The 231,611-nt window shown below is 40.6% G+C and overlaps 5 protein-coding genes and 1 long non-coding RNA gene across 11 annotated transcripts; 5 read left to right on the forward strand and 1 right to left on the reverse strand.

Annotated features, from left to right (window-relative positions):
- Positions 1 to 5,366: 5,366 nt before the first annotated feature.
- On the forward strand, positions 5,367 to 17,935 carry LOC119499927 (synaptotagmin-4). The gene is made up of 5 exons (XM_037789175.1): positions 5,367 to 5,650; positions 7,568 to 8,574; positions 13,918 to 14,089; positions 15,454 to 15,620; positions 16,357 to 17,935. Exons 1-5 carry the CDS (start codon positions 5,629 to 5,631, stop codon positions 16,504 to 16,506), a joined length of 1,518 nt encoding a protein of 505 aa, XP_037645103.1. The 5' UTR covers positions 5,367 to 5,628; the 3' UTR covers positions 16,507 to 17,935.
- A 32,207-nt stretch (positions 17,936 to 50,142) lies between these two features.
- Positions 50,143 to 87,957, forward strand: LOC119504265 (collagen and calcium-binding EGF domain-containing protein 1-like). 4 transcript variants are annotated; one of them, XR_005210535.1, is made up of 13 exons: positions 50,143 to 50,194; positions 50,510 to 50,874; positions 53,893 to 53,973; positions 81,876 to 81,928; positions 82,831 to 82,965; positions 83,269 to 83,409; positions 83,511 to 83,644; positions 83,925 to 84,039; positions 84,729 to 84,868; positions 85,116 to 85,151; positions 85,251 to 85,343; positions 86,024 to 86,059; positions 86,691 to 86,784. XR_005210535.1 is itself a non-coding variant. In XM_037796306.1 (12 exons), exons 2-12 carry the CDS (start codon positions 50,762 to 50,764, stop codon positions 86,877 to 86,879), a joined length of 1,173 nt encoding a protein of 390 aa, XP_037652234.1. In that variant the 5' UTR covers positions 50,145 to 50,194; positions 50,510 to 50,761. The 4 variants fall into 4 exon arrangements, 3 of the variants coding, with proteins under 3 accessions (XP_037652252.1, XP_037652234.1, XP_037652243.1); XM_037796306.1 differs by lacking the exon at positions 85,251 to 85,343 and having other exon boundaries at positions 50,145 to 50,194; positions 86,691 to 86,879; XM_037796324.1 differs by lacking the exons at positions 86,024 to 86,059; positions 86,691 to 86,784 and having other exon boundaries at positions 85,251 to 86,016.
- Positions 86,938 to 132,468, reverse strand: LOC119504285. The gene is made up of 4 exons (XR_005210537.1): positions 132,330 to 132,468; positions 128,684 to 128,796; positions 89,491 to 89,551; positions 86,938 to 87,058 (listed from the first exon to the last, which is right to left on the reverse strand). It is a non-coding gene; the product is annotated as an uncharacterized LOC119504285 (long non-coding RNA).
- On the forward strand, positions 126,493 to 130,367 carry LOC119504235 (cytochrome P450 1A1). Its single transcript, XM_037796269.1, has 7 exons — positions 126,493 to 126,644; positions 127,095 to 127,974; positions 128,086 to 128,212; positions 128,314 to 128,403; positions 128,630 to 128,753; positions 128,952 to 129,038; positions 129,250 to 130,367. Exons 2-7 carry the CDS (start codon positions 127,135 to 127,137, stop codon positions 129,545 to 129,547), a joined length of 1,566 nt encoding a protein of 521 aa, XP_037652197.1. The 5' UTR covers positions 126,493 to 126,644; positions 127,095 to 127,134; the 3' UTR covers positions 129,548 to 130,367.
- LOC119504243 (enhancer of mRNA-decapping protein 3-like) lies at positions 131,779 to 156,335 on the forward strand. 3 transcript variants are annotated; one of them, XM_037796289.1, is made up of 7 exons: positions 131,779 to 131,913; positions 133,617 to 133,796; positions 134,464 to 134,660; positions 144,914 to 145,270; positions 152,606 to 152,759; positions 153,611 to 153,828; positions 154,880 to 156,335. In XM_037796289.1, the coding sequence occupies exons 2-7, from the start codon at positions 133,633 to 133,635 to the stop codon at positions 155,212 to 155,214; spliced, it is 1,425 nt and encodes a 474-aa protein (XP_037652217.1). In that variant the 5' UTR covers positions 131,779 to 131,913; positions 133,617 to 133,632; the 3' UTR covers positions 155,215 to 156,335. The 3 variants fall into 3 exon arrangements, with proteins under 3 accessions (XP_037652217.1, XP_037652209.1, XP_037652222.1); XM_037796281.1 differs by lacking the exon at positions 131,779 to 131,913 and adding an exon at positions 132,485 to 132,590; XM_037796294.1 differs by lacking the exon at positions 131,779 to 131,913 and adding an exon at positions 133,150 to 133,169.
- A 3,079-nt stretch (positions 156,336 to 159,414) lies between these two features.
- On the forward strand, positions 159,415 to 214,650 carry LOC119476337 (tyrosine-protein kinase CSK). Its single transcript, XM_037749768.1, has 13 exons — positions 159,415 to 159,667; positions 189,078 to 189,161; positions 193,292 to 193,405; positions 195,250 to 195,362; positions 201,254 to 201,473; positions 208,955 to 209,048; positions 209,583 to 209,648; positions 209,767 to 209,866; positions 209,995 to 210,085; positions 211,002 to 211,075; positions 211,768 to 211,963; positions 212,733 to 212,819; positions 213,165 to 214,650. The coding sequence occupies exons 2-13, from the start codon at positions 189,147 to 189,149 to the stop codon at positions 213,345 to 213,347; spliced, it is 1,353 nt and encodes a 450-aa protein (XP_037605696.1). The 5' UTR covers positions 159,415 to 159,667; positions 189,078 to 189,146; the 3' UTR covers positions 213,348 to 214,650.
- Positions 214,651 to 231,611: the final 16,961 nt, after the last annotated feature.

Here is a 231,611-nt window from a genome sequence, read left to right on the forward strand (position 1 = left end):
TGTTAATATTTACTGTAAATGTGTTATACAGCATATTTAACTCAATACTACTCTAGTGCTGCCACTTATACTGTACAACCACTGTATAAAATAAACAAGTAATCTAAAGAAAATATAGAAATATAGTCTCCCAGTCCCCTGGTTAGCACATTCGTCAGAGCAACTAATAAAGCTTGTCGAGTAGGTTTTTAAATATGTGTCCAGAATGACCCTTGGTGTTAAAGGAACTGTTTGTAACTTCTTACACGTATAAATCAATCCGGGTCGGTGTCCCATGCGCGCTCACGTCTGACTACGCTGTTCAGACAAGACTCCAACACAAACTACACGGAAGTAACAAAACCGCAAAGTTATATCTAGTGAAGCCCGTCTTGCAAAACAGTGTTGGCCACGAGGGAGACCGTAGCTTTGGTCTCCAGGGCCGCAGTCTCTGCTGTACTCTGCTCCGCTGCCTGCCTGCCTGCCTGCTTGCCTTCACTCACATGCCGCGCTCGTTCTCGCTATTTCGCTCCACTCTCACGTTTATGCGCGCACACTACACACTGCAGGAGAGTTAATACATAGAGAGACCTTCGTCTGGTCAGCTAACATTACTGCCAAGCAGGTGAAATATAGAGTGATATTGTGGTTTTAACTGACGTGTGTCGCCTCACTGTTTTGAGCGATGCTCGTTCATGTCTATGTAGAGCGAGCACAAGCACGAGCCGGACGCTGACTTTTGTTGACTTAACGGCCTCAGGTGTCGTTGTTGACAAGCATTTCTGATTCTTACAAACAGTCCCTTTAAGTGAACGTATAATAAGGAAATGCACAAAAAGCAATGACTAGTTTACAAGCACATTGATATTCCACTATTATTCCGACTATGAAAATATTCCGAATTTGATACAGGTCATGTAAACAGCATATTCTGTTTGGATATTCTAAGTTAAGCCTTATTCTGAATGAAGCATTTTCCGATTCAGACAGATTTAATTGCAATTAAATATTTTAATAGATTGACAGACCTAGTTTTTGGTTATGTACAAATATCCCAATGTCGACCTTTTCAAGAAGGTGGTTGAAGGAATGAAAGAGGGAGGCTGTGTTAATCGAAGTATGTATGGCTGCATGTAAATGGAAATATTAGTGTGGAATATTCATGTTCATTGGCCATGTAAACAGTTTAGTTGGAATGTTGTCTTTTTCGGGATAAGGGCAAAAACCTTATTATTCTGTTTTTAATGTGGCGACTGCAAAACTGACTGTATATGGAATTTCAGAGAGAAGTCTAGTGTAAACCTCAGGAGTATCTTAGTACAAAATATATGATGAAAAATGTTTGAAGATCAACACACTGACGGATGACGCTAACTTGTTTACATCTAAATGGCAGCTTATTCATCTGTATTCACATGAGAGGATATTTGACTACCCACAGAAGTGACCCCGGGTGTTATGATGCTTTAATCTGGAGTGACGTAATGCTTCCGTTAAGAGCCCCTTTGGCCTGAGGGCAACCATATTTATAGCGTAACAAAACTCTGCCACTCTGTTTGCCAACAGGCGTGTAATTTCTCTCCAAGTTCAGGGACATACTGTATTTTGCTTTGTTGAAGGTTAAAGGGCGTGACAGGGTGTTGAGATGGGTGACTGAGTCATTCCTTTTGAACAAACATGTATCTTCTTATTTAAAGCTGCAGTATCTTACCCTACTATGGTTCAGCGTAACAAGTAAACAGTTGCCTGTAGCAGACGCAGAACAACATTATCATTCATTTTGAGCCACCCGATGAATGTAAGTCCAATATTCCCTCTCATTTTAGCTCTGTGTTTGGTCTCCACCAACTCCTGAGGCAAATATCTGGTTCTTAAGCTGATAAATGCTCCATGTTCACTAGCTAGTTGCTATGTCTGTTTGTTGTTTTGTGTTGGGTAGGTAGTGTACGGTGGGTTTATCAGAGCTTTTTGCCAGTGGTGGAAACATGAGAGTGGAGGTGCAGGCTAGAAAAAACAAAATACTCCAAAATAGACTTATGGTGCTGCAGAGATGAATATGACTGCAGAGTTGGGTAGTAATTCTCTGTGGCTTTGTCACTAGGAATGAACCCTTTCACATTACACTTAGTAATTTGATCAGTTGTTTATATGAAAAATTGGATTGGTGCAGCTTTAAGTATCTATTTCCCATCCCACCCTCTCTCATTTTTAACAGTATTTCACAAACGGGACACAACTGACTTCCAGAGAAATATTAAAGTCCAACTAAGTCCACATAAATCCAAAAGTCAGGATTAAAGTCGGAAGTGTGTTCACCTTGTGATTGACAGGTCACTACCACGGCGTTGTCCGGTCTGGGAGTTGTCCGGTCTGGGAGTTGTCCGTGTTTTCGTCTCACAACTTTAATCCTTTGTGCGTGTTTTCAGTTCATGAAAGTTAATTATAACGTTTTTTGTCGCCTGGTCGACGGTTGTACTTAGCTCCGACCTCTCGTGTCACTTTTGTTTGTTAAAAACCAAGATGGGGACGGCCAAAATGCTTAACTCGAGGCTTCAAAATGGCAATCCACAAACCAATGGGTGACGTCAAGGTGACTACGTCCACTTCTTATATACAGTCTACAACATTTTTTTTTTTTTTTTTTTTTTTTATTATTATTGACAAAAATGTGACATAAAAAATCACCAGAGAGTGAGCTATACATTTAGCAAGTAAGGTCCTTATATTGGCCACTGGGTTTCTGTTTAAGTAACAATGACATAAGGCCTTCTTTCTGAGAATTAGACAAATACCCAACATAGGATAAATTAAATAGTTTTAATAAGAAAGCTGTTTTCCCTGGTTTAAAATAAATATAATCAAACCCTCGTATGACGGTTCTGCAAAGTAAAGTTAACTTTCTTTTATAATTTTGTGGAGAAAGCTTTGAGGGCTGTAGGTGGTGACTGGAACAATATCACACTCCACTCAACACCTCCACAACAGAATCAGTCCAGGGACCCCCGTACTCCCCGTCAGTGAGTAATACAGCTTTTCAAAGAAGTGAAGCTAATGAAGGAAAATACTCATGTGGAGGATTTTTCTGGATGCAGGTTCAGCTGGTTTGGACATGAAACATGAAACCTGCCTTGGCGGAGGTGTGTGCTCTCCGAGTGCACTAGTTTATTTTATTTAATCATTTATTTAACTGTCTTTTGGGTTACTGTTAAAATGCTCTATTCCCTCATGTATTATTTATCATTGTCTTTTATCTAGTTTTTATTTTATTATTTTAATCTTTTTATTTTTTATTTTTTTATTATTACATCTTCATTTTTATTTCTCATGCACTTGTCTTTATTGTTTTTTACTGTTTACATTTGTACTGTCTTAATATCTGCTTGTCAGTCATCTGTGAAACATTTAGAATTGCACTAATCTGTAGGAAAGGTGCAATAAGAATAAAGTTTGATTGATTCTGCCCTCTAGTGGACATACATTGCTTGAGTAAGTGGTTCCTCTATACTTTATTTTGTCTGTCTTAGTGCCAAACAGGATGATGTAATTTTCTTTGTGAAGGAGAGATTTAGGCTGCATCCCCAAAGTCTCTTAAATTGCATCCACGTTTCCTTCACGTGCGTCATTTCAGTGCGTCTCTCCATGCATCCCCGGTGGGAGGGATACAAGGAAATGGTGCAAGTGAAGGAAAAGTGGATGCAATTCAAGAGACTTGGGATGCACCCTTTGAAGTGGAAGTTAGAGGATTCAGTGTATAATTATCATGAATTTACGGACATTAAGGAGCACACATGCTTCAGTTTCTGAACTTATTTGATGGGCTTATTATTCCGCTTCACATATGTTCCATCCATCCATTTCTTGAGTCACTTATCAGGATTCTGATGGCAGCAGGTCGAGAAGAACAGCTCAACTTCACCCAAAGGTCCCAGGTATAATCACTCCAGTATGTCCTGGGGTCTCTGGTTGTACCTGCTATACACTGAAAGTTACAGATTGTTGTGAGAATGTAGAAACATATCGTGGGAACAAAGCAGATTGTTTCAGTGCCAAGAAGATGTTCCCCGTAAACCACATTAACATCATAAACTGGAGGGGGAGGGAAAGAAGAGAGCCAGTACATGTTCATAAATGTAGGCTATACATGGCCTTTGTATATGGTGAGGAGTGACTCATCCTCTCTTTTCTTTGTGCGACCTTGTGGTGGATGTGTGGGTGGTAACCAAGACAGTGATATGTACTGTATATGACCCCGACTCTAAATGAATGCATGATTTCACGACATAATTACTGTTTCATGTGTATTGTGGAAGAGTGTAGTCCAAACAGTTTGACCTTTTAAAGGACATTTGATCCAATAAAAATGAGTTATGCTGAAACAATCCGTTGATTAATCCATTAGTTGGACTCTCTTTTATATCATTTAATATTTAGAGTAAATTTGATTTAAAAAAAAAGTTATTTTTATTAAATGTCGCTATATCGTGACAGTAGTACATGAAACAGGTATCCTGAAAAAAATCATGTTCCTCGTGTCCTCCGGTGCTCCTAACGGCATCTGCAAGATTTCACTTACCGGAGGAAAACGAGCAGTAAGAGCTGATCTGATGTCTGCTGTCCAGCTGCCGTCTATGAGAGCCGGCTGTCAAGCACTCGCGAACTCCGACCAAACGGTCAAACTAGGCCGCGCTGATCAAATATGAATCAATATTATGTTACGATAATTTCTTGCCTCAAATGTTTTCAGAATCATCTTATAGTGTACGGTTTAGCTGTAAAATTAGAAAGTTTGTGGCGCCACCGCCATTGTGAAATCTGGTGAAGGAACGCCAAGTACCCGTCACATGACCGGAGCACAGCCAATAGGAACGCGCTCTCTCTCTCTGAAATGACCTGTGATTGGTCAAAGTCTCCCGTCACGGACTACATTTTCTAAAGCCTGAAAACAGAGCCATGAAACTTAAATTTCAATATGCTGAAAGGTTATTATGGAATTTTTGCCCAATGATGCCAAAAATATACTGCCACTTTAACCGTAATAAAAGATAAATAAAATACAAGGAATCAAAATAACAATAAAAATAAATAAATAAAAATTATGAAACTACACAAAATAAGCAGATGGTATTAAAAATAATGGAATATTAATAAAATAAAATAGAATAAAAGAGCAAATAATGATCAGCAATAAAATGTTGATTTAAAAAAAAAAAAAAAAGAGTAAAATAAACACTATAATGATGATGATAAATAAAATAAGTATAAACAATATTTTTTTCATTTTTATTTTTTTTAAGTTTTTGGTCACAGTTAGCCTACCTTGTGACAGCTGCTAGTGTGTGTGTTATTTCTGTTTAGTGATTTCTATAATTTGTCCTGCAAGACAATCTAGTCTCCTATAGTCTAGGCCTACAGTAGTTAGTGTAATGAAGTGACGGCAGCGCTGGTAGGCTGGACTGTCTTTAAGAAGCAGCCAGTGGAGCATTTCTGCCTCCAACGCACAATCAGAGCGATAGGAATAAAAGCTCAGTGAGCCGGTGAAGCTGTTGGCTGGAAAAGCTTCAGGTCGCTGCGCACTGCTGATGGACCGACTGCTCTCACACTGACTCCACACAAACACACACACACACACTCATCTAACTGCATGGGAACATGTCGCAGTACACTCTGGGAGGTAGGAAGCCTTCTTCTTTATTACTTTTACTGCTTTTGTTTTGTTTTTCCTTGTATATTTTTGACAGGGAGAAAAAAAATGCAAATATCAGGATGCATATTTTTATTAAAAAAATCATTATGCTGCCAATTTTTCCTGTTAAACTAATAAGGAAGAAGAGGAGACAGCTTAAGGAGAAGGGGTTTATTATTATTTGTATGAGGCATGAGCTGTGGAGAGAGGCTGCAACTCATTTGTTTGTTTTAGATAACTTTGTATGAATAAGGACCAAGAGCTTGTAGGCAAATAACATAGCTTATTCTAGCTCAGAAGGTTAGAATAAGCTTCAAACACTTAATGTAAAGTAATTGCATGTTGTTGTTATGACTGTACAGTATATGCATGACTGAGTCTACCAGGACACCACAGTATAGCAACATATACAAATGCTGATTTGGCACAGCTGGCACAGGTTTTGGACCATTACCTCATTTGGTTTTTATTCATGTCCCCTTGCTGGCCAGTCTGAGTCATATTTTAGAGGCATCCCATCAGCCTTTAATGTGCAACATCACTGCTGCATTCAGCCTTTCTGTACTTTTCATTTGTTAATGGAGGCTGTCTGAGGAGCTGCCTGCTCCTGCACACACAGGGCTGACATGGATCTGACAGATCTGGCACTCACTTGCTTTGCTAGAGATCACATTTGTACAAGGTATCATGCAGTGAATGTGCTTTAGAGTCTCTGATAAGTTGCTTGAGATGAGAGACTTGATGTGTGGTAATTATTGGGACACACCCCTCAGATAATCAGATGAGATTTGTGTTTTTCTCTCTCAAGCTCCTGATTAAACAAAAATGTTCCTATCAAAGATGTTAAACTCAATACAGCCTCCTTTAGCCTGATTTATGAGAAAAAAATCATAACATTTCTCCCTAATAAGATTGTTTTTCTATATATATATATATATATATATATATGGTCTTCCATAATAACAAAACAGCTTTTCATCCTCAGTGCTGGTTGTTTACCTTGCGGTTGTCATTGGGTGAAGCTCCACTATCCACCAGTGTGCTCTGCTGCATGAGTCATCCAACCTCACACCCTTATCTGACGTGAAATGGACATCAGGGCTCAGCTCTAACAGCTTCAATCTCAGTAACTCGGGCTGCTCAGTCATGATTTTATACACAAGACCATAGAACTTTTATTTTGAAATTCAATTCAAGAATTCATGTTTTTTTTTTAAAGGTATTTGCTAAAATTAATTTCAGCAAAATCTGAATAAAATAATGCATTACATTTGATGTAATGGTGCAACCATAATGCAATCTGTGATTGGAATATTCTAGTAGTGCTGCACACAAATATACAGAATAAATATGTACAGTAATGTCAATGTAATGTTTTTTTTTAAATGGTTAAAATCATAATTCTGACCATGAATGTGTAGGATGCTCTAATGATAAATACAAACACACACACACACACACACACACACTCACAATTTGATTACCAGGGAAACTGACACCAACGCATTGCATGTGCTCTGTTCCTGCTTTGGATCAAAGCAGCGACTGTGACAATACCATTTATACAATTATGATTACAACCCTGAGATATTTCCTCTTTAATCTCATCAAGGATACCGAGTGTTGACGCAGCAAGATAATGTTTAGAGTCAGATGTAGAAGAAGATCTTTCGTAATGAATTTGGCTTTGTGGACAGACTCTTTTGATTTTTTACTTAACGGACTGGTCAGTGAAATGCACAAAACTGATTGGATATGTTAGTTTGTGGCTTCCTTGTTTTCTTTCTCCCAGTTGATTTATTCTTCCTGATGACTCACAGATCAGCTCTATCTCACTCGCTCATGCTCCTCATTAATCCCGCAAACAGAATATTAAACCGCTTTGTCTTCTTTCTGTCTGTCTAGTTCACCTGCAGATCCTGCTGGCTGTTGGTCTGGCTGTGTTCTGCTTCTGTCTGGTTCTCGGTTGTGTCCTCTGCTTTCGCAGAAGGAAGAGCGTTTCATCAGAGGACAAGGAGGCTGTTTTCTTGTCTCCCCAACCTGCTGAGAGGGTGACTGTGACATTGACTCCATCTCCGTGTACTCAGCCTGTCAAGCAGCAGTACGAGGAGCTGGACGGGGACGTGCTGGAATTCCCTTCCTCTAAAAGCAGCTCTTCTCCCTCTGAGGATGACCTCACTGCTCTGCCCTTTGACCACAGCCCTACCAGGTCTGCTGAGCTGGTGCAATCTGCCGGGTCTTCTTTTCCGATGCGGCGCCTCAGCACCCCGGCTGTTCCCATCCCACCTAGTAAATCTCCAGGTCACGGTAGAGCCTCTCTGCCCTCCCTCACTAAGCTGAGCCTGGTGTCCAGGTCCCGTCGGGCCACGGGTCGGCGCAGCACCGTGAGCGGTGAAAGTTTTCTGTTCAACGAGAGCAGTCGACTGACTACTGTTCCTGCCAGATCTCCCTCCCAGCAGGGGGAGCCCTGTCTATCACAGTACGGCTCTAGTTCTCTCTCCAGCTCCTCCAAAGCAGCTCCTCTCCTGCACTTCTCCTTGCTCTTCTCCTCTGCTTGTGGCACCCTGATGGTCAACATCCTGGGACTCTCGAGAGCCAGTCGAAGACGCACAGGTGCTGTGTTCGTCCGGGCCAGCCTTCCTCCTCTCTGCCCCTCCCCTCAGCAGATAGCCTCTCGGCGCCGCAGCCTCAGCCCAGACCTCAACAACCAGAGCTTTGTGCTGCAGGTGGGCTCTGTGGAAGATCTGCGCACCTGCACCTTGAGACTCGCTGTCTGCAGCAAGGACTTCTCAGGCCTGAGAGAGGCTGCGCTGGGGGTGGTGGAGCTGCCCTGTGAGCAGGTGGAATGGGAGCCTGACACCACCACCACCTACACCAGGGAGCTCAGCCCAACTAAAATCAAGCTGAAAAAGGTATACGGTGATTGCATTTTTTCATGTGTTTAATGTATGCATTACAATTAAGTTTTGAAGAGAGTATGAAAACACACAACGGTGCAGTGGAAAACATGAGTCTATATACAGCACATTGCAGATTAGAGGTCTTCTGACCCAAACCCTAGTAGGACCTGGCTGTCAGCAACTTGACCTGAGCCCAAGCAGGCCCTAAGAACCAAGTCAAAGTGTCTGCAGAGTCTAGTAAACATGATGATGAGCATTTGTTGACGAGCTGCTTACAATTTGTTTTAAGCCAACACGGAGCGCTTGTCACTTTATTCAGCACCATTTGAAACACCTAATTGATAAAATACAAAGTTGGCTCTTCACTGGTAGCCTCAGAACTTCAATTCAGTACTGCAATGCACACGAAGAGCACAAAGAGCCGGCTAACTCAGGGAAAAACTTATCTGTCTCCCGGCCAAAATGCAAAACTCTTTAAAGGAATAGTTCAACACTTTGGGAAATACACTTTCTCGCCTTCTTGCGGAGAGTTATGAGTGTAGATCAATACCACTTACGCGTCTGTACGGTAAATATGAAGCTACAGCCAGCAGCTGGTTAGTAGCTCAGCACAAAGACTGGAAACAGTAGGAAACTGCTAGCCTGGCTCTGACCACTGGTACAACGTCCACCTACCAGCATCTCTAAAGCTCATTAATCATGTCATTATATCTTGTTGGTTTAATCGGTACCAAAATGAACTATTTGGGGTTTCCCGAGGGGTTACATGCTGGAACTTTCCAGTCTTAATGATAAGCTAATTGGCTGGTGGCTGTAGCTTCATATTGAATGGACAGACATGAGAGTGGTATATCTTATTATCTAACTCTCAGTGAGAAAGTGAAGAAGCATTTTCCCCAAAATATTGCTTTAAATTAGGACTGTCAAAGTTAACGCGATAATGCGTCAACGCAAATTAGTTTTAATGCCTCTAATTTCTTTAACGCAACTTGCGATTTTTAGGTTGTAGCCGGCTCAGTTTTAAATGATTGTCTGGAAGGAGGCTAAATAACGCTTCAAATTTACACTAAATTTTGTTAATGAAAAATGTACATGGCCATTTTCAAAGGGGTCCCTTCTCCTGAAAATGGGTTCTATGGGTACCCACGAGTCTCCCCTTTACAGACATGCCCACTTTATGATAATCACATGCAGTTTGGGGAAAGTCATAGTCAAGTCAGCACACTGACACACTGACAGCTGTTGTTGCCGGTTGGGTTTGAGTTTGCCATGTTATGATTTGAGTACATATTTTTTTTATGCTAAATGTAAAATATTTGTCATTGTTTTGGGTCCTGTCAGATCATCTAGATTTTGCAGAGACCTTAGACCCATGGTAATTGAAGTCCGACCCAAACAGAGACAAAGTGGTCTAGAACGTGTGGATGAAAGATCTGGTACGGGTTGGATTAGGTCTTTGAGTTTTTGAGGCGGTGCTGTCACAATTTGAAGTGCAGATTAAAGCAGGATGGACTATGATCTTGTGTGTGTCTGTGGGTTGGTGGTTGGGATTGGAAGTCCTTTGTAATCTAACTGTATGCACTTGCCTCTCTGATCTTAGTTTATATAGGCTACGACATCATTACTTTCAAAAATCTTTTCAACAAAGTCTGCATTTTCAGTTGATTTAACGGGTAGAGAAACTACGCACACAGGCCTATAGATAGCACATATCATGTTTTATCCATGAAGGAATGTAGCGTCTAATCAGCTCTCCCATTAGACATTTTTCCACTGTTGTTAGTCATGGTGACATTGTTGTTAGCGACCACAGAGCAAACAAGCAGAGTGCAGCGAATTGGCAGCGCGCCCACACAGTGCCCTCTGCGGCTCTGTTGAAACGCTGCCAGAGGGCATTAATAACCGCCTTTTGAAGGGAGGTGGTCCTGTTGTTTCAGTGGACATCACTCAATCAGTCTCTCTGATTTTTGTCAGATGTGCTTACTGTACCTCCATCCCTCGTTTCATGTCCCATGTATGGTTCAGCCTCCCCTACACACACACATAATAACAGCAGCTGCCGAGTGTGAGTAATTGTGTGGATGTGGAGCAGGCGGTTGTTGTGAAAGAGCTGTGCAGTAGGGACTCCCATCTTTTAATGTAGGCAGTTCCTGGATTTATAGTAAAACGCCCGGTTTTTCTAATCAGTGTAATGGGATCAGGTCAGAGTATTGATGATTATTCATCTGCATTACATCACTTTTTTTGACAATTCATGGGAATAGGGGGCATGACGTGGCAGCAATTTCATGACTGTGCATTTTAGCACAAAAAAGCCGGATCACGACAGGGCTGCTAGTGATTGTTAGGATAATCAGCATTAAGTTCTTAGTTTTCTGAGCATGCAGGCTCTTTATTTTTATCAGTCATACATCATACTCTGCAAATGGCCACTCACCTCAGCTTTCTATTGTTGGTCATGATTAAAATAATATTAGGGATGCATAACCTGATGACAGAACTGAGAATACGTGATATACAGTAAATATTATCACCATATTTTGTACATAATTATTTTTATGATCTGTTGCTGCATCAAGCTTTAAGAACATAGCGTATCATGCGGATCCCACTAGAATCTGCCTGCCAAATGTTTGCGTGTTATTTTTTTTTGTTAGAGTAGAGATAATGTTCTAGGTCTCTTTGCCCTGCTAGATGCTCACATTTCATCCTGTGCCACTCATTTACTTCGGCTCAGCCTCCACACAATTTCGAGCTTTATCAAATTGGCTTATTTCAGCTTGTGGGCTGAAAGCAGATGTTCATGGTGTACAAAAAAACAGCACTGTTTTAGTTTGTTCGGCTGGCAAAGTGAAAAATGGTAAAAGTTACACAAGGCTGCCGAGTTTGATACTTAAAAATTACTAGTAATCATTTCACATCACAGGGAGTCCCTCTCCAGGGTGCAGAAATTGTGTAAAACAAACACTACCATGATATACCATTGGATTATTAAACTCTTGTGACTAACCTGTTAGCAAAGAGTTGCCTTCGAACGTATCCAACATTCAGAGAGTTACATGAGCATCCCATTGATTCCTAAATTAGCTCATGGCTTCGTCTCCTTTCCAGCACCTCCTAAGAAACATATCTGGGTCTTTATCTTGCTGGATGTTCATTTTCTTCCCCAGTCTCTAGTTTACTTTGGCTCTTATTTCATGGTGAGCCAACACTGTCTCCTAGAAATTACATTCATATACCACAAATTTGCAAGTTTTGAAAGAAACTTACTGGCGAGCGGGTCATGTTTTCTTTTAACATTATAAGGAAATGTTCTTAATTAACATATCTAGTATATCAAGTCACAACAATATTGATACTCATATCAGTCAAATATTCACTGCCAATTGTTTTAATTGAAATAGATTTTTTTTATTGACAAAATATGACATATATAAATAAATAATATAGACGCAGCCTACCCAGGAGGCATCAAATAATTTTATACATTTTGTCAAAAAGATAAATCACAATTAAGTCCAAAAGCTTATTTCCATTGTGGTCCTTTTTCTGCCAAAATATCCAATCCTGCAATACAGTATCTGTGTATAGTGACTACAGCATTATTCAACTTTTTTATGCTTATGTTTAGGCACTTGCAGCACTTAGTTAAACACGAAAGATCATGGTCTGGTTTAATACAAAAAAAGTGATTTAGACACAAGGTGTTTATTAACATTTAACCTAGCCTTAACCAAAGGGCTTTTGTTGCCCTAACCTAACCACAGACAGGAGTCTGGATGCAAACCCTGGTCTCTGGTGTCAAAGTCCTGCACTTTGTACGCCCCCCCATCAAACAATTTGTCAGTCTTACAGTATTACTTTTCCCCCTCTTTTCTGAGGCTTCCAGGCTTTATCGATCAATGGATGACTCATATAATCAGTCTGTTGGGGTCTGTTATGTAACCCAAGACTTCTAGAGTGAACAGAGTTACCAAATAGTAACAGACCTCTGCAGTCACATTGCAAAAATAAGAGCGGCAGAGGCTAAGAATGTTCCTCATGATATTTTTTAACATCGTTTATGTGTTTTCTTTTTAAATACATTTTTGAGGATGAGGATGATGCGGTGGTACAGCCAGGTTTTCTAAACCAGCCTTAAACTGAAATCTCTGCAGTTACAGTTTTCATAGGAAAAATAGGAAAGAGACACAGGTGCAGAGGGATGCAACACAGTTTTTACTGCTCAATGAAGGACAGTGTTGGAGTTGTTATTTATAATTTATGAATCGAATCACAATCTCTTATAGCTCACAGAGTTTTTCAAATAATGATATGAATAAAAAAACATAATCATCCTGTGTTGTAATCCCTCCTTTGCTGCAAGATGAATGTGCACTTTCTCCCAAAACAAGATCAAAACTAATGTTGAAAAGATTTTTTTAGTGACCAGTATCAGCTAGAAAGTTTGCTGAAAAGTTGAAAAACTTTACTTCCCTGAAAAACTAATCTTGCTATAGCTTTAAGGTTTGTGTGTTTCCAGAATAATGTCTCGCCTTTTAAAAGGTGGTGTAAGTGTGAGTGACTAGCCTCTGAGGCGAAGTGCTAGTGACAGACCGAGGCAGTGAACCGAAACTCACTTGTTGGATTAAATCGCCTTCACACTCTGCTGCTCGGCCTCACAAAGTTGCTGGCGGGCTCACACTCAGCCGGCTGACAGCAGACGGTGACTCACAGCACCCCACACAATGCCAGCTAATGAGATCTGACATGAAATCAGATGGGAATTACCGTCATACCTACACATTAGCTATTACTTTTATCCAGAGTGCCTCAGTGCATGGATGTCTGTATTATTCCAGGATGGGTGGTCAAATTGGTGACATTGTGCTTAACCTTCACAGCTACATATAAACAGTATTGTAGATTAGCTTTAAGTGATTGAAATTGTGATACTGATTCAGCCCAGCTGAGCTCCTCAGGCAGGTCAATCCAAGAGGCCTCATGAATAAAACTGATTCTCTTCTGGATATATCCTTCTGATGCAGAAAAACTGATTGAAATTGAAACTCCTAACCTGTTCCTTTACTTTGACAGGCAGTGATTCACAGCGAATCTCTGTGAAACATTGATTCTGACAGTGTCAATGCCTTGGTCGACTCACTCACTGACAGAACTATATAAACTTATTCATAAACATGGGTTTTAAGTGCTTTACAGCTTGAATCTGCTCCATCATCATGGTTTCTTTCCTTGGATTCGTTTCATTTCCAGCCTCCCGGGCCAAAGGATGACGGGAACATCTGCTGAGTGAAAGATTACATTTTCCCCTTTCTTACTAAATCTCTTTATTTATCTCTCCTTCCCATCCTCAAGAGTGTGAGTTCTCAGGAAACGTTGGGTCGCAGGAAGAGCTCCGTGTGTGTGCCGCGGGCTTTGGGCCAGCTGTTCATCCTGCTGCAGTACCAGACGCTGGCCCAGCGCATCAAGGTGATGGTCCGAAAGGCAGAGAATCTGGCCAAGCTCACACGGATCCCAGGTGCTGCAGGTAAAGACCAAAAAAAAACACATACCCAAACAATAGAATAGTTTGTTTGTCATTGCCTTACGTAATGCTCCCCATATGAGTATTTTCTAATCTGGTGCAGCTAACAGCTGGCTCTATAGCTGCTAAATGCTCCACTTTGTTCACCGGCTAGTTGCTAACTGTGTCTACCAGCTGTTTGATGCTGAGCAGGTAATGTATAGTTGATTTATTGGAGTTATTTTTTTGAAAACAGCGGTCGATGGTCGATGAGAGCTGAGAGAGTGAACCAAAACAGTAACGTTGAGGCTGAAAAACCAAAACAAAGAGCTGAAAGATGCTAAAACTCTGTAGAGCTGAGGGGAACTGCAGAGTCGAGTGATAGTTCTATGTGGGCTCGTCACTGCGAGTAACAATTCTCACATACAAGTAGTCGTGTGAACCAGTGACGATATAAAACTATTAAATATATGCACTTTAAGAACTGACTCTCCGTATTTTATGGTAAAAGACTTTCAATTCTTAGAATTTAAAATTAAATTTAACCCTTTCTCAGTTGACTTTTGCATACAACTTTAAACCCCCCCGTTCCCGCCTGCACTTTGCAAATATTGTTACTATACTGCAGCGTACATGAGCACACTGGCTGACATGTAAACTGCTCATATGGTCTCATACAGTAAGCCTCCGTCTGTATTCTCCTCTACTGGCTCAACCACAGTCAGACAGACTGTATTCCTGATTGGTTTGCAGTATAATCAGATTAGGAACCGATCAGCCCGGTGTCATTTCCCCTCCTGTCTGTATCATATCTCACTGCATCTGATTTAAAGCTCTGCTTTGATGATGCTGGTGAGCAGAGGAGAGGAGGAAGCGGGAGATTCTGTAAGAGGAAAACAACTTTGATGTTTAGCTTTTCGACGCTTAAATTGACAGTTCGAAGCTGCGTGTCAGTTCTTTGTTCTTTGTGAGTTTCGGGATCAAATAGTTCCTGAAATCTGACCGAATAGAATTCAGATGCAGATGCATGATTCTTGTCTGACAATGACACATTACTTTTTAATTTTAGCAAATCCGATTAGCATGCTAGAATGGATTTACAAGGGAAATCATATTTTACAAGTGATGATGCCGATTTGGAGCAGTGACAGTGGAGAGGGTTGTGAGGATGTAGATCATCATGTGTAGACAGTTTCATGTGGAGATAAAAACAACACAAGACTGCAGTGAGTTTCATTCATTAACACCAACAACAACCAAAAATGCTGATTTTTGAACCAATTATGTTTCTGCTCCTTTTTATTTGTTTACCCTTGAACAAACATTTCATCTAAACATGACAAATCTGAAATAAATAAAACAAAATGGATGTATTTTTTCCCCCACAGACCACTACGTTGTCATCAACCTGCGTCAGGATGGGAAAGTAATCGGTACCAAGGAGACCAAAGGGACCAGCGGTCCAAACCCGGTCTGGAACGCTCCCTTCCTGTTTGACCTGCCGTCTGGTGACATCACGCAGCTACCATTGGTCCTTGAGTTTATCGTCATGCAGGTAGGAAGTTATTTGGCAAACTGCCTTTATAAACATTACATATTAAACAGCGACATGCATTTTTATCAGGTCTGTCAATTGATTCAAATATTTAATCACAATTAATCACATTAAAAGCAGATTTGTCAAGTATTGAATAGTCTTATCAACATGGGAGTGGACAAATATGGTTGCTTTATGCAAATGTATGTATATATTTATTATTGGAAATCAATTAACAACATAAAACAATGACAAATATTGTCCAGAAACCCTCACAGGTACTGCATTTAGCATAAAAAATATGCTCAAATCATAACATGGCAAACTCAAGCCCAACAGACAACAACAGCTGTCAGTGTGTCAGTGTGCTGACTTGACTATGACTTGCCACAAACTGCATGTGATTATCATAAAGTGGGCATGTCTGTAAAGGGGAGACTCGTGGGTAACCATAGAACCCATTTTCATTCACATATCTTGAGGTCAGAGGTCAAGGGGCCCTCGTCGAATTTAGAGTAAGTTCTGAGCTCTTCACTCTACCTTTAAAAAACTGAGCCCACTACAACCTCTGAAAGATCGAATAGCAAGAGAGGTTAATTAGAAATTTTAAGTTACGTTAATGAATTAGTGGCATTAAAACAAATTTGTGTTAATGCGTTATTATCACGTTAACTTTGCCAGCCCTAATTGTTATGTTAATATGCTGATATATTGGTAACTAGTGTTTGATTCAGTTATCTCTATGTATCCTCAGGGCCGTCTCTACACTAAGAGCAGTATTCTGGGTCGCGTGTTGATTGGCAGCGATGTCTCGGAGGCGGGACAGGGACACTGGAAGGAAATGTGCAGTCGGGGGCAAACAGAGACGGCTCGCTGGCACATCATCCAATCAGATGTGCTGTAGGATTGATTGACAGACGGACTGTGGGACTGCGCTGTCGTCCCTCCGCCGCCCAGTGAGCGAAACACAAAGAGGTGGATTTAGGTTGGGAATAACATGCGATTGGGCTGCACACGCTTCAAAGTATTTCCTTTAGTCTTTTTTTATTTTCAAGTCAGTTGTGGAATTTTGGTTTGCTTTGGCAACTTTGATAGATTTCCATGTCATTCATCAGCAGATAATGTTCATGAATTAAATAACTGGTCATGCTGTGTTAAGAAGAGACAAAAAATATCAGACAAATATCCAGATGATCCATGAGTATCTGCAGAGGTTTAGAGGGACAAGCACTGATCACTGGATGGAGGAGGGATGTGTGGCAGCTTTCTCAATACCAACAGTATTCTGCATCCCGGCATTGCCTTTGTGATTATTTCCACTGTGACTTCTGAAAACTTTAGTCTGTATAACTGTATCAAACTAGTTGTATGCAACTTGTGATGCTGTTGTGGTACTGTTTGTATTGTGATGAAAAATGTAGAAGAAGGTCGGCACTCTGTAGCTCCCTTTAAGTGCAATATATTGGCACATCTTAGGGACATTTTATTAAGTCTGAAGACGAGCATCTGCTCGAAACGTCACTAACTAAGATGAGCCAATAAATTGCACTTAAAGGGAGCTACAGAGTGTGGACCTTCTTCTACAGTTTTCATTGCTGTCTTCTACTGGTCCAGCACCGGCCAACTACGGTTTTGGATATGCGCGACCACTTTACACTGTTTGTATTGTGCCCAGAGGCTACAAATGTTAGCGTTGAAAGTTATAAGCATATATATTTGCCACTCTGCTCGTGGTTTGCTGTGGTGTATTACTGTGCCAGTATTTGTCCACATACAGTAACACCTCTTCTTATGAATATACACAACGCCAATACGGTGCCCTCACTTAGTGTGGCATGCCAGCTGAATTATTGTTTTACTGTACCTTCTTCAGTTCCCAAGAGGGTTTCTAAGTTTTGTTCTCTTATCATCCACAGGAAGCCAATAAACATATGGGTTCACAGACAGCTCAGTTACGAATATATACTTATACTAAAAATATACATAGATTTTTACAATAGTTACAACTTTATTCAACAATAATGCAAAATAGATGATTACAAGAGTCGAGAACCACTTTACTTTTGTCTGCTGTGTTGCTGTGCAACATGAGGTCTTCATAGCCAAATGATTGTGAGCAAGCATCCGCATTACCAAATGACATTATTGACTGTCATGCACTACTCATACACCGTGTGCTCCCTGGCTATTGGCTTTTATTATTGATCTTTGAGAATCTGCAGCAGTGTCTCATGCATGGACTGACTGTTCTTTCTGCAGTCAATGGAACACTGTAAGATAGAAACTGAAATAGATGTGGTCTATTTTAAACAGACATATAAGGTGGTTAAAAAACAAAAAATGTATTAAATCATCCATCATTCAGTCAGCCAATCAATGCCAAATTGTTCACATATACAACAATTAAGTTATTATAGTTATAACAATTAAAATAATGTTACTCAGATGGAATAGAAATATTACTTTTGTCGCCTTTTATCCACAAGACACATTAATATTGCACTTTGTCTGGTCTCTTATTGTTGGCATTAAAAACAACACAAGTTTAAAGGGCAACGCCACAGTGTCCAGACTAAAGAAATATTTCTTTATAAGAATTTCATTTCAATATTTTAAAAATGTGGCACCTATTCTAACAAACTGAGGAGGGTTTGAACATAACAATTCTTAGCATGTATTGGGCACCTGTCACATATATAACTAGAATGGCACTCTAAGTGCGCAGACCTCCGCCAAGGTGCCTGACTTTAAAAACAGATCACAGCTCACAGCTGGCGGTACCGTGAGGTTGGTAGGCTTATTATTAACATGGTGTGTTTCTGTGTAACGTATCGGCGGATGCCTCTCTCATTCCACAGCCTTGTTATGTCTGTTTAACATTACACTATGTTGTTTGTCATCCCGCCATCTACTGCTTTTTTATTTCTCACCGCAGAAAGCCAGCAGCTCCCGCACACACATCCACACACATATCTCTCTGCTCAAAGAAGGAAGAAGGCGGGGTCATGCGTCATCAACGCGTCATCAGTCCCACTGCGCATGTGTTATACCCTGTGGTCTTAATGCTCAGGTTGAGCGGAATTCTTACAAAAAATTCCTGAATCCGGATCATGATCCGGATCACCAACAAAATCGAATGGATTGTTCATTGTGCCACACCCCACCCCTCCAAAAAGAATTCATTTGGAGTAATCCTGCTAACAGACAAACAAACAAACACACCAACAAACAAACCAACGACGGTGAAAACATAACCTTTTGGCCCAAGGCCTTTGGCCTTGGCGGAGGTAATAATGACAGAAAATTGTATGTGTTTTTAATACTAACATGTAACATTCTTGGTTTCTCGGAAGGAATCGTTGTGTTGTGTTTGTATTTATAGTATATTGACCATGTTGATGCCTGCTGGTGGCATGTATTGTCTCAACTGTATATGAATGTCTTTACTTTTAAAAGGGAACAGTTTAAAAAAAAAAAAAAAGAATAAATTGATATATTATATAAATTAATTTTGCCAAAGATGTGGATTTTATTATTAATGATTTTTGAGAGTATTTATTTCTTTGAAAAATGCCTATTTAATTGCTGGAACATCAAACCCAGGAGACAAACAATGATTAAATATATTTTTATTAAAAGTAAACAATCATGTAAATTTGGTCATGTTATACATTAAAAAGGTCTGGGAATGTTTCAACATAGAGAGTTTTCATCCTGCCACATCACACTTAACAAAACTGTGAAAATAAAGAAAAATAATTGTTATAGTTATGTTATATATAATAGTTAATAATAGTTCAGTCTAAAAGATAACGTATCTAAAGCAACATTTAAATCAACTGCATCGCAATTTTCATAGTGTGCTAGAATGGAAATCCATCTAAGACTGAGCTTTTAGACAGCGAGTGGATGCCGCCGTCGCTGGCGCTTCAATTCCTTTGAATTCCTTTCATTTCAAACATGATGGTAATTATGCCGCAGAGGCAGGCGATAGGTTTTTCAACTTGCCGTAGCAGCTCGCCATGCGACCATGGCAACCACAGTGTGGGAAACGACACAGGAGTTAATTTTATCTGTAATTGGGTTACCTGAATCCTCTTTACTAACAGACGAGAACAGAGCAGCATCAGCTTCAAACACTATATTAATCATGTCATATTGCCAACTATTCCTCTATTTTAGGCACAAACCGGTCTTTTAACTACTGTGGGTGGATAGCAGCAGCTGTAAGGTAGGTATAGGAGCCACAGTGGTGGCGTTGCGTTCTGTTGCCACCAATTCAAAATACGACACCACCAGGCAACAGATGTTCGCTGGTTGTCTGGAAGCACTTTCAGAGTCTATACAGCCATGCTAGACACTCTGGTCTGACTGCACTTGCAATGCTAACATGGTGATGTTCAGCAGGGATAATGTTTGCTATGTTCGTTGTCTTAGTTTAGTGTGTCAGCATGCTAACAGTTGCTAAACATAAAGGTCATGGGAATTAGTTTGGCAGGTCATAAAACATACTATAGTAGCCTATTGGACAGACATTTCACTCAAAACCACAACCTCATGGTGGCACTAGAACAGTGGTTCTCAACCCCTAAATTGATACACTTTAGGTCACGGACGCCTATTTGAAGAAAAAAAGAAAGCTTTGAAAATTGGACAACAATAATGTAGTCTGTATGTAACTGGCTAAAATATGGAGCACCACCAGTATGATCATTAAAATAACTTCTTCCTGAAGCTCAGCAGCAGACTGTAATGATGACACTGAGAGACTAATGCTGGAGCTGCTCCAGAGACAATGAATAGCTAAACTCCTCAGACGTCACGCAGCCATTATGGTGATTTAATGGGAATATGGGGACATCTTCTGCTTCACAGTTGAAAGCCTCAGAAAAAAATAAAAGTCAATAAACTTAAACTCTATGAGCCCACAGTGACGGTCACTAGTGTTGCTGCTCTGATCACTGGAATAGCGCAATAAAGATTCTGTTTTAATGCAGAATGTCCCTTTAATTCCTTTTAATATTCCTTAAATATATGAAAACCTTTCCTTGGTCGTTCCTTCTCGATCTTTCACCCTTTCTGTTTTCAAATCATCTGGTCCTGATAGAGATGCTGTGTATACTTCATGACTAAATCTTTTAGTCGTTGTTTCCTGTTCACAGTGGGTGACATCCCTGTGATAGTTATAAATATCCATATAATGAAGGTGATGTAATCTAACTCCTAGGGTGATCTTATGTCATGTCAGATCACCAAACAACACACACAGTAACACGTGCACACACTAATGCACACGCCCACACAAAACTTCACAGCTCGCGTCCCAAAACCATCACAATGAGTAAAATGAGGAAATTTATATGTCATGGGCCCAGCTGGATGGAAAACACATTCACACACTTAATTACACTCATCATATCAAGCCACACTTCCCGCTCAGATTTTTTTTCTCTTTATTTTTATTACAAATTCATGGCTCCTTTCCTCACTCATCAGTAACATGCACCTTCTGCTGGCTTGAACCATCACTTCTTAACAATGAAGTGAGGTCCAAGGAAAGCTCCAGATGTGCTCAAGGTTACTTTGGAGGGTTCAGAGCAAAGTTAAAAATAGTTTCATTTATATAAGCTTAATATAACTGCTGTAAAATCTGACCCCGATTTGATGTTATCAGGCCATTAAATAGGCGTCATCAATCACTATAAGCACCATAGATGTGTGTCATTAGGGGCCTACTATGCCTGCTATGTTGTAAAAGTTAAGTTTTGAACACAAACAAAAAGGCTTCTTTAGGTTTAGGCAACAAAACTAACACTTCTTTAGGTTTAGGCAAAACAAAAAATCAGGTTTATGCAACAAAACTACAACTTCTTTAGGTTTATGTAACAAGACCACAACTTCTTTAGGTTTATGCAACACAACTACAACGTCTTTAGGTTTAGGCAACAAAACTATAACTTCTTTAGGTTTATGCAACACAACTACAACTTCTTTAGGTTTAGGTAACAAAACTACAACTTCTTTAGGTTTAAGTAACAAAACTACAACTTCTTTAGGTTTAGGCAAAAAAAAAACAGGTTTATGCAACACAAATACAACTTCTTTAGGTTTAGGTAACAAAACTACAACTTCTTTAAGTTTAGGCAACAAAACTAAAACTTCTTTAGGTTTAGGCAATGAGACTACAACTTCTTTAGGTTTAGGCAAAAAAAAAAACAGGTTTAGGCAACAAAACTACAACCTCTTTAGGTTTAACCAAAAAAAGTTAAGTTTAGGGGAAAACATTGTATTTTGGGTTTCACACGGGTGAAAACCCTGTGTTTTGTGTCCCATCCATCGTCCCCAACCTCCACCCCTTATGGAGTTTCATACTGTCTATACTACGGCGCCTGACGTCTGCTTCTGCTCCAGTCTATTACTACGGTTGTTAGAGGTCGCTGTCGTGTTCTTTTATACCTTCTTTCTATAATCTACCATGTGAATAGATGATAAAACCTACTAGTAGGTGTAGTAGGCCCCTATTGACTCACATATATGGGGCTTATAGCAACTGATAACACCTATTTAATAGCCTGACAATAGTCTAATCTATAACCATTACTTCCCAATACGGATATATGTAGCCTGACGATATAGGTAGGTAGGTAGGTATGCAGACTGAATTAAAGTGAATTTGAACAAATATTTTCCCAAGATGCTTCTGTTGTGCTTGGGAATAAATCCTTTAAACATGAAAGCACAAAATACTGCACATCCTGTTTAGTGTAAAGGATATGGAATAAGATTCCTGGCATGAGGCTGTAAAGCATTTGATAGAGACATGCTTCTCTTTCTTCATTCCTCTGATCTGCCCTCCTCTGCTGCATTGGGGAGGCGAAGAAAAGATGCTTCAAAGCAGCAAAGAGGAGAATATGGGGGTGCATTTGCATTTTTGCACAAGGAGTGGGATACAGAAGGATTTGTTGGTGCTGCTGTGTATACATCACTCTTTATAAAAGGATTATACATTGTAACTAATGGCTTTATTAAGAGTTAATCAATAATTTACCGATGCTTTATTGATCAGTTATAAGCAATTGTGAAGAACTTTTGAGTTGCCAGGTTGTAAAAAATGTCTCTAGCTGGTGTTTATCCTCCTCCAGCAGGTTGCTTTATCTTTTTAGCTCTTTAGTACATTAAGTCATCAGATAGAGTCCTCCAATTGGCCATTTTACATTTTACCCTCTGGAAAAGTATTGCAGAGCATTTCGACAAAAATCCATTTATTAAATTAATACAATTATAACATTTCAACTGCAGACTTGATGATACGGGTATAGACAAATACAAATGTATTATTTGGATAATAGCTGTCACTTTTTTTTCATTAGCACTCCAAACCAACTTCTTTTTTTTTTGGACCATGCATTGTTTATTTCCAGCTGAACCATTAACAGTCTCTCAACTTTTGCTCAGTTTAGACTTAACTTTTTCTGTATTTTTTTTAAAGATAGGGTTCAAATACCAATAATCATTTATTATTTGATTAATTCGGTTACAATATTATACATATTATTTTGTTTGAGGTGACTTACTAACTTGCTGATGGCTTATTACAATGTGATGCACTTTTCTATTGATAACTTAATTAACACGTGACTGCAGAATTGATGGTTTTATAAATTACTTTTTTAAACAACCTGACTATTAATAACTCAACTGTTTTTTTTTCGCAACCTGGCAGCCCTAAAGTTGCTCTTAATAATGAATCCAATGATAATACATTTGTAGATGATTCATTAACCATTAAATGACCAGTGTGCAACAATTGTTTAGTGTATAATCACCTGATAATAAGAATCGTTGTGTTTTCGTTGCCTTAGAATGAGCTGTTTATATCTATATAAGGGTTCCCTCTCCACGGAGTCCGCCATGTCGCCGCTCTCTCTCTCTTGCTTCACCACTCACTTCCCACATAGACACACACTCTACGCTCTGGCTCTGCTCCAAATGACTCTAGAGAGGGCCATTCACGCTTTCGCATCGGCTACCATAGCTCTCCAGCACGCTTGGCACACGGGAGAGGCTTCAGTTGGTTGCAATCTCCTCACATCACCACTTAATACTGCCAGATCCTACACACTGGACCTTTTAAGAAAGCTATTAGTCACAACTCATAAATAATAATGGGTGCCTTAGGTAAAGGTGGTACCAATTTGCAGTATTCCATCAAGCTGCTCATTATTGTCTCACATATTACACATTGTTTAACCAGACTGAATGAGTTACAGAGGAAACAGGTGCTGCATAATGCTACAACACAGTGAACCACAAATCAATTATGTAAAATAAAACTACCTGGACACTGAGTGGACTGGACACTATGTTTTCTCCCATACAGAGACAGAAAAATACAACTAACTCTGTCCAGTTCAGTAAGCAGCAGTCCCTGAATACCTCTGCATTGAATGTCAACTGTATTTTTGCACTATTGATCCACACGTACAAGCTTCTCTACTTGTCTGTTCACCTCTCTGGGTAAAAGTCAGTAATAATTCCCCTCTGAAACAGTGCACAGATCATATTGATCAAGTTTTATTCATTTATGTCAGGGTACATTGATGGCTTGTGGGAAAATGTCTGGTGTGGTTTATAAAGTGTGGAACATTAGCATAGAAACTATCATTGTTAACCATTAAATCTGGCTAATGATTTAGCAACTAATGATTTCCAGCCTTACGGAGTTCAAACATCCTCCACACTGCACTGCAGGATGCATCAGTGACTCACTCCTTTAGTCTAGCGCTGCTTCGGTTGCCGTCACTAGACCCACGGTCTGACATTTACTGCCTGTCCCTGGGCACCTGCTTTCATCTTAGGAGACAGCAGGGCTTTTTTTTTTCGACATGACTTTTTTTCAACGTACTATACTATGACTTATTTCCATGAAATTTTTTGACATACTAAATAATTACTTTTTTTCGTAAATTTTTTAAAAATATTATACTATGACTTTTTTTCATGAAATTTTTCGATATACTATACTATGACTTTTTTTTATAAAATTTTTCGATATACTATACTATGGCTTTTTTCCATGAAATTTTTCGATATACTATACTATGACTTTTTTCCATGAAATTTTTTCGACACACTATACTATGACATTTTTTTTTATAAAATTTTGACATACATTACTATGACTTTTTTTGTATAATTTTTTTGACACACTATACTATGACTTTTTTTGTATAATTTTTTTGACACACTATACTATGACTTTTTTTATAACAATTTTCGATAAACTATACAATGACTTTTTTCCATGAAATTTTTCGACACACTATACTATGACATTTTTTTAATAACATTTTTGGACATACTATACCATGACTTTTTTCATTCAATTTTTTTTACATACTATATTATGAACTTTTTTCCATGAAATTTTTCGACACATTAAACTGTGACTTTTTTCATGAAATTTTTCGACATCCCGAACTATGACTTTTTTTTCATTAAAATTTTTCGACACACTATACTATGACTTTTTTATAAATTTTTTCGACACACTATACTGTGAATTTTTTTCCATGAAATTTTTCGACACTCTATACTATGACTTTTGTTTTTAATAAAATTTTTGGTAATATTCTACTAGGACTTTTTTTCATAAAATTTTTTGACATATTATATTTAGATTTTTTTTCATGAATTTTTTTGACAAACTATACTATGACTTTTTTATGCATTTTTTTACACACTATTCTATGACTTTTTTAAATAACATTTTTGGACATACTATACAATGACTTTCTTTCATAAAAGTTTTTCGACATACAAAATTATGAGTTTATTTCCATGAAATTTTTCGACACGCTATACTATGACCTTTTTCCATTAAATTTTTCAACATACAATACTATGACTTTTTTTCCATGACATTTTTCGACATACTATACTATGACTTTTTTTTTAATAAAATTTTGACATACATTACTATGACTTTTTTTATAACAATTTTCGATATACTATACTATGACTTTTTTCATTAAATTTTTCGATATACTATACTATGACTTTTTCAAGAAATTTTTCAACGTACTATAGTTTGATTTTTTTCCATGAAATTTTTTGACACACTATACTATGACTTTTTTTTAATAACATTTTTGGAAATACTCTTCAATGACTTTTTTTCATTAAATTTGTTTACATAATATATTATGACTTTTTTTCATTACATTTGTCGACACACTTTACTATGACTTTTTTTTAATAACATTTTTGGTAATATTCTACTATGACTTTTTTTCATAAAATTCTTCGACATATATTTAGATTTTTTTTCATGAACTTTTTTTGACATACTATACTATGACTTTTTTATGCATTTTTTGACACACTATACTATGACTTTTTTTTAATAACATTTTTGGAAATCAATACTATGACTTTTTTTCATCAAAATGTTTTTCGACTTACTAAATTATGAATTTTTTCCATGACATTTTTCGACACACTATACTATGACTTTTTTTTAATAACATTTTTGGAAATCAATACTATGACTTTTTTTCATCAAAATGTTTTTCGACATACTAAATTATGAGTTTTTTCCATGACATTTTTCGACACACTATACTATGACTTTTTTAATAACATTTTTGAACATACAATACTATTTTTTTTTTCATTAAATTTTTTCGACATACTATATTATGACTTTTTTCCATGAAATGTTTCGACAAACTATACTATGACCTTTTTTTTAATACAATTTTGACATACATTACTATGACTTTTTTTGTATAATGTTTTTGACACACTATACTATGACTTTGTTTTATAAAAAGTTTCGATATACTATACTATGAAGTTTTTTATAAAATTTTTCGATATATTATACTATGACTTTTTTTCATGAAATTTTTCGATATACTATACTATGACTTTTTTTAATAACATTTTTGGACATACTATATTATGACTTTTTTTCATTAAATTTTTTGACATACTACATTATGACTTTTTTCCATGAAATTTTTCGACACATTATACTGTGACTTTTTCCATGAAATTTTTCGAAACACTATACTATGACTTTTGTTTTCAATAAAATTTTTGGTAATATTCTACTATGACTTTTTTTCATAAAATTTTTCGACATATTATATTTTGATTTTTTTTCATGACATTTTTCGACACACTATACTATGACTTTTTTTTAATAATATTTTTGGACATACTATACTATGACTTTTTTTTAATAATATTTTTCGACACACTATACTATGACTTTTTTTTAATAATATTTTTGGACATACTATACTATGACTTTTTCATAAACATTTTTTGACATACTATATTATGACTTTTTTCCATGAAATTTTTCGACACATTATACTGTGACTTTTTCCATGAAATGTTTCGACAAACTATACTATGACTTTTGTGTTCAATAACATTTTTGATAATATTCTACTATGACTTTTTTTCATAAAATTTTTCGACATATTATATTTAGATTTTTTTCCATGAAATTTTTCGAAACACTATACTATGACTTTTGTTTTTAATACAATTTTTGGTAATATTCTACTATGACTTTTTTTCATAAAATTTTTCGACATTATATTTTGATTTTTTTTCATGACATTTTTTTGACAAACTATACTATGACTTTTTTAATAACATTTTTGGACATACTGTACTATGACTTTTTTTCATAAAGGTTTTTCGACATACTAAATTATGACCTTTTTCCATTACATTTTTCAACATACAATACTATGATTTTTTTAAATGAAATTTTTCGACATACAATACTATGACTTTTTTTCCATGACATTTTTCGACATAGATAATATATATATATCAATACAATATATCTGTTAAGAACAAAATATAAACAAGGTGGACTAGGCAAAAGAAAGAAAAGAACAAGGCAAACTGTAGGCTAGACGCAAACTAACGCCTACTGACGCCTACCTCTACAGGTGGGATCTGTCTCCTGCAGCTTCGCTCAACGCTGAGGTTATTTGTACCGCTGCATAACAGAAGGTTATATTATTATTAAGGTATTTACAATGTGCCCGGACATGACAATCAATTGTTGCAGTGATGGCGTCTTCCTCATATGGAAGGTGTCAGCTGAGCAGAGGAGGTGGTGCCATGAGGAGTCACCTGACCAGCCAGGTAAAAAATTAGCTGGGAAGTGCTAGGCAGGTATAAGTGGGAGAGATAGGAGACTTTGCATTAACTGTAAGCAACCAAATAAGAAAATAAATACAATTAAAATAAAACTCCCATTTAATATAATACACTCGATAGGACAGAAGAAAATATTTTAGACCCTCCAGAGGAAAAGCAGTTTGGATTTTTAGTTATGATAAAAAAATGTCCGGAGTCCTGGCAGCTCTGATGGAGCTTAACAAAAGTATACTTTTGACTTATATTGACAAGTTCAGAACAGTCTATATATACTTGGTTTATATTTAATCTTTTGATATAGGTATAGGCCTTATAGGCCCACAGAAAGGTCAATTTGGCTTGTACTCCTGAATACTTTTGGATGCAACTACAGTTTGTAAACAGATGTTGTGTAATAAATTTACTTCAATTGATAAATCATTTTCTATGTTTTTGGATTCTCTGTTCACCAAGGAGGAATGTGAGAAAAAACATTTTAGTATTTTTATTTTTTTTCATCACAAAACATAAAGTCAAATAGCAAAAGGAGCAAGTCACTTTATGTAATACAAAAATCACTGGCTAAATACTATAAGTATATAAAGTATATAAAATGTACTTTCATGAACTAAAAAGTGGGCTACAAGTATATACAAGTATACTTCCTTTACAAAAACTATTAAACTAGTAGATTATTCAGAGTACTTTAAAGTGTACTTTCATAAACTAAAAAGTGGGTATATAGTATACAGTATACCTATTAACTTGTACTATAGTTCATAGTATAGTTGCAGTTACAAAATACAACTTAGATGTGTTGTGTACTCAAAGTGTACTATTCTTAAACTTTTATAAACTAAAACATGGGCCAATTTAGTCACTACTAGTACACTATACTACTAGTACATTGATATCAGTATATTTACTACATAAAGTATACTTGGGGGAACTTGAATATACTTTAGTTATGTACACTTCATAAAATAAACTTTAAGTATATTACTTTTTTGTAAGGGCAACAGCATGTTATAAAATATTAAACAGGGCTTCATCACAGTGGAGATTTTGACATGTCACAGGTGTAAATAATAAAATGAAGGGCGATGAATGCTTCTATGTCCGTTTTATGAGCAAATTACTTATGTTTTACTGCATTTCTAATGCGACCATAATGTAATTAGGTAATATATCTTAAAATAGATGTTAAAATATTATGTTACACTGAAAATACTACAGCATTTAGTTTCTAAGTACATTAAGTACATTAATGAAACTGATATAAGGCAACCGAAGAAGGCTATCCATCATGAAACATTTTACTGTCCAACATTTAAAGTTTATGAGTAAGTAGATGTTAGATTTTGGAGCAATTCTAAACAAAGCTTACATTATTCATGTGTGCAGTAATTAAAGTGCTTTATAATGTCTTTGATTTGACATATGACTTCCTGGCCAGACTGTGTGAACTATGACACTTTGACCATGATTTTCAGTAAAACTGCTTGAACGTCGCCCTCTTGTGGATCTCTGAGGTAAAGCATCTGCTGGCTGAAACAATCACTGAACAGAACTAAACTTGGGGAAACATGACTTTGCTGTTGAGATGCTTTTATCTGCAGCAGCCAGAATGACAAGTCACGTCAGCACAAGTCAAAGGCCAGGCTTTCGCTCTGCATCTCCATGTGAAAGTTGCTTTCTTCACCTCAGTAATACAATAATGCCACATTTAATTTACATTAGGCCAAAACAAACACACCCTGCCTCTCTGCTCTTTGAAGGCAAAATCCTGCACATGCTTTTACAAAATCCCTTGTGTGTGTGTGCGAATTCATGTGGGTGTTACATGCAAGACAATGCGTGTGCATGGACCTGTTTGTGTGAGTGATCCCACTGTCGGCCCTCACATCTGGAGCCCACTACAGGCCTGGTGGAGGATCAGAGAACCATTGCCTTTATTAGAGCTTTCTGTGACCATGATTAATGAACGCTCCGTCACGATTAGACCAGCTTTCACGCCCTCTTGCGCCAGCTCAGAACTTTAACCCCTCCGGCTCAGGTTGCTGCTCTGGGCCCTGAAATCACAGCACGGTCAGAGGTCTCGAGTCTATCGGCATCGGATCAAATGCCTGCTGGATCGAAGAAGACAGGGACGCCGTTCAAGTTGCTGGGAGGGTGTAAGTGAGAGACAGGCAGAGAAAACATGTAAACATGTTAACTCTCTCACAGATGTGTTTTTAAAGGCCCACACGCCATACAATGTGGAGTTAGGGACTGTACAAAAATTATTGGTTTCTTTCACTTTTAAAAAAGCATTTTCGCTATGTTCTTTGGACCCTTCCCTTGAGTTAGAAGAAAACTACATCCTCCACACTTTTATCTCAAAATAATATGACAGTATTGAATTGGTACAATTTGTTTAATGCAAGTTTGGGAGGATTTCTATTACCTACGCAAGGCTCTTGAACTTGGCGACAGTTGAGCCAGCGGCTCACAACTAACGCTGCTAACAACGCTAATGTTGCACCCTTAAACAGACGTGACTCCGTCTTCCTTTCGGCAACTTTATTCTTCCCAGTTCTGTTGAAGTTATCTTTACACGAAGCAATCAGAACCACTCGCACACATCAGTAAACAAGCACCAATAATTTCCGTACAGTCCCTTAATGGATTTTTTCCTCTGCTGCATCCTCACCACTTGTATATCTTGATTTTACATTCCTTAATGAACAATATTGGTTCAGATTATAATGCTTTACATGAGTCTAAAAAAGGTGGATATTTTTTGATTCACCTGCCACTATATATGACAACACTGTTACCTTTAGACTGAAGCTGTTGAAAGAAACCAAAGAGTCAGAATGTGCTTGAAATGCAGCAGGTGTTACGCCATACGCTGTATACTCACACACATATCTCCAACACAACAAGTTGTCCCTGCTGTGCATTCAGCGGGACAGCATGGTGCAAGACTGCAGCTGCAGGGGAGGGCTGGTGAGAGCTACAATGAAGATGTGTTAAAGACTGTGAGGCCCAAATATCCCAGAGCAGCTGGACTCAGTGTGCCTCTCTCGTCTCCGGGTAAACAATGGGCCAGGCAACGTTAACCAAAAACACATGAGACTCGTTTCTATTCAAACTATCTCCATTGTTGTGTTTTGTGACGGGCTCTTCTGCACGAAACACATGTTTGAAGTTTTGATGGGTTTGAGGATGCTGTGAAAGGGTGCTATTAGTGGTGTTTCAACCCTGGAGAATTTCAGACCATTCAATGACCACATTTCATGGGCTGGGGCCTTAGTTTCTACATGCTTTCCTGTAAAAGAGATTTCAAAAAAATTAAATAAAATAAAAACAGACAAACTTGGACTGTGGTCACTTTCAATCCAGGTTAGAATTAGTTTTTTTAACATTAGAGTAAATTTGATGGCAAAATCAGCGAAATTCAATGATTTTCCTCAGATGTTCACAAAAGGAACACACTTTCCTCATTCGATGTGTGTGTCGAGTGAAGAACAGCACCATAACTGTCCTGTCTTTCACATTATTTCTCCATTTTTCACCACTGGGGTTAAATGCCTTGCTCTAAGGTACCATGGCCATATTTGTTTAAGAAGATGAATTAAATTTACTTTACTCACTTACTTTAGCCATCCAGATGATTACAGCTGTCAGGCGTCAGGAATGTAAACGGTTGACCTTCGGTGTTACAAACTCACTCTTATTGAGTTCATCCTGTGGAGGAAAGGACAATTGAAGTTACTAAATACCATACTTATAATATATTAAATACAACGGTGTTGCTTACTACATGATATACAGTACATGCTACTCTAAAATAACTTAAAGGGGAACTTTGGTATATCTTAACCTGGAACCTATTTTACAGTGTTTTTGTGTCTAACTGACTTATGGGAACAACAATTTTTTAAATAGGTCCAGTATTGAGGGATAACGCTGGCAATTGCGCAGCGTTAAGTTATCTGAAAGTGCTTGTTTTTGCCACTGACAGGCTCAGACTGTTACTATAATTGTCTGACAACATTATAGAAAGGACCCTACAGAGAAATAAAATGTTTTTCTTACCTTTCGCTTGATCCGGTCTGTTTGTTAATGTGTCCCAAGTGCCGCTCAAGGCGAAGTGTTGTTGTGAAATCTGAATAGTTACGCTTTCTGTACTCCAACACAACAAAGTCTGCCCAACTGGCTCTCTCGATTCCAACATGGATGTATTCCACTATTCCACCGCTGTCTTCCAACCACACGTCACCTGGCCAAATTTCAGAACGAGACTTCTCCTTGAGCAAGACTCTTTCTATAATGTCAAACACTTGTAATAACAATCCGAGCCTGTCATGGCAAAAACAAGTACTTTTTGTGGATGTAAATGATGGTGCAGCTTGCCCCAATAGCACCCTATTGCAACCTGTGAGCAGCTGCCGTCTAAGCGCTCTCCCTCGATACTACACCAATTTCAGAAATTGTTGTCCCTATTAGTCAGTTAGACACAAAAACATGGGAGAATAGGGTCCAGGTTGAAAAATACCAAAGTTACCCTTTAAAGGTCTTATTGATAACATTTTTATGTAGACGAAGATTTAAAAATAATAATAATAATAATACATACAGAGCCTCTAGAAAGGTGCAGAGTAAAAGTAGGGCTTTTCCTGAAAAAAAATATTTTGATTGTGAATTAATCATTTAAAAAAATTGGCGGGTCCAAAATGAATGTTTTGTTTATCTCTGTGAAAGATATCTGACGTTTGGTTCCTACTTCTAACAAGGCTTGTGAGCTAACAGTAAAACAAAGTTGGTATCACGTGGTATCTCTGGGTCGTCAGTTAGTGTGGAAAAAACGGATAAATGGTTGAGATTGATGGTAAGTGCCTGGCAACGATTTGTTGTGAAGTAAATGCAATGTGACATCTAGTGGCTGAATGTTATCAATGTCATCAACTGCACCTTTAAGAATCAGAAACGCAGTTTTCCAGCATTTATGAAATATAAAATCTCCAGGACGTATCAGATCCTGTCATTTCTGGCATACAGTAATAATACATGTGTTCTGTTAGACAGTTAACTGTGATAGAAAAGAAAAGACGTAAGAGAATGATGACGTGGAACAAAGGATTTACGGTTGATGTCAGAATGACACACTTTGATACTTTACTTTTATAATCACTGCAGTATGAGCCAAGCTGTTGTCCTCGGCTCTAACCGCTTGCTCCATGTATTGCACACCACTCCCAGCCAGCAGACCCTGGCCACTTTGCGTCACCTCGCCTCTGTTCGCCTGCCAGGGGAAATAAATAAATAGGAGTAAACCAATAATGGATATCAGATGATTATGTGACAATGATGTTACGGGAAACTTTTCAGGCTCAACACATGATGCACAGAAGATCAGCTCTGAGAGTTTCTAATGTGCTTTATATTGCTTTGTAAAAAAGAAAGAGATAACAAAGCATTATATTGCGTTTGATATCTGCAAGCATTACGACATCCAGTCTGTAAGGGTTTTATTATTTACTGCCTATTTTCATTACTGGATGTTGTTTTGAATTAAATGAAGATCACAGCGCATGTTTCAGCCGGTTTGATCACAATAAGTTCTTAATTAGGAGTCTCAGATCAAAGTCATGGCACCATGTTTCTGTGACACAGAGGGGCTAAGAGCCAAAGATAAAAAGTTTAAATGGTTCTGGTTTAATCAGGCGCTTAGTGTCTATTGTCATGACTTTGTTCCTATAGACCTGAAAGAGTCTGTCCCAGATCCTATTAACCTCTTTGTTCCTTATCAGCCCCTTTACTGCCTTCGCTCTATATCACGGTGGGAGGTGAACCTCAGGCTGCACGGGGATACAGACCACACAGATGTGCCCATTCATTCGCAGACACACACATATATATACACACACCCAGACATATCAATAAATGCAGGTACAGTCACAAAGTTACAGCTGCCTGTTTCTCATACGAGGTGCTAAACTCTCAAAAACAGCCTTTTCTGAGATGTTTCTGTAATTAACTTCACACATTGGTCCTCATGTGAGAATCTCAGTTTGAAAGACCTGGAAACTCCCTTGTTTTCTCCTTTTTTCTCTCTGACACAAAGAATCTTCTTGATACTGCTGCTGCGTATTGTGTAATAACGAAAAGGAAAAGGAAAAGTCCTAAATTACCAAATTAACTGTATTTTTATTCCCAAAGGAAAACATAACCAAAAACAGAGAATATCATACTGAGCAATATTCAATGCAATGAAGTTAACTTTATTGACTAATGCAGACTTTAAAACCAGGGACATGCACAGACATTTATATGTGCTAAATTTGTGATCCAGAGCATTAATATAGCATCAAACAACTATGGTCTATGCAAAGATATAGAGGAGTAATGTCTACCTGAGCAGAGAATGAAGTCGCTCTCCCTCTGCGTGTGTTGTAATCTGAGCTTCTAGGTGCTTTGTTGACATAGCCGGGCTGGAAAATGAAATGAAAAATTTCAATTGTTCTGTTGTCTGCACACTGACCACATAACTGAACATAAATACCGTATATTCCCCACGCAGCATGTTCTACGCCAATTAACTGAATAAAGAGAATCAATTAAGAATGAAACCTTTGCAGACACTTTGCAGGACTATTATTTTGTCATTGTCCAAAGCCTGAATAGACTATAATGAATTCCATCTGCAAAGATGTTTTTTGCCTCAGTTTTTTTTTTTAATGGAAACACCCATTCACACAGTACCACTAGAAATAAGTGGTATAGGCAAATGCTACGGGCACCATCCATCCATAGGGGTGCCCCAAATGAGGCAAGAAAAAATGAGTGAACGAGTGAAATGTCATACGTGATTAGCCTCAGCCATCAGTAGCCTCAAATATACTGTATCATGTGACCAAAGCTATCTGGGGCCCAGGGAAGAAAAAGAAGAAGAGGAGGAAAAATGTGAAAAAGACAGAGGTAATGTGATGAATTAATAGTTCATGTAGTGCATAGTAGTCACGGTTGAAGCAGAGTGCTGCTTACTTTGGACGATTTGCAAATAACTAGCGTTAACGTCAGTTACTCCCACCTTAAATTTATTAGGGAAAGTTGGAAAGACTATTCAGGTGTTTTGGGAATAACCTATAACATAATTTTGAGTGTGATCTGTATTCTTTCACACACACACACACATCTGGGGATTTGGGGTCTTTGCCATTGTTGTTGGAGGTGCCAACAATGGAGGCGGAGGCGCAAATATGCGTTGTTATCTCAAAGACATAAAGCCAAGCAGTTACGAAGTGAGTGTATGAACATAATGATTGTTGGTGGAATTGGCTGTGATGTAAGGGGTACCAGCTGAAATCTTGCCTATAGGGCTGGCTCTGCATTCACAGACGTGTAAAACTCACAACTGTGTGCAACATGTTTGTAACTCTGCTCTCTGTGTTGCTGAAAGTTGTTCTGTGGAAATATTCAAATTAAAATCATTCAAGGAATTTACTGGAAATCGTGATTTCATGATGTTGTAAAAGTATTCAGGGAGTACTCGTGTTTTTCTTGCCATTTCAAAACAATCATCATGTGTTACAAGCCTCCACTGTCGACACTTTCAACAACCGATAGTTACCTCTTCGGCACTCTCCGCAGTAGACTGTTGCTCATTATCAGCTGGTTCTGATTAATGTGATCAAATGCTTTTAATTCATCCCTGCTTGCTCAAATCATTGTTTGTTAATGACACAACTTCCTTGGTACATGCGTTGTGCATTTTACCGTGCTGACGAGCTTCACAAACTACAAATTTACAGGGAACAGTAAAGACAGCCGAATAATAAAACCAAACATTTACACAGAGCAATTAGAGAGCTTTACCACATGAAGTTTGTCCCCATCTGCTCATGCTTACTGGAGCCTTTAAAGTGTTAAAAATCACCACTTCCCACCCATTTTTAAGCTCTGTAGAATAAAGCCCGCCTTGTTAAGGACTGCAGAATTCATTTGTTGCCTGAAGTCCAATTTGTTCGCTATTTGCTTATATTGCATCTCACATATCTAAGATGGGCCCTCAGTGCCTCCGTCAGGTCTCCGAAGTTTGACCTGTAAGTCTGCATGCGGGGAACAAGTGCCTAGTGGTCCTCATAAAGGAAATTATGGAACATGGTTTTTATTACGGTCAGTGACCGTAATAAACTCACTGCAGGTCTGTCTTGTATTTTCAGCCTGTATATTCTTTTAGCAAGGCGAGTAGAAGGAAATTGTAAAACAACATAGTTTCAACCAAGCGCTTTGATTGGCCAAAGACGTGTTCCAGTCATACTTACAATACCTCATAAACAGAGCTAGTGTTGCTTTATAAACAAGAAAGTGGCTGTTGTGCTAAGGTAGCCAGGAAACCCGTGTTGATTTTAATGTGGATTGTAAATCTTTATTTAGAACAGCCACCCTGTTGTGATTAGAGAGGCAGTTATACCTTTATGTTTAGGGATAAGAAATGTTAACTCAAACCGTCATTTATCAACTTGCAATATTGAAGGTTGTGATTCAGCCTCTTCACTGAATATGGTTAAACTATAGTTTGTTAGGACTTCAGGTTTCTGCTGATGGGAATTCAGTTTGTGTTTCTTATACTGTGTGGAGTCTGTCCTCACAAGTTTTCCAGACAAGTGAACTTGTCAAGATCTTCAGCTTTCCATCAGTGCATTTCTTTTTGTGTTGTTTGTCATTCTATCATTCGCCGTTCTATAGGTGTATTGGTCAGTCAATCTATCACAAAGGCAAGGGGGTGAAGTTAGACTCTGAAGTGACTATGCACCTCTGGTGTCTGTAATCTTCTGACATCTGATCTGATCAGTTTGAACACACCAAGAGTCATAAAATCAGATTTCTGCGACATTTAGGAATATTAGGCGCCTGGGGTTTTCCCAGGGGTAAACTTTGTAGCGCCCTGATATCTATATCTTTTCATAGCATAAACCTACATCTGTGCCAAATGACTTGCTTTTATTGCAAAATGCACAATTGTTATGCTTAACTGCCCGGATACTGTGAGTGACACTTTTCTCAGTTTTAGAGCCCTTGCAATGTTTCACCTTGTCTGTCTAACACAGCCACACGCACATACAGAACACATGCTAACATCGTGTGGTAGCAAGACCTCACATACAGGGGAATAAGATTTAGTGCGCAGCTCTAATTAGAATTGCCTGTCGTCGTTATTCACCCAGTCGATCTGATTAGCTCTGGGCTCCTAGGAAGCATATTGTCCATTTAATCAAAGCATGGCCGATTAAGTCTGGAAGCCTGGAGCTGAGTGGACAGTGAGCAGACCTTCACTTTGGCTCAGTGTGCCATTATAACTGAAAGAAAAAACGCCCCAATTAGTCGCCCTGTCTCTGTTCCTTTTGGGACAACGTCACCTCCAAAGACATAAAATATTTCCCTTGTGTGTGAACAGAATGATGAATAATCCAGTCCTTTCCATTGTGTGTGTTCTACCACCGCCTCTGTGTGACTTACTGCATGCAGGAATGTCTGTCCCAGGCCACACAGCTGTACTAGGTATAGTGCAGCCTGATTCATGACAAGGGTTTCACATTATCTTTTCAGAGCTGTTTAATTCGCAGTTTCGCCGCAGAGTTTTACACATTTTCCCCATTCAGCTCCCCACTTCATGCTGGTAGGGTGTAAATTAAAAGTCGTCTGGGAGAATAGAGCTCCAACCACGCACACTGTTTCGATGTCATATATCGGACTTTTGTCTGCATGTGGTCTCATTTAGCTAAAGTGGTAGATCACTGCCAGGCGTAGGGCTCTGATTCCTACTGTGACAATGCATGCTGTAAATGAAATGCACGTTACACAGTACGTTACATTTGGTTTTTGAAAGTCCTGTCGTGGTATAGGATCAAGTATTTAACATTTTCTGTGAAGGAGGACTACATTTGGGCAAAGAACTTAATGCCAGTGTTTTCCTTAACCCCCTAAACTACAGTATTTGTATTGTGGGTCAGTCAGACTGTCAGTTAGGGGGTCTTTGTAAACCTTGTGCCTGCATGTGCAGAAACATTTGTATTGGGCAGCACACTTAAAGTCACAGACTTCCTTTGTGGCCCTGTGATGTTGCTGATCTGCAGGTCTGACCGCAGGAAAAAAGGAGATCCGTCCTCTCCCACAGCTTGTAATCCCTCCCGTCCGAGGAGGTCACGGCCGCGTTGGGAGGCATTCCAGACACGGCCACCGCTTCTACCCCATTAAACTGATCACTGAACACACACAAAGTGTGAGCTCTCACCGCCTGGCTGGGTCACGGTGCTACTGCAGCAGGATCCCCCCTCTGGCCTGACTGATTAGGATGTAGTTGAGGGTTAACCCACCTGAATCCGTTTACACAGCTTTTCTTTTATCAAAATATACCCTCCCACTAAGCCAGTATAAACCCTTACAGTTACAGCACCACTGCCATGACTGATGGAGGTCACACATGGGACAGGATTTTTTTTTAGAGAAAGAAAAAGATTAATTCTCATCATCGGGGAGTATTTGTATTATTGCAACATTTGCAGCAGGTGGTTCACCTCAATAACTAAGTTTTATCTACAACTTGAAGTTCCTTGGTAACAGTGAAAAAAAACTTATAAACAACACACATTAAAGCAGCAGTGGGTAGAATTGGAGAGAATATGATTAAAAAAAAGTTATTTTTTATTTTAAATGGTCACTATATCCTGACAGCAGTGCATGAGACAGGTAATCTGTAAAAAAAAAAAAAAAAAAATGGTTAACAGACCGGAGGAAAACAACCAATCAGAGCGGAGCTGGAGCCTGCCGTCTATGAGCATCTGTCAATCACTCACAAACTTCACTCACAAAGTTTGTGACCCGGCCGCCATGTTGAGATCAGTTGAGCAAATACTAAGCACCGCCCACTAGCCGGAGCAAACTTTCTCATTTTACAGCTAAACAGTACACTACAAGATGTTTCTGAAAACATTTGAGGAGAGAAATAGGCATTACAGTAACAGAATATTGATTCATATTTGATCAGCGCTGCCTAGTTTGACCTTTGATCGAAGTTTGCGAGTGATTTACAGCTGCCTCTGTTGAATGAACAGCCAATAGGAACGCTCTCTCACTGAAATGACCTCTGATTGGCCAATGTTTCCTGTACGGGCTGGATTTTTTAAAGCCTGAACACAGAGCCATGAGGAGGTGCAGAAGTCTAGTTTTCTCTCAGAACACTTAAACTACAATATGCTGACAAGTTATTGCCCAATGATGCCAAAAACATTCTGCCTACTGCCACTTTAAGAGCAGCAAATATTAATGCAAATATTAAAGTTTTAATGAACTGATTCAGCATATTCTGACATCACCATTAGGCCCACACCACTGCCCATTGTCTAGTAGCATCTCACCTGTGATAACACAATGCTCAGGATTTTTATACTGATAATTTGTCCCAAGAACCATCCTTCATCCTTTCTATTGTTGTTCTTTCTCCTCATGTGGGCTACTTTATTACGTCATCATCCGCCGAGCCGAGCCAAATCCATCACACAGCTTCAGCACACGGCTGCAGTGCTGCACGGGGCGACATGTGTTGGGGTCTGAGTCATGTCATTGCCGGACTTGCTTGCGAGAGTCTGTGTTTTCAGCTGCTTACTGCTGGGTGCACCTGTGAGAGCAAAAGGAAAGCTCTCCCTTTCAAAGTCTCCTGCAAACTATAAATCATAGGAGCTTGTGCAGGTACAGTCGGGGTCGGACAGACATCAAAGGGGGCAAATGGCAGCGTGAATTCACACGGGACAAATAGTGTGAGCTGCGAAGTAAGATTTTAGTCGGAAACCAACTTTTGATTATGGTAATTTATCTCTATCATTACTACATAAATGAACATTTCATAAATTGTTTTGGCTAGGACAAACAACAAAGGAACTGAGCTAATCAGGAAGGTAGTAAACATATTGCCACTGTATCATGTAGCCTATCAGCCTGGTCTCATAGCAGTTCATGAAATAGTCACAAAATATAATGTATTGATTCACGTACATAGACATGAATATCAAATTTTTTTCGTGATGGTCAGCACGAAATCAATTCGTATGTAATTCACGTAACTATGAACTGTAAAGTAGAAAAGTGGTGAACAACACGTATGAGGAGGTCAGGGTGGATGAATGGGTCAAAAAACACTGAACCCAAACCACAATCTTTTCCTAAAGCTATCTAAGTAGTTTTTGTCACGTAACTTCCGTACAGTTACGGCACTTCCGGAGTTATTTTAACCCAAACCACGATCTTTTCCTAAACCTAACTAAGAAGTTTGTTGCCTAAGCCTAACCAAGTCAATCTTTTCCTAAGCCTAATTAAATAGTTTTATTTTGAAAAGTCACATGTTGCTGGACATTTGTGGGAAAAAGCACAAAAAATATGTTGTTGAAAGTCGTGCTGAGCGTCATGAAAAAAAAAGGAAATTTGTGTCTATGTACAGGAATCAAATAGATTAAATTTCATGAACTGTGAACACAAACTGAGACTGTGTTGAGCCTATAGTATACATGGCATGTACAGTACAACAACATTTTCAGTATTTAGAAATGAAGCAACTTGCTGGAATCCAGAAAAAAATACTTTTTATTTCCAAATACACGATTGTCAGCGCTAACTAACTAACGTGACACTTTCCAGTGAGAAACGGCAGCTGGTATTAATGATAATGATGATAACTCTTGCAGGTAGTGACAAATAACTTATGTGCATCCCAAATCATCAACAGACGACATGGGTTAAAAGCACCAAAACCCCCTTGCACAAGTAATGTTAGCATTATATAAAAAAAAAGAAATCCTGTTGTTTGCCTGTTGCACAAGTTAAGAAGAAAGAAGCCCCCTTATAATATTAGCGTGTATGAACTTCCTGCTGTTTACCATCAAAGTTTCACTAATAAGAAACTGTCAATACAGGATTTATCAAGTATGATCAGCCTCACAGGATCATGAAAAGAGACACCTGTTAGTGATTTTCTTTTTCCTCCGAAATACTAAAATGTGATGCATTTTCCATCCAAAGCCAAAAGTTTGAATGAATGATAAATGCTTAAAGCTACAGTATTGTGTAATTGTGCACTCTGAGCTAACAGAGAGGTTTCCTTCATGAGATATTGAGGATTTTCCACTTATCACTGTTGCTATTTGTACACTTTTAAGGTACACAAACAACTTTTCATGTTGATCTCCCCATGAGTTGTCATTTGGATTTATTTTCTACCCCCGCGTGCATGCGCATCTCACAATAATGTTGCTTGGAAACCCGTCTCTGTAGACGAAAGGCAGAAGACAGGATTTGTATGATTCACAGTGTTTGATATACTCCAGACAAACAGGAAACTGAAAAACTGAAGCAGTTTGACAGTTCTAGGAAATGTGTGTAAATTATTCACATGTATTTCAACATGGTGAATCTGCAATAATGAAGTATTAAAAATAACATTTTCCATAAGAGACCTCAAGCTGAAAGTGAGATGTTGTGGGGAGGTGGGAGAACAAAACCTTTTAAAGTAAACCAAAAAATATTTTTCCATTGGCTGCGTCACATCTCTAGAGCTTTTTATATGCAGGGAAGAAATCTACTTTTTTTACCAGTGTGAATTTCATGAAGCAATAAGAGGTGATGCCGCTGTGTTTTCATACCTAGTCCCTGCGGAGCAAAGGCCCCAGGTCCATGTTAGTGAGAGAATGATGTACTACACGACACCCTAACCTCAACTCCAAATGTAAATGAGATCCGATGAATACATGTAAAAGGAGTAGTCTGTGCTTGTTATACATGCTCTGTTGTCTGTTGTAATAAAACTAACAAATTATCAGAAATGATGACGGAAAGAAACAGAAAAAAGCAAGCCAAAGCATTTGTCCAAAGGTCAGCCAAATGTCAATTTATTAACTTTTCGTCTCTGCTAAACATAAACCAACACATTTGAGTTGTGCAATGTACTGTATCTGTTGTATTACAAAATACGTTTTTCTTCCACATGATCAGTTCTGACACTGACGGATCGCTGCTGTGTTATTTGGCTTGAACAATAAGGTGTTTACTATGATAAGAGAGGCGGCAGCACTCACATTTCTGAAACTCTCTCAGTTTCCAAGCAACAGAACTACAATAAAAACAGAACTGCAGTAACATATCAAATTAAAGGACCTGAAAACTTGGGCCAGGTTTGCTTCATACTTATACTTGTCAGCATTTTATTGACAAGCGGCGTTAGATGGGAGTGCAGTGAAAGACTATTAATTATGAATAATTCACTCAGATGAAGAGAGATCTATTTGCCCTGAGAGTACACTTGTAAAAATAAGTTATCTCTGTGCAGCTCTGTGACATGAGTTCACGATACTCGTGTTACGTCTATCAGGCAAGGGAGATTTTAACATTTTTGCCAACAGTATGGGAAATGTTACTTGTCCAGTGTGCATATCATGATGGACTGTAAGGACAAAAAGCACTATGAGAAAATAGAATTAGTCACAGTTATTTTCTAATTTTGATCTTTTGCTTTTACTCAGTCTGTAAGATCACAAATATGTCTCTGATGTGCAGATGTGCTCTGATGTGCAGGTGTTTCACTGGATTAAATATCAATACAGTAAATGCCAAAAAATTACAGAAGTGCTTTCAGTATCGTATCGCTTAACATTGTGCAATGTCTACAGTGTATAACAGTGATTCTCAAAGTGGGGTCCGTTGCACTCTGCCAGGGGGTCCACAAAATGATTTGCTATAAATTATAAAATTGTGCTGTATCATTTAAAAGTACATATCTATGGATGGGGACCATTTGCGGCAATAAAACAAGCATATTATGTCCATTACTCCCTCCCACATTACTGTAGCTTTGGGCCAGTAGAAAGTCTGATATGATTGTGACACTTGACGTAAATCCGTCATGAATCAGTCACTTCACTCAGGGAGCAACGAACCGTTCCTGCTGCTGCTTATCTTGACTTATTAGCCAGCGAGCTAGCTGGTGAGCATAGAGAAATATATGAGTCGGTCCACATCGTCAAGTGTCTCTAAGCCCGAAAATCTGACAACAGTTATATTGAGAACAGTGACGGGAGAGACCAAAATGCATCATGTGTCTTCAGGTGCTAGCGAACAAAGCCATGAAGCCGGCCAAGCTAAATCAGGGCAAGATAAAGTGGTATTAAAATGAATCAAATTAAAATGTGTTTCTCCATATCACTATCAAACTGGTCTGAAGTATTTAGGTTGAAAAGTTTTAGAATACAAATAGTTTACAAATAGCATCTAAGAGCAGAAATGGTAGTAAGCATATGTTTAATCGGTGTTACGATTATGGGGGGTTCCTTAAAAAATGTTTTCCCGTGTACGGGGTCCCTGGTGTGATGGAATAATTGATATACAAGTTATCTTTGGAAGGAAGAGGTCCGGAGCTGATGATGTCTTACAAAAGAAGGTTTATTGAAGCTTGATCAAGGAGAATTGTCAGGTCTCCACAATAGATGCTCTCTGCGTAAAGGCCTCACAACTCTGTCCTTCCTCCCCGGTGCTCAGTGTCTTACCCCTTATCATGTTATGACTTACTTCGTTCCTCTGGCATCTCTGACCCTGGTTGCCCTAGCGACTGGCTCTACGGTCTCCACTACAGACCCAGCTGTACAGATAACGGTGGCTCCTCTAGACAGGACTCCAACCCAAGAATGTCAACAGAGGGACACTCTGACAAACACTCTGACCTTTCTACCAATAAGAGAGGAATTGATGGAAAATTCCATCACACCTGGGCCCAAAAAGTTTGAGAACCCCTGTTGTATAAGTTTTTCTTACTTCATGAAAGGGGACACCAGTTCCTAAAATGACTGACAGCACAAAATTGAAAGAAGTGAGAAGTTTGTTTTGTGGGTCTATTCAAAGATAAAGGAATAATAAAACCATACCATATTAAAAAGAAGGAAGGAGTCATACTTCAAGCTTATCAGAGTCAAAGGTGAAAGACTGCAGTGTGTAAAAACGGACTGCTGGACGTGCTGGTGGGGAGAAAACTTTCTCAGTTTGGTACGAGTGAAGGTCATGCAGTGGGAGAGATGGATCCATCATGTCCTCGAGCTGACAGATTGCAGCTTCGTTCCTTTGGGGCAGTGCCATGTTTGATGATGTAAACTTGCACCAAAAGCAGCAGAAGGTCATCCACCTAAATACTTGTGTGGGTTAGTAATCTTAACTGATGAAGGAGCTTTGATGCCTCTCCACCATGTGACTTGTCTCTAATTCTAAGAAAGAGTGGAGCAATTGGAGCCGTAAACGCGGCCTCTCCACCAAAATACAACAACAACATGTTTTACATGCAATCCTACCTCTTCCTGCCATTCAGGGTCATACCATTTCACATGTCCAGATGCTGAACCTACACTTGCATAGACTTGTCTGAAAGAAGATACTTAAGAGATGAGGCTTCTAGAGAGGCTAATGTCTTCCACATACTCAACACAGATAGCATCATCAAGGCCTGTACTCCTAGAGCTAATGTAGGGCGAAAATAACAACGGAGATGACACTCATTCTTGAAGTACTCCTGATGTCATTTGAGTCCAGTCAGTGTGTTGTTGCTAAAAACTCATTGGGTCCTGCAATGAAGGCACTTGAAAGTCTAAGATTATATCACAAAAATGCTCTTACAAATGGCTTACTGTTGTATTTACCCAAGTTGAGTATGTCTGTTGGTAGACACAGTGGTGTTTAACATCTAAATAGATGTGATCTTATTTTCATTTAATGCACACTTTCCCAGGAGGTAGAAGAAACTGTTCTGAACTGATTTTTGTTGATTTTGCTTTGAGGTACAGATACCGCGTTGTAACGTTTCCTTATCATTAGAAGTTTGTCTTCTAATGGTGAAGATCTACTTGAAGTGAACAAATTGTGCAATATCGCCTCCATTCTGGCTCGTTGCTGTGGGTGTGTCAATGCTTGCAAGCTAGTGAGTAGTTGTTTTTTTTAACCTTCGTGTAACAAGAATATGGCTGTATATGTATGGATACAGCCATAAGGAACTGTATTATTAATGTAGACCTACTTTATTAATAAAAACCTTTGACTAATTTGGCATTCATTTGACAACAGTAGGCCTGTTAGACCAGTAGGTCTATTGTGCCACATACGTTGTTTAGAGACCAGCAGAGGAACGAGATCTGAAAGTTTGAAAGAAAGGCGTATTGGATATTCTTTAAGGCTTTGAAAGTTCTGCTTGGACTTGGGTTATCAGACTACGGTTTCCGACTGAAGAAACGGTGAGTAGCCTACATAATCCATTTTCCCGTCATTTGGACCTTTCAAATAAACGTGTTTTTTTTCACAATTTATTATTGTACAAAATGTTTTATTGTTTGTTTTTTGTATCAGTTGTGTTAATAAACATGTTAATTTTCAATTCATACATTTCTTCATTTCATGAACCCCCCTCCCCTCCATTTTTTTCTCCAACCCCCCAAACACATTTCAGGCACAGAAATGTTCCTTGCTTTAAAGGTGCAGTGTTTAGGATTTGGCGGCATCTAGCGGTTAGGTTGCAGATTGCAACCAACTGATATTTCTCGCGTGTGTCAAGAGTGTAGGAGAACTACGGTGATCAACACGAAACTTGAAAACGTGAATGGCCCTCTCTAGAGCCAGTGTTTGGTTTGTCCGTTCTGGGCTACTGTAGAAACATGACCGCCAGCTCCGTGAAAAGGACCCGCTCCATATGTAAATATAAACAGATCATAACACGTTTCTTATTTTCAGGTGATACACTAAAGAAAACATACTTATTAATATTATATTCTATTTCTGCCAATGGGTCCCCTAATTGTTACACCTTGTTCCTTTAAGACCTGCATTATAAGCAATCTGGTCTTTCACTATCAATTTGTGTGACCTTATGCCAGGCAAATTTCACCCTCATCTTTTTTCATGCCACTGGTCAGTCCTGTGTTGCCTGGAATCCCATATAATACAATACATTGCAAAGAAATTCACTCGTGCCCCATAGAAAATTAATAGGGGCGAAGGTTGCGCCACATTCGGTGGGTCTTCATGGTAAGAAAGATTGTGTAAAGAAAGTACGTTTGACAGAATGGTCTAGAAAATGGTTTCATTTCAACTGTCTCATCCTAATTAGTCCCAATCATAATGAGTGCATTTCTGCTCAGTGTTTCAGTAACTTGCATGTGCAGATGCCTTCATCCCAACAGTACAAGCAGTGCGTGTCTTGACGTACAGGGAAATGTTGTTGTGACATTAGCTGATTAGTAGTAATTAGCTGATTAGTGTGCATGACAACATAATAATTCAGTTATATATTTCAAGAAATGCTAAGTGGCAAAGGCACTACAATATATTCATAGTGGCTAAAGGTGACAAGCAAGAAAGTGGAGCCCATTTTAAACCACAAGTTTCAAATCCCCTCTCCCTTGGGAAGTTAAGGATAAACATCTTGATTTTTATGTCTTCCACAATTGGGCAGTTTTATCCATGAATGACTAGAAGTTGGTTGCGATGGAGAATGCGGCCCCAGCCCTCAATGAAAAACACATTTCCTCCAGCCTGCTTATAAGCAGATAGACAAACACCAAATAAAAGCCACAACCAAAGTAAACCAAAGAAGGAGACTCTCCTTCGTGGGAACAAGAGAAACCGTGGCCTGTGTGGTCGTAATAATGATGCAGAGACTGCCATTTCAACAGCTGCCTTTCGCTGCGGTTCTTTTATAATGTTGCTTTATATATATTTTATGAATTCATTTGATTCTAGAGGGAACGGAGCCAAAGGAGACTGTTCAGTTTAATTTGATGTGCTAGACCAAGTTACCGTGTTCATGCATGTATACAATATGTGTGTAAGTGAGTGCATGTGTAGCTCTAACATGATTCATTTGTGGTGAATAAAACCAGCTGTTTCTATTGAACGGTGGCCAAGAACCCCATGCACCAGGGGGAAAAGACGGTGTAAGAGACCACGGAGTACAGAGTTACCTAACATCGGCTGACCATCCACTGACCACTGCAACCTGCTTTCCACCGAGGTGACTATTGGTCAGATCTGATCTCACAACACCGGAATAACCCTTTATTTCTCTGAGTAATCATCAGAAAATCAAGTAATGCAACTGGCGACCAAGTCCCCCTGAATAAAATATCATAATCAGGGACAACAACGTGTTTTCATTCACATAGGGACTTGTGTTGTGTTTGATACTCAGTGTGAAATTATGATACCTTATCCTACTTTATGTCATTTAAAAAAAGAAATCTCATATGACATTATTAGTTCAATTAAAGCTGCAGTCGGTAGATTTGAGCAAATACGATAAAAAGTTTTTTTATAAAAATTTCACTATATTCTGACAGTAGTGCACGAGACAGATCATCTGTGAAACAAGACTCGGTCAAAACCGAGTATATGGCTGGACCGTGTGTGGTCAGTCTGCGAATTTCTGGCTAAATCGTTACACAAATAGTCAGTGGTCATATCTATAATGTTCAATCCAGCAATACATGTCCACCAGGTCCGGCGAGGACACTAAGGGATGCACTGATTCACTCAACTGGCCGTTCAAATGCCGATGTACCCTGGAATGCACCTGATTGGTCCCTGGTTTTCTGCTTGCCGTTTCGTGCCCAAACGAAAACAGCCAATCAGAGCCGAGCAGCCTCTGGGCAGTTGTCAATCACTGCTCACGGAACTTGCTAACCTGTCAAACTAGGCAGAGCTGATCAAATATGAATCAAGAAAGTGTGACCTGGCCGCCATGTTGAAAACAGACGAGACAAATCAAAGCACCGCCCACCAGCCGGATCAAACTTTCTAATTTTACAGCTAAACAGTACACTACAAGATGTTTCTGAAAACATTTGAGGAGAGAAATAGGCATTAACGTAACAGAAGTATCAGCGCTGCCTAGTTTGATAGTTTGATTGGAGTTCACGTGTTTCACAAGCAGTGATTGGCAGCTGCTTTAGAGACTCCTCGGCTCTGATTGGTTGTTTTTGTTATGGAACGGTGAAATCTTGCAAATGCTATTAGGAGCACTAGGAGGAGGCAGATAAACCTGATTTTTTCACAGATTACCTGTCTCATTCGCTGCTGTCAGGATATAGTGACCGTTTTATATAAATAACTTTTTATCCATATTTGCTCAAAGTTACCTACTGCAGCTTTAATACACTTACAGTTGTGTAGGGATGTATGTGTAGTATGTCACTAAAATGTATTACAGGATTACTGTAGTTTTTTTCCACTAATAGGTTCTATAGGCAGTAAAGTTTGAGCGATAATGTGCAATTTGGCTCCGATTTCATTCGATTACTCATTTAGGGTAGGCTCTAATTTATATTAATGTTATTTTATATTAACCATATGTCAAGCAGAGGAATAAAGACACACCATCTTCTTAGCTGGCCAGTAGAGACATTTCACATTAATATGAAAGACCTGTGAAAGAAATGAAAAATATTCTTTTCAGCACTAATAAAAAGAAACTACCATGTACAGTCAACAGGACTCGCATGAGTTCATTAATGTCCTTAAGGTTGAGATGTTAATGTGCATATTGCAATTCATCATAATAATGTGAAAATACAAACTCTGTACATAGTGCTGGGTTAATCAGATAGCAGTACATGCAGTCCAACTTTCAACAACTAACTTACAGCTCAAGTAATCAGGCTGTGATTGCAAGCATGATTAAAAAAACACAAATAATGAGTGGGTTATTATTATGCAGAGAAAACTGACCTCTACATGGAGGCTATTTTTTCTTCTTCTATTTTTAAGTTCACCTCCCTTCGCCTTTAGCCTATTTTCCAAACCAAATGTGAAAGATAAGCATGTTAGTATAAGGTTTATCTTATTTATTTCACAACTTGCATTTTTGCAAGTCTTTGCTTTCAAAACTGGCAAAACAGAAAATACAGTCATGGAAACATTACACACACTAATACAATCATCAACAGTAACTTCAATGAGAAGTGCAGTCAAATCACAGAGAATATGTCTACTTATTTACATGAAAGTTTCATGTTTTATCTAATGTGCATGAAACATGGCAGATCATGAGACAACAACACAAAGTAAATTATCCGCGATTTGATTGGCTGTGAGTTTGAAAACACATTCAATGAGCACCTCCTGGGTGAGTCTGTGATAACCACATCTTACAGTTCTTCTAGCCCTGACGCGATCTTAGATATTGTTGTTCCAAAAGCATTTTACAAGTGTTACCTACACTAAGTTTTATCTCATCTCGCCCAACATATTTGTTATTGATATGACAACAGCCCGTTATTTTCTAACTTTTGCAAAGATCAGAGACTGATTGTCCCAATCTTCCTCAAACATGGGACTTCAGAAATGAATTGCACTGTGGGTCTGTGGCTGCTAAGAACAATTAATTTTCATATCATAATTACGCCGATGACACTCACATTTATATTTACTGTGTCATAAAATGTGTATTGTCTCATAAATTGCTTGATTAAATGTGCTGATCAAATCAACAGGGCCCATAAAAATGGATAAAAGAAAAAGAAATGTTGGTGCCAAAGAAGAAAGACAGAGAGTCAGTACTCAACTTAACTCTGAATTATAATGGACTCAGATCTAAATTTAAACAGCTGTTTGTGTCTTTATCTTCTAAAATACTTGTAATGAGCTTTTCTCTCTGGTCTTTCTGAAAGAGCTCTCAGCAGCTCATCCATCAGGACCACATCACACGATTTGTCAAATCTCTGCACTGACTGCTCCTTTATAAATCACTAAGTAGTTTGGAACCAAAATACATCTTGGCTCTCATCGACAGAGGTTGGCTAGAAGATCTGTGACTCGTTTCAACATTTTTTATATTTAAAGCAAAGCTAAAAGTGCATCTGTTTTCCGATGCTTTTTATTCAATTCTGGGCCAATTTTATATCTTTTCTTATTTCATTCTTATTGTATTTTCTTGACTATCTTTTATTTTTCATTTCGTTTGCAATTTGATTCTCTTTTGTCATGAAGTCCTTGTTTGAGTGTCAATGTATTATGTAAAGCACTTTATATTACATGTATGTGCTTTGATTTTGAGGTAAAATGTTATTGTTATATCCATAGAGTCTTTTTGTTATCCTTTACATTTCTCATTAGCCAGACCAACAGAGGTTTTCCGTGTCTTGTGAAGTGACGGGGCTCCGCAGTGAGAAACGTTATCGTCTCCGACCAGGTGCCGGTGTCTTCCTCCAGCCGTGGTCGGAGAAGATAACGTTAAATGCTGCGGAGCCCCGCTGCTTCAGCCCCGCTGCTTCAGCCCGGGGCTGAAGCAGGAAAAGCCAGCACTAGGATCAGCATCGATTCATGGAGAGACCTTCGTCTGGTCAGCTAACATTACTGCCAAGCAGGTGAAATATAGAGTGATATTGTGGTTTTAGCTGACGTGTGTCGCCTCACTGTGTTGAGCGATGCTCGTTCATGTCTATGTAGAGCAAGCACAAGCAAACCCGATGCTGACTTTCGTTGACTTAACGGCCACAGGTGTCGCTGTTAACAAGCATTTCTGAAAGTAACAAATAGTCCCTTTAACAGATTTTATTTTTTTTTTTAATTATTATTATTGACATTGTTGTTATTATTATCATCATTATCATGATTGATGCTATACGTCATCACCATCAATGGGCAGAGCGGGTGTATACTCAGTGTCTTCTTCTTTAAAGGCAGGAATGTAAATCCAGAGGGATTAGTGAGAACACACTGGGCTGTAAAACCTCCAGTAGCTCTCCAAGGGCTCTCTGCCTCAGTGCGTAAAGTTCTCCGGACGCACAACTTATCATCCAACAGGCTCCATGTGCGTCTCCTCTGCGGGATACTTCACAAGGATTTCTGATTCATTGGCGTTTTGCTGATGTGAAGGCGTGAAGGTTTTCCCCCCTTGAACACATCATCTGTCCCGGAGCGCAGAAGGGGACATGGGTCAACTTTATGGTGCGACTCTTTTACCATTTGGTGCTATCTGCGTGGTTTTCCTGTGGGAATCTGGTGCCAGCTCTATCAGGACGACGCTCGCAGTCGACACCTCGAGGTAAGTCTCATGGACATGATTAGAGGATCTTTATTCTGTGAATGAACGACAGTATGCTCATGTCAACCTCATCCATAATGAGTTTAATCAGGCATTAAGTGGTTACAAATGTTGGGTTTTTCCATCAAAGCCTCAAAAGGTTTCAGAAACAGCAATGCAAGTTTTTCCAACTTGAACCACAACGTCTGAATAACAGTTTGCTGATGTGGTTTTTTTAAAGATGACTGGAGATTGAAACTCTCTGTAAACGTCTTTGGGAACATTTGTTTCGGTTTTAATTTATTTATTTTTTTTTTATACTTTATTTTTTCCAAGGCTGTTTTCATATATGCAATCCACTGTTTGTAATTACAACAGTCTTTAAACCAACTTTTAAGTAGATGAGTTTACAGACAAACCCATCAAGTACACTGTAGAGAAAACAACCTCAACATTCAAAACCAAGAAGAGAAATAACAATAATAATAATGACAAAAAGAAAAAGTAGAGTTAAAAAAAAACAACACAACAAAGCAAACAAAAAAAACACACACATAACAATATGTTTTTTAATTTAAACCTCTTAACAAGTACTTCCCTGTCAGATTAGCACATCGTGCCAAAAGCCATAATAGAGTTTAGTCTGTGTTTTATTGGGTTTCTGCTCTTTACTGCATACTGTGAGAGGAGCGGGCTGTCAAAGAGGAGACCCCTGGATGAACCAGGCTAATCTAATGTTCAAGGAAATGCAAAAAGGCAAAAGGGAAACTCCAAATGGTTGGAATCGGTCTTGGTGCAGAGAGCCAAATGTTACTTGTGCTGCAGACAAAACATGACAGATGCTGTTAAGGTGCCCGGACACAGTGGGTCAGGAGGTGAGGAGAGGATGGGAGTGGAACACATGCACCCAATATTCAGAGGAGGAGGAGAGGAAACCACTGAGAATCAAACCACCGGTTAAACCCCAGATAATAAGACAATAACTGTCATTTTTCTCTCCACATCATTTAAAATTACAAGGCATCACATACCTGCTGATTTATGCTTTAAAGGTTCAGTGGAAACTCACATTTGCTATAAATACTGATATTATTATTTTTTAAATTTATGTTAGGGCTGTCAATCGATTATTATATTTAATCTCAATTAATCACATTTTTTATCTGTTCAAAATGTACCTTAAAGGGAGATTTATCAAGTATTTAATACTCTTATCAACATGGGAGTGGGTAAATATGCTTGATTTACGCAAATGTATGTGCATGTTTATTACTGGAAATCAATTTACAACACGAAACAATGACAGATATTGTCCAGACACCCTCACAGGTACTGCATTTAGCATAAAACAATATGATCAAATCCTAACATGGCAAACTGCAGCCCAACAGGCAACAACAGCTGTCAGTGTGTCAGTGTGCTGACTTGACTATGACTTGACCCAAACTGCATGTGATTATCATAAAGTGGGCATGTCTGTAAAGGGGAGACTCGTGGGTACCCAGAGAACCCATTTTCATTCACATATCTTGAGGTCAGAGGTCATGGGACCCCTTTGAAAATGGCCATGCCAGTTTTTCCTCGCCAAAATGTACCGTAAGTTTGGAACGTTATTTAAAGTTCTTCGCGATAAGCTAGTATGACATGGTCGGTACCAATGGATTCTTTAGGTTTTTTAGTTATGATGCCAGTATCGTCACTCTAGCTTTAAAATTGAGCCAGCTACAACCTCCGAAAGATTGATTGTGTTAATGCATTAAAGAAATTAGTGGCTTTAAAACGATTTGCGTTAATGCGCTACTATTGTTAACTTTGACAGATTTATTTTATTTATTTTATTGTTTATTTTTGCAGGAACAGCACACAGTTATTGCACCAGAATGAGCTAGAATCTAATTTGCATATATTGGCCCTGCAAAATTGATGGACCTCCTCCTGCTGAGTTACATTATTTAGTTTAGACTAAGTACAGACTTTGTATGACAACACTGTAATATTGACATGTAGAATGTCCCGTTTGGTATATCGTGGTCCTTTTGGAAAATGTTTGTGTTTTAAGGCTACAACAACGATTTTTTGTATTATTGACTGTTCTGCCAATAATTTTCTTGATTAACTGAATAATCGTTGGCTCATAAAATGTAGTGTTACAATTTTGCAGAGGCCAAGGAGAAGTCATCAGAACAACCAGCCCAAAGCCCATATTCATTTTCTGATATTCAAAGTACAAAAAATATAAAACAAAGAAAAGCAGCAAATCAATATACTGTATTAGCCATATTAGCCTGGCAGCCATGTTGAGATCAGTTGAGGAAATACCAAGCACCGCCCACCAGCCGGAGCAAACGTTCTCATTTTACAGCTAAACAGTACACTACAAGATGTTTCTGAAAACATTTGAGGCGAGAAATAGTCATTACAGTAACAGAATATTGATTCATATGATCAGCGCTGCCTGGTTTGATCGTTTGATCGAAGTTTGCGAGTGATTGACAGCTGCCTCCGTTGAATGAACAGCCAATAGGAACGCTCTCTCTCTGAAATGACCTGTGATTGGCCAAAGTCTCCCGTCACAAGCTAAATTAAGCTTGAAAACAGAGCAGTGAGGAGGTGTAGAAGTCTAGTTATCTCTCAGAATACTTGAAATACAATATGCTGAAAGGTTATTATGGAATTTTTGCCCAATGATGTCGAAAAATTGTTGTTTAATGTATTTCGATATTTAAACGTGCAGTAGGCAGGTTTAAATATCAGTGTTGATGTCGGCCTCAAAACTCCAATGTCAGTCGTACTCTAGCATAATGCCATATCTGTATAATATCGTATAATGTAGCCATTCATGGACAGCTACCAGGTGTAACTGTTTAAATCTATGAATATGGGGGAACCCTGGTGGGGTTTAAGGCGCTGACCGTAAAACCGTATGTCAATCCCCATCTCTTTCTGTCTCCCCCTGTTTCATGTACAGAGCTATTTGAAAACAGTGTAAAAAAGTGCCAGTCGATAACATTTGTTTCCAATGTGTCTCTTTTTTCTCAGAACGGACTGCCCAGATAACAAGATCTTGACCGTAGAGTATCCCTGCGTCAGAGCTGAGGGGAAGAACAGCACTTGTTTCAGGTAAGACTCCCAACTATAGCTGAGCTTTCCACTGGGTCTAATAAGCCTGAGCCGCTGAGTGAAACAACAGGGAGTTACTGTACACTACACATTTATATTTTGGTATTCTGTCTTTCCCAGAACAGTGATTTGCTCACTCTGACAGAACAAGTGGCTGCTGATGCCTGTAGGGAGGATTTCTGGGGCTATGGAGCGGTTTCTGTAACCACTAACCCACCCGCTGTGTCATTCCCAGACCTCCACACAGTACATCCCTCTTTGGGAGGGAAAAAATAATAATTTCCTGATGATCATCACTCAGAGACTGAATGATGATCTCCACTGAAGATGACGTTTTTTAAAAAGTGTCGTAATTTGTCAACCAACAGCAGCAACCATTCAAGAAGTCATGATGTTTTTTTTTTACTTGTATTCATCACTCTCTTTGATAACTAAACCACACTCTTAAATGTCTTACCATAATTTATTCTAACTTCATGTTGTAGTTTCTTAGAGTGACACTTTTTTTTGGAAAGAAGTGAATAACGTCAGCTGTGAACAACATTATTACTTTCCTTGTACTGCAGTTTTACTTTGCTCTGGACCAGCTTGGCTCTGTGACAGTAACGCAGAATTTGAACTTGAACTTTCTCAGCTTGGGTCCAGAGCCAAAATATTTAGGGAAGGCATCCTCCATGGGGAGTTAGTCCTGCATTATAACCTAAAAAGTAGAAATAGTCTCGCAGAAGAGGATGTGATTAGCTATTTTTATTGCACTGCATCCACTCAGAGGAAGACAGGGACTGATTACCAAGCACCAAATTTGGTTTAATACTTGAATCCTTAGTGTTTTTTTTGTTCTTTAAACAAGGGCAAATACAAGAAAGATGATGTAAGAGGGTAATACGGGGCAGTTTTTGAAAGATATGAAATATTTCTTGGAGAAATTGGTTCCTTTCTTGCTCTTCTTTCTCTACATACACTCTCCGGGGGTGTAATTTATGAAAATATCCTTTGATATCATATCGTATGAGCATCTTGGAACATATATGTTGAAGGAAATAAATCAGATCAATGCATACGCTGTGGCAGGTTGTAAGACTTTTAGCTCGTGATACGTCATATACACAACAGGAGAAACTCAATGTAAATCGCTCATTTTGACGTTTAGATAACTTTCTTCTGAAGCCAAACTTTGGCTTGGATTTGGTCGTTGGCGTAAGAAGATCTTTTAATAAATGAGGCACCGGGTCTGGTGTGAGGCCAGACAATCTGATCTGTTCACTGTCAAGGTTAGACTGTAACAGGCTCTGCGTCTTGTTTAATTTCTGGCTCTACGAGAGATGTGTGGTGCTGGAGGAGGCGGATTAGATGAGGTTGTGGTTTCCTTGCCATGTTTCTCAAGGTGGTCCAGCATGGACCTGGATCAAATTGATCTTGCAAATAACTTCAGGGCCCACCAGATCGATCCATTGTGTCTGCTCATAAATATTACTTTCAATTAAATTTCAATGAGAGCAGTATGTTGTCCATAAAGGGCTGATGAAGCAGCCATTGCATATTTCTCTCTTAGACAGACTGAAAGTTTAAGTTATAGTTTGTCTGGATGGATGTTTTACTTCTGTAGGTCTGAGGCCAGTTTCACAAAAGAGGTTTACTGACTTGGATAACACAGTCAGAGAAGAGCAGGCAGAAGTAGACAAAAGCAGATGCCTCATTTCTAGTCGTCGACCAATTCTGGAGCTAAAATGATAACTGTTGATGGAGGATTTTAGCTGCTGTATCTAGCTAGTTCACCTAATGTTAGCTTCAATTTGAAAATGCGGATTCCAGACAATTTTTTTGTTTATACCTACAGCTAAAAACAAGTAAAAGAGGTCTTAAACATGCACTCGATGGCTGCATACATGATGTTATGCTAAAAGAATTGAGGCTAAAGATAATTCCTCACCAAGAGCAGAACAGCCCTGCTAACGATAGCATAAACTCTGAACCATGACTGTATAAAAGACTGGATGCAACCTCCGGGTCTGAAAAGTGAAGCCAATGCTGAGGTGCCTTAAACCTGCATTCTTTCTAACAGCCAGCAGGGGGCGACTCCTCTGGTTGCAAAAAGAAGTCTGATTGTGTAGAAGTCAATGAGAAAACGAGCCTACTTCTCACTGGATTTATTACCTCAGTAAACATTGTAAACATGACTTTATGGTTTCTAACATGGTATGCTACCTTGTGATTGATAAGTCGCTACCACGGCGACCTGTCAATCGAGATAAAGGCGTAGCAATGCGTATCCCTCCCCAGCTCCACCCTCTCGTCCAAGTATGGTAACTTCTAGCTCCAAAAAACTAAGATAAAAGGTAGTCCACAAATCAGTGGGTGACATCAAGGTAACTACGTCCACTTCTTTTATACAGTCTATGCTCTGAACTCATCCATGGCCTGTGTCCACTCAGTGGGGAAATACTACACCGAGTATGTGCTTGTGGTGAACTAATGTTAATGATGTGCTCGTTGGCCTTGGAAGTAACTTTTGGTTAGTAGGTAGTAAGGTAGTTAGCTGGACATGCGAACACATGCATCTTATTTTAGAGCAGATAAACACACTGTTCAATCAATTTCTTTCACTTTTGCTCTTGTGTTTTTGGTTTCGGTGAGGTGATACTACTACAGCCCCACGCACACTGCAACGCATGTGGAGATATCCCAAGCTTGACACGCCTGCCGTGCTTAGTTACGGTTGCTCGGCTATGATTGGACAATTGACGTTTTTAAACTGCATTTGACCCAGACCTCCGTCAGTCTAACAGTCTAATCTCTACCCTCAGCTCTGCCGTGTTCAGACAGGCTGGACATTTTCCAATCATTTCTGGTTTTCTTCTCTTATTTCTTCACCTGGCACAACTCTCTCGTATTAAAATAATCTGGGAAACAGCAATATTTCTAGAGTTTTGATTGAAGATGACATGTTAACCATTTGGAAAAATTCACACCTTTCCAAAGAAAATGGGCTTAGTTGCTATCAAAACAGTGAAGCAAATTATGGTACTTATGGTACTTAAATTATGGTAGCACTTAACATGGGGCATGCAATTTTACAGTGATATTTAAGAAATATTGAACAATGTCTTATGATGATTTATTCATCCCAGTAGAAACGCCTGTATTAAATTTGTCCAACGTGTTGTCAGTGCACTTTGACTCTTTCTTCTTCTTGCATGTGGTTGCTTTAAATGTTGCCGATCTTCCCGGTCTCGACGTCGTCTTCTTCTGTGGATAATAAGATTGTTTGCCACATACCCAAAATATAAATGTAATGTCTCTTCAGAGGGTTTTGCGGTGTTGTGCAGGAGTAAACCCTCACTGCTCTAAACAAAGACCTTGCCGACCGCAGGTCTCCTCCTCCTCCGCTGTGGTTTTCACAGCGATGAGGGTGAATCAGCTCGATTTCTACATTTCTATTGTTTTGGCCGTTTCGTGTTCTTATTCTGTCTTCGCTGGAGGTCAGATTTCAGCCGTGCCAATCCAAATATACATGGTTCGTACCCATATTCTGAGTGATGTTGGACTGTGTGTGAGCTTGCATGTTTATGTATGAGTCTGTATGAATTGTCTCTGTATTGTCTGTGCTGGCAGTTACAGCAGGTTTTTGATGATGAGAGTTCATATTCTGCTGCTCTCTGAACCCCGTCTCTCTAAACACTCTCAGCTGTGTGGAGTCCAACTCTGACGGGACTGATGGGCTCCACTAAACTGTAAACCAGCCTTTCGGCTGATTGGCATGTTGTTCTGGTTTAAATACCCTGCATGGCGCATTACTGCAGCAGATAACACCCATAATACCACGTTACAGTATGTGAGCTCAGGCTCTTGCTCAGATTAAGTGAGGGATGATGAGAAAAGTCATGTTGACATGATTGATTTTTATTGTTTCCATACTTTATGCTTCTTTTGTTGTTACAATGATCCATCTCTCCCAGTGGGATCGTTATAGTTTTGTGTTGTTCTGTATTGTGGGAGAAACGAGAAATGAGAAATATCTGGAGCTGAAAAGTATTATTTACACCACCTGATGAGTCACCGAACAGCAGCGCTCACTGGGATTAGCAGCATCTCAAATATTCAATACTCAAGAAGTTTGAATTTTCAGTATACAAGTCACACATGGAAGTTTTATGTGGAATGTTTACGGTGAAACAGAGCCAAACAGGCTTAAAGAGGGCCTATTATGCTCATTTTCAGGTTTATACTTGTATTTTGGGTTTCTACTAGAACATGTTTACATGCTTTAATGTTAAAAAAAATACTTTGTTTTTCTCATACCGACTGGGCTGCAGCACCTTTTTTCACCCTCTTTCTGAAAAAAATAAAAATTTGAGTTTCCTGTGCCTTTAGAGAATGCTGACATAACTGAGTATGTTTGCAGCCTTTGTAACTCTTTTCTACAGATGTTAGTGTTAACGTTGCATTTTTCATTAATCCATAATTGACTACAACAAACTTTAGCTAAAGTGGCCAAAGTTCAGCAAAAGTTACATCAACTAGCTTTTAGTAAGAAAGCCAAACTATAGTTCCAGCCTCTCGGTTGTGAGGGTTTGCTGCTTTTCTTTGTCTTATATGATACAAGACAGAATTACTTTGGGTTTTGGACCTATGGTGAGGCAAAACAAGACATTTGAAAATGTCTCCATGGGCTTTAGGAAATTAAGATGGGCTCTCATAATTTTCTGACATTTTATGAAAAGATTAATCGCTTAAAGTTGCAGTGGATAGAACTGGAGCAAATATGATTAAGAAAAGTTATTTTTATAAAATGTCCGTCTCTGAGCAGCTGTCAATCACTCGTGAACTCCGATCTAACGGTCAAACTAGGCAGCGCTGATCAAATATGAATCAATATTCTGTTACTGTAATGTCTATTTCTTGCCTAAAATGTTTTCAGAAACATCTTGTAGTGTACTGTTTAACTAGAAAAATTAGAAAGTCTGTGACACGGCAGCCATGTTGAGATCAGTTGAGGAAATACCAAGCACTGCCCACCAGCCGAAGCACAGCCAATAGGAACGCTCTCTCTCTGAATTTACCTTTGATTGGTCAAAGTCTCCCGTCACGGGCTAGATTTTTTAAAGTCTGAAAACAGAGCCATGAGGAGGTGCAGGAATCTAGTTTTCTCTCAGAACACTTGAATTACAATATGCTGAAAGGTTATTATGGAATTTTTGCCCAATGATGCCAAAAACATTCTGCCTACTGCAGGTTTAAGCAAGAAAATATTCGTCAGATTAATCGATGATGAAAATAATCAGCACTTGCAGCCCTAAAATGATTCGCAGGTGTGATGACGCCAACTGTTTGGGCACATGATCTGTGCAAATAAGGAAAAGGTGCTGATCCAGGTGTAGAGCCATCATCAGAAACTGACATCACTTCAGATGATGCTTGAGAGAGAACATCTTATAACTCATACAATAATACTGTACCGATTCCTCTTTCCTCGCTTTATTTCTGTGCATCTCTTTCTTGTGCTTTAATCGATCTAATCAAGTGAAAACAGTTGCTGAAATAAGATCATTCCCATTTCTTCCCACTTCTCCCATTTGACTTTCTCTTTCTTGCTTTCCTCCACAAACACATGCCTACAGTACAACGAAGTGCAGAGTATGTGGTCGGATGAAAACAGTGCTGTATTTGAGAGAGAAAAGGAATGCTTACAATCAGTGCTTTCTTGCCGCCAGAAATATCTCAAGGCTGAGTCACACAGGCTTTGGTCATTTTGGCAGAATATTCGCTCCTGAAGCTTCTCTGCGGGGGTCTCTGATATCACTATTACACTGTTGGCCCTTTCCACACATTTTTGCTTTCAAATTCACCATTCATCTGTAATAGATGAAGTGCTCACACACTCACTTTCCTCACACACAGTACGCCGATACAGCAGTGCGTGACCTGACTATCGTTATCAGCATCACTAAACATTAGGGCTCCTCATTGCTGACTACCTGCTTCTGATCTTTTGAGCCTACTCTGTATGAAACAGCTCCACTGGTCAAATACATAATGCCAGCTTTACTACGATTTTAACCACAGCCACTTCCTGTCTTGACTCATTATACCACTCACGCTGGGTTTGCCTCTGCGAACGTGTGATTGCGTGCCGAGTGTTGAAGGCAGGAAGTTCTCTTTACAACTGGCATTCACATGCGTCTCATGTGTGGATTGTGTCCATATCAGATAGCCTGTAGCTGCATTCCCTTTCCTTTTTCTGTTGCCAGAATACAGTTTGGACGAGTGTATCCTTGTGATTTCCAGCCTTTAAAATGATACATATTTATCCTGAAAATCCACGTTATTAAAGTATTGGTCTGTCCAAGTTGTTTTTATCCCTGTGTTTCCTGGTTGAATGTGGGTGAAAGTTTGTTTCCATCTGTGTGGTTTTTTTTTTTTGGTTTTTTTTAAAGTTATTTTTTTTGGGGGCATTTTTCCATTTTTATTGAGGACAGTGGATAGAGTCTTGAAAGGGGGGAGAGAGAGAGTGGATGCGGAAAGGGCCACAGGCCGGATTCGAACCCAGGCCGCCGCGGTCAGGACCAAGCCTTGATACATGGACACCCGCTCTACCAACTGAGCTAACCCAGGCGCCCCCCATCTGTGTGGTTTAAAACCGCTTTCAATCCATCCAGAAATACAAAATTAACTTTTTAAATTTTACCCAATATCTTTAATAATTATGCAACAAAGGATCAAATTGGAAAAATGTGTGCAGTTGTTTCCACATAAAACATCAGAACCAAGCCAAGGCAGATCAAATCACAATTCAGCCAGAATAATCCAACTTTCTCTGCAACTAAACTGGTCTTCTCAGATAAAACTTCACTCCCGGACCGTGTATCCCCTAACAACCTCCACAAAGCAAAAGTTCCTACAGTTATTTGGTGTTAGCCTTGCAAATTTTAAAACCTAAGTTTATTGCAAAAAGAAAATTGAAAAAAATGCTGCAAACTGCATGCTAACTTTTAGTCAACCTCTTGGTTGGATTGCCAATATGATTTTGTAGGACAATGATAGCTCAAACCTACTGACTCGGGTGATACCCTGACTTTTCCTGGTTTTGAGGGAAATATCTCCGCAACCTTTGGACAACATTCCCATTAGTCTCAGCTGTATTTTGTGTTTTGTGCTAAGAAGCAAATGTTTGCATTCTAACACGCTAAATTAAGATGGTGTACAAAGTACATGGTACTTGCTAAAATCAGTATATTAGTATGCCGACATTAGCATTTAGCTTAAGACGCTGCTGTGCCAAATAACAGTCTCACAGAGCTGCTAGCATTGCCGTAGACTTTTAGCCTTCAGTCATTTATAGTTCAACCAAACAGAGACTAACTCAATATGTTAACATTTTGCTGTCAGTTTAGCCATGTGTATCCAGCTCGTTCTCATTCCCAGGGTGTTAAATACTGAGACTTTGTCACGGCCGACAAGGCACCTTTTAGCGCCGGTATGAAATGCAGCGGGCATTACATTAACTATACTGTAAACCCATCCGCCGCAACAGTAAACGCTCATAGAAAGTGCGCCGGGAGTGTGGTGACGTAGTTTAAAGAGTGAAAAGACACACACTGGGCGGGTGGGAGTAGAAGTGGATGAGTCCAACAAACACAAGGCTTTCATCCAGGAGACCGCTGTTCGTGTCCCGTGCGTCACTTTAAAATAAGCCGTCCATTCGTGTCCAATGTTCAACAACGTTCAGTTTAATTTTTATTGTACAAACGTATTAGCTTAAAGCCCAATGTAGTTCTTACCTAAACCTATACTATAACTATATACCTATAGTGGTTTTGTTTCCTAATGCTAAAGTGACGCCAAGGGTAACTATAGTGGTTTTGATGCCGAAAATAAAGTGACGCCAAGGAGCGTGACTAAGCGGTGCAGAGAACTTGTTGGTGTATCTGACCACCTGTAGGACTGATGAGTTGGATTGTGGTGTCCTCAGCATTGTGTGTTTCATTGACACCTGTAATTTACAGGTATGATTTATGTGTTTTATATCTAATATACAGTCTGATCACCCACATAAGAGATGATATCAATATCTGAAGCTTGTAAAGTCTCAATGCAAACCCAGAAATGTCAAGCCATGACTTTGTAAAAGACGACATGAGCTTCAAATTTGAACTTGGTTGCTTTTAGTCAGTGAATATTGTTGTTGGCTTGACTCAGCGAGTTCAGATCTTTGCTGGTTTTAGTTGTTGAACTGCACGGTTGGGGTTTGCTTGTTTCGCTCAGTGAACCACAGTGTGTGTCTTTGTTGGGCTGAGTTAGCTTTAGACTTTGGGTTTTATGTGATCCATATGACTTCCTAAAAGGGGTTACTGAAGGTTAGCTGTTCTGCTGATCCCGACACATAACTTGTTCCCTTTCTTTACTTAAGAGCTAAAGGTCTTTGCTCATTATATGCCAGCTCATGTAATGATATTCGGTCTTGGACATGAAAGCCTGTCACGACATGTGTGGAGAGTGGATACCAGTGGTTTTGAAGGTCATGCCACAGTGCATGTTTATAGCATCATTTGTCGTGCCAAACAAAAGCTCAGCATGTTTCTTTAGTTTTCTTTGTTATTTGTTCAGAAAGGACAAGGTGGAAATGTTAAAACCTTGTTAACATGTTTGGAAACTCTGAAAGTGGTCTATAAGTGGCATACATTCCCTCCCAAGCAACAAGTCCAAGTACAACCCCCCCACCCACAGTTGCCCTATGTGTCACCAAGAAACATTTAAAGTGTCCATTAATGAGACCCGACTGAGACCGACTCAGGTCCAGGTCTGGACTCCATCTCCGCTCTACAGCTTCTCTCTTTCTAGTTGGACTCAGATTCTCTGTTTTGCTCTGATAGAGACAGAAGCCAGGCCTGCGTCTAGTGGCCTAGTAGCGTATTAACGCCGGGGTTGAGGTCAGGTCAAAATGAAACAAACAGCAAGTTTCATGCGTACATGCTAAGTGTTGTTTTGAAGTGCGCGTAATTACAAAACTCACTGACGGTTGTTTGAGCTTTATGCTAACCAGAGAAGGTCAGCGAGGTTAGTGTTGAGAAATTGATCCTGTCCTTGTCCTTGTCAAAAATGATCTGATCGTTTTAGGGCAAAAGAAAATATGACGGGAAACACTTTAGTCTGTCTTGAGTTGCTCTTTAATCTGACAACCAGCATCCTGTACTTGTGTGTCCTGTTTATTCCTCCTCTGAGGACAGTGGTGTCTTTGGATGGGGGGGCGGGTAAGAGGATGAGGCCACAGGGGAGCGTCTCTGGTGTCATGGTCCCACTGAGAGACGAGGATGTGGAGAGTTTCAGCAGTTGAAATAACACTGAGACGGGACACAGAGCCTGCTTACGGGGTGAATGATATCCTGACTTGATCCTGATTGACCTGTTTAACTGACCAATTTGCTGACTGACTGATTCACTTCCTGGGATGATTGATTAACATACTGACAGCTGTTGAGATACAAGCTTGTATGGCGTATAATACATGTGTGAGAGTGTGTGTGAACTTTGCTCCTTGACACCTTCATTGCAGGACTACAGATAAAGTAGCGTTATCTCAGAGTCTTAAGCCCCCTCTCATCTCCTTTGTTTCCTTCTTGTGATTAGACCTGGTTCTCACCTCAACTCTGGATCCCACATGGTCTCTGCACATACTTTCAGAGCTACTAACCTTCCCCCCATAAACACATACCAACACACATATATGTACTTGTGAAACTCAAGTGTTCTTAGTAGTAGTGATGCATCAGTAAGTTGCAAAACAGGCCAACTGGAAACAATACTCATTCAGCATAAAGTGCATAAACAAAAGAGCCATCAGCAGTTCAGAAAAGGGCAAGCAGATTAGATTTTAAATAAACGGAGGTAATGAGTTATCCAGCTAACCGGACACTGACATGACAGTCGTTGAGACTAACAAGACACATGCAGAGTAAACAGGGCAGATAAAGACATGACAGTCACATGAGAGACACAGCGACCCAGTAAATGAGGGATAACATGCTGCTCTAACAGCGTCCGTCACTCTCTAACATCATGGTGACTTCCATGCAGTCATCTGAATCGGCTAAAAATGTGTTATTTCAGCTATTCGACACTTGACACTTCAAACATAGAAAATATACTGTGGGAAGAGGAGGAGAGATGGATGAAAGAAGAACTGTCTTAACACAGTCCTGATCCCCAAAACTGGTTTCACTGCCCAGTTTTGGCATGATGCTCTGCAAAGTAAAAAAAAAAAAAATCCATCTACTATATGATGTTTCTCAACATCAGCATTGTTATTGTTTACTGTTTGTTGTACGATAGTGTATTATGGCCATTGTATATAAACAATTAAGGGATGTTATGTGCTCAAAATAATGACACTTTTCTTTATATATCACTTTTCTAAACAGAGTTACAAAGTGCTCAACTACGAAAGGGTATTAGGGCCATTGTAGATGGGGGAGGAGGTAATATTCAGAGAATTTTCTGAGATTGAAGTTGTAAAGTTACAATAAAAACTCACAAATTTGCAAGATTATAAAGTCATAAATTTATGAGAAAAACAAAATAGTTACGAAACAGTTGCCACGGCTTTGCACTCCACTATTCCAAGTTTTTTTCTCACAAATTTATGATTTTATAATCTTGCAAATTTGTGAGTTTTTATTGCAAATTTACCACTTTAATCTTACAGAATATCGAAGCATTTGTCTCATAAATTTACAACTTTAATCTCAGAAAATTCTCTGAATATTACTCCCCCACCTACAATGGCCCTAATACCCCGTCGTAGTTAAGCCCTTTGTAACTACGTAACTAAGAAAAGAGTTATTTTGAGCACAAAACAACCCTAAATTTACTATTTGACATCTCTTTAATTGTCATGAGAACTTTGGGAGCTAAGAAAACTTTGAGCAGTCCTGTATTATACAATCATCCCCCAGCAGGTGTTATTCTTGCCTTTCCAAGCACAAAAAAGGAAATGCAGACTTAACTTGTTTCTTTAAAGAGTCTGGCTGTGGAGAAATCAATATCATTCCATCTGATGCACTTTTGTGAGAAATGATCCACAAGTTTTGTTGGCAGCTCCTGGACCCAAGGCAAACAGCGTAGTGAGGATATAGAAGGCTGATATAAAAACATCATAAAAAATCTGCAAAAATATGCACAGCAGGGAAAACTACAGGAAGGTGGCAGATGTAGAAAAGGGAAGAACGTAAAGGAAAAGAGAGGGGGGGCTTTGGAAGCGGAGGTATTTGTTTGATCCAAACGAAATAAAGTTGCACCCTGGCAGGCCGAGCTGCGCACTCAGTGGGGGATGTGCCTGGAAAACCACGTAAAGGTCTTAAAAAAGAGAGAGAAGGGGAAATCAGAGCAGGGAGGGAAGCTGCTGAGTGTTTTTCTCTCTCTTCTGTAAGTGGCTTCCCACCTTGATGAGGACATGTGGTGGGATGCTGACTGACAGACAGAACAGCAGCTCCGCTCAGTAGACATCGACATGATATTCATTTTACGCTCCCTCTTGGATCCCTGCTTTTCTTATTTGCATCCATTACTGTCCTTTTCTCAGTTTTTCTCTTTTATCTCTTTCTCCTCTCATCTCATCTCCATCCTGCCCATCTTTCTTCTTTTTTTCTCTGTCTCTCTCTCCCTTTCTGTCCTTTTCCAGTTCATACATCCTCTCTGTCACTCACTCTGTGACTCACTTTCACTCTTCTTTGTATGTCTTCTATTCCTCTCGCTATACCCCTCCTCTGTGTTTTCTTCTTTAGATCAGAAACCTCAGTGATCTCAGTACAAAAGTATATTTGGAATGTTTCCTCATCGATTGGTCACAGATGGCATGAAATGGAGAGCACCTGCTCCAAACACACACTAACTTTCCTCGTGTGTAACAATGCTGTTTAGTCTAACTAGCTGCCTTGTGTATAATCCGATATAACTGCACATGTATACAGTGCACATTTCACAGGAACATGGGATATCTCCTCTCCCACAGCGCCTGAACTCACCATGGGTGATCACAGAGCAACATTCAGACAGGAGAGGAAAGAGAGGAAAGGATATTTGTGTTGTGCTGACTCAGTTTTGAATACATCCACTCTGTCATTTTAACTTGACAATGACTTTTTTCACAGCAGACATTTTGACATGTCATTGCAGGGTAAACACAGGTGTAATTAATAACATTAATTATGGCCCTGTTCCATTTAGGTGGGCCAGGACCCTGGTATAGCACGTGCTGGCTCGCTGGAATGGCTGTGACACACTAAATACAATGGGACCATAATTCAGTTTACCTAGTGTAGTTGCACCCGGGTGAGAAAAGTCAAACGGCAAGCTATTCCGCTATTTACACCCGGTAGTAGTAGTAAAATAAGGTGCAGGTTGTGGTGGATGAATGGATGCAACTCAGGACTTTCACCCATGAGGCTGGAGTTAGAGTCCTGTGAGAGGTTTAGCCATTCATCTGTATCTGGTTGTAGAGACAGAGGGCTGCTTTCTGTAGCAGGTGATGAGAAGCAGACGTGTGTGAGTGTGTGTCCACATGTTTTCTCCTCTGTGTGCTGTATGTCAGTGTGTGTCTCGCACTGTACACTTCAGGGCCTGCTGGGAGTCAGAGGTCCCCTTCTTACAAGCCATAAAACAAGCTATTACTTTGCTGCTGTTGCTGAAAAAAAACATCCTGTCGTTTTTTTCTCACATGAATTAGAAAATGTGCATCTGTATTTTCCTCTTCCTTCCTAAGAATTCTGCTGTTTATACATGTTATCTTATCATCGCTCAATAAAACTCAAACCCTTTTCATTTCACCGAGCAGCCCCAGTGGCTTCTCCTCCAGTGATAGGATCAATACAAAAACACACAAACATTAAACAGTGAAATCATGTGCTGAAGCCATTTGTGTCAAACAGCAGGAAACCTCCGACTGAAGAATGGAAGGAGATTATCTGATTTAGACTTTAAACAGATAACAAGAACCAGATGTATGTTTCGTGTGTCTCTACATATGTTTATGAGTAGTACGTGAATATGTTTGTGCACGGGTGCATGTGCAGGTTGTTATGTTGCGTAGATGTCTGGATTGAATATCGGGACATTTGATATTTTTATGTGTGTTTGTGTCTGTCTGCGTGTGTGTGTGTGCACAGGTGCACGTAAATGAGATCATCCTTTAGGCTTGTAAACGTGTGCACAAGGGTGGATGCAGTTTTACTTTGTGGATCTCTGGCGGTATGGATATTTGTTAAACCGTAAACACGTGTGTGCATGTATGGTATGTACAGTACATGTTGCATGCGTGTGTGTGTTCTGGTGATTAAATTCCCTTTAACAGCAGTCTACTGTTTATCATCCAGAGGATTTTAATAAGGTACTGACAGCCCTGTCTTCAGCTCAGTCCTCATCATAAACATCAATGATAAAGTGACTTTTTCTGCCTCCAGCTAAACGTTAAAATACTTGGTGAAATCTCTGCTCTCATCAAGTGGAAACATCTCGCACATGAGGGCAACACATTCGGACTGAACACGATCCGTTTACGGATTGTTTGCACTGCATCCAGGAGTCCACAGGGGCATCCTATTCAAACTATCACTCTCTTTTCTCCCTTTGGCGTTTTCTCTCTGTATACTTTGGACGGCGATCAACAAACCCCGAGCTGTGGGAAAAGCAACCTGTTCATTTTTTTCTCACACTTTGGAGTTGACACTAGATTCTTTCTTTGAGTTTTTCTGTTTCGTTACACTGAGAAGCATTTAACGCCGTCCTCCGTCTTCATTTTCTCAGAGAAAAACTTTTACAAGGCCTTCAAGTTACGCTTCCTGTGTAAGTCGGACCCCCCACAAAAAAACTCCAGTCATCATCTTCCATCTTTTTCTGATTAGCGTGCACCTGAACGGCCCTCTGGACAAGCACAACGGCTGTTTTTTTAATTTTTTTTCTGTTTTGCGTGCAGTCTGCTCTCGATTAGCTCCTTTCACTCCCTTTATGGCTGCGCTGTCACTGTCGATACCTCAACAAAACAAATCGCCGGCCAATTGACAACAGACTGGAACGACATTGTTGTTGCAGTATTGTTTGAAGTCGGTAAGCCCAACGGGGTGCATGTTCCTGTAGGCACAGAGCTTTGTCTCATGTAACACAATTGAAAATGGAGAAGGTGTGGAGTGTAACAGCTGGGGAGATACAACCGAAAACAGTTATAACTCTCTCAATGCCTCCGGGAGTTTACAACATCAAGGCCATTTAGAAGACTCAGAGGACCTTCTTGCTCTTATCTGTCCATTCCCAGCAAACATTTTGACGTAGAAAAAAGAGTCTAAACCTAGACCTCATCAGTGGGTTGAAAATTATAGCCAAAATTAAAGTTGAATTAAAGTCAGGTCTCAATGTCCTCTGAACGTGCAGTCTTCAACTTTTAAAAATAATTTTCTATATCCTGACATGCTTTGTGAATAACTGTCTTGCAAACACCTCTTATGTTGACATCAGGGCTGAGCAGAACCACTCAATATTCAAGAATCACTGCACCCGACATCTGTTCAGATAAACATTTTAATGTAAAATAATAACCAATTACATATGACATATATATTAATTATAATACACATGCAACTATATATGAACTAATCAAAAAGACTATCTCATAAAGTCCAGTGTTACCATCCAACTTCACTTTAACTGGCTGTTTCTTGACTCAGCCGCTGTGTGGAGAACGATGAGGCTTTTTTAGCACAGAGGCTAGCTAGGTTATAGAGTGCATTGTGCCGTTATTTGAACATTTTAGCACTAAAAAACTACAGCAACCCACTTGTAACTTTCCATAAATCACGGAGCACATAATGTTCATACGGTGGACGTACGGACATTAATAGATACATAATATTTATACACAGTGCTGTGCTGACCTCCGCAACTCACCTCGGGCACGTCTCTCATTTACTGGCACCGTTTCAAAACTGCCACTTTATATAACTCTGAGAGTTGCATGAACACATAAAAGTAGTTTAATATTCTACATTAATAAATAACTTACCAATAAATGTGTAAAGAAGCCTTCTTCGTGTTCTGCTTGAGTTGGCTTCAGTGACAGGAGTTCTCTTCAAATGATGCAGGACATGCACAGTAGATTAAAATTTGTACTTCATTTGTACAATAATTCTATGTAACTTTATATCGCTTATTATGCAATTGTAAATTTCAGGTTGCATATAAAAGGTTGTGTGGTAGACCTGCCGTCAACCCCTGGATCGATGAAATGTTTGCTGGGTTACTTTGAGCCTCCAGTGGTATTTTTAGTCTGGCATAAAAACTCAACCAGACACATCATCATGAGCGATCTGTCGTTAGCCTGACCTCGCCGCTTAGCTGCTCTCACTCACCCTTATCTAGTGCTTACCCATCCCACTTTGGTCACTGTTTCCCTCATTGAGCTTTAAATGTATTTTATTGGCATTGTATAAAAGATATTATCCAAGTAAAAGTAAGTGTTACTTTTGACAGCTTCTCTCTGTCACACACACATCTGGTGACTGACGTGATGCATTCTACCAGTCCACAGCTGGTTGGTTTTCATCCACTTATTTTTTTTTTTATGCCAATATTTGATGCCAAAAATGATACAATGGAAACACATTGGCCTGGTAAATAAGCGATATCGCAATATTTCCTGCGGCTTCCCAGAAACATTCACAATGCGGGCAGCCAGGAGGCATTAACATCTGGTATCAGCAGGCCAGTCAGTAAATCAAAGCCTTTTTTGGCCTAAAGCATTACAGATGTTACATACATTAAAATGCCATCTGTAGAATATTTGTCAATCCAACAGAGAGAAATGTGTTTAGCTGACATGTAAGATCAATAATGATCAATACATAAATTTGATTAATTAAGGACAGGAAGGCCTTGATTTCAGTCATTCTGATGGAGACTAGCCTAATTTACCTTTTATTTAAGGCGTCATTTTAAACATTTGCTCCCATTTGTCTGCATTGAAATGTAGCTGGGAACAGCTTGTCTGTGAATCTCTCCACATGTCCTCCCCCACGTGTTCTCCGACCGCTACAGCAGGATACCAGACCTCTATTATCACTGTAGACAGAGCAGATTGCGTGTTCGTCACAGGAAGCAGCTCAGAGGGTCAGAGATGCCATATTCCTGTCCATAGCCTGTCTCAGAGGCCAGAGGCGACTGGGAGAGCCCAAGACATCACAAAACCCTTCCTTTAAACAAGTGAAAATCAGGCAACAATAAACATGTTCCCCCATAAACGTTGGAGTCTCTTGATGGCAGAGCACTTACAAACCAAAACCGTAGCACTTATGGGCCAATTTAGAAATCTGGCAAGCAAGTGTGAAAATGAATCATTCGCCTACGTTTCATTAAAGTCATGGTCAGTGGTTTTGTGGGGAAATCATGTCTGAAGAATGTGGGGTAATTTACAAAATGTCACAATGAGGTGGTGAGATTCTGCATCATACTCAGTCATTTAGGAAATCTGGTCTGTGGTATGTGAGGTTTTGTGTATAACGGAACAGCGAACAGGAAGAAAGGGGTCTGGTCTCACACACCTTAAATAAAACAGTTTTATGATTCCACTCATTTTCTTTGCTACTCATCATATGGATGTCACTGGCTTTTAGAGAAATGGTTCATTATTTTTGGGGTAATTGGGACATGGTTAGCTAACAGCTTTGCTGTGTCCAAAGTGAAGAAAAGGCCCATCAGCACCCCCAAAACTCACTGATTAACACATTTTTATCTTGTTGGTTTAATCCGTACATAAACCCACATGTAAAAATGACAGTTTGTGCTTATAGGGAGAATTATGTGCTGTGAACAACAGTTGTGGGCAGTGACTATGTGCAGCATCCTGAACTTGTCATCACATGAGGTTGCCATGTTTGGTGCCATTATACCTGTATAGAAACCTGTAACAAAACTGTACCTGGCAACCCAAGCTATAGGCAGAAATGCTGCTCGGAATTGCTGAACACATGGAAAAACTCTTGTTTGCCAAAAATAACTACAGCTACAGCATGAAACTCCCTGTAAAATAAGCAGATTTCCCAAAATGAGCTAGCTAAACAAGCTACAATACACAGGATGAGAAGAAAAATAATTCCTCTTGGCCAATAGGGATAGTCTAAAAGTTTTAAAGGTGCAGTGTGTAGGAGTTGTTGGCATCTAGTGGTGAGGTTGCAGATTGCAACCAGTGGGCGACCTCCGGGGTCTGAGAAGTGAAGCCAATGTAAAAGTGCCTTAAACTTAAACAAAGTTTGATTGTATAGAAGTCTATGAGAAAATGAGCTTACTTCTCACTTGATTTATTACCTCAGTAAACATTGTAAACATGAGTTTATGGTCTCAATCTCTAGTTTCAAGTCTTCTTCAATACAGCATGATGTTCATTTAGTAAATTATGGTTCCATTTAGAGTCAAATAGACCATAAAGCAGGGTATGCTTTAGGGCAGGAGTTCTCAACCTTTTGCAACTGAAGGCACACTTGTGATTGTCAAAACATTTCCGAGGCACACCTCACAATATCCCAGAGAGGGATATTGGTTCTCAACCAATGTTGAGAGCCAGTGTGCGCCGCGGCACACTGGTTGAGAACCCCTGCTTTAGGCCGTAGCTACCTTGTGACTGACAGGTCGCTACCACGGCGTTGTCCGGTCTGGGAGTTGTCCGTGTTTTCGTCTTAGAACTTTAATCCCTTCACAGTCTGTTTTCAGTTCATGAAAGTTAATTATAACCTTTTTGATCACCTGAAAATATCCACGTTCGGTTGTATTTAGCTGCACCTTCCCTTCACTTCTGGTTGCAAGAAAACAATATGGCGACGGCCAAAATGCCGAACTCGAGGCTTCAAAATGTCAGTCCACAAACCAATCGGTGACGTCACGGAGACTATGTCCACTTCTACAGTCTATGGATGTAACACAGGATCCTGAGGTTAAGGTGTTTCTGACAAACCAACCATTTTCTTAAAATTTTAAAATTCAACCCTTCACCAGATAATGCCAGTGGAGACATGACAGGAAATGAGGGAGTGGGAGATGCAACAAAGGTCCCCAGCCGGACCTCGAATCAGGGATGCCGTGGCCCATGGTCGCCGTTTCAACCCCCCCAAGCCATGGGGGCCATATCTAATAATTAATATTTGATATGATGAAACTTGTTTCTCACATCTGGAAGGAATAGTTTGACATTTCAGGAAATACACTTATTTGCTTTCTTGCTAATAGTTGACAACTGCTTGTTGTAATTTTGGAATTTCCATTGCTTGTCTGATTATATTTCTGTGGTCCTGCAATATTGACAGCGGGTAAATTAGAGTAGGCAACGAAAGGTTAAAGGGTGTTTTTAAAGAGGGGGTCAGGATGGGAGAAATGATGGAAAGATGAGGCGAGTGGGGAGAGGTGAGGCATAACAGAGGGAAGGAGGAGGAGGAGGAGGAGGAGGAGGAGGAGAGCAGGTCAGGCTGTATTCTGGTGGAAGTGGTTCAGACCTCCTGTGCTCCCAGTCAAAGCTTCCTCTGTTAGACCAGAGCTCTGATGTTTCCCCCGAGGCCCGGGTCCTGGAAGTGGGCTGGCAGGACATATAAACAGAGAGGAGGTGCTCACGCTCGCCACACTAACACCTTCACATATGTATACTCACAAGAGTTTCAAAAAGAATACACACACACACACGCAACACTAAAAGAGCTGTACATGTGGCTGTGCGCGCAACACCTTCACACCTTTAGGAGGGTGGTGATGTAGAGGCTGGTTTTGTTTAATTTGGAGATCGAGCCTCCGAGATCACGAGAGGATTTGGGGGAGTTTAGGACATTTTTAATATAAACATTTGAGACAAATTGGTGGAAAAGTACAAATTAGTTCAGCCTTCTTATAAAGTAGTATAAACGGGATTTCACGGGGGATTTAAGAAACACACAAATGGCTTACACAACACCCTATAAAGAAATCTCTTAAAATCCCACCTTGAAGAGACAAAAACAAAAAAAGCTCAACATCCGAAATGACTCCCAAAAGACTATATATATATAAAGAAAGGACTTGGCACTCCTCCACAGATGTGTTTTATTGTTGGTCTCATCATGCTAATGTGTTTCAGCGTGATCCATCATCACACCATCACACATAACACGACCGGCCAAATCTCTGAACTGCTCACTGCTGCGTGGGTTTGCAGAGCAAATAAATCAATTACAGCACAGTTGATGAATACAGCATGCTGTAATTGTAACACGTATAAGCCACATCAGTAAGAGGCATCCATCAAACTGACAGGACACACGTATACACACACATGGCCGGTCTCCTGTCCTGGCGTGTCAAGAGGCCATTGACCTCCACTGAGCTCAACTTCCTGAATTCCTCCCAACCGGAGTCCCAAGAGGGAAACTCGAAGCTGACAACAACCTTCATCCCTGTCTTTTAACCATCCTCCTTCTCCTCCTGTCAATGTCCTCCTCCCTCATTTTCTTACTCATTTCCTCCCCCGTTATCTTAACATCCAGATCATCCCACATTTTTGCAATCTGAGGCGATACACAGGTGATTTATCTCAGAGGACATCAGAAGAGATGGATACTGAAGCATAATCTCCCTCGCATGTAAAAACTCTACCTACAAACTAGGAGAACGACACTCTGTAATGTGAGTTGGACTCATAATGCATAGTGACGGCATCGTCTATGGAGAGCATCATCCATACTGTGCCCTGCTCTCAGGACCCCTGCACTATCTGGGCTGGGGACTTGGGGAGGTAGTGGGGTTTTCTCAGGGTGCTATAATGAATATCCTGTCTTTGTAGCGCATTCCTGCCTGCGAATGCACAAATAAATCACAGTAACTCAGGATGGGAAACCATAACAGCGAGCGTTCCCCCCCTGGAAGGAGACCCCTCGCTAAAGTACATAATCTTCAGTGTAAAATGATCCAGGCCCAGGCCTACCTCTGGATCCTGTCTCGGTGTTTCTTCCACTGCTGCCGTGCTGATTTTGGCAGCGGCTGCCGCAGCAGACTGGGATCGTGCCTGCATCCCTCACTGGGCAGGTAGCTGCTGGGTCAGCCACCACCAACACAGGGGGGGACTGATGGGAGAAAGTTGGTACCCAAAGACTAGAGAGGAGGATGGACAGGGGTGGAGTTTGGGATGCTTTGAATTGGATCAGGTCAGTGTGGCATGCGGACTCAATATGGAGTCGTAATCATATGCTAGAGGTTGCATCAGCCACCAGCAAGACACACAGCCGGACCATGTCAGAGGCCTCTCAAGGGTGGCTAATATGTTTTTATCCTGCTCACAAACATCAGACATGCTCGCTAGAGATTTTCTCCCTCTGCAAGATCTGCATCAGAGCCAATCGTGGCCTTTCTTATGGCTTGGTATGAGTTATGTTATGTCCATTATAGTTCCAGTTCTTTGTTTATTGTAACTTATCGCGCTCTGGGTACACAAGCTGTCAAAAACAGCAGCCAGCAGTCACAGTTAATGATATCCACATTGACAGTGTGTCAGCAAAAGCCAAGACAGGATGTCCAAATCCTCTCCAAACCTTTCTGTCATCCAAGATTTTTCCTAATGCAGACTAAAGCAGCTGTGAAACACATGCAGATTGCTACTAATTTTTAATATGGGCTTACAAAGCCAGAAGAGTCAATACTGCAGGTCAGCCTATACAAGGCAGTAGATACAAGCTACAGAGCCATACACTGACATAAGTACAAGTACATCATTGGGCATAAATTCCACAATAACCTTTCAGCATATTGTAATTCAAGTGTTCTGAGAGATAACTAGACTTCTGCGCCTCCTCATGACTCTGGCTTTAAAAAATCTAGCCCGTGACAGGAGACTATGACCAATCACAGGTCATTTCAGAGAGAGAGCAATGACATCTAAGAGTACAAATGGTAGTACGCATTATGCTTAATCGTGCTACGATTAAGAGGGGGTCCTTGGAAGAACTTCTCCACTGTAAGAGGCCCTGGCCCCCAAAAAAGAGAACCCCTGATGTAAGTAATCAACTGGGGACGTTTCATGGTGATATCTATTAGTTAAAATGTTGGGGTGTCTCCCCTTAATCACTATACATTTTAAGTTGAAAGTTATAATAAAGTGAAAGTGTAAACAGGCTCATTCTCCGGTACTCCTTGTTTTTGCTGCCTCACATGAGACACCACCATAACATTGAAATGAATTTCATGTGAATTTTGTGAATCATTACATCCCCACGAGTTAGTAAGCAGGCCCAGTATTCAGTCCCTCATGTGGCCATATACTGCTTTGTGGAGATGTGTGCTGGTTGGCTAACCCTGTACTCCAACCTCAGAGTTTAATAGTTAGATAGAATCAATTTCACGCAGAAACGAATTCATGTAAACTACAAGCTCAAAAGTTTTCTTGTAAACAAACAGATGTTATGTTTACATTCATTGTTTCTCACAAAAACTCATCGTGTGTATCCCATAAAACATTGGCAAAGCTGATTTTTCTTTGTCTGAATGTTTGCTACATAGACTGTATATAAGAAGTGGACGTAGTGTATGTTTTGAAGCCTCGAGTTCGGCATAGGCTATTGGCCGTCACCATGTTGTTTTTTTGCAACCAGAAGTGACATGAGAGGGTGGAGCTAAGTACAAACGAAAGCTAGGTGCCCAAAATGTTCCAATTAACTTTCATGAACTGAAAACACACTGTTGCCGTGGTAACGACCTGTCAATCACAAGGTAGCCACGCCCTAAAGCATCCCCTGCTTAATGGTCTATTTGACTCTAAATGGGACCATAATTTACTAAATGAACATCATGCTGTTATGAAAAAGACTTGAAACTAGCGATTGATGTTTACAATGTTTACCGAGGTAATAAATCAAGTGAGAAGTAGGCTCATTTTCTCATAGACTTCTATACAATCAGACTTCTTTTTGCAACCAAAGGAGTCGCCCCCTGCTGGCTATTAGAAAGAATGCAGGTTTAAGTCACTTCTGCATTGGCTTCACTTTTCAGAGCCGGAGGTTGCTGCCTGGTTTATTAGCTAGCAGTCTTCTTATTCACTGCCTTTGCTCACACGTTGATGCGCATCTTTGCACATTACTGCCACCTCTACGTCAGTGGAATAGTGTTACACCATTGGCAGACTGTGTATTATTTACATTGACGACAATGGAGGCTGTGTGAAGTGTTTCGGTAGCATTTTGGAGTGTTGTAATCTTGGTAAAGAAAACCGTGTGAAGAGTCTTGAAAATGTGAACTCAGTATAGAGAAATACATGTAACCAATTGTAAAATCAGACAGATTTTAAAAGTGCCTGTTAAAGGCTTTGAACAATCCTCCTGGCCTCAGCAAGCCTTGCAGGGGACAGAAAATACTGCTCTGAATGAAATAAAGATGGAAAGGCATACACCTCATCAGGTTTCATGGACAGAGGGAGGCCAACAACATGTCAGTCTGAAGAGAAGAGAAAAGAGAGACAGAGATTATATCAACAACTAGTAAACCAGTGGAGAGCACCGTGAAACAAGAGGCCGATAGAATGGCCTGAATATAAATCGACATGTTTCAAATCACAGACTCGATGTAGCGCGAGTGAAGCAAAGTGCACCGAGAGGACATGAAGAAGGAGAGAGGAGGAGAGGGAGCTTGCTAGCGTCATGGATCGCTCTCGCTAATAAACCTTGACTGACATTAAAGGGCTGTACCCAATTACTGGATGATATCCCAGCCCTCACACACACATGTTGTATGTGCAGATGTGAACACACACACACCGTTAGATTGTTCAGGGTTTTTGAAGGTAGGTTACTGATATTTTTTAATAAAGGCTGCTATTATTTTGCCAATATTTTGTGCTCATATTCAATTTTTGTCCATTTTCATACCAAAATAAGACTACTACAATTTATATATACTGATAAAAGAAACACGCTCGTATTCCCACCAGATAAACTTCTACACACATGTACATGAGTCAGATTCCGCTGAGTGTAACGTGGTGTTTTAGATGTCATGTCATGTTGACCGGGCCTGTTGCCTGTCTGACCGACATACTTCCACATTCCAAAACAAAAACACACGGGTCAGCTCTCCCCTCTGCCCTCTTCTGCTCCATCACAAACACTCAGGGGAGAGCTGCTGAGGCTGCTGCGTTTCTGACTGACAGACGGTCTGTCCATGTATGTGCATGTGTGGTGTGTTGTGAGATGAGATCACTTGGCTTTCGCTGCTCTGTGGCTCTTTGATACGAGTTGTTTTTCTGCTCTTTGCCACCGTCTTGGGTCTGTCTCTGGCTTTCACGTCTTTATCTTTCCTGTTTACTCTGCAAGATTCAGTTGGTTTGTTTTGGCTAGTTTGACCAATGTGCAAATTTGTGATGCTTTACCACTAACATTAGGGTTTCAGTGTGTGAGGATGTGTATGTGTGTGAGTGTGCGGGGAAGGTTACTAGCTTTGAAAGTAAAGTGCAGAGGCCGTGTAGGATCCAGAGTTGAGGTAAGAAACAAGTCTAGTGCTGTAAATCCAGAAGGAAGCAAAGGAGATGAGAGGGAGCTTAAGACTCTGAGATAAAGCTACTTTATCCTGCAATGAAGGAAGAGCAAAGCTCACATATACTCACACACACATATGCATCACATAGGCTTACACACGCCACAAGCTCAGATGGTGTTAGCATGCTGATGTCAGCATTTAGCTCAAAGAACTGCCGTGTCTCAGTCAAGCGACAACCTCCGGTGCAGAAAAATGACGCCAGTTCAACCATTCACGCTCACATTCACACCTACGGGCAGTTTAGAGTCAACAATTAACCTGCATGTCTTTGGACTGTGGAAGGAAGCCGGAGAACCCGGAGAAAACCCACGCTAACACGGGGAGAACACGCAAACCCCACACAGAAGGGCCCCAAGCCGGGTTTGAACCCTCTTGCTGTGCACCGTGCCGCCCAATACAATATATAAGAATTAATAAAGCATAGTAAAAACATAAATGGCAAGAACATAGGTACAACCAGAAAAAAATCAGAGCTTAGGGAAAAGTTTGATCTAAGAGGAAGTGGTTCCAAAGTTTAGGAGCTGTGACCTCAAAGGCGTGATCACCTCTGGATTTGTAGTTTCGTCGTGGGATGACCAGGAGGAACGGAGAGCTCTAGGAGTTGAGTGGGGGCTGAGGAGGAGGGATGTGTAGGGGGCCGCTAAGCCGTTGAGAGCTTTAAAAACAAACAGCAGGATCTAAAAATGAATTCGGTAGTGAACTGGAAGCCAGTGCAGGGTGGCCAGGATGGGGGTGATGTGGGCTCTTATTCTGGTTCCAGTGAGCAGACTAGCAGCGGCGCTCTGAATGAGTTGCAGGTGGGACATGGATGTCTGGGAGATACCAGAGTAGAGAGAGTTGCAGTAGACGATCCGTGAGGATATGAAGGCATGGATGACTATTAAGGCCATACACACCAAGCCGACATCAAAGAACTAGCGGCGATGATGGCCGACTGTCATTTGAACGCACTGCAAAGATGACAGCCGACGGCCAGTTAGCACGTATGTTCTACGCCTGCGTGACAGGAAATAACTCAGGCGGCGATAATCTGTATTTGTCATTCAAAAAGGGAAAAAAGAAGACCGAGGACTGCAGATATACAAGCCGTTGTTATGATACGTACATGAAATAAGGCGGCGTTTGCCGATCATTTTCACACCACTCTGACTCACCACTTAGCTTCATTCCAGATGGTCATGTCGTTGTGAAAATATCCGTGTATTGGAATGATCAGAAGAGATTAAGATGAAAAATGAGAAGAGGCTTATGTGTTTGCCATCTAGACTTTACTCGTTGGTTTGCTTTCCTCACTTCCGTTTCTCTTCTCGTGCTGTGCACGCTTAAGCTGAACAGCCAATCAGAGGGATTTCTCTCACCGACGATTCAACATGCTGAATCGGATATTGATTAGTTGTATCGAATTGGTGCATCCCTTTCTGACTATTGAAGAATTATTTGGTTGTAATCAATTTAGCAGTGCTTTTACGAAACCATATTAGCAATCCCAAAGTTAAGGATGGTCAGTGAAATGACCTGTTTTAAAAGCAAGGTCTTCATCTTGAAAAAAAAAAGGTTGACAGTCTGCGTTTGAATAGAAATGGTAACTTTTTGTGTCACATCAGAACCTGATCGACTTGAAATAAACTTTTTAGTGGCTACTTGCATCTGCAATGCATTATCCCAACTGAGATGACTGATTGATGGATTTATCGGCTGACTGACTGAGTGAACGAGTGACATCTCAGCTTTCACTCTCCTGTCTCCACCTCAGCTCCGTGCCCGGCCTTATCCATCCCTCTCAACACTCCCAGCTACAAGCTGCAGATTAAAGCTGCTCTCATCTGGATCTCATCAGTTTAGGCCGGTCTCGCCGTTTTATAGGTTATTTTTCATTTAGGAGAAGGAGGAGGGAGAGGGGGGGATCTCAGAGTGATTTAGGGTTACACTGCATGGAGGCTGGAGGAGAATAAAAGCAACTTGTTGTCTTGAGGGGGCCGTGAATGAGGCAGCATGCTAACTCCCCTCCAGTAACAGCATGCAGTTTTTAGGAGTCGTGTATTCTTTCTCCTTTTTCTCTAAGCATGTGTGTGTGTGCTGTATTTGTTGCGTGGCTGTGCTGCTCCGGTTTCTGAGCCATTTCCTCTCTGTTTTTCCAACTGTAATGTCTGTAACATGTGGTGGATTGTTGCGGGATGGCTGGACACTGTGTCATTGCCAAACACGGTAAATCAATTCCGGGAGAAATCGTTTCCCAATATTCATTGCACAATGCTGTATTTCAAAATTACGGCATCTACTGAACTGTTACGAGCTTACATCACAAAAGCAATGACTGTAAAAGGAGTTATACACTTGAGTTTCGGTAACAGTTTTTAGTTTAGTTTGGTCAGGGTTCAAGTACTGGTCAAGGAGCAGGAAGAGAAATAGAGCCAAATCAGAAAAAGTAGGGCCTAAACTTCAGCTACTCTTCTACTTATATTTACATGTATCGGTGGACTTTTTTTACTGTGTGAAAACGAGCAGAAGCCTTCAGACAGCTGGAGTGACAATCTGCTTTTAAGTATTTGCAGTAACTCTACTGTATATAATCTGGCTGCGGTGCTACAGTATATACAGTAGCACGGGTCAGCAACCTTTTCTATGATGAGCGCCAATTTACAAACATGAAGACAACCATGCACTGATAGTTACACTGTAATTGGAAGTTTGACATTGTTTATGATAATAATAGAGTTGTAGTTCCTCTCTCAGTTGCCATGTTGTGATGTACTGTAGGCTACTAGTACGTAAAAAGGTTAACTGGGTTTACCATGCAATCCCTGTCAATCACAGCAGTCAATCATGACGTCTTGCCCCCTTTTTAAAGCATCAAATAATTAAATAAAATGAAACATATCAAAATGAACACTTGAACATACATCAGCGTGATAAGAACCTAAAATGACAGAAACCTTCATTTGGAAAAATTGTACTTTGGACTTTTTAGTTTGGCCCATGTCCCATCCGCTAACATGGAGATTTATGACCTATACTGCAGCCAGCCACCAGGGGGCCATCAAGATGTTTTGGCTTCCTTTTGGGGAGTTGTCATGTTGTCCATCTTTGTAGAGTGCTCCAGGGATGACGTATTTTTGTAGGCCAACAAGGAAATTAGCATCGCCCTGGATTTTTCCATTGGGTTTTGGATTATTGTGGAAAATAGGCTCTGTGTCAAACAAACATTTATGATACTTACATGTTTTGTTCAGCAAGATAAACTTCACGAAAGAACATCACTTCTGTGATTTTTTAAGTGTGAATGCAATCGTTAGAAGTCAAAAGTTAACATTAGGCTATAAACAAACAACACCACAGTCACATGAGGGCGAGTATACACAACGAGGCTGTAAAGGCGGACAAGTCGGCGTGATGACGTTTAGTAGTCTCATTTAGACAAACGCCTTTTTTAAGACATATACAGGCTTCAAAATTCATGAGTGGGATATTTACTGACGTATTTTATTTCGTAGAACAAAACGTTAACCTTATTTCATTCATCTAACTAAAATCCCATTCAAAAAACCCATCGACTTCCAGACGAGGGAACTAGAAGTGCTAAAATGCTAACTCATTTCTGGGATTTAGGACTCATTCCTGTAGCACTCTATATACAGTCTATGATGTGTACAGTTTCCACCATTTCAGTCATGCACCTCTCAACAGTTCTTGTGTACAGAAGCAAGTCTTTAATCCTGATGATGTTTTATTTATTCTGCAGTCCATCAAAGTAAACCTCTGCACTGTTGATGGAAGCCTCCTTTATGCATTCAGTGAATGTTTAGGCAATACACTCTGAAATGTTAGACATTTTTGATTCAACTTTTCTAAACAATATTTTGACACTGCCCTCTTGATTGACAGTTTTATCAGACTCATCTTTAAAGTGTTTCTCGTGCTTAGATTAAACATTTGACACTACATTTTCCACAAAATGCACATTTGGCTCAGTCTCCTCTTGCAACAAACCCAAACTCTGGTCTGAAAAGGCCTGCTAGATTTGCCCACTGTGTTCTGTACAAATCGGTGAGGTGTGGTCTCCTCTGGTGGTTACTGGTTACAGCACCTGCGGCAACTCGAGGAGCACTCAGCATGAACTGTGATTTTGTAATTTTGTAATTTTGCTGGTTTAATCTGTTTTTATCACTGACGAAATTTAGCAACTTGTAATTATGGGACCACACTAATGAAATATTTAACAAAGTAGTGACATATGTCAATGTGGTAATAAAGTATTTGTTTTTTCTCGTGCCTCTGAATTTAATTCTCTGGTACAAAACACAAAACATCTGATTACTTTTTGTTTTGTTTTCCAGGAGGAAATGCTGTGACGGATTCAGGTTTGTGATGGGCCAGTGCATACCTGAAAGTAGGTAAACCATACACACTATCCTCTAAGTCTGGCTCATGAGCCCTCACATCTGATTCGCATGCTCCAAATCTGATATCATTTCTCCACTACAGCAGTTTTTAGATTAAAACAGGCTGCACAAAAAAACACACACACAGCCTAGAGACCACATTTGTTCATGTGGACCTCCAAAGACGTCCAGATAATGCATGTCCTATGGGCGACTTTTGTCATTTTAGAGTAATTATGTTTAAGGAGTCGTATCAGATAACTTGCACATTGCAGTGCCCTGGAACAAATAACATAACAGCCAACCAGAGAAGAAAGTGCCCACAGGTTTGGCATAGAGAACTGCTGCCACATTGTCTTGTGGTCATCCATATAAAACAATCTGATAATTGTGAAAATTGGGCTTACATAATCATGATCAGGAACACTTGTGAACAGTATTTGACAAACAGGTTTAGTGTCTGCAGCGTACTTGGAGTAAAGCCTGGCATATGCCTCCAAAGAATAACAGTGAGTCACATCGGCCACTAGAGGGCACCGTTCCTCCATCAACACAACCTACACAGCCTTTAAAGGATGAATGTGCCTGAAAACTCATATTGTATATATATATATATATATATAGACACACGCACATATATGACCACGCCAGTTTACCACACAGTCTGATGTTGTGTCTTGAGATCAATGTATTACTTGCTGTATATTTTCTGTATACTTGATATTTACTGCAGCGGTGCCTGTGGCCTATCGATAAACAATATAATATAATATATATATATATATATATATATATATAGGTGGTAATAAAGACTAGTGCTCCTGGGTGATTATTACAGTAATGTTGGTTTTCAGACAGCGATCCTGTGATAAATAAGTACACATACTCTGTGTCATTTCTCTCTCTGTAGGCGTGGATGTGTGTGCAGCGTCGCCCTGCGAGCAGCAGTGTACTGATAACTTTGGACGAGTCGTCTGCACATGTTACCCCGGCTATCGCTTCGACCGAGAGAGACACCGCAACCACAAATCTCCTTACTGTCTGGGTCAGCAGTACACTCACACCTTCTCATATCTCCCGGCTCAATACTTTTGACTCACATGTCTACTACTGTCATGGGTTTTATTTTCTCACCCACTTCATCACACAGTGAGCCACTTGCATATTAAAAGAGGTTCCTCAAACAAATAACTTCCTTTTTGCTTCTTTTTAACATGTTAGAGGAGATTTTTCAGGATTTTTAACTGGAAAACAGCGCTCTCCTCCTGTTTTGTGAGATTTCTTTCAGATTTTCTTTGTAATCATTTACATTTTTTCTCTCTTTCTCCCCCTTTACACATACATACAGACATTGATGAGTGTGCGCTCCCAGACAGCAGCAGCATGTGTGACCATGAGTGTGTGAACACGGTGGGCAGCTTCCTGTGTCGTTGTCACACTGGCTACATACTCGCACCGGACCAACGCTCCTGCATCCCTGTACACAACTGTGAGTTTATAATGTTTCAGTTGAGATTTACAGCGTCTGGATGGAAATTCAGGAGCAAACTCAAAATGTGTGCTTGAAAAAAAAATAATTTTGTCTTGCAGTGAGTTCATCGGGGAAGTCAGACACCCTGATGAGTGCTGGTACCTGCTCGTTCACCTGTCAAGATTTTATGAACATGAAAACCAGTCTGCTGCAGCTCAAACTAAGGCTGGGCAACACACAGTCACCCAACCAGGTAACAGAGACCACCTCAAACTGAACCAAACATACTACAACCAGTGTGTCAACATGTTCGGCATATAGGAGACTGAAAAATAGATGTTTAGATTTAAGGTTGACATTATGCAATAATAATGGGGAACTGCACATGCTGCCTTGGTTTTCCTCTAGTAGGCCTACATAATCTTTCCTGTGTGTGTGTGTGTGTGTGTGTGTGTGTGTGTGTGTGTGTGTGTGTGTGTGTGTGTGCGTGTGTGCGTGTGTGCGTGTGTGTGTGTGTCTGTGTGTGTTTGTAGGTACCTGGCCTCGCAAACAACAGTGATAAGCCATCTCTGGGGAGGACAGGAAAAAGTCCTGACAGCCCTTGTCTTCCTGGTCTACACGGCCTTCCAGGAGCTCCTGGGGTCCCAGGTAATGTTGATATACAGTAACTGTAAGGTTGGAAAAGTTAAATTCACTGCAGGCTCCAGATATGTGCACAGGGAGAGTTTGTGATTAATGCAGTCGTGAATTATAGTTGTTAGAATAACAAAAGGAAGAGGGTAAAGAGACAGAGAAAGAGGAAGCTTTATAAAATAAAAATGTGCTGGGAAAAAAGTCAAATAAATAAAAATTCTCTACACAAGAAAAACACTAACTTAGGTTCAGGCAAGAAAAACACTTAGTTAGGGTAAGGGAAAAACATCATGGTTGGGCTTAAAATAAGTAAAACCCGTAGAAACAACTAAGGAAAGCACGTCATAAACGTCAATAAAAAACGTGACAAACATCACTAACGTAATTTACAAAACAAAACACAGGTCAACAGTCTTGAACACGGGTCTCCTGGTTAAAACTCCAGTATTTCTTGAGCCCATCGACCATCCATAACGCTAAATACCTAGTGCATTATCGTGGTATTTATACGCCTTTTCGTGCAAACAGGCTGATATAACATTAAAGTAGTAAAAATGAAAGTAAATGCAAAGCAAGTTGGTTTTGAATGACCTTTCTGAGGAGCTTAGAAAGAAATAAATGCTCTACAGTTCATCACTCTGATGCTAATGACTATCCCATTTTAAATAGATCTCTTTATCGCTGTGTCCATTTGTCCTCACCAGGGCACCCAGGAGAACCGGGGAAGAGAGGGGACCCAGGGGACAGGGGTCCGCCTGGCCCTCGGGGTCCACGGGGAAACATGGGACCCATGGGTCCAGACTCTGACCTGAAGCAGATGAAAAGAGGCCGCAGGGGGCCAGTGGTAAGGAAACAACAATTATTCTATAACGTAGTTTTTTGTCAGTTTATTTCCCACGGGAGCCTCTACATCAGGACATCACATCTCAAAACCTGGAGGTCACATCCTCAGTGTGTCTAATGATCCAATGTGTCAGCAAGTCTGACGAATATGGGTTTGGTGCCACTGGTTTTACGTGAACAACCGTGTATAAGTATATCCACCGTGACTTATTAGCTTGACAAACTAATGTGTCTTATCATTCATACAGGGACCCCCTGGGGCAACAGGAAGAGATGGACTAAAGGTCATTATTACATCTTTATTTTCCTCTTATGTGATTTGAATAATTCCCCTCTTCTCATTTCTTTGATTCCTTCCCTCGCCTCCTCTCCTCTCATCTTAGTCCCTCCAACATGACATGCAAGCAGTGGAGGCAAGGAAGAGACCCGAGGAGAGAGGAGTCGAGGCAAAAGGCATTTAACGATGCTTCTGATCCGTAATTTCAAAGCGACGTCAATTAAATATGACGTGCGGCACAGCTGCATCACCTGTCCATTGTCACGCCGCTTTTATACGTCACGGGTGCTGAAAAGACTTCCGCAAAGGATACACCTGTGCATCCTTGCTCATAGCTCCTATGGCAAGCCTCCTCTCTCCTCACTCCTCTCCCCTCGAGATGCATTTTAGGAATTGAGAAATCCTTCAAAATGGCACGTTGAGAGGAGACGAGGAGGAGCTCAATAGAGGAATGAGAAGATCCCTTGTGTATGCATGTGTATGCATGTGTGGAGCTACACTGTTGTCAGCTAGTGTTTATATACTACTGTCACTGAGTGAGTGGAGTCCACTAAAGGTGTGACATTGGCTGCTCTGAAGTTATAAAATCGAACTACATGCAGTTCTGAGCAGCTCGCTCTGCCATGCTTCTGGTTTCTTTGTTTCTTCCTTACAGATATACATTGACATAATGATTATATGTACACTAAAAACACTGTTAGTCCAATAATAATACGGTTTTAACCTGCTTGACATTCAATTGAATGGTTTTCAGGACACTTATAGAACAAAATTTTCTTAATTTATCTGAACCAATTTATTTGCTACTGTGTAGATTGTATAGCTCTTGAAAGTGTGTCTGTTGACAATGGGTTAATTTGTGCTGTTTCTCATCTACAGGGTGACAGAGGAGCTCCAGGACCCATAGGTCCACCTGTAAGTTAATTTAGACTTAAAACACATTGTAAATTCACATTTTTAAAGCTTTGAGGAGGGATTAATTGTATTTATACATTGAGACTTGACCTTGTACTGTGATTTTTTTATCTACAAATTGAATCATTCTATTAATAGTCACCATAACAATAATTTCATGAAGCCAAAAACAGCTCTGTTTATGCACAATGTATCTGTAATTTAACTATGTTTTAATTATTGCATTTTGCAGCCATAGTGGCCAGGTTTTATTTCCTGGATCAAGAGCTTTCATCTCATTCTATTTTCATGTTTGAAGCAGACGTAGTAATTAGTGTAATCAGTGAGGGACTGTTGCTTTTAACTTGTCGTAGCAGGAAACACACAAGACAAATGTAATTAACGATGACTCAGTAGTGTCCCAGTAAGCCATGACAGGGAGCCAGTACACACAATACAAGGACCCTTAAACTAACTCACCTAAATAGAATATAGTTGTTTTTAATATTAGCAGTTTGACATGCCAACATGTATGCTGTGAAAAAGGGTTATTGGGCCTCTCTCTTCCCAAAAGGAAACCCAGTTTACTGATTGTCAAACTTAGTGAAAAATGTCATCTTAATCCATTCCTCCCTTCGTCCTATGTCCCCAGGGTCCGCCCGGCTCCTTCGACTTCCTTCTGCTAATGATGGCGGACATCCGCAATGACATAATTGAGCTGCAGGAGAAGGTGTTTGGGGAGCGGCGGGGCATCTCCCTGGACAGTCCTCCTCATTCCAGCGGAGAAATGGATTTTGTCGAGTGGGGCTCCGGACAAGGAGATCTCCTGCTCAGCACCTGACCTTTGACATCCCACCCGCAGTAACGGTCACTCAAACCCAGCAAAACAGACACCGAACTTGACTCTTTGTTTCTTTGTTGATAAAGGATGCTGGTGGTCAAAGTGCCAACATATAAATAATCCCTAACCACGCAGATGGGACGAACTGGGCAAGTGGAGCCTTGCTTGCATCTTTGACACTGCAACAGACAGTAAAACAGAGAGATGGAAAGAAAATTCAAGAAATTGGACTCTCTTAACCACTGGAAGCACTGTCTGGCTGCTTTTCACATGCTGTGGTGTGAGTGTGCAGGGCATAGATTGAGAGAGATGCAGTGTCTGCCTTTATGTCTGAGCCTCTGAGCTGAACCACTTCAAACGATGAACTTTATCGTCTACATCTCTTCCTGTTCCCGAGTCTGCCCGTGGAAGCTCTGCTGCCACTGACAGTTTGCCTGCAGGGCGTTGGACCCGCATACTGTAGGCCTCCCCTGTACCTGCCTGCAGTATCCAAACCCTCAAGTCTGAGCTCTGCAGCTATTCTCTACTCTGAGGCATCTTCAGAAACTAATTCATGAGATTCATGAGGATTACAATCCCAATCCTGTACTGTTGGACAAAAACAGTAATGTCTGATGTATTTTTCTGAGATTGTACAATTAACTCAAGTTCAAGCATGATAAACCAAAAAACATTTACCACAAATGTTCATCTAGATATAATCAAAGAGAGAGGTTGAATATGTAAGACATCCAATCTTTCGACAGTACATGTACAAGGTTGTAGACAGTTTTAAATTGAAAGGATAAAATGGATGTATGCATTGGGAAAGGTCCAGGGAGACAAAGAATCACTTTTTAAATTACTTTTGTAACTCATATTATCAGGCAAGTTGACTGTGAACATATTTTTAATCAGATTAATGGCCTGAAGGAAACGTTTCAAGGGAATGAGGGTCGCACATATTCTCATACTTTCACTTAGGAGTTAACCAGAAACAAGAGACATAAAGAAGGAAGGCTGCCTGAAAGGTTTCTTTTTTACTGTGAAGCAGTTGCCAACAAGGACTCGCTGCTCAATAAAGGTTTGTCTAAATCTAGAATTGAATTTTCTTTTAGTTAACTGATCATCAAGTTTCAAAGATGTAATAAACATTACTTGTTCTGATGAAAGCACGGTAAAGGGAAATCAGCACATACGTTTATATACTTATGGGAGCACAGTTGAAACCATGCTCACTGATGGTTTCTTGTAGTCATGCACAATATATACAGCTCGACTAGATCAACTGGGGCTCTAATGTCTTGATCAAGGGAATTTTGATGTTGGCCAAATAGGGACAGATGAGACCTGAATGTATATTTTCAGTGAAAACATCAGCAACACTACTGACAGAGCTAACCATGTTAACCTGGGGGGGGGGAACTGGAAGGTAGGTGCTACGCCTCTGCAACAGCACCGTCAGTCGGGACGGCGTTATCAGCTGTAACCGCCGTATGAGAGCAGTGCAGAGCGGCGGCCGTGAGCTAGCCGGTGGGGCACGCTCACATACAGGAACATGCACTAAAAGGCACGCGCTGCCGGCCCGGGTATGTCAACAAAGCAAGGAGAAGTTCAGATTATGACAGACACAGAAGGAGAGTCACTTCATTCTCTGCTTAGGTGGACATTACTCCTCTATTTCTTTGACATAGTAAATAGATGTTAGCTGCTATATTAATGCTCTGGATATCAAATAGAGCATGTTTAAAGCAGCCAGAGAATTTTAAAACATTGATGCCATAAGCAGAAAACAGATAGACTTAAGGTAATCGAATCCCAAAATGACCAGGGAAGATTTTTGTGTGGATCGTGGACATGTAATACTCCTCTCCTCCCTCTTACAACCCAGATTGCCTCAGTAGCACCTCTGCTGATAAGAAAAACTTTGGACAAATAAACAGTTAAAGCTAATTTTTTTAACCACCCTGTATTCCTCCTGCTACCTGAAGTGAAGCCTCTCCACCAGCAGAGGGTGCTAAATCACATATAATCCCCCTAAAAGTTGGGCCTCACCACTGTATCCCTCTGAATACCAACCAGGTGAGGCAACCAAATTCACAGTTTTCACTGCATTACATATATAATTACCATCCAAAAATATTCAGTTACCCAAACACGCAAGTTATGTCAAATAAGTAAATCATGTTGGACTTTATGTGCGAGGCACATGCCCCCCCGTTCATTATCCTCAGCACTGTTGAACTCTAGCGTGGCTGAGTGTCATTATGAAAGGTGTAAGTATCAGAGGTTAGAGGTCAAATGCCTGGGTATAAACAGCTGGAGGGATGATTATAGACCACAGGTTGTCAGAGGGGGACCTGTCTGGGCTCGTAGCCACCACCAAAGAGAAGGCTCTGCGTGATTGATTTGCTGCGCTCGAGTTCACCCCGTCTGGTCTTTCGTTGTGTTTGATGTTTTGATCCTGAGGTCTGAATAAATTCTGCTGTGCTCCTGTGTGTGTGAAAAAGAGTGTGTGTGTCTTTGTACTGATAAATTTATGCCTGGATAGATATTGTGTGAGTATTTTGTCTGTTCGTGTTTATCCTTATACCTATATCAATGTGTGTGTGTGACTTGACAGGCTTCTCACCTAACAGCTCCGCCCCCTGCCGTGCGGTCACCGCTCACACTAGAGTCGTTGCCAGGGCAACCTGGATCAGGAAAAACAACATCAAACAATTTAAGAACCGTGTCAGTGAGAGAAAGGCAAGAGAGTGAGAGAGATTATCTCATTTCCTTCACCACTTGTCATGCAAACTGGAGGCTTTCCTCTCCGCCTGTAGGGGACAGCAGAGACGAGGTCAACAGAGTGCACCAAGCAAAAAGTTCACATAGCACCTGCGACAATAGATCTGTCACCTCCATCGTAATTAGATCAACAATAGGAGAGAAAAAACTTCCTATTTTTAGTAAGGCAAACATTTAATTATCTTACTTTTACAACCTGTATCATATTTCATAAGTGTCAGCCTATAAAATTGAGTGATGTGTATTTTTTATCACAGGTTTTTAAAAAATATATATACAATCTATACATAAAACTCATCATATCTGTGACTAACTATGACATAACAACTTTCCCAAGTGTTTTCATCCAGGCCGTTGGGGATGCCAAACTCCGTTGATGTTGTACTGTGAGGAGAGTCGTGTAACTATTTGCTGGCATCTTTATATGAGAATAAAGATACAAGAGATACAATTTGGCCAGATGTTTCCTAGTATGAGAGGAATTTCTTGACTGGCACACTATAGCCATTCATAAATACACCTCACGCACGACAGGGTTGTCACTTCAAACAGTCTGGGCCTCCGTGTGTGAGTGTGTGTGGGTGAAGGATTTTATGAGAGTGGCCTTTGTGCATGTCTGTTCGTGGGGTTGTGTGTAAGGGAAGCACATTTATACTGTATGTGATTTAAGAAATGCAAATGTGTGTATTCGAGTGTATGCTCAGGTCAATTAATGCAGTTATTATGTTGTCTTCTGTTGATGTGTAAATCTGTCCTTTCGGCTGCCTTCAGGGAGGGGTCAGGGGTCGGGGGTCAGACTCTGAAGTGGTTCATTATTCAGTGTTTAGCTCAAGGATGAATCAACAGGTCAGAACGGGTCACAGAGAGCCTCCAACTCACTGCGCCCCAATTGGTATCAAAGGACCGCACTAGTGTTTTTGCACATTTAAAGGGACTGTTTGTAAGGATCAGAAATTGCTTGTTAACAGCAACACCTGTGGCCGTTAAGTCAACGAAAGTCAGCGTCCTGTTGCTCGCGCTACAAAGACATGAACGAGCATCGCTCAAAACAGTGAGGCAACACACGTTAGCTAAAACCACAATATCACTCTATATTTCAGCTGCTTGGCAGTAATGTTAGCTGACCAGACGGAGGTCTCTCCATGAATCAATGCTGATCCTAGTGGTGGCTTTTCCTGCTTCAGCCTCCCAATCGCGGCCGGAGGGAACAGGGGAGACACCGGAGTTTTGGTCGGAGACGATAGCGTTACTCACTGCAGAGCCCCTTCACTGGAGGAGCTGCAGCATTTATTTCTGCACAAACGTCCACTGTACATTCACTAGATATTCTCAGAGCTAAACTAACTCTTCTGCAGTGTGTAGTGTGCGCACATGCACGTCTAGAGGTAGAGCGAGCTGAGCGAGTAACGAGCGTGGTGTGTGAATGAAGGCAGGCAGAGGAGCAGAATACAGCAGAGACTCCAGCCCTGGAGACCAAAGCTACAGTCTCCCCCGCATCCTCTGACCGTGGCCAACTGTTTTGCAAGACTGGCTTCCCTAGATATAACTTTGAGGTTTTGGTGCTTCTGAGTTCGCGAGTGATTGACATCTGCTCAAAGACGGCAGGCTCCAGCTCGGCTCACATTGTTTGTTTTCCTCCGGTCTGTTAAATCTTTCAGATGCCATCAGGAGCACAAGAGGACACAGAGGCACATGATCTTTTTCCGATTACCTGTCTCATGCACTACTGTCAGGATATAGTGACCGTTTTAGAAAAATAACTTTTTTTAATCATATTTGCTCCAAATTTACCCACTGCAGTTTGAAGCATTCAAGATCAATGCCTAACCTTAAAGCCCCAGACACACCAACCCGACATCAGAGAACTAGCAGCAATGAAGGCTGCCTGTTGAGTCACCACACGTCGCCTTTATCTTGGCCAAAAGGTAAAATTCGAAAACATTGCAAAGCCTACAGCCGACGGCCAGTTAGCATGTACGTTCTGCGCATGCGTGAGAGGAAATAACTCTTGGGGTAGTCTGTATTTGTCATTCAAAAAGGGAAACCGTGGCATTAAAGTGGCGTTGGCCGACCATTTTCGCACCACTCTCACTCACCACTTAGCTTCATTCCAGATGACCATGTCATTGTGAAAATATCTGTGTATTGGAATCAGCTGATGATGAAAAATGAGAAGAGCCTTCTGTGTTTTTCCTCTTGACTTTACTCATTGTCTTGTTTTCCTCAATTCCGTTTCTCTTCTCGTGCACTGATTTGTTTAAACTGAACAGCCGATCAGAGTGATTTCTCTGACCTCTCTCTCAATTGGCCGAAAAAACTCAGACACGGGCAGACTAGAGCTGACGGTGCGGAACACACTGCAAAAACTAGGCTGATGGGCGCTCACCGACAGCCCCAAACTGTCCGACGGCCCCAAACTGTCCGACGGCTGACTGCCGGCTTGGCGTGTCAGGGCCTTAACTATTCATGGTCAGTGCCTAACCTTAACCATTCAAGGTCACATTGACTGCTTAAGGTTAGGCACTGATCTCAAATAGTTCTCTTAGTCTCGCAAGAGTTTTGCAAGTTTTTGCACGAGGGTTACCTTGTAGACGCGACCGCAGGAGGCATGTGAAGAGTGTTCATTACCTGCATGTCACAACTACAAGTGACCCCTGACATGCAGCTACCTATAGAGGTCACCTACAGGATTGATTTTTGCTTTACATCTGGATCACGCAGTGTGAAAACTGTGACCTACAAAAATGTAACATTGCTCAATCACAACACAGGTTGGAACAGCTTCAGTCAGAGTCTGTGAATCAAACCCACAGGCACAGATAATTGGGACAGTTGGAGATGACACAGAAATATTTTAGTTTATATAACCAGATTCAATGTGTCAGCAGAAAGGGCGAGGAAGTTGCCCGGCCCAGCAGCTAAACCGCTGAAATTCCTGATCAATATTTAGATGTTTCCAGGGATCTGTAACCGTTGCAAGGGTTAGGTAGAGCGCAGGTGTCTATCATCGCTAGGGTATGCAGCTGCGTGCATCGAGAAGAGGCAGCACACACGCATATTGACTTGTCTTACTATCTAACGTGCAGCCACGCACACACACATGGTCTCCCGCACGAAACACAGACATGCCAGAAACACCTGACAGGTGCAGGCGTGGTCTAGCTGCAAGACACGCTATCTTGACACGCTAACTCATTCTTAAATCTGAGTTACATGCCTGAGGCTCTGAGTGCTTAAGCACCCTAGTTTACTCTCTGAAGCCTGTTCCTCTTCCAGTCCTTGTCTCTGGGCACACCCTCTTCCGATTGTAGGCCGACTTCTGTCATTCTGTTCATAATGGAGTTGCTAAAAGGCCTGAGAATCAGAGCTTGTCTGATGAGTAATGGACTTATTAGCTGTGTCAAAAGCATGCCACCAATCCCATGATCACTATGTATTATCTGTTGTCCTGCAGGTGGCGGTTTAAGAAGCCACTGCATGAGGCTCTTTGCAGAAACACTGATCCCTGACATTACAACAGTGGCTAATCTGATAGTGTTTCAGAGGAAGCTGTAATTGGTTCTTGTGCGTTTGAGAATTTGTTTCTGTGCAGATCCCTGAGGCACACATGCAAGCTCCGCGAAGGCAACAAATCAATGGTTAAAACACAAAATGTGATGTGATGTCTGCAAGAGCACTAGATTTCCACATATTCTCAGAGTTGTAAAAGCCTATATGACACAAGCATGATCTGATTGTCCGCAACAGGGCCTCTTGGCAGACTTCACACGGATACAATATCCCATCTGTCAAGAATGCATATCAAAGAGCTGCCAAACGCTTTTACTTTGCTTCACAGGGAAGTTGCACTTGATTGGCATTGTTATGGCAGAATTGAATAGAAAAATCTGAGAGGGCGGATTAATGGCAACGCGTTGTGTAAACTCCCCTGGCCCGAGGCACTTGGTCTCTATACACCTTGGCTTCCTCCGTCGTTTACAAGCTGTTCGCATGCACGCAGCAGAGCCAAGAGTGTGAAAAACCGGATGAGCAAGTTCACAGCTCTCTTGTCTTTTAGGGGGGGAAAAAAGAGCGTTGCCTCTGGTTGCAGAGTTGCCTCGCGTGAGGACAACAGCTTCATCTTTATAGTCCTACCGACCTCCTGACCTGGCCTTTGGCAGCAACACTTTAACAACTTGCTTTTTTTTCTTTTTTACATGCTTAGAGGCATACAAATTCTCAATGACAGGCTGCATAAACATATATGCTGTATACTTTTGACTATTTGGAGCATCGTACCATGAGAAACGCATCTCTGCACAGTGATCAGCAACAGGAAATAAAATCTCCAACCCCGGCAGTGTTAGTAAATCTAGCCATAACTGGGCTAAGATGAAACCTGGTGATAAAACTTATCTAGGCTCCTGGGACACAATGTTGAAATTCTAGAAAAGGGCTTTATGTTTGTGAAGTAATGCAGATGCATCCAAAAAGTAGGAAACGTTGTTAAAGATGCCAATCATCTACCAAAAAAAAACATGGACCATAGACTGAATATAAGAAGTGGACGTATTCACCGTGGCGTCACCCATTGGTTTGTAGACTGCCGTCCTGAACAAGCCCTCAGGAAGTGCCATGGTCGTCAATCCGGACTTTCGTAGTGGCCAAACGGCTGTATTGCAACTTCCGCGTCAGTCACGTGATGCATTGGGCCCAAAAAACTTTTTCCCATAGACTTATATTGGGAAGGAGAAGTCTGTAACTCAGCGGATAATTTTTTTTAGGTGAATCAACTTCCCAGTACGAACACTCTAATAGCCCTTATTTAAAAAAATTAGTTTTTAAAGTTGTAAAACGCACTAATTGCTGAATCCAGAGTAATTTCCCTTCCTCCGTTCATGTGAGTGAGACCCAGACCGAGGCTGGAGCGCAAGCCGTGACGACAGCGTGACTTTGGGACCCCGTGACCAAGTCATGTGACTGAGTGGACACTACTCCGCCAAGATCCGGGTACATTTCCAGACAGAAGTCGAACCATTTAGGCTTCATGCGCCAATGAGCAACTCTCATAGGAATGAACGGGGCCCCGCTTCCAACGCTGTATCCAGTTCTTTTAATACATCCATGGTTCTGAAGCCTCAAGTTCGGCATTTTGGTGGTCGCCATCTTGGTTTTTTCCTGTCGCCATCTTGGTTTTTTGCAACCAGTGAGAAGAAAGGGTGGAGCTAAGTACAAACGAACGCTTTTTGGCGACCAAGATGTTACAATTAACTTTCATGAACTAAAACTAAAGTTCTAAGACGGAAACACGGCAGTGACCCGGCAGCCATGTTGAGATCAGTTGAGGAAATACCAAGCATCGCCCACCAGCCAGAGCAAACTTTCTCATTTTACAGCTAAACAGTACACTACAAGATGCTTCTGAAAACATTTGAGGTGAGAAATAGGTATTACAGTAACAGAATATTGATTCATATTTGATCAGCGCTGCCTAGCTTGACTGTTTGATCGGAGTTTGCGAGTGATTGACAGCTGCCTCCGTTGAATGAACAGCCAATAGGAACGCTCTCTCTCTGAAATGACCTCTGATTGGCCAAAGTCTCCCGTCACGGGCTAGATTTTTTAAAGCCTGAAAACAGAGCCATGAGGAGGTGCAGAAGTCTAGTTATCTCTCAATACACTTGAATTACAATATGCTGAAAGATTATTATGGACTTTTTGCCCAATGATGCCAAAAACATTCTGCATACTGCAGGTTTAAAAAGGAAATTGGAAACTTTCAGACATTTAAACTAAAGCAAAGATGACCAAGTGTCGTGTTTTTGAAGTCATTTCACCTGTAGCGTTAGCTTTATCAACAGTCCAGATACTTTACCTGAAACATTACAAACTTTCGGTATTGAGAATAAATGGTGGCGTCTTGGTTGGAGAGATCGGTACATAATCAGAAGGTCACTGAATTGATGCTTCAAGTGTCTTTAAGCAAGTCCTGTACCTGTTCCACATCAGCACTCACACAACTTTTGCGTTCTGTAATATACAAATATCAGTAACTGATTAATTGGTCATAACATGACCATAATGAATATAACATTCTGGTGCTTTCACTTCAATTCATCATAACATATATTTATTTGCCAATTTCACAGCGTCACAACATGTTTATGTGCACATGATGAACACTGATAAACGTTTCGAAATGTAATCTGTTGTCACAGCAGCAACTCTTTGCACAATGTTACCCTGTCAATCAGTTCCCTGTCAGCAACATAATAGGAGCATTTTACACAGACTTGTTTTACGATTTAAGAAAATAATAATATTGCTTTAATGACGTGTGTTCCTACAGTCTTCACATTCTTCAAAACAAATGCAAGTTCTAACGTATCCTGTCAACAGTGTTTGGTTTTGCAATGGCAGTTAATCTCCTATGTTTGCTTCCCACTTATGTGATATTCTGGGGCCAAACCACAGCTGGGTAACTGTGATTGCATGCCGACCGACCACTAAATCAACCAATGGCACTCATGTGGGCAAAGGACCTGTTAAAGACACCTAAAGCGTTCAGGTTTAACCCTTGTTTGCTTTAATCTCAGTACAAATCACTTTGATTGTCAAGGCTGATAGATGCGCAGCCTCTTACCCTGCTGACACTGGTGCAGAGAGATGGACAGACACACACACATATACAGACACACACACACATGCACAGCACAGCATCACAAAATGTTGTTTTTGGCCCCGGCAGACTCAGCTTTCTGGCATGGTAGTGGTATCTATGATAGTGGAATTTCCAAATGGCCTGCTTTGGAAAACGGGCTGATAATTCAATTAGAGCTTGGCAACCAGTGTGCAGACACCAGTAGCATTACGAAATGACTCCCACCATAACAAAGGTCTTGCTTAGACAGCAGCTGCCTGGGACTGGCTGGAGAGTGGCACGGAGACTGGAGTCTATAATGCCCTTTCCTGAACCGTTATTCATCCAGCAGCAGGCGTTCACAGATTTACACTGCTGGCCTGGACACCATGAGCTGGTATTTTTCTGTCATTCTCTCTTCCTATGATTGTATTCCCCCCCTTTTACATGCACTGAATACTGCTGAACCTTCCTCATAGACTACAGCAGTGTTGTAATAGATTATTGAAAGTGTTTTTTTTACATTCCAGGCAATGGTTTTCATGTGAAAACCAACTTGCAGAGACTTGATAACTGCTTGATCTAGGCATTCCTTTAGTGAATTAATCTTCCTAAAATTTTCATCAAACTTACCTCACTGACACAATCATTAAAACACAGTACAAGAAAGATGTAAAAAGGGTGTGGAGTAATGTGAATTTGGCAGATCCTTGCAGCAAAAGAATGGTAATTGAACGATTCACTTAATGCCAATAACAATAATAATAAACGCAAAAAAGTAGTAGAGTCAAAACAAGAACAACATCCAGTTTTATCTGAATAAATACAAATCATTTTTCTGTCACAACAAATATAGACAGTATTACTAACACCCCAAATCTGAGAGCAACCACCAACCTATCAAGATCCCAAATGGTATCCAGTCACACGTCAGGCACTGTTAAATTGTTATTAATACTTTATATTTATATTTATATCTGTAAGCAATAGAGAGTTTTGTATTCCTATCATTTCACAATCTGATGACTGGGAAGAAAACCAAATATGTCAGAGTCAACTCAGCTTTCCCCATGACCGGCTAATAAAAATACAAAATGGATGTTTGGATTTGGTTCAGCAGCAGTCTAAACATGTGTGCAGGTGCAGGATGAGCATTTGCACCTGTAGATTTTTTTGTTATTTTAGTTTTTTCTTTGTACAGCAAAAAAACACATACAGAGTCAACACCAACCTAAGACGTTTAACACCATTAGATCTCTGCTGGAACACCTTAAAAGACAAGGAAATTACAGCCTTTTTGTAACAACACTACTCACTTTGATTTTTTGTCAATTTACACACACGACATAAACCCTGAACTCAATCAACAAACTCAGTCACGCAAGATGAAAGCCTCAGTGTTTGCATGTGCAGATGCAAAACACCGCCAACCTGTGATCAGCTGTTGAAGGTGTGGAGGTAAACATCATTTCATCTATGTGAATGCGTAATGTGCTTGTGCTTGCTTGCATGGCTGCTACTGTGCGTGCACATCACCAGGTGTATAGACTGGAGGTGGGGAGTATATGGCAGGAAACTTTACACTTATAAAAATGTTTGACAGACAGTTAAAAAGGAGTTTTGATTTACAGTCCATCATAGAAATCAGGGAACATCAACAGCGTTTTGTGTCTCTTTGATGGATTCACCCTGAGGGGCACAGGGGCATTTCCACAGCACTTAAATCTATAAAATGTTTGACTTATGAAAGTAAATTGAGAAAATGAAAGGAAATTGGTGATACCAGTCTATTAGATGGTAATGGTTTTGAGGTTGTTTCAAGACTGATGTTTCAGCTGTGGACTTTTCTTTCTGTTTTTCTTTTCACACAGAGAGAGCATTCCCATCCTGTTGATAATAGTTAACTTAAGGTAACTATAGAGCAGTGCCTGCTGGGTCATGACTGTTTGTTAATAAAAACAAGAGCATGTAATTAACCCTGGCACTGCTCTCAATAGTATTTATGTTTTGTACTCAGCCCTCGGTTACTGTAATTTAGGTTACATTTGCCATTGTGGGCATATTTCTCTGTTGCATAACTGTGAATCATACATACTGTGACTCATACAGCTTATTGAAGGGTAATAGTTATACTGATGTTTGTTTGGGTAGAAGCAGCCAATTGCTGATATTTTGTTCCAAAATGTATAAAATTTGAATTTGGAAATTTTCATCTCATTTCATTCATTTTCACCTTTGAGACATTCTTGAGGAATTAACCTTGAAAATAAAAAAAATGGGATTATACAGATATGGTGTAGGTGGTGGGGGTGTGTGTTCCTCAGATGTTCTGGGATCAATGTTTCCGGGAACCAAGTCTCATTGATGGTCAACCAAGTCATATTATGGTGATTCAGGGAGACCTATTCTCCTCTATAGCCCTACTAAGACATCTTAATGACCATGTTGCCCTAGCCTAACGTATTCTCATACAACGGTTCGTATCATATCTAACGAAAAAGTTATTCCTCCTTTTTCGTTCGTTTTCCTACAAATGTCCAGCAACACGTGTCAATTTCCGCTCGTTACATGCATACAGTCTTTTCAAAACAAACTTCCGTCTTCACAGGAAACAACTTCCTCAGGTTTAGGCAAGAAAGCTACTTAGTTAGGTTAAGGAAAAGATCGACTTGGTTAGTTTTAGGAAACAAAGTTACTTAGGTTTTGGAAAAGATTGTGGTTTGGCTCAAAATAACTCCGTAAGTAGCATTACTTAAGTACGTAACTTACGTGACAAATAAATCAACATTAACATCCTGTTTCACACGGGACACAAACACCGGTCTCCTGGGCAAAAGTCTGGTATTTATTTACCCATCCATCCACCCCAACCTTCTCCCTACGCGGCGTTCGCTGCTATTTATATTTCCTTTTGCGATTAAGTTAATTACACACAAATTGAAGTAGGTACAGCTACGAACAGTGTATGAGACCAGCCTGCCTAACCATGCAATCTAGCATGCAAAGAGTTCTTGTTAAAATGTTGTACCCAAACACAACTGGTGAATAATAGCAATGATGGAGTTTGTCAAGGTTGGACTGAACTCAACAGAGAAGTACAGTATTAACATCAGTATTAATCATGAAACAATGGCCTTGCATTGATAAAGAGAGTGGTGGTCTCCATTGTCAAACAAGAGTCTACAGCCATGCTAGCGGGAGGTTGAATGCTAACGTCAGCATGCTAACATCTGCTAATTAGCCAACTCGGTCTCATTCCGCGGGTCATGAGGACACATTTTAGCCTTTTCGCATGTCATTTGTACGCCACGCAACAAAACTACGGTAACGTCCGTGGTTAGGTTGAGGCAACAAAACCACTCACTTAGGTATAGGCAACAAAACCACTTAGTTAGTTTTAGGAAAAACGTCACGGTTGGGTTAAAATAAGTACGTAAGCTAAGTAAAAATACATACGGAAACAACGTAACAAATAAGTATGTTAACTAAGTAAAATACGTATGGAAGTAATGTAACATAAGTAGGCTATGGAAAACACGTCACAAACGTCACTAAAAAGCATGTGACAAACTTCACTAACATAACTTGCAAAACAAAACACCGGTCTGGAAGACCGGTTTCGTGGTTAAAAGTCATGTGTTTGTTGGACCCATACACCTCCCGAACCTGCAATATTTCAATTAAGCAATATTTCTCGCATTTTATACTACGTCACTACCTCTGAGTGTGGCATATTTACGTGGATGTATTTACATTGGACTCAGTACAGACCACACATGGCGTGCAAATGCCACGCCAAAAGCAAGACAGGCGTTCGTATTGCACGCTAAATGCCTTGCGCAATATTGTGGCATTCATACGCCTTTCCGTGCGAACGGACTGAATTAGCAATCAGCACAAAGTACAGCCGAGGCTGGTTCTTTTGCAGGTTCTTGGTCATAAACCAAAGTATTGGGCCCCACCCATCTACACACCTGTTCCCACATCCCTCATCAACCCTGTAGTTACCTGACCTTCCCTCCTCATCTGCATCTCATTCTGTCATCAACCTCATCTACCGGCCCAAGTTCATTAATTCGTGGTCACACCATCATAGCTGCTATGCAGTGCTTGAAGTAGAAAATAATAAGTGCCAGTACTCTTATTCACATGTTGCCGTGTGTATTCAACGGTATCAGCAATGTCTTGCTCCTATTTATTTATTTATTATTATCATAATACTTGAGTTATGCATCTCCTATAGTAGGCCTACAATATTCCAAAAATATTCCAACTGGAACATTATAGGGTTAAGGTGCTGTGTTTGTACACTTACCCATAGTGTTAATATTTAAAGTGTTTTCCTGTGTTATCTGTAGCCTATAGTAGGGTATCATTCAGGTTTTCGTAGCAGTGTCCATGTCAGGATGCTCCAACATCTTATGCAGCAGGATAGAGAGAGGATGAAGAGACACATTCTCAATTTCTACAGTAAATTAAATATACTGGGAGATATTGGGTTTGGAGCTCCTCCCCCAAGAAGATTTGAAGGTTTTTGACTTATAACTATGCCATTTTACATCATTTTGCACCATTATTATAACTATAGATAACTCCAAAAAAGATTAGAGACAAATTTTACCATAGTTGAATATTTAAATATTTTATTATTTACACATATCACAGCCTTCGTCTGAACATTTAAATCTTCTGGAAATGTTTGCCCTAAAAGAGCAGATTCAGAAAACTTTTAAATAATGTTTCATTAAATATATTTATTCACAACTTTAAAAAAAAGTTATGACGCTAACAGTTGACTAATTCATTTACATAAGGGACGTGAGAGACGTATTGTATCGATAAATTACAGTAGCGTCGGCTCGTCCAGATGCTCTCAACATTGTTTACACATTGCTCATATGGCTTATGAGGGCGCGGCGCAAATATGCCGGCGCTGCGCTGCTATGATAGGCATTATGAATCTCCCAGAGAACCTGATATGGATAGGGCAGTGAAAAGAGTACCGGCAGCTTGAAAGAAGTTCCGGTACGCAAGAAAAAGTCACAGTACGCCAAGGAGTAAAATGAAGAAGGGCCGGTACTGCATACCGGTGAGTACCGTCGGCCCACTTCGAGCACTGATGCTATGTTTCTTTCTTGCCATGTGTCTTTTGTTTTGAGTTTCTGTCACTCTGCCCCTTGACCTGAACCTGTGCCTGTCTGCCTGCCTGTACCTGCTAGAACACCTATACCTTTAATAAATCATGTACTGGATAATACTGAACAGGCGTTGCTGCAGCAAGGCATTCATTGAGCAAGACATACATTCCCTGCTTTCCTTTTTCATTAAAAGTAACTCATTGGAGTGCCTTTTGCGCAAGATCAGTCTACAGTTTTGGCTTTACTCACTGAGGTCTGACAAGGCAACACTTTGATACGGCTATGCGAAATATTCACCTTTCTCCTTCACATCACTCTTTGGGCTGTCACGGATGTTTTTCTCTGATCTTCAAACTTGTTTGTGAGTTTCGAAATGCATATCTGTCAGGCTCAATCAACTTTGAATCAGTGTTTCTCAGATTTGAATCTTGTAGTGAAAATAGATCTGGCAAGACATAGCCTGGCTTTGCACGTTATATTTTTACCATCTCATAATCACACCAAATAAACATGACTTGTTCAACCAAGCGTGTTGTGGTTACTAATATAAAATGCAGTGCAAGATCTGGGTTCATTCCCATTCGCTTCGCCTCTGGCTTCATTGAACACAACTGGTGGTGTTTTATGGGTGGTAAGCCCATTAGAGATGTGTTGCCATGGTCATTCCCCACTGAGTGGCAAGCATGCAAACATTCAGCGTCTGCCAAGTGAGTTCACATTGAAAATAAAAAAGCAAGGAAACACTGCTATAATAGTAAACACTGTTGTGCAATAGACTGCATTCAGTCTGTCAAAGCCTAAAGAGAAGAGAAGGTCACTCTGGTGCTGAAATTTGAATATGTACATGAGAGTAATTTTGGACTTCTTCTCAATGTCTCAGTCTTGATTGCCTATCAGCTGTTCTCTGTGTGTTTAGTATTCACACTTTTTAGGGCACTTCTCTGAACATAAACAGAATATGCTATTGGCCACATTTCAACGTCCATTTCACTGGACCATTGTCTTTTTTTCTGTAGCTTTACTTTTCAACATATGACTTTGTTTTCCTCCTCAGCTCACCCCCCCCCCCCCCCCCCCCCCCCTCCCCCCCTATTACAGCCATAGCAGGCTGTGATGAGAGTTGTACCACATGAAATAATAAAGTCACATGTACAATTAAATGTACAATTCATCATTTCCTGAGTGTCAGAAGACTTTCTAGGGAAGACACACAACAGAGTCTCACGGCAGTTTGTGAAATAGTCACGAAATTTAATTTATTTGATTTGTGTACATAGACAAATTTCCCTTATTTTTCGTGACGCTCAGCACAACTTGCAGCGTATTTTTTATGCGTTTTCCTACAAATGTCCAGCAACACGTGACGCATGTGTCAGTCTTTTCAAAATACTTAGCAATTCCTTAGTTAGGTTTAGGAGAAGATCGCTGTTTGGGTTGAAATAACACCAGAAGGAGCCTAAATTAAGTTTGGAAGTTGCGTGATAAAAACTACTTAGTTAGCTATGGGAAAACATCTTGGTTTGGTTTAAAATAACTTCGTAAATGCCGTAACTTAAGTACGTAAGTTACGTGACAAATAAATCTACGTGGACTTTTGGTTTCACACGGGACATGAACAGCGGCCTTTTGACCCACCAATCCACCCCGACCTCTTCACTTTGTGGCATTTGCTGCTCTTTATGCTTCCAGGTTCACAATACATGGATTACATAAGAATGTCTATGTACACGAATCAATAAAAAAAATTTCCTGACTATTTCACAAACTGCTGTGAAACTGGGCTGAGTCACGGAATGATTACAGTTATAAACCTCTCTTTGGTATTATCGTTTTATTTGAGCAAAGGACTCAAGCAACGTGAGTTTTGATCAGGCTGTTCTCATACACCATTTGTAGCTATACCTACGAAAAGTAATGCACTGTAATATATATCCCATGAAATCAATTTGTATGTAATCCACGTATTGTGAACCACAAAGTATAAAGAGCGGCGAACACCATGTTGGGATGAAGTCTGGGTGGGTCAAAAAACACTTGATTTTCACCCAGGAGACTGATGTTTGTGTCCCGTGTGAAACCACAAGTCAACGTTGATTTATTTGTCATGTAACTTCCATACTTAAAGGGACTGTTTGTAAGATTCAGAAATGCTTGTTAACAGCAACACCACTTTGCGGTTTTGGTGCTTCCGTGTAGTTTGTGTTGGAGTCTGAACAGCGTAGCCACACATGCGAGCGCGCACATGCGAGCGCGCACATGCGAGCGCGCGCATGGGACACTGACCCGGGTGATTTATACGTGTAAGAAGTTACAAACAATCCCTTTAAGTTACGCCACTTTCGTTGTTATTTTAACCCAAACCACGATCTTTTCCTAGCCTAACTAAGTAGTTTTGTTGCCTAAACCTAACCAAGTTGTTTCCTGTGAAGATGGAAGTTTATCTTGAAGAGTATGTATGTAACACGCGGAAATTGACACGTGTTGCTGGACATTTGTTGGAAAACACATGAAAAAATGACAATGATGAAAACAACTTTTCGTAAGATATCATGCGAATGGTTGTATGAGGACACGTTGCTATGATACACTATTGGTAAACAGCTCCCATGAATGTACTGTAGAGTTGTCCTCTGCCCTACAACTTGCAGGCTGCTACTGCCAAAGAAAACAACTTGTCCTCACCATGAAACGTCTTGAATGACAGACAGGAAAGAAGTCTTTGTCAAGCAGCTGCTGTCATTCACAAAAAGTTTTCATTCATCTGCGCATGGGAGTGTCTCCAAGATTGTTTATGTGCTCGCTGTGGAGCCCGCAGCATGAGGACTGTAATTTGGAGAAAAACAAGGATCTCTGCAGAGCTGGCATTACTCAAGTGCTCAGTGTGTACTTTAATATTGAGTAATTTATTTAATTGTGACATCTGTAAAATGACACACAGAGATAATAAGCAGTGTTGTCTGCCTCTGCCATCTGTATTAGCCAACTCATTAGCCTATATGAGGACCAAAATACCGTATTCAACAGAATTGTTGCAGCCACCTCCACCTCTCTCCACAACAAATATCTCCCTAACATGAAATCAGTATTTGCAAGTCTGCAAAGGACCAATTTGGCTGATTGCTCGAAAGCATACGTATGAGTCACGCTGTGGGAACTGGAATGCGAAGTGGCATACCTGCACATTTACTAACTTGCCTTTGTGCATGTACAAGAAATTGAGGCGTTTACTTAGCAAGGACATTGTTGGTACCACACCCATGCATGAACATCTTTATTCCTTTGCTTTACTGACCTCTTTCTGCACTCTGCATGCCGTCTTTATGCACTGTGCATGTAAAATGTAAACATTTTTTTAGATATTTTGTGTTGCAATCACAAATATTTTATTTGGAGTTCATTTACAGATGTCTAAGCCTAGTTTAAATATCTCCCAAGCCCTTTGTACATTCTTTATGTTATTGTAATTTGTCACCAAGATAAAAACTTAAAGGGATAATTCCAGTTTATTACAACTTGGGTCTTATCTTCCAAGTTTTGGCCATCATTTGGCCATCATTATAACACTGTTCTCACCAAAGTAACTGCTGGGATCTGGGAACACGGCAGAACCACAATAATCCCTTGAAGGAATAGCTCAACATTTTAGGAAATACACTTATTTTCAAGAGATAGATGAGAAGATCATTGTCATGGCTTTATCCTAAATATGAAGTTACCACCAGCAGCTGGTTATCTTAGCTTGACATTAGCATATCAACAAAGAATCCCCAACCAGCACATCTAAAGCTTACTAATTAACTAGGTATATCGTCTTTTAAATCTGTACAAAAGAACAAAGTGTAGGTGTTTGCCAATTTTTAGTCTTTATGCTAAGCTAAGCTAACTAAATGCTGCCATTAGCTTTATTTTTTACTGCACAGACATGAGGACGGTAGGCCTATCAAGCTTCCCATTTAAAGAGTGATTTATGTTGGTCACATTCACGAAGGTCGCAAGTGTCTGCACGCCCGAAGTGATGTCACTAGATCACACACAGCCTTTGGCGGGGGTTCCGTGTGGCAGGTTTTCGCCCGTCCGTGCACATCCAGATACGCGGATACAGATGGGAGGAGAAAATGGAAAACTTTGAGGAGCTTTGAAAATGTCTTCGCGAACAGAAACCCGCACGGAGTGTAAAAGATCATCTCGTCACGATTCCACGTCAGCTCATGTCCGTGCGACCGTCCCAGTGGAAAGCATAACCGAAGATTAACTCTTGGAAAGAAAGCAAATAAGCGTATTTCCCAAAATGTCAAACTATTCCTATATTGGCATAAAATCTGGCGGGAAAATTAAGAGTTGTGACTTGATATTTTGAATGAAACTGTCTGATAAAATAAACACTGAATGGCAGCACTATGAATCTTGCAACTTCCTAACTCACACATTGTTGCATAACGCCTACCTACAGTATAGCGGGATGTGGTGTCTTATTGAGCACTTACATAATGGGTCAAGTTGTGTCATTGTGTCATGACTAGAGGGACTATACAGGCAAACTCAGAGGGTGAATCATTTATTAAATAGAACGGTATTTACTTGCGGTGAGTCTTTTTCTCTGATCGCACGCACGATCACAGATCATGATGTAATAATCAAGGTTTTTCCAAATTGCGCCACATTTGTCTTCAGCAGCTCAATAAGCTCGCGCCGAAACATGAAATGCGGTCTTGGCTTCAACTGAAGTGAATGGGAGACGGAGTGAACATTCACAGAGACTGGCGCTAATGTCTTATCTATACTTATCTTACTATCTACAGCAGCTATAGTATCCACCTTTTCTGCTGACGTCAGCACCGGGTCAGCTGCAACAAAAGGGCTAGTGTTTATTTGACACATGAAAAAGACTAAAGACTAAAACCTCTTTACTAAGGAAATGATTGATACCATTGGAAAGCTGATTGATCCGACAGTCTACTAATGATCTTTGGAGTTTACTGTGCCATTTTAAGGCAGTTTGTAACATACTACAAGTATCCAAAATGATCTCGGTGTATCACATGAACATCAAAGACACTCAGTCCGACAATAAAAAGCTACGGTACAATCACCCGAGGCCAAGCAATGACGTATGAGGCAGGTTTTTGTGTGGATGTGTTACAGTTATGATTGCTCATAAATTACATTTGGAAACTGAGAACTGGCTTGAGATCAAATCAGAAAAAAATGTCTCACCTGAGAGGCAGGGTAATAGGATGTTGGCAGAGCTATTTGTGACTTAATTTGACGTGGCACTGGAGGGCAGACTGTGTGAACACTGTGTCCTGTCCCCACCACATGGGACATGACATCAGTAGCATTCCCTCGTGAGATATTCTTGTCTTCCACAATCCAAACTGTCTAATCAAATGTGAGCACTCATCACCTCTCGGCTTTTATTAAGCATGCTTGTGTGTGAATGCAGACAGCCTGCAGAGCGCGGACGGAGCGGATTGGTGTTGTGTTTCTATAAACGAAGGAGGAGTGGGAAAGGAGTCAACGGGAGGGGAGCCAAATATTTGTTGTGGTGTTTACGAGATGCTCACCTCCCAGAGATAGGCGGATGAGAAGCAGTGCTGCCCTGTAGGGATCAAAATTTATTTAAGCCAGGTTACACCCATTGGCAACAAACAACTAGATCAGTTATTCTCACACACACACACACACGCTCATGTCTGGAGCTTGTACACACATACCTACAGCAGCGAACATGCACACAAGCGTTGCAACATACTGTATACGTATGCCAGGTGTGGCAGCTCCTTCAGCGGTTGCTATCGTGTCTCTTTAACATTCCCGTATCATGATCACCATCTTTAATCTCCTGCTGTGTGAGGGCCTGCGAGCTAACAAGCTGTTGGATTACCGCCTTTACTTATCACACATGCCAGCACGGCACACAGCAGCCAGCGCTGCTTACTCACTTCTATTTATGATTGCATTATATATACATGCATATACTGTATATATATACATCATCACTGCAAATAACTTACAAAATAAAATGTGAAACTGCCCAACTGTACATCAATATGGGCCCTGTCTGTCACACACAATAACCCCCATGTCCACATGCATATGCACACATGCAAACATACACACATACATGCACAAGCCTAGCGGCCAGATGTGTCAGCCGCCGTACGTTTCTCTTAATCCGCCTCCTTGTCACTCACTGTGTTGCATAAAAAAAGAGCATGTCGAGACACAGAGGGATCAGATGCGGGAGTGCTTCACAATGCACATGATTAAATCTATCCCCGCTGGTACAAAAGGAGGGCCGGTGGCTGTGTAATTTACACTGCTTGTCCAGCGGCTAAGTCAGCACTATCCATCCAGGGTGTCGTCATCCTGCCCCCGTTCTCCCACTGCGTGTAATGAATCCAATGTGTCTGAGCCCTGGCATGCACAAATGATTAACTGGTGGCAAAGAGACCTGATTAAGGAGATAAAGCTTGGCACACAATAGCCTCAGTGCTACACGTGTACCTGCATAACCAGAGCTTCCTCACGCAAGGGAATTATTCATGTCTGCCGATCATTCTGTTGGGATTCTAACACCCTCTATGCACGCGTTTCTTGCGTGCACGAGAAAGAGAAGGTGTATCAGCTTGCATGTTGAGTCCTTTTGTGTGATTGTTTGTTACCTTAGAATTCAATGACAGTATGAAAAAGAAGCACTATTATCTGTTGCAATTTAGGGAAAAGTTTGGGTCACATTGATGGAAAATGAAACCATTGAAAGAGACTGAAGGGTGCAGAAAGTTATGTGAAATTCTTTGCCAAGGAAGAAGTAAAAGCAACAATAACTCTGCGCTATAATACACAATACGAGTTTTAGAAAACCTAACCAGGGGGTACCAACCAGTGGCGGTCTTAGGCTGTCTGAGGGGCAGGGGCTTCCACTGGAAGGGCAGCCAGAAGGGCACCGTATCATGTTTTATTCCACTGGGAGGGTACCCAAGAGGGCACTTTATCATGCTTTCTCCATTTAAGGGCACTCTAGAGGGCACTTTATCATGTTTTCTTCACTGGAAGGGCACCCAGGAGGGCTCCTTATCATGTTTTCTCCACTGGAATAGCACCCAAGAGAGAACATTATCATGATTTCCACGCTAGACGGGCACCCTAGAGGGCACTTTATCATGTTTTCCCCATTAGAAGTGCACCCAAGAGGGCACTTTATCATGTTTTCTACACTGGAAGGGCACCCAAAAGGGCATTTTATCATGTTTTCTCCACTGGAAGAGCACCTAAGAGGGAACTTTATCATGTTTCATCTATCAAAGGGGCATCCAAGAGGGCACTTTTGCTGCTTTTTTTAACCAACAGAGCGATAGGGTGCAATGTGTAGCGAAAGGAGGATGTGGCAGCGCACTGTTGGTCGTTTTTTGTAGCCGGAGATGGATGGGACTCCCGCGGCCACATGGAAACAAGGTGGGCTTAGAAAGAATCCATTATCATACATTATCAGTGGGTCTGTTAGCGTCTGGTAATAATCATTGACATTCACATTGTGTCCTCACATCTGTTTAAAAAACAGGCATGGTGACCATTTGGTAACAGAGAAGAAAGTCCAGACCAGTTGCTCCTCAGAGGAAATCAGATTCTCTCACTATCATCATGAGGAGTCACAAGTGTCAATATACAGCAGCACAAACATAATGGTAGTTATTACAGCTTGCTGGTGGTTGAGTAAGATTTAATCCAGGTAACCACAGAGGATCTGGCGTGCATAGTTGCACTTTGTTAAATGAACAAGTAAACTGAACTGGAAAGCCTTCGTACATGCAAATCGAAATACATGGCTGGTACTGGCATCATTGCCATAATTGGAATAAAACTATATTTTTGCTGTACATTTAAACGTATCTGCCGATTAAACTGTCTATAATGAAAGTAAAACAGACAAATAGAACATAGATAAAGGGGGTTTATGTGATTTTGGAGAGGTATATGTTGGTGTGGCTCTACCAAATAAAGTGACAAAATAGAGCACAGCAGTGCCATCCACTGTTGATCTAAACTGATTTTTTTTTTTTTTTTTTCACAACTTAACTTCTGCCAGTCTCCCATTTTGGCACATGGCGAGATGCCTGGATACCAAAAAACATAGGTGAGGGAAAAAAAAACTCACTACACTTGGGGAAAGTGACCTGTCATCACCTGCACAACCTTTCCAGGGTTGTTGGCCTTGGTAGACCCCCTGGGCGCTCCTAGGTGACCAGGGTGTAAGTGTGGAGTTTCAATCTCTCAGTCCAACCAGTGAATGAGAAAGTGGAGGCAGATGACGCTAAAGCATCATCTTTGTGTCCCTGAAGCCATGGTATACTGTAAGTGGTTGCTACACGGAGAGGTGCAAGGACAAGGAGGTGTTTTGTTGTCATTCAACAGAACAAGGGAGTCAGTGATGACTTCTCCAACACTGTCCTTTCCTGAGAATTTCAGGGGAATTTTATTCACTAACTTCCTCCAAAGGTTGTCTTTCCAGTGTAGCCCAATATCAACAGGTTGCTCCCATGCTCACGCTGGAGTTGCTCAGTTGAGGACCCTGACTATGGTACATAGCATCCACCTCCACTTCTGTATACTACATGATTTGAACAGTATCCTGGTTTTTGACCATCTGCGTCGGTGCAAACGTCTTTGACTGTCCAGCCAGTCGGTCATTTCAGAGTTTACTCAGCAGTTTAGAACTGATAAACTCAGTTTGGTTTCTGACTGCCTGGATACTGCTGTATTTACCGCTCTGCTACATTTGGCTTCAGCTTATTACATTTTTTGTTTTTTTTTCCTACAAACCACTGCTACCGTAATAAGGCCTGAGGACACATAGATAGCAGACTGATCAGAAACCTGGAGAAACATGCTTCCTGAGTAGTACAGCTAGCACGCAACCATTAAAAGAACTCTTTTCAGGTTTGTGAAACCAGGATAACTGGGATATCAACATGCACGGAAGAGCACTCACACTCAAAGAGTTTATGTGTTTATTTATTTTTTAAATCCCTGACTGTGTTCTCTAGTTCTGGATTTGGATAAAAATCAACAGACTCCAGTCTCATCAAGTTCTTTGTGCACAACAAAATAGGTCACCCATGTCTGTCTGTTTTCTTGGGGTTTTTTTGGGTAATTATTTTTTTTTTTTACAGAGCAATCTCATATGAAGTTCAGAGACACTGTCCTCTCTAGAAAAATGGCAGCATTATTCGCTACTTCAAACACTTTAAAACAACCTATTATCAGTTCAAAAGCAGGAAATAGAAATGTTCTTATAGTGCAGCGAGTATGGACGACGGATGTACGATGTGTTTGAAAGAGGAAACATGACTGGACTGAGGGTTTGTGTCCTGTCTCAATGTTAGTTTGCTTACCTGTGTCCACAGTTGCCCCTTAACCTTCACAAAGTTCCTCAACTTGTTTTTTTCCTATGAGGAGCTGATGTACGAGGCTTTCATTTAAGCTATTCTTTAGAATTATTTCAAGCTAATTTTGTTTCCTAATGTTATGCATTATCTCAGCGAACTGAAACACTAACCGGCCTGGAAACCTATACTTTAAGTGAGGGTACTCATCATTAGCAGCATGCATTATGAGGCACACCCAACCTTTCCGCCTACAAATGCACAGTTGGCCTACTCATGCATAACTGCAAACTTTTTTTTTTTTCTATCTTTTCTTTTTTTTTTTTTTTTACACAACTTGTGCGTGCTGTCTAAAAAAACGGCCGATGATTGTTTTGATAGAAAAGGGTGACCGATACCTCCCTCAGCTCTCTTTCTGTACACAACCTCCCGACCCTTGGCTCTGTCCAAGCAAACACAGTCTGCACGCAATGCACAATGATTAACCCGCAGATCGTCTATTGAGGGAGGTACCACTCTGTGGGCAAAAACAACTGGCCCAGTTTTCCTGTCTACTACAACATGCACCCTGTTGCTCACTTCTTTTTTATTCTTTCTGTGCTTTTTATTGTTGCCTCTACTAAAGGGAAATACTTTCCTACCATGCAGTACCCTTTTAAGTTCTCTCAACATGGAAATTTGGACATGGATATTTCTGGGAAAACCCCCCAAAAACTTGACTTGAAGCACAGTTACACAGGTAAAGTGCAAGTAATGCACATACAGCCGGTTTAGCCTGCATTGGCTACTTTTACCATCAAGCTCACTTAACCAGCTAAAGTAAATAAAATAATAATAGCCTAATAATGATAAATAAAACAAATTGATTAAATTAAACAGGTTTCTCATTGATTAGCTACGCCAATTGTTGAAATCACCAATCTTTAAAAGTATTTTGCTTATATTGGTAGTAGCACTTACGTCAACAACAAAGTGCTAATTTGATCAAACTTATTTTATTTTATCTACAACAACTGATTATGCTAATTTCTCTATTGATTGCCAATTGACATTCCACTGCAAGCTATCGGCTTAGCTCAGGGGTCTGCAACCTGCGGCTCCGGAGCCACATGTGGCTCTTTAGCTCCTCTCCAGTGGCTCCCTGTGGATTTTTAAAAATGGAAATGAATAACTGTTTTTTGTTTACATTTTCATTTTTATTTATCATTGTTGTAGGTCTATGGTACGACGGAGTATTAGGGCCACATTGAGGAAAAGAAATAAATCTGAGATTTCGAGAATAAAGTCATAATATTACGAAAATAAAGTCATAGGTTTACGAGAAAGAAAGTTGTAATATTATAAAGTAGTAATTTTACGTGTATTTTTTTTTCTCGTAAAGTTATGACTTTATTCTCGTAATATTACGACTTTTTTCTTGTAAAGTTATGACTTTTTTCTCGTAATATTACGACTTTTTTCTCGTTAAGTATGACTTTATTCTCGCAATATTACGACTTTTTTCTCGTAAAATTATGACTTTTTTCTCGTAATATTACGACTTTATTCTGTAAATCTCCGATTTTTTTCCCCTCAATGTGGCCCTAATACTCCATAGTACATTTGCACTTTGGCCCTCACTGCATTAGACTTATATACTATAAACTTAGACTATAAACTGTGTTACATTCATAACAATGCTCAAATGTTTTGCGGCTCCAGACAGATTTATTTGCTGACCCCTGCCTTAGCTCATGCTTTGTGTTCCCCAGAGAAAAGATCAGAGTGAGACCTCTTTGCTATCATCATTCTCTGTGGATTAACCAGTAGATGATGGGCCCTGCTGGTTTGCAGAGAATGGAGGTTGTGGTGGGAGCAACGTGCATGTGTGCGAGCGTGCGTGTGTAGTGGTGGTGGGGGGGACAGAGGAGGTTAATTTGTATCATGCATGACTTGTTTTGCGTGCCAAGCTTATCCATATCTTATTTCCCTCTAGAACAAAAAGGAACCGCTACCAGAACAAAAGCAGCAGCAGAACTATTTATCCTATAGACAGAGAATAAATGAGCTAATAATGAGGAGTAAGACTGACAATAAACTGATGAGATCAGGAGTGAATCACTGTGCTCACTACACGGAAAGAATAGGATAGGAATTTTAAACCTATACCGTATACAAAAGATACATATGAATTTATTTCAAGCAATATTTCTGAATATTACAACAATTCATGGTAATACTCATCAAAGTCAAATTATGAGATATTATAAATGCAACTGAATTTACAAACTATGGTGATGTGCACTTCAAATCACATGTTTAAATGAACAGTGTGTAACATTTAGGGGGATGTATTGGCAGAAATGGAATATTAATAACTATGTTTTCATTAAATCACCTGAAAATAAGAATCGTTGTGTTTTCATTCCCTTAAAATGAGCCGTCTAGGCAACTGAGATCCATAAAATAGTGGGAATAAAGTTAAAGTACTCATTCATTACACTATACTTGGGAAAAATACCAGAAATTGTTTTACACTAAGATAAATATTTAATAAAGATTCTCTTGGCAAGTAGTAAGAAAGCCATAACTCGAAAGTGGTTGCAGACTGATCTTCCAACATTAGACCGATGGCGGGGTATTGTAAATGAAATATATTGTATGGAAAGACTCACATTTATTTTAAGGCTTAAATTGGAATAAAGTATTGAGTACTGGGAAAAATAGATTGTGTATTTACACCGTTGATTGAAGTGTGACATTGTATATCAAAATGTATTTACAAAAATGAACTGCGATCTGACATTGTAACACCCATGATGACCTCATGTTCTTTGTTCTCAAATAAAAAAAGAGTTTAAAAAAAAAAGAAAGAATAAGCCATTTATATGAGTGGGTCATCTTCACGGAGCCGGCCGTCATGTTTCTACAGTAGCCCAGAACGGACAAATCAAACAATGGCTTTAGATTCACATTTTCATGTTTTTGTGTCGGCCATCGTAGTTCTCCTACACGCTTGGCACACGAGAGAAGCTTCAGTTGGTTGCAATCTGCAACCTCACCACTATATGCCGCCAGATCCTACACACTGCACCTTTAAAGCTGCAATCAGTATTTGGCCACAGGAGGGCAGAAGAAGAAAACATGCCGACAGATCGGCTATACAGTCTTACATATTATAGCTTCTTTAGTGCGCTTGCTGTTTGGCTTTCTTCACCATCTAACTTTAGTTGTTTGTTGTGAGTTTTTTTTTTTTTAATGAAAACAGCTGCCTGCTGCTTCTTGGAACCAGAATCAAAGCGTAAATGTGTCGCAAAACCAAAAACGAACAACTAAAAGAAAAGATTTTATAGAGCTGCAGAGTGGAGTGATAGCCTCATTCTATTTGTCTGTCACTATGAGAAACACGTTTCTCATAACCATTTTATTCAACGTTGATATAAAAATATTGATTAGTGGAGCTTTAAATATTTTCCTGGGAGAGGGGAGAAAACTAACTTTTTTTTTACTACCATGGCGCCAGCATGCAGCCATGGCCAGACAGTTAATTAGGATCATGACCTCAATTCACTCATTTATTGCAGCGCGAGGTGGATGGTGTGTGATGCTGCCTGCTGTCAGGATTTGTCCCACGACCACAAAGCTTTCACTACACACAGGGTCTCTATCAGAGGCCATGTTTTGAGTATAGGGGAAGGAACTCTTTTTCTCAATTTGTCAAAAGTACATCTTCCCTATGAGTCCAAAATGTATGTTTTAAGAAGACTTCTGATTACACTTTGTTTTGTGTTTTTTTTACGTTATATGTTATATGCAGGTCTATTCTTGACAGTGTGAATGTTGTTTTATATTACTTGGTAGAAGTAATGAATATGCTCTTTTGGCCTTTTTATGAGCTTTTTTAATGTAATTTTTAAAAATGTTAATTTACTTTAATAATAAAAGTCAAACTCAAGCTATCCTTAGAATACATTACAATAAGCATCTATACTGTAAGTGATAGCAAGGTCAATATACATGGTTTAGCCTATTTTTGATCATTTATTGGAGATACACAGGCATATCAGTCACTTTGGATTGAAGCCAGAACGGCCCACTTGTGTTTTGTGCAACACCATAATACCCATACAAAAATCTGATATGTGGACATTTATGAACATATTAAACATTGAACTTTATATTCTTACATATATTTTGATCGATTGATACTTTGATTTTGGAGCAGTATCTCCAATAAAGGATTATTTTTCTCTCTTTTTTTTTTTTTTTTACTTGTATGTTCATATATGTTGACAGCTTTTTCTTTGATAACTTTAGAGTTGACCCAATGCATTTTATTTCCAATTTGTTTTTTATTAAACAAAAAAAAATAGAGAAATAAGTCTGAAGTTAAATGATGTAATCCTACTGGTTTGATATAGCAGTAATTAAAAAAAAAATCCTTTTGTAAAACCATTATTTCCATCAGCTGAGATGATTTATTTACGCAGTATCCATTCTGCTGTATTAAGCTGAACATCAGCCAATCTTCTCACACGCACAGCATGTCTGGTCTGGTCGGTGCTGGTTCTCGCTGTGCGGGTCATGACTCTCCTCAGACACGCATCTTAAGGGGTTTCCCATTGTGACCTCACCTTCCTTTGCCTTGCCTTTTACGCTCAGTTATGACACCTTCGTGCACCGAGAGAGAGGGAGAGGTGACAGAAAGATGGATGACTGAGATATTTCCGCACGCAACTATTGTTATTGCCGCGGAGTGCAAATACCGGCTTGCAAAAGGACGGAGAGGGTTGTGGGGACGGGAGGGGGGGGGAAACCATTAGCTCAGTTACTAATCTGGTATTCACGCCTGGTCAGGAAGGGAAGGTGATCCAGTACCCCCCACAACCCCACACACACACGCACACACACGCAAGGTCTTTCTCACCCCGCTTTGCAAACACACACACACACACACACACACACACACAGACACACGCACACACAATGTGAACGAGTCTTTTTCCCTCTCAGGGACGCTTCATCATGTTTGTGTTGCATTCATGGTTGCGTGTGAAAGACATATCAGCAGCGGCGGATCAGCTGATTTTGGTGTTTACTGGTGACCCACCCTGACCTTGTTATCTCGCCTATTGATTGTGTCTGTTTTAACCTGCAGCTGATGTAACATGCCTCTGACTCTGTCCTCTAAAATAGTGCTGTCACCTGTTGCACCGCACAATGGCCTTTTGATGAACCACTGTCACATTATCATGTCTCACTCAAACCTGAGTTACAATTATAAATAAGGAGAGTGAACATCCAGTATAGCCCTAGCAAATGTTTTCAGAAAAACATGAATTTATTGCTTTTTCTTTCTTAGAGGGTCCAGTGTGAAGGATCTGGCGGTATCTAGCGGTGAGGTGAGTAGATTGCAACCAACGTGCGTCAAGCGTGTTGGAGCCATTGTTACACACTAGACCTTAAAAACACTGAACTTTAAAGGTGCTAAATGCGAGATTGGGAGCATTTCTATTGCCTCCGCACGGCTCTCAACATGGCGACGACTGGGCCGGCGGCTCGTAGCTAATGGTGCTAACAGTGCTAACAATAAAACAACAAAGCAGTAGTAGTGCTGACAGAGCTAACTTCGTTAACCTGGGGTGGAACCGGAGGGTGGGCATTATGCTTCCGCAACGGCACCGTCAGTCAGGACGACCTTATCAGCTGTAACCGCCGTATGAGTTAGCCATGGGGCACGCTCACGTGCACTAAAGGGCACATGTGGCCGGCCCGGCAATGTAAACAAAGCACGGAGAAGTTGGGATTGCAACACACACAGAGGAAGAAAGACTTCATTCTCTGCACAGGTAGACATTACTGCTCTATATCTTTACATAGACAATAGGTGTTTGCTGCTATATTAATGCCCTGCGCAGCACCTTTAAAGTAGGCTGTAACTTCCACATTAGATTGACACGGATTATGTATACCTTGAATAAAGAAAAAAAGTAATGTTGGGTTACCATTATTGTGAAATCGATTTAAAAATCGACACTAGTATTAAGTGCATTCCATAAATAAAAGGACGAAATCCCAATATCAGGTTTTTTCAGTGGATGAAAGTTGATAGTGAGGAATGAAATGTCATATGTCATGCTCAGTTTGACTTTTTTTCTACTGAAAAGACAACAGTATGTATTGTGTGTGACCTATGGTGTTATTCAATATATTCTGCAATGAATCTGTGAATATCAAATTACAGTAGGTGGTTTCACTTTTCGAACAGGTGATAACAGTAACAGTCATTTGGCACCATTCCTCGTATTACAAGAAAACTAATCATTTGTCATTTCTGACATTATGAGTGTGAGCATCCTCCAGGTTCAACACTGAGTGGTGAGTTGTCTTTAAGGCTCGGTGACTGAACTTCTCTGCAGTCCATTCTAATGGTGGAAAATAACTATGTACATTTACTGAAGTACTGGTTTACAGTACATTTACAAGTACAGTTTTGAGGTACTTTACTTGAGTATTTCCATCTTCAGCTACTTAATACTTCTACTCCACTACATTTCTTTAACAGCTATAGTTACTTTTCATATTAAGAGTCAACAAAACAAACGATCAGCTTATATTAAACTACACAATAGTATAAGAAGTCAATATTAGCGCCACAACAACCAGAAACATTAAAGTACCTCTTACATAGTAATGCATCAATAGTAATGATCCAACATTATAATGATATAACACTGTAAGGGACCATTCTGTGCTTTAACTTTTGATATAATTACAAAACTAAAAGTACATTTTGCTGCCAATACTTCTTTATTTTTACTTGTAATGGAGCGCTTTTGTCCATTTACAGGTTTTATGATGTACTTCCCCTTAAAATACACTGTAAAATCACACTGGAATGTTTCACAGGAACTTCAGGTTAAAGGGGAGATATCATGAAAAACTCACTTTTTCAGTGCTTGTGCACATACATTTGGGTATCTGGAGTGCCTACCAACCTCATTACAATATACCACCCACGGCTTGAGAATTACCTTTGCAAAGGTGCACCATATATTATATTATTGGGTATATTCAGACAGACAGTATGAGAAAAATAATGTGTTTTCTGAACATTAAAGCATGTAAACATGTTCTGGTAGAAACCCAAAATACAAGTATGAACCTGAAAATGAGCATGATATGTCCCCTTTAAAACTAAAAAGGGACAGATTTTGAACAGGAGAAAGAAAACTGTATCAATGGGCTACTATAACTAACCTAAATGTTAATACAGTATACAATCAAAATGACTGTGTATATGTTTGTGTTACTCAACAGATGTTGAAGCACCAGTCAGTCAGAGTGGCGTGCTGCAAGTTATAACCACAACCTAATGAAACAAAAACCTCTACACATTGCATGCAACAAGGATTTGTCTATTGTTTTACTTTCAATTTGAGCACTTTGACCGTATTGCATGCAACAGATAAGATACTGTAATAACATGTACTGGAAAACATCAAATGCAGTTTTGTGAAGCACGAGGTGATGTGCCAAAACGTAACTGATGTGCATCTTTTGAGCATCTGACACAATCCGTTTTAGCTCCGTATTAATGCAGTGAATGGGATACACTGTGAGTTTGTATTAGGTCATAGGCAACACTCATGTGAGGTGTCATGACCTGCAGTCCAAAATAATCCTATTAAGGTTTGCCCGATCGGCCACACGCAAGGCCAGGAGCCAGTTCACTGATGTGCTGTACTGGTCAAGCCATAGTTCTCTTTAGTAGAGCAACTGTATCACTACATTTATGTTACGGTAAGGTTTAGCTTTTGAATTTAAAAATTAATGCAGAGTAAGTATTAAAGGGGCACTCCACCAATTTTACACAAGAAGTGTTTGGCTTTGGTGGGAGCTTTCCAAAGTTCGAACAAAATAGCTATGGTGGTGAGGCAGGGAGGGTCTCAGGAAAAGACGCTACGGAGTTGAATTATGGGAAATGTACAGTAGGGCCCAGCTTGACCCATACAGTCATGATATCTCAGCCTCTTCTACTTTTTGATTTTTTTTGCTATTCTTTTTTGACTTGTCTCTAATGAACAATGTTGGCCAATGGGATTACAATTTGATAAGGGCTGTTATCAGTTTGTCGTCTCTGTGTTCAGTAGACAGTCTGCTCTCTACCAAAATAGGAGAATTGTGATTCCCAGTAACTCCAAAGTTCACATGTTGTGTGTTCTTTATAGCTGGTTTGCTAACGTTTTGGTCAGAGTAAGAGGGTGTGTGAATGTGTCGTTTTCTGTTTCTACACGTGTTAAAGGTTCTCTATTTGATATTCAGAGCATTAATATAGCATCAAACAACTATTTGCTATATAAAGATATAGAGGAGAAATGTCTATCTGAGCAGAGAAGTCTCTCCCTCTATGTGTGTTGTAATCAGAGCTTCTCTGTGCTTTGTTGACATGGCTGGGTCGGCCGCGCATGCCTTTTAGCGCATGTTCGTGCATGTTTGTGCATGTGAGCGTGCCCCACTGGCTTGCTCACGGCCGCTGCCGCTCTGCACTGCTCTCATACGGTGTTGTTACAGCTGATAATGCCGTCCCGACCAACGGCGCTGTTGTAGAAGCATAGCACCCCTCCGGTTCCCCCTCAGGTTAACACTGTTAGCTCTGTCAGCACTGTTGCTGTTGTTTTCACTGTTAGCATTGAAAAAGTTATTTAGGGCTAAGTAATGTAATTGCATTTTCAATGTGGGATGATAAATTGATTACAGTTTTCAAGTAACACTACTTGTGAGTCCCCCATTTTTATGGAAGTATAATACTTATTTGAATGCCTACGTCATCCAAGTCACAGGTAACAAACAGTAATGGCTACAATAGTCAAGTCAGTGTTCTGCCGACAGTCCAAAAAGTAAAATATGAAATAAAAACAATTATTACACCCGGGATACCTGCAAACATGTATGTGTAGGCTAACTTTGCAAAAGAGGCCTGTTGTTGCCATGAGACTTTAATGTGATCCTTGACTCGCTGAAGGGGAATTCCTATTTTGTTTTCCCACTTCCTCAAAGTTCCCAGCTCATCAGTGCTGGATCAGGACAACACTTCAGTGTCTTGCTCAAGAACGTTTCAGCAGGGCAGCTCTTTGTCAGAGCATGAGGACAGGTTTTGGTATTTAAGGACGTATTAATGTCATAACCTCCTAATGTTAAGTATTAGGAGTTGGTAACAGGGTCAGGGATTTTATTTAGGAGTACATCTTAATCTGAAAAGTCCTATATGTTTGATTTTCTTCTTACAAAAGTAACATAAAAAGCCTGCTGATATGTATAAATAGTTATACAATAGTTTTTTATTATTTTTATCTATGTGTTTCGGAGATGTTTTATAGCATGACAAGGTGCACTCATTCAGTCAGCTCAGGCTAAATCATGAAAACCAACACAAAGTAAAAACAACCTCCTGACAGCGGCGGTATGCAAAGACACTCACAAAGTGAAACGGAGGTACACACCTGCTCTGAAGGTGTGTGCGTGACAACCTTTGCGTGAGTAGAAACTAACAACCTTCACATGTCATTACACCTGCTTTTATGTCCAAGAATTCTGTAAGAAGTACATGGCTGAAGGCAAAACACTTTTTTTCCTGTTTTCTTTTTTTTCTCCCGCCCAGGACACAGAGCAAACTAACACCACACACCTCCAGGCCGCCGTCCAGCTCTGCATTCCAGCTCATCCTGTGCATCCTGACACAACCCACCACTGCCTTAGCTGTGGTCGACTCTACACACGGCTTTGCACAGTAGCACTACTCTTCACTTCCTGTAGTAGCAGCCTGTAATCTCTTTAATCTTTTTAAGGAGTTAGGAGCTCACCACAGAGTCTCCCCACTGACTCACATCCTTCCACTTCTGCCCCCCTAGTTTGCTCTCCCACTCACTTCAGCTATTCTGTTTAGAAAAGAGAAGCTCAGCTGATGAGATGACTGACTGCCAAATGCCTAAAATGTGAATTTGAAAGGGGAAGTACAGTTTTCAGCCCAGTTTTATGTGACATTTACAGTTGCCCCGTCTCCAGCTGTGAATGCCGCTCACCTGTTGTGATCTGACACACTCCTGCAGCATGAGCGCCCACTGAGAATGCAGCCAGCTCTCACCTCAGGCAAACCACCATCACACGTCACGTTCATCTTTAATCAGGTTGAGTTACATCACTGAAGAACACAATCACACTCACTTAAAATGCAACGCTTGTGTGGATCAGAATCCCTTTGATAGCTGAACAATAACAGGAGTTCATTTGGAGACATTGCTCTAGATTTCAAATATTTTGAGGTCCACTGCACTGTACTAAAAATAGTCTGTACTGGTGATGAGTAATTCTGGGTTTATATGTGACATGGCTTTCTCTTTACCTACTAACTCAACAAGAGCAGCAGGATAAGGCACACACCATATAGCCAGCATTGTGTCCATCACAAGCACACAGATAGCACTTCATTATTTGTCAGTTGGCGGTGTGGCATATAGTTGCAGCTGTAATATGACATTTTTTTCAGATCCCAATAATTAGAATTGGTTCAGTTTTTTTTTTTTAACTTTAGTTCACTGAGCTATAAAGGCTATGGATTTATTTATATATAATGTATCGCTGTCTGATTTACATTTTGGATAAAGAGCTGGGGTTTCTCTCTAATTATTGGGTTCTCAAAATGTTCATATTAAGCTCCCTTATTATGGTTATTCTTTTTATTTTTTTATTCTTATTTAATTTCAATTTTTATTTTTTTTATTTGTATTGCATTATCTTATCATTATTATTATTAGTAGTATTATTGCTATTATTATTATTGTTGTTGTTATCATTATTATTATTATTATTATTATTATTATTATTATTATTATTATTATTAATATTATTATTATTAATAATAATAATAATTCATGTCATCATTATTATTGGTAGTAGTAGTATTTTATTATCTTTTTTACAATGGAAATGTATAACTTTTTCTGTAAAAGCTGGGAGAGTGAAATCACTGCTCAATTTAAGCATCCTTTTTCATGTTCTCCCTGTCGTGACTTTCAGTTAAACATGGAATTATTCATCATTTTGCAAAGAGACTCTCTGCACGCTCTGCCAGGCTGGGCTCTGCGTGAGAGAAAGTATGACTATAGTTCACCTTGTTTTCTAAGTCCCAGTGTTCATAACTTGTTTTGGTGGTTTCTCTCGCCTGTGTGGCTGGCTGCTCAGTCCTGGCCCCAACGTGTTGCATGACTGCAATGAATGAAGCCTGAGTGGCAGATTGCATGACTCCAAAGCCCCCAAGATCCTCGCATTTACAGAAGCTATAGCGCGCAAATATGTGCACCTTCGTGCCCAAAGCTGGAGGGGAGGAAAAAAAAGTGAGTCTCGCGTCCTACGCTCTTTGTTCTGCAAGTTTAAGACCCTTGTGTCTTTTTTCCAGAGGCTGCTGCCTTCGCGTGACTTGACCAAGCAGATTTAGGATTGTCCAGAAGACCCGAGACCCTCCCCTCTGGACCACAGCTCCGCTTCTCACGCAACCTGCAGCACCAAAGGAGCAGTCCTGCAGCGCACTGAGAGAGTCCCTGGAGAGTCTGCAGCATGCAGCTCACAGTCGCAGTCCTTGTCCAGGAGTAGCAGGAGGACAGAGCTGCACCGCAAGGATAACACTCAATAAATAAATATACATGCCACACATTTACCTGCATGACTTTTTTTTTTCCTAAATTCAAACTCTTTCCTTGATTTCATAGCCCTACTTTTGGTTTTACCTGAAATGCATGTGGGCTATTTCTAAACACAAACAACTTCTAGCGTGACTTCAAATACACAGAGGGTTTTGTTTACGCCTAATATAGTAACTCATAATGTGCCAACAGGCTTTATTTTAACCCTATCTTCCCTACACATATCTGTCGTTATTTGATTTTCAAAAAACAAACAAAGAAACAAACAAAGAACTGTTACCTGCAGGACTTCATTTCAAACTCTTACAATACATACATCTGTGCAATATTAATACACTGAATGTGAATACATTTATCTGTGCAATATATCCTTGATGCAATATACACCTCAAGTGTAACTTTGTTTACATTTTATTTATTACATATACCCTACCTACTTTGCAAGTGCAATAACCTCTGTTTACATAACATCAATTTTTAGATTTATACTTCTAGTGTAACACTTCTGTTTATATTTATTTATTTATTACATCTACTTTACCTGTTTTATTTACTTCATGACTGTGTGTGTGTGTTTCACCTGGTTTATGTTTTATCTGCCTCGTTTAATCTTGTCAAGTATTTGCTTTAAAGCACTGACCAGAAGTGGCAACTGTGAATCTCGTTGTATTTAATACAATGACAATAAAGCTTTCTATTCTATTCTAAATGCATGTGGACTATTTCTAAACACAAACAACTTCTAGCGTGACTTCAACTACACTGAGGTTTTGTATATTGCCTAATAGTAACTCATAATGTGCCAACAGGCTTTATTTTAACCCTATCTTCCCTATCCATATCTGTTGTTACTTGATTTAAAAAAAAAAAAAAAGATAATAATTCCACCTCTAAAAGTAGACACACACACGCATCCTGACCAGAATGAAAAGGAATTAGTTGATAATAAATCAGGCTCCTCTGTTTATATGCCCACAGACAGCCCTTTAATTAGTTTTTTAATTGTTATTTTAGGCTGAGGCATTTTGTTTTTATTATTATTTCTGTCTAATTTCAGGAGATAACAGGAAGATCATTCTTGTGCCATTTGGAATTGCATAATTAAAATAAAATAATTCAAAGAAGGCAAACAAGAATTAAATTCCCCAAATTATAATTGACATTATCCTTTATTTCAAATAAAAGTAAGGATTTAAGCTTTCACTATACATCACACACCAGAATGCTCTGCTTTCATGAGCCTTGGGATCATTTTGTCATGTTTTGTGAGTTTTGCTCCAAAAATGAGCTTTCACATTTTTAAGGATATAAAAATCTGAGTATATGTTCTTGTGTAGCAGTCATAGTTTACAGACTGAATTATAGATATTGAGTGGTAGTGTGTTTTTTTTCATTTAGATGCTTTTTTTCCACAGAAGTGACATGATGAATATAGTTTATACTATATACTATACTATAGTCCTTCATCCATCCATTGCCATATTGTCTGATCCAAAAGTTATGAATCCAGGAGGGACTAAATAAAACTGTTGAAGTCCAGATTTTATGTCCTATGTTATGTCAGTTTAGATTCACAACCTTCAATAATATGGTTTCTCCAATGGCAAAGCTCCATATGATAAAGTAACCAATGCAGCACATTATTGGTGCAAATGAACCTATTGATTATCTATACATTACTGATCACTGCACAAAGACAAATAAACACAGCAGAACACATCTTAACTGAAGAAACTTCAAGAACCTCACATCATTCCACTAACAAAGACGAGCCAAGTAAAAGCCTACACTGTAAACAATTGCTGTCAATTTTACAGCAGGATTTCAACAGTATTAACCTGTTATTGCTAAAAACAGTGCTTTACTGTTAATACAAAATACAAAAGAAAACCTGTTAAATTACGCTCGTAGGCCGTTTTTTAACTGAACTATAATGCATTCTTAAAAAACAACACTTTACTGCTGATCAACTGTCTAAAGTATCATCAGAAACAGTTTCATGCAGTATTTCTTTAATTCTGGGACCTGATCTGCACATGTGAGGCTTGTACATTGTACATGATTGTAAAATCAGTGAATTAGCTCTGTTCTTCACTCACATGTTGTTCTGGTTTGCATTCTGTGCTTGTAGCCAGCTATAGACATACATTTTGGGAAAAGTGTCAACAAGTCTATTATAGCCTTTTTCCTAACAAGTGCCTTTAATTGTATTCAGTGTGACTATTCCTATGTCTGTAACCTGCTAAGTCTATTCATCTAGGCAAACAAATAATGTTTATTAATATGTAAAAAATACAACCTAAATAGTGCATTAAAACAAATCAGTGAGATAATGTAAAAGAAAGGTGGAAAAACAGCTATATAATGTATCTTTAAACAGTAAATTAACTGTAAAATACTGTGAAATTAATAAAAAAACAAAAAACAGTCCAAACTGTATTTTTCATTAACAGTACAAAGCTGTAAATTTCAGCGACAGTATAATAATGTTAATTTTACAGTAACATAAAGGCAAACCCTTCTGCCATCAGTTCTTTACTGTTATTTTACTGGGAAATTCTTAACAGTGTAATAACAAATAAGGAAGGGGGAAACAAAATACAAAATAGATTCATTCATATAAAATGTGTTATTGGTGATAGGGTTTAGTTAAGTGTATAAATCTGTCTGCAGAGCCACCAGTGTTTTTCTCCATCACAGACTTTAACAGGTCACAGATTCTAGTTTAACACCTGTTGCACGACAAGTCCACATCATGTAACAGTTTAAAAGGTTAAAAAAAAATTACTAAGGATTTTACATTTTTCATTTCATCTATCGAATGAAGTTAGCATTTATGATTTTTTTTTTTGTTGTTTTGTTTAATCCCCCAAGGCACAGAGAGCAACAGTAGCCTGTGAAGCGGTGCTCTATAATGTCTACTTAGAAAAAATCAGTGTGGGTATAAAAAGGTTGAAAAGGGGACAGACAGAGGAAAGGTATTGAACTCGTACACCCTCCAGCAGTGAGTCCTCTTCAAAGGGTTTGATCACTGCGCTTCTCACGCAACTGGTCAATCTTTAACTCCGGAGGAGAACTAACAGGTACAAGCACGACACGACATTTCACTGTTGTATCAGGACTTAAAGCTGCTGCCTGCCAGCATGGGTGGCTGCTGCTGCTGCTGTGGAAAGTTGTCACCAACTCCTATTCTCACACCCAGACCTTGATTTTATTAGCCTGCTGCAGGGCAAACAAACAGGACTGACTTTAAAAGACATAACTCATTAGTCTATTATTTCTAAAGGTGGAAAGTTTCCATGATATTTATAGATTATTGCCTATAGCAAAAAGACAAATATACTTCCTCTCAGTCTTGATCAATAAAACCGATTTGATACCACATTGATAACAAAGCTTCCCCAAAATATCGATTCAAGTCAGTTTGAAATCACAATATCAATATAATGAGTGAGATGCAACAACCTGCTATCGCCTTAATTCATTTGCATAAGAAATTGATTGCTGAGTGGATTAGATCATTTGAGCACAATGAATGAAGGTTTCTGCATAAACCAACACAACACTGGCAGAGGAGAGGAGAGGTCAAAGCGCGGGTATTTTATATAGATAGTGCATTTTTAATTAAAATTATGATATATATTATAGCCCAAATATTGTAAAAAAAATAAAAAAAATAAAAACATAAAACCATAATTTGACAGTGTTATCAGAGATTGGAAATTTTTAATGTAAATGATCGTCTTATCTGTCATTAACAATAAGACATAAATAGCATTTAAGGCTACAAAGTCATGCAAGGCTGCAACTTCCAACAAGTGTGATACATGCGATTTCTTCATTGACACGAAGTTGTTCCAAACTATCTCTAATCTTGCACGCAAGTCACGCACACTAGAACCACACTCACTCACACACACACACACACACACACACCTTTTCCCAGTACTAAATTTCATTCATGACAAACAGAGAGAGAGGGAGGGAGAGATTACGTCATGAAGAGCAGCCAATGAAGCTGTGGAGCGCACTATAAAGCGAGAGCCCATTCTCTGTTTTGGAGACATTAAGAGAGTAAACTCGGGCATTAACTCTACTAAAAGATATATTTTTTTAACTCTCTTGGAAAGTACCTCTGTTGGCTCACAGCATTGTTCCTTTGTTACCGTTCCACTAAGGTAAGTTTGATACATGCATGGCAGGATTGATTTCTAACTGAGCAGGCAATGTCAGAGTGATAAGAGCAAAGTGCTGAGTGGAGAATCTTTTGCAAGCAAAGCTGTTAATAAGTATGAGTTTAGTCTTTGCAACTTTTAATTTATTTATTCAATGCAACTTTTTTAATATGCTCATTCTTTTTCAATTTAATATGTTGTATTTATGGGCTTTCTATGAGTCATAGTATGCTGGTAATAAACTTTACCCACTACTTTGCATAGCCTACCGCTTGTAAAAGTGGTGTTTTTGTGCAGCATGTGAACCTATAGAGTCCAATTAATGGCAAACGCATGCCGTGTGACAATCTTTAGTTACTTTAAACTTCATGGTGCATGTAGTCAACATGTTGCACAACACTTCTCCTCCTCCCTGCCTTCACTACTCTAATGCCCCTCCTATTTAATTTCCAGCTTGTGCAGAAGCCAGAAAAAAAAAGAAGGAGTTGTCATCATGGCGCTAATGATACTACCATTCATTGGATCCGTGTCGGTATCGGAGAGTCTGATTGCCATGGCAACGGTGTGTCTGGTCTACCTGATCCTCAGGTTTTTCCGCACTGAGATTCCTGATGGGCTCCGTCGTCTGCCGGGACCGAAGCCCCTGCCTATCATCGGGAATGTGCTGGAGGTGGGCAGCAGGCCCTACCTGAGCCTCACCGCCATGAGCAAACGCTACGGCAACGTCTTCCAGATCCAGATCGGCATGCGTCCCGTGGTCGTGCTGAGTGGCAGTGAAACGATTCGACAGGCTCTCATCAAGCAAGGGGAAGAGTTCGCGGGCAGGCCGGACCTGTACAGCTTCAGGCTCGTCAACGACGGCAAGAGTCTGGCCTTCAGCTCGGACAAGGCTGGAGTCTGGCGTGCCCGCAGGAAGCTGGCCTACAGCGCCCTGCGCTCCTTCTCCACCCTTGATGGCACAACCCCGGAGTACTCCTGCATGCTGGAGGAGCACATCTGTAAGGAGGGAGAGTATCTGATCAAACAGCTCAACACCGTCATGAAGGCCGACGGCAGCTTCGACCCCTTCCGCCACATTGTCGTCTCCGTTGCCAATGTGATCTGTGGAATGTGCTTTGGCCGACGATACAACCACAACGACCAGGAGCTGTTGAGCCTGGTGAACCTCAGCGACGATTTCGGCCAGGTGGTGGGGAGCGGTAACCCTGCGGACTTCATCCCCGCTCTGCAATTCCTGCCCAGCCAGACAATGAAGAAGTTCAAGAACATCAACGCTCGCTTCAACGAGTTTGTGCAAAAGATCGTCAGCGAGCACTATGCCACCTATAACAAGGTACACCACACATTAAGTCCATCCTTCTTCCACGAAAATGAGACATTGTTTTCCCTTTTTAATCACTGCGTATGAAAGAGTTATTGAGATCGTCCAATCATCTTCTTTCAGGACAACATTCGTGACATCACAGACTCCCTCATTGATCACTGCGAGGACAGGAAGCTAGATGAGAACTCCAACGTCCAGATGTCCGATGAGAAGATTGTAGGAATTGTCAATGACCTGTTTGGAGCTGGTAGGTTGAATTTCTCCACACATTGAATGACCTGATCAGGAGTGACCGCCCAATAAATAAATAAAAAAAATATCCTTACAGAGGTTATATTTCTCTTCTAGGTTTTGACACCATCTCCACCGCCCTGTCTTGGTCAGTGATGTACTTGGTGGCATACCCAGACATAGAGGAAAGGCTTTATCAAGAACTGAGTAAGTACAGCTATTTTTACACAAGATACTTCCATTTATATCACAGGACCATTTTCATTCTTGCTTTGATTAATGGTAAAAAAAAAAAAAAGTATTGCAGGAACGCACATTTTGCAGCTCTTAAAGTTAAATGGTTGGTTGTGATTCTTTAATCAATTAAAAGTGTGGGCGACTGCAACCTCAATCCTCATCCTGAACTAAGTCAATGATCTTTTTTCATTTCCAGAGGACCAAGTGGGTATGGATCGCACTCCTCTCCTCTCTGATAGACCCAACTTACCCTTTCTGGAGGCCTTCATCCTGGAGATCCTTCGCCATTCTTCGTTCCTGCCCTTCACCATCCCTCACTGGTGAGCTTCATCTCTTTTAGTTGCCTGAGAGTACCACATGTACCTGTTAAAGGATGTTAGGTGTTAAAGACATGTTAAATTCTTCAGAACCAACACAGCAACATTGAGCAAAATACACAGCTATTACGACCACAAGAATGTGTGTGATATAAACCTGTAAACACACAACCGACTAACACTTTTTTCCTTCTTTTTCAGCACCACAAAAGACACATCTCTTGACGGCTACTTCATTCCCAAAGACACCTGCGTCTTCATCAATCAGTGGCAGGTTAACCACGATCCGTAAGTTATTTTTGTTACAATGAAGATACTAACAATTCAGAGCTACCCAGTACAACCAGTAGAGAGAGCTATGTTAAAGCTCAGGCAGACCTTGCTCAAAGGAGCCCCATTGATAGTTGCAAAAGAAGCACTGCAGTCCTCTAAGTGATCATAGACCTGCATTTTTATTTGTGCAGCTTATCTTATTTCTTCATTCTCTGCACTTTTTTAGTGAGCTGTGGAAAGATCCGTCCACTTTCAACCCGGATCGCTTCCTGAGCGCCGATGGCACCGAAGTCAACAAGCTGGAGGGGGAGAGGGTGATGGCTTTCGGCATGGGAAAGCGGCGCTGCATCGGCGAGGTCATCGCGCGAAATGAAGTCTACCTCTTCCTGGCAATCATCATCCAGAAGCTGCGCTTCCACACGATGCCCGGAGAGCTGCCGGACATGACCCCAGAATACGGTCTCACAATGAAGCACAAACGCTGCCACCTGAGAGCCACGATGCGAGTGAGGAACGAGGAGTGAAGCTATTTATAATGTACAATGTATGACTCAATATATATATAAGTTGACTCTAACACTGTATGGGTCACAAGCCAGTGAAAGACGCATCTTTCTCAGAATGTAAGGCACTGGATGCCGAATTTGATCAACACAGCTAATGGCATTGAAGCAGATCAGTGCAGAAATGTGCTTGTTGCAGATTGTCAGAGATGTTTGTGTGAACAAATCTCTGTCATGTTTTTGGTTCTAATCCTGCACATTGTTGGTGCTTCTCAGTGAAGTATAAGGAGACACCTGGTTCTCCCGTGCAGTGTAAACTAAACTGCTCCCACTAAGAAGTTGTAAAACACTCAGAGACTTTAAGAAGTTGCCTTGTTCAACTTTGGGACACACAGTATGTTTTACTGCATAGGCATTACTATTTAGGCTGCTGAAACCTAAACTGTTTTCTTCTGTGATACAGGACTCTGAACTGAACAGATATTACCTTGTTATGATACCATTTACACTTGTAAGCTAATTATTTTAATTCCATTGTAATGTGGATGTAAGACACTGAAGCTATATTTGTATCCCAAAATGTGATTTTTTGTGTGTATATTCTTTGTATTTTATAAAGTCATTTTTTTTATGTGCCTAGCGTTTGTATATATTTGAGATGAAATAGTTTTGCTGTGCATCTATATGAAATATCAGGACACCAAAAGAGTTCCAGTGATTTTTTGGAATATATTAGTAGGCTATACAATTTTGTAATTCTATCTCTAATGTATCAATGATTGTATAGCATGTAAGGGCATGTGATCTGAACACCACGCAAATAAAACATGTTGAATAATGATCATCTTGTTCCTATTGTTTGCTTCATTTGAAAGAAAAAGAATCCACCCACACAGTAACAGAGTGATGGACATCACATAAGAATGAATACAGTCACTGATGAGTAAGAAAAAAAAATCCATGTCAGACTGTATCAGAGTATTGAGTTGTCGCGTGAACTTTATAGAGAGAGAGAGGGAAATAAATGGCTGTGTCAGCTCTGTCCACAGACATAGGTGGAGACAGAGCAACATTTCCTGCTACAATGTAGCACATGTGAAGAAATTCTTTACAAAAATTAAATGTAAACTCCAAGATTTTAATTCCCATCTACTTGGAGAAAATAGTGTCATCGCCATAGAAGCTGCAGGATATGTCAGTGCATGTCACAGCCTAAGCGACAACCACAACAACACATAATAGATGTAACTCACACTTTTATTTACTCCTCTACTTCATGTTTTTTTTGTTTTTTGTTTTTTTTTTACATTTATCCTTTGATATTGCAATATATTGTTATTAATTGTTTTTTATATGTTTGTTTGTTTTATTGACACAACAGACATTACTTACTTCTTAATTGTTTTCTTCCATTTACATGCATATTCTTTTTAAATATCTATGTATTGTAATTTTCTTAATGAATTGTATTCAAGATTTCAAGATGTTTATTGTCACGCCAGTTATACAGGTACAATCGTGTGAAATGCTTTTTGCTGGGAAGCTCCATTAAAATAATAAGTTATATAACAATTATAAAAGGAAATACTTTGTACAAGGGCATATTAAGAACATATACAGGCATATTAAGAACATATACATTAAGAACATATACAGTATATACAGTATAAGATATATTTTTGTGTGAGAAGGTGTCGTATGAATTATCTATTTAAAAGCCTGATGGCCTGGGGGAAAAAACGGTTCCTCAGTCTGCTGGTGAGAGACCTGGGAGTCCTGTATCTTCTACCAGAGGGCAGGAGGGAGAACAGGCTGTATATCCTCCTGAGACCCAGCCCATTGACATGTGTCCTCTGTAGTGGACATTTTGTCCACATGCATATCCTCTCACTCTTTTGACCTACTCTATCAACCCCTGGTGTATTGTAAAGAGGACATCCTGGGCTTTCCAGGGATATGGCATGTGTTGTTGTTTTTTTTAATCAATTTGAATGTATTCTTGGTTTAATATCACTCTACAGCCATAATCTGTTCATTTTTTTAGTCTTTTCACACTGGAATAGTCCTGTAGTTCACTACAGAGGACAATAAAAATAAAGTTTAACAAGCCTAAATTGTTAAGATTTTTCTTTTAACTCTAAATAGGTATATATATGTTTTTGTTTTTATTTTGTTCTTTTTTAAAAAAAATATTTATTATTGAATTGACGCTTTGGCAAAAGATTGTTCACCTGACAGTCATGCCAATAAAGCAAATTGAATTGAGAAAAAAAAAATCACAACAAACCCACGTGGGATATAACGGAAGTGACGTCACGTATCAACCCGGAAACCGGCACAAACAACAGGCTTTCTTTGAGTCACTCAGCTACAGATCTATCGACCAGGTATATATCTATCCGTTATCTACTAAATAAACTCGGGTAGGAGTATTTAAAGAAATGTAAGCACTCGTTTACACAAGCTTACAGCAACAGTCTGCTTAGATAGAAAGTAAACAAGAGGAGAAGCTAATGTTAGCTGCACAGCTAGCACTGCTTTCTAACAGCTCAGTTACATGTTGTGATATTTCTGTGAACTATGCATCATATGGATGTTATTTCAGGATATTTCCCCCCCAAGTTGTTTATAGTCAAATTCTACCTCAAGAAACACGCAACAAAACCTTTTAAATGAACAGTAATTAGCTCATGTTTGTGCACAAAGCTCGGTAACGTTGCATAGTGAAGAGCTTTTAATATGCTGAGCATGACATAACGCCGAGCCGGGACTAGTTATCCCAATTATATCACATGTAACTTACCATTTAACCGTCGTTTAGTCTTCTCTTCACCGATGGAAGTAACTTTGATTTAATGAATTAGCTAATTAGTGCAGGTGAGCAGCGCGTGGACCAATTAATGAAAACCAGGTTCTGCACGTGTGCTGCAGAGTTAGTGGACCGGAAGGCCAGATCAATTAATATAATGTCTTCATTTAAGATAGATAGATAGTAAGTAAGTAACTTTATTGATCCCGAGGGAAATTCAAGTTTCCAGCATCACAGTTCCATAGTGCAAAACATGTTAGTAAAAAGGCAGTAAAAAAGTTAGTAGTGCAAAGTACAAAGTACAAAAAAATATACCAGATATAAAAATACAAGGAGATGAAGAAAACTGTTAAAACTGAATATAGTGCAGGGTAACAGCTGTGATACAGGACTATTAAAAGAGTGAATATAGTGCAGAGTAACTCCAGTAGCTTAGTCTATGAAAGTGCACTGTGTGCATTGTCTGTCCTGCAGACCGGCCTCCTTCGCCTACCTGGGTGAAACATTTGTCGATATGTGGTAGCAACAATAATCTAGTAGATTATACAATGGAGTTTGGTCTAATGCTCCATAGCAGGGAAGCCAGATGATTAGGGCTGGAATTAGGGACATAGATTTTTAGAAATACTGAGATCCAAATAAGTCCAAGTCTCCAAAGACACCAAATAGAAGCATGCCGAAATCATTTAATTCTTTAAATCCTTTGAATACTTTAATTATGCATTGGCCTAAAAGTTGTCATTTTTCAATGTATTAAGTCAGTGGTCTTCAAAGTGGGGTCTGGGGACCCACAGGGGTCTTTGAGGGGGTTTCAGAAGGACCCTAGAAAAAAAGGTTTAGTACGGCTATTTTGGTAATGGGTTTCATACACTTTCTGTAATAAAACATCTAAAAGCAAATATCCTATCAGATGGGGGACCCTAGGACAAAATCGTATCAAATGGGGGTTCGCGGTTAGGGCATCTAGTAAGGATGCCCCCTGGGGGGCGACCCGACCCCGAATAAGCGGTTGAAGATGAGTGTGAGATGAGTGAGAGTGGTCCGCGGACTTATTTGTGTCAGTTTAGGAGGCTTTGATGTGAAAAAGTTTGGGATCCACTGTATTAAGTAATACCAGAATCAGCCTATAAAATGTCTGTTTTAAAACTGTTGAATATAACTCCTCTCAGGTTGTCTTTGTTGTCATCAATAGTAACTACAGCCCGGGCTGAAATATACATAAAGTAATTGTTACTCAGCTCTTGAGGTTGATTTTTCCTTGTTAATGTTTTTGAATCGTAGGATCATCGTGAACATAATGGCCGCGGATTGGTTGGGTAACGTTGTGTCTATAAACTGTGGGCTGACGTTGGGAGTTTATCAGGGAGAGGTGTCGTCTGTTGATCACGCCAGCCAGACCATCTCACTGAGACAGCCCTATCACAACGGGGTCAAATGTCCTCTCCCAGAGGTCACTTTCAGGTAAGAAACACATTTTCTTGTGTTGCACATCAACAGGAAATGCATACATTTAACCTTAGTTAAGCAATGTTGAAGGCTTTACAAGTAGTCTAATGTTTGTATTTCATCCTCCCCCCACAGTTTCCATAAAAAAGGCCTAATGTTTGCATTCTGCTATGCATCAGATTTATTTGTAATTATTACCACCATCAAGGAGATTCTATTTTTAGTGTCAACACTTATTAAAAGGTCTAAATGACATTTGGTGGAAAGGGATGACAAACAAGTGATCAATTTTAATGCATGTTAGATATAGGAAAACAATTTATTGTCATTACAAGACATTTTTTGTTATTTTCTAATCGACTGCATTTACTTGGATGAAAAAAATCGGCCACATCTATACCAGCATTGTCTATCACCATGTGTATTTTTGATTCAGGTACAGCTCTAGATGCTGATTTAAATACAACTTCTAACCAAATTTAGAAGATTGTGAAGCCTTGGTGGAGGTATCTAAATGAAACCCCTTATCCCTTTTAAATGTTAGAGCTCTTTTCCACCCAATGAGCTCCACAAGCCATGTCTGGTAGTTTTATGCTTCGGCATTCCGACTGAAAATAAATGTCTAAAAATCCAAATCTAGAGACATGTTGAATTAAGTTTTGTAATTTGTTTTGTCTTCTAGTGCCATGGATATCAAGGAGCTGAAGTTCCTAGATATCCAGAAAACAGTCAACAAGCCCGGCTCTGGTCAGGGAGCTGCAACAGAGCCCAGCTTCATACCTTCAGCACGCCACAGTCAGAGTAACAGAGTCACTCAGCCTCTTGTAACAAGCAGCAGCTCTCAGTCCAGCACTGCTCCAATCACCATCCTACGCAGAGGTAGGTGGACCTGGAGTTTAATCACTCTCACAGTTAACTTTCTTTGATAGAGACCCTAGTGGAACAATACTGTCATTATAGAGTTTTATAATGCCTGTGCAGTGTATGGGGAGGACCGAGGACAGACTCCTCCCAACCAACCGTCGTACAGTCGAATGAATTTCTGACGTCAGAAATTTTGGTCGGCCATCCACAGGCTCTCGCACAGTTGAAGCAGAGCCACGAGCCGATTTCCCAACATCAGTGCCTTTTTTCTACTTTTTTCTTTCCGGTAATCAGAGCGTAACTATCAAGATAACAATGTACAATAGATATAGTAAAACGTAGCTAGCTTATCTCCAATTCTCTCTGCAAAATGGACAAACCATGCTGTCCGCGTCTTCTTCGCCACCTGCAAGTCCCTATACTCCAGCGCCTCTTATTCTAGACGTTTCAGCAGACAGGATGGCACAGATGATCAAGGCAGCACGTTTCTGCCTTGTTAGCATTATTGTGACCCGTACAGACCTCTGCTAACAAACAAACTTTACCTGTCTCAGTGCTTTCAAACAAATCTTTATTGACAACTGTCAACAGCCAGAACGGGCCTCAGGGGCCGACTGGCCATGTTTTCTTTTCTATTTTACACGTGCTGTGTGAGCACTCAGGTCGTGGCTGATGATCGGACCGTACAGTGTGAGCATATAAATTGTGAGATTTGGCTTTACATCACAAACGATCCACTCGTACAGTAGGAGTAGGATTATTTGTTTGATTTTTATTTATTTGAGCCAGAGAATGCGGATATTCAGATTTTAAAACAAGACTTCTCCTTGAGCGGGACTTGGACACAATAACAAACAGACCGGATTAAAGGACAAGTAAGAAAAACTTGTTATTTCTCTGCATGGTCCTTTCCATAATGTTGTCAGACACTTATAATGACAATCTGAACCGGTCAGTGGCAAAAACAAGCACTTTTAGTGGAAGTAATGTTACATACTGACACTCGTTTTGCAGCTGCCGGTTACAGCGCTCTGGCGCAGTACTGGACCTGTTTCAAAAATTGTTGTCCCCATTTGTCAATTAGACACAAAAAAATGGGAAAATAGGGTCCAGGTTGAAAAATACCAAAGTTACCCTTAAAGCTAGAATGATTGAATTGTTTGACGTCTTGTCTGTAATTGTCTTTTGGTGTTCTAATGAGTGAGGTGCTAACAGCATCAGCAGCAGATAACAGAATAAGGGTTTGTACTGAAACCGGTGACATTAACACTGCAGGTGCTAAACAAGCTCCAACAAGTGAACACTGTTCAAGGAGAGCGTGATTGTGCAGTGCAATACTAGATGATTGACAGGTTATTTCCCAAATGTTCCTAAATATAAAGACAGTTTGACGTACCTTTTCATAGATTAGGCAAGCTCAGGTTATTTCAAGATTTTGCTTATTCACCGTGACGATGCATTTCTTAGTTCTCAAATCACACAGTCATGTATCGCATGACAGGAATTTACCACAGGGATGGCCGTACAGTGTTCCTCTGTTGAGGAATAGAACATAGATATTGTTCACTGACTGACACACGACAGTGTTGTCACATATTAGCCAACTCTTTTTAAAATTCCCAGAAAGTTTCGACTGAAGATGGACTGAAAGTGCAAAGTCACTCAACATCACCGTTTTTGATTGTACAATAGACGTGTGGGATGTTTTACAGTCTACAATAGGAAGGAAGTCCATTTTCTTCATTGACTCAGCAGATCAAATTATTATGCTGATGTCAGATGAGTATGCAAACAAGTGAGAGGTCCTAAATAACTTTTCACACACTGCCTGTTTATCAAATCACAATACTCCAGTGCCACTAATAGAGTGATGATTCTAAATCCCATGAAAAGACCAAAACCAACAGTCCATCTCTCAATACTCTCTGACTTCCCCAGCAGACATGAATGTGTCTCTCAGCCCCCAGGCCATTAGTTCCTTCTGAAGAAATACATCTTTAGTAGTGAGTCATAAATATGTGATTTCACTTCATTATGACTCAGGCATTTTCTAAAACAACTAGGCACTGTTAGGGATGTTACAATATCGCAATATTGACAAGCCAACCGCAGGGGATGGCAAGCAACCGCCGCAACCACTATGTTCACGTGTTTTTTTAATTCTTTGCAATGGGAGCATTTACACTTTGTATTTACACTTTGCTACAAACGGCAGCAGCGTGACGAGGTGCTGAGCAGCTATTCTGCGCTGAGCACTGCACGTATTGTGTTTTTCTTGTTCAACTTTGGGTAAAACTCCTCAATGACCAACAGTCACATCCTACATGTAGGCTACAAATGCTGAACAACAACCACAACAATGGAGGAGAAATTAATACACATAGACCGATGGGTCTTTCCTCTCTTCCTACGTCCCTCAGCCTTCTCTTCTTCCAGAGCAAGTACTCAATTTGTGCCGACATTTTGATATTCTGTATCATAGCAATGAGACACATCCAAAGCGCTTCAGCTCATTGTTCTTCTGTGTTCTGCATTTAACAAGTATTAATTCGTTTTTTTTTTTTTTTAAGTTGCAATAATACGGCATATCACGCTGTTTAGCCAATCATTATCACCGCAGGAGAAATTCCTTTACCGCGACAGCCCTAGGCACTGTAGTTTTTAACAAACGTTTCTCAATTGAGAGTAAATAGTGATTTGTAGGTAGAGCTGCAACGATTAATTGGTTGGTTGTCAACTGTTGACTTAATCAGCAACTATTTTGTTAATCGATTAATTGATTTGAGTAATTTTTGTAAGGAAAAAAAAGTAAAAATTCTCTGATTCCAGCCTCTTAAATGTGAATATTTTCTGGTTTCTTTGCTCCTCTGTGACAGTAAACTGAATATCTTTGAGTTGTGGACAAAACAAGACATTTGAGGTCGTCATCTTACACTGATCAACATTTTTCATCATTTTATAGACCAAACAACTAATCGATTAATCAAGAAAATAATCAACAGATTAATTGACATTTAGTTGCAGCTCTATTTGTAAGGGAACATTTTCAGCCACAGATTTTGTGCGCTGATAGCAGGATGGTGAATGTGGGATTGACTCAAAAAGAAAGTGATAGTGCCCATGTTCATGGAAATGAAGGAACATGCAACGTTGTGGCTCATTGATGTGCTTTTAATAGTTTTTGGACAACAATGAGGTTTTGGTCTTTTTAGTTTACTGAAAATAAGAAATACATAGAATATCAACACAGATCATCTGAAATGGGCCTTCCTCCTGACCAGGGTTGAATGTGCGTTGGACACTGCTTGGCTTTGGGGAAAAATAATTCTTAGAAAATCTTACAGATATAAAGTGAGGTTTGGTTCAGTGTTATTGTTATGTTACAACCTTCTCAATTAGTCTAAGGAAAGGGGAGACAAAGTAACAGGAACACTTTAGAAATGTCGTGCAATGTAGTGGCTGTAGCCAAAACATTCTGCCAGTGAGAAGCTTATGGTATTGTTTATATTAGAGACGGGTTGATTCAACTCAGTAGTAGTAAAATTGCAAATTTCCCCACTCTGTGACTAATAAAGGAATATCTTATCTTATTTTAGTAGTCTGTAGTAATTTGTGGTGCCATGGTTTGTAGTGTTGATAAGCAGGTGTCCTGTCCAGTGTCTTGTAGTCATTAGTGATAAAGGTCAGGTTGTGACCTCTGTTCCTCTTTGGCAGATGTCTAGAGTGATTTAAGAGTGTATTATAAGTCATCTGTAGCTGTCTTTGTTACTGTGACTCACTAATTTCTGAGTTAATATGCTGTTTCATGTAGTGCTTTTGATATTTTGTAGCTTTGCTCATGCCCAGATTGGCTTTTAGGCTGTGTGGACGTCGTTTTAAAAAACTCTAAAATGTTGACAACACAGGGAGTTTTTCCTGGCCACAGCATGCTTGGTGGGTCTTGTTGGGTCTCTAAACTATGGTGTACGGTCTAAGACCTGCTCTATATATAGAGCGTCTGGAGATAACTTCTGTTATGATTTAACGCTATATAAAAATAAATTGAATTGAATTGACATTTTAGCCGCGAATTATAAAACTTTCAATTTTACTGTAGTTTTACTTTTATGGCAATTTAAAAAAATATATATATTTCTAAATTAAATTAACCCCTTTATATCCAAAATGTGATTGAATAAAAAATGTAAATACAGTGGAAACCGCTTATAGTGATCACGTCTGTCTATAAGCGTATGGTTATTATAAACAATATTTTGTTGTTGTAAATGTAAATCAACTTTTATTGTCACACAGTACATTATAGACAGTACAGCACAAAGTGACATTTACTCTCTGCATTTAATCCATCCCAGTGTTAGGCAGCCTGGGGAGCAGTTTGAGAGTCTGGTGTATTCCTTAAGGACACCCCGGCAGTGCCCAGGAGGTGAACTGGCACCTCTCCAGCTACCAGTCCATAGTCCGTACTTACTCTAATTGTCATTTGTATATTTATTACATGAATACAAAGTAATGAAACGGACAGCTTTGCTATTTACTGGCTCGCTGCCAATTCTTCTCCCTATTCCCTCACCAAGGATGAGACATTGTCGTTTTTGGCCGGCTATGAGCCACCACAGCGCGGGCAGCACATGCAGATGAATGACACCCCTTTTGCCGGAGCGTCGCAGAGCCGGTTGAGGATCAGCAAAGTTTCACTTTGGGGACATTACGTGCAGGCATTATCAATCCACTTTACAAGGGCGGCTTCAACCACAGGGGTTTTCCCCGTGTAAATTACTTTCCCTTTTCCATCATGATTTCAATGTGCAGGCAGCACAGGTATACAGCCGGTAAGCAGACGGTCATTAAGGCAAAGTATCCAAGAGAGTAAAATAAAAAACAAAACAGAAATTGAATTAATGTTAATCTGATGTAGTTTTAAAATGTTTTTGCATATGTTGTCATCTAAAAAAAGACCCAAAATGAACATTGTAAGCGGACTACTTGATTACTATAAGCAAATAATTTAAACAGCATTTGTAAAGGAATGATTCTGTTCGAAGCTTTTTGCGGTTGATCACTGTAACTACAAAATATGATCAGTTATCAGGACAGTTGTCACATGTCTCAGCCAGACATTAATAGAGAAATGCACATCTGCATTCTTCTGTCCCAAGTTGTACATGCAGCTGTAAAAATCAGAATGCGTTACTCAACCTTCCTGATTAGATAAAGGCTAAAAGCGGCATTTCCTCTCATCAACATCCAGTCAGCAGGAAGTCTGCTTGGAGAAGCTCTGCCAGAATCAGTTAAAGTACATTCACTTTTACAATCAGGATCACCAAACAATGGAGGAGTCAGAGGTCAATAGCATTGGCTGATGAATACCGTGCAATATTCTTCAGCCTGGTTGTAAAAATGACCCCTGTGTTAGTGCTTTTCCTGTGCGTGGAAGATGAAGCTCGCACAAAAGGAAGCCAGTCTTTTGTTTTCAGAGAAAAGAAAAGAAATATGTTCATATTGCAGACTGCAGTTTTCATTTTGTGTCAGCAAGACTCATAGCTGGTTCCTGCTCCCTGTGTGTCACTATTCAGAAGCATGGGACCAAAGCACTGTCTTGCAATGGCTCCCCCCTAAAATTCCCATAGCGTGCTAAAGGCTTGTAGCAAAGTTCCTCTTTACAATATGTGTGTGACTAAGATCAATAAACATTCCCCCTCCCTCTCCGTGTCTGCTCCTAAAGAGAAGGTTATGCAAAGCCTGGCTTTCGTGCCTCAGTGCCCTCCTGTCCTCTCTCTCTCTCTCGCTCCCTCTCTCTCTCTCCCTCCCTCCCTCGCTCCCGCTCAGCACAGGAAACCCCCTCCCCGACAGGAAGCCGTGTTGTCCCAGTGTGCTCGGAAGGCAAAAGCGATATCAATTGTGGAAGCAATGTTTACCTTTTGAGTTTTCAGTTTAATCTCCAGCTCTCAGGCTGGTGGCCAGGGAGCTAATGCCCAAATTGCATGGGGCCACAGTGCTGAGTGGCTTGGGCAGGGCTGGTCCTTTCACACGCAATGCCATGCTCCCAAAGAAGCCCCCGGCCACAAAGAAGGGAAAGCAGGGTGGGCCGTTGCTTACACAAGATTGCGGATTCCAGGAATGGTTTTGTGAATATCTGCCATTTATCTTTCTGGGAGAGTAGGATGGGAATTTAGAAATTGTGAATAATGCAGTGTCGAATTCCATCAGAGCCAAACAGATCTCATTAAAAGGGCATTTTTGGAAGAGGACCTCCAGACTCTGCTCTCTTCAAAACCATTCCCATAACCAGCACCACCTCTGTATATGGAGTGAAATTGTGTGCGGCTCATTGTTTTTCCCAAAAACAAATCTCTGCTTCGGATTTCTTTTAAACCTCTATGGTATATGTCTTGGAAAGGTTCTGCTGTGCATACATGTTTTGTTTAGCTTCACTCATGTAACTTCACACTTCCACACTGAGAGCTTCCCAGTATGATTACGGACTACCACCATTAACCACACAGCAATTCCTGTGTATTTTAATTAGGGCTGTCAGTCGATTAAAATATTTTATTGCAAAATTGTCCATATTTAATACTGTTATCAACATGGGAGTGGGCAAATATGCTTGCTTTATGCAAATGTATGTATATATTTATTATTTTAAATCAATTAACAACACAAAACAATGACAAATATTGTCCAGAAACTCTCACAGGTACTGCATTTAGCATAAAAATATGCTCAAATTATAACGTGGCAAACTCAAACCCAACAGGCAACAACAGCTGTCAGTGTGTCAGTGTGCTGACTTGACTATGACTTGTCCAAAACTGCATGTGATTATCATAAAGTGGGCATGTCTGTAAAGGGGAGACTCGTGGGTACCCATAGAACCCATTTTCATTCACATATCTTGAGGTCAGAGGTCAAGGGACCCCTTTGAAAATGACCATGACAGTTTTTCCTTGCCAAAATTTAGCATAAGTTTGGAGCGTTATTTAGCCTCCTTTGCAACAAGCTAGTATGACATGGTTGGAACCAGTGGATTCATTAGGTTTTCTAGTTTTATATAACACGATACCAGTATCTTCTCTCTAACTGTAAAACGGAGCCCGCTACAACCTAAAAAACACAAGTTGCATTAATGCTTTAAAGAAATTAGTGCCATTAAAACAAATTTGCGTTAACACGTTATTATCGTGTTAACTTTGACAGCCCTAGTTTTAATGTTTAAAGTGCCTTGCTCGCAGGCACATCAACGGTAGTTACTGAGGTGGTGAAGGTTACAGATTCATATTCCCTGTTCAGATTTTCCCAGCTGGTTCAGTCATTCAAACCGGCAACAAGTACACTTCTTTTACATGCAGTAGTAGTGTTGGTGTTGGTAGCTCAATCTCAATCTCGTCGGCCCTCGTCCTGTTGCTAAGCATTGTTGTTCTCCCACCGGCGTCTTCACCAGCTCTCTCTTCCTTTTCGTGACTGGATGTTACTCACACGCACAGTTATTATGGCTGGATGTCTGTTTAGTCTTGCATTTGAGCACATTTTCCCTTACTTTGCACGGCAGCTGGATTCTCGCAATGTCACAAGTTCAAGCAAGAATTGCGGGATCACATATCGCAATAAAATCTAAGTAATGCATTTGTGTCCAGCAAGCCAGAGCACGGGCCAATCAGCGTCCCGTGAAGAGCTACCGGCTTCAGCAAGAGTTTGATTGACCAATCACCTGCCAAGCATTTTTTTGAAAGTGCACCTGCACTTTTCTAAACAGTTTCCAATGACGGCGTCTCAGATGATTCTCTGTAACAAACCATCTGACGGGTCGGGTTACATTTACCCCCCTTTGGCATGTAGACTTTACACACTGTCAGTCTCCTGTTAATCTTTTCTATCAGCTGATTTCTGCTTCCATGATGATAACATTGATCAACAGTAACATTACAGGTGAAAAAAAATGTTGCATTTTCCAGGCCTGGAATTGCTGTGAAAAATGTTATCTATTTGAAAATGTGACGGAGTGTAATTGAAATTGGATAATGTTTAACGACCGGTTGGGAGATCACTTCAAAAAAGTAATAATTATTCCCTAATTTGACACCATGTCAGAGTTTAGCACTCTGTGTTAATATGTATGTATTTAACGGTGCAATTCCACCACAGCCCATATTTCAATTTGAATTGCTCCTAGCCTGTGTACCTACATGTACTAATTTGTGGTGGTAAATTTGTTCAAACTGAAATCATTGCAGCTCACTGTCTTGCCTCCCTACTTGTTATTCATTAGCCTGTTTGACTTGGAGCTCTGCCCAGTTCATTCAGATTTTTGATTCGCAGCATGACAAAAGACTTCCTTGTAAATAAAGACATTGTTGGCTTGTGCTAATAATGCCGGTAGCTTTCATCCCAGTTCACACAGGTGAATGCACTAACCCACCACCCTTCTCCCCAACACGTTGGACCAGTCGCAGTAATGCTGCTACTTATATTGGATTGTAAATCACTTATGAATACTAGTACAATAGGCACATTATTATGACTTAATATTTTGGAAGTTAACAATAAGCCCTGTCTGTATTGGTGGTTGTAAGGCCGTATTGTGATATTGAAACAGGTCTCATATTAGCTTATAGTTGGTTCGTGGTTTCGTATCAATTCCAGTTCACTATGACTGAGCCTCCCAGTGTCTTGCGTGAGAGAGTCCAAAGTACCTTAGCTGTCACAGTGACAGTAGCGTGAGACTGTGCCTCTCTGTCTCCCGGTTAGCGTGAGAGCTCAGCATGGTTGAGGGTTGAAGGCCAGGTTTTTCCAGTTTTTCTTTTTTTTTGTTCTCTGTTCATTTAGTTTTTTTTTTTGTTTGCGCATACATGTATGTAAACTTTATTGAATACCGCTCAGTCGGCCATTGTATGTTTTGTGTTTCTGCAGCGTTTTGTCCTCGGCGGGTTATAGTAACTAACCGAGAGAGGATAAGAAAAGCACCAGTCAGAGTTACACTAGATAAAAGGAACTACGAGCATCTAGCCAGAATCTGAAACTACTGAGTGCAGGAATTTATTGTGTGTGTGGATTTACACTGTTTACAACACAAGGATGTATAGCGAGACAGCTCACAGCTCCTTTCAGAGGTGATTAGGATGTGAGCAGGGCTGAGACATGGGGGGATTTCTGGGTAATCTGTGCAGTTTGGGTTTGAGATTAAAGCCAAAATGGGCCTGTGGTAGCCCAGAGCAAAACATCCCTCAGTTTATAAGATTTAGTGTTCTTGGATTTATCTTTTTCTGTAAGGTGTCAATGTTTTCTCACAATATATATTGAACATTTCCGTAATACGTTAAGTCCTTTTTAGCATTTATAAGCAATATATAAACATTTGATAAATGGTTTATAACATATTTTTACGTAGTTGTACGCAGCTATTAAAACAATTGAGTGTTTTGTTTATGTACAGTATTTGTCAGCAATTATAACTTCTATAAAGACATATTTTATATTATGTGTTTTACTATATTGTCAGTAATTATCTGTTTATACACCAGCCTTCATGTATGGGGAGTTATAGTTGGTGACCAAATACATTACTACCATTTTCCATGTTTATGTGCTGTTTATAAATGCTAAATTGGGGACTTTAAGTATGGTGTTGCCAAAATGTCTAATTATATTTTTGGCATCCTTACCAACCATTTTCTTCATATAATATCTGCAGGTCAACCTTACTCTGCCGTAATATTGGTTGATGGTGAAGTGTACCATAGATACAACTGAGTTCATGATTCACTGGTTGAATTTCAGTTTTTGATTAAATTTTTTTAGGTCTCCAATTCATCCAGTAAGAATGAGTAAAATTTTAATAAACAGAAATAAATGCACAATAATGTGAATATATCTTTTACTTTTCTACAAAGTCAAATAAAGCAGACTTATTAGATATACAGTCTTTTTTTTAAAAATTGAGTTAAGTGTAATAATTCAAATCAAGCATTTCATATGGATTGTTGTTGACACTAAAGATTCTCAATTTATTTATTTATGTTATTATTATTTATTTATGTCCATTTGCTTATTAATGTACGTGTAGTGCAGAACCCTGGATGTGATCCAAGCGAATTATTTTTTATCAAAACAAAACAGGTTGTTTGATATAGCTAGACAAAACAAACAATGAGACAAACATTACATTACAAGTCTATAGGTGGGGCATGGGTGCGGGTTGATGACTAAAGATAATTATAAACACAACGTCTCATGTCTTTTTGCTCCCATCTTAATGTGTCTGTGTTCTCCAGCCCCTGCAGGTTCATCTAACGGCAGAGGAGCGAGCCAGGCCACACAAAAGAAAAACAGTGTGAGGAATGGAGGCACTGCTGGAGGGCCGACGAAGACAAAGGATGACGAGTGCTTCGGAGGCGGGACCGATGACAACATGGACGCAGACTTCGACTTTGAGGGAAACCTGGCTCTGTTCGACAAAGTTGCCGTCTTCTCCAAGATTGAGAAGGGCGGCAGGGCGCAGCATCCCAGCACACAGGGAGCAGAGCAGAAGCCCCTGTCCTATCGCCATGATCAGAATATCCTGGAGGTGAAACCCGTCATATACCGACAGATAACAGTGCCCCAGCATGGAGGCAAAGAGTACTGTACCGGTGAGAACAAAACACATGTACATACTCATACAGCGCACACAGACACACTCACACATGTAGGAGTTAGAGCGTCGTTTATGTACTTATGGCCTCGTGTTACTCTAGATTCCTTAATGAAGTGTTGTCAGCTATGGAGGACGGAACCTGCCAAAATAAAAAATAAATAAAATAAATGACTTGATAGATAAAAAAAAATAAATGTCATTAAATGTAGCAAAATAATAATAATAATAATAATAAATAAAGATTGATAAAAATGGATAAAATGTGATATAAATTGACATTTCTGTTTTAATTTGCTTCTTTATTTATTTGTCTTTGTATTAATTCCCTTATTTATGTACTCTTCTGTTTACTTTTCCATTTTATTTATTAGTCTTTCTTTTTATTGATTTTTGCATTTATTTCTTTATTTTATATTTATTTTTAAATGTATGTATTTATGCATTAATTATTTATGCATGATTTTCCCTTACATTTCACCCCTTATTTATCTCCCCAAACTTATTTATTTCTGTATTCTTATATAAGTAAATAAATATAATTCATTTATTTATTCATTTTTGATTTTGTCAGGTTCAGTCCTACATAGTCAGCAACAAACATTTCAACAAATATTGAAACTGTTGCAAAGACAGTTGTTGAATCAGGTTTTAGGGAAACCAGCTTTCAGCTCCAACACTAATGTTCAATTTGCCAGCAATTCTGTAGCTGATGTAGCTGACACCACCCATGAAGGATTGGGGCTGCAAGTCTGTAAAACAATGTCAAGAAAAAGAAAAATATCCGTTGCGGTTCACCATAGCAAAAGGAGACTTCCTGAAAGGATAACTCTGTGAATGTTTAATATATTTTTTCTTATTGTCAGCAAATGCCATTAAACCATCAAAGTATTGTCTGCGTGACCAAGGCCTAATGTTATTATGATGATCTTATTCCTCTGCTCTGTGCCTGAAACCTCCAAAACACATTAAAAACACATCATTGAGCCACTCCAAGTCACTGGGTGGCATGTTCCTTCATTACCATGAACGAGACGGAAGTTTATTTTGAGTCAATCCCACATTCACCGTCCTGCTGCTGTAAACACTCACTGGGGCACCAAGTCCAAAGATGAAAATAGTCCCCACTAAATGCACTATTTACTATTTACAGTCCCATATGTTTTAGAAACTTAGTTAGGGTTTTTATGCAGCCGTGGCCGGAGGCATAACGATTTCACATCTGTCCCATTTCCGTGAACGTGATATCTCAGGAACTCCTTCAGCGAATTTCGTCAAATTTGATACAAACATCCACCTGGACTCAAGGATTTACTGATTAGATTTTGGTGGTCAAAGGTCAACGTTACTGTGACCTCATAAAACACGTTTTTGGCCATAACTGAAGAATTCATATGCTAATTACGACAATTTCACACACGTCTTATAAGATAAAATGATGAAGTCACTTTCACAACCGCACTAATACACTTTTTGGGGATATTTTATCAGTGAGCATGTAAGCTTTGTGAACACAGTGTTTGTTTTGGAAGGAGTATTTTTTTTCCACTGTGTTTAATCTTTGACCAGGAGTATCATCTGTTTATCTAACAACACTGTTTGGAAGCAAAGTCACAGCCTTTGTCAAAAGTTTTACACTTGATCCTGAGAAGCTCTCACTGAGGAATGTGCTGTAATGTTTCATTCTGTTGAACACAATGAGAAAAACAACATGCACTATAAAGGGTTGTCATCTTGGGGCAGGCTGGCTGGAATCATATCCTCCTGGTTACTGTTCATCATGACCTTTGACTCCCCCCGCTATAGACCCCACAGACATGATGAACCGTCCCCTTTTCACACTTGAGCTCCCTCTAGGAACCTGAGCGTTACATAACTGGTTAATACAGACATCAGATAAGTAACCGGCATGCTAACACAGGCCCTGGAGTCACTCTGTAGGAACAGGAGCAGTGGGAAGGTGGAGGGTGGGTGGTGTTGGAGAAAGGGCTGAGTCGTATGGTGCGTTTGTTACACTACAACTAGAGGGGTCAAACTCCACCTTTGTCTGGTCTCAAGATAAGGTCGTTTGTAGGGCCGATGTGGAATAATTTAGGGAAGTTATTTCTCTTGTGAAATCTCTCTCTGGTCAGTATTCAAGGTTCTATATACAGTATCTCCCCTGTCTGAACAATAGTAGGATGACAGGAACCAGGCTGTGTATACCCAGACTGTCTATCTACCACAGCCTCTGCGGTGACAGCGAGCAGCTCAGCAGGGAGCAGCTGTCTACCATTCAGCAGACAGCTGCCGAGCAGAGCCTCCTTTTCTTACCGTGCAGGCAGATCTGCTTCCCAGGGCTGTCATCATAATCCCCATCCTCTGCACTCTGTAATTAGCGTGCCGCCGTACAGCCTTACATAAACAGCACCTCTGAAGCAGGAACAAACCGCAGTGCTGTTGACCCGGAATCTTTGCCAGTAAACAGATAAATCAACAATACGAGAATAGAGAAAGAAAAACAAAAGTGCCCTCCTTTATGTAAGGGCTGCCATGGCGCACTGGCATGGGTGTTTGACAGGCCTGTTTCTATAGACTATTGTTAATTGTCATGGTCTGTGTAAGTTTAGTTCTGCTATTGTCTTGCTTTCCTGTGGTGTGATCGACTCCAGCTGTGCAGTGCAACCACGTCCTCAGCGCAAACAAGCCAGGCCGCAACACAAATTGCAACCAAGCCAACTGTCAGCTGGTTTTCCTAGTTTTCTTTTATTTATTTATTTATGCAGTATCACTTGTAGAGAAAGCAGGATGCAAAAGAAATGTGTGTCATCACAGAATATTTTACCTAACGTGCTGTCAGGTAAAGCGAAGGCAAACATGGGGAAGTGATGCATTTTAAGTTTCAAGCTGCAGTTTTGACGTTTTGATCCTTCATATTCATTGCCTCACTTGCTACAATGCTCTTAAACTCCAGGAAGTCTCATATGCAGGTGTTTGGGATCATAAACTCTGAAAGAATCCAAAACCTAATATTCAAATTCATATGAATTTTACCTGGCAAAGGATAGCAATGTTGCAAATAAAGTTAGTACAAATGATCCATGGTGTGCAGGATTTTGTGATTCTTTCACCAAGGGCTGCACAATTATGGCCAAAATGATAATCATGATTATTTATCGCGATTATTCACTGAATTTAGGGACAAAATGTTTTTATTGCACTTTCACATTTAAATAAACAGAGCACTGCTTTCACGTCCATGTTGTGCTACATTTCTGCAAACATACAAATCTTTACATCAAAATAAGACTTAAAATAAGTTTCATCTTCACCTGAATTCATTGCATGTTCGTTAATACACAGTATATTACTTTTCTACTCTAGGCTACAACCGCAACATTCAGGAAACATTCTCACAGGCCGCCACTGTAGGGTGTGCGCGCAGCAGCATCTCGATCGCCCCCTGGTGGCTGTTAGTTTAGGAAGGGCTTGATTTGATATGCAGCCGAGTTTTCCGTAAGCGGAGCACGCATTTTAAACGTCAATATCACAGTCGATCATGTTCATTTAATTATGGGAAGCTAAAATCGGGATCGCGATTAATATTTGATTAGTTGTGCAGCCTTTCTTTCACCCGATGATGGCCTGAAATGTCATTAATAAAGTGAGAGCAAGATTCATCAACTTCATTGAATATGAAGCAAACTTTACTAACAGAAAATCTAATGAAATACAGTATGTAACGTGGTTTGATAGATTCGTGCAAAATGAGCTGTTGGCACCAAAGATAAGACCAAAATGGTAAAAATCAAAAGGAATCTCACAGATTACTGCATTAAGCTTCTTTTCTGTGCCCCATCTTGCTACCTCCTCAGCGTGCAGGTCAACATAGTTCATCCCTTGCGGTGCAGCAGAGAGGAATGAAACAGCCTCGTCTAACCCTCCCTAACCCAGCACAAGCCTTAGTCACACACATGGCCCACATCCAGCCAGCGTGTATTGCTTTCAGTCCCGTCAGTTCCCTTGTCATGCTTGAAGGATTGCTTCCAGCTCAGTTTATTTTAGTGCTGCTGCTGCTGCATACTCATGGCTACCCGGTTTAGCTAGTTGGCTGTTGGGTTTTGTTGTCGCACCACATCGAGAGTGGGTGTGTGTGTGTGTGTCACAAATACACACACATAAATCACTTCATGTGTGAGAGAGTGTGAAGGAGGAGGAGATGGCGTGTGCATGTTGTCAGGGTTGGGGGTGGGGGGGTAGTTTTGGTAACGTAGCAAGAGAGTTATTAAGAAGAGCACCTGTGGGACGGTTGGAAAGCAATTGGTGCATACGAGTGCAACTCCCACTTCCTCTGAGTTTGCATGACAAGAAGCAGTTGACTTTCCTCCTGCGCTTATCACTCACGTGAGGATTGGCATTTCTGTTGACCACTGAAACATATTATATATCAGTCTTTGCGCGGTATCAATAAAAGAATAGTGGGAGGGGAGCAGGGCCAACCTAAAGATAAGCAAGATTTTCAGTCAGGCACGGCATGAGTCTCCGTGTTTATATGTAATTATCTTGGGTACGAGGGTGTGTGTGTGTGTGTATATGTTGCGTGGTTGAATGTGTGTGTAACTCTGTCCGTGTCGCATGCCAGGGTGAAAAGTTGTGGGCAGTTCTTTTGTGAGTGTGCTGTAGGATGAGATGTGTGTGTGCGCCCGCGTGTGTGTCAGTGCGAATTCGTGCACACACCAATGAGGCCACCAAGTTCTCGGCTACCAGGCCAGAGATCTGTAGGAGGCCATTAAGGACTTAACTGCCTCCCAGCAGCTTTATTTATCAAAGGGATCCTGAGCCTCGCAGTTCCCCCAGCTTGACTTTCATTACCCTTCTAATGTGCCACGGGCAATAGACAGCTAGGGGATTAGAAAAGGCTCTTTAAAGGTTTCCACACACTTCAGTTTTGTCCAGTGATAAAAGGCTGAATTGTAGTTCTCTAATACAGTAATTAAAAAAAAAAAAAATACACAGATGAGCAATTCTGATAAGGTTAAGTGACTTCACGTGACAAGTGAGACACATGAAAACTAGAGGATTGACATATTTTTCTCAAAAGAAAGATGGTAACTAAAGAGAAAAACACAAGCTTGATGTGATAGTGGTAGTGAGTGGAAATGTAAAAGTTGTTCAAGACTTCCAATCCACACGTCACTATATCTGACCTGGTAAGAACATTTTACATACAAAAGGTAAACTTCTGCACAATTCTTATAACCAGTGCTTAGTGTCATGTGCTGCATGTCAAGCCTCCTACAGTAAAATAGATTAAAGGGATAGTTTGGGTGTTTTGAGGCAGGTCAAATTACATTTTTTTTCAACGTTTTTTGACTTGGAAATATAGAGATATTTGACAGCAAGCAACAAGCTTCATCAGAGACTTTACCATTTGAAAAAGGTTGTGCATTCCTTGAAATGCTCTACACATTTCTATACAGAAAAGACAACTGCAAATAAGTTGGGTGTCATATTCCAACTAAAAATTACTCTCTATGAATGACTTTGGTAGGTTAAAAAAATGTGTCTTTGTTTAATAGCCATTGGCCCAGACACCGCCGCCATGCCTCCCCCATGTTTAGACCTCCCCAATCTCTCATCACGAGCCGTTGGGATACAGGTGCAGGTGTTCTTATATATACATATATGATGTTTGTCCCCTTCTTTGTCACGCCAACATGCTGTATGTTTTGAGTTAGTCAGCAGCCGATGTGGGGGGTCCAGCCCAGCGCAGCCCCGTCCCCAATGGGGATTGGTCAGAAACCACGTGACGGTGCGTGTGAACTCGAGGCCCGCGGGGAATAGGCGTCTCACCCTGACTGCCTCATGTTTGTCATGTTTTGTAAAGGCTGCCAATCTTCCCTTTGTTGCCACAGACAGCAATGACAAACAGAAGAGGAAATGGAGAATCTTCCGTGATGGGAACAAGATCAGGTCATGAGGAGGAGGAAGGGCATTTCCCTGGGGAACGGGTTCCTGTGTGGTTATCTGTAGACCAACGTGTGTCGTTATCTTAGAGGTCAGGTTTCTGGGTTTCACTTCTACTCCAGTTGCTGTTCTGATGAAGATGAATTGCAAAATGACACATGAAGATTTATTACACTTCGGGTCTATTTTAGAGAAATATGATACATGTCAGACCGTTCCAATGGATGCAGGAACGTAAGAGTACAAATATGCATATGAGTGTTCTTCAGCTTTTTATTTCAGGAGTTAATTTTGAAAAAATTAGATTTCCTACTTTCCCTAAATTTGGTATATGCTGCTCTGTCTTTCTCTGTTTCAGAGAGAGTGAGATTTAGAAATTTAAGATTTAGGCATACATCAAATATATCTGGTGCCATTTATCTTAGCAAAATGTTTAAAATCATAATAAGATTGTATCGTGACTTAAGTATCGCGATATTGTATTGTCGATCCTCTGATTGATGATGACCTTGATAGCAATGGAGGAATGTTAAAGCTTCAGTAGGCAGAATATTTTTGGCATCATTGGGCAAAAATTCCATAATCACCTTTCAGCATATTGCAGCAATTCAAGTGTTCTGAGAGAAAACCACACTTCTGCACCTTCTCATGGCTCTGTTTCAGGCTTTAGAAAATCTACCTTGGCCAATCACAGGTCATTTCAGAGAGAGAGAGAGAGAGCATTCCTATTGGCTGTTCAATCAACGGAGGCAGCTGTCAATCACTCGCAAACTCCGATCAAACAGTCAAACTAGGCAGCGCTCATGCTGATTACTGTAATGCCTATTTCTCGCCTCAAATATTATCAGAAACATCTTGTAGTGTACTGTTTAGCTGTAAAATGGGAAAGTTTGCCCCGGCTGGTGGGCGGTGCTTGGTATTTCCTCAACTGATCTCAACATGGCTGCTGGGTCACAAACTTTCTCATTTTACAGCTAAACAGTACACTGACAGATGTAGCTCTGATTGGTTGTTTTCCTCCAGTCTGTGAAATCTTGCAGATGCCGTTAGGAGCACCGGAGAACACAGAGGCACATGATTTTTTTTCAGATTACCTGTCTCATGTACTACTGTCAGGATATAGTGACCGTTTTATAAAAATTAACTTTAAATCATATTTGCTCCATTTCTACCCGCTGCTGCTTTAATGACAGAGTTTATTGTTAGTGGAGAAATTCACTTTTTTTTTGCTTGTCTTTTGCTTAAGGACACTTCATCTAGGCAGATGAAGATGCATTCAATAACCACCAAACCACCCTGTCATGCTCTATGTTCTGTTGCATCAGACATGAGAGACTAGAGAACAGCATTAACATGCTATCTATCTCACCACGTTTTCTCTGTGCAGATTCAGGCTTGGTGGTTCCCAGCGTGACCTATGAGCTCCATAAGCGTCTACTAGCGGCTGCAGAGCGCTGGGGCCTGTCTCTTGAGCGCCGGCTGGAGATGATCGGTGTGTGTTCCAGTCAGATGGCTCTCACTCTGCTGGGCGGACCAAACAGGTAAGGAATACCACTGTGGGCTCTGGTGTAATGGTGTGGTCTGTACAAATGTCTGGTAAGTGTGTGAAAGAATGAAGTTCTTGGCGTACTTGACTTGTCATCTGATGTGCAGGACGGTGCAAATAGAGCCACCCTATTTGCATAATTAGAAGTAGACTGTGCAACAGTGTGCCAAACATCCTAGTTATGTAATGATTAGCCGGTCTGTCCAACTATTTGTTTTCATGTCATGTTTTCCAGTTTCCATAGCAATCATTTTTACTACCATGTTTCTACATACGTTACACGGCGTTAACCTTGACCCCCCCCCTCAGGGTTTATTTTCTTAGGAAAGCACTACAGCGAGCAGTCACACGGCAGGTCAAGAACATCCTAACAGACTGAAGCAGCCCTGGTTGGCATTGTTTACCTTTATGAGCGGTGTAGTCTTATTTAAGATCAAAGAACGGCAGCGCTCAGGCTCATATAACAAACAGGTTTATTGTCTCAGCTCCTTTTATCAATTTAGCACCGTAATACCTGTCTCAAGTTTACACTGGAACTACTGTGAGCTCAGATCAAGTGTAATTTTGTTTTGTAAATACCAGAATCACAGACAATGGTGTTCCACTATTCCACTATTCCCCGTCATACAAGTCAGACTCAAAAAGTGGAAAGATACTCAAGCGTTTCAAAGTTTCAGCAATGAACCGTCTTCAAAGTTTTTTTTTGGGTTACTGATGCATGTCGGGTTGGATATCAGTCAGCATGGTGCATATGATGCAATTTGTTTGATAACATATTTATTGTTTAACTTATGAATACAACATTTATTGTACTTACTTTGTTTGTCATCTCTTGAATGTTCCCAGACTCACCCCAAAAAATGTCCACCAGAGGCCCACTGTGGTCCTCCTGTGTGGGCCACACATCCAGGGAGCCCAAGGCATCAGCTGCGCTAGACACTTGGCCAACCGCGAAGTGGAGGTCATCCTGTTCCTGCCCAATTTTGTCAAGATGCAGGAGTCGGTCACCAGCGAGGTCCAGCTCTACAGCAGGACAAGCAGCAAGCAAGTGGCCAGCATCAAAGGTAGAACACACCAACAGAGAGTATTTAGATTATTAAACCCCTGTCTACTCAAAGTGATGGTGGTAAATGTAAACACAATTCAGTGAGTCCACATGAGTGTCTGTGATAGGATCAGTTCATGTTGTTCTGTTGGAACACACCAGCACAGATAAATGTTGCCCTCTAGTGGAGCAGCAGCACTTAAAGGGGACATGTCATGCTCATTTCCAGGTTCATTCTTGTGTTTTGGGTTTCTACTAGAACATGTTTACATGCTTCAATGTTCAAAAAAACATTATTAGTTTTTAAGGCTGTCAAAGGTAACGCGATAATAACACGTTAATGCAGATTTGTTTTAACGGCACTAATTTCTTTAACGCATTAATTCAATCAATGTTGCCGAGGTTGTAGCGGGCTCAATCCATTGGAATCCATTGGTACCAATCATGTCATACTAGCTTGTCGGGAAGGAGGCTATATAACGCTCCAAACTTACTCTAAATTTTGGCGAGGAAAAACCTGGTGTGGCCATTTTCAAAGGGGTCCCTTGACCTCTGACCTCAAGATATGGGAATGAAAATGGGTTCTCTAGGTACCTACTAGTCTCCCCTTTACAGACATGCCCATTTTATGATAATCACATTCAGCTTGTGTTGTTAATTGATTTCCAATAATACATATGTACATACATTTGCATAAAGCAAGCATATTTGTCCACTCCCATGTTGATAAGAGTGTTAAATACTTGACAAATCTCCCTTTAAGGTACATTTTGAACGGGTAAAAAATGTGCGATTAATTTGTGATTAATCCCGATTAACTATGGACAATAATGCGATTTATCGCAATTAAACATTTTAATCGATTGACAGCTGTATTATTTTTCTCATACTGTCTGTCTGAATCTACCTACAATCACGCTCTATCTGAAACGCTCCGTTTTAGCGCCTGTGTCTTTAAGCCTCCCTCCCGAACACCAAAAATGTATTCTCTCATGGTTTTGCGAGGCACCATTTGAAGCACCGCATCCATCAACTTTATGTCTCGTTCTCTTCCTTCTCCTCTGCCCCAGAACTGCCAACAAGCCCCGTTGATCTGGTCATCAACTGCCTCGATTGTCACGAGAACCCACTGCTGAGGGAGCAGTCCTGGTACCAATCAGCCGCCGACTGGGCCAACCAGAACCGGGCTCCAGTCCTGAGTATCGATCCCGGGATCAGCGGTCAGCATCAGACTGTCGAGGCCAAGTGGACCCTCTCTTTGGGCCTTCCTTTACCTTTAGCTGAGACGGAGAGCAGGGTCTACCTCTGTGACATCGGTATCCCTAAATCAGTTTTCCAGGAAGTTGGAATCGACTACCGCTCACCCTTTGGATGTAAATTTGTCATCCCGTTGCACACGCCGTGACGGAGCACCCACTGACATTGCACTTAATGGACAATAGGAGGGAATGGTCTGCTTTTCCACAGTGGGTAAAGGTACTGTTGTGTTTGTGGCAATAGCTGAAGATAAGGTAAACTATGTTTTGTTACAAAGTGTACATAACGTCATGACACGTCTGAAGGCATACGGTTTAGGGTCTTTCCTCTCTATCCCGCTGGAAACTCCCGGTGGTTGCCGCGCGTTGCGTGCGACACCTCTTGTTTTCGAGAGGGAAAGGTTTCCTGTTCTTCGGTGTGTTTTGATAAGGGCTCTGTGACTATGTGAATATGTTTACAAAATGCTGACCACTGTGAGTCTATCTGTGACCTCTGATCCTGTGACCAGTCAGAGCAGCAGAGACACAGTTCCTGTTTCCTCCTTTTAGATTGCATGTGGAGTCCGGTCCTGACCCCGTGACCCTCGTGCACAGCTCAGCCTAAAGCCGTCTGCCAACCCAAACCTGCCATTCATCTGACCCACAGTCCACGTCCATTGTCTTTCAATGTAATGCAATTTTGTACTCACTCAAACGGGTGTGTTTTGTCTAGTAATAGTTGTAGCATGTTTCACTGAAAAGGGGATATTACACAGAATCTATATTTGTATTTATTTTTGGAATACATCTCAGGACAGTGTTTGAAAAATGTAAAAACTTTATATTTGCATTTACATTACATCCAATAGCACTCTTCTTGCGCTGTCGGGTGTTTTGAGTTTATGACTACTGACACTGAAAATGAAAAGTGGTAGCAGGCACCCCTGAGGATTAATTTTCTGTATTTCTGAAGTCTTGCAGATTAGGCAGGATTTTGAAGCACACATTCCAAGGACCAAAATCATCTTGGACCAGGTTAATCTCTAGGGCTCAGAGCTAGTTAGGTGTAGTGAAACCTAATTATTATTTTCCATTTTAGATTCAGCCACCTTCAGTGAAGCAACCACTTCCTGTCTTTTGGTCAACACAGTGAACTCCTGTTAAAAGCTCAGATCAGCAAACTGCAAAATGAAAACAACCTTATTTTTAGACTGGCAGCTATGCACTTTTGAAATTATGCTGATAGCTTTTTTTAAGAGCGCTTAAGTCCTTGCGTCATGAACTTCTTTTCCAAAAAATACACTAATTCAAGTTAAAACCTGAGAGTAGAAAAAAAAGTGATTGATGGGCTTTGCAGGGTTCTCACTTAACTAACTGTTACACTTTGGATTTAATGAATCATTTACTGCTCTTCACCAAACAGCAATCTATGAACTGAGGGGTGCTGAATTTAGTTTAAAGCTGTACTGTAGCAGAGGCTGTTCTGCCAAAAATAGTAAGAAAGAATCAAGGAGTTTGTGGTTTGTGAGTTATTAAATTGACAGCTCCTGAGAGCTTGCCAAAACTGGAAACTGCCCAGGTTCAGGTGTGCAAAGCTGGTAGAGGGGGGGCAAAGTGGATGCATGAATCTGTTGGTGATTCGACAAAGTTCTAAGTAAGAGATCTGAATATGAATATAAACCTCTGCTCAGGGAAACGCAGGCAGTTTAAGACCCTCTTCTCCTGTGCTTTCTCAGAACCACTATTCTGTTTCTCCTCCATTGCAGCAAAGACTAACTGAAACGCTTCAGATTTGTCTGTGATGAAGCAATCGTGTTTAAAAAACATTCCTTGCAAGTTTGATCGGGATCAGACTATCAGATTACAAAACATTGCAATGCAAAATATGATGAACTAGGTGCTGTGATGGGTTTGTATCACATTTTTTTTCAGGAGTGTAGTCAACTTTGGAAAATCTTGAAAAATATTTTGTACCTGACATATGAATAATGTATTGGTTATTTCTGATAAAGCCGCTGAGATGAGCACTACAGTAAGTAAATAAGCCTGTTAAAGATGGGGAGCATGATCTTAAAAACATGTTGTTTAAATGTATCTTTAGGTATACATGTGAAGCACCAGGCAAAACATTTGAATCCGCATTCAGCCTGGATCTTCTGACAAGATGCAGATGCATAGCATCGGTGCTCCTTTATATGCAAATGAAATAAAAAATGAAATAAAAAAACACTTTGTAAACTGTGAGAGATCTTGTTCTTGGTCATTGAGAAAATACACCTCAATTACTACACCCCAAGTGCAGTTTTGAGACACTCCCTTTACTTGGGTATTTCCCTTTAATGCTCCTGTGTACTTCAACTCCACTATATTAAAGAGGGAAATACTCCACTGTGTTTGTTTGACAGCTATAGTTACTCCTTTGGATATGAATATTTAAAATATATGATCAGTTTATACATATGACGTGTTATAGATTCAACTACCCAGTAAAGGAAGTAGAATTAGACTTGCATTGAATGAAAATGGGTTCTATGGGTACCCACGAGTCTCCCCTTTACAGACATGCCCACTTTATGATAATCACATGCAGTTTGGGGCAAGTCATAGTCAAGTCAGCACACTGACACACTGACAGCAGTTGTTGCCTGTTGGGCTGCAGTTTGACATGTTATGATTTGAGCATATTTTTATGCTAAATGCAGTACCTGTGAGGGTTTCTGGACAATATTTGTCATTGTTTTGTGTTGTTAATTGATTTACTATAATAATTATATACCTACATTTGCATAAAGCAAGCATATTTGTCCACTCCTATGCCGATAAGAGTATTAAATACTTGACAAATCTCCCATTAAGATACATTTTGAACATATTGAACTGTGATGCTGGAAACTTGAATTTCCCTCGGGATCAATACAGTTACTATCAATCTATCTATCTATCTATCTATCTATCAATCTATCTATCTATCTATCTATCTATCTATCTATCAACTATGGAACATCATGCGATTAATCGGGATTAAATATTTAAATTGATAGCCTTATATTTAATGTGTAACTGGACAGAAGGGTATGTTTTGTAATATTAGCTTATTCTAATGCTACTACACAGCTGGTTTTAATTACTGCATATTTCAACAACATCCATTCTCCTCAGGGAGATATCAAAAACACCTGTTGTGGGAGAGTCCAGTTTGAACATACTGCTCTGAATTACCACTTGGCCTGGATACAGAACAAGATGTACCAGTGTATTACAACATATCCATCATCAATCAATCCATCTTTATTTATATAGCATCTTTCAAACAAGTCAAATGCAATTCAAAGTGCTGTACAGACGATTGACAAAAATGTAAAATGTTAAAAATGGATTTAGAGACTAATGCACATCAAAACCACTAATATAAAAGTTCATTGAATAAGAAAGCAATAAAAGATGGGTATTTAAGATAATAAAAGATAAATGAAAATACAAGGAAATACAAATAACAATAAAAATAAATAAATACAAATTATGAAACTACACAAAATAAGCAGATTTTATTAAAATAATGAAATTTTAATAAAATAGAATAAAAGAGATAATGATCAACAATAAAATGTTGATTAAACAAAGTATAGTAAAAACACTATCATGGTGAACAGACTTAAAACAGAATTAAAAACAGCTTTTTCCCAACTGCCATAAACCTCCTGAACTCTGACGTCTCCTCTGTGTGAGTTGAACACGTGCAATGTAAATGTGCAATAACACGTTGATCACTTTTGTGTCACTTTTACAATGTAAATACTGTAAATCTGCTGTTACGGATATGTGCAATGACATGCTGATCACTCTGTGCAATAATTATACAATTATCTGACGTTGTGCAATAATCTGGCAAAACTGTAATCTGGCAAAACTGTCATCGAATCAATATATTGTATTTTTATATTTTACATTGTATTATATTTTATATATATATATATATACATATTTTTATATATTTATTGCACTATCTCTTTTTTTATTTTATTGTCTTTTTTAGCACCTATGGGATCACAATCTAATTTCGTTGTACAACACAATGACAATAAAGGGCTTGAATCTTGAATCTTGAATCTTGAATGATAAATAAAATAAGTACAAACAATAAAAACTTAAAATTATAAAAAAAAATCATAAAACACTACATGAAAAGCCAGACTAAATAGATGTACTAGTTTTTTTTAGCTGGTTTGAAACACAGCATGCATGCAAAAGCTTAAAGGGTGAAATCTCCCTCAGTAACAACAAGTCCTCCATCAGTTGACAGTCCCACCTGTTGGCCACGTGGCTGTGCTCTCACACCACTCACCTTGTTGTCTGTGCTCCTCCTCTGCGCATGCGTGGAGACCATTTCATCCAGCAGCAGCAGCAGCAGGCCTCTCACAGCAAAGCAGAGCTCCTCCTCCACATACACAAACATACACACATATGCAGACACAGAGTACCGAACAAAACGTCAAAGCAAAGCCACGTTTGGTTGGGATTGTCTCACCGTTAACGCCGCTAAACCTGGATGCCAGGAGTCCTCATAAATGGGCCTTCATCGCTAATTTAACAGCAACATCAGGTCGACACAGAGGATCTTTCTGGGTGAGTTGTCTCTCTGGTTCTGTCTCGTGCTGCTGCTGCTGCTGCTGCATCGTTTCTAGCTTCAGCAAAGCTTAAGGATGGGACACATTGTCATTGTTTGGATGTTATATTCTTGTATTAGTCTGGGTTTTTACTTCACATTCACTAACGGCTTTGAAATGTTATGATAAACCAGTTTTTTTACACTGCTGTTTGTTAGCCTTAGCCTGCTAGTTAACGCACAATGTGACGAGATCCATTATCGGACACGATTTTATGCTAGGTCCAAACAACAGATTTATCTCCTCCTCCTCCTCCAGTCTGTGTGATTCATTATGTTTGATAATAGAGAAACAAAATCACAATTAAAAAAACTTTTTTTTGTTTACGTTTTCTACCTATAATTCTTGTTTTTGGGGGTGATTTTGCAGCTTTGCCCCAAAAAAACCTCCGAGTCACCCACCCTCCTCCTCTCCTCTCCCCCTATGCTTCCATAGTCGGACGCGTTGGTTTGCGGCTAGTGTTTTGTGGTTTTGACCTTTACCTTTCACTCTCCATCCTCCATGAGTGTTTGTTGACACAGTGTGCTCCAGTATTGTAGGGAAGCAGAGAGTGGGTAAAACAAGGTTAGCCATGCAGTGTTGTGTGTTACAAGAGGATGCGCCTGTTTTTTTTTGTGATTGTGCAGCATGTTGTTGATCTGACTGTAGAGGGACAGCTGGAAATAACAACCATGTGCATGTCAAACCTGTAGCAATACTGTGGCCTGGCTTTTTTGGTATTGTTTTGTATTTTGCTGGGGAATACAGACTGAGCACTGAGGAATGAATGTGTCCGATAATGGACGCAGTAACTTATTTTAGCACTAGAACAGAGAGGCTGGAGCTGAGGTTCAGCCTCTTGCACTGAGGAAACACTGATCTCTTCACTGATATATTGTTTTAATATAATGTGTCTACCATTATTGCATTTGTCTTTGTTTGCAATACATGTACACTGTTGTGGAGAAGTGCTTCAACAGAGTTGTCCTGTTTATAATGATGGCAGATTTATTTATTTATTTATTTATTTATTTAAAAAGGATCCCCATTAGCTCATACCAATGGCACCAGTTAGTCTTCCTGGGGTCCGAAATCAAGTACATTACATTTATCACATACATACTATATACAACATCATATTTGTGTGACACTAATAACATTAACATTTTCCAAACATATATAAATTTCACATTCATACACAACTTCCACAACCAGTTAGCCTCAAGGCCCATCATCAGGGAAAAGGAACAAAAGAAGAACCATACATAACCAACACTGGACTATCAATCAGCTGCTTAAGTAATGTATTCTTAGATGGTATTTGAATGAGGATTTGTTAGAGGCTTGACAGATCATCAGATCATTAGAAAAACACTGGTGTGATCATAATGTTTATCCCAGAGGGGAATTGTTTTTCTCTTGCATCCCTCCATGAGGGAGGTCAGAGGTCAGACTAAGATACTGAGCTGGTAGACGTCCGGCATCTTGCTCAAGGACACTTCAGCATGGATGGCTAACACTCAGGTTAAAGAACATGAAATGTGTTAGAAATAAACTGCTATTGTTAAATGTTGTTGGTATTTATTGAATCAGACCTGCATATAGCCTGCCATACCTGCAGCTTTGGCCTTGTTGTGTTAGTACCCTCACTCAGTAGTAACTCTCTGACTGAAATGTACATACCTTTGCAAGCCGCGGCACGAATGACAAAAGCGATGTAGTCGTGTCTGTAGCACATTGTTACTTCACATAGCGTTCCCATGAATGAATGCCTGACTGCTCTGCTTTGTAACGCACATAAACACTCTCACTCCTGGGTTGTTTTCAGGGAACAAATCTCATGATTAGCTTATTACCTCATTGTCTGCGCTTGTTATCTGACGCGTTACTGCTCAAAATCTAAAATATTCCTTCGGATCTTGTTGCCTATTTTGATAACTAACTGTCATTGGATTTTGCGTTATAATCTGGATAGAGACGTAGGCAAGGGGACTGTCTGATTTGAATTACTAGGACTGTCAAAGTTAACGCAATAACGCGTTACTGCAAATCCGTTTTAACGCCACTAATTTCTTTAATGCAATTTGCAGTAGCAGGCTTAGATTTAAAGCTAGAGTGAAGATACTAGCATCATATGAAACTAGAAAACCTAAGGAACCATGTCATGCAAGCTTGTTGCTAAATAACGCTCCAAAGTTATGCTAAATGTTGGCGAGGAAAAACTAGCATGGCTGTTTTCAAAGGGGTCCCTTGACCTCTGAACTCAAGATATGTGAATGAAAATGGGTTCTATGGGTACCCACGAGTCTCCCCTTTACAGACATGCCCACTTTATGATAATCACATGCCGTTTTGGGCCAGTCATAGTCAAGTCAGCACACTGACACACTGACAGCTGTTCATGTCTGTTGAGATTGAGTTTGCCATGTTATGATTTGAGCATATTTGTTATGCTAAATGCAGTACCTGTGAGGGTTTCTGGACAATATTTGTCATTGTTTTGTGTTGTTAATTGATTTCCAGTAATAAATATATTCATACATTTGCATAAAGCAAGCATATTTGCCCACTCCCATGTTGATAAGTGTATTAAATACTTGACAAATCTCCCTTTAAGGTACATTTTGAACAGATAAAAAAATGCAATTACTTTGCAATCAACTGTGGACAATCATGCGATTAATAAATGTTTTAATCGATTGACAGCCCTAATAATTACATTTCACAATTTGCTCGTTTGCACATTTTAAAAAATTGACAACACAAATTTGTCTTCAGCATTGCATTTATTTTGTGCATAATGGTCTAAAAGAAACGTGATTATAAAAAACAACAATCAGTAAGAGTAGGTGTCTGTTGTTTGTTTCTTTGCGACGGTTGTTATCTCATTTCGATGCCCACCTGTCTTAACTGTTGTGCTGATTACAGTGAGTGCAGACTGCTGATGAAGCAGCATGATAGCTTTGGGGTTTCTATTAGCGAAATCTGTTACCAAGATTGGCTGGAGAGTGAGGTGGGGGTGTGAGGGCTTGGCATTCGTCATTATCCCCAGAGGAATCTGGTGAACCAGACTGCAACATGTTAGGAATCCATATGCTACGTCTGCCAGGTCTAACCTGCTGCCGGGTCGGTGTGCTAGGATGTCCGACATAGTGCCGCTGCAAGAGTCTGTCCTTGGAGTACCTGCAATGAATGCCTTTTTCTATTCGTGCAAGAGTTTAAGTCAAAATGTTTTATTTCAGCACACAGTGCGTAATGTACCAGTCATCTACACACATCGTGACTCAGCTCTGGTCTCAGTAGTGAGACTGTACAGCTCTCCATCTGTGAAGTCAGACTCATCGAGTAAGGTGGCAGAAGACTCACAGATTAAATCTTCGACCACACTGAGTTCTTCCCTATCTTCTCTCCGTCAATAGCTCTCTCTCCCTCGTCTCACTGACTGACTGATGGCTGGATAGGAGTAGTCTAATTGAGGTGCATCCTGACGAGGAGTAGAGGAGACAGGACATGTCTACAGGACATGTCCGCAGGCCAAGCTACATGTCGACTCTCTTCCTTTTAGCGATGAGTTATGAGGAGGAGGGGGGAAAAAATCGCTGTCTGGTCGATCCTTAAAGCTGCGAGGAGCTGAGCTGTGTTACTGTCTTATGTTAAGCTCGGAGTCTGTCTTATGCGCTCAGCGGGGAAGTAATGGCTCCTCTGTCTGTACACTGACCATCTCATTGCACATTTGAAGCCTGTCCAAGGCCCTGCTGACCTCAACACAATGACCGCGTTTAGTTCGTTTTTTTCCCCCTCCAGCCTCTTCTCTCCGACGTCCACTGTCTCTTTAATCGGCAAGTGCAGTAACAGACGAGGGATTTATCGTGGAGACTTTGGTGCAGAGCTTAACAGTATACTGACACTCGTGAGCAACAGGACATCACAGATGGTACAAGACGTACTCTGCACAGTAGGATGTATCACTCTAGATGCATTCAACATAATTTACTTCATGGCCGCCTGCATTTCAGGCAGTCGGATATAGTGTGTTAGTGGTGCGTGAGTACCCAAATACACACAGTGCACACACCGTGATGTATTTGATTGTGTCTGATAAGGTATGTGCACACTCTGAGTTATGCAGGTTTATTGTAGACAGTGCAAGATGCAAAGTGGCAAGCAGCGACACGGTCCACCTGTTTAGGAAGAGTGATGGAAAGTGAAACCGGCAGCAGATGTGCATGGCACCTGCAGCTCTTCCTCTTTTCAAACGTGTGTAAAGACAAATAGGTGTATCACATCACAATACTGTATACTAGGGCTGCAACTAACAATCATTTTCATTGTCGATTAATCCATTGTTTATTTTCTCGATTAGTTGTTTGGTCAGAAAATGTTGAAAAATGTCAACCAGTGTTTCCCAAAGTCCAAGATGAAGTCCTCAAATGTCTTGTTTTGTCCACAACTCAAAGATCTTCAGTTTACTGTCATTGTTGTTCATTGTTTGGTATTTGTTCAGCTAACAGTCCAAAACCCAAAGATATTCAATTAAGCATCATAAAGGGCTGATTAAAACCAGCAAATATTCATATTCAAGAGATTTTAACCTCTAACACATTCAGTACTTTTGCTTTAAAAACGACTGAAATGGTTAATCCATTATCAAAGCAGTTGCAGATTATTTTTTGCCAGTTGACTAATCTATTAATCAACTAATAGTTTCAGCTCTAAACTGCCATTTCAACACAGTCTACAGGTCATTTTTCTTTGCTTTGATAATCTTTTAGTCCTCTTACGGTGTGATGTGAATGTTGCCTTGTGAAGCATCATATAAGTCAATTATGATTATAATATTTCACAAAAACATTTGGTGCATGAAGGCTTTAAATCCTTGTTTTTCTCTCTTTAACTACATTGACGAGAAACACCAGCTTTCAGCAGCGTAACAGTACAGAAAGCTATCACATTTAATAGAGAATTGACTAAAGGTGCTATGTAAACATGACCAGGTTGCCTTAAACAAAGAGCACAACCATCATCTGTCAAAAATATTTTCCCACTGCTGTGGCTCCTATATCTTCCTTTCTGTTCAGCACCTGCTGAGCTGTGATAGAGGCAAACCCCCCCTCGTGCCCTCCTTCCTAGTGATCACGCTGCCCAGTAGAATAGTGGCATTGTGGCTGACATCTTGCGTGCAAACTCAGCGAGGCCTCTCCATCTGGGCAGCGGCTGGTCAGTCAGGCAGCTCCTCGAAGTCCGGGAGGCTTCTACCGCCACGCCTGCTGGCGAGCTGCACAATGTAGGCAATGAGGAGAGTCGCTGGCCTGACACATGCCCAGTCTTTCACTACGCCCACGGCCTCTGGAGATTTCCCTCTGGGAACTGTTTCTCACAAAGATAACAATAATGCAACATTTTAGTATTTCTAGAATATGCCATTTCGGAAAAGTCATATCTCATTGTTTATGATTCCTCTTTGCACTGTTCATGTGTTGCTACTGCTTGCTACATTCAAGAGGTAGTGATGTCATATAAGGAGCCTCATCTATCCGATGACAACCCAGACAACCCCCACCCGTTCCTGCAACCTGCAGCTGAAATGTTTTATTATCCATATAACGATTTTCTACCTGAGGTGATAATTTAGAAACGCCATGGTGAAGAATTCCTCAGCTCTAAGACATAAATCTGCCAAAACTACCAAGTCACCGGTTTCAATATGGCCTATGGGTCCCTCCTCATCCCTCACTAACCACTCCACCTATACCCAGAGCTACCCCATGGTGCAAACCAGCAGCATGCAACGACCGATCAGTCTGTGTTTTTTGGGTTGTGAACGACCTGATTTTAATTAATAAGCAGAAGGAGAAATTTTTCAGCTGAGGGAAACAGTCAGACACTTCCTCCTTTGAGTGGATCAATTCAGAAAAGCTGAGACCTGGAGATGCACATTTGATATATATATATATATATATATACACTAGGGCAGTCACTAGGGCTGTCAATCAATAAGAATATTTAATTGCATGATTGTCCATAGGTGATCGCAATTAATCACAAATTGATCGCACATTTTTTATCTGTTGAGAATGTACCTTAAAGGGAGATTTGTCAAGTATTTAACAAATATGCTTGCTTTATGCAAATGTATGTGTATATTTATTATTGGAAATCAATTAACAACACAAAACTGACAAATATCGTCCAGGAACCCTCACAGGTACTGCATTTAGCATGAACTATGACTTGCCCAAAACCGCATGTGATTATCATAAAGTGGGCGTGTCTGTAAAGGGGAGACTCGTGGGTACCCATAGAACCCATTTTCATTCACATATCTTGAGGTCAGAGGTCAAGGGACCCCTTTGAAAATTTCCATGCCAATTTATGATAAGTTTGGAGCATTATTTAGCCTCCTTCCCGACAAGCTAGTATGACCATGGTACCATTGAATTCCTTAGGTTTTCTAGTTTCATATGATGCCAGTATCTTCACTCTAGCTTGAGCCCGCTATAACCTCCAAATTGCAACTTGCTTACTAAGAAATTAGTGGCGTTAAAATGAATTTGCCTTAACGCATTATTATTGTGTTAACTTTGACAGCCCTAATATATGCTTACCTTGCATTCAGCCCACTTTTGACATGTCAAATGACACTGGCACAGGTGAAATTACATGTGATCATCATTCATAAAGATCTGAGACTGCAACTTTAGTGTTCTAGTTGCTCTGTTTTGTGTCAGTCAAGACATGTCAAGACAAGTTTAAACATCAACCACATGATCAAAGCCTGAGTGTCCGGCTGAGTTCAGCCCAGGTTGAGATGGGTGTCCCCAGGCAAGGTATGATGATCGATGTAGACCCGTTCTTATTGACCACAGATACAGGTTCATCCTGTGTAACTGTGTTGGTCGGAAAGGGATATAGTGGGATATAATTGGACAGCCAACTAATCGTGTTACAGTAGGATGTTGATAGGATGATATTATCAAATTCTGCTTTGAAAGCCGCCTCCTGTATATAAATGTACACAACATAGACAAACAGACAAATATACACACAGTAGGACACTGTTCCTGTGAGTCCTGCAGTCAGATCCTCACCACAGTCCTGTTGCTTGTTTAACATTCTGCCTGTGAGTCCTCATTAGATTGAATCTAATAAGAAAAACATAGGAAAGCTTAAGAAGCGACAGGGCATTTATGGGGAATGTTTCATGTTATATATCTAGCTGTTGTATTGTAGGTCTGTGATAAGGGATGCTGGCCCCAGGATGTTTTGGAGGAACAGACTTGTGCTCTTGTAAAATAAACATTTGATTGTGATAAAGTAACGCCAGCAGCACAGAAATAAATTCAGCTGATGAATAACTAACTTCAATCCGAAGCTGTGTATAAAATACCAGTCTAACTCAAACATGGTGTTTGATCAGCAGTGCTGCCTTCACTGTCTTACATGTGCCAGAAATCATAGCTTTCACATTTCCAGCTGATGAATGAGCCGTCTCTATCTCTTAATATTTCGCACTAAAAGCTAAGAAGTTTTCTGGTCTTCGCCCCAACAATGCGATTTGAAAGTCTTAATTATTTACTGTGACGTAAACTATAATGATCATCAATCACTCGCTGTTATTTTTTGTTATTTACCCTTAGTGTCTCATCTTTTGTGATAATTTGAGTTGCTACTTGATGGTCTAAACAGTAACCTTAGTCATTTCGCTGTGTGAAATAACGCTGATAATAACAAAGACTGTACTTTTCCCAAGCCTCGTGTCCAACCTCAGTCTGGTTTCGGGCAGGTTTGGTCTTGTGATGTTTCAGGTTTAAACTGCCTTCATCTTGCTAGCGTGCACAATATGAAACTGCACTATTTGTTCAAAATAGGCATTTAAAAGTCATAGCAAAAAGGCATAGATTTACAACACCATATTATTAAACATTTGGGCGATACGATGATATATACTACTGTACCCTGAGATGACTGAGATTTCAGTTGTCGCAGTTTATACGGAAGCAGCTGTCGCTTTTTAATATATGTTGTTTGAGGCCATTGGGAGTAAAGCTGAAAATCAACAGAACTGCTTTAGGTCAAAATTTGAGTTAAAGGATTTTTCATTGCAATGTAGTTTAATTTGTCAGGTATCTTTTTGAGTGGATTAGCCTAAAACGGACATTACCATCTGGTCGCTTCACTGATGTGAAGCCATGTCACTCACGATGTATACTGTATGTAGCTCTCATGATGTAAACAATTTTATAGTGCGATCGACAATTGCACTATAAAATAACAATAATTTGACACAAAAACGGTCTGACGGAGTCCGACATCAGAACTGCGCCCATAGCAACAGTCTGTTATACATAGCAACGGTCTGCTATAAAAAAATAACAGACCGTAGAACGCCGTGATTGACCAATCAAAATCAAGTATTCAACAAAGTTGGGTGATAAAGGGGAAGTAGTGCAGTCAGGTTAAAGTTGATGGCTTTAAATGTATAGACACATCCTCTGCCATTATTGTGAATGTCATGAAAGAGTACAAGATGAATCACTGATGATAATAATGAATCCTGTCTCAGCAGGGAGACTCAAGTGCTTCCTCTTTTATCTACCGGTCCATGCACTCCCAGAGTAGTGTTTGGGAAGTTGAGTCACTTGAAGTGCATCACTTCAAAGACGCACATAAATGCTTCTGCTTTAATGATGTCACAGAGAGTGCTGAAAAGTAAAGTAACCTGAATTAGGTCTACTCTAATACAGGCTTTTCTATTAAAGGAAATATTTTACTTGATCTTTTCTTTGTGTAGAATTCCCCCCAGGCTATCTTTTTAATAAAAGCAAACATTTTTTTCCTGATGTTTTCAATCGGGAGATTAAACCTGCGCAGTGTGGAGATGTTATTACTGGTGACCGTGGCCTACATTTGGACATGTTTCTGATACACCGGCTGATGAGCCCCAGGACTTACTGAGAGGTAGATTGATGCATACGTAGATACTGAATGATGGATTTAGAGATACTAGGCAGATGGTTAATTCTTTAGGTCTTATCTTCTACCGTTTTATCATACATGTAAATCCTAGGAACACAAGAATGTCATCATCATGGTGTTTTGCTGTCACTGGAGAAGCTGGCATCCTATTCATCACTGAGAATCAATACTTTTCAACATTTATTTAGATCCTCATTACCAGTTACCAGCACAACAGCTCATCTTCCATTTCAGCTAACAGCTTCGACCAGCTCGCCCCGCTCCACATGTGAGCCAATGGCTGTTTAGTAGCATATCATTTATAGAAATACAAACTGCTGGCGCAGGATGCATGTAGTACATGCCATTGGAACCATGTATACAGAGATGATTGCATATATAGTGAGGGTACAGTGACAAACGGAGATTTCTTCCGACCCTCTCATTTTTACTATCTAGTTTTCCAATGGACATTTGAAGAAATATGGGTGACTGCATACTGCTTAGAATAATTTGAATGAATGATGAACATGAGTAAGAAAAGCCACTGCGACGCTTTCATTTGTAATGCGATTACTGTACCATATTTGTATGTTCACTTCTCTATGATTGCATATGGAAATAAATGATAAGTGCACAAAAAAAAAGAAATACAAACAGCTGGATGGGTAATGAATACAATAGCCCACATAACTGTTCTCTCTTCTAACCCATCTTCACTCAGTATTCATAATGTAATAGCCACGTAATTTAAAACTAATATGAAACAGATGTAGTAGTATGCTCTGGTGATCATTTAATACTGGTGATTATAATCTAGGTAATAAATGTATTTATTACCTGGTGAGCATCTTTCCTTGGACTGTTTCCAACATTTCAACAAAAGGGAGCAGTCTCATACAGTTAGATGTAAACTTCACTCATAATGAAGCACAGTTGTAAAACACAACAGCAGTCTTGTGCGTTCTATAGAAATACTGTCACTCTGTCTCCTATCTTGTCCCTTTTTAGCTTTTTATTTTATTTTTCTGCTCATTAACTTAACATGCATCCTACTATCATCGTCATATTCAGGATTTTTTCATTATGTATGTATGTGAGTTGTTGCATTAACTAGAATAAACCAGTAATATACTATAGTAATATACATATGGATATAAGCCAGTATGTTATTGGCTGTAATGAAAATGTTTATTGTTTTCACTGTTTACCACTAAACAACACAGCAGTGAAACTATTAAATAAAAAATAAACAATCTCTATCCAAACAGGTACCAGGAATAAACTGTGTACTGGTTGTTTCATGCAAATGCTGTATCCCAGTAAAGATCCAGGATATCATTTTCATAATATTATTGTGCGTTAAGTATGTACGATTTTGAAAAAAATATCTAATAGCGATTATTTGGACTGATATTGCAATTACGATATGATTTGCGATATTAGAGGGAATGGCAATTTTTACATCATTATTCTAATTTTCAATGAAAAGCATATTAAAATTATTATGTTGTGATTGCTGCAGAGATTTATACCAAAGAAAGATGTTTGATTAAGCCTGATGAATATGATGTGTAGGCTAGGACATCTCTGCAGCACCACAATATTTAATATAAAATGGTATTTTACACACATTTTGCCTTTAAGAAATATTGTGATTTTAACAAATACTGCGATTTGAAAATTGCAGAACGCCATGTTGTGATTTTGATAAAATTTCGATTAGTTGTGCAGCCCTATTGTGCAGCCCTATTGTGCGTGTGAATACACAGTTTCTCTCTGTCCTCTGCTTAGTGCAGGTTGTGAAAAATCAATATAGTGTTGCCACCTGATACAGGGTCTCTCCGTTCAGCCAAGACGGTGAGCCACCCAGAACCCAATACATCTCATTTTGCGATCAATTTAGTTAGGAGGTGATAGCCACACTCAATATATGACCTTTGCTGTGTGAACTAGCGGCTCTGCTCTTTAGTGTATTATAAGTCATCATATCTATTTCTGCCTTTCGACATGAAGTGTGCTAGTTCAATTCTCGGTTCCTAGAAAAGGGTGTCATCCAATTGAGGAAACGGGATTACTGCAGTTGAGTGTTGTTCGTAGTGATTTGTATTTATAGTCGATGCTGACCCGTTGACTTTCACGTCTTTTCTCTCAACTCACCCATTCACAATTCCATTCACACTTCCTCTCATTCCAGTCTCGTACCCGATCTGACTTATGCACACACATGTGCAGTCACTCACACCCATTCAGACCCATATATCATTACACGGTCGCTCTCTGCCACACACATCTGCTGTTCTTGCTGATGTCCAAGCCTCTAGTCTGAGTAGACCGCGGGGTCAGCAGCATCGGAGGAAGAAAAAGCCACCCGTCTCAAGTTTCTGCAAAGCTCTGTCTTGAGTCTCCGGGGAACGTAAGAATGTACCAACCGTTTAGGACGTGCAGCAGACCCCTCCCTGCATATTCTTCAACATGTTTCAATGTTAACCTCATTGTGTCACGTAAGGGACAGAGTTTGGATAAATGTTAGGTCGTAGATTATTTTCATGCTTGTTGCCAGATACACTTCCTGCATTTAGCTCAGCCAGGCAGCCAGAAGATTGTCTATTGTTATTGGCATAGGAGGCACTTTATGTTGTCACTATGATGTTATTGCAGTAATAAAGTCCCAGTCTGTTTATGTGCTCGTGTAAAGCCATTTTTCCTGGACCAGTCCTGAACCCTTTTATAAGCGCATGGCCTTGTATCTGTATATATTGAATGGTGTGTTGTTGGTGTATCCAGCACATGGCTGAGGTCTTATTCTAGTACCTTTTTAAGAGCCTGTGTGCTGCTGTGTTTCACTGTAAAATGCAATTCAAGGTCAGGATGTTTACTCAGGTGTCCACAGTGTGTCCTACGCTGTTCCTTCCTGCTGTCTCTCTACCGTGTGTCACCACATGTTATATTAAATATATATAATCTAATGCTGAAACAATTAATTGATTAGCTGATTGACAGAAAGTGAATCAACAATAATTTAGATAATTCATTGTCTAAGCAATAATCCTGCCAAAATAAGAGTCGTTACTCAAATGTGACGATTTTGTGTAATTTTTGTATAATTGTCAATTGAATATATTTTTTTTATAGAAGTATTTAACTGTTGATCAGAAAGAAATAAGCCATTGGAAGACGTCACCGTGGGCTTTTAAAATGCAACAGGTATTGTTTTGCTATTTTAGAACATTTTATAGGCAACTGGTGATCTCATTATCAGTTAATCTGTCGGTTATTTTCTCTATTAATCGTTTGGTCTACAAAATATCAGAAAAATGCCAATCATAATCTCTCAAGGCAAAAGGTTATTTCTTCAAATGTCTTGTTTTGTCTGACCAATAGTCCAAAACCCCATAGTGTTCAGTTTACTGTCACAGAAGTCTCTAAGGTACCAGAACATATTCACTTTTGAGAAGCAGGAACCAGAGAAGTTTGGTATTTGTCTTCAAAAAAATTACTCACAACAAGTAATCAATTATTAGAACAGTAGCCGGTTAATTATGTTTTCGGGTTGTCCGTCCATCCGTCCCATTTTCTTGAACGCGATATCTAAGACCTGTAGGAAGTTTCTTCAAATTTGGCACACATGTCCACCTGGACTCAAGGATGAACTGATTAGAATTTGTTGGTCAAATGTCACGTTAACCTCACGTCTGTCCCATTCTCAGGAACGCCTTGAGCAAATTTCTTCAAATTTGGCACAAACGTCCACCCGGACTCAAGGATGAACTGATTAGATTTTGGTGGTCAAAGGTCAAGGTCACTGTGACCTCACATATGTTTTTTGGCCATAACTCAAGAATTCATATGCTAATTATGACAATTTTATACACACATGTCTAACAGGATAAAATGATGACATGATGACATTTTGGACAGACATGGATGTAAACTGCAACTTGACTGTTGGCGGAGGCATACAACTACGAGTCGATAATTCTAGTGTTTCAATCAACTAATTGATTAATTGACTAATCGTTGCAGTTCTAAGAATAACCAGTAGTTAGTACCTGTAGCATTTGAAAGAACCAGAGTACCATTAATGCTGTGTTCAGTTGGTCCAACGTTTGTTAGTTTTATCTGGACTGGACCAATGGAACTGAACCACAGGTGTTGGGAGAGCTTTAGTGCTACTCTGGGACCCAGGGATGGTCTTTGATATGGTGGGAGAGGCTACATGTAGAATAGTGATTTTGCATAAAATCATGTTCATTCAATAGATATTACGAGGGACAAAATTATCATGACATACATTGTTTCTGGCCAATATTGAAAAGAAACTGTGGTCCTACAGCTCAGGCCTATTTACCCAGACTTCTCTTTAAGGCTGTATACCTGTCCCTGGGCTGTGAGAGTGAACAGGGTTATCATCACTGCACGCAGCGCGTGTGTGTGTGTGTGTGAAGCTTTTGTGAATTTACTGAAGAAATCCCTGAGCCCTGCTATCCGCAGGCAAGATTTGCAGTTGCTGCCTCTGCAAACATTGGCTCTGCATTAGCAGGAACTCTCCTCTGTGATCCCTCTTGTGTGTTTCATCGTCTACCTGGGCTTTTCCCACCCACATCATCACCATCACCTCATCACCCAATGTCCTCTCCTACAGGTGAAAACACACTCTGAACGTGGTGCATTAATGAATTTTTTTTCAGCATACACCAAACTCTCTGTAGATCACACACTCTTTCAAATACTTTAACTCAACGTTCTTTTACTCTACATTAATTTGTTCTCTGTGTTTCAGTTTTTGTCTGCTTCAGCTGATGTGTTTTGTTTTCCTGCCTGACACTGGAGACTGGTTGGCAGGTTGTGTTTGCTGGCTTTGTGCGTGGGGAAGCAGGGTTGTTTTCCTGCTTTGATCGAGAGGTGTGGAGTGTATCTGTGAGGTACTGCTTGCAGCAGATGCAAAGCCGCTGATAAGAGTAAGAGTTGCCTGCTGTGTGCACATGATTGTGTTTGCTTGTGAATCGTTGTTTTATGTGTGGTGTGATTTTTTTTTATGAGGGCTTAAACTAGGGCATACTGTACATTGGGAGAAGTGACAGTACATGCCACAGTGTTTCATCTCTGACTCGCAGACACACACCCAGCCGTCAGACCTTCACCTACTCCCAGTGTAGCCTATAATGTCCTATCTAAGCAGTATTGCACTGATTTACAGCTGTCAGGCAGTTCTCCTTTCAGCTAATTAGGCTACAAATCTTAACCTCGCCTATGAAAAGAATCTAATGACCCAGATAGCGTTGTCTCTGGGGTTGTACTGTTGTAGCTGAAACAATGATGATTATTAAGTGGTTATTTTGCTAGATATTGCTCAGGCAGTTGTTTATCACTTTCATCTCTCAAACATTTGGGGAACCAAATATTTCTTATATTTTATATCAGTGTTTTGACATTTGAAGACCCTTTTTAGTGTTGAGTCAATGCCCATAATTCCATGATTATTAAACTCTGACTCTGAAATGGTGATATGACGTGTCATTAACAGCAACGTTTATTCTAAATAAACCACATTTGTTGTTAGAGTTGTTCCAATACTGATACCAGTATTCGAAATGCTTCCGATACGTCCCAAAATTCAGTATTGGCTATCGGCGAGTACCTCAGTCTATGCACCGATCCAATACCATCATTTATTAACCCAGGAAAAAAATCAACTTGTTTAACTGGAAACCAATTCTTCTTCGCCTGTGCTGCCGCCATGGATGTATCATGGCTGCCACTGGCAACTACTGTTTTAGAGCAGCGAAGAAGAACTGATGGCAGGTAGTTTGTCACGGGACGATGGCAAACAACAACAGTGCGGTGCTAGTTGAGAGTGTATCGGTAGTCAGAGCGAGGAAAATGTAATTTGGAAATATTTCATTGTAAAATCTGTTCATGTTTTACAAAGGGTTTAACCTGAGCCAGGCCATACAACAAAGACCATGTATGGTCAGCAGTAAAGAGCTGTTAAATAATAATAATAGCTATATATATTTTTTTTAATCACGCTGGTATCAGATCGGTACTCGTTATCAGACGATACTGCAAGTTCAGGTATCGTAATCGGTATCGGGAAGGAAACATTTTTATCGGAACATCTCTGTTTGTTGTTGCCCAAAATGTAAAATCTATCAGCAGCTCTGCACCAGCGGAGGTTTCTAAGGAAAAACCTGTGAGACGCTTCAGAGACTAAAATCATTTCACTTCCTGTCGGTGTGAATATTCATGCGAGAGTGTGCATGTGTCAAATCTGTGCACATGCACTATGCGCTTTTCACTTCCTGTGTGTGAGCAGCGCACGCATGTGGTTCACTCTAAGCAGGCAAATGTGCCCGTACCCCTACAGTGGAGAGAGTGCCCCACACACTGAGCGCTAATGCAAGTCTGTGGTTTGTGAATTAATAATTCAGAGTGCTGGCATTGCTGGGTGGAGCCTCTATTATTCATGGTTGGCATTGGAACCGACAGATGACTGCTGTTAATATTAAGGACCGGCAGACGCAGTCCACCGCCAAGACACCAGGCAACACTTTCATGTCTGTCTCTCCACCCTCCATCCTCCATCCTCCCTCCTCCGTCGTCTCCACCCCTCTAACTCCTCGATGCCCTTGCTCTCCTGATCTCTGTCCTCTCCATCTGTGTGCTTCTCTTCGTCCTTTCTACATCTCCCCATGTCGGTCGTGCTTTCTCTATCTCTCCGTCTCCTCTTCACTCTCTCTCTCTCTCTCTCTCTCGCTGTGAACTCTTAATTCAAATTCAAATATGCTTCCTTGGAACAAGATGTTTAATTTGCGGTTTAGAAAATGTTATGTAACCGAAAATAAAGATATTCAGCTGGGCCTGAAATTTAGCTCAAACATATAATTACTTAAACAGAATAATGAACATGAGGGCAGCTTCACTTTTATTTTATCACGTTTTCTGCCAAGACTGATTTGTCAGTTAATTCACGCAACGTCTGCTAATGTGTCCAATGATTTAGAAGTCATTTCAGGGGGGGATTGCTGAGCAGAAACGGTTGCCCAGTTTTCCAGGGCTCCAGATTTGGACCGCTGTGCTGTCTACTCGTTGTATTGAATGTGACAACCTGATGATTGTATCTCATTTTTCATAAGAAATTACAGCTCTTATTCCATCTGTTATTGTGTTCTCTCTTAGGGAAACCAAGTCTTTCTATGTCTACCTTCATTTTAGAGGCTTCGCTCACTGCACATAGTCAATTTCTCAATTTGGGATTACTCTTCGCTCAGGTAATCTGTATAATCTCTATTTTGAGCCCAATAGTATTCCTGTGTGCTTTGCGATTTTACATTTTGCCTTTAGCTTCTCCCTCTCTGTCTCCATTTTCTCTCCCTCTTTCTCTCCCTTCTTTTTAGTCCACTGAGTGTGATTTTTCCTCCATGGTGTCAGTGCTGCCGCCTCTGAATGCTTCTTTTATTGAAGAGATTTGGAGCTCCAGTCACCACTAATGCCGCTGCCATATTGTACCAGCACCCTGCTGAGGCTGCTGCTAATGACATTCTTTGTGTCTCCATCCTCGTGCTTTGCCTCCTCGTCTCCTCCTCCTCCTCTGGTCTGAATGGAGGGCTTGTCATGTGTTGCCATCAAAGGAGGAGGAGAAGCAGTGAAAGCAGCAGCGAGCAGCTCCCCCCCGCCCCGTCCTTCCTCGCTCATTCTCTCGCACCTCCTGGGATGTTTGAAGCCACTTCTGCATATATGTGTGTGTGTGTGTGTGTGTTTGTGTGTGTTTGAGAGACAGCATATATTAGGCCATGGTTGGAGAATGTGTTTGCATATGTATGTAAGTGGCAGCATATATTAGACCAGAGGATGAGGGCATTTTGTGTGTACTTTTGTGGTTGTGTGTATATTCATCGTCAGTAACATTGAGAGGATAAGCAAAGGCTGAGGAGTGTGTATGTGTGTGTGTGTGTGTGCACCTGCCAAGCAGATGTCTTGTCAAAAGAGCACCGAGCCTCCCAGAGTCCCACAACCCTCTAGCTCTCAGCCTGCATCCCCTCCACCTCCTCCCAACTCTCCCAGTGCCACTGTTGGAGCTTCCTTCTCTTACCTGCCTCCGCATATCATTTAGCACTCAGGCCAGAGTCGTCCTCCTCAGTCATCCTATCCTGATGTTCCTCTCTGCCTTTTAACACAGACACCTGCATCCTCTCACATGTAATAGTTAATGGATAGTTGATGCCAACCACCGACACACACACACACAGTGCTGTTACTGTACTTCTGAGCATGTTTCACTTTAATTCCTTAACTCTCACCACTACATACTCAACATAAAACTACTGTGATGAGAGGTTATCTTTCATCACGCCGGTAGTGCTGCAACTAACAGTTATTTTCATTAGCGATTGATCTATTTTTTCCGATTATTCAATAATCGTTTTTGTCCATTTAGTGTGAAAAATTAGGGCTGTCGAAGTTAACACGTAACGTCAATAATTTTTTTAGTGCATTAACGCAACTTGTGATTTTTAGGTTGCAGCGGGCTCAGGTTTAAGATACTGGCATCATTTGAAACTAGAAAACCTGAGGAATCCAACATGTCATATTAGCTTTTTGCGAACTAGGCTAAATTACGCAAAATTTTGGCGAGGAAAAACTGGCATGCCCTTTTTCTGACCTCAAGATATGTGAATGAAAATGGGTTCTATGGGTACCCACGAGTCTCCCCTTTACAGACATGCCCACTTTATGATAATCACATGCAGTTTGGGGCAAGTCATAGTCAAGTCAACACACTGACACACTGACAGCTGTTGTTGCCTGTTGGGCTGCAGTTTGCCATGTTATGATTTGAGCATATTTTTTATGCTAAATGCAGTACCTGTGAGGGTTTCTGGACAATATTAGTTGTTGTTTTGTGTTGTTAATTGATAATAATAAATATATACTTACATTTGCATAAAGCAGCTTGTCCACTCCCATGTTTACAATAGTATTGAATACTTGACAAATCTCCCTTTAAGGTACATTTTAAACAGATAAAAAATGTGTGATTAATTTGTAATTAATCGCGGTTAACTACGAACAATCATACAATTAAATATAATTTAATCGATTGAGGAAAAATCCCCACCACAATTTCCAAGAGCCTAAGTTTAGGTCTTCATATTGTTTGTTGCAGTGAAAATTGCAGTGTATTCTTGGCTGTTTTGCTTATCATGCTTATTGTGACATATGTGTTTGAGTTGCATTATAGGAAGTGTAGAGTCCAGCGTTTTTGGAGCATGACCCCTACCAGGAACTAAAAGACAGGATATCTCAGCCTCTGCTTCGACTTTGCCCATTTTTTATTTAGTCTTTCTCTAACAAGTCCTCCAATTTTATGAAAACAGTATGTTAAATTGCTGGACTATTTGGTTAATATATTTGCCCTTAATTTATTTAGTTGATTGAATTATGCTTTATGTTTGTATTTGTACACATGTGCTTCTAAAAACAATAAAACAGCGTACAATCCTGAATGCAGCACTCAACATGGTCCAATATAAATGGGGAAATCCTGAAAGAAAAGTAGTACAAGCAGGCACTCTCACAGCAGGCAGACTCCTTAATGCAGCGTCTCCATAATGTATGCGATGATGAAAACGACTGCAGCCTGCCTCCGCCTGCATGGATATTGAGAGGATATAAATAGCAGGCCTGGTTGAGTGTGTGCTGACACTGGAACCGCAGCACACAGAGCTCAAACAATAAGCCGTCACCGCTACCCTTCCTCCCCTCTGCTTTCTCCAGTCCAGCAGCCTCCCAGAGATCGAGAAGGGAGGAGGAGGAGGAAGAAGAGGAGGAGGGGTTCTCTCTCCCTCTTCCGTTCTTTCTTCCACTTCCTGCCTCCCTGCTTTTGTAATCCGTCATCAGTGGTGAGCCCGAGCCTGTCACTTGCTATGTCAGAGAGGCAGGCAGAAGGGCTGCCTGTCTACCCACCTGTCTGTCTGCCTCTGGTGGGAGAGGGTTTTCTGTCACGCTGCTCTATTTTTCATTCAGTTAGATAAAAATGGGGGACGACGGCTGTGGATTAGACACGCACATGACTTCTTTGCTCTGCTACAAAGAAAGGATGTGATTATCTTTTTCCTCTAGCTCAAATTCCAGTAGGCCACCTCAGTGTTGTTTGTTGGTATTCGTGGTTACATTCGGGAGTTGATGACAAATAGTGTGTCTAACACAGTCAGACTGACTCAAGCTAAGGATGTGACGGTGAGGGAATTTTCCCACCGGTTAATAAACTCATCACAACACCGGTGTTACAAATTTATACCAGACATTTTACAAGAAAAGATGACGTTCAATATATGTAGTGTGCTTACTTTGATCTCTGCTCCGCAGCCATGGCCTCATTAATGTTATGGTTCCCTTATAGCATTGGGTTTAAATCTGAAATATTGCCAAGTTGTTGCTTTTGCTTTTTGCTTCGCTTCGCATCGTCTTGTCTGTCAACTCTCTCTCATCCCATGTGTGTGAAATATGACTCCTGCTACTCTGAGCTGAGACTCTGTATGGATGCATTCACGGTCAGTTTGTAGTGTCCGTCGTCTGACTTTGTATTGATAACATGCCGCTGATACGCCAAAATGAACTAAATGTGTGGGGCCGTTGGGTACTTAATGTAATCTGTGTGTGCCCGACCACCGTGTAACACCGGTAACACCGACTACCGCGACAAGCCTAACTCAAGCCATCATGTCTTATTACTGTCCGTTAGAAGTCCGTTTGATTCAACACTTTCCAGAGTAAAGTCAGTAAAGTGATCTAGTTACAAAGGTTATTAGTTCAAATCTCTGAGCCATCTGGTGAATCTGTATAGGGGTCTTTAATCTTGCATTCCTCTCCTCCCTAAACGATTAACAGCGAGATACCCGTGAGCAAGGCACTTATATGTAATCCCTCTAGTGCAGCTGCTGGTTGATGCTAGAAGTCTGTGGTCGTGTCGGGGCAGCATTTTTAAAGTTTAAATAAATGGTCCAAATACCGCAACAACCTCAACCCTGCATTCGCCTTTCCTTCTGTTGCTGCCGAGCCAAAGAGAAGAGCAAAGAGAGTTTCTGTGGGACAGTGAAAACTCAGCAGCACCACAGCTAAAAAAAGGTGAAGATGGCTAGAAATGTTTCATGTGGCAGATGGCAGAGGCAGGCACACAGTCGTAATGATTGAGTAAGCCACAGTCTCTCTCAACTTCCTTTTACTCCGTGATCTCCTCCTTTATTATTTACCATCCCTCGCAGCTCTCTCTCCTGTCTCTCTGCTCTACTTGAGATATTTCAGTGTCTCTTCAATGCACCTGTTAGTTTCCTCCCTGGTATAATCTCAGACGTCTCTTTCAGGAACAGGAATCGATCTATACTCAGGTATCTATGCTTTTTACAGTTTGTATTTAGTAATTTATTTCTAATCTTTGTTGGTTTGAAAGGTTTGATTAGTAGCGTGATTTGTTGTAAATTGTTCCTGCCGACTAAATCACTGGCACAGCGTGTGCTCAAGGATTGTTGTTGTTATATTGGTTTTGATTACCACTCCAGCAAGTGTTTCCTGAGGGACATATTTTGACGTTGCACATCTGGTTTTACCTGTTTAGCAGCAAAACTACTCTGTCAGATTAGATCCTGATCAACTCATGGTTGATTTGGGCGATGTGCTGTCAGATCAGTGGAGCTGCACACAGCACAGAACGTACTAAGTTCAAATGAGATGAACAAATCATCATCAGCTCTTGACCAGTGGCTTCAAAATAAAAAATTAAGATCTTCACGCCTCTACATGACTTTGCACTGCACATTCTGCTGACTTGGGCTTCCTTATTATGTAATTTAATTAAAATGTTCTGTATCTAGTCATGTGAAGATAAACAAATGGGAAAACTGGAGTCATATCTGTTTTCCTGACACTCTTGTTAGATCTTCTATTCAACGGTCAGCCTGTTGGTCTTCTTGCAGGCTGTTCTCATACACCGTTCGTAGCTATATCTACGGAAAGTAATTGTATACTGTATATCCCACAAAATCAGTTCATATGTAATCCATGTAATCGTGAACCAGGAAGTATAAAGAGTGGCAAATGCTGCGTAGGGAGGAAGTCAGAATGGTGTCAAAAAACACTGGACTTTCACCCAGGAGACCTGTGTTTATACCCCGAGTGAAACCAGAAGGTAACGTTGATTTATTTGTCATGTAACTTCCGTACTTAAGTTACGTCACTTACGGAGTTATTTTAACCTAAACCACAATTTTTTCCTAAACCTAACTAAATAGTTTTGTTGCCTAAAGCTAACTAAGTAGATCTGTTCCTAAACTTATGAAGCAGTTTTTTTTGCCTAAACCTAACCAAATCAATGTTTTCATAAACATAACTAAGTGGTTTTGTTGCCTAAACCTAACCAAGTGGATATTTTCCTAAACCTAAGTAGTTTTTTTGCCTAAACCTAACTAAGTAGTTTTGTTGCCTAAACTTAACCAAGTCGATCTTTTCCTAAACTTATAAAGTAGTTTTGTTGCCTAAACCTAACTAAGTTGATCTTTTCCTAAACTTATAAAGTAGTTTTGTTGCTTAAACCTAACCAAGTCGATCTTTTCCTAAACTTACAAAGTAGTTTTGTTGCCTAAACCTAACCAAGTTGATCTTTTCCTAAACCTAACTAAGTAGTTTTGTTGAGTTTGTTGAGTTGTTTCCTGTGAAGACGGAAGTTTATTTTGAAAAGACTATGCATGTAACAAGCAGAAATGTACACATGTGTGATGTGTTGTTGGACATTTGCACGAAAAATGAGGAATTACTCTTCTTGCAGTAAGTTGTGATTTGATGAAGACATAGTCTGGTTAACCACAAGCTTTCAACGGTTGTCTGTGGATTCAGTGTGTGCTTCTTATCGTTAGACTTGCACTTATTGTTGGTTTGCACTTGAGGTGACCTTTTGCATTTCCCTTGATTGGGCCATATTTGTCATACACAACTCAACTCTGTTACTGGAAGCCAGAAACAGAGCTCCCAGTTTGAACAGCAGAGTGGTGAAGTAAATGTAGGGTTTATCCTGTAATTAAAAAATAACAATGTGTCTGTTCTGTCAAAAATAGACACCACTACAGCTCAATGTCTGTAGTGTAAATGTGAAACTGTGACAAGCAATACAAGTAAATTGTGTTGAATAACGAAAATGGCGTCAGACATTAAAATGTATTAACTCACTTTTGTACACACAACTGTATTTGCATATTTCCCAACCAGGAGTATCATATTTGTTCACTGACTGTTCCACCTGATTCCCCTCATAAGTGTTCATCATTTGCTGTTACAAACAGGCCTGCTGTCAAGTACTTTACATATGGGCAAATGTGATGCAGCCACGAGTCATTTGTTGTTGACAGTTCCATGCTGTCCACTCTGCAGAGCCTCCAGCACTGAGTGTTTTTGTGAGCTTATACTGTATATTTGCATACCCAGTAGGTGACATTTCCATATTCAACCCCCCGTTTCTTTTCTACCATACTAACTCTGTACTATCTTTGCTGAGCTTGAGTCAATGTTCGATAGCCATAGCGGCACTATATTTGAAATCCCTTTTTAACAGATAAGACATTGTTGATGGGATTATGTCACGGTTAAAAATAGACAATGTATGTACTATACCAAATGTGGTTATACAGTACTGTAAATAAACTTGTTAACACAAAATTGACACCAACTTTGATAATACAATAATTAAGTTAAAGTTAAAACAATAATAACACGTTAACACAAATTTGTTTTAAGGCCATTATTTCTTTAAAGCATTAACGCAACTTTTGATTTTTAGGTTGTAGTGGGCTCAGTTTTAAAAGTAGAGTGAGGATACTGATATCATATGAAATTAAAAAACTTAAGAAATCAATCTGTACCAACCATGTCATACTAGCTTGTCGGGAAGGAGGCTAAATAACGCTCCAAACTTAGCTAAATTTTGGCGAGGAAAAACTGGCATGGCCATTTTCAAAGGGGTACCTTGACCTCTGACCTCAAGATATGTGAATGAAAATGGGTTCTATGGGTACCCACGAGTCTCCCCTTTACAGACATGCCCACTTTATGATAATCACATGCAGTTTTGGGGCAAGTCATAGTCAAGTCAGCACACTGACACACTGACAGCTGTTGTTGCCTTTTGGGCTGCAGTTTGCCATGTTATGATTTGAGCATATTTTTTTATGCTAAATGCAGTACCTGTGAGGGTTTCTGGACAATATGTGTCATTGTTTTGTGTTGTTAATTGATTTCCAGTAATAAATATACACATACATTTGCATAAAGCAAGCATATTTGCCCACTCCCATGTTGATAAGAGTGTTAAATACTTGACAAATCTCCCATTAAGATACATTAACAGATAAAAATGTGTGATTAATTTGCGATTAATCGTGATTAACTATGGACAATTAATATATCAATATTTTAATCAATTGACAGCCCTAGTTTAGTTATTACAGTACATCACAGAAGCTGGATGATGTTCAAATGCATTAGCCTTTTTTTTTTTTACAATTATAATTCATATATTTCAGTAGTACTCTTTCCTTCAATCTGTCAATAACACAAGTGTTATTGTTAGTTAGGCTTATAGAGGATTGTTTGTAGAGGGAGGTGTAATTGGGTGTTCAGGCCTATTTTTGTCAGCCCAGCTGTGCACAAGCAGTCAGATCATACAGGAAGCAGATGTTTAGCTCTGTGTCTGCACCTGAAGTTGCCTTAACATCTTGTGGTCAGTCAGTCCCAGAAACCAAAAACAAGACGGCCCGACACCTGACTCTGACCTGACGTGACTTTGGTCAGGTTGAATGCTGCCTTTGTCACGTTCACATGTGCTCATCTGCAAACACACTTAGCGTTGTGTATAGTACTGCTCTCTTTGCAGCACACAGAGCTCTTATGTGGCCTTGCTTGACTAACCAGACTTGGAATTTGATGGGAATGTTGTTTACCGCTGAATTTATATAATGCTGTCCTTTGTTGAGTGTGGTTGGAGCTGCTTTTTAACGCTGACTCAGAACATTGAATTTCCCCTCAGCTCAATTAATGACATCCTGATTTAAGCAGACATATATCTGAGCCAAGCTAAATTGTCACCCAAAGTAGAAGTAGACTTTTCTAACCTCTGCTCGACGCTGTGCTAATAGGACTGTAATCTGGGGACGGCCTTGGGCCTGCTTGGGCCAGACTTCTGGTTTACATAACCCGAGGGCTTTGCCACGGTAGTTTTTGGAAACTGACAACAGCAGCCTCAGTTAAACACCAGCCCTCTCTGGTGATTTCTCTTCAAGCTTTTATTTATCCGGGAAAAGCTGACGGAGCAACAATCAGCTAAACATTCCCACAGTTGCTTGCACATGATGGGTGTCCAGTACAAACAGCGTTGGGATTCTTGGGCTGAGTGTCGGCTAATGAGAGCTGGATTAGCGTGTAAGATAAATGTAGCTTGCTTCTATTGCAGAAATATGGAGATGGAAGGCTCATAACTCCATCGAGAGACAAATCGGGAGACTGATTTGTGCATCTGTAAGATGGTGATTTGAGCGATTATATCTAGACGAGCTTAGTTTCGTGGCAGTGCCAACAACTGTGAGTTATGCGCTATTACTTTGTCATCGTCGTCTGTACTGTCACCGAATCAAGTCAGTCTCTCACCCAGTGTCGGAGCAGCTTGTGTGGGTGTGGTGTAAATTGATGAAGTAAAATGATTGTAATAAATTACACCTACATAAAGTGAGGAGAAGCAAATTGCGTAATGAGAATGAGTGATGCTGCAAAAGAAACGATAGCAGAGACCCAAATGAACTACAGAAACTACAGCATACCTTTCAAAGGAAACACATTTGTCATTTTCAAAATCACTGTTTGATTATCTATAATTGAAGCCTTCTTTCAGTTTTTTTAAAATCCTTTTCCTTCTTTCAACAAAGTGAATATGTGAGTGTAGGAGTAACCTTTTCTTCACTGTCTCAACGAGGGGGAAGAGACACCTTTGGTTGTCTATTCCGAGATGATTTGCTTTCCGACACCTTTTGAGAAGTCTTTAAGAAGGCCTGGACGGCTTAGAGCAAAGACACAGACTTGCCATAGGGTGTTTTTTGGATGCTCTGTGCAGTTATGCTTTGTGTTGAAAAGAGCAGCATAGCTCCTGGCTCCTGGATGTTGGTGTAGTAGGAAACAAAACATTGCTTTATTCCCAAAAGTGTAATGAATATGCAGGGATTTGTCTTAGAGGCACAGTGCAGTGAAATATTAATGCGGCGAAACGAGATGATATAAAGTAGATAGTAGATGAACAACAGGACCTCACAATCACTTTATCACTTTCATCTAGATTCATCAAAGCGGTTCCAGGGCAGAAGGTTGCAGCAGTAGACACGGTGCACAAAGACAGTTTAAGTAGAACACAATACAAGTTATAATGAAAATGGCACATAAGACAAACAGTAATAATATTCCTGTCATCTGGCATCGCAGAAGAAAAGGCAGCGCTGCACTCTGGGAAGTACTACATTAAAGGCTGCTGTTACATCACCGTGTGCGTTGCCATGACACTGTCACCAGCTGCTCCTGTTGCACAGTGAGAGAAAATTAGGAGGAGGAGAGAAAGAAGTGACTTCCACTTGTGTATGTGACACATCTGGTAGCTGGAGTGAACTAGGGTGCTAAATGTATACTTTGAAGTGTGGCATTAACATATGAAGAGTCGTATAGAGAATAAACTATTCATTAGAAAGTGTTGGTGTCAAGCACTCGGCTTGTCCTCGATCATGGTTGGAATGCAAATTATTAGGCTGACAATAGCACGGCATCAAAAAATAAAAAAAAATATGGAAGTCTATGAGAAAATGAGCCTACTTCTCACTTGATTTATTACCCCAGTAAACATTGTAAAGTTTATGGTCTCAATTGCTAGTTTCAAGTCTTCTTCAATACAGCATGATGTTCATTTAGTAAGTTATGGTCCCATTTAGAGTCAAATAGACCATAAAGCAGGGGATGCTTTTTAGCGTGGCTACCTTGTGATTGACAGGTCGCTACCACAGCGTTGTCTGATCTGGATGTTGTCCGCATTTTTGTCTTACAACTTTTCACAGTGCGTTTTCAATTCATGAAAGTTAATTACAACATTTTGGTCGCCTAAAAATGTCTTATTCAGCGTTCAGTTGTACTTAGCTCCACCCTCTCGTGTCACTTCTGGTTGCAAAAAAACAAGATGACGATGGGGCAAAATGCCGAACTCAAGGCTTCAAAACGGAAGTCCACAAAGCAGTGGGTGACGTCACGTTGACTACATCTACTTCTTATATACACTCTCTGTATTTAATCCAAGCCAATCCAATTGATGCAGAGCACATATACACCAGGTAAAATACCTTGCACCATTGCTAATTCTATTGTTTATATGGCAAGCATCAAGACAGAGGAGCAAGTCATCGCTGCATTAATTACTTTCCAGAGATGTAAAATCCTGTCTAAAGGAATATAAACCAATGTGCAGCGTCTTGGCGTCTGATAAACCTTCAAACTGGACTTCCTGGGTTTGTATTTTGTCTCCTGACCTACCAGTAACTGTAGCAACACGCCCAAATACATACGTAGCACATTGTTTTTGAAAGTTTAGATAGCTTGGATATTTAGCAAGGGTGACGTTGTACTACACAGGAGTATCCACACCTTCTGAGCATCAAACATGAATGATATCACTATGCATTTATTTTCAGAATGGCTATTGGAACCATATTCTTCTCTGTGAGAAACTCAGCGAAATATTGGCACCAAAGTGAACACAGTGGTATTGTCCTTTACAGTCTGCCAAAGAAAATTGAATAACTCTTTTCACTCCCAGCCTTTACTGAGTACCACTTGACTAACTTAAGAAGAGCGGTGTGAGCAGTGTGATGCTGGAGCTCTTGAATAGCTTGCAGGCATTCCTCAGCGCCGGAGAGAGATAAGAATAGCACTCGCTTGTCTCTCCTCTATTGGCTCGCTCATGTGGCTGTGGGTTGGCGAGCCGCGCTGCTCTGTTCCAGCAGTAAACGTAAAGAATGACAAAAGGGAAAGAAGCGGGTGCCCTCTGGGTGCAGCCTTGGATATATTTGGCTCTGTCCGTTTGCATACAGATCTGCACTGGTCTGCAATTAGGCTGTTTCCTGTTTGAGCACAGGATATGGCAGTGCTGTGAAGCTCGGCCATACAGTAGATGTTCTCAGGGAGCATGCTAGCCAGTAGCCAGGGCCTCTGAAGGAGATGCATCATTTTCATGGCTCTAAAATTACACTTTGTAAGTGGAAAACAACTGGCACACGCTCAGGGGACAAAATGTTACTTTCCTTGAAACAGACGTAATCAAAGTGAAAGCAATGGGCTCATATTAATTGAAATCCACATCAGACACGCAGGGGAGATGTTAAAGAACGCATTTTTAGCTATTGAGCTATGAATCATACTCAGGTTGTTTGTGGTGCTGTGTTCGCTGTGTTATTGATCTATTCTGACTCCGGCTGTAGTCGGTCTAAAGGAAGGCAGTGACCAGAGTTCCCATGCTGCTCACACTGGACTCCCAACTAAAGCCCCTCCCTACCTCGTACAAAGCATTGGAAAATATGCGTCAGCTACTTCCTCCTTCTCAATCGCCTCCCTCCCTCCCCTTTCCAACTTCCTGTTCTCTTGGCTGGTCGGAAGTGAGATGCTTTGAATGGGAGCTGCTGCGGGAGGCCTTGTTCAGTTACTGTAACATCTTTATAACAGTCGTAATGTTTAGTATGCTTCCACTGATTTACTTCTGTCTTTTGCAATGAAGGATCACAGTAGAAAGACACAAGAACACACACAGATATGGGTTTATATAGACACACTTGTAGACCCTCTCAGGCACACACCAACACCCCTATACATTCTTTCACTCACTTTCAGCCACACACATGCTCTTCTAGGCACACATACCCAACCAGATATGGACTCTTTTAGATGCATACCCGAGACACACTAACAATTTGTCTTCACGTTCTTTCTCCCTTCTTTCTCTCTGCAGCTCTCTCTCTCTCTCTCTCTCCTTTTTGTCACTGTATCAAGGTCACCTTCAAAAGACTAGTAATTGGCTGCAAAAATCAAGATGCTCAACAGACGCGGCTAATACCTAAGGCTGTCTTCTACTCATTTCCCAGTTTCAAGATTTCAGATTTTGCATCCGATCTGCAGAATATTTCTAGAAAACATAGATAATTAAAGAGTGAAGACTGCCACCTTTCAGCTAGCGATGCTTCTTTTTGCTGTCTTCTTCCAGAAGCTAACTTTATCTGCCGAAGGAATACAAATTAGAAATGTGGAGGATGGATAGTGTTATATATGGAAATTCAATGTTTTATGCATGCTGTGCTGTGTAAAAGTGTAGAGACCCTATGAGTTGAGATTTTGCACAATTTGATGTGCTATAGAATTGTTTGTTGACAGGGATCTGTACATTGATTCTTATTGAACTAAAATCATAAAAGCTTGCTGCTGTAGCTCATGATACATGTGTGTATGTGTGCGTGACATTTGCTTCACCTATCATGACTGCTGCAGTAGAACGGTGGGATTTTGTTTGGGGTTACTTTGCTAATACATACAATACTATGAATCCATTTCTGTCATTATTCCCGCATCACATCTCTTCTAACAGTTTGCACAATGTATTTACATATGCACAGTTAAGGCATGTTTAATGTATTTGCCCCACTGGCTTTCCTAAACTGAAGGACAGTGACTTTATTATGTTGGAGCCAGAGCACATTTTTAACTATTCCACATACTTATGGACATATTTGCTCATCTTTTGGTCCTGGCTCTGTAGTAGTTGTCTTCAGCCTTTGCATAAAAGGGAAGCATACCCTCACTAGTTACCATGCAGTATGTTGCACTGATGGTCTTCGGTCACTTACGTGATGTTATCATAGGCTTTCTACACTAATGATAAAGCCAAATCCATATCATGGTACATAATTCTACAACTTTGTGTTATACCACCCACTTCAACTGTAGAAGTAGAATATGTAGAAGTGAAATACTGAAGGGGACTTTGATGACTAATTATTTGAAATGGTTGTTGTTCTGCTTGCCTGGGTAGCAGGACGTGGTTGTTTTGTTGTGCTTCACTGTGACCTGCTTTCTGTGGACAACATGCACCTGTCCATGTTAGCAGTGAGTACACTTGTCAAGATATTAAAATATGGACTGTGATAACCATTGTCAGCGGGAGGTCTTATGATTCTAACATAATGACCACAGGACAGATCAGTCATTACCTGTAGTGTAGAACCAAAAGTGTGTCGATTTCAGAATACAGCTTTCATTTAGCCTCTGAAATAAACAGATTGTTGGTTGTTTTTCTAATGCTTTGCTTTTCTTTTTGGTTCCAGCTCTGATGGTACTAGCTGAACAGTGACCGCTACCTGCCTGAGGACACCTGCTGCCCAAATCCCTTCATCATGTCTGGGATGCACGTAAGTGAAGCACACATTGCTATTTTCCACATTAACCTACCCAGTGTACAGGTTTTACAGGTGCACAGGTAGGCAAACACTTATTTTTAAACACAACTGAAAATACACTGAAAGAATTAAAGTTGTAAGAAGAAAACACGGACAACTCCCAGACAAAATGGGACCATAAGTGAGAAATAGGGTCATTTTCTCAGAGACTTCTATACAATCTGACTTCTTTTTGCAACCAGAGGAGTTGCCCCCTGCTGGCTATTAGAAAGAATGCAAGCTTAAGGCACTTCCGTCATTGACTTCACTTCTCAGACCCGGAGGCTGCCCGCTGACAACTACACACATCTAAACCGGGAGCTGCTCAGGATAACCAACATCTGCTACTGTTGGCTTCTTCGACTGCTTGACTCAATAAAGATTAACTAACATGCACGCACATACACAAACGTGAGCACGCATGCACACGCAAATGGACTGCGTGCAAGACACAGAGGTGCTGAAAGACACCCATATCTGTTGCAATGTATTAATGCACATAGCTGGTGATGAGCACACATCCATCACAGTGGCTGGCTCAGTTTTAGTGGTTTCACATTACCCGACTGTCACAGCGGTTTAACTAATGCTTCTCAAGTGCTAGCTTCAGAGTAGGATTCCTCATCCTGCCGTCACATGTCCTTATTGATCCGGGTTGTTTTTAATCTGTCACACCACAGTGCTCCACTACAGTCAGGTAAAGATTATTAAAAACAACACCCTTTTTGGAATTTAACCCTTTGAACTGTGCAATAGAAATGGTTCGCCAGTGCCTACATTGGTATTTTTGCTTATTGTGACTTTTCTTGGAGTATCTTCAAATGCTTCATATATCCCTAAAATCTGTACAACCTAAGCTACAAAGTTATGTCAGTCAGTAAACCATAATAGTTGATAAGAAAAGTATTGAAATTGTGTCATAAATTAGAATAAAACGATCATAAAATGTTACTAAATAAACACAAAACATATTGATCCAATTCATTTCTAACTGTAGAAACATGAATACAATATTGCTTAACACTCCATAAGTTATTTTGAACTATACACATTTTTTTTTGTTTTTGAGATATGCTCATTTTTATGAGCAGATCATGTGCAAAGATATTTTGATAGTTTTGTTACGTAATGACATCATCGCGAGCGTACAACATGATGACACGAATGGCAGAAGCCTTAGTTTTCTGCTGCAAAAAGAATGAATGCTCTAGCTATTATGGTTTTTATTTTACATTGATTTAAACAGGATCATGCAAACAATAATCTCCTGCGTTTTAAAAGAGTTAAAAAAAAATCAAGGCTGGGATCCAACTAAATGCTTTGAATCTGTTAAAATCTTATGGAAGTGTAATCAAATAAAATGAGAGAATTCAATATTTTGAGTCCAGCTGTGATACATTCATTTGAATGTATGTTTCTTATGCTTTGTTTCCTACTAGCTTTCTGACGTTTTCTTTATGTTTTTGATAGTGAATCTTAGTTGTAACTAATAATTCACGTTGTAATGCCACAATCAATAATCTTGTCAGATTATTCAGCCTATTTGAGCCTCAAGCCCCCTGACGGAAAAAACTCTGTGGTTTATAGCAGCATTAATGCATTATGGATTTAGTGGGATTCTGGCTTAAGATTGATGGTGTGTTTGTATATCTATACAGTGGGTTTTCTGTAGATCAGGAGGTCACACAATTCTTTTAACCCAGACTATTTTGAAGGGCAGCAGTTTCACCTATTGATAATCTTACCAATCCATGAACAAAAGGTCAAAGATTCATGAAGTGTTGTGCGTCTATCGGCGTCCCTTGAGCAAGCACATACAGTAAACTAAACTGACTTGTAGGTCACTCAGGAGGTGAACTTAAAGTTGGATGTCAAATAATGATGAAATACTATATACAGTTGACCTCCAATATATTTTACTGAGTGGGGGGAAGACGTGAATATGCAACAAAACTGAATAACGATTGAATAATTTCCTTTTAGGAAGCATACACAGGGGAAGTCTATGTTGGCTCTAAAAGATGTGAATGCAACTTCAGGTTAAATGCAGCCCATGGTTGCTATGTGTATCGCACAAGGCTACATTTTAAATTACTAAAGATCCTCAAGGAAATATCCCCAGCAATACATTCAGTCTAACAAAAAAAACAGTTTTCATAACGTCCTTTGGTTCAAGTGACCACATGGAAATGAATAACAGCGGAAAAGCAAGGTTTTTCTGTATCTACATAACCCTCAGTTGTCACCAGTGGTCCAAACTCATTATGCGGCATTGACTGAGACCGCCTCAGACACAGTGAGCCGTACCGTGTGTTGTCTTGAATAAAGCAGCGTGTACAAGGAAGGACCTCGCCCGCTCACTCACACCTGCTGCTTTGTACTCTGGCTTTCTCATTTCATCTCATTCACTCTATTGTGGTGCGTTTTTGATCGCACCCGCTGTACCGATCTAACAGTGCAAACTGAATACACAAAGAATCCTTATCCTAGCTGTCATTTCCATTTGTATTTTAGGCATGTAGCTGCCACATTTGCAGTATTCAGAGTGACTGACAATGAGCGCAGCTAGCCTTTCAAGAAATATTCAGTAAAGCAAATTCTGAGCAAGAAAAATGTGGTATAATGACTTCATTAAATATGAGCCAGAGAACAGGAACTGAGAGCACAGATTATTTTAGTTTTTAAAAGACTCACACAGGTTTTGATTTTTTTGAATTACCTAAGGTCACAAAACTACCAATATACCAACGAGATTAATGAAGGTAGAAGTTGTCCCACATGTCTGCATAGCATTGTGAGATATGTTTCATTTATAAATTTCACATACCTATTTATATCTGTTGAGAGTTCACTGTGTCCCTGTTCAGACCTGGTATAAACATGCGTCCTGAGTGATCGGATCACAAGTGGACAGCTCCAAGTACGTCTGTTCACACCTGGCGTTAGAATGCGTCTCCACATGCGTCTCAAGTGACCGCTTGTGATCCAATCTCGCTTCCCCGCTCTATATGCAAATAAACACGTTGTAAACACACGGCTACTACAGCAGACAATGCAACATAATATTACAGGAATGTCATTAGTAATATCCTACATATTCGTGAATTTAGGTACATTTTATTTACATCAAAATAAAAGGTTATTGTACCGGCGGTCCCCCGGAGACCTACGTGCCGCAGACACTGCTGCCTTCGCCAGACAACAGCGGGGTACAGAGCTTCAGAGAGCCGGGGATGAGAGAGAGCGGGTGTCTGCTCCGTGCAAAGCACCGGAACAAAAACACAGACACATCTCCGACAGTATGATAATAATGCACTTTGCGTTACTTGACTGATAGTCTGACTATTTTTAGTGGTATTATGTAAGTTCTATGGCAATGACTTTTTGGTGGTACAATAATCCGCCTAAAAAGGCATCAAATGAAGGCTTTACAACTTGTCTGTTAGTTTCACAGTTTGCCTTCCAGCCTGAAAACTTTTCCCCCTTTTTTTTCTCTCAACTTCACTGCCTCTGTAGATCCTGCTCTCTGCCTTTGTAGGGCAATACAGTCTCCTCAACCTTTTGCCAAGATTCACACAACCACCTAGGGGTATATTAATCTCTCACTTTGAAGTGGGTGCTGTTAGCATGCATATGCACGGAGAGAGATTATTGCCAGGGATCTGTGCCACACCACAGTGCGTGCACTCAATTTAATTTTTGAGATATCATCGCTAATGTTTTGAAAATGCAGGCGGAAGTTTACAGCGGTAATAATCGCATATTACCACTAGAACGTGCCTCTAGCCATGTTAAATTATGTCTTCTTATTTTTACCATTAATAATAAATTGTGGTGCTATGTGTGAAAATCACAAAAGGTCCATGTGAATATCCATTTAGACCTCCGCTTTGCATTTGAGATGATGACTAAAACACACAAACATGGGAAGAACAACTCCACAAAGAAGGATTCAAACCCAGCACCTTCTTGGTGTGAGGCTGTGGTGTTAATGACTGAACCACAATGTCATAACGTGGTGAAATCAAACTTACTGTTACCTCTTACTAAACTGAGTTACATCAATGATTAATGTTGGTTCTTCTCTGTCTTATGTGATGTAGGCACCATGGTCGACTGGCACAGAGTGTGTAGCCAAGTACAACTTCCAGACTGCCAACGAACAGGACCTGCCTTTCTGTAAAGGAGATTTACTGACCATCATCGGAGCCACCAGGGTAAGAAGGCAGGCGGCACGGGGGATATCGCACAAAGCTGCTTTTCCAGCCAAATGATCATTATTCGAGGAATGAGCTAAGAGTTAATTGTTTAAAAGATTTTTAATGTACTTCTTCATGAGGTTGTACAATAAGTTTATAGAATCATATGTTACAGTTTCTGTTTCCCAGTTAAATGATCATGTACAGAAAACTGGAAATTTGCAATAGCAATATTGAAGAAAAAAAGATGTTGTCCAAGCAGGATGCAGGACTGTCACAGAAGCATTACTGTTCTCTCAACCCACTTCATCTAAATGAATTAAGGTCATTACACCTCCAATACTCAATACTTGCTTTACCACAATCCACCTCAACATCAACACAGCTAGAGTTGTCTCTACTTTCACCTCATGTTCCACATTTGTATGCCTCCGCGCTGGCGATACTGTAGCCGTGGCCGGAGGCATTATGTTTTCAGATTGTCCGTCCATCCGTACATTCGGGTGAACGTGATATCTCAGGAATGCCTGGCGGGACTTTGTTCAAATTTGGCACAAATGTCCACTTGGACTCAAGGATGAAATTATTATTTTGTATTTATATGATTTTGTTTTGTTTAGAGTTTAAGTTGGATGTTAGTTACGTTTGTGACCTTGTTTTTAAAGGTGCTATATAAATAAAGTTATTTTTATCATTAGTATTATTATTATTATTAGATTTTGGTGGTCAAAGGCCAAGGTCACTGTGACCTCACAAAATACATTTTTGGCCATAACTCAAGAATTCATATGCTAATTATGACAATTTCACGCAAAATGAAGTGAGGACATTTTGGACAAATATGGATGTAAACTGCAACTTGACTGGTTGGTGGAGGCATACAACTGCGAGGCGGTAATTCTAGTTGTTTATGTCTCAGAAACCAACTTATATTGAATACAGGGTAAAAGGACAGCTTCCTCACAGCTTCCATATAACTGAATTGTTTCAGTAAAACAATTCAGTTAGTAAAACTAAACACCAATAACTGACGATGTGTAATGGCTTATTTGTGCTACAGTATCTATATTGATACATGACTTCTGTCTTAAGGGTAAGATTGCTGTATTTAATATCAAGTTAAGTTATGAACCAATACTTATAGTTTATAGTTCATGTGTAATACTAAAAGACAACCAAAAGCTTACCCACTAATGCTGATGTCTTTTTACCGTTAATATATTAACTGGTAGGTTGCCAACAATCACAGCAGCCATGCAATCAGCAAAATGTACAGTATGTTGACAAGGCACAAAACAAGAGCTACATGATACAGTGTATCGCTTTGCAAAAAACCAGTGAACATAATTCCATCAAATAGCGATGTAGCCCCAGTCAGTGGGTTTCCTGTTGGTGCTTCACATATACAGCAGCCACCACTTCCTGCAGCAACTTATGCCCACAAATTGAACCAGTGGTGTTAAAGTGGATTTTGGCATCCATTGTCCACTATGTGTAGAGTTGTTGTAGGTTTGTAACACTAATTTCCGGGTTTTAGGACTCATTCCTGCAGCACTTAATTGCAAAAAAACAACAAAAAAAACATAAAAAGGTCATGAGTTGTTTGGAAAATAAAATCAGCATCACGTGTCCTTTTACAAATTTCTTCACATGAACACAGACCATCACCAGACAGAGTAAAGCTTGTTGTTCTCAGAAGCTGAATAATATCGACTGTAGCCTCGGGTCATTGGTTCTGTGCTTATGCAACTGTTCCTGGGGGCACACAGTGTTTTCTCGTGTTTTAGAGAGGGACACGAGGGACAACCTCAATTATTAGCACCGGTATTAAGGTTGTGTTGTCGTGTGTTTGGCTGTTTCAGGATCCCAACTGGTACAGAGCGAGGAACTCAGGGGGCAGAGAGGGCACCATCCCGGCTAACTATGTACAGAAAAGGGAAGGAGTCAAGTCAGGAGGGAAGCTCAGTCTTATGCCGTAAGTACCAGAGCGGTAATGAAGGAAAAAACCCCAAATAACTGTGTGTGTGTGTCTGTGTGTGTGTATGGGCTTTCTTGAGTGTCTCATGTACAGTATTTATTTAGAAACAAACACAAACTCAAAAACATTTTTGTGATTTCTATAGTGTAAGTCGTGATGAAAGGCATTATAAAAGCAGGGTTAGATTAAACGTAATTTAAATGATAGATAATGTAGAATGTTAACAGTACTGAAATCTTTTATTTTGAAAAGAACGTTGTTGATGCATAATGTCAAAGTGTAGTACAGGAATATGAGGATATGCAGCAGTAATCAAAATAACAATCTGAGCTATGGTTATGTGTCTTCTACAGCTTTGCCACATCATGCTCTCTTTCCTTTTTAAGTGTGTGAACAAGTTGTCGTACCCCCGCTCACTTCTGTTCCCCGCAGCGAGGGAAAATGTTGATTTCAAAAGTCAAGCAAAACATCAAAAGTTGGAAATTCCATCTTTTTACAGTCTTTTTTTTTGGTTTGTACTGTGTCTTCTCTCGTCTGTGTGTGGCTGTCACAGAGGCCAGGACCAGCTGCGCACTACATTTGAATCAGGCTCTTTGAAACAGCCTCTATTTGAAAAGGAGGAAAACATAACGAAAAAGGCATATGCAAATGAGGCGAGACAGGAAAGCCGGGAGGACGCGGGCTGCCGCAGTATCATCACATAGTTATGAGATGTTGTCATCTGAAAGCTGCCGAAGCTTTTGTGCGCATCCCTCGAGTGATAACAAACAAGTAGTTAAACTTTGCAGTTTAGTTGAAGGAGTTTTTAATTTCAGTGTTTCAGTGATGCGAGGAAATGTAGGACCCAATCTTTAAACATATCTATTTAAGTTTATCAGTGTTTCTAGTGTTGTGCTTTTACAGTGAAGACTGTTTTGTGGATGTTTGATGTGTTGTTGTTTTGATTGGTCCTCTTGTTTTCCTGAAAGACACATTCGGCTTGAGAGTATTAGGGGCCGTCTTGTGTGACTAAGCTGACCCATCCTAAAGGGAGTGTGCTTTCTCTAAAAACAGAGATCAGCCATGAACATGGGAGTCCCGAGGTTCAACAGTGCTTATAGAGCTGATGGTATGCCCCAGTAGTATCGTGTTGGCAGGAAACATTTATATAGCCATAGTCGTCAATCAGTTAAAATATTTAATTGTGATTTATCGCATGATTGTCCATAGTTAATCGCAATTAATCGCAAATATACCTTCAAGAGAGATTTGTCAAGTATTTATACTCTTATCAACATGGAAGTACGCAAATATGCTGCTTTATAAAAATATATGTATATATTTATTATTTGAAATCAATTAACAACACAAAACAAGTATACATATTGTCCAGAAACCCTCACAGGTACTGCATTTAGCATAAAAAATATGCTCAAACATCATGACATGGCAAACTCAACAACAGCTGTCAGTGTGCTGACTTGACTATGACTTGCCCCAAACTGCATGTGATTATCATAAAGTGGGCATGTCTGTAAAGGGGAGACTCGTGGGTACCCATAGAACCCATTTTCATTCACATATCTTGAGGTCAGAGGTCAAGGGACCCCTTTGAATATGGCCATGCAAGTTTTTCCTCACCAAAAATTTAGCGCAAGTTTGGAGCGTTATTTAGCCTCCTTTGTGACAATTATAATTAATATAACACATTATAATCCCAGGTTGAACGCCCATATACCCTAAAGGGTGTGTGCTTTTTCTGTCAGTCATGAACATGGGAGTCTGTAGTTCAACAGACAGTGCCTATAGAGCTGATGGCATGCCACTGTAACATACATCCTGTCGGCAGGAAACATTTAAATAGACTTCTGACCCTCTTTGTCTCACTTCATCAACTGCTGCTGAGAGCTTCTTTAACCTCTCCTTTTGCCACCACTCATGCTGCCTGCTGCTCCATTTTGAACATGGTGATTGGGTCACCCAGCTCTGGCATGTTGCTGTGTGTCTGTGGTCTGAAGAGGCCTGATGGTAACTTTAAATTAGCCTTGTGCAGCTATGAGGGCAGCATGAAGTACTAAACTCCAATGCTAGCTCCCACTTTGCTGTTGCTCCAACTAAATTCAACTTTGACTGATCATGTTATTATTTCTGAAGTCTGACAAGTAGTCCACTTTACTGTAGTTACCGAATGCTCGTCACAGTTGGGGGTGTAACAATCCATCGATCTGGATCGATATATCGATTCACTGATCAACGATCCAATATCATGGATGCAAAGTTTGCAATTTCAGTCCAAGCGCACCTCATTCCTACAGAGCACAGTAATAAAATTGTCAAATCATATTTTAGTTGCTTTTTGTGAGTTGATATAAATGTAACTGATTGTGTTGAATAGATTTTTCCTCATATTGATGGAAAGCCCCTGAATTGAATTGAATCGAAATCGTATCATGGCAGACTTTGCGAGATCATCAAATACCGTATCGTTGTCAAAAGAATCAATGTTTTTCTTTGTTGAGAGCACAAAAGATACTAACTGTTGATTTGTGACATCAGTCAAAACTTGCACTATTTTTACTTTGATTTCACTTAAAAGAATGAATAGACTCATGTTTGCACTTGTTGACCTCATGTCCTTACTGCTGCCCATGTGATCGCTGCATAGTTTACTGTTTTCTCAAAATGCTCAAGTCATCAGAAGTCGTTTTTCTGGAGCCATTAGCTGTAGCCCACAGGGACTCGTTGATTTAGTTGTGAATCGCTAACAGATGTCTCGGAGAAGACCTCTCCCTCTCTTCTGGGTTACATAAGGGTTCAGCTGTGGTCCTCTGTCCCCGTTCTCGCCCTGACCGATTGATACTCAGCAGTTAGATACAGCCCTCGCCTCCCTCGCTGGCATTTAACAGCTCGCTCTCTCTGCTGCCCCCATGTGGCAGACATGTGCCGCACATAACAGCACCACCCCCTAAAGAAAGCCGGGGTGTTCAACCCTGCTGCCATACTTCCTCCTTCCCTGTTGTCCCCACCGAGTTGTTTACAACATTTCTTTTTAAATATCCGTATGATGTAATGTATGAAAACTGCAGTTATTTGCTGTGAACAGAACAGCCAGTGTGCGTCCACCAAAGGGCCATGTGTGTCTCTGGGCCGTCCACGCTTGGCGCCTGCTCCTGGATTAGTGGGAGTTAAGGAGCTGCTGTCCATCGGAGAAGCTGCCTGCACTGATCTAATCAACTCAACCCGTATTAAGCTGCTTTGCCACAAGGGCCTCTGCTGTCTGTGGAGGCCGAGTGCGAAAAGGAGGAGGAGGGAGTGACGGAGGCAGCCACGGCAAAACAAGCTAAATCAATTATAGACGTTATTAACCAGCAGTTCACTAGCCAAGATGGATAGAGAGACCCTGTAGCCTGCTACTGGTTGCAGCCAATACGACCTTTCACACAAGGAGTGACGTGAATCGATGGGATACAGTGTGCTGTTTTGTGGTTGAGGTCGCTGGCATGGTGGTGTGTTTGAGCTCAGGACCACAGGTCTATAGAGGCAGAAGATATCCTCACAATGAGGACTCAGATTTTGTCATCGTCTAACTGTTTTTTATTGGGAAATAAGGGCTGTCAATCGATTGAATTGTTCATCACGATTAATTGCATGATTGTCCATAGTTAATCGCAAATTAATCGTACATTTTTTTATCTGTTCAAAATGTACCTTGAAGGGAGATTTGTTAAGTATTTAATACTCTTATCAACATGGGAGTGGGCAAATATGCATATTTATGCAAATTTTTGAATATATTTATTACTGGAAATCAATTAACAACTCAAAACAATGACAAATATTGTCCTGAAACCCTCACAGGTAATGCATTTAGTATAAAAATTTGCTCAAATCATAACATGGCAAACTGCAGCCCAACAGGCAACAACAGATGTCAGTGTGTCAGTGTGCTGACTTGACTATGACTTGCCCCAAACTGCATGTGATTATCATAAAGTAGAACCTATTTTCATTCACATATCTTGAGGTCAGAGGTCAAAGGACCACTTTGAAAATGGCCATGCCAGTTTTTCTTCGCCAAAATTTAGCGCAAGCATTATTTAACCTCCTTCGCAACAAGCTAGTATGACATGGTTGATACCAATGGATCATTTAGGTTTTCTAGTTTCATATGATGCCAGGGTCTTCACCAGCTTTAAAACAGAGCCCACTATAATGTAAAAATTGAGTTGTTTTAATGCGTTAAAGAAATTAGTGGCGTTAAAACGAATTTGCGTCAACGCGTTATTATTATGTTAACTTTGACAGCCCTATAGGAAATCTAAGATACATTACCCTTGAACATTTGCAGATCACAGGTTGCAATTAATGTTCTGTTTATACAGAAACCCAGTGAGGATTATTTATGTGCATAGAAGAGATCTGTGAAGAGCAGTAGATGACAAAATCCTGGTTATGATCAGGTTTTTGGAGTGTGTGTTGTCGCTCTTGTTTTCTGTCACCGTTAATCAGATGAAGAGGCCAAATCTAGCAGATTAATAAGCAGAGTTCAGTTCATTCTCAGTTGTTTAGGTCACTCAGTACAGAAATAAGAGACTGACATGTTAAGGAATCAGGACACCCGCACACAGACCAGCAGAAACCTGGATACTGTTATGACCACGTCAACAGGGATACGAATAACCAGGTTTCTCTGTGGTTCATATGCACACCATATTCTGAAACCAGGATACTAATGTGCATGTAAACGCACTCACTCTAATGCAGCCGTCTTATCCATCCATTAGTAGTATAGATATATCCACCAGGCCATATGGTGAGGGTGAAGCAGCCAGCAAAGCAAGAGCTTTATTTGTTATCAGAGCAAGTTAAAGCCAGTAACACCCTGACCAGCTTTTTATCTCAGCAGCAGACGCCTGAGTTAAAACAAATTAAACTTATAGTCGGTCCATCCCGTGGTTTCCCTGACCTCAGCCGGAAGTGGGTGACTTATACTACCCACCACTTCGTCCGAGCACTTTTTGCATTTTCCTGTTATTGCAGCGGCTGTGTGTCAGTTTCCGATCCTGCCTCGGCCTCCTTGTGTGTGTGTGTGTGTGTGTGTGTGTGTGTGTGTGTGTGTGTGTGTGTGTGTGTGTGTGTGTGTGTGTGTGTGTGTGTGTGTGTGTGTGTGTGTGTGTGTGTGTGTGTGTGTGTGTGTGTGTGTGTGTGTGTGTGTGTGTGTGTTTGTGAGCACCATGCTTCCTGTTGTTTGGATTCAGGTACTTTCTCACTGACTCCTAGAGTCGAGACGACCCCGCCTCTGCTCCGCTCGAGCTGAACAGAATGGAAGTGCTGCTGCTGCCGGCTTCCCATTAACGCCATGCTCTTGTTTTTCACTTCTTATTTCAGAGGAAGGCTGCGGGGCCGTGATACTCTTGAATCCCTCTGTCTGGTTGAAGTTGCAAATGAGCCAGGCGGGTGTAGGGTTGAAGGATTTAGGCCTATCTGATGTTGTTAACACTGACACGGAGCAGATGAGGATTTCAATTGTTTTCCACAAGAGCTGGCACATGTGTGGATCAGACTCTTAATAGTCCACAATTGTTACATCAACTTGTGTTATTTGTGTGTGTGTGTGTGTGTGTGTGTGTGTGTGTGTGTGTGTGTGTGGGCATGCAAACAGTACATGTCAGTTTTTGAATCTCAAACAATCCCTTGACTAGTTTTCTTTCTCTTTTCCTTTTCTTTCCTCACTTTCTTTGTCCCCGTTTGTCATTTTGATGTCTGACTCACTCTCTCCTCCTTCATATCTCTTTCTCCTTTCACTTTTTTTCCCTCTTCATTTCTTGTTCTTCTTCTTTTTCACACTCTCTCTCCATTGTTTTCCCGTCTTGTCACTAATTTTTTTTGCCCGTCTTCCCTCCTCGTAGCTGGTTCCACGGGAAGATAACTCGAGAGCAGGCCGAGCGGCTCCTCTACCCTCCGGAGACGGGCTTGTTCCTGGTGAGGGAGAGCACCAACTACCCCGGCGATTACACCCTGTGCGTCAGCTGCGACGGCAAAGTGGAGCACTACCGCATCATCTACCACAACGGCAAGCTCACCATCGACGAGGAGGAGTACTTTGAGAACCTCATGCAGCTGGTTGAGGTGAGGGACAGCGGACAACGTACTGTAGCTGCCATTTAAGCTCCTACTTTTTCTTCCCATAATACTCTTCATACCCATAATACTCTTGGCTTTCAGTCTGGCAGATGAAAAGGATAATTGGCCACTTATTATCAGTGCCAGTTGGTTGGTTTGTCTTGATAATAGTAAGAAGTGAAAGTCACAGAGTGTTCAGCTCAACCACGGAGAGCGTGTGAAGAGAGTTGTTGTTTGTAAGAAAATGAAACCTCTGACATTCTGTTCATAAATGTCACTATTGTTTCATTTATGAATAATCAGAAGATACTTCCTCTCTCCTGAAAGTCAGTGAGATGAAGGCAATATTTTCAGGTTGCTGGCAATGCACTCTGCCCTGAAACAGCTGCTGTGGCAGAAACATTTGATTTTAGAATATGAATCCCACAAACGTTATACCACATCATAGCTTCTTCAGGAAGACTGGAGCGTTGAAGCAAGTCAGTCGATCGGCAGAAAAAACAGCTGCAACTATTTTGATAATTTATTCATCGTTTAAGTCATTTTTCAAGCAAAAAATCCAAATATTCTCCTGTTACAACTTCTCATTTGTGTGGATTTGCTGGTCTTCGTTGTCTAAACTGAATATTTTTAAGATATGGACTATTGGTTGAACAAAACATGCAATTCCAAGACATCATATTGGACTCTGGGAATTTGTGACGGGCATTTTTCCCCATTTTCCAAACCAAACGATCAATCAAGAAATAATAATCTGCAGATTTGTCAGTAATTTAAAAAACTAGTGCAGTGCCCGTTCAGACAGAGAATACTTCCTAATCCTAATACCAAATTCGTCATGGTCACTCAGATATCATATCTACACATGTCCACCAAATGTTGTCGCAGTAGCACGAAGCATTCAGGAGATATGAGATTTGTTTTGTAATATAAGCCCTGCCCACAGCATTTGAGCTAACTGCAAGGGCCAGCTATAGCAAAACTATATGGAACATCAACAAGCCAATAAAGGAGCTTTTTCCGGCTTGGTTTCTGTATCAAATTTGGTTACGATTGCTCAAAATTTGTAGGAGTAGCAAAAAAATGGCAGAAATCCATCTAGATCCAATGCAATCAATCATGCAGTAGTATGATTACATAACTCTCTAAACACAGGTGTAGCAACTCATAACATAATAACTGTGCACATAATGTAATAAAACCTTAAGCGCATAACATAATAACAGTTTAATTCATAATGTCATAAGTTATTACATTATGAGAACATTATTACATTTTAAACTTAGCAAAAACAAGTTGAATAATGTAATATGTTCAGTGCATAATGTTGTAATTTTATAAAAGAGAACTCTCCTTGTTCTCTTAAAGCACAGGAACACTCTATAGTTTTACATGACACAAGTGGAGTAGTTCATTTAAAGCAATTATACCAGGTATAATTATGTATTGAACAATTATTTCACACGCTGAGAATCACCAGTATATTAAATTCAGCATCATCTCTGTAAAGGTTCTCATTTGTCCAGGTCACTAGATATCTTGTAGCCTCACATCAAAGAGGCTTCATGTCCGCAAGACCAAACAGACAAAGTCCAGTTGCTTTAACTTAAGGACTCCACTTGTGTCACGTAAAACTAGAAGTGTTCCTGTGCTTTAAGACACAAGGAGAGTACTCTTTTTTTTTTTTTTATTATTACATTATGCGCTGAAGTTTATAATGTAATAATGTTCTCATAATGTAATAACTTATTACATTATAAACAAAACTGTTATTATGTTGTGCGCTCAAGGTTTTATTGCATTATGTGCTGATTATTACATAATGAGCTTTTATGACCCCCACACACACTCACAGACATTCAGTGTCCCGACGGAGTTTCCCTAAAAATCAGACTCAAGTACATGTTCACATTCTTCAGAAAGCTGTCTGATCCTCTCACTCACTGCCCGTTATCTGAGAGCCGGTTCAGAGGAAGGACATGGCGGGGAGAGGGGAAGACAGGAGACATACTGGCAGAAGGAAGGAGGGAGGGAGAAAGAGAGAAAGAGAAAGAGAGGGGTCTTTCATCCTCTCCGTTAAAAAGAAGAGCTGGATTGGCGGCTATCACACTTTTAATTGGACCCCATCTCTTTGCCTTGCGGGGCGTTGTGCCATGAATGTGCCAGCTGGCACTGAGACCATCTACATCCCCGATGCTTTCTTGTTATCAGTCACCCACAATCTATCTCTCCTCTCTCTCTCGTTCACACCCTCCAGGACTCAGTTCTACCTCCACTTCCTTTCTCCACCTCCTTCTCTTTCTGTGTTCCCTGGTGTATACCTGGCTGGCATATTGCTTCCTTTCCTCCTCTCTTTGTCATCCATCTCAACCTCTTCCTTTGCTTCCCCGCCCTGCGTTTCTCTCCCTCGGTCTCACTATGTCTTTATCCTCTCCCCTGTCTGCATTCCCCTGTGTCTTCTCTTTCTCTCTATAATAGGCTATGAGAGGATGCCTCGCATTCTTGTGTGTTTATCCGGCTTGCTCTGCCTGCCCTGCTCTTATTGGCCTGTCTCAGCAGACTTCACATAGCATATACACACTGCGTGCATACATATATATACTGACACACCCAGGCCTCCTCTCTGTCAAATAGTGTCAATCACATCATCCACAGTGACGTTATGCATACATGTATACAGCGATACTGCAGAAGTGAAACAAAGACGGCTCCATATGTAACAGCACGGTGAATGTATTTTCAGCTTACAATGCCCATTTTAATATTTTTACTGTGTGATTACACCCTTCTGTGTTAATTACATATGGGAAGATCTTGATTTATCCAGCACCATTGTGTAAAAAAAATATAATTTCATGCATTAAAAGACTAAATTTAAGTAATTGTAATGTGTTAAACAAACAGTATTAATTATGCAACATTCAGTCTTTACTTACATTATAAGATGAAAACATTGCACATATAAAATGACATATCTACGTCACCGATGATGAAGCAAATCTAAAAGTGTAATTCTGTATATAAGTGTATATATATGTTTGGATCGAGGGTGGTTATTTGCGGTTTTTATTTGACATGTGGCTGCATATGTGAGCATCAGTGCTGAATAATGTAGTGGAGCGGACCCCTCCGTCACCATGCTGCCCCCTGGTGGTTGTCACGGTAACTTACACTGTGGTCAATTTGCCATGCTGCAGTTGTGTAACATTGTATAACAGTTCCTTTTTTTTGCTTTATTAATTATGTGGTCACACAGAGGTTTGGTGTTTTTTAGGAAGACAAAGATTCACTGTTTTTCTCAAAAATGTATAGAATATGACCAAAATGAGACATTCATAACGCCAACGTCTAACCAGATTTCACATTGATGAGCAGATGTTGACGGGTTGCTTGGTTAGCTGTGTGTTTCTGGGGGTGAAAGATCAGATGCATTGACCTCTCTCACACCCACACACTCCTCTTCCTCCTCCTCCTCCTCCTCCTCCTCCTCCTCCGCTGCTGTTGCTGCTGCTGGTTCCCACAATAACCTTCACAGCTCCCAGCAGGAGAGCTGCTCTAGAGCCTCCTTCAGATGCCGTACGCATACTGTCAATCTTCAGCAGAGGTTCATTCATTTCAAAAGACTGATCCCGTCACCTCAATCGATGTGTGATTGCAGTGCAGATGGGTTTCGGTGAATTGGATTCATTCTATTCACGGTTGTGTATAGTAGAATTTGCTTTCTGTGATGTTTTGATGATCTAAATCATCCATATCCGATGAGACAAGTGTCAAACTGAAAGGAAAAAAGTGCTTGCAAGTCATGCTTGCAAGTTGTGACCTTGTGATTAGAGTGTTGGATGCAACTCGGGACAGGTATATAGGTGAATCTGTCGTTATAAATTATGTTATATGATTTCTTTTTTCATGAAATAAGTAAAAATTTGTGTGTTCCCCCCAACCCCTAATAATTCCCCTTGGAGTTGGAGTTGAATTGAGGCGGTTGAGCACAGTACTTCCACAGAGAACAGAAAGAGATATTGTTAAAACAAAAATTACGAACATATATTCAAATCAAGCACAATAATGGCTCTGAATCTTATGTTATAGCAAACTTATCAGGAGTCAAAGGTCTGTAATTGCATAGTTAAAAACTGGAATCCTTCCTCTGGCCCTTGAAGTCGGTAGATTTAAAAACACCCAGGAGGACTACAGGTTGTACGAAGTATGCGAGTTAGGAGAGGTTGAAAATGAATCACATTTTCTTTTGTATTGGCCATACTACGACGAGTTATGAACTTCAATTATAAATGAAATGTCTGTTCAAATTCCCGAAACTTCAGTCCTGACACATGGTGATATGCTGTATATCTGTTCTACTTATCTCCTCCCATTTTATTCCATCTTTTGTATGGAAATGAGGCAGGGTTTCTGTTTTCCCTCAAGACTACCGCCATCCTCTTTAACACTGATGCATGTTGATAAAAGTTCTCTCGTGCTTTCTATCTCCGGTAGAGGCAAACCGCCGCTGATATCTCGTACATATTATATCAATGGAGCACATCAACTCTCACCTGAATCTTCTTTTCATCACTGCCTTCATGTTCTTCTGTAGAGCGTTGGTGGAAACAACCGTCTCACTTTTGTTTTGCATATCAAAAGCTTGTATACGGATTCAGATTCTTTTGATTTTGAACATCAGACGAACATAGGTCTGAGATAGCAGAGAGAGAGAACTTTTACAGTATATACTGCCGACTGTTAAACAATAGATTTATATAAAGTCAGAATATGAAGCCCTGGGTTTTTATTGTTATTTACATGTAGTGCTTTCTGCACCTTTTTATAAAGGTAGCGCCCTGTGTTCGTAAAACTTAATTCCCAGGTTGGCTTTAGTTAAACCCTTATTCCTGTTGTTGCTTTATTTAATAACCCATAGTTATTTCCTCCCTATTTCTTATATGTGACTGCACTGTGGTTATGTTTATACCTAATAAAAATCACATAACAAATATGTCCCCAACAATTCACTCAATTTATTAACTAAAAGGGAATGATATAAAAAATATGTAAAATAAAAAAGGTTCACAATACTCTCAATAATAGTATACCAAGAAAATAGTACTTTGACCTTTCACAGAGATAAACAAGTCAGTATTAACCCCAAGTCAATCTTTTATGTTCCTTTAACCTTCTGGGGTCACTAGCATATATGTCACCCTTTAATGTAGTTGGTCTAGCCCAAAATAACATAAAGCAGTACCAAAGGATATGCAATGAACTCTTATGGTTTCATTTACTTTCACCAAAAATAACCTGGTGGGCCCACACACACACTCTCTCTCTCACACACACACACACAAGCCGGCAAACAGCAAAGCACCATTAATGAAAACAACCCCGTTGCAGGCCTGGTCGATGCTTGGGAACGTGGTGGCCAAAAACAGTCGAGACCGTTTCGCTCTAACAGCCAAATAAAAGCTGAGTACTCACGTTAGCGTAGCAGAGTTTGTATCACAGAGTCCTAATGTTGCACCTCCAAGCGTGGAGCAAAAAGCTAGAAAGGCTGATAGCTGACCATGGCCGTCCGATGGGTGAAACCTTCTTTCTCCCGTGTTGCCAGAGGAGCTACCAGACTTTTATCCAGGTCACCTGGAGCGCTATCTGGGCAGTCCAGAGTGTCCTTCGGCGGTAGTTAGCTGGAAAGGCTAACGGCGCCTAATCAGCTACAGCGTTGATAGCCACTTAACTACTCGCAACGTATACATTCAGCGTTTCACTGGCTTGCAGTCCTATGCTCTAGTTTTTACAGCACTATAATTTACAAACACACTTTAAACCATAAATCTCTAATTACTACATCTCTTTTCGTTCACTCGCTTCTCTCCAACCTCTCCGTTGCGCTGCTCCCTCACTTCTCTCGCTCAACCACCCGCTCCTCGCTAGTCCGCCCCACAGCCAATCACAACCAGGTAAAGTGACATGACACATAAACAACCAATTACATGTAATACAATTAAACAGCATAGGTTGTACTCAAAGTAAACCACATGCTCACCAAGTACACTGCAACCAACCTATTTAAAGTGACACAACATACTGGGGGTCTTTCCCATTTGTTCTTTTATACGGCTTGACTCCTTTCCTCGACTCCTCTCCTCGAGTCTTAGTCCCGCCCACGGGAGATGCGAGCGGAGGAGGCGAGGAAACGACTCGAGGACAGAGGAAACGAGGAAATATGATTTTAGAGACATGAGACGTCGTTTCCTCTGAAGCTTCACGTGAAGCGACGTCAGTTTCTGATGACAGCAGCAGCTGATCACAGCTGGATCAGCTGTCAGTCAGCTTTTACAGCTGTTTATGTCTGAACTGATCTAATACTAATAAAGAAACAGAGTTATCAGAGCAGCAGTGTTTCCTCTCTGTAGCCTGTTACCTGTTTAACAAACACCTGCACATGAATAACAGCTGCAGTCTGTATTTCTACTGTGGACTGAGTCCTGCTTAGAGGACCAGGAACAATTTCTACTGGCACAATGCCTTTATATTATTTATTCATTATTAGCATCTGAATTTATTGATATTCTGACAGTAGAAGTTATGTATTAGGCTGAATGTTTCAGGGAAAAGTGAAATGATATAACTCATATCAAACCAGACGTTCAGGAATTATCAGCCTCATGTGACTGAATGGAAATGAGGATAAATGATGTAAAAGGTGTAAAACACAGACTCTCCTTCTCTCTCTGACTTTAACTGCATCCATAATAAAAGTGAATGGGGGAAATAACAGATGATCAAAAGAAAACTCTTTCTAATAAATGAAGAAAGTTATTTTAAGTATGTTCATTGTCAGCTTTTATAAACCCCTTTCAGTGTCAGACTCCTTCAGTGACGGTGTGTGAAGCAGAGATCCTGCAGGTCCTCCTGCTGCTGGAACACCTACAGTTAACACAGGTTATAACTACATGGTGAATCAGAAGACAACTAAACTATAAAACGTTTAATCTGTGATCTGTCTTCACTCCGGTATAAAAGTCCAGTGATGTTGATGTATCAGATCAGTCTGATCGGCGCAGCGTCCAATCAATAACTGATATCCAATAAGGGGGCGTGTCTGTCGATGATAAACTTCCATGGAGGAAACACTGGAGGATACACTGGTGTATCCTCGCTCATAGCTCCTCCAGCAAGCCTCCTCGCTCCTCGTTCCTCGATGCGCATTTTAGGAATTTGGACGTCCTTCAAGATGGAGGACTGAGATCGATTTCCGGGTGACAGCCGGAGGAGCGAGGAGACGAGGAGGCGAAAAATGACGAAATGAGAAGCACCTTGTATGTGTATATTGAACTGAACATGTAAATATTAACCAAAACATATTTATTCTGAGCAGAACCACCAGGAAACTGGTAGTAGACCAGGAAACCAGCCACAATGGCACTCAGGGGCAGAACAAATTGCCCTGGGGCTACATACATACTGACTTTTGTTTCTAACTCTGTCCGCAGCATTACACCAAAGACGCCGACGGCCTTTGCACCCGGCTGATTAAACCCAAGTTGATGGAGGGAACAGTGGCGGCACAAGACGAGTTCTCCAGGAGTAAGGACACACTGAGCTCATTACACTGCTCCACAGGGACATTATTGTGTTTATAAACTGTCACGTTAACCTCTGTCTGTGACACACACACACACACACACAGCGTACATACAAAGCCTGCATCTCCTACATGTATCCGCTATCATCCTTGTCCTAATAGCATTAATCAACAGAGGTTAATTAATCTTTGTGTGTCTGGGGAGTCGGGCCGACTGCTGAGGCCTCACCAGTTCCCAAGGTCAATCTGAGTCTTCCTCCGCTCCTTTCGCTCTTCATTCCTCTTCATTTACCCATCTGACCCGGCTAAGACTCACACCAGAGCACTGGGAAAAAGCAAAATGTTGAAATAAATACACACTTTTCCTCCCAAATGAGGAGATAAATCATTTAGAAAGTAGAACTGACCAGGGGATGTATGTGAAACTCACTAATTCATATTTTAATACATTTTATGAATAGTTAAGTAGTTCTTGTTCTTTGATGTCAATGTTTTACTTGCAACTCCACTAAATGTTATCCGTCCTCTCTTGGCAGGCGGCTGGGCCTTGAACAGAAAGGAGCTGAAACTCCTGCAGACCATTGGCAAAGGGGAGTTTGGAGGTGATGAATTTATTTCACAAGGATCTCTACACCATTTAATTTCATACATCAGAGCCATAATAACTGAGGTTGCCTCGCTTATTGTACTAAAACTTCACCCCGTCTGTGTCCTTGTCAGATGTGATGGTGGGAGACTACAGAGGGACCAAGGTGGCGGTCAAGTGCATCAAAAACGACGCCACAGCGCAGGCTTTCATCGCCGAGGCCTCCGTCATGACGTAAGATCCTTTAACTATGGCACTGTCCTTCACACTACCTGACACACCTTTCTCTTTCAAATATAAAGTTGTTTTTCTATCGCAGGCTATTTTTTTCATCTGATTTTTTCTGCTTCTGCTTTGTACAGGCAACTGAGGCACAACAACCTGGTGCAGTTGCTAGGGGTAATTGTGGAGGAGAGGGGCAGTCTCTACATCGTCACAGAGTACATGGCGAAGGTTTGTCACATGTTTTTTTTTTTTACAAGTTTTTACATGTTTAAAAACATGTAGGAAACAGTATTGAAAATATGCTATTTGGTTTGTTTAATCCGTACAAAAACCGAAGCCATTTTACGGGGGGATTATGTACTGGGCTATCCTGGAGTTTCCGCTGGTTGCCTGGCAACTGCTCCCTGACAAGAAATAGTTTGACACCTAACGGTACACAACGTAACATATGTATTAAACAAACATCATGTTAATTAGAAAGCATCAGAGATAGTGGTAGGTGGATTTTGTCACAGCCAGACTAGCTGTTTCCAGTCTTTATGCTGAGCTAAACTGAGCTAACTGGCTGCTGGCGGTAGCTTCAAATTGACCGTACAGATATGAGAGTAGTAGCAACCTTGTCATCTAACTCTCCGCCAGCAAGAACATAAGCGTATTTCCCAAAAATGTAGAACTATTCATTTTATAATACTACAATTTAAGCTAATATTAATCACCTAAAAGTGACAAACAAATGAATAAGAAGTATAATGTAAATAACAAAAGGCATGATATTTGAATAACATATAGAGAAACTGCGACTTTCTTGACTTGAAAAATTATCTTTTAAATTGACAAACATCATATGTGTGATTCATGGCACAATTCAAACGGGATCAAAAAAAATATTTGTCTGCTGTGCATGTTTTTCCGAAATAAGGTCCCATGGTGGACGCCGGAAGGGGAGACTTCACCTCTCTATTTGTAGGCACCTCCAAGTTTGAATTTGTAAATTGACATGCTCTAAAAAACATAATTGTAACATAGTGTGGCCCCATGTAGCTCAGCTGAGGATACGCCAACACGTTCGGGGTCAGTGATTTGTTTTTCACCGGAACCATCCATGCTAAAAAATGTCCTCCTCCTCCTCTGAACCGTGTCACAGGGCAGCCTAGTGGATTACCTGCGCTCCCGAGGACGGACCGTGCTCGGCGGAGACTGCTTACTCAAGTTCTCACTGTGAGTCCTCTTCATCTCTGTTCGAGTGCTTATGACATTTGTAGAAAAGACACACGTTTAATCAGCACAGCTCAGGGTCTAGAGCTAAACTGCTGCTCTTTAGCTGTCAGGATCTGAATAGAGTTTAAGAAGAACAGTGTCACGCTCTCGACTGGGAACATAAAAGGACCCTTTGTTTGCACAAGCAACCATCACGCAGGGTGTTTGCCTTGATAAATGGCTGCTTCATCTGCAAGTCAAGTGCCTTTAATGTCTTTGGTTATATTTAATTTAACAGTCATTTAGCTGGTGCTGTAACCCGGCACAAGTAAAAATGAGTGCAACCATTACATAAGTGTAAACACTCAGTAGGCATGAAAACATGAACCCACAAGGAAATGTTTAATGATTCATTTTCAGTGTGAACCCTTGAATGAAGTTGTTAGAGATGTGCAATGGATTTGATTTTAACTGCAAGAACACGAAGCAAGTAAAGGAGGAAAAGAAAGGTGTAGAATTTTAGATTTTTTTTTTTTTTTTATCCTTCACCATCTTTTTGCATTTATTATATTTGCACTGCAGTTGTGTTTTTTATGTGTTTGGCAAGTCTTAACCGTAGCCACAAATATGTCCACATATATTAAGGAGTAGACGCCCACCTGTGGGTTGTTATTGTCTAAGTCATCCACTCATCATCTCGTTGTGTCACCCAGTGACGTGTGTGAAGCCATGGAGTACCTGGAGGCCAACAACTTCGTCCACAGAGACCTGGCAGCTCGCAACGTGCTGGTGTCCGACGACAACATCGCCAAGGTCAGCGACTTCGGCCTCACCAAGGAGGCCTCCTCCATACAGGACACTGGCAAGCTGCCCGTCAAATGGACCTCCCCTGAAGCGCTAAGAGAGAAGGTGAGACTAGGCGACGAGTTGACACTGCTCTGACATCACATTAAGCAAGAAACATTGGACATGGCAGAGAATCTGTACCTGCCTTGTACATCAGGTCTGGTTAACTCGTAAATTTCCTTTATATCAAAGAGAAAATTAAAAGTACAAAAAAATGGCGGATGCTACAGATTGTCACAAATCACTTATACGTGCCAAAAAAGATGACAAAATAAAATAAACTAGTGTGCAACTGTCTGGTAATCATGTAACCAGAGTTCTCCCTCATCTTGGGTTGGTTGGATCGCCTCCTCCCGCTCTACTTCACTCTCCTAATCCACGTCTGCCCAAATCACGTTACTTTGCGAGAACAGGGAATTACGCAAGAATATCTACCGCGGTGGAAACGGTTTTGCCAAATCGCTACCGGCGGACACATTTCTACTGTTGCACGTAATATACCGTCATATCGCCCAGCGCCTAGCAGCAGTTTAACTAAGAGGCAGCCTGCATTTTCATCTTTAATCTTTCAACTCTGCATGTGCACATGCTCCTTGGAGCCTACGCTGACAAGGAATTCCAACTCACTGAACACATTTTGGTGTAACTTTTTAGTTTATCGTCACACGATTCATGTTTCCTCACTTGAACTCCTGAAATAGCACCAAAACAAACAAACAAACCAAGACTCACTTTTTTATGGATTTAGGAAGCACAAACATACCTGAGCTGCTCTCTGAACGCCTTTGTTTGATATGTAAATTTATGGCTCCCCTTTTTCTTTGTCCGACAGAGGTTTTCCACCAAGTCAGACGTCTGGAGTTATGGAATCCTACTTTGGGAGATCTACTCCTTTGGGCGTGTGCCTTACCCTAGAATTGTAAGTACCTGAGCACCAGATTTCCAGCAGATGGCAGGCTTCATTGCTGGGACCAGTGTGTGTACACATTTTGTTTTTGTACTGGATTAGTGAAATGTCTTGTACCTTTTAGTGCTGACCTCAAAATAATTAGATTTGTGCCATTAGACCGCTGGAGCAGGTGATGAAAATGTGACACATAATATGTACTCTATTATGAATTTAATTATTTCTGCATGCTTCACCACTCGTTACATTTATTAGTAATTTGTTGTTGTGAAAAGTAACCTTTTTCCTGGGATTGGTTCGGTGCAGTTGTGTTGCATCAGCTGAATATCGATCGACATTGTTCTGTCTGTCTCTCAGCCGTTGAAAGAGGTGGTGCCCCGGGTAGAGAAGGGATACAAGATGGACGCCCCAGACGGCTGCCCGCCCGTGGTATACGACCTGATGAAGCAGTGTTGGACCCTGGACTCTGTCGTGCGGCCCTCCTTCCGCATGCTGAGGGAGAAGCTGCAGCATATCAGAGCCAAGGAGCTCTACCTGTGAAGAGGAGGCCCGGCGGCTGGCGACAACACGGGAGGAAGAGGAGGGGGGGGCGAGACACAGCCCAGCACAGCTGTAAAGTAGGAGGAGGAGGAGGAGGAGGAGATGAAGAAGAAGAGGGACCACAGCACCTTCCTCCTGCCTGCCCAGGCTGTTGACCTGTGGGACTGCCATACTGTGCCCCCCTCCCCCGACCTCAAGGCGTCCGCCAGCCGCCCTCCGCTTCCACACAAGGACTGTTTTCCTGTTTGTGTTGTATAGCTTTTGCCAGACAGTTTCCTCTTCTCTCGACGGGCCACTGCTCTTTCCTCCCTCTGTACCTGCTCACTCGCTCTCTCTTCTCTCTATTGGTCCAAGTTTCTCTTCTTCCTCCACCTGGAAGATCCCTTTTCTTTCTTATGTTTTCCTCCCCTCCTCCTCCTCCTCCTCCTCCTCCTCCTGAACATGGCATTAACTGAAGGGGAGGCTGGCCTTTTCCTCCACGTTTGTCAGGTGCTCTTTCTTCTTCTCCCCCTCCCTCCATCATTCCTGGATCTCTGTATCACCAAGTGGCTCTGCATGAATTCAGCCCAGCTCTCCGTCATTCCATCCCTCCCTCCCTCCCTCCCTCTCTCCCCTCGGCGTGGTGTCAGGTGTGGGGCCTTCGCTCTGTGCTAAAGTGCCTCCAGTCTACAGAGCTCCAGACTTCCCTCCAGCACGTCTTTCAATTGGACTGTTGTAGTTTGATTTTTTTTAAATTACTTTTTTTAAGAAATCTTTTTTATTGCTTTCTTTTTTTTTCAGGGAGGTTATCAAACCATTTTTATTTTCTTTTTTTAGTGCCATCTCCTCCACCTCCACCATCACCCTATCAGACTGGGATTTTTTTTTCTCCCACGTATCCATGAAGAGAGCGTGAACAGGAAGAGAGAAGATTTCGGGGGGGGCCAGTATCATGTTCGTCCTCCAACCAATACAGTCTGGGGGATAATAACAGGAGACGGGGGGGCGGGGGTGAGAGAGGCAGTTCACAAACATGGTTGATTCATCATACGTGGGCTTGTTTTTATATCAAAATATATTTAAAGGATTAAAAAAAAAAAAAAAGAACAAGGAAAAAACTGACTGGGCCGGAGAATAAAAAAAGGAGGACTTTCAGAAGCCGGGAGTCTCTCGGCGTCTCTTAGGAATGTTCAGTGTCTCTGTGAACGCTGGGGTCGGGGTGGTGCATGCTGTGTGTGAGAGGCCTTGGGTTCAACTGTCAGTGCTTTCAATGTTCATTGTTTTATTATGCTATCATGATTATGAATAAATCATTCCATCTGAACAGTGTGGAAACACCTACATCATTGTATCAGCGTGTGTGTGTGCGTGTATGTGAGAGATAGAGAGTGAGTGTGTGTTAGGGTATGGAGACGAATCATACGAACATCTTTTCCTCCGTGTGTGTGTGAAGGTAAGATCCGAATGCACACCGTCTAAGGGTTTAACATGTTGGATTTTTACATCCAACATCCAACATCCAACATATTACATCCCCTGCAGTCCATAGTGGAAATATTCAGCAGGAGGACGTTGAATATTTGGCCATAATTAAATTACAAAATTTCTGTTAAAAGGTCCCGTGGGTCAAGCGTGTTTGAGAACTACGATGGCTGACGCAAAAACCTGAATAGCCGTGTTTGGTTTGTCCGTCCTGGGCTACTGTAGAAACACTGCGGCCAGCTCCGTCAAGAGGAGATGACTTTATGTAGCTATAAACGTCTCATTCTAAGGTAACGAAAACGCAACGATTCTTATTTTCAGGTGGTTAAACACTAAAGAAAACATACTTATTAATATTATATTCCATTTCTGCCAATAGAAATGTTACACACTGGTCCTTTTAACTAATTCAACTCAAGACAGTTGTCAGAGAACTAATCTGGTTCATATTCTTCCACACAACCACACCTGTAAGCTGTGTGTTACAACGCCAGGTTACTCAACAGCTGCACTGGAGCAGATCAGGGTTAAGCGCCTTGCTCAAGGTTACCTTGATAGTAATAGTTGATGAAGGTTTCTCATTCATTCTCTCCAATTAGATTGTCCTGGCCCATCCAGGTTTAAAAATGGAGACCATAAGAACACTTCTCAAACTACAACATGGTTTGCAGCCGTCTGTAATAGAACGTCTATAGAAATATTTGAGATTAGGATGGATGGAATACAATAAAGGATAGGTTCACATTTTTATGGGTAGTGTCTAGAAGGGAACCGCAAGTTGGGGAAACTCTCACGAGATGGTTAAGGTTAGGCATTGATCTCTAATAGTTAATGTTAGGATAAGTCATCGGGCAGAGAGTTTTTTTGCAAGTTTTTGCAGATCTCTGATCAGATTTTGCAATTTGCGGATTACCTTCTAGACAAGACCATTGTTTTCAGGTTGTCTGTCTGTCCCATTCTTTTGAACGTGATATCTCAGAAACGCCTTTAGGGAATTTCTTGAAATTTGGCACAAATGACCATTTGAACTCAAGAATGAACTGATTAGAATTTGGTGATCAAAGGTTCCTGTGACCTCACAAAACATGTATTCAGCCGTAACACTAGAATTCATATGGAAATTATAACAATTTTACACACACGTCTAACAGGATAAAATGATGAAGTGACGACATTTTTAACAGACACTGATGGTGTGTATGGATGGTTTTTGGCAGAGGCGTACAACCGTGAGGCGGTAATTCTAGTTTCAAGGCTGTCTTTAAACGATATTCACATGCCCATATATACACTGAAATAATATAAATAAATGACTCCTTACTAATGCGATCACAATGGGAGAGATGGGGGTGGTCAAATCCACAGTTCCACAAAAAGCATGCGTTTAAACAAAGAAGGAATTTGGGGGTAAAAAATATTTGAATTTAAAATCAGTTTTGCACAAAACACACTGTAGATTTTGTCCTCAATCTCTTACAGTGGAGACGCTATGAAGGGATTTCATCATGGCTAGTATGCAAGAACTCATTCAGTGTACATATGAGCCTGTGAGTACTGTATTAAGACACATTTGGAAAAAATCTCAACCCATCCTTTAAACAAATGTATCTGTTTTTTGTCATCACTGCTAATTTCTCAACAGGTTTTGTCTTATTTGTAAAAACGCTGTCTCGTTCTTAGCATTCCTGTCCCCTTGAATCACATAAAACAACCTGAAAAGAGAAAATAGTCCTTTGATTTTAACTATTCAGCGCAGCGCCAGCAATCACGAGACAAAGTGACTGTGAACCGATGCTCTAAAGAAGATTGTCTCGCATCTGTCTCAGAGCCCAATCTCTTCACAGCTACAGTACATCGGCTATAAATAAATCCTCCAGTGATCATCTTTTGATAGCAGAAGTGCCACAAACAGGTGGTGAAGTGTCAGCAGCAACCATATAGGTGTGAAGGAGTGTTGGTGTTATATCAGCTGAGCAGTTCCCAGCGCTTAACACGAGATTGAGTTCAACTGTGCCACCTCTGCTCTTCTTTGGAGGACGTCCACTCGCCCACAGTGTAACTCACAGGGTGGGATGAGACCAGCAATCTTTTAGTCTCACCGAATCTATCTAGGGCTTCCACTTTAACTCATTCGAATCTCTTTTTGACTTTGACCAAACCCGGCGTCTTCTACAAGTGTTTGGGGTGATTTCATGTGATTCCCATGAATTTTAATGACAGTGACAGGGCGGTAACAACGGGCTGGTTACGTAAGCAAGGCAGTTTGTGCTCATGGCTAAGACTGTGCTGCTGTCAGGACCTATCACGCCAGTTTACCATCCTGCTACGGCAGCACGAGACAGGCCCCGCTGCAGAGGTCCCTTCCCCCCTCAGTTTGTCTCCTCATCTCACTGGCAAAAAGTAGAGCTCCGTAGCCGATTGGGGGAACATTTTTGGATGTCTGACTGCCAAAAGTCACCACCGGGAGGCATACTACAGTCTGAGTTCCCAAGGGAGCAACACAGAGCTTCAATCTTGGATTCAATTTGGGAAGGAGTTGCTCGAGATTTCAGACAATAGATTTGGAGATCCTACTGGAGAGGTCAAAGGTCAGCTGCATCCTTTAAATTGCCTTGTTCAAGGATGCTCTGCCAAAGATGGACACACTTTGGAGACACAATCTTGTGATGCTCTCTCGCCTCCAGACTATCTGCGACCATATCCTTAATTTTTTACATCCATGGTACTGTAAACCGTTGTAATTTAACGATATATTTTAAAATGTAAAGCCCAACTAGAGGTATCACTGTGACGAGAGCTGCTGGTGACAGGAGTGAGAGTTAATACACAGCTCTCACGTCTGGATGCCTTGGTCTCTTTCGTTCACACTTAAGTAATCCTGACAACCGCGCAGCTCGGCGTTCTTAGTAGGCACAAGCAGGAGGGTTGATGTGTTAATCAGCTTTCGATAAGTTATGGATCTGTGCTACACTGACGGCAGCCAGGGACGCTCGACAGCAACAAATTAGCTCCTGAATTAATCTGATTACGCCAACACAATGTTTGGGGCCCGAGTCCGAGGAAGATGCTGAGGGCTGCACATGCTTTCATGGAGTTAGCATGTTCATTGTCGTACCGGACCTGGCAGATATACATGTGTGACAGAATGAAGCCTTGGCTTCATGTGCTGTTGCTGGGTTACATGATGGCAGATTTCTTGAAGCCACATGACTCACCAGGAAGACACACGTCTCTGGCCCGGATCACTCAGCATTAACAGTTTTTCCACCATCACTGTTTTCAGGGAGACTTTTTTTTCCAAGCAGCATCATAGCTTTTGCAGCACAACCCTGCTTTATATTACTAACCAGTAATACCAATCAGTTACTCTGCAGCAGCTGGAAATTGCAAGAATTGATCAAGTGCACCTCAGTAGATGATGACGACGGAGGGGAGTCATTTTGACACTTTCACAGGTTTCTCAGGCTTTTCTAAGGCACAGTGTGTAGGATTTGGTGGCATCTAGTGCTGTGGTTGCAGATTGCAACCAACTGAGTACCCCACCGCTCACTCTTCCCTTTCCAAGATGGTTAGTGGCACACAAAAAAACACAAAGATGGCTAACATAATCTGTAAGCCGACACCACGCATGAAGGTTATAAGATAGTGTTATTTTGACCGGTTCTCAGAGTTTCACCCTTTTACGTACTCTTCCTGCTGTTAGTGATTGGCTTCACAGTGCAAGAAAGCGTTTTGCCAAAAATGTTGAACCATTCCTTTAAAGACAGGTCGGAGATGCAGGAGATTGCAGGGGAGAAAGTCTCCTCTGAGTTATTGACACTGAGTGGTTTGTTTCTCAGCTCCAGCACTGTCATTGAGTCAGTGTGGGAGTTCTCCATTTCCAGCTCGTTCCAGTGACAAGGAGCGGGCGTCGAGCTGACAGGAGATGAAGGAAATGATATTGACATTATCAGGCCAATGTGCGGCTGGCTGTGTCAAACGTGCACATGTCCTCGGTGACAGATCTTTTCACACTGACACATCACTCGGTCGCATCACATGCCTTTTCCTGTCTGGGCTCGCCACTTTGCTAAACGGCTCTAAAAATATGCAGTTTCCTGTTGCAATTAGTACTCTATTTGGGGACATTTGCGCAGACAGGGATGTTAGCCTTTCAGACATGGGTGCCACTTTTTTTGCCCTTGTGCTGTGTCACAGCAGTGTAGTGGTGTCGGAGGTTTTAGCAGCCTGAATCACCCCCCTGTTGGCCATGTGCAGCACACAGAGTGGATTCGACTGCATGCTCTATTTACTCTGATACGGCATCATCAGTTGTGTCTGCCGCGTAAATGTTGACGTCCTAACGTCACATTTGGAAGTTGGAAGAAGAGATCTCAGTGTTTTTTTCATGTCTGACTGCAAGAGGCATGACCTCATAAACTTCAAGACAGAAGGGAGGGCGAGCTCAGACGTCACCGGGTCGGAGAGCGTCATCAGGACTTCCTGTACTGAAGGAACGGATATTCAGCTATGAATTAAATGCATAATGAACTCATGGCTTATTCAGACATGTTTTATGTAAAATTTCTATTTTACATTTGGTACATTCTGTACAGCACATGAATTCAATCCCTCACAGGATTGGTCTACATATTTCCATTCGATCTTAAAACAATATCCACATGCACATGTGCAGTTAAACAGTTTTTGGTTGTTGTAATCATGACTCCCCTCCATATTAGCAGTGAAGAGATCCCTTCCTATCACACTTTTTAAGTCTGGATGGTGTCCTGCTGCTGATCAAAGCTCGAGCTGTGAGCCACATAGTGTTTTTTGGAGCTCAGTGCTGGAGACAGATAACATGCGGGTGCTGGGTCCGACAGCGGATGTGGAGGACGAGAGCGCAGCAGTGATGATAATGACGGACTAATGTGGGCCAGTATGTGTCTCCTCTATCGGCCCACCCTCGCAGTGTCTCACTCCGAGAGTCGGTGATGGCTCACAGACGGAGGGAGACTGGAGAAGGAGGATAACGACCACAACAAAGGCGAGCCTTGTCCGCTGAGCTGCACGTAAACAGTCCCCGCTGTCTGTGATGTAACACCGGCCTGCTTTTCTGAACCTCCTCTTTAAATAACCCAATAGTTGCCCTGCAGTGTTGGCTGACATGTTCATTTGACTTTGTGAAATATCAAGGTTCCCCGAGTCGCAGAGAACATGTTTTCTGCACCGCTTGTCAGCATGAATTTGCATTTTGCTCTTGACATTTCACCTCCCCCCTGCCCCGGGCCGCCGGCCTGCTGGTTGCCAGCGGGGGGGAACCGTGCCAGCACACATCCCAATAAGGAGAGGGTGAAGGGCCCCGCGGCCCCTGGGAGCCACCATTATGATAGCACTCCACTCCACGTAGTAACTTTCCAGCCTACAGTATCCTCCTCACTGTCTAGAAAAATACAGACAATGGCAGCACAAGAGAGACATTTAAACTGCACCAGGAATGACTTTGACATTAAAACTATAAATAAAGCTGCATCAGAGAAGAATGTAAAACCACCCAATTTAAATATTAAAGATGCTCTCTTTAAAGGTGCTAAATTTGAAATTCAGAGCCATAACAGCAAACAACTATTTGCTATGTAAAGACATAGAGGAGTGATGTCCACCTGAGCAGAGAATGAAGCCACACCTCCGTGTGTGTTGAATTCAGTTTATATGCTTTGTTTACGTATTGCCAGTCCGACCGCATGTGCATGGTAGTGCATTATCATGGTGATGTAGTCTAAATAGCAAAAAGACACTCCAACAAACACAAGGCTTTCATCCAGGAAACCACTGTTCGTGTCCCGTATGTTAAGTTTCACTTTCACGTTATAATCAGCTGTTCGTTCGTGTCCCGTGTTCACAACGTTCAGTTTAGTTTTCACTGTACAAAAGTAGTAGTTTTAAGCCCCTTAGTGTTTTTTTGGGTTTTTTTGCCTAATCCTAAAGTGACGCCAAGGGTAACCATAGAGGTTTTGATGCCCAAAATAAAGTGAGGCCAAGGGGGCGTGACAAAGCGGCGGTATGTGAGGAGTTGGGATGAAAACGTGTTGGCTTTCATTGACCTGGTTGCCCTCTCTCAGCTGTGTAATTTTGCCAGTGTAGGAGAGATATCCCTGAGGTATGTTTTTTAGCTCAGTGCTTTGCACAAATGTAGCAAATTCATACGAGTTTGTCCTCTGTTTGACCATGCAAGTGTTGTGACTTATTGAAGTGCTACTAAGAAGTGTAACAAGTGAATTTAATGCGTTTTACAGTGCTAAACCCTCCATATGATGTTATATATTGACGGCACAGCCATGGCCGTGCTCCATCTTATTTCCTAGTGTTTCTTGTGTCTGTGTCTGTGTGTGGGCGTGGTCCACCTGGCTTTCCTTGCTCCCAGCCCTGCTCATCAGTGCTACAGGAATGAGTCCTGAAACCTGGACATGAGTAAGCATTTTAGCACCTCCGGTTCCCTCGTCTGGAAGTCAGTGGGTTTATTGAATGGGTTTTTAGTAAGATGCCTGAAATAAGGTATGTGGTTAACACAAGCTTAAGAGATTTTAAAGTTGTGTTCTACGACATAAAGCACATCAATAAAAAACACACTTGTGAATTTTGAAACCTTTGTGTCTTATAAAAGGCGATTGCTAACAAGCGGCTAAATGAGACTACTAAACGTCATCACACCGACCTGTCCGCCTTTACAGCCTCGTTGTGTATACTCACATTCATGTGACCGTGGTGTAATTCATTTATAACTTAACTTAAGCTTTTTACTTCTGGCAATTACATTCACACTTCAACAATCATAAAAGGTGTGCTAATTTCTGAAGATTATCTTGCTGAACAAAGCCTATAGGCTACAGTGAGTATCATAAACATTTGTTTGCCACAAAGCTTATTTTCTACAATAATCTAAAACACAATGGAACAATCCCGTTGGCTTTTTGTCGAGGGAACTAGGGCGATGCTAACTTCCTGGTTGGCCTACACAAATATCATCATCCCTGCAGCACTCTGTACACACCTGTCTGCAATCAGCCAATCATCCCTCCCAGTCTGCACACCTGCTTCTCATCAGTCTCATCAGCCAGCAGTATATCTACCCCGGCCTGTCAAACACTCCTGGCCAGATCATTGCTTCAGCTACCATGGTATTTAATGCGTCAGGCTGCTCTCCTGTTTTCTTATGTGATATCCCTGAGATAGCTCATTGCTATGTCTTTTACCTGCCTGCCTGTCTGCCTGCCTGCTCTCCAACCCACTCATCATGCCACCTCCAACCTGCGCACGTCATTCTCCCGCATAAATGGTAAATGGACTTATATAGTGCTTTTCTAGTCGTCCGACCACTCAAAGTACTTTACACTACATGTCAGCATTCACACACACATTCACACACTGATGGCACAGCCTTCGGGAGCAATTTGGGGTTAAGTGTCTGGCTCAAGGACACTTGAGATCAGTTCAGGAAATACCAAGCACCGCCCATCAGCCGGAGCAAACTTTCTCATTTTACAGCTAAAATGATGTTTGTGAAAACATTTCAGGAGAGAAATAAGCATTACAGTAGTGCAGTATAGCAGTAGTACAGAATATCTATTCATATTTGATCAGCGCTTCCTAGTTTGACCGTTTGATCGGAGTTCACGACTGATTGACAGCTGCCTCCGTTGATTGAACAGCCAATAGGAACGCTCTCTCTCTCTGAAGTGACCTCTGATTGGCCAAAGTCTCCCGTCACGGGCTATAGTTATTAAAGCCTGAAAACAGAGCCATGAGGAGGTGCAGAAGTCTAGTTATCTCTCAGAACACTTGAATTACAATATGCTGAAAGGTTATTATGGAAATTTTGCCCAATGATGCCTACTGAAGCTTTAACTTTATCCTGCGGTATAAAAGCAACATATACTGGTTGGGTCGGTGACTGCAGTTTACTGACGTCACCATACAGGATTTCTGGGTTTTGAAGTTTGATTTGTTTTCAGCCATTTGGAGACGCTAGTGTGCAAAGTTTGTTGGTTCAGCTTGAAAGAGTGTTCTCTCCTGACAGGCCGGGGCCTAGCTGGCAGATGATGTGAGGTTTGATGAATCCTCGCTGTATGAGTCACACCAACCGTCTGACACTGAAGGCTCGCCAGGCTTGCTGTCGTTCAGAAGTAGGTGTTTGTTATCACTTTTTATAGCCGAGCAGCAGGCTGGGTGGCAGGCTGCCTGAGCAGACAACGTCCTTGTGTACCATTTATAGCAGGAGTGCTAAACTTTACACTACACCTCACCAAAACCTAGTAGGAACATATTATAAACTAGTGATTACATGCAAGATTGTAGGTAAGAATTAATAATACTGAATATAATCAAAGTTATCTGTGAACTCACTGTAGCCACAAAGAGTTGCACTGTCCACACTGACACGCCTGGTGTGACAGTTGTAGAGATGTAATGATAAACTGAGATGGAGACGTCTGAACATTTTCTGTCGCAAAAAATGAAAATTAACGTTCAGTCTCGGGGTTTCCACACTCACAAATGACCCGGGCTTTGTTTCGGCGACTTGTTAGCGAGCATCCAAGGAGGACAGACCATAAACGGTTGTGACACATGAGGAACTGCAGCCGACCGTGAGTAATGTTAAGGTTCACGAAATGCCTTGGAGACTGCAAATAAAACCGTGCAGTCAAAGGGCTTATCACAACTGTACGTTCACAGCTACATTCTTGGATTTTTTAAGGACTGCCTTGGGGTCAGAGAGCACATCAACTCACTCCTGCAGCAACATGTATAAACACTTTTCTGGAGCTGTATTATTTCAAAAGGCTCGCATGATAATAAAAAACAGCTTTCACGAAAAAAAATTACATTGATCTCCCTTTGTTTGTGTGGACAAATTTGTGCAAAACAACATTTGAAAGAAGGCACCACTGGCTCTGTGCGCACTCAGAACCCCCCTCCCTTTGCCCACCCAGTGGTGCCCCTGTGCACCCATGGGGGGGGGAGGACCACACACACCGTCTGAGCTTTACTCCTGCAGCCTGGCACGGAGGGCAGGGGGAGGAGAGACACAGATGAGGGCTGAAAGCCTGCGCAGGGTTGTTAGCCAGACCCTCCTACAAACACAGGAGCTAATGAATGCAGCCAGAAGTCAGCAGCTGCAGCTCCACGGCTCAGACGCTATACCCCTCTGAGGATGAAAATAAAAAGGCAAAAGAGGAACCAAGTGCAACAAATGAACAGGGATTTGTCTTGGATATTACATGGAGAACATGATTCCACATATACAGACAGGAAAATGTCTCCAAATAGCTACGTGTGTGTTCCTGTGTTTGTGTGTGTGTGATGTAACAGCCTCTCTACCGTGGGCAGGAATGACTCCGGGCTGCTCCGAGCACATTCACATTAATTAAGTTGATGCATCGTGGCAACTCACATGTGAACAGACATGTATAATCACACAGCCGCAGCAAAGCAAGCTGTTAGCGAGCATACACGTTCTCCACAGTCGCAAAACAGAAGGCAAAATACAGTATTTGTTTTTAGTTGTGAGGTGTATAAAAGCTTGTTAATATGTACGCTGCTGTCGTTTTCTGTGGGTCTCTAACATGAAGTACACTCAGGGTGGTGGTTGACCTTTTCACCTTTGTTTCACTTTGCTTCAGTGGCTTACAATGGCTGATGTATAACGGTGCTGATTTGTGGATCTTCTTGCTGCTTTGTTAGAGAGCGCTTTGTGTGGAAACTGTGATAATGTGATCATTAAATAGCAGCTATTTAAAATCATCATCACAGCGGGCTACCACCGCTGCCTTTGTGGATGTTGCATAATTGCATGACTCTGGCTATCTGCATCACTCTGTGAAATATAATGATTGTGATATTCAGCTTTTCAACCAAAACAGAAATGAAATAGTGTTAACAATATGCCCACCCCTGCTCTACAGTGCACACACTCCTCTTGCTTGCTCTCTGCTTAGCTGTTATTTTGGCTACTTTATTAATTTGCTTCAAATTACAACACATTTAAGGAGGTTTGCTAATTGGGAAGATAATTTATGACAACTCTGGGTTGCAATTACCTACTACTACTGCCTTCTGCTACCCACATTAACGCAGCCCAAACAGTGACTTGCACTCGAGACGAGGATATTCACACAATGGAGAATTATTCTAAACTCCACGACACTCTGCCAATGTCTTCTGTCAGTAAGTTAAGTTTAATGGACAGCTGCTTCTAAATGACACCATAACTTTCCCCAAAACTCACTGAAATGAAACCAGTGAGGTGCTGTAAATGGGATCTCTACATGCTAGGATAATCTGGGTGCTAAACCTAAAGACAAACGCAATATTTTACTCCAAGAAGGGACAAAATTTATGGATTTAGTTCAGCCATCCAAAGGTGGGCATCAACCTGGACCACAGTCAACCCCGACATCACAATTGAAAAACCAACTCATCCCAACACGTCACATACGGCCGCTTTGTCACGCCCCTTGCCGTCACTTTATTCTTGGTATCAAAAACACTTACCCTCGGCGTCAATTTAGGATTAGGCAGCAAAACCACTTTGCGGTACACGGTTGGTCTTAAAACTACTACGTTTGTAAAGTGGAAATGAAACTGAACGTTGTGAAACCTGCACATTAATGAACAGCTGATTGTAATGTGAAAGTGAAACACGGGACACGAACAGCGGCCTCCTGGATGAAAGCTGGCGGTATCATACACCGACGGCCGGGACAAAGCCTTGGTATTTGATGCCCTGGGAATGAGAACGGGCTGAGTCAAACCATTAAAAGATCTCAATGAGATGGAAGCGGAGATGACTATAAGTTTGGACATGGGAGTATTATGAAGAGTCTCATGTGGAGCAAATGGGGAAGAACCATCTATCTAAAGAAACGATTCAACCTGTAACTCTGGTAGATAATCATCGAATTAAATTATTCTACATGTGGGGGCCACTAATGCAGAAATCAATCAGAAATACTAAAGTAGGATTTTGTTCATTTCATTCATTGATTAGGACAAATATGTAAATGTGCCAGTGTTCACCATCTGACTAATTTTCACTGTTTAATTGTCTGGACAAACTGGAAGTTTGTTTTTCATTGGTGGACCACTGCCAACAGTCAACAGAGGGATCAACAGGTTCAGCAGACTGTTGGGACTCAACACGTGGTGGCTCAGTAAAATCAATTAAAAAAAAGTACATTGTAAACATGTAAAATATACATTTATACCTTTAATCTATTCTGGGGGACGTATAGGCCTGTTTTCAGGGCAGATGCAGATCTGGAGTACTGATGCACCATTTTTGGCTCAGTCTGCGACAGCCATCAGCCAGGCCTAAGATGATGCACGCTGACGCACAGCAGCCTCGGATCAGTCCTCCTCCCTTCGCTCTCTCCTCTCACACAGACTCACCCCTATTTAAAACGCTGGTTAACGCTGGCATTAAATTCACACCCCCAGTCACTGCGCACAACCAAGCACGATCTGTGACACCAAACAGATAAACATTGCAGATAACGAACAAAAAGAGAGAACAGCTCTGCCAGCAAGGTCGCCAAAAGATGTCTCTTAGGGATATCTCTAACGACCTAGATCAGAGATTAAGGAACTCAATGTGATGTTAATGGATGCCCAAAAACTGCAAAGCAATATCTCAAATGACTGCCATTCAAATCAAAAGCTCAGCATCAGTTCAGACAGCTATAGAACCACTTCTACTACCCCAAGTATGCCTCTCCTACTGGGCATGGACCCACTGCCTCGTACAGTGGCCCCCACTACCAGAAGTAGGCTTTTCATCTGTATTTATCAGATTTGATATCAATCTTCAGACCTGTCACAAAAAAAAACTTGGCAAAGAATGCTTTTGACACACACAATTTAGTTTTATTAAACATCAGGTCAAGTCATTTTTAATTAATGATTGTTTATCATAACCATAACTGAAACCTAGCAGATAACGGTGCAGCAGTAGTGAGTCAACCCCTCCCAACAGTTTTATGAGCGAGTGCGTAAGGAGGAAGGAGGTGGAGTTTTTCTTTAATAATTCTATCCAGTGCAAGCAGGTGTCTTATGGGAAATTTGCTTCTTGTGAATATGTTGAGTTACTCATGTCAAGCTGCATTTTTAAAAATCTACAGGCCACGTCAGCTCTGTCTTGATTGTTTGATTGGTTGAATGACTGAGTGGTTTGGATTGGCTGCCATCCGACCCCTGGTTCAGCCGATAGTAGTGACCTCAGTCCACTGACACACCTTACATAAGAATTACACGCAACCTTTGTTGTTCATCCAGCCTGAGGCCAGTTTTACATCACTGCTTTCGTGCTCTTTGCAGCCGCTCTGCTGCGGATTATTCCTGCCACAGCGGTGACGGTCAAGAGTCAGGAGTTCATTCCTGCTCAGCTGGCTTCATTAATGAACTACTATCATATTTTCATATTATTTCATTGAGGCATTGAAACCCTGAATGGGATCAAATCTTCAACACACAGTCGAATTTTGACCAAGGTGACTGAAACTCACTCGTCTGTCTCTGCCTTCTTCACTACGTATTAGATTTGCATTAGCGGTGTGTTTAGCCCGGTCTGTGCTTCAATATTTCCCCACTCCGCTGAGATTTGGCTTCAAAGGCTCGCCTCCTGCCTCAGTCCAAGCTGGATTACTCATCAGCCCCCACACACAGACGTGGGCAGCGACGTCGTGCATGACTCACGTGGCTCCCAAGAATGTTCGTATTAACTCTGCACTGGCTAAAAGAGACGGCAGCATTAGTTGAACGGTGAAAACTTGGAGGAGGATGTGAGATGTTTACGGCACATAAAGGGCTCCTAAGTGGCCCTCGGAAAAATTGATGCACTTTACCTGCGTTCATATAGTGAGTCAGTCTGAGTGAGAGCATCAGCTAAATTCACACAAACATCTATTGAGAGCTGTCCAGTTCAAACAGTTTATGTCTCCTTGGCCAGTTAACATCCCCACTGGTGCACTCACGGGATGTAGTCTTGTTCAAGAGCACCTCAGAGTCAAAATTTCCCTGCCCAGGTTTTGCCAGCAAGTCCAGGGATTTAAACCAGCAGCCTACCAATCAAAAGTATGTTTTCAGAGACATTAAAGGCCTTCAAGTCCATCTTTGACTGTATGGTCATCATACCAACTACAATTTTTTTCTATTCATTCCAAGTAAATAGCTTTTTTTGCATAATGCATAAAGAAATGTATAAAGAAAAGAACACAGAAATTAATAAGTTTGGGGAAATAAATAGGGGGAAATGCAAAGGGAAAATCATGCAGAAATAAGTTAATACATAAATTATTTACTAATTAATAAATAAATGTAAAAATACATTTTAAATAAATAAAAACATAAATGCAAAAATAAATAAATACATTTAAAAGTTAATAAATGAAAAATAGATAAAAGGGAAAGTTAAATAGAAGAGTAGATAGATAGTGTTATTAATACAAAGATAAATAAATAAGCAAATTAAAACAGAAACATCAATTTATGTCAAATTTTATTAATTAATGAATGCCTATATTTATTTGTTATATTATTTTTAGTTAATTTATTGGCATATCAAGTAGGTAATTATTTATTTTTAATTTTTTTTTTTAATTTAATTTTTTAATTTTTTTATTTATTTATTTATTTTTTATTTATTTATTTATTTATTATTTTTGGCAGGTTCTGTCCTCCATAGATTTTAACTATCAGTCTGGCAGTCAAAACTATATTTTCAGAGACATTATAGGACTTAAAGTCCATCTTTGACTGTCTAGCCATCATGCCAACTACTATCTTTTCATTTCATTCACTCCAAACAAGTGGTAGCTTTTATTGCAGATTGCTTGTCATAAAACACATCGTGTCTTCTTCGGTGTCCCACAGGACATTTCCCTCGCACGTTTGCCACGAATGTAAAAGCTTATATTCACGGGCTCCAGGCTGAATCACTATTGTGCCTCCTGAAGGATGGTGACAGGCAATGGGTCGAATCATATTGAGCTTTGAGAAGAAAAATGGCAAGAAAGAGAAAGAGAGAGAGAGAGAGAGCGTCCATCATCTCAGACAACACGTGACAAGATAGGCTGTGAAAGCGCTGCTGTCAGTCACATCACATACAGCAGCTCTGTTGCACACAAGCTTCTATGTCTGTTTTCCTGAAGCACACAAGAGACATACAAGATTTATTATTATATTAAACATTAGAATATGACATTAAATGGTCAAACAGGCTTAAACTGAAGCTTAAAAACCATAATTACATTCACCGCACACTCTGACTCTCAAGATAGATCCTGATATTTGAGGTGTGTCATATTTAACAGACGTTGCATGCAATACCCAGTCCTTCTTACGAAGCCCTGCATCAGTCTGGTCCACCTGAATACTCCACTGATGTAGGACCAGCAGAGAGATACCACCAAATCAAATTCCCTGAACTAGAAATAGAATCCACAGCCGTGCAATGAAAGGCGGGGTCACTGGTATTGCTTATATCACGGTCTTTTTGATTATTTGTGCAGCTCAATGTAACCAAAGTGATTTGTCTTGATGTTTATATAACTGCTGTGTTTCCTGTGATGTGTCAGCCAGGTGTGTGGTGTTGGACTGTGACAGGTCGCTTGGTTAGCGGGGACAAGCCGTGACGGACACTCTCTCCTGGCTGGGGGGGGTAACGTCTCAGTCACGTGGCAAGGAGACCATCGCCCCGGCGAGGTCCATGACGCTCAGGAACGCTAACCTCTTCAGGCAGCCTGTCACATAAATCCCACATCCTGTCCAGCCTCCGGAAGTTTGATGGCTCCAGCGTTCGGCCCTGACTCCTCAGACGTCAACGGCCTAGTTTGAGCGCTCGCCTTACCTTCACCTTCAGCCGCGATGCGTGCAGAGACGCTCTGATTGAGCCAGAGTTAATGGAATTTGGTGAGCAAAGGTCTGAGGGAGGAGAGGAAGGGACGTTAGCGCTCCAGCAGGGATGGAGATGATGAGTTTGCCTTTGGGGCGAGGGCTTGATTCAATAGAGCATATGAGCCGTTTTCAGTGGGTTTCATCAGAGCTGGCCTCATGTTGTTTGGGTCGGATTGGGGCCGCGTGAGGTTGGGCCGAGACATTTACCAATGCACAGGATCTTATGTAACTACTCCTTGTGCTGCACTGGGCGAGTGACTGTGGAGAGAAACCTGGCTCGAATGTTAGAGGAGAGGGGAGTTCAGTGTTATCACATTTCATTTTTCTGTCACCAACATTTTAAAGGGTTACAGGAAAAACATACTGTCTTAACTACCTCTGGTGGTACCTATCGGTGTGATCGTTTAGATTTTAATTGTCCAGATTTTGAGATATCTTCGCTGACATTTCTCCACCACAACACAATACACAAATACACAAATTTCCCCAATCCATTTTGCCCAAAAACCAATCAGTACTTCTACACTGGAATACTACCTGCCCCAAGACAATATGCACCATATAGCGTTATATCAAATGAAAAGTTAGATTTAATTTAATTTACTGAAAGTATTAAACTAGATCTTGTCCTCTACAAGACAGGGCCAGTGCAAAAGCCACCTTAAAGTCCTGCCTGTTCTCATTCCCAGGGCGTCAATTACCGACGCTTTGTCAAGGCAGTCGGCGTTAGATACCGACGCACAAGGCACCCTTTCGAGGCGGTACGAGATGCACCGGGCTTCCCATTAACTACAATGTAAACCCATCCGTGTCAACAGTAAACGCACTGGGAAAGTGCTGTGGTGACGTATTATAAAGAGCGAAAGAGACACACAGTAAGGGCGGTCGGGGGGCGGGGAGGTTATGGGTCCAAGAACCACAAGACTTTTATCCAGGAGACCGCCGTATGCGTTACTTTTCACATTCACTTTTCATGTTGTTGTTTAATTCACAACATTAAGCAAGTGTTTAGTGTGACGGAAAAAGTGAAGCCGAGGGGTGTGACAAAGTGTCAGTATGTGACGAGTTGAGATGAGAACGAGTTGCAAAGCCCTTATCATTTCACTTTTTGTTATGCTTTATGCAGCTTTGCACAAAACTCCTTTCTACTGAAAGATACAAAAACCTTGAGGTCTAAACTCTGACTTCTGGAAAGATTTGTTACTGTGAAAATATTTAATTGTTATTCTTTTTTTCATTGCTTCTAGCACAACGAATTCACTTCTATTCATGATTGTTGTTATGGTGCAGCCGCAGAAATCTCAGAGTCAAATCTCAGTGCAAATAAAAGCAGAACTACGGTATCTGCATGGCTAAATATCACTAATCACTAGAGGCAACTATGTTTTTGTTGTAATTCTGGTGAACTGACCCTTTAATGAATTACCACAACACCTGATAACTCCAGTAATAAAATGATTGCTCATGATAGTTAAAAATATGCATTTCACTGCTCTCTCTGTCATATCTATTTCTTCTAATGTTGTCAGGGTAGTACAGGTCAACCCACTGCACTCTGGCTGTTTATCATGGTGCTAATTAGATCACAGATAGATCATAGATTACATCCGGTGTTTTGACACATCTAGCAAAATGTCCTTTTTGGAAAAGCAACGTTTTTTTTTTTGAGACCATCAGTGAGAGGTGAAGAAGAAGAAGAAGAAGCCGATACATTTGTCAGTCGGTCTGTAACCTGATCTGTATCTTTAGTCTGTTGTTTATCTGCACAGTCGTCCCAGAACCTGAGCAGACAGAGGAACAGAGGAAGTGACAGGATGAGGACGAGGCGCCCCACCTCCACCCGCCCAGCTGCACGTGCACACACACTGACTCATA

Source organism: Sebastes umbrosus, chromosome 2 (assembly GCF_015220745.1).
Source record: "Sebastes umbrosus isolate fSebUmb1 chromosome 2, fSebUmb1.pri, whole genome shotgun sequence".
NCBI classification, from domain to species: Eukaryota; Metazoa; Chordata; class Actinopteri; order Perciformes; family Sebastidae; genus Sebastes; species Sebastes umbrosus.

Bases quoted from the DNA above. Each gene is read 5' to 3' on its own strand.
- LOC119499927 (XM_037789175.1), top strand. From the start codon at position 5,629: ATGTCGCAGTACACTCTGGGAG. The intron at 5,651-7,567 runs GTAGGAAGCCTT...CTGTCTGTCTAG, and splicing joins GTCGCAGTACACTCTGGGAG to TTCACCTGCAGATCCTGCTG. The intron at 15,621-16,356 runs GTAGGAAGTTAT...ATGTATCCTCAG, and splicing joins TTGAGTTTATCGTCATGCAG to GGCCGTCTCTACACTAAGAG.
- LOC119504265 (XM_037796306.1), top strand. From the start codon at position 50,762: ATGGGTCAACTTTATGGTGCGACTCTTTTACCATTTGGTGCTATCTGC. The intron at 50,875-53,892 runs GTAAGTCTCATG...CTTTTTTCTCAG, and splicing joins CTCGCAGTCGACACCTCGAG to AACGGACTGCCCAGATAACA. The intron at 84,040-84,728 runs GTAATGTTGATA...TGTCCTCACCAG, and splicing joins AGGAGCTCCTGGGGTCCCAG to GGCACCCAGGAGAACCGGGG.
- LOC119504235 (XM_037796269.1), top strand. From the start codon at position 127,135: ATGGCGCTAATGATACTACCATTCATTGGATCCGTGTCGGTATCGGAG. The intron at 128,404-128,629 runs GTAAGTACAGCT...TTTCATTTCCAG, and splicing joins AAGGCTTTATCAAGAACTGA to AGGACCAAGTGGGTATGGAT. The intron at 128,754-128,951 runs GTGAGCTTCATC...CTTCTTTTTCAG, and splicing joins CCCTTCACCATCCCTCACTG to CACCACAAAAGACACATCTC.
- LOC119504243 (XM_037796281.1), top strand. The intron at 152,760-153,610 runs GTAAGGAATACC...GAATGTTCCCAG, and splicing joins CTGCTGGGCGGACCAAACAG to ACTCACCCCAAAAAATGTCC. The intron at 153,829-154,879 runs GTAGAACACACC...CCTCTGCCCCAG, and splicing joins GCAAGTGGCCAGCATCAAAG to AACTGCCAACAAGCCCCGTT.
- LOC119476337 (XM_037749768.1), top strand. The intron at 193,406-195,249 runs GTAAGAAGGCAG...TGGCTGTTTCAG, and splicing joins CCATCATCGGAGCCACCAGG to GATCCCAACTGGTACAGAGC. The intron at 209,049-209,582 runs GTAAGGACACAC...CTCTCTTGGCAG, and splicing joins ACAAGACGAGTTCTCCAGGA to GCGGCTGGGCCTTGAACAGA.